The following is a 288358-nucleotide window of genomic DNA, read 5'->3' as shown; positions in this document are numbered from 1 at the left end:
CCAAGCACTAGTGCCTTCCCCACACTTGTGTACTACAATGCACATACTGGGTATTAGAAACTCAACTAGCATAATAGTATCAGTGCCATAAGTGAGTCAGGGCCAATTGATGTGCGTTAAGCCCAAAGGGTAGCCATAAGATTGTTATCCCAATTAGAACACAAAGCAAACAAAGTAGCCTTGGTCAAAACATTAAGTAAAATCTTGTTGGTGGACTTAGCCTAGCCATTAGCTTGAGGATAGTACTCATATGACTTGTGATGGATAATTGGAAAGGTAGAGAGAAAATGCTCGATGACCTCATTTAGAAAGTGAGTCCCCTAATCATCACTAACCAACTCAATCAGGGAGCCAAAGCAAGGAATCGCTTGTTTCCACAAGAACTTAACTATTGTACAAGCATCATTCTTGTGGCTAGTGTGTGCCTCATTTCATTTAGTCATATAGTTAGTTGCCCCAAGGATGTAGTGTGTTTGAGAATATTGGGCAGCTAGTGTGATAGGTCCTACAAAGTCAATTCCCCCATTTTTCAAAAGGTTGATTAGCCATGATAGGTGATAGCTCCATCTTGTCCTTGCAAATTGGAATTCTAGTGTGTTGGCACTCATCATAATGCTTAACAAAATGTACCACATCCTTGAACAAGGTGGGCTACCACAACTAGGCCTATAAAACCTTACGTGCTATAGCAAGACCATCAAAATGTCTACTAGCAATGCCTCCATGGGTTTCTTGGAGCATGCACTCCATGTCATGTTTACAAACATATTGTAAAAGGAGATAGTCCTACCCTAGTTGATAAACTTGACCAATAATCATTTGGTAGGGTCAATGGGTCTTAATCAACAAAGTGGGAGATGGACCTTCTCAATGGAGTATTCAAGAATTCCATTATCTAAAATAGCAACAATATCATCAACCTAATGAGATGTGAGGTCAACGCATTGAGCAATTGGGTCTCTTATTGAAGTTGAAATAAATGAGCATCATGCAAATTATCATTAACTTATGTTGCTTTTTCTCCACTAGTCAAGCAAGACATGTGATTAGCCATGTAATAATCCTTTCCTTTCTACACAATGACATAGAAATCAAACTCAAGCAAAAGCAATAACTATCTCACAATTTTGCTTGTAGCACATGGCTTGTTAACAAGATAAAGTAGAGCTTGATGATCAACAAAAAATGTGAAGGAAATGGCAAGCAAATAATTTTGAAACTTCTTAATTGCATAAACCATTGGCAAACCTTCCCATTCAATGGTGAAATAATTCATCTCAATCTTAGTGAGTTGCTTGCAAAGCTCATCGGAAAGTCCAACACGTTGGCACAAAACAACTCCAAGGAAAATTTTGGATGCATCAATATGAATATGGAACATGAGTGTCCAATTTAGAGCTTGTGTAATGGATGCATGAGAACATATTTTAGAAGTTGAATTTAAAGTGCAAAGGTGGCCCGAGAGCCATAAAAGAGGTGTTTTTAGCAAAAAATGGAATGATTACAAATCAAGGAGCTAGAGTTTACCGAAATGTATTTCAATGTTAGGAGTCTAATGCAAGTTCAAATGGTGTTCCTATGTAGTTATATTAAATGTAATACCAAATCACAATCCACATAAGCTTTATAGATTTGAAAATTAGAAAATCTAGTAATTAATATTAAAATAAATAATAAAAATGATTTAAAATATATATTTATGATGAAAAAAGTAGTTTAATGGTGAGAAAAATTATCAAAAATTAAGGCAAGGTCCGCGAGTGTATATTGGTTGTAGACCATGAGCTTGATCTTAGTCTATATCCATTTATATGTTGAAGTGGTAATTTAGAGAGTGTTTTAATGAAAAAAATATCATGAAGCATAAGAAACATACTACATAATAAATGAACACATAAGAAAGCTAAAATGTCAAGAAGTTTATATAAAAATATAAGTGCTTGTACATTGTGATGAAGCATATAGAGTTCATTTAATATTTTAAAATAGACAATATCAAGGATTAATCTAGTGTTGCTTCTAAGCAACGTAGCAATATGTTAGAAATAAAATTATTAAAAGAATGTTTTTACACGACATGTTGACTTATTTGTGGTTAGTTTGTTTGAGCACTATATAGCATTACACCTTGGATTTGCATTCTTATACATGGTATATTGACAAAGAGGAAGTCTCTTGGATGGATTGCAATTGGTTGCTAAAATTGTTGACCAATGATGAGAGGGTGATAATCCTTGAGCTATAGGATAGTACGATTTCCTTTGGTCATTCTTATGTGAGGAAACAAAAGTATCCCTTGGAACGATTTATCAAAAGAGTGGATAATATTATGATTGTGTTCTATGTTTGAGATGACGCATCCTGGGTGCCCAACTCTTGGGGTGTGGGAGAGTCGTAGGAGCCATAGTGATTGGTTAGGAGGTGCTTTGTATGTGTGTGTAATGAGGTGTTAATCACCCATATGTGTATTATACTCCCTCTATTAGAGTTGGGATGGAAAAAATCATTGGACTACAAATTGATATAAATGCATGACTTATTTAGATCAGTATATAGCCTTCAGATGCTCCTGGCTCTACAAAGCCACGAGGATGGTTTGGTGAGCGTAAGAACCCGATTAGAGCTCTAGAGCTAGTGTTGGATCCATTTTTTGTCCCGACAGGTGGTGCATTTGCCAAGAGTTGCTAATAAGTGGCGGTTTTCAAAACTTGACTATTAGGGACCTATTATTTCTAGTTTCTAATTGAATGTCGCCTTGAAGTAGTGGATGTTAAATTAGGCTGATTAAAACCTAAGTCAGCCAATAGCATGACATATAATCTAAGAAACCACCATAACCCAAAATATACTTTGGAATCTATCTTGAATGGTTTAGCAAAATCTTTTGTTAGTCATGTGGCCAACTATTTTATCCTTTGCTCTGAAAGTGGCATCATGCTCAAGTTTGGGCCAATATGGGAAAGTACCCATGGAGTGGCCTTCATGAGTAATAATCCATGGGAGCTAGAGGAAAGATTTGAAAGCACCAGTGATGCCAAGATGGCATAGTTTTCTATGATCCTTAATAGTGATAACGTTTTAGAGGAAAAGATTAGGAAGCAACAATGATACCAGGATGGCATAGTTGTCTATAATCCTTAATAGTGATAACTTTTTAGAGGAAAAGACTGTGGTGCCAATGGTTGGAGTAACACATGATTATGATTAGAAGATACATCCAATGCTACTGCTTGATGCAACTGGGTAGTACCAAAGTGCAATTTCTAAGATTCATAAAGCATTGGATGATATCAATGTATGTGGGAAACCATTGTTAGAGAGGAATGTTCTATTGGGACCTGCTGCTTTCAGTTCTAGGAAAATGGTAGTAAATGGGAATAGACTTACTAAAGCACCACCAATAGGAAATGGGATAGATTTCCTGTTGCACACCATAAAACTACCTAGACAACTCTATGAGTTGGCACAAAGGGATGTAAGTGGAAATACTGAACTTCATACACCAGTAAAGGTGAAAACAAAAGAGATTAGAGACCTTGAGACATTGGGATTAGGTCAAGGTGAGTATGAAGATTTGGAGGACTCGGTATTTATCCCAAAGAAGAGGATTAAATTCCCTCCTCCTTATAGATATCTCCCAATGTTTTATGGGCTATCATACGAGGATCTGATACTGCATTTAAATGAGTATGGCCTAACTTGCCTTGTGAGTAGTTTTGATGGTATACATTGGATTCTTTTGTTTTCGAGTACTCTAAAGGGCGAGGCCAATAAATGGTATTGGAGCCTCTTAAGAGGAACAACTAGAACCTTCGAGGAGCTGTGTGATAAATTCCTAGATGAGTATGAGAAGAAGGTTCCCATGACTCAAGTCTTAAGGCAGTTTATGTAGATTTGACAAGAGTCATATATCTTGATTAAAGAATATGCTAGAGCCTTTCATAATATTCTTAGGATTTGGTCAAGAAGAGCCACTATGTTGCTAAATTATGTGCTATGCGAAATCTTTATGAGTGGCTTAGTGATTAATACACAAATCCAAGTGAGGATACAAGACCCTAAGTCATAGAGTGAGGTTAAGATGCGGGTATTTGACTATGAGTAGTATATTCAAAGATGTTGGGAAAACTTTTGGAGTTTTTCTTGCTCATTGAAATTGCATCCAACCTTTTTTGCAAGGAGATAATTCATTTTCTAATACCAAGACAACCTTTGTGGAGGACTTTGGTAGTCAAAATATCCAAGAAGGAAATGTGAAATCTAGGTGTGGTGATAGTATGCCTCATGGTGAAAGAGTCCAAGCCAAGCAAGTCCCATTAGAGCTTACAACGCTTCCATGAGAGGTGGCTATGAAGGCACAATGGATACGAGCATTGGAAATACAAGTGTGGATGAGCATCCTATGAGTGGTTCCCATTTTGTTTTTGGAAAGATTCTTGAGAGATATTTGCCATCTATAAGTGAATCATGCTTTCGAATAGATTTTCTTCCTCTAAGTAAGAGCATGGTTCACATTTAGTCCATTCGACCAATGTGGTAAATTGAGATAGTGCAAGAAAATAAAAAGCAATATGAGATGGGTTTGGAGGCCCAAAATATCTAAAATTGTGGTTGATGTGTTAGATGAAACACTAAGATTTCCAATGGACATACAATTCCCAAGTGGATGAGACCAAAGGCCATATATGATACATGGGACAATATGTAGAAGTCTAGGATGTATCTATATGATGGGCCTAGGATTAAAACCCTACCTAGTTTGGGTTGTAATATTGATATATGAAATAATCCAAATAGGGAAGGTTTGAATATTGAGTATAAATTTGTGATTCTCTCTATAGGAGGGATCCTTGGAAAGCTCAAATGACCAATAGCACCCAAGAAGGGATGGCCCATATTGATGTTATATCAGTAGGAAGGCTTAGACTTGTTGATATAGAAAAGTCCAAGATTAAACTTTGATGATCAAAAGGGCCATGAGGCTAGCTCTCACATCCTATGTCATTGTTAGTCTACTTTGGTTAGTTTAATAAGATGCTATGTATAGGCCAAGTAGACCATATATTTGATAGATCCAAATGCTATAGCTCCTTCTGCCAAGAGGGTTGTTTTTGTTAGCTTTAATACTTGATTTCATTAGGCCAAGAGGGCCATTTATAAGTTTGGCGTGGGTGTGGCCCAGGGAGTCCACTTTATAGAACATATAAAATACCACGTGAGTTCAAAAGAAAGGGTATTATATTTAGTAAAATTTATAAGATTATATTTACAAAAATAAAATTTCAATTACAATTTGAAAAAAAAATCGTAAGTTTAGTAAAGTAAAAGGGGTCATTTTAAGGCCTTATAGCATGTAAAGAAAGGGTATTTCTTAATATCTTTTGAACACACGTTATGTAGATGATTTTGTATAGGTAGACTCGACGAGGGGTGTGGTTTTAATGGGTTTTTTTTTAGTGTTGTAGTAAATAAATTTGATAGAGCACCTAGAGGGAGTCTCTTACTATGTAAAAGCTCCTTGTGGCCAAGTCTAGGTGGTATCCTTTTTTTACGAGTTCTTTTCCTTTTTGTTATATGTGTATATATATATGGGTATTTCTATTTTGTTGGGGATCAACATTCAACACATGAAGTTCCAAGGTTAGGCTAGGTGTGTCTGAGAAAGTTCGAGCAGTAGTCTCCCTCTTGTAAAGACATTATCGAGTACTCTAAGAGTTGTTTGAGGGTAGTCCTAGTGACCCTATCCTACTGCTTACTGCCTTGTTAGTTGTGAGGTAGATAGGGAAGCCTACCAAATAAAAAAGGAGAAAATGATGAATATATTTGAAATATAAAGGTGTGTAAAATGGGTTCTAACTCCTAAAATAAAGAAATGAAAGAAGAAAAAATCCAAGAGAAGATGTTCATTGCCTTACAGAGGCATCTAGGTTCTTGGGGGGGACAAGTTAGCCACCACCAATGCCTTGTTTTCCTAGGGCTGGCATTTAGCCCAAAAATAAACAAGGATGGTTAGAGAAAAAAAAGGTGAGCATAAGAAAAAGGATTTAGTGTTGCCTTGCAAGAGATTGGTAGGTTCTTGGGTATTGAGATTAGACATGCGGCTAATGTCCTATTCTCCTTGGGCAACAATATGCTTAGCTCCCTCCTTTTTACATGCCCAAACCTAGGTCACTTGAATTGCAAATATCATTTTGATATATAAAATAAAAATTATCTATTGGATAACCAAGGGGTGTCCATCAGCCTCAACCACGTCCTTGACTATCGCAATCCATGCCACAATAAGGGAAATCCTATTGAGCATAACAGACAATTGGTGCTATCCTAGAAGATAGTCTTGGTGCATTATAATTGGCGGGAGCATTCATTTACAATGCCTTACCAACTACCACATTTTGGCCATCAAGAAACAACTACCACACTTTCATTTTAGGAGTAGAAGCCACATTGATTGATTCTAGAATCTACTACAAAGTATCTTGGATTAGTATACTTGGAACATTAGAGGGTCTTTGTAGTGCATATGTGAGCACCTATTGAGGATTTTCTACCCTTATTCTTCCTTTTGGACTTTGAGGGTTCCTCCCCATTGTCCTCCTGGTCATTGTTGCTATCATATTGTAAGGCTATATCTCAATCAGAATCACTACTACCCTAGTATTTCCAGCTCTTATTAGTTGATTAGAAAACTTTTTTGACTTTTTTCCAGAAACATCCACCCATCAACGAATATTCCACTTGAAGTGCCACCTTAAGGAAATGCTCAAAATCATTGGCAAAAAAATCCTTTGTCACCAAAGCAATTCAAAGTATTGATGCAAACCCCCCACATAAATATAATTTAATATCTCCCTAGCCAATAGATTATAGATAATCCATCAAAGTAGGACATGATATCAAGCAATGTAAGTTTGAGCATCCTAGTTCCCTTGTTTTAGACTCCATAAGTACTCCATCTTTAGAAGATCAATGCAATCCTATTGAAAGTGATTGAAGAATGATGCATTAGCATCCATGTAGGTTACCCATTCTTGCTACTCTACTAGCAAGGCTACTCTACCAGCGTAGGTTACCTATCCTTGCTACTCTAATAGCGAGGCTACAGCTTCCTTTTACATAATAGTAGTTTCAGACACTATGGTTTGTTGGGTAGCATCCACCTACCCCAAATAATTTGAACTATAAGTAACCCAAAACCAACAAATATGAGCATTTGATTTTTACACACCAATGTTATAAAATTTGGAAAAGGAAATCATAGTAGCCATCAAAGAGGAAGGAAGAAGTAGTGATTGAAAATGTGAGATAAGAAAAATAACTATCATTCTTGAGGATGGAAACATGTAGCCAAGGAGGACTCATGGTGAGTGTAAGAGCATGATCAGATAACCCTAGCTGATGCTATGGTTAGAAGGTTGTGAGTGTAACCTAATTAGTTGAGACTACCCAAGAGAGCCATTAGAATCTAGAGTTTAAACTAATGATGCTAGAAGAAGCCAAAGGTATTGCAAGCTCCTATGATGTCGAGAACTACCACTCATGCCCTTTGTGTTAGCTATATATTTATTACAACACATAGGGTCTATAACGATGTTTTTACTATATGGATAAATTTTCCATGTTGTCACTAGAAACATGGATAAAATCATTGCCATAGAATCCTCTCACTACTATTAGCATCACTATTTGTATTGCTATTATCATCATTATATAGCCATGATGATAGTGATGCAATTACTGATCTAAATAGTGATGATTATAATAAATAGTGATGGAAATAGTGATTTTGATATCAACAATTATAGTAATAATGACACCCAATCTCTTTCTTTTCACACATGGCACTAGGTCTCCCAAAGAAGCAAATTGTGTCCCTCTTTACTACTCTTAGGTGAGTCTTTCTTGGCTAAAGACCCCTAGGATATTGTACTTTTACTTCAGTCCTATTTGGTGTAGTAGTAGCTTGATTCTCAAATTGTCAAGGATCCTCCAAGTCATAGAGATCTCTATTTTATAATAGTGTGTAAGAGAGGGGGATTTAATAATGGGGAAATACTAGCTACATTGGCTAGTATATAAGGTGTTAGGGACTTGATTTTTCACCATCAAATAATAACAGAAGTCTCCTTTCATCTTCACCTCTCTCTCTAAGCTTTCATGGCTTCTTTCTCTCTCTTCTTGTCTTTCTCTCTCCTTTTCTAGTATTTCTCTCTCCTCGTCACTCTCTTTCTCTCTCTTCTTGTAGTCTTTCTCTCTCTTTTACACACTCTCTCTCCTCTTCTTCTCTCTCTCTCTCCTATCCTCTTCTTGACAAGTGGTATTAGAGCCCTAGTTCTAATCCATTTAGTTACCTTACATGTTCAGTTATACCATCCTTTTCAATTAAAAATCCAAGAAGCTTCAGGTATATAGGGACATGCACTAAAATGGAGGAGCATTGAAGGACCCAGAGATCAAGGACTAGGAGGACAACGGTCAGGAGCATTAATGGAGTCCTTGGACCAAGTTTAGAGGCTGGAAGACTGGATTTGGCAGCTTGTGGGTCATTTTGGGCTAAATTTGAAGGTAAATTTCTAAAGACAGTGGTCACAGGAGTTAGGAAAGAGTTTAGCCTTGGTTACTTTTCACATGGAGTCTTCTCTCCCCTCATTTCCAAGCTCCTACCAAGCTTCCACGGAGGAGAAAACACCATAGATCTTCTCTACTCCACCTCCAATGATCTTCATGACTTTTCCATAGCTTCCAAGGACTTTTAACCTTCATCTCAAGCTATCTATTGAATGGTTGGACCTTCCCTCTCTCCCTAGGCATCAGCCCGTGATTTGCACCACAAATTTTGGGGCTGCAATCGGAGCAAATAATCATCATATTAAGCTTCTTCTCCATGTTGAATCTCTTCTCTAGCTTCCAGCAGGTGGTCTTGACATGGATGAAGCCTTTTTCTCACCTTTCTTGAGCTCTCTTGATCCCTGAAACCCTAACAGGTGCAGGCCATGGACAGCCATGAAATTTTTCTCAAAGCTCATTGAATCTTGAGAGTTTTTGCCTCTTTTGGGGCCGAGGAGCTTATTCCTACAAGAATCTTTGAAGAAGCAAGCATCAAGAAGCCCGTATTTGAAGATGGAAGCAACAATGGAGGCTTGACATTTGGGGTAGCCGTAGCCATAGACCAAGAACCTTGAATTTCTTCAAGTTCCCTTCAAGATTGGGTCCTAGGGCTTAAATATTGGAGTCTTTGCCATCAATGGAGCTTTCTTACCAATTTGGAAGAGGTTTGGAGCATGGGAAGGCATTATGGGGTTAAATTTTGGGAGATTCTTCTTCTATGGCCTTCAAAGCATGCATGGAGCTACTGAAGCTCAACCCCTCCTCCCATTGAAGAATCAAACTTGAAGACTCAATTCTTGGGTGAAGCTTTGTCATCATGAAGCTAATTAGAGCATTGGAGAGAAACCTTGGGACATTGGCCATTGATTCTCAGCCCTTCTTCACTAATCAAAGAGGTAATTGACTCTTGACCTCTCTTTTATTTCCATCCTATTGTTGAGCCAAAAAGCATATTGTTGGGAGAAATTCAAGTAGTCAATTGTGCATTTTATTGAAGGTTTCAATTCTTACATGCTGCCAATTTAATCTCAGTCCTCTCTTAGGCTTTATTGCATTGAAAATGGTCCATTCTATGTTGAAAATTTTCACTACTATTTAGTGATTGCCTCACCCTAATCTCTTGACTTGTGATGATTTTTTGAGCATAAACTAATATCTGAAATCCATTGTAAATGAGGGGAGATAGCAGTGAGTCACTGCTTGGTAAGCCCTTCTCCTATTCCTAATTCAAATCCATGCACTTCATGAAAAGAATTACTTCCAAGCCCCCATGCATAGCATGTTGATTGTTTAATTAAACCAAATGTTTGCCATGTATACATTTCATGCGAGTTGGAAGAAAAGAGGGAACCCTAAAGACCCCTTCTCATTATGACCCTGAAGGGGGGCTCAACTGTGACCCCGGGGACACTTTGCCCACCTCCCGGTGATCTGGAGTCCAAACTTGTTTGTAGGTGCAGAGATATTTTGGGGACAGTGAGAACTGGCATATCATGATGATGCCATTAATGTCTATGACATATAGATGTACTTGGGATTATGCCACTGGAGCCCCGAGAGGAACACCAAGGAAAAGGGAATTCTCTTGCAAGAAAATCTATCTTGTAACATCAACAACTTGTTTATCATGTTTCATATTATCACAATGAAGAAAAGAACACCAGGCACAACAAATCTTCATGCAGCATCATGTAAATCTCCCACGGTTTTTAATAGAATCAACCATATTCTTCAACATCCTCACAAAATCCATCAATGGAACAAAGAAAATCAAAGGAATACACCATCTTAAAATGGAAATACATCACATAGTATTCATCTTCAATATCTTCATAGTCTTCTCTCTCAGTCTCTCATATACAATCACTTTGTTTGAGTAGAATTGGCTATCTCTGACTCTCTCTCTTTCAGTCTATCAATAATACATCATATCCTCACTACAATCTCCCAAAAATCACTCTCAATAATCACTCTTAGGTCGTGGATACCCCTCCCAAGAGGTATGTCTGATATGAAGGGTCACCAGAGCCACTACAGTGTCCTTTCATAGCTCACTACTGTCACTTCACTCTAGTCTTCACTTGAGTCTTCAGCAGCTACTTCTTCCACTTCCTTCAGCTCTTTTGCACTTGTATTCACCTCTTTCCAAGGCTAGAAAACTTTCCCCAAAGTCACACATACATTCCACAGAACACTTACAGAAGCATACAGAACAGTCTACAGAATAGTTACAGTACAGAACAGAACAGAAGCAGAAGCTCTACAGAAGACCTACAGAAGGTCCAGAAGGTCATCAAAACCTCATAACTCATTCTCAAATCATTCCAAACTCTCACAAACCATTCAATAAACTTTCACAATATCTCATTCTTCATCAATGAATACTTCATCCCTCCTTACAGAAGACAATCAGAACAAAACAGACCAAAACAGAAGGTATACAGAACCAATCAGAACATATCAGAACATCACAGAACCATCAACAAACATCATGAACTTCCAAAACACAATCAATATCATCCAAAACATTCTCAATCCACTTCCAAATCAACCAATCATCTCATAAAATCAACCATTCAGCTCTCAAAAACAACAAAAATCAGCCAAAAAACAAGTCATTTCAACACTCAACATATCCCCACACTTAATAAGGAAGCGTCCTCGCGACCCAGGAAAAAGGGAATACAAGTTCATAGAAAAGCTCAACTTTGATCTTCAATATCTTTTCACAAAGAATCCATCCACCACGACCCCAACTTATAACCTGTTTCTGATAAAGAAAGGAAAACCCTTTTGAAATTAACACCTCTTATCAAACTAAAAATCATAACAAATTTGTAAAGGATATAAGAGTTTGCTTCTTCGTCTTCAACATTAGCTTCAACTCTCCATCCACGACCCCATCTCTACAAATCTCCAAAACATAGCTCGTACACGAAATTCCATAGAAAACCACCACGTTCGTTTGACATACATAAACTCACAACACAAACACTAATACACAACACAACCATCTGAATGACTTCTTCAAAAAGAGAGTTGTTCATTAAAAGCTTTCACCATACATTGGAAAGGTATCAATGAAGATGATCCCTCTTAAAAGATTGATGTTGTCGGAATCGATCCATAGATAAGGATTCATCTACAAAGTTTTTAGGAGGATTTTGAAAAAATTGGAGACAGCACATCCTTTCCAACAGGACCAAGTATCTGCTAGGCAAACAAAGGGCATGAAAATACAGTATCTCCAGCTGCTGGGAATTAATGCTAACATTGACATTCATGCACAACTTTGGAATAGGCTTTGAATCAGTATGAGAGTGCCTATGCATATACGCCAGGTACCAAGCAAAGTGAGCAGTTAATCTCACTGAGGGATCTGCAGATTGTGAATATTGTTGGGCAAAATGAACATAGTTTTGATAAGCTTGACTGGAAGCTGTCCATTCCCCTGGAATTACTGGCCAATTAATCTATGGTCCTGTAAGGCAATCATCCGAACTCCATCCCCTTCTTCTGGAAATCTGAGTATCAAAACCGTCACAGTCACTAACCAACTGAGGTGGTTGAGATATGGAAGTGTTAGGAGAGGGTAGTGGAATAAGGGAAAGTGGATGAAGGGAAGGATAGGAAAAATCATAAAAGGAAGAAAAGGTTAAAGAAGGAGTGGCAGAAATTTGTAAGGAATCACTAAGGAACGGTGTTAACTGATAAATAGGAAATGTGGATGGTACATTAATGAGGGGTGAAGGACAGGGTGGAGAAGGGGAAAATACCCTATCCTCAATAAAGGAACAGTAAGTGAAAATAGGAATTTGAGGGAAATTTGAAGGTTGGAAAAGAAGTGGTAAAATTACTGTGGAATTAGTTTGACAAAGGGAAAGATATATAGCATAGCGGTGAGCCAATTGTTGGTAATAGAGGAGGGTAGGAACAGAAGGTCCCAAAAGAGATCGTCTATGATAGGCATCAAAGAAGGTAGCATCAAATCGATTATGTTTGGAAAGATAGGTTAGATGTCTAGGGTGTAGAAGTGTATGACTCTTTCCACCACTCAGGCCAAGTATGTTGTAGCTATACTGAGGCTTGCAAGGAGGCCATATGGTTAGGCTGTTTGGTTCATGACCTTGGTATTGATGCTATCCCTACACTGCATTCGGATTCTATGAGTGCTATTCAATGTGTTTTGTCTTCCATGCGAAGACAAAACACATTGAGGTGAGGTATCATTTCATATGTGGGGTTGTTTGAGAATAAGTCTATTGACCTTGTCAAGATCTCGACTAACCAGAATCCTACAGATCTGGTCACCAAAGGCCTCTCTACGGAGCGCTTTACCTTCCTCAGGATATTGATGGGCGTGGGATGAGATGACGTCTTTTCTCATCCTGTTGTACATGTGTACATGTTGTACTATCTTTTCTTTTTCTTTTTCAATCCTCATTGAGGCAGATTCTCCTATAAGTGGGAGGTTGTTGGGGGTAAAGGTGCCTCCACCTAGCCGTCCATGTATTACTACACTAATAGTACTCGCGCCTACACACTGCAAGCAGCGGGCACCTGTCACTTTATTCTTTATTTTTTATTCTTTTAGTGATAGATGAATAAAGGGAAGATTTGTCACACATTGTGACTATTGGAGTTCCCACATTGTGAATCTCTCTCTCTTTTGCTCTTGCTCTCCCGCCATAGCTCTCCCATGCAAGCTTCAATGCTTCTCACCTTTCAACCACTATTTAGAACTGAATTAGTCTCAAAGATGTGACCATCAAGGGAAACTCATTCTTCTAGCAAAGGTTGTGAGTTTAAGTGTGATTTGGAAGTGAGCTCCGAAAGTGATTCAAAAATACATTGAACACCTAAGATCAAATGTATGAAAGAGGACCTACCAATCCACCTAAGGCACAAGCGATTGAAGGAGGAAAAGAGGGGATAGTCAAAGGAGTTAGAAGAAGCTAAAGAGAAAAGGAAGCTCTAGGATCTATCAAAGCACTTCATGAAGCTCAAAGAGTGTGAGAGGGTAGTGATCTTACTAGGAGCTAAGAGGCAAAAGGATGTTGAGAAATAAGCATGGGAACTCTTCTTATACTGGAGAAGATAAGGGTAGCTAGGTGTAAATGGATTGGAGGATAGGGGAGCAAGGGGAAACCCTAACCCTAACTCCTCCAAAGGCTGTATAAACAACCTAAAGTACACACTCACAGTTGAGGAGAGTGTACTAGTTGTACCTTGAACAAATGACTAAACAAGATCTTATTCTTGTACTTGAGTTCTCTCTCTCCCTCTTGTGCACACTTTCTCATGCTTCCAACTCTGATTTGCAACATGGTATCATAGCCTCCTCTGATCCTTTTAGCTTTCTCTATCCTCAGCTTCACTAAGTGTGCATGAGCATTCAACATCTTCATCTTTTCCTTCTTACCTCCATAGCCAAACCTTGACCCCTTGACCTTAGAGAGCTTGGTTAGAACAAAGGAGCCCGTATCTTTCATGGCATTCTTCTGGGAAGTTGTGCCTCAGCTCGTGGCACAGTTGCCTATCATGTGAAACATCGACATCGTCCACATCAGAAGGCACCATTGTAAAACATGTAGAGACAGGCACAGATCTGGGTCGAGATCAGTTCGTACTGCTACGCGCACTGTAGAAGGTGCAATCATGGTAGGCTTCTTAGGAAAATGGTAGCCCCCAAGTGGGCTTCCTAACCCTAAAAGGATTTGACAAAATTCTCTCTCTACTGGCCACACAGAGGCAAATCCTAATTGCCTGGTTTCTGGCAACCATAGCCAGGGAGCTTCAAGCTCACTCATTTTTCATTTTTTTCATTGTTTCTCAACCTAGCATTATCAATAGTGATCTTAATCACTGAAAAACACTTGTCAAGCTACCATGTGAAGCTTAAATATAGAGTGCTTCTCATTCCATGGAGAATATTAAGCTTGTAAAGATCAACCTACATTATGAGTACTAGAATGGATGTTGGTAAGAGTGCTTCTTAGCACTATTGATGCATTTAACTAATGCTCCATACTGTTTGCTACTGGTAAATCAAAGATATGTGTGTTATTGTACTCTCCTTTGATTCATCCCATAGCATAGAGTTGATCGATAAGCTGTGCTCCACCAAGAACTCCTCTAATAGGCCACGTTATCAAGAAGATCTTGAAGTCCAGTCAAAGCTCGCCTCATTGAAACCTAGGAAAATAGTAAAGCTTAAATCAAGGGTTGTTCGAAGAACATGACCTCCTAAATCCTATCTTGAGATATTGCATATGTATGACTTCCAACCGTTTTCAACTCTACAACTTTAAAAGTTGGTTATAATGTGTAAGGCTATCAATTTTGTTATTCGATTGTACTTGGCCACCTGTAAAGGACTAGACACTTCCATTGCTTAATGCAATAGGTAAGACCTTCCTATAATGGCCATGGCCTGTGCAGATGTAAGGCCTCAAATTCGCAAGTTCAATGGAAAAGATTTCCGTCCTTGGCAAGTCCTGGTAAAATACAAAATGATGGAAAGAGCCCTTCATAAAAGGGACCAAAGTTATTGACCCATCCAATCCCCTTGATGTAGAAGATGATGAAAGGGCTCAGGCCATCATCATGATTCATTTAGATGAATCTTTAATTCATCATATTGACCAACTCTCCCTTGGAGTACACACAAGGAGAAGATCTAAGGAAGTTTATTTCACATATGAAGGGGCTCATGGCATAGATGGCCTCCGTTCAAGCACCAATTCATGATGAAGATGCCATTGCCATCCTTCTGAAGTCTGTGAAGAAGGTTTTTCCAACCCTTGTGACTACCCTAACTAATATCCCGAACACCCAACCTTGGCAAGTACCATCCAGTCTTGCCTGGATGAAGAGAAGAGAAACCATATTGAAGTGACTTCAGCATTTACTTCTCGTAAGCAAGTGTTAGTCCATACTGCTTCTACTAAGTGCTCCTTGTGTCACAAAAAGGCCATATGGTAAGCAATTGCTGGAAGAAATATCTTGATAAAATGAAGTGCAATAAATGCAAAAAGACTGGGCATATCACCAGTAAGTGTCCCAGTGTTCCAGAAGTACCTAAGGAATTGGAGGCCAACTTTGCCTCCCAATCCACAGATGACCGACTCTTTTGAGTCTTGTAACACTCTCTACCTATAACCTTCTTTTTTAGCCTAATTTATAAAGGCATCTCATTATGGATTAAGGGGGGCGGGGGGGGGGGGGGGGGGGGGGATCCTATCATGTTCTATCCAATGCCACTTTGCATTGAGGGGGGTGTTGAGAAATAAGCATGGGAACTCTCCTTATATTGGAGAGGATAAGGGTAGCTAGGTGTAAATGGACTAGAGGACAGGGGAGCAAGGGGAAACCCTAACCCTAACTCCTCCAGAGGCTATATAAACACCCTAAAGTACACACTCATAGTTGAGGAGAGTGTACTAGTTGTACCTTGAATAATTGACTAAACAAGATCTTATTCTTGTACTTGAGCTCTCTCTCCCTCTTGTGCACACTTTCTCATGCTTCCAACTTTGATTTGCAACAAAGGATAGGCAAGCAAACCAATAGAAGGGCATGCTAAGGTTAAGGAAGTTAACTTAGTAGGGGAAGGGACAAAGCCTCTATCCGTATTCACTGATAACTTGATTGAGAAAGAGGAGGTTTATCTCATCGCTCTCCTATGTGAGAGTATGTGGATGTGTTTGATTTTGGTCCTTAGATAAACTAAAAGGAGTAGATTTGAGGGTTGTGACTCGTAACATCCCTATGACTCCCGATGAAACACCAGTTAAGTAGTGAGACCATACTCGATGAATTTGAAGCATGCACAAACTGTTAAGGAGGAGATAGATAAGCTATTGAATGCTAGATTCATCTATGAAATTGAGCACATGGATTGAGTGTCACCTATAGTGATTGTCCTTGATTAGTAATCATGAGAGAGATCAGCTCATCAAAATCTGGAAATGGCTTTTGCACATATACTGAAGTAACAAATGATTTACATGCCTTCTCATTGTTAAGGCCACTCAGAGTGGGTGAAACCAAATCATCATCATCCGGCATTGCATCAATCGCTGCTAAAGCATCTGCAATGCTCCTCACCTTCAACACATACTCATTGACAGACATTTTCCCTTTCTTCAAGGCATTCAACTCTTGCTTGAGTTGAATCTTTTGTGCCTTTGTATTTACTAAAAACATGCTCTCAAAAATTGTCCAAGCTGCATGTGAAGTTTTTGCATTCCTGATATGTCCCAACACATGCTCGAAAGGGTAGGAGTGAAAGAAGCCTACAGTTTCTTGGATGAATTTTCAGGCTACAACCAAGTGCAAGTGCATCTTGAAAATAGAAATAAGACAACATTTACGATTGAATGGGACATATTTGCCTACATAGTCATGCCGTTTGGGCTGATAAATGCATCAGCTACCTTTTAGTGCCTCATATATGCCATCTTCAAAGACATGCTTAGGTGAGAATTGGAGATGTTTGTTGACGATCTATGTGTCCACTCCAGTTGGAGGGAACACCTAAATAAACTTCACGCATTTTTGAGTGGTGTAGACTATACAATCTCTCCTTGAGTCCCCCTCCTGAAGTGCCAGTTTTAAGTAAAACATAGATGTACCCTAGGATACGTGTAGTGTTTAAGAACGACATTGCCACAAACTTCTCCAAAGTTAGAGTCATTTTCAATTTACCACTACCCACGAACTATAGGGTACTGGTTCATGACGAGATGCAAGGAATGAATTAAGGAAACACAAAGAAAGAGTCAACAATTGTAAAAGAGCATGAATGGCTTCTCATTTTCAAGATACAATAACATATGCATATTATAGAATAAGCTATCATTTATTGAATTTTCTGATGAATCTTTTGTTCTTATGATGAAAAATGATTGAAAATAGTTGAATATACTTGAATATATCTAAAATTATAGAATAATTAGTAATTCTTAGTAATTCATGTAATGCAAATCAAAATTGTAAAACCCACAATGTAAGATTTAATAGAAAAAGCATAACAAATAATAAAAAGTGGATTTTTGATTTAAAATTAGCTTTTATACGTAAAAATTTACGATAAATTAGGTTTATGTGTGTAGATGTATGGTGATGGTAGGGTGGGGATTTGCCTCATCCTATCTCCATGTTTATGTGAAAGTGTGTGTTTACCACATTTTTACACGAAAAAATGACATGAAGTACTCTCTTAAACTGGTGCATGATTACAAAATCTAAACAGTAGGGAGAAAGGGTTTGTGGAAAGTTAAGTATAAATTAAATTATGCTTTTTATAAATATAATAATATATAGGACTCACTTTATTTAACTTTAAAGAGATAATAACACGAATTAGCTCAGTATTGTTTCCAGGCAACCTAACAATACGTTAGAAAGGAAATCATTAAGAGAAGGCCGAGGAGGAAAGTAGGAAAAAATTAAAAACGGACTTACAAAAAGTGGAAAGAGAGTCTAAGAAGGAAGGGGAAGAGAGGAAGAGAAACAAAAAGGAAGAGTTGAAAAGGAAGGAAGACGAAGACATGGCTCTGGCATATAGAGCAACTATGAAGGCAGGACGAGTTGGGTGCCATGAGCTCGTCTAGAGATGAGGACCCGAGATCAAGCACATGAGCACCAAAAATTGCACCAATTACAATGAAGGAAAGCAAGGGCAAGGCCTCGATCAATCCCACCTCTACCCTCATAGTACTTGCCACTCCCACTATCATATCTGCACTGAGCTCCCTCTAGCTTGTTACGTTTTTGTTTTTGCAGTGTAAAGTGAAAACCCCTTGTGTTGTATCTTATAGGTAGGATTTTATGTGCTTAGTTTGTTTGCATGACTCTTTGTCTTATTGCTTTTTAGTTAATTTTTTTGTGTTGTCTAGAGTATGAATTGTTTTTTGTTATTTTTCAAAATTTTTGTGCTTGAGAACTTGATTGTCTTGGTTGAGAGTGGTGTTGTTTAGGATAGAATGGAGCTAATTTTTTTATTGTAGCTGCTAGACATCCTAAATCAGATATAATTTCTTACCAATATATTTGAATATCATAGTGATTATGGATTCATGAGCACTCCACATTTCATTTGTCAGATACACTGCACTTTGGCAGTTGTCTCTTGATATTTTTCAAATACTGCCATGCCATGGGTTGGGTTGGTGCACTCTTTGCACCATTGTTGAGCAACATCACAACATGGTGTCCATTGTAGCTATGTCTAGTAAACTTAGATGCATGCACACTTGAGAGAGCATCTTTAATCGAAGTAGCAATATGAGGCTAATAAGAAAAAGTGGTTGGGTGAGTTTGACGGTTGTAAAGGATTTCTTCAGTTGTGAGATGGGATTTTTACATTGGTCAAATGTAATGTGGGCCATTATTTTCTGAGTGATTGTGAGATTTGGGTGGGTGGAGCGAAGTGCAAACATTATTCTTTCCATTGAGTGATGAGAGGTGAGGTGAAGGATTTAAATTAATCAAGAAATTGTTTTTGTATTTTGCATGATGCACAAATACTATAGATAGATTATGCACAATTGTAAGTGCATTTATTTTTTTTGTGTGTATTGCATTGATTTTGTGATTGCATGGCATGTGTTCCAAATCTGAACTACTTTTCAAGTTATGTGTGATTGAGCACAGAGTTCATCTTCAAAGCATGTTTTCTGGATAGGACATGTTGCATGGTATGACATTGGGTGTGTTCGATACTTCGGGAAGGAGTACTAGTACTAGTAGTAGTAGATATATATATATATATATATATATATATATATATATATATATATATATATATATATATATATATATAGTTAAGGATGTACCTTAGGTGTGTTCGACGCTTCAAAAGGGCATGGAAAGCCTGTGTCTCTAGGCCCGGTAAAGCGAAAGAGAGATTGGACTTGGAGGTGAATGGATGGTTTTATTGACATGCTTTGCACTACCTCCTCCTACGCTCTGCGTATCGAGTCATACACAAAGGAAAAAAGGTGGCGAGGTTTGGTGCAAAAAGCATGGGACGTGGAACACTCCGACATAGGGCAGCTAGTCTCTCGCCCCCATGCATAGCATATTGGACTTTACATACTGTAGGCCCATCCATAGCTGGGTGGAGACTTTACATACGTTAATTTTGTTCAGTTATAAGAGAAGAAATCCCTTCTCAAACAATTTAAGAAAGAAAAAAAGAATGATAAAAAAAACAAATTGTTTGTCGTAACGTAGACCAAATGGAAAACGATGAAGGCCATGATGTTCAAGATCACAAGGCGTATCTTAATTAGTGTGTCCCATGTCCTTGCTCTTAATGTGAGCTGGAAATTAGATGAAAATGTCGATTTTCTATAGAACACGTACCACGCTTTGGCGAATTTCAATCAAATATCATTGATCAAGCGATCTCAGATTTGAGCAAATGGTAAGAAAAGTGTATATCAATCATGCATTGTATGATGCCAAGAGGCATATTTCACGATGGATTCCGTGCCATGATGGATTCCGTGAGGTTTTACGCTGGATTCTGTAAACTTTGTTGATCGTGGCTCATACACAAAGTGGATTCTTTGTGCGAGAAGTTGATGGGGATGCCTATCCTTTTCGGGCATTTCATTAATTTAGTGTGTACATGGGTGATTCCATAGCAGGTGATTCTGCAAAATACATATTAAATTAATAAACGTTTATGAGTTTAGAGTGCACACTCGTGATAAATTAAGGTTAGGATTGATTTCTAACCAGTTGATTTATTTATGTAGCTGAAGACTGATAGGTATTCACTTTTATCGATTTAATTGTATTATTTTACTAACGATTGTGAATGCTTCAGTTGATGTGTAGAGACAGCAGCAGTGGTGGAGGAAAGCATTGGAGGGTAGCATGTATTCGAGTTATCACTTATATTTTGATGGGTGCATACCTTAGGCATGGCGCCTATATTTTGTCGCGCCTATTTATTAAGGCGTACGATATTTATTTATTATTTTGTATGCGCATGGGCGCACGATTATGTTATTTGTATTTGGACATTGTATTGGATATGCCTGACTCTTTGGGTGCCCGCCCATTAGCTTTATTTCTATTTTGTGCTAAAGAAAACTCAAAAGCCAAAAGCGTGCTATTTTGTAATTTGGGCTATTATTTGAGCTTGAAGATGATTAATACATAAAATACATGCTTTGTGGAGCGCTCACACAAGGCATGGGGGAGATTGCACCCAATTGGTCTCTTGTTCATGTCGTGCATGCTTTCTACCTTGAGTTTTGTGCAAAAAGTAGAGTTCTTTTGTTCTTGGGGACCTTCCGGCATTCACTACGCGAGCATATAGCATCCGATCTGTGCACCAGTGGTATCAGAGCGAAACTGAGATCGAGAGCTTCCAATCGCTACCCATCTTGTGCGAAGGCAAAGCTCCTAGAAGTATCGAGATCTACGGTCAGTCTCATCGCGAACAGTCGATACGGGTGGATTCCTGGCAGTCAAGAACCTCTGGTTACAACCTCTGATCGCGAAGGACCGGCCTGTAATGGCAAAGGACCACATCAACATCTCCCTACTCAAGTCATTTCTTCTCACACAAAACAGAGATAAGCTTCATCTTTCATCTTCAAAGTTTAAAGCTTAAAAACTAAGCTTTTAAAAAGCTTAGCATTATAAATCGTCAAAACAGCGGCAGGGCGGTAGCATCCCATGAAATTCGGCATCAGAAAACGGCCCCCTCTAAAATTTGACTTTTTATTCAGCTTAGCTTTAAGCTAAGTCAATCAAGTCCTAAGTTACACAAATCTTCATAGTCTACAAGTTCAGATTCTGCAAGTCTAAATTTACTTACCCAGCAAGTCAATCAAGTCACCAAAAGTTAGAACTGACTTGTGCCAAAAACTCCTATAAGGACTGTTCCTGCGCGCAGAAGCACCGAATTGCAAAGTTCTTCCTTGGAAGACTCTGTTCGCATACGTAGACTTGTTGAACCAGTTTCAGCACATGCAAAATGTCAATCGCAGATTTTACAAAGATTTCAAACCCCGCAATTGTCAAAGTCGAAGACCGTGAAAGCCAAACAAAAACCTATAAGCCTTGTACACCCGATTTTGAGCTACGCTCATCCCGCTAATACATTTAGTAGAATGATGAATCGCATATTTTTGAAATATCAACATTGTGTTATAGTATTCTTTGATGATATTTTGATATTCAGTAAAAATGAGAAAGAGCATTATGAACATCTCTCTTTGGTTTTCAAGTTGTTGAAAGATAATCAATTGTATGCTAATCCGAAAAAGAGGGACGTCTTTCAAAAAGAAATTGAATATCTAGGTCATATTGTGTCATCAGAAGGTATTAAGGTTGACCCTAAGAAGATAGAAGCAATATTGAACTGGCCTATACCCAAAAATGTGCATGAGTTACGTTCTTTTCTAGGTCTTGCTAGTTTTTACAAGAAGTTTGTGCGATATTTTTCATTACTTGCTTTGCCTTTGACTAAACTTTTAAAGAAAGGTATTGTTTATCATTGGTCTGATAATCAACAGAAATCTTTGAATTTATTGAAACATGCATTAACCCATGCTCTTGTATTACAACTACTTGATTTTAATAGACCATTCTTTTTAGTAGTTACTGATGCTAGCGGATCTGGAATAGGAGCCGTACTTATGCAAGATAATCATCCCACAGCCTATTCTTGCTGTAAACTGAAACCATCCGAACTTAAATATTCCACATATGATAAAGAATTATTAGTTGTTGTACAAGCTTTAAGACAATGGAAACATTATTTAATGGGTTCTGAGTTTATAATTAAGACTGATCAACAAAGTATTAGACATCTCCTTAGTCAACCTTAAATATCTGAGCGACATATCAAATGGGCAGCTTTTATTCAGAGTTTTCATCCCCTTATCCAATATCAACCAGGTAAAGAAAATGTAGTGGTGGCTGATGCATTAAGTAGAAGACCGACCATTCATAATATTTCTATTATATCATCTGATTCTCTAACCCCTATGAAAGATACTCATCATCAAGACATTACTTTTCATGCTGATTGGAATAAATTAGTTGGAAATAGCTGGATTCCTATTGATTCACTGTCTTACAATGATGGATTCATGTTTTATGAAAAGAGATTATGTGTTACAATTCCATTTAGATCCTTTATTTTGAATGAAATTCATTGTCCTCCATATCAAGGTCATAGAGGTATCATATCTACTTTACGTACATTGACTGAAGATTTTTATTGGCCACATATGGACACTGATGTGTCTAACTTTGTTTCTGAATGTTTGTTTTGTCAAAGAGTTAAGAGACATCATGGTAAACAGTATGGATTACTTATGCCTTTATCTATTCCATCAAGACCATGGAAACAGATTTCTATGGATTTTATTACTGGTTTACCTAATACTAAAGCTAACCATGATATGATTTGGACTATAGTAGACAGGTTTAGTAAACAAGCATATTTCATTCCATGCAAGAAAACTTTAACAGCATCTCAGGCAGCACAATTGTTTTTGAAAACTGTTTTCACTAATCATGGATTACCAAAAGTTATTATTTCTGACCGTGATTCTAGATTTTGTAATAATTTTTGGATTACTTTGTTTGCTAACCTAGGAACAAAGATTGATTTTTCATCTGCATTTCATTCTCAAACTAATGGACAAACAGAAGCTACTAACAGTACTATTTTAGATCTTTTACATCTTACATTATTTCTAAACCACAGACATGGGATACACATTTACATTTACTGCAATTTGCATATAACAATACACCACACACAGCTACAAAGAAAGCACCGTTTGAAGTGATTTATGGTTATAGATTGTCTACACCTGTTGCATCTTTATCAAATAGAATTCTGAGTGATGATGATATTGCTAATATGCACGCTACTATTTTTGATGAGGTTAAAGACATGATTGCCAAAGCCCAACAATCATATACAAAACAAGCCAATAAGAAAAGACAGGCCATGAATTTCAAAGTTGATGACTATGTTTGGTTGAGAATAGAAAAACGTAGATTACAAAGTGTAGATAAACACTCAGTTGTGAAATTAGCACCAAGATTCTATGGACCATTTAAGATCATTCACAAAATCAATGACAATGCATTCAAGTTAGAACTACCACCTCACTGGAAAATTCACAACACATTTCACATTAGTTTATTACGATCCTTTAGAGGCCAATTACCTGTACACCCTATTTATTAAAACCCACCTTTGTTAGATGAAGAGACTGAAATACTTGAACCTGAAGCTATCATAAATACTGCCTTTATGACCACTAGAACTGGCCGTAGATATTCTAGATATTTGGTCAAGTTTAAAAACCATCATGTTGAAGAGGCCCAATGGATGCACGCTAGAGACTTAAATGCTTCCCCGACTCTGTTAGCTCCACATTGAGCTAATAGCAATTGAGGACAATTGCTATCCCACCCCGGGGGTATGATGCCAGGAGGCATATTTCACGATGGATTCTGTGCCACAGTGGATTCCGTGAGGTTTTACGGTCGATTCTGTAAACTTTGTTGATCGGGGCTCATACACAAAGTGGATTCTTTGTGCGAGAAGTTGATGGGGACGCCTATTCTTTTTGGGCGTTTCATTAATTTAGTGTGTACATGGGTGATTCCATAGCGGGTAATTTCGCAAAATACATATTAAATAAATAAACATTTATGAGTTTAGAGTGCGCACTCGTGATAAATTAAGGTTAGGATTGATTTCTAACCAATTGATTTATTTATATAGCTGAAGACTGCTAGGTATTCACTTTTGTCAATTTAATTGTATGATTTTACTCATGATTGTGAATGCTTCAGTTGATGTGTAGAGACAGCAGCAGTGGCGGAGGAAAGCATTGGAGGGTAGCGTGTATTTGAATTATCACTTATATTTTGATGGGCGCATATCTTAGGCATGGCGCCTATATTTTGTTGCGCCTATTTATTAAGGCGTTGGATATTTATTTATTATTTTGTATGCGCATGGGTGCACGATTATGTTATTTGTATTTGGACATTGTATTGGGTATGCCTGACTCTTTGGGTGCCCGCCCATTAGCTTTATTTCTATTTTGTGCTAAAGCAAACTCAAAATCCAAAAGCGTGCTATTTTGTAATTTGGGCTATTATTTGAGCTTGAAGATGATTAATACATAAAATACATGCTTTGTGGAGCGCTCACACAAGGCATGGGGGGAGATTGCACCCAATTGGTCTCTTGTTCATGTCGTGCATGCTTTCTACCTTGAGTTTTGTGCAAGAAGTAGAGTTCTTTTGTTCTTGGGGACCTTCCGGCGTTCACTACGTGAGCATACAACATCCGATCTGTGCACCAGTGGTATCAGAGTGAAACTAAGATCGAGAGCTTCCAATCGCTACCCATCTTGTGCAAAGGCAGAGCTCCTAAAAGGATCGAGATCTATGGTCAGTCTCATCGGGAACGGTCGATACAGGTGGATTCTTGGCAGTCAAGAACCTCTGATTACAGCCTCTAATCGCGAAGGACCGGCCTGTAACGGTGGAGAACCAGGTCAACATCTCCCTACTCAAGTCGTTTCTTCTCAGACAAAATAGAGATAGGCTTCATCTTTTATCTTCAAAGTTTAAAGCTTAAAAGCTTTAAAACTAAGCTTTTAAAAAGCTTAGCATTATAAATCGTCAAAATGGCGGCAGGGCGGCAGCATCCCGTGAAATTCGGCGTCAGAAAACGGCCCCTCCCTAAAATTCGACTTTTTATTTAGCTTAGCTTTAAGCTAAGTCAATCAAGTCCTAAGTTACACAAATCTTCATAGTCTACAAGTTCAGATTCTGCAAGTCTAAATTTACTTACCCAGCAAGTCAGTCAAGTCACCAAAAGTCAGAACTGACTTGTGCCAAAAACTCCTATAAGGACTGTTCCTGCGCAGAAGCACCGAACTGCAAAGTTGTTCCCTGGAAGACTCTGTTCGCATATGCAGACTTGCTGAACCAGTTTCAGCATAGCAGAAGGTCAAACACAGATTTTACAAAGATTTCAAACCCCGCAATTGCCAAAGTCGAAGACCGTGAAAGCCAAACAAAAATCTATAAGCCTCGTACACCCGATTTTAAGCTACGCTCATCCCGCTAATACATTTAGTAGAATGATGAATCGCATATTTTTGAAATATCAGCATTGTGTTATAGTATTCTTTGATGATATTTTGGTATTCAGTAAAAATGAGAAAGAGCATTATGAACATCTCTCTTTGGTTTTCAAGTTGTTGAAAGATAATCAATTGTATGCTAATCCGAAAAAGAGTGACTTCTTTCAAAAAGAAATTGAATATTTAGGTCATATTGTGTCATCAAAAGGTATTAAGGTTGACCCTAAGAAGATAGAAGCAATATTGAACTGGCCTATACCCAAAAATGTGCATGAGTTACGTTCTTTTCTAGGTCTTGCTAGTTTTTACAGGAAGTTTGTGCGATATTTTTCATTACTTGCTTTGCCTTTGACTAAACTTTTAAAGAAATGTATTTTTTATCATTGGTCTGATAATCAACAGAAATCTTTTAATTTATTGAAACATGCATTAACCCATGATCCTGTATTACAACTACCTAATTTTAATAGACCATTCTTTTTAGTAGTTACTGATGCTAGCGGATCTAGAATAAGAGCCGTATTTATGCAAGATAATCATCCCATAGCCTATTCTTGCTGTAAACTGAAACCATCCGAACTTAAATATTCCACATATGATAAAGAATTATTAGCTGTTGTACAAGCTTTAAGACAATGGAAACATTATTTAATGGGTTCTGAGTTTATGATTAAGACTGATCAACAAAGTATTAGACATCTCCTTAGTCAACCTTAAATATCTGACCGACATATCAAATGGGTAGCTTCTATTCAGAGTTTTCATCCCCTTATCCAATATCAACCAGGTAAAGAAAATGTAGTGGGGCTGATGCATTAAGTAGAAGACCGACCATTCATAATATTTCTATTATATCATTTGATTCTCTAACCCCTATGAAAGATACTTATCATCAGGACATTACTTTTCATGCTGATTGGAATAAATTAGTTGGAAATAGCCGGATTCATATTGATTCACTGTCTTACAATGATGGATTCATGTTTTATGAAAAGAGATTATGTGTTACAATTCCATTTAGATCCTTTATTTTGAATGAAATTCATTGTCCTCCATATCAAGGTCATAGAGGTATCATATCTACTTTACGTACATTGACTGAAGATTTTTATTGGCCACATATGGACACTGATGTATCTAACTTTGTTTCTGAATGTTTGGTTTGTCAAAGAGTTAAGAGACATCATGGTAAACAGTATGGATTACTTATGCCTTTATCTATTCCATCAAGACCATGGAAACATATTTCTATGGATTTTATTACTGGTTTACCTAATACTAAAGCTAACCATGATATGATTTGGACTACAGTAGACAGGTTTAGTAAACAAGCATATTTCATTCCATGCAAGAAAACTTTAACAGCATCTCAGGCAGCACAATTGTTTTTGAAAACTGTTTTCACTAATCATGGATTACCAAAAGTTATTATTTCTGACTGTGATTCTAGATTTTGTAATAATTTTTGGATTACTTTGTTTGCTAACCTAGGAACAAAGATTGATTTTTCATCTGCATTTCATCCTCAAACTAATGGACAAACAGAAGCTACTTACAGTACTATTTTAGATATTTTACATCTTACACTATTTCTAAACCACAGACATGGGATACACATTTACATTTACTGCAATTTGCATATAACAATACACCACACACAACTACAAAGAAAGCACCATTTGAAGTGATTTATGGTTATAGATTGTCTACACCTGTTGCATCTTTATCAAATAGAATTCTGAGTGATGATGATATTGCTAATATGCACGCTACTATTTTTGATGAGGTTAAAGACATGATTGCCAAAGCCCAACAATCATATACAAAACAAGCCAATAAGAAAAGACAGGCCATGAATTTCAAAGTTGATGACTATGTTTGGTTGAGAATAGAAAAACGTAGATTACAAAGTGTAGACAAACACTCAGTTGTGAAATTAGCACCAAGATTCTATGGACCATTTAAGATCATTCACAAAATCAATGACAATGCATTCAAGTTAGAACTACCACCTCACTGGAAAATTCACAACACATTTCACATTAGTTTATTACGACCCTTTAGAGGCCAATTACCTGTACACCTTGTTTATGAAAACCCACCTTTGTTAGATGAAGAGACTGAAATACTTGAACCTGAAGCTATCATAGATACTGACTTTATGACCACTAGAACTGGCCGTAGATATTCTAGATATTTGGTCAAGTTTAAAAACCATCCTGTTGAAGAGGCCCAATGGATGCACACTAGAGACTTAAATGCTTCCCCCACTCTGTTAGCTCCACATTGAGCTAATAGCAATTGAGGACAATTGCTATCCCACCCCGGGGGTATGATGCCAGGAGGCATATTTCACGATGGATTCCGTGCCATGGTGGATTCCGTGAGGTTTTACGGTGGATTCCGTAAACTTTGTTGATTGAGGCTCGTACACAAAGTGATTCTTTGTGTGAGAAGTTGATGGGGACGCCTATCCTTTTCGGGCGTTTCATTAATTTAGTGTGTACATGGGTGATTCCATAGCGGGTGATTCTGCAAAATACATATTAAATTAATAAACGTTTATGAGTTTAGAGTGCGCACTCGTGATAAATTAAGGTTAGGATTGATTTCTAACCAGTTGATTTATTTATGTAGCTGAAGACTGTTAGGTATTCACTTTTGTCGATTTAATTGTATTATTTTACTAACGATTATGAATGCTTCAGTTGATGTGTAGAGACAGCAGCAATGGCGGAGGAAAGCATTGGAGGGTAGCATGTATTCGAGTTATCACTTATATTTTGATGGGCGCATACCTTAGGCATGGCGCCTATATTTTGTCACGCCTATTTATTAAGGCGTTGGATATTTATTTATTATTTTGTATGCGCATGGGTGCACGATTATGTTATTTGTATTTGGACATTGTATTGGGTATGTCTGACTCTTTGGGCACCCGCCCATCAGCTTTATTTCTATTTTGTGCTAAAGCAAACTCAAAAGCCAAAAGCGTGCTATTTTGTAATTTGGGCTATTATTTGAGCTTGAAGATGATTAATACATAAAATACATGCTTTGTGGAGCGCTCACACAAGGCATGGGGGGAGATTGCACCCAATTGGTCTCTTATTCATGTCGTGCATGCTTTCTACCTTGAGTTTTGTGTAAAAAGTAGAGTTCTTTTGTTATTGGGGACCTTCCGACGTTCACTACGCGAGCATACAGCATTCGATATGTGCACCATTGTATTTGCAAACTAATTGAATATCATATACAAAAACATTGAATGTGGCCGTAAAATTTATTATAGGGAGGTGATGTCTTATCCCAAGGAGGGCTGCAGCTTTTGCAGCCACTTAGAAGAGTTCATGGGCATGCAATGGATGGAATGCGTGAGCCAATCCACCACTTGGAAGGCACTACCTAATCTATACCATCAATACCAGAGGAGACATGCAGCCTTTCAGACTTTCCTACAATCTTGGGGCCTAAGATGGAGGCGATGATTGATGCATTGATACCCATGGATGTCGAGACATCTGATTTGCTTAGAGAGGAAGCATCAATACCATTATATGATGGGTGCCGAGTATCTCATGTAAAGACACTACTTGCACTCTTAAGTGTGCAAGCAAAATACGGGTGGAGCGATGTGAGTGTGACCGAGTTGTTCATGTACCTTCTACGTACGCTTCGTTGATTTCTTTTCGGCACCATCATAAAAAACAATTGTGCTTTTTCAAGGTGTTTTATGATTTATTTTCAGGTTGCTAAGGTATCATATATTACCACTTGCAAATACCATGCCTGAGTCTTGTGATGACAATGCCTGAGTATCATATATACGAAAGCTTGGCATGGACTACAATGCATGTGTCAATGATTGCATACTGTTTTGAGGAGAATATGAGACTATGGAGACATGTTCAAAGTGTGGTGCTCACAAGTATCGGCAGGACTTGCAAGGGAAAACCATCCCTCAAAAAGTTCTTAGACACTTTCCACTTATCCCCTATATAAATCACATGTTTCGTATGTCCGGCATGGCGAGCTTGACAACGTGGCATGCACATAATAGATCCATAAATGGAGTCCAATGAATATCAACAGATTCATGCATATGGATCCACATTGACTCTACATTTCCAAGCTTTTTCCGAGAGCCAAGGAATCTTCGGCTCAATCTTGCTATGGATGGCATGAACCCATTTGGTCTGCGCTAAACTTCTTACAGTGTGTGGCCTATAGTCCTTGTTAACTACAATATCCCTCCATGGCTTTCTATGAAGAAAGGATACCTCATCCTTAGCTTACTCGTTCCTGGCCGCTACAAAGTCAAGAATATGGATGTGTATCTTTGTCCATTAGTCGATGAGCTTAAGATCTTGTGGGAGGAGGGGATTTCCGTGGAAGATATGAGCAAGTGTGATGGTTGATGGTCCACCAATATACGAGCCATTCTCATATGGACCATGCATGACTTTTTTGGGATTCCGGGAGTGCTCAGGTAAGTAGGCTTCTATTCTCGTTGGTAATATCTATAATAGCTTGTTCAAGTTTGTATTCACTGGATAGAGGTGTTGGGACAGGTCTGGTTCAGGTTATCATGCATGTCCATTGTGTGGACCACAGTTATAGACTCTCGAAGGACACGAACCATGAAGAAGATGGTATATCAAGGACATGCCGCTTTCTTGTCGGAGGGTCATGAACTAAGGGAAGGTTTTCTTGGATGACCTTCAACATGAATGAATGCCCAAATTTGGTACGAGCTAAAAATGATCCACACGGAGTCGCATCCAAACGGAATGTGGCAGTTCTCAGTTTTTTACCTGTTGTCGTATTGGACCCAATTACAAATCAACCACTTGTTGGATCCCATGCATATTCTCAAGGATGTGGGCAAATTACTATGGGACCACATCATAGGAAAGAGAGACACTGTAGGGGCATGAATGGATTTGAAGGAGGTAGGACAAATGGAGGCGCTTTGTCGAGTGCTTGATGCGTTCTCTCAAGTCTATGTTTTCTAAAGACGACCAATTATCAGGGCTAACATCCCAAAAACCATATTGGGGAATATGTAAATTTCGCATAAGTTTAGGAGACGTGGTCAAATCTTTGGATTTGTCATAACTTGAACACTATAACTCAAAATCGAGCGTTCTATAGCTCAATAGATTCCATTTTTCAAGTGCTTTCCAATGATAGGTCAGATTAAATGGTTTTGAGAAACTTATGGCCATGTTATCCGGGTGCCACCTTTTTAGTATTCAAAAAATGGGAATTGGGAGATTCCCAAACTCACTAATATTGTGTTCCCATGATTGGCTTAAGATATATTAGGTCTGTACTACAAATGGATTGTAAGTGCCCTGCATATTTTGCTATTTGGAGTCTAGTCATTGTTCATAATGCTTCTTCATTTGTGGCAGTTTGTACTACCGATCGCGATCGCAGGATGCCTTATCCAGAAATACACGAGGCATTTACAAGTTGTCAAATTTAGTGCAATGGATCTCACAGAAGGAGATCAAGACATCCTCTATTGAATCTGCAAGGCGGGGAGTAGTGGAGACTGTCTGTCTCTTTGAGAAGTACCTGTCCACTAGCATGCTCACGATACAAACCCACCTCTTAGTGCATCTTGTAGAGGAAGTGAAGATTGCGAGACCTATCTATATGCGATGGATGTTCTTCTTGGAGCGCTTTATGAAAACCCTAAAAGACTTTGTGTGACAATGAGCTCAGCCAAAAGGTAGCATGGCTGAAGGTTGGTTGGTGTCTTAGGTGTTAGTGCATATTTCACAATGGCTACCAACAGTGGATTCACACAATAGTATGCTATACTGAAGGATGATGATAGATTGACCGAAGATGTGGTGGTTGGAAATGGGGTAGAAAAAAGGATGGCTATTGCAATGGAGGAGAAAGTGAATCATTTTTCTATGTTGCACCATTCCTCCATGGAGACGTGACTCGCTAGGTACAAGCAAGCCAGGAGCAAGCCAGGAAAGATGGAGAAGAAGTGTGATCTGAATTTTGACGTAGTATGCACCATCGATCAATTTGATATCCTGAGGGCATGGAGGAGATGCCTAGTTTATGTCAATGTTGTTAGAATATCAAGCTCATTTTGTGTGTGTTGACCGACATGAGCTGGACACATCTAGTCTAGCCATAGTAGTTAGATACATTAAATAAGTCGGTGCCTTTGGTGTGAATGGTCTTATGACCGTAGGTTGTATCTTTCACTATTGAGTGTGGTATGAATATAGAGTGTGAGAGAGGAAGCTAGTTGCTTCACTCAGTCTGTCATCTATCTGCCTCTTTGAATTTGAACATGGTATCAGAGCCATGAATAGAAAAAGACTGGGTGCCTGGGAGTGTGGCATTGGACTTACAGGAGCTGAAGTCAGAGAAAAGGTTATTCTTCTTCAAACACGCTGAAGCCATTGGACAATGGAAGGTATGAAGTGTATAGTAGTATGCTTAATGATCAATGGCAGTGTCAAAGGCTTGTTTGTAGCCTTGAGAGGGATGTATTGAGCACCTTAGAGTGCTTCATAGCCCTGGTTAATAGAATCGTGAGCAGTGCTGCCCCTCCTACCAGTCTGCACTGTTGCGCGTGGTTCATATCCATGTCCTACAGCTACTAAATGAGGCATCAAGCATCTTGTACATGCTCTAAGCAGTGTATGCTGACCCTGGGGTGTGACCTTGAAGGTTTGATATGTCAATGGAAGCTTGGGTGATGAGAGGCATGGACTGTTATGCAGGTATACAGGTCTGAAACTGAGAGTACACTGCTGAATACAGTGATTTACATCACTGGTTTGATCCTGAAGAGCACTTGAAGCTCCCTAATAGGCTGGGAAGATTGCATTGTAGACAACACAAGTCAAGAAGTCATATGTACTTGATGTGAAGTACTTGAGCTAAATTTTCTCAGTAAAATATTCAGATCTGAGAACTGTTCACTGCTGAAAACTGTCATGTACTGTCAGTGACAAGCATTAGATACTACTGATGCAATACAGGTAATTTCTAGAGCTCTATCACCTATGAGAGCTGTCACATACATGCTGGATGTATGGAGGCTTGAAACATTCAATGAGCATCATTGAAAACTGAAGTCTGGAGCTGAAGTGAATGCAGACATATTGTCTTGGTCAAGTACAAATGGTTCATGAGGTTTTATGCTTTGGTCAGTGAAAACAGGTTGTCTATGTATACCTAGATGCTCATGTATTGACCTTGTCATTACGAAGTAAATGTATGACATGATCAGGAGACAATTTGGGGCTGATTGGAACTTGATATGCTGAACTTTGGTTGATTGTAACCTGCAATTGAATTTTTTGACACTTGTATGTGCTGGTTATGCACTGTTCTGCGTCTCTATGCTTATGTCTGAAGTGGCATATGTGCCAGCAGTCAACTAAGCAGTTTTGGAATATGCATTACGTGTATCCAGGTGGAGTTTGACTTTGGAAAGGCTGCTGTAATTGCAGTTTACAGGTTTGGACTGCATGCTTTTGGACCCTGGCAGTGGATCTGCAGGAGTTAAATCTGAACCGAACATCAGGCATATGTATTGGCAGTTGTCTTTATGAGTTGGATCAACCGATTGTGACTTTGTTTGGGCTGATATTTGATTGAAATTTACTGGTTTTTTTCTGCAATTAATTGCAAAAAACTGTCATAAACAGTTCCGGGCTGAAGTTGAACCGTTAAGGAGATCTTGGTTTGCAGGTAGTCAGGCAAGGTCTGCAACATGGCAAATGCTGATAGAACTGATAATGTAACCCAGATTGTGGGAGAAAAGTTTGATAGTAACAATTATGCAATATGGAAGTTCCGCATGGAGAACTTTTTGATAGGCAAAGGATACTGGGACTTAGTGACAGGTATTGAGGCTAAACCTGAAGTTCCAGATAGGAATCCTACCGCTGATCAAAGACGAGCACATCGAGCCTGGACGGAAAGAGCTCGCAGAGTGTTACATTGGCTGTCATTATGTATCTCGGATGCTATGGTGATGCAGATCATGAACTGTAAATCCCCAACAGATGCATGGAACATATTGGTCAGGTACTATGGCACAACTACAAGTGCCAGGAAGATACAACTGAAGCAAAAATTCAACAACATAGAGAGGAAGAACATATCCATACAGGACTATGTCATGGAGATTAAAACCTTAGCAGATCAGCTCGCATCTGTTGGCTCACAGGTAGAAGATGAGGATATGGTTGCAGTGACCTTAAATGGCTTGGGTCCGGAGTACAAGTCTTTTGACACTTCAGTATCTATGCGGTCTGAGATGCCTAATTTTAATGAGCTGGTTGCATTACTGATTCATGAAAAGGTAAAGCTTGGCTTAGCTACCGGGTCAAGCAGCTCAAAGAATAAGGATGCAGTTTTTTATTCGAATCAGCGTGGTCATGGTAGCCATGGTAGAGGCTATGGATCTGGCAGAGGAGGCCAGCAGAATGCATCCTATAGTAATAGCAATCAGCAGTCATCAAATGCAAGAGGTAGTGGCAACTTTCGAGGCAGGGGGAGATAGAACTCCCGTGGCAAAGGCTCATGGCAGCAGCAGCATCAGTCAGACAATCCAAATAAGAACAAGGATTGTCACTACTGCGGAAAGTATGGGCATATTGCAAAGGATTGCTGGAAGAAGTAGGGAAATCAGAAGGGCAAGCAGCATGGACATTATGCTACGTCCAGTCAGGCAGATGACTCTGGTGATAGACTGTTTGCCATGCAATATGTCAAAGATAAGGCTGCTGAAAAATCATCTGATGATGTAGTGTGGTACATTGACTCGGGGGCGTCGAATCACATGACCCCTCATGGTGATTGGTTCACGGATATGGTGGCTGAAAAGCATGGCTATGTATGCACAGGTGATGACACGCAACATAGCATTGAGCATAAAGGCAAAGTGCCTCTGGTTGTACATGATGGCAGGAAGAAGAATCTTCATGATGTTTTACATGTTCCTTCGATTACGAAGAACCTATTGTCTGTGGGCCAAATGACAGAGCAAAACTTGCAGGTTCGCTTCAATAAGCATGGCTGCTTTATTGAAGAGTTTGGCAATGGATGCAAGTTGATTGCGAAAGGCCACAGAAATGGAAGAATGTTCACTCTTGATGCTACACTACCAGAGCTGAACTCCGTTATGTTTGCCCAGGGTTCTGGCACTATCAGGGACTTAGAGATTTGGCACAAGAGAGTGGGGCATGTCAATTTGTAGAGGCTGTAGACCATGCAGAAGAAGCAGCTAGTAACAGGGTTACCTAGATTCCAATATTCAGATATTGGTCATGTATGCGAGGCTTGCCAGTTTGGTAAGCAGTCACGATTGCCGTTTGTCAAGCATGTAAGACAGAGTACACGACCACTGCAGTTAGTGCACTCTGATGTTTGGGGACCAGCTCATAATGCATCTATGGGGGGTTCTAGATACTATGTATCTTTCATTAATGACTACAGTCGATATACCTGGCTTTACATATTGAAAACAAAAGATGAGGTCTTTGCTGTTTTTCAGAAATTTAAGGCACAGGTTGAGAAGGAATTTGACTGTTACATCTCTTGCTTGAGATCTGATAGCGGCGGGGAGTATGTCTCCAATGAATTTGCTGATTTTTTGGTTGAAAATGGCATTCAAAGGCAGCTAACCTGCAGCTACACTCTGCAGCAAAACGGAGTAGCTGAAAGGAAGAACAGGGTTCTGATGGAAGCTGCTAGGGCCATGATGAATGAGAAGCATATGCCGCTTTACTATTGGGCAAAGGCTGTTGTGACAGCCGCATATATTTTGAACAGGACTCCCACTGCAGGCATTCATGACATGATACCATTTGAGAGGCTCTATGGCTATAAGCCGGATGTAAGACACATGAAGGTCTTTGGCTGTCTTGCTTATGTGCACATTCCAGATGAGAAAAGGAAAAAGCTGGATCCCAAAGCGCATAAGAGTGTGTTCATTGGATACTCGCAGGAGAAGAAGGCATACAAATGTTATGATCCCTCTACCAGGGAGACTTTGGTAAGCAGGGATGTCATCTTTGATGAGCTGGGCTCTTGGTATGTCTCACCAGTTGCAGTGCCATCCGATCTACCTTCCACTCATGTCTCTACCGTTGATATGCAGCAGAGCACTGCTATGACAGGACCCATCAGTCAGACAGTATCCCCATGGACAGGGAGATTGAGGAGCTCACCGTCCACTGACACGGGTATGTCAGTGAGGGGGAGACATGAGGGACAGCAAAGGAAAAGAGAAAGTCATTGAGGATGGTATGATGACACCTGGCAGAATGACTTCGGGCTATGAGTCTAGTGATACTTTAGACATCGAACTTGGTATTCCGACTGTCTATACGCCTAGCACGAGGCAGAACAGGTACATTCCGCCTCATGAGAGAGGTGAATCGAGTAGTGCACCACAGCCTAGACGATCGCAGAGGGTCAGATACCCTGTTGACAGGTTGACGTACTCTGGTTATTCTGCAAAGCATTATGCATACATGACAAAAGTGATGGAGATCAAAGAACCAGGGACTTATGCTGAAGCAGCAAAGGATGAAAATTGGTGCATGGCTATGGACGAAGAGATGAAAGCCTTGGCTGAAAATCAGACTTAGGATTTGGTACCACTGCCTGAAGGGAAAAAGCCTGTTGGCTGCAAATGGGTTTATAAAATCAAATGTAAGTTTGATGGCAGTGTGGAAAGGTACAAAGCAAGGCTGGTCGCTAAAGGATATGCTCAGCAGTATGGCTTGGATTATGATGAAACATTCAGCCCGGTTGCAAAAATGGCAACCATACGAACTGCTATTGCCTTGGCTGCTGCAAAAGGCTGGAAATTGCAGCAGATGGATGTTAAGAATGCATTCCTCAATGGTGATTTAGCAGAGGATGTATACATGGTTCAGCCGGAAGGGTATGAGCACCCTGATTTCCAGCATTATGTGTGCAGGCTGAAAAAGGCATTGTATGGGCTGAAGCAGGCTCCAAGAGCCTGGCATGCTAGGATCAGCAGTTACTTGCAGAGTCTTAGATTTGTTGTTGGCAGGGCTGATCACAGCCTGTTTACAAAGAAGATTGACAGTGGCTTGGTAGTGCTGGTCATATATGTTGATGACCTGATAATCACTGGAGATGATGACATGGGAATTCAGCATGCTATGAAGATGCTGAAATCTGAATTTGACATGAAAGATCTGGGAGATCTGAAGTATTTCTTGGGTATTGAGGTCATACCAGCTGAAAATGGCTTATGGCTAATGCAGAAGCACTATGCCATGGAAATGCTTAAGAAGTATGGCATGGCTGAATGCAAACCACTGGATACACCTCTGGACCAGAATGTAAAGCTAGACATGAACACTGGGGCTGAAGTAGAAGATGTGACTATGTACAGGCACATGGTCGGCAGTCTGATTTACTTGACCATCACTAGGCCTGACTTGAGCTATGCAGTAGGGCTGATAAGCCAGTTTATGCAGAAGCCGAGAAAGCCGCACTTGGATGCAGTTAGACGCATCATGAGGTATGTTAAGTCCACTGTAGACTATGGGCTGTTCTATGTCAGAGATAAGCCCTTGATACTGATTGGATACACAGATGCAGATTGGGCAAGATGCTCAACTGATAGACGATCTACGAGTGGCTATGCCTTTGGCTTTGGTAGCGGCATGATCAGTTGGAGCAGCAAGAAGCAGCCTACGGTTGCTTTATCTAGTACTGAGGCAGAGTACAGGGGGGCTGCATTGGCAGCATGTGAGATTGCTTGGCTGCTCTGACTTGGATATTCATGTTGATGCTCCAGTGAAACTGTTATGTAATAATCTGAGTAGTGTACTCCTGGCCATGAATCCAGTTTACCATGCCAGGACAAAACACATAGAGTTACACTACCACTTTATTCGTGAGATGGTCCTTGCAGGAAAGGTTGATCTTATGCATGTGAGGACTGATGAGCAGGTAGCAGATATCTTTACCAAGTCTCTGGGTAAAGATAAGTTCTGTGGTTTTAGACAGCTACTTGGAGTACATATGCTATCTTGAGCTTGAGGGGGAGTGTTAGAATATCAAGCTCATTTTGTGTGTGTTGACCGACATGAGCTGGACACAGCTAGTCTAGCCATAGTAGTTAGATACATTAAATAAGTCGGTGCCTTTGGTGTGAATGGTCTTATGACCGTAGGTTGTATCTTTCACTATTGAGTGTGGTATGAATGTAGAGTGTGAGAGAGGAAGCTAGTTGCTTCACTCAGTCTATCATCTATCTGCCTCTTTGAATTTGAACAAATGTGATTGGTGCATGCAGCTTTGATCGCAACATCTCGCGAAGGGGCAGAGGTCTCAACTAAGGAGTGGGAATTATCGAGGGGATGTAGTCCAAAGGTGATGATGTGTTTATGGTTTGTCGTATCTAGATTTTATATGTGACAATGATTAACTGTTTCAATGTACAGGTGAAAATATACAATGTGGCATGGTCGCACGGACGATATTTCTGCATGGAGCGTATTAACAAAATGAGCTCCACAACGGATTGTGGTATCATGGCAAAGTCTGAGCAAGAGAGACGATGACGAGCAACGGATCCAAACACCATTAGAGATGAGATGGAGTATTTTGGGAGCTTGTAAAGTATTATCACAGTGGATTACCATAGCTTCTCCATGATCCTATTCGATGTGCAGTGGTTCAAAGTGGTACTTGAAGGAGCTGGGGCAACAAGTCGACGAGGTATATCTGGATTTCTCAAAATAGATTCCAAAAAAAGATGGATGGATTCACACCACATGTTTGTATTGCTGGCCCATTGTGAACATGTGCATGAACTCATGTTTTTTTAAATTTTATTATGACATGGTATATGTCATAAAAGTTAAATCTCTATTGTACGTGATTTTGAACATGTAATTTTCTATCCAAACCCCCGACAACCTCGATGGTGGTATGTTGTACCTTCAACTCCTCGAAATGCGAGAGTATATGATGAAAGCAATGTTCCCAATGTAGATGAGGACAATATGAAGATAGAGGGGTCGATATTGAAAGGGGTGGATACCGCCAAAAGCTTGAAACATGTAGAGAAGCCAAAATCAGGTAACAATAATGGAAAGACAGGAGACCAAGAATTCTTTGAGAACGAGGTGGACTCATCCTTTTGTGGTGACCTTTCTATCTATCTTCCAGTGTATGTAGAGTTGTGCCAGGAGATTTACATGGGACCATAGGGTACATCATACTTGGAGCACCCACCTACTCAATTCATTGATGAATCACTTATAAGGGTACATAAGATATGTGTTTTAAGTAAGATCATTTTTTAAAGATTTATATTACCATGCTTTGCTTGATTTATATTGATTATGTTAACATCAATTTTTGTATGTGTAGGTGACCTTTTTGGATATTTGGATCCGCATAATAAGTCGAGGGATGAGCGACGAGGAGTTATAGGAGATCTTCACACGTATGTCTTCAGATCAGATGGCTCGATTGAGAGATATGGAGGACCAAGAGCTGTCTTGGACACCATCAGGCCGTTTCTTTAAATCTATTTTGGTGCACTTTGATGCTTCGGTTTCTAGTAGAAGAGGTCAATGCTCCAGACTTGGGCCAAACGGAGGGAGTGGTTTTGGCAGATGTTGTGGAGATGTGGATGCAGTGAGCCCACGGTCGGCTTGGGATACAGGTGCTACTCCTTGCTTTCATGCAGGATTGAGAGAGTGTGGCTCAGGTGGTTGTTGTTGAGGTATCGACGTAGTGTCTCCGTCTCTTTATTCTGTTGGAGTTGCATCACCTGTGGGATTTGTCACACATGTGGGGACGTCTACTCCAGTCATTCCAGCTTTTGCTCAGCCGTCCATAGATGGCACCCCTATGGGTGCTCCTTCGAGAGATACCACCCCCATAGGTACACTAGATATACAAGGATCTCCTAGATATGCCCAGGAGCGTGGTCGCAGGTGGGAGAGGACATATCTTAGACATACCCCAGAGGGGTATGGATAATATAGATGATAGAACATGAGTCGTTATCATGAATGATGAGGGGAGAAGGGTGATGGCTTGTATGAGAGAGTTGTGTCAACAAGTTTTTCAACACAACGTCTTGGATCATTAGAAGAACATACTGGAGGGGAGCAAGGACTATATAGTAGCATCCTTGCACGAGGAGTTTTCGGTATACCCACTGTAGTAGATAGGTTTTCCACAGGCTGGATGATGGAGTGCATGCGTGCATACATGTCACACAGACGATCGGATGCACGTAAGGCACTTAAGAGTGAGGCCTCAAAGTCTGAGTAGCTAGACGCAGATGAGTGGCGCCAACTCAGGGAGAAGGCTATAGGTTCTCCAGGACATTGGAGACAACAGCAACGCGAGGCAGCGAGGGTACAATTGGAGGCAGGATGGTCCATCATCTTGGGAGTGGCGGCCATAGGACTTATTTGGAGGACTTTGTAAGTTTTTCTTTTGTTCTTCTCACTTATTTTTTTGTAATATCCCTTGTACTGACAATCGTGTTTCTAGTAGTCGTGTTTTTTTTCTTTGTAACACTTCATTACAAACCGCGATCCCACCGGTGTCATGAGGTTCTTTGCCCATGGTCTAAACATAAAACTTTTAACCTTTACATATATTACTTAGTCATTTGTAATCTAGACATACTACAAGAGACTTGCCTAGTGCAATAAAACATAAAACCTAAGTCCACCAGCATATGGCATGGTGAAACAAAGATGGGGGCTCTTTGCCTTAACAAGGTGATTGCATGTGGTCACTTACTCTTAACTGACCTTGCATTGCTTACATGAATTTGTTACAAGTTTTTTAAGTCATGCTACATATGACATGGCAAGTGTGATCAAGGACAAACATATGACTTGAAGGAGGCCCCGACTTCATATGTCAATGATGACATCACTCTTAAAACATGACTCACAAGTTCATTAGAAATAAAAATCAATTAAGTTCATAAAGTCTATTATGTTTGTGAACATAGGACATTGTATATGTCTTATGTCTTACTTGTGTAACTAATGAGACATGAAAAATAAACAAGGAATAATACAAGAAGGGCAACATGGTTTTTGCCACGTTTTTCGAGCTAAGCAGGTGCTATGGATGGAGAAGAGGAAGAGGTGCCCAAAGCTACCACATAAAGGGGCAATTCAAGCCATGCAACCACAGCTAGCTGTAGCAGACTCCACTTGACATGTAAGTTCTACTCTTTCCGTGCTTTGATGGAAGGCCATTCTTGGTTGAGTAACACAGTGTAGAACTGTGTATTTAAAGGGCAGCAACCCATACATACTAGAGCTCGATTATGAGTCTTGAGGAAGGACTAGGCATGACCTGTGTATGTTGAGTTTGATCTTCCATATCAAAAGAGACATTAAATGCACTCTCTTAAGTCTTTTAAGAGAGTGCATTTAATGTTGAGTTTGATCTTCCATATCAAGAGAGACATTAAATGCACTCTCTTAAGTCTTTTAAGAGTTGAATAGAGACTGATATTGGTCTTCCAATCCTGTTATTTGAAGAATTGAAGTTCATTTGCTTGCTTTATTGATTAATCTTGACACAAAGGGCTCATTCTTGCTCTTGGAAGCTTATTGCAAGCTACCATAGAGGAAGCTTGAAGAGAGGAGTGTCAAGAAGCCTTCTTGACTTGTTTATGAGAAGAAAGTGGGCTGAATATTTCAGCCCAAACAAAGAATTGTGGGGAGCATCACTTATCTTTCCTTTCTCAAAGATTCATGGCATTGCTATGCTTGATGCAAGTGGATATTGCATAAGCATTGTGGAAAGGGGTAACAAGAGAGCATCTTGATTGCTCTATGTACATGCTTGGGCTGAAATAGATAGCTAATTATAAAGCAAACAAGGGCAGCATGAATTCCATCTTTTCTCCTACTTCTACATGCCTATTGCAAACTATCTATTGCTTGTTACATGCTCTTGAATACAGCGGTTGTTTTTGTACTTCATCAAAGTGTCTTCTTGGGAGGTAGATGCCATGAATATGGGCTGAAATAGGCAGCCCACACAGTGATTTGTGGATAGCATATCCTTTTACTTCTCTATTGCTTCATATGGTATGATTTACACTTGTATTTGGTTGATCTATACACTCTAAGTTAGGAAAAATTCATGCTAACATCAAAGGTGAATTCCGAAAAGTTTTATGGCATCATTTGGGGCTGATAGCTTTAGCCATATTCAAAGAATAAGCTACAACAATGATCTTTTAATTTCTTGCTCTACAGTTGACATCTTGTCGAAATATGCAAGCATCATGTACCCCTATGGTAGGGCAATGTTTGAAGTTCAATCATAGATACTATGAATTGAATTAAGATGAGCTCTTTCTCTTATTTCTTGACTTTGGTATCTTAACATTATCAGGATCTTTATCTGAAGATATCTTGAAGCAAAATTCTTTGTCCTACAAGCCTTGTAATTAACTCATAAGATTTGTTCCTTGCAAGTATACATTGAATGTAATCATGTAAAGTTGGTCCATTCCTGAATGACGTGATGCAGAGTTGTTTTTTATACTTGTACTTAACTTCATAATTTATGATTACTCTCATAGTCAAGAAAACAAGCTTGGCTTGAATTATAGCTTATGAGGTAATACGCTTGTGATCTTTGCTAAGAACTTGCAATTGGAAGCCTTGGATTTGTCTTGAAACCTTTAACTCTTCTCTTATGTCTACCATCTCTAGAGTTTAAACTCTTGAACTCCACACATTCTTCTTTCTCAAACCACTGTGAATGACCGTGAAGTACCTCTTGAACCTTTAAGCATTCAATGTAATCTACTTATCTTTTGAAGCCACATCTCCAATAATCTTCTCTAGTTTTCTTGCCAAACCCTTATGGTGACCTTCAACCCTACACGCTGCGACACCAGCCTAGAGACTTGATATGAAGAGAGACACGGTCTCATTGCATTGATCGACCGATTGTATGCATGCGGCGGTTCAATAAGTCACTCATCTTTCTTGTTCGTAGTTACTAATTTTAATTAAAATGCATTATTGTATGGTGGACTAATGTGTAGTTATTTCTTTTTTTGCAGAGTCCGTTCGATGCTCCTTTCCGACAGGACGATGATCTATAGCTCGCCCTTGGATCCGTGGAGTGCACATCCTCTTCTTTTTTGGTCATGTGATTTATGTAGGCATTTTCTATGCACTATGTTGTTATCATCCTTTGTATCTTGCCATGATTCTACCGTCGCTTTCATTACGCAATCTTGTATTTATTTTATGTATCAGTCTTATGGATTCAAGTACACTTTGCCTTCATTTTGAGGAGCATTGTACACATTATTGTAACTATTTTGTATGGCCCAAGCTGCCCTACCACAATTTTTTTCTCTGTAACCATCACAATTAGCATCGCAAATTTACTGCAAGTGTCATTATTAGCATAACAAACCGTTGCTAGTGATGCAAACAGCGATGCTTGTAGCGACTGTCCTATGGCATCGCTAATATCGACGTTTTTAGTGACGATGGGGGCAAATTTTTTATGAACATTTTCATTGCTTGAAGGATGCATCAAGATCAAGGAATTAGTTAGTACATTGAAATTGGCCGTGACTGTTCTTTGCATGGAAAGGCAATCGGTGTTTTAGAGTAACATCAATGGGTGTTACAAGGATTGAGCTCATGATCAAGAGCTCTACATAAAAGATTTGCTTATATTCATCATCTTCTTGAACAGAAAATTGAAGGCGCATTGTTATGCAGTGGAAGTACTTACAGAGCTACAAGAGGCAACAATGCATATTCTGGAGTTACAGTCATGTGTTGATACCATAGTTTGAGGCAAAATCATCATTCTACGCAGGAAGAGGCTGAGAGGGCATGTGGTGTTTTTGAATTTGATAGATATATTAATACAAGGTTTGATGTCAGATTAATGTATTTATATGGAACTTGGAATGGAGCATAGATAGCTTTAAAGAATGAGAAGCCATTCGGCAGCAACGAAGCAAGGATGGATGATACTTGAAGATATCGATCTACAATCAGTAGCTTAAAAATCCAAAGAATTAGTAAAAGCTTTTAGACTTTTAACGTATGTAGAGGAAATAACACTATGTAAAGGGAGAAGACTAGGGAGTAGAGCCCCTTCTCTTATGATGAAAATGTGTTTATGAGAGGAGAGTGGAGGGTCACACTAAAGAAAAACTGGACTGAAGAGGCTAAGGACTTATGTTGAGAGCTTTGGTTCATATAAGCATCGAGACTTGTGGAACAATTATGTTTGTGGCTTCATAAAACTTTTCAAATTGAGGTAAAAAAGTTTATTTCTCGGTGGTTGCATATGCTTTACATAGTATGTGTTTTGTAGTTACAAGAGGTATAAGTGTTCTCTGTTTGCTCATGTTTGAAAATTTATCTTGTTGAGTTCTGCTTTGACAAAGTCATTCTTTTTTCCAACACTCCTTTTCTTCCATGTCCTTGGATTGTGTGAATAAGTTTTCTCTCGATCAATGCTTGAGTGACATATTCTTTTGCGGCCCCACTGAGGAGTGCTAAAATTGAATTTGTTTTGTGATTTTTTGCTCATTGATAGTGATTAATTAAAATGGCCAATTCTTTTTTTAAATTTCATGGTTCAAAAGGTGAGGATCCTCTGTCAATGATTCCTTTTAAAAATTGAACTTGGATGTATAATCTAGTGTATCAATGTCTTGACCCTACAAGTACAAATTGTATAAATTCAATTGTTGAATGAAGGTAGAAATTGGTTTTAGAATTATAAAACAAGTTTGAGATTGAGAAATGCCACCTACTCCTATAGAATATAAAGCTACCAACAAGCGGGCATTTCTTGACCGATTTAAAGAAATTGAGACTTCCCAAGATCTTTGGAGAAAGATAGAACTTTCCCAAAAAAGAAAAGATTAGACTATAGAACTTTTTGCTTAGAATTCACTCGGCTTTAGGATAGTTGAAAAATATTCATAGACATAGGAGAGAGAGCACCAAATATATTAAAAGTAAAAACTTTGTTAAAAAATTACAAGGAGAAGTGAGAACTAAATTAAACTAAAGAAACAAGCACTTTTGAGGAAGTAGTAATGATTGTGATTGAAAAAGAAGGAAATTTTGAGAAACTAAAAAGAGAGAAATTTTTAAAATACGAATATTGATAGTGGAGAACAAAATTTGCAAAGAGATGCACAAAACTACTAGCTATTAATAAGATAGAATGCACAACTAGCACCTGAAGAAGTATATCAATGGTCTCGGCACGTACAAACATATCAAGGTTGCATTCTTAGCACTAGATACAATGGAACACAAGAATTGCATGACTTAGAAATTATGCTAAATGTAGAAATTTCTTAGTTGTGCCACTACAATCTAGTGACACAACAATCTAGAAATTTCTCCTTCGCGGTTACGAAAATTGAAGTCAATCTTCTTCCAAGCGGATATGTCTTCCATATAGTCTGTGTGTGATTCTCTGCTTGCTGGAATTCGTCTTTGTCACATCACAAGTGTGAATAGAGGCTTGCAGGGAGTTATAGAACCAGTTCGGTATTGATTTGTAGAAGTACTTCGTGTGAACCCCCACTATGGGAAGGTTAAAGATTAAAACTTTAAAGCTTTAGAGAGCTTAGAAGCTTTAAGCTTGAAAACTTAATGATTTTAATCAATCGTTTTGAGGACGGCGGTATGTCGTGGTGGCTGATGTTGATGACTGTGAGTCCATGCTACCGCCGCAGTCGATTAAAATTTTGAGCTTAAGCTTTCTTTTAAGCTTTTTAAGCTTAATCAATCTTAAACTTAATGAAGCTTCTTCTCTATTCTCTGTGATGTCCAAGAGACTTACGATCTTCCTGAGTGGTCCTCCGCCGTCAGAGATTGGTCCTTTGCGATCCAACTGCGTAGCAGGGGGTTCTTCACCGCCAAGAATGCGCTGGTATTGACGGATTGTCATGAGACTGATTGTAGAGCTTGATCATTCCAGGAGATTTGCCTTTGCGCAAGATAATAAGCAATTAGAAGCCCTCAATCTCAACTTCGAAACTCTGATACCACTGTGCGCAAATCGGATGTCGTATGCATACATTGCGAGTGCCGAAAGGTCCCCAAGAACAAAATAAATCTACTTTAGTTCAAAAAACAAGAGAGAGGATTTGCACGCCATAAAGAAAAGAGACCAATTGGGTACAATCTCCCCCCATGCCTTCTTGTGTGAGTGCTCCACAAAGCATGTATTTAATATTTTATTCATCTCCAAGCTCAAAAATAGCCCAAATTTACAATTAGCATGCTTTAGCTTTTGTGTTTGCTTTTCTCCAAATAAAGAATAAAGCGGTTGGGCGCCCCAAGAGCCGGGTTGTGCCAAAATACAATGACCAATAATGAATATTTAAACTGTGCACCCATGTGCATACAAAATAATAAATATATGTCAAGCACTTCAATAAATAAGCGCGTCAAAATAAATATTGGCACCACGCCAAAGACGCACGCCCATCAAAAATGATAATTCCTTCTAAATTACTTGAATACATGCTATCGCCCAGTGCTTCCCATTGCCACCGCCGCGTGCTCTACACATCAACTGAAGCATTCACAATTGTTAGAAAATAATAAAATTAAACCAACAAAAGTGAATACCTAGTAGTCTTCAGCTGCAAAATAAATAAATAGGTTGGAACTCTGTCCTAACCTTAATTTAATACGAGTGCGCACTCTAACTCATAAACATCCATTAATTAAATATGTATTTTGCAGAATCGCCCGCTATGGAATCACCTATTTGCACATTAAATTAACGTGACGCCCGTAAAGGACAGGCGTCGCCGTCAACTTTTTGCACAAGGAATCCACCTTGTGTACGAGCCCCGACAAATAAATATAATTTTACAGAATCCACTGCAAAACCTCATGGAATCCACCGTGGAATATGCCTCATGGCATCATAGCTAGAGCACACAAACTTCTTATTAAGTTTCTCAATGAGCTTACATTTACTTTTTGTTTCCTTTTCATTTTTCAGTATTCCTTATATACAATCTTTGTTGTTCACAAGGAAACCGTTTATGACTATGTGTTCTCCTTATGTGAATTTGATCTATCTTAGGTCCTTTTGATTGAAAAGCCATTAACTAACATACTTAGGCTTGTTGAGGATACTTCATTAGGACATAGGATATTAGATCAACTTAAGGTTTTCTTGATCAGTCAGGACTTAAGGTGATCTTGATCAGTGAGATCAGAGATCATAAAGAACAACTATTATGTCATGGTGGATGATGCTTAAGGATTTTGGTTTACTTTTTGAAATATATTATTGGTTGATGTGATAGTTTCTTCATTTGTGGACATTAGAATGTTGTTTTTAAAATCTCATTTTTAATAACGTCTTAGGGAGTCCACCTATAAGAAATCATTTATATAATGTGTGTTCAAAGGATATTAAAAAATACCATTTTATTATATGCTATAAGGCCTTAAAATGACCCCTTCTACTTTAGCAACTTATGGAATTTTTTAAAATGTAATTTAAGAACCCCTTTTATAAACATAATCCTGTAAATTTTACTAAATATAATATCATTTCTTTTGAACTCATGTGGTATCTCTTACATGTTCTATAAGGTGGACCCCCCGAGAATCACGTGGTCTTTGCCAAGTCCATCAACACTCTATTAATAGTGATTGCATTTTGTTAGAATTTAATTTTTCTCTTAGTTAACCTAGTCTTAGGTGAGCCACATGCCAAAGTTGGCTTGTACCTTCTGTTGTAGAAGTATAATGGCTAGCATGTTGCACATGATCAAAGACTATATGTTTTTAGGTAGAGAGATTAAATCTCCAGGCATGGCTGGCTTCGAACTTGATATTTAAGCCTCATGCTTATCTCAACCTATATCCACACTAAGCATGATGTCTAAGTCCCATGTCCTTGTGGCTTGGCACTAAAGGGACACCATAAAGTGTAGGTATGCATTTGACTTAAGTGGCATTTTATTTTTTTATGAGTATCATGGAAAATATTCATCAAATTGAATATTATCTTTTTAAATTTAAATAAAAATCACCTCATTCTCTAAAGTTTGAGCTAGAATGTTCTCACATATTCTATAACATAAAATTATATATAAAATCTTAAAATAAACCATGATACAACACAAAATTATAATTCTCTAGTCTACTATACCAAAAAATCTACAAAACTTGCATGATTTTTAAACTTGTTGAAATCTCAAATTTTAGAAAACTTACAAAATGCCCCACAAAACATCGAAAGTGCAAAATGGGGGTCAAAATAGCAAGTAATCTTTGGGGACTTATTTATGCTACTTAACACTCTCTCCACACTCACCATGTTTTATCTCAATCCGAGATAGTGGTTGAACTCTCTCTCTCTCTCTCTCTCTCTCTCTCTCTCTCTCTCTCTCTCTCTCTCTCTCTCTCTCTCTCTCTCTCTCTCTCTCTCTCTCTCTCTCTCTCTCTCTCTCTCTCTCTCTCTCTCTCTCTCTCTCTCTCTCTCTCTCTCTCTCTCTCTCTCTCTCTCTCTCTCTCTCTCTCTCGTATTAGGCCTTGAATATAATGATAATAAATATTTACATATACTCAAGTACCCCAAGAAAAGAGTAGTACAAGAAAGGTAATCATACATTGAGACAATAACTATCCTAGTGAGGGGCTAGAGAGGTAATGTTTAGTAGTTTTTAAGATATCTATTTCAAGAAGTGCCATCTAGATTCCATGGTTATACACAAAAATAATTTAGCTTGACCCATAAGGATTGACCTAAAGATTCTGAGGGCTGAAATGATGAATGGGTTGCCTCTCACCCATCCAACCTCCAATCCTCACTAAGAGAACTAAAGAGGGGCACCACCTAGCCAAAGGGAGGATGGGCTAGGACATCCCTTTTCTCAAAGAGAATCAAAAGAACCAAGACACAAATGCTATGGATGCATCCAAAGGCCAAGTGACCAGCCCATGGCTTGTTCTCTGCACACGCATGATTCTAGCACTATTTAATACTCACCATATTGGATTGATTGATGCAAGAAGGGTCATGGAATGCGTGCACAAGAATTCTCTCACCAATTCGCAAAAAATCTTCCTACTAGTCGAGACAATCTCTCATTTTCTTGGTTAGCCTGAGATTGTAGATTGGAGTTGGAATTGGCCAAGATCGAAGCACCAAGAAGGGGATTCACAAAGGCAAGAAAAAAAAGGGGGGCGAGGGGGGGGGGTATTAAGTGATGATAATAAAGGGGATTGATGAGTTGAAGGCAAGCAAAGGCACAATGAAATTGGTGCAGACAGAGAGGAAGAAGAAAGAAACAATGGAAAAGAAGGCAAACATGCCTACATGCATGCGTGGGCACAGAAAGAGTAGAGAGAAGAGCTAAGTTGAGCTAAGCCATGCTCACCATGGCTTTGATACCATGTTGAAATGCATGGATATAGAGCATGGCTATGGGGGATGGAACATACAGAGAATGTTCATGATGACATAGATTGAAGAGACCAACCGTTACTCAAGTGAGTTAGGTTTCAAGATGGAAGCTTGGACTCATAAACACAATCTTGAGTATAACACTGACTATGACTGAAAGGACAAAGTACAATTGTATTCCATCATTGAATGATAAGAAGGTACATCATTTTATAGGCTAATGATGGTTCCCTTTTTCTCCAATGTGCTTATGGGATTCAAGCATCCTGCAATTCAGGCAACCTCTCTGGTAAAATATTTGAGTCTTTCCCTTTACAAAGAGGCTGTCACATGGGTGTGTCTGCATAAATCTCAACACCTCCACCCTTGATGGTCTATCTGAGAGAGGCTAGACCCTCTTTTGTACTCCACATAGGCACCATTAACTTTTCTTCTTATCTTTTGAACTCGTCCCAAGTACCAAACACTTTGACTTTTATTTTTCTTTGTATATTTATAAAAGCTTTCCTTTGATGACCTTGTAATCTTTCCATTACTATCCTCTTCTTGGAAGAATACAGCATAATTTGAACCAATGCCAAATAGATTATCATTTGTTTTAGTTTGGTACTTCTCCTTCTTATTATAGTATACTCCCTGTCACACACAAACACTAGCCTAGTGGATTGTTAATTAGCAATTAAGTGCACTTGATGATGCCACTACTAGGATGGATGATCTCTCAAGGATTCTTTTCTACGAGTGGTGGCTTTCTGCATGCAACCAATGGTGCCAATGAAGCCTTTGTAGCTTGTTGCTAAGTATGCCAAGTTCTATGCCTTGGTTGCTGCCTAGGAGGGATACTGTGGTGTTGTGTCCATGTCCTTATGCATCTAGGGTTTCTTTTAAAAATTTTGTAAAAGCTTTTTATTTTTTGGAGACAAAAAGAGATTGTAATGGTTTGCTTTTAGGATAGGATATGAAAATTGATGAAGGGGTAGACTCTATGCATTGCATATATTAAAAAGTATATTAAAAACAATGTTTCTAGGTTTATATTTGATTTGTGAATTTGAGAATGATGAGATATGTATCTTATGGGTTCATGCTTATAACAATTGGATGTGTTATAGAATATGGTAGATTAGTACATTGGGATCCCCAACCCAATACTTCTTAGTACTTTGTAGAGTATGGAAAGACTTACTTATGAATGGGAATCCTACACTCCTGAGGGAGGTAGGTGTTTATTTTGTTTTCATCATTCAAGCACCTAAGAGGGTAAGGCCTAAGTGATAAGTACCCCTACTATGTAGGATGGCTCATGGAGCTCAAGAGTTTTTAAAGGGGCTAGCAAATAAATTTCCTATTGACTGCACACATAGTATAATCACATATAGCCAAATCCTATTGGATTGAAAGATCCTATCCTAGGCTCGATAGTGTCCTCCTATGGAAAGATAGCTCCATACCACTCTGTGGAGTGAAGATTTCAATTACTATTATGAAATAAAGTATTTGATTTTAGAATTGTTTGTTATGTGCTAAAGATTGAGTTTAGTAAACTCTATTTAATGAAATAATGAAATGAACGAAATTTTATATGCTCCAAAGAGTATGATAGCATACTTTGCTCATTAGAAAACTAAGCAAACATAATCGAGAAAAGTGGAAGGCTTTGATAATACTGAACTTCTTATGGGACTACAGCTCCACCAACTAGATGAGCATAATAGCTGCACGTATTGCAGGTGATCTCTTATGAATTCGAAACAGTGATTCATTCATCTATGGTCAATCAAAAGTGAGGACCAATTGACAATGATCTATCAAAAACTGTAATGAGATATATCTGCCTCCATGGTGGTTCTTCTCTCTCTCTCTCTCTCTCTCTCTCTCTCTCTCTCTCTCTCTCTCTCTCTCTCTCTCTCTCTCTCTCTCTCTCTCTCTCTCTCTCTCTCTCTCTCTCTCTCTCTCTCTCTCTCTCTCTCTCTCTCTCTCTCTCTCTCTCTCTCTCTCTCTCTCTCTCTCTCTCTCTCTCTCATTCCAAGTTGTTTTTTCCTTTTTCCTTTATTTCAAAAATACCATTCCTCTCTATCTAAAAAATGCCATCTTGCTTTTTCTCTTTCCAACTTGTCCCTCCACCCAAACCATTACTATTCAAGCACTTAACTTTTTTTCCCTTCCCCTATTGTGCACACACCATAAAGCATGCCCTCCTTTTCTTTTATTCCACCGATCGACATGGTTTTTTCCAAGAAAACCGCTCATTGGCTACCAAATATCAATTTTCACTCTACTCTCGTTCAAAAGCATGTAGTCATGCTTAAGTCCCATTTAACACCTTCCCTCTCTTGCTCTTTAAGCCCTCTAGATAAGCATGACAACTTTCAATAAACATGTCCTAACATGCAAGAAAGTAGGTAGGCATAAATTACCCTTCATCAAGATATAGTAATATGTGTATTGACAATGCATTGCACTAATGCCTCCTTTGACACACGTGGCATTCATGATCTCCACTCCATTCACTCCATGTCCATCTAGAAGTTCCCAATTCTCCTAACCTTACGGCGCTTGAGTTCTCATTGCTTACATTATTATTCAACCTCATTGAAGAAAACAAAATCAAGCAGCAATATTTGTACAACCTACTTTTCTAGTTAAATCAAAACATGCGGAAGTGACATAGATTTTATTCCTATTGAACGACTATCATATGGCCATCCACCAAGGTTTTTCAAGAGTGAGTGCATAGTCTCACAACAACAAGTTTTACCAAAAAGACCAGAGCCCCCTCATTGTTTTCATGTTCTCTTAAAGGGAAACCTTTTGCATGTGACCTTTCTAGGTGATGGTCAAGCACTTGTTGTAGGTAGGCAAATTTAGGCTTGGGTAGGAGAACCCCAATTGTTGCCCTCGGGGAGGTTAATGCTAACCAAATTTGTCCATCATTTGAGATAAGTACTTGTTTAGAATCCACTTCAAGTACAAAAACACAACTAGTATTTCCCAAATAGACACTAATTTTGCTTAGTAATGCTCAAATGCAATCATGAAATTCATCATTTATTTCTGATAACTCAATTAAGCATCCATTTATTGTTAGAGAAATAGTCCATAAGATTGGATTATATGGATTGCAACTCCCAATTCTTTAATTATAATTCTCTCCTAGGGTAAAGCATGATATTTCTCACCTAGAATCTTATAATATGACTATTTGTCAAACCTCATATATTGGTTTAACTGTCAAGATTATGGGAGAGAAGGAAGGAGTCTCACTTGTAGCTTTCTCACTTACACAATGGGGGAATACACACAAAGGTGGAGGCTGAAAACAGTTTTCCTCTTCTTAGTTGTGTAAGCAAAAAGAACTCTGGTACATAGAAATAGAAGAACCCTATATATGGGTCTCAAACCAAACTCAAATAACTAAGGTGGCATACTAACTGAGCCACGAACTAGAGTAGATAAGGATAGCTGTCATCTAGCTATTATTCATGGGCGGTGTACCAACCGCATCTGCAACTAACAAGTCGATGACATAAATGCACAACGGTCACCCTGGCATATCACAAGTGGAGCAATATATATCTCAACACTCCCCCTCAAGCTCAATCCCAATTCCTGCACACCAAGCAGGTCTCTGAACTTGCGTAGCTTCTCTGTGCACAATGCCTTCGTAAATATGTCAGGCACCTGATCCTCTATGCTGACATAAACTAGATCAATAAGACCTAGTAAAACCCTCTCCCGCACATAGTGATAATGCACCTCAATGTGCTTTATTCTAGCATGATAGACTGGGTTATTTTCCAAGTATATACTGCTCATGTTGTCACAATAAATGACAACTGGCCCATCTGTAGGCTGATGCATATCATAAAGTAGCTTATGCAACCAAGCTACCTCACATGCAGCCATTGCTGCACCCCTGTACTCAGCCTTTGTGCTCGACAAGGCAATTGTAGGCTGTTTCTTACTACTCCAAGTGACTGCAACACTCCCAAAAGAGAACACATATCCACTGGTAGAGCGTCTATCAGAAATACTACCAGCCCAATCAGCATCAGTGTATCCATGCAACTGTATCTGAATCCCAGTCTCATAAAATAGTCCATACTGCAATGTGGACTTCACATACTTGAGTATGCATCTAGCCGCATCCAAATGCGGTTTCCTTGGAGCCTGCATAAACTGACTTACCAATCCAACATCATAGCTCAAATCTGGCCTGGTAATAGTCATATAAATCAAACTTCCTACTATGCGTCTGTACATAGTAGGGTCTTCGAGAAGCTCACCTGCATCTGCGCTAGCTTCACATTCTACTCCAAAGGAACTGAAATAGGCTTACAGCCTGTCATCCCATATTTGGACAGCATGTCCAATCCATACTGCCTTTGCAAGAGCCGTATCCCACTTGGTGATCTAATCACCTCAATGCCCAAGAAATAACGCAGCTCTCCCAAATCCTTCATCTCAAACTTATGCTTCAATAGCATTTTCACATGAAGGATATCTTCATCACTATCACCTGTCATAATCAAATCATCAACATAAATGACAAGTAGCATAATACCTTTCTCTGTTTTTCTCACATAAAGTGAGAAATCTGCCTTGGAAATCTGAAAGCCAATAGTGACAAGATATTGTCCTATCTTGTCAAACCATGCTCTAGGTGCTTGCTTCAAGCCATACAAGGCTTTCTTCAACCTGCAAACAAACTCAGGATGAACAGCATGCACATAACCTAATGGCTGCTCCATATAGACCTCTTCTTGCAAATCACCATGCAAGAAGGCGCTCTTTACATCCATCTGATGTAAAGACCATCCCTTTGATGCAGCCATAGTAATGACTGCTCTTACGATTGCCATCCTTGCAATCGGACTGAATGTTTCATCATAATCAATGCCATATGTTTGTGTATACCCCTTGACTACTAATCTTGCCTTGTATCTGTTCACAGAACCATCTGCATTGTGCTTCACCTTATAAACCCACTTACAACCAATTGCATTCTTATCTTTAGGCAAAGGTACCAATTCCCATGTAGCATTTGCTTCCACGGCATCCATTTCTTCATCCATGGCTTTCTCCCATTTTTCTTTTCCCATGGCTTGCTCAAAAGAAGTGGGTTCTGGTTCCTGTATCACTTTGACCATATATGCATAGTGAATGGTTGTAAAACCATCATATTTCAGCCTATCCACAGGATACCTAGCTCTGGTAGACCTACACAAAGTAGGTTCACTCACTCCCAGGTGCTCTCAAAACATCCCTGGTCTTCCTTACTCCAGGTGTAACAATAGAAGGAATACCCAACTCATCATCAATGCTCTGTTCTGAGCCACTGGATTCACCATCCACATAAGAGTGACCTGCATTCATATCAAACATGGGCTAATCTACCTTCTCTTTTCCTTTTCGTGAAACCTGCATACCACTATCTGCATTGTTTTGAGGAGATTCTCCTGATCTCAATCTGCCTGTCCATGGCAAAGAATGTGAATCACTGCTAGAGGACGCTCCACGTCCACTAATATTTTGTGACTGCTGCTGTGAATTTTGTGCAGCATTACCATTTTGTGCATCTACATCATCAATCACATTTACTGGTTTATACCAGCTACTCATCTCATCAAAAACAACATCTCTGCTCAGTGTAAACTTACGAGTAGAAGGGTTATAGCATCTATACCCTGCAGAGAGTAACCAATAAAGATGCACTTCTCAGCTTTTGGATCCAACTTGGATCTCAACTCATCTGGAACATGCACATAAGCAATGCAACAAAAAATTTTCAAATGAGAAATATTTGGTTTCCTACCAGTATACTTTTCCTCTGGAGTCATGCCATGTATTGGTGCAGTGGGAGTCCTGTTCATTATGTAGACTGTTGTAGCAATTGCTTCAGCCCAGTAAAAATCTGGTAGGTCTTTTTCATTGAGCATGGCACGAGATACCTCTCCAATATGCATGTTTTTCCTTTCTGCAATTCCATTTTGTTGTGGGGTATGACTGCATGAATATTGTTGCTTTATGCCATGCTCCTGCAGGAATCTTGCAAACTCATTTGAGAGGTACTCTCCCCCTCCATCTGACCTTAGGCATTTTATTTGCAGGCCTGTTTCTTTTTCAACCATAGCTTTAAGAGTTTTGAAATGCCCAAAAACTTCACTTTTCTTTTTCATAAAATATACCCAAACTTTTCTGTTATAGTCATCAATAAAAGTGACAAAATAATGACAGCCTCCAATAGATGCAACTTTAGTAGTCCACACATCAGAGTGGATTAATTCCAATGGCTTCTTACTCTCTTGAACATGTCTAGGAAATGGTTTCCTTGCCTGTTTTCCAAATTGACAGGCTTCACATACCTTATGCATTTCTGCAACCTTGAATTTAGGCAATCCTGCAACAATATTTTGGGCTTGCATTGATTTAAGTCACTGTACATTAACATGACCAATGCGTTTATGCCCGATATCAATATCTGCAACTACACCGGTCCCATGTGCAAACATTCCTGCACTCAATTCAGGCATGTCTGCATCCAACGTAAACATTCTGCCCTTCTTCTTTCCTTCTATCAAGCGACCTTTATTTTTCATATCCTCAACAAAGCATCCATGAGAATTAAATCTAACCTGCAAGCCCTGCTCAACCATTTGACCAACAGAAACCAGGTTCTTGGTGATATTCGGGACATGAAATACATCCAAAAGGTATTTCTTTTTCCCATCCTGCATAGACAAATGAATTTTTCCAATCTGCACAATAGAATGTGCAGTATCATCACCAGTCTCCACAAATCCTAGTTTTTCCATTTTTCTTGCATCCTGCATCCATTCTGCATGACCTGTCATGTGGTTTGATACACCTAAGTCAACATACCACACATCGTTGCTTTCTTCTGCACTTGTCAGAGAATTGGTCATGTGCTGCACCATAAACAAATGCTCATTTCTGTCATCGCCCTGTCTACTAGAAGATGCATAATTCCCTTGTTGCAATTTTCCATTCATGATGTCATTCTGCTTTTTATAGCAATCTTTAGCCATATGACCCATTTTACCATAGTAGTAGCATTCAACATTGCTGTTTGCATTTTGCCCTCTTTGCCATCCACCACGACCTCTTTGGCTCCCCCTGCCTCTAGAGTTACCACGTCCTCCTCCATAGGACTGGTTTTCTTGAGTTTGCTGCATATTCTGATTTCTACCACGGCCTCCAGATCGGCCTCCTCTACCTCTGCCTCTACCTCTTCCAGCATTTGAGTAGAAGACAGCTACTTTTGAAGTTTCTCCTAAAGAAGATGCACCACCATTTCTCTGCTCCTCAAAAATTAGTAGAGCAATCAACTCCTCAAAATCAGAAAATCTTTCACGGATGGAAATCAATGTTTGAAACTGTGCATAATCCTTTCTTAGACCATTCAAGGTCACATAAACTAAATCATCTTCTTCCACTGGCGACCCAATGGAAGCAAGTGCATCTACAATCTTCTTCACCTTCATGTGGTAGTCATTGATGCTCATACTTTCTCTTTGCACATTCTGCAACTCTTGCTTGAGCTGCATTTTCCTAGCTTGCGTATTTGTGCTATACATTTTTGACAAAGTATCCCATGCCTCCTTTGGCGTACTTGCATCCTGAATATGCACAATCATAAAGTTTGAAATACTGATAGACAGCCAGTACATAACTTTTCTGGCTCTCTCATGCCATCCTTTAAATGCCTGCATTTGCTATTGATTGGGAACATCAGGAAGAACTGGTTCTTCTTCATTTCCTGTAACAAATTTCCAATATCCTTTTAGTGACAATCTGTGAAAGAGAATCAGACGCCATTACAGAACACTGCAAAAAACACAGCTTCAGCCTCACAAGGGTAAATCTAGAAAACTGACGAAAGTGGTATTTGACCACACAGTCACTTCCTAGTGACGATTTTGCATCAACAGGCAACAAGGATGATTCTGTAACTCCCAATGTCTCTGCACATAGGCATACGATGCAATTTCTATGGTGACTTTTCACTGACCTGTAGAACAGTGGTCGCACATCAAAACACAGGGCCTTTTCCTGAGTGCGTGCGGAAAACTTCCGCCTCCAAAACAGGCCCCGAAATGGCCTTGAATTAAAAAAACAGGGCAACCGAGGGCTAAAGCCGTCGCCCGCAGCATATACTGCCCTCTTGCTACACCGCAAAGGGCGTCTCAATCTAAGACAATGCACTCTTACACTTCCCGGCTGTGCTACCTACAGAGACTTGCTCCCAAAACCAAAAAATGAAAGCAACACTGGTCCTCTTACTAGAACACCGCAAACTTGGTTTTCTTTCTTGAGCTCCTTACCACGAACTAGGCTCTGATACCATGTCAAGATTGTGGGAGAGAAGGAAGGAGTCTCACTTGTAGCTTTCTCACTTACACAATGGGGGAATACACACAAAGGTGGAGGCTGAAAACAGTTTTCCTCTTCTTAGTTGTGTAAGCCAAAAAGAACTCCGGTACATAGAAATAGAAGAACCCTATATATGGGTCTCAAATCAAACTCAAATAACTAAGGAGGCATGCTAACTGAGCCACGAACTAGAGTAGATAAGGATAGCTGTCATCTAGTTATTATTCATGGGCGGTGTACCAACCGCATCTACAGCTAACAAGTCGGTGACATAAATGCACAACGGTCACCCTGGCATATCACGAGTGGAGCTCAATATCTCAACATTAACTTCATGTTATGACCTTATTGCTATATTTCCTTTGGTATCTCTATCTTATAAGTATTCATTGATGGATTCATCTCAAGAACAAAAGTTTATTTTTTTATAGGTCCTAACCTTTGAGAAACTCTTTATCCAACACTTGAAGGATTCTTACTATGAATATGTGATAGGTCTCTCCTTGATCATAAGGCCTATGTATCACCTACTAATACATCTTTTAGCACCCTATTCTTCTCTATTTTGAAATTATTTAGTGTAAGTCTAATATTTAGATACTATTTTGCTATCTTAAGTTACTTCACCATGTCACATAAATTCTTATGTTTTGAGTAAGGTTTCTCCTTATTATGAATGTGTTTAGTATGATTGTTGCATCTACATCATCTACTTGTTACATGAGTTATGATTTATAAGATGGCAATTCCCTAGAGTTCTTATTCTATATTGTATAATGATGAAGAAAGATTTGACTTTTTCCTACTATGTTTGTGAGCTAGAATCCTCTCCCCGCCAAACTCAACTATATGAGAGGACATTAGGATGGTATGGTTTCCTTAAGTTAGTAGCATCCTTATTTACTAGGTTAAATTTAAGACATCAGTCCTTAGGATTGGTTCATTTTTTTTTGTTGGAGTAGTAACTATAAATATATAGTATTAACTTCTTAGTTTTGTTGATTAATATTTATGTATCAAAAGCATGAATAATATGTTTAATCATTATATACTTCTAAATTTTGATACTCAATTTAAGAACTATCTTAACTAACCTTAACCATTCCACTAATGTTGTAACTTTGAGTTATGTGTATATTGCTATCATGTTTAAGTAGAGTTTGGGAAGTTACACCTTTACTTCTTGTACTCACACCCTATCTAATTTATGAACAAAGGGTTGCTTTGGCTAATTCAGTTCTAGGTTTACCTAGAATTCCTCATGATTGAAGCATTTTCCCAAAGAGATTTATGAATTTACCCTACCCTTTATTATAAAGTATGTCTTGATGATAGGGATCCACCTAGGATATTCGTAATAAACATGCATAAACTCCTAATGGTATTACCTTAAAGTTGGCCTCTATGGCTTTCTCTCCTAGCTGAAATTGGGCATCATTGAATACCTAAGTACAAAGTATTTCCCTTCCATATCTTAGATTTTCAAGAAGTTTTTTATTGGGTCCTAGATTTAACTTCAACCTTTTCTCACACTTAGGAGAAACAAATGAGTAGGTAGTTCCACAATCAATGAGGATTTGGAAATGAGTACCTTGGTGATTTGCTAGTATTTGGATGACTAAGAATTGACATCCAACCCCTTGGTTATTTAGAGTTGCATGGACATATTCTCTTTCAACTTTTTTTTTGAGACAAGGATCTATTTCATCAATCACAATGGCACATGCAGGGGCTCCATCTCCATGTCTTGCTCTTCACCTAACTTCAAGCCCTCGATTATTGAAGTATTTCCCTCTTTCAAGATTGCAAGGCGCATTGACATTGGTGTTTACTCCCCTATTTGGAAACTAAGCTAGGAAGTGGCCGAGTTGATTATAGTTATAGTGTCATGTCTCATTTCTTCAATTCCTATCATTTTTTTATTACCATTTTGGTTTGAAGGACTGATGGGATAGGAAAATCTACTTTTATTTTGGTTAAACTTTTATTTTGGTTGAATCTTTATTTTTTTTGGAAAGAGTGGCTACCAATGGTTGCACCCTCATTAAATCATCCTCTAGATCAATATGCCTCATAGCCTCAAGTTCACAGTTTAGATGCAAATTTAGTCATTGGCAAAAATGTGCCACTTTTTAGCTCATGGACATCGCATACTGTTATAATATGATAAAATGAGAGAAATAACTCTCTAGGGTCATCCTTACTACTTCAAATTGAAAAACTCACTCATCTTCAAAGTTTCATAAGGAGGTGATCGATATCAAGCTTGAACTGTATCCTTGATTTGTCCCCAGTTTAGTGTGGATTCTAATACTATCTTGTCATGGCAGAACTGGTTCCACCATAAGCATGTCTCTCTTGTAAGCCTAAATCATGTAATCATCACTTGATTAGTGCCTCATACGAGAGTCATATGAACCCCCTTTTCACACTTATATGATGTATTTTCAAAAAAATATTTTGTATGACCTCTTTTAGTTTTAAGATTTTGTATTCTATTTAATTTCTCATATCGATTGAACTTAAAAGGCTAGAACATTTCTAATACAAGAATTACATATTGCACTTTAAAGGTGATATATTGTTGCACCACTGCAAAGTAGTATTTCATGATAGTGCATTATCTTGAACATTAAGAAGGTAGTATTTCAAAAATGTGACAAATATTCCCCTACCTCCTCCTTCCCTCCCCCCACCCCTCCCTTCCTTACTTTTATGGTTGGAGAGAGAAATTAATGGGGGCCTACTGCTAATGTATACACTTATGCACTTTTTGACAAAAAAACCCCTCTCCTACACTTCCATGATTCCATAATTTATCCATGGTGAAATCCCTTAGAGACTAGTTGTTGCAAATAGAAAAATAATCTTCCATCTACTTAGTCCAAGTTTTAGCATTGGTTTCTACCTTCATTCTTTCTCCATTAAATTTGACAAGGGATATAAATTGTCTTAGAAGGAACTTCCTCTCCTTTTCCCCTGTTAGACTAGCAACAACAAGTGAAGGTACCTCAATATATTTTTAGAACCATGCAAGTTAGATTATAAGTAATCTTTACTTGTTTGGTTCTTTATACTTATAATCCATGTAAGTCTCTTAGCTAGTTATCATGTTATCTGAATTTAAGGGCCATTGAAATAGTTAGGTTATTTAGTAAATTAATGAGATTGTAATACATATTATTGTCACATTATGTTCTTATCTCTGATAGATGTAATGTAAATGTATTCACTTGATAGTATTGCATCATGAATCATGACTTTGAGAAGCTTTATACAACCAATTTAGCAATGCTTTCTTTTACCAAAAAAGAGTTATGTCTTTATATGCTCATTTGCATCATATCTATACAGAATTTTACATGGGCTTTTCATATACATTCAAAAGTTTTTACATAGCATCATAATATAAGAGATATTATGGATAGATGCATAGCATTAGCCACCATGGAACAAGTGTATTAGTGGAATGAAATAAGTAGAAGGATTGCTTATAGTATTTATCCCTTGGTATTCACTAGGTAAGTTTAAAGGATCCTCAATCTCATAGTTATTTGTGCTTGACTACATGGTTGGGTGAAGGGTGGTAGCAAGATCAAGGTCTCCACTTTGAATTGTTCCAAACTTATTTTCTAGCAACTTTTGGAACATGAAATAGCCAACCTCATGGAGACCCACAAGGAATTTTGAGATTATCTCTCTTGAAAAAACATTAGTCACTTTTTTTCTCACATTGCTTTGTGGTTTGATCAAAATTTTGTGTACAATTTCTCTTCAAATGTCAAGATGGACTAATGTGTTTGTTGTTATATCTTGGGACTAGCCCAAATGTCAAGTGCACATTATAGCTATTATTTTACAAAAAATAGTATGACCAATGGATCTCAAACTTTGTACATATATTTTTCACATTCAAAAGTACTTAACTTGATCAATAAATATTTTTAGAAATTATTTTATTAGTTCTCCTTATTTTTATGGACAAAAATGTATTGAAAGTTAATGAGGAAGTAGTCTTTATTATGCTCTATCTATTTAAAAAATGTTGAATCGGTTTGGATAATGAAAGTATGATTTACACCTCCTACAAGGTAATTTACTATTTTGGGATTGGAGGCTCTTTCCTAAAGCTAAGTCTAGGGTTGCTTATAGGCTTGGTGGTGATGTGGCATTTCATCTCATAAGCTCCCCCTCTCCCCTTGCCTTGGTTAACTCTTGTCACATCATCCTCAAGTAGGTACCATGTCAGCAAATGCATGCCAAGTCATTATACCAACTTGGCTTTCCACATCATTGATTGTCCATTTCATCGTGCTAATGTGTCATTCTTCTCATCTATGCAACAACATCACATGCCATGTCACCTTGCTAACTCACCATCTATAGCCACCCCACAATCTATAGTTAAGTCATTGATAAGATCGCATCCTTGTCACCCTTGCCATTCTACCATCTATAGCCAAGTCACTAATGAGATGGCACCCTTGTCACCTTACCACCCCACCATCTATAGCCAAGTCACTAATGAGATGGCACCATTCTCACCCTTGGCACCTCATCACATGCATAAGAAGGTGACATGTCCTTAAGCCACATGGGCATTCCATGTAGGCATAGGAGATAATGGTGGTGTTGTTCATCCAGGCTTGGGCCAACTCCACTAGGTTGTGGTAGCATCTGCAGTCCGGTCTTTAGTGCCCTATGAGCCATTCCTAGTTTCTTTTTCATCACTTCCATGGACTCTCCCTCCTCTGCCTAGGTGAGGTCCAATAGGGTTTCTAGGAAGGCGCATTGTTGGGTGTGACTTTGACCCTTTTTTCATTTTGAGTGGCCCATTCTTTCACCCTCTTGTTCATGTCGTCAAGGCTTTCCCCCTACGTCTAGGCTAGTACTATCAGCCTTCATTCTTGATCTTCCATTTCTGCCCTTAGCTTTTGCTGCTCTTCCTATACCGAGGTAACCGTTTGGGTTAGTCTCTCCACCTCGCTTTCATACCTGCAAGCTTTCTCCTCCCTCAACTCCTCCAGCTCTTCCGTGGCTCTAGTAATTTTCTCCATTTGAGCTTGTAGATCTTTGCAGAGTGCCACAATCTCTTCATTATGCTACCGTAGGCATCGTGTGGCCTCAGTTTCTTCATTCAGGTGCACCTACCAATCATCTTCTGCCTCCTCCTTAGCTTGTAGATGCTCTTTCAGCTCATTTACTTCCCTTTGGGCCATGGCCATTTGGCATATTCTCACCAACTAAAACACGGTCATGGCCTCCTTTTCCACTTCCAGCTCTAGTATCGCAGTTTTCTTCTCCTCCTTGTCTCTTTCTACTTGAGAGAGGAGCTCCGTGACTTACTCATCATATTCTTCGGGCAACCTCTCTGTTGCGGGGACAAAGGTTGTAGAGCCTGCCACCTTTTGCTTCGTAGGGTCTCGCCTCGACTCGGCGTCTGCTGCCACAGCCAATCTTTTGGTCCCTACCAAGGGGGTTCCTTCTCCTCCTCCTTGGCCCATTTCCTTATTTACAAAGTACTAGACCCAAGCCATTAGGTTGCTCGCATCCACCTTGGTCATAGAACTAGGAGTGGAGATAGCGATGGTGGTAGCGGGTGTCAGGAGGGTAGGGATGGGGGTGATCAGAGCCTTGCCCTTGCCCTCTTACATTGCAGGTGGCACGAACTTAGGCACATAGACACTTAAGCTTAGCCCTTCATTTATTATGGGGCTTGCGGGTTCTTGCTCATCATACCTGGATTACTGCTCAATAGACCTGCACGCATGGTGAGGGCCATGTCTTCCTCCTCTTTTTTTCTCAGCTCTTCCTCCGCCTCTTCCTACTTTTTCTTTCTCTCCTCCTCGGCCTGTTTGGACTCCATGCAGGCCCTTTTCAAGTCTGCCTTTTCTTGTTTCCTCCTCTCCTCTTCTTGCTATTCTTGTGAAGCTTTTTTCTTTGTCTTCCTAGCCTCTCCTTGGCTAATTTGTTCTTCTTATTCCTTGCTATCTTCTCCTTCACTTAACATCCTTTCATTGGACTATGCCTCCCGTTCCTGGTAGGGTGGCAACCTACTTGGTGTTTCATCCACCCCTTATCCTACTTCTTCCTACTCTTGTCCCAAAGCTTCCCTGATGATTGCGGTGAGGACTCCATTGAATCCAATGGTTGTAGACTTTGAGAACGAAGCTTTCCTTTTAGCCTTGGTGGCGGGAGATTCTCCTCCAGCGAGCTGCCCTCTCGTTACCAAGGCCTTTGCTAAGGTCTCAATGGTATTTCTCACGAACCCTTTGAGGTTGACCTCATCCAACAACCTTACTGCGACACTCTCTAGCAAGGGGACGTTGATGCAGCTCATTATGGAGTTGTATATTTGGCTAGAAAATAGTGCATGCACCACCTTGGCTTGGAGTTGGATTTCGAAATCAGGAATATCCACCAAGCTGATGGCGTCATTGGTGTGGACTTTTACCTTGTCTATCCCTAGTAAGGCATATATATCTCTTTTCAGATTACTTTCTACTTTGTTTACCAAGCCTAATGCCTTTTCCACCAACTCCAAGGTCAATTTAATCTGCACTTGGCGAGTTTCCTCCCCCTCATGCACAATTATGGTGCCGTGGTTTCTATGGAAAGTCCTCAAGAACTTTGCACAGTGGAAGTATTTGGCTCCTCGGCTAACTGTTTCCATGTATTTCTGTAGGTTGCATTGCTCGATGATCTACCTTACCACTTGTTCTTCAATGGCCACGTCATCAAGATTGAAGATATGCCAAAATTTGAACTGGTTGAAGGCTCGTGTTTCCACTGAAAGTCCATATTTTGCTTGTTCTTCCTCTGAAAAAGGCAATGTGCTAGCCTTTTCTTGGCCTACCATGATGGGTGCCTGTCATGAAGCCATATTCACCATTAGTGGTTTTCACAATACATGAAACGACTACATGCTTGTTGAACTGAAATGCTTGCGTGCAGAAGTAGACTCTTCCTCCTGCTAGTCTATTGATTTTAACTTTTATCAACCTTTTCCTTAATCACAAGTTGTTGCATTTTACCCTTGCAATGTGTACTTTTCCTTTATTGTTTTCTTTATGTGTTTGGTTTGATTCACCTTACCCTTTCCCCCTTCGCAATGAAAAGAATACTTCCTAGGATGAAATGGTTAGAGGATGAAGGCCCTTTAGTGCACAATCTTAGTGTTTTACTTTCGCATGAGAGCCAGGCATAGAAACTCAAATTATATTCTAACCGAGCATAGTTGTCCATATCAAAAGGGCGAATGCCCACATGTGTAATGTAAGTGGGGGTGTCAAGTAAGAAGTCACCAGAGGCCACTCTGCTAGCAATGTGCAACTCCTCCTTTGTGAGGATGCGATCTAAATAAGGGTGTTTTTTAATGTGGTCTTCCATGGATCAATTACGGAGAGTAGTCAACACCCTACATGAAGTTGGAGTGACATAGGTTGGGTCATATTCAAATTCTTTGATTATACATTGATGTTCATCATTGGTCATTATTTGGCATCCCTCTAGCTCCCATTGCAATCGTAGAGCGTACCATTTCTGCAACAAGGGAAAATTGTTGTCGGCAAGCCGTTGCAACTTCTCGATTTTCTAGTTTGTGGGTCATGATCGTGCTCTTGCTACATGACATGATGAGACACTGTTTGGTTGCTTGTTTCTTGGATACCTCGGTTGCAATTAACTTCGCAGCTGCTTTGGAAGCTTTAACAACTACGAATTCTGACTCCTCCCAAAAGCAAGGGAGTATTCACACTTTCGTCGCTATAGGTTCTTCCAAGAGTCCTAGATCTAGTCAATCGTAGCTTTTAGCCAATGTCATGAAAGTAGCATCCAAGCGTCAAAGAAGGCAGGTAACCAAGTTGTCCCCCGTATTTTCAGCTAAATCCGCAGCCAAGGTTAGAATTGAGTGTTGCCCATAAGAGGGTCTAAGCCCGGCGGGTGGTTGAGGTTTGACAGTGCTAGAGAGGTCAATAGCTAATGGTTGTCATTGGTTTGCTCATGAGTTTGTCACTTGGCCTTATATTCGATGGGCCTGGTACAAGTGACGTACTACTTGGTGCATTTGAGAGTTGAGGGGGGCGTCACCAGGACTAGATGTGGTCATTTTGTTAGTAACAAGTTGTAGTTTTGGCCGATATAGTGGCTTATACCCTGCTGAGCTAGGCTTTAAAGGTTCCATGGATTTAGCAGCTTGAGTCGTTTGTGGTTTGAGAGGTTTTGATGGGACGTTTCATGTGGTCAAGCTTGAAGATGGTATTTGAGTAGTGCCTTTGGATGTTTGGGCTTTAGGTAGCCAAATCTAGGTGTTACCCTCATAGTAGCCTTGAGTATGCAACAAGACCTTGGGGACCCATTGTGGTGACCGTACGCCGATGCTTATAGTTTCGTCTTGACCTCCTAGGTTGCAGGTGTAAATCCTTAGCCTTGTGAGGCCAGGGATTTCTATTCCTAGGTTGCGCTCTTTGTTTAGGTACCCATTTGAACCGGGGTTTATGGGCTTTAGTGTTGGTTCTAGTGGGTTTCTGACCTCGAGGCTAGGTAGGTTGTGACAAGTCCCGACCCTCATCCTAAGACTCAGTAGTGGGTTTCTCTACCATTGGCTTTGTGGACTTGGAAAGAGTCACACCACCCTTGTTGAAAGCTATAACTATGCGGACGTTACCCACTACTAGGTGGATATGCTACGACTCATAGTCAACGTGGCAAGAGGCTTGCTTCTTGAAAGTTTGTCCTAACAATGATTCCGTGCCTACATTCTTAGTGTTGGGCAACACATAGAAGATTATTGGCATGCTTTCAAACTTGATAGAAACTGCAACCTTGCATTTTCCCAAAAGTGTGTAGAGTTGGCCTACATAAGGGATGAGATTAGCAATAGTGGACTGCAATTGCGGTTTGCCAATTTGGATCCAATGGTCATGAGTCAAGAAATTAAAATCGGATCCCTCGTTGATCAATGTGTTGATGGTGCATGTGTGTTTAGCAGTGACTATCATGCGTAGGTAAGCTAGTGGTACTGCTTCCTCATCCTCGCCGTCCACCTCAGTGATAGTGGATAGTCGTACGTGGATGGGGGGTGCTAGCATTGGGGGCTCATGCAATGGGTGTGTGGGAGGGAAATACTTCTTTATGTGGCTGCCATTAAAGAAGCATATGCCCTCACCCTCTAGGGTTTCCAATTCGATGTTGCCAGTTCGGCTAATGGTTCAAACCTTAAAAGGTCCTAGCCCCCAAAACTTTAGCTTTTGCTTATGTTCCATGATTAAGTATAGTAGTACTAAGTCACCCTGTTCAAAGCTGCACTACTTGACATGCTTGTCAAACCATCTTTTGTGTCTTGCCTTCTCGCATATGAGCGCATGGGTGGCTAGAAGCTGGATTCCCGTTAAGTGCTCAAGTTCAATCAAGTGTTCCATCCATGCCCCCTTCCCATCCCATCTTTCTTGAAAGGCGATCCTGAGGCTTGGCACGAAGAATTCCAAGGAACAGATTGCCTCTGTACCACATGTCAATCTAAAGGGGGTCTGTCCTATCATTGTCTTGTAAGCCGTGTGGTAGGCCCACAAGGCAGCCATCAATTTGTTATCCCAATCACTGCGTGATGCAGAGACAACCTTGGTCAGGACATTTATTAGGATTTTATTTGTCAATTTAGCTTGATCATTTTCCTATGGGTAATAGGGTGAGGATTTTCGATGGATGATTAGAAAGAAGGACATGAGGTGAGCTATTACTTCATTGATGAAGTGTGTGCCCTAGTCACTGACTAGTTTGATGGGGCATCCGAATTGTGAGGTCACTTGCTCCCATATGAACTTAGTAGTGATCCTAGCATCATTCTTTCCCGTAGCTCATGCTTTTGTCCATTTGGTTAGATAGTCGGTGGCCACGATGATGTATTTAGCCTGTGAATATTGTGCCGCAAGACTAATGGGTTCGATGAAGTTAATCTCCCATTTCTCGAAGGGTTGTCATGCAATAATTGGGGTTAGCTCCATGTGATCTTTAGGGATAGGGACTTTAGTTTGTTGGCACTCATCACAATACTTCACGAATCGCGTCACATCTTGGAAGAGGGTAGGCCACCACAGTTGGGACTGCAGCACCTTGCGGGCTGTCGCATCTCCACTAAAATGTCCTCCCACGATTCCACTGTGTGCCTCTATCAGTACGTCATGCATCTCATGCTCACACACACATCTGCGCAGCAAGCTGTCTTGCCCCAGCATGTAAAGTTGGTCAGCTATCAACTAATAGGGTTGGATTTTCAGGATAAGCCGCCTAAGGTGGGCCTTTTCTATCGGTCGTTCCGATAGTCCGTGTTGAAGCACTTCAACTATGTTTTTTGTCCAATACGGTGTCAAGTTAGCTTTAAACAAATCTTTTTCGCTAGATAAGTGGAATAGGTGTGCGTCTGGCAGTTCATCCTCAATGCCTTGTCCATCCACTTCTCCCGTGGGGATACGAGACAGATGGTCAACCATGTAATGTTGCTTCCCTTTATGCACCACCACGGAGAAGTCAAATTCCAAAAGCAGAAGTAGTCATCTAGCAATGTGTCCTGTAGTGCATGGCTTATTAACTAGATACAACAAGACTTGATGGTCAACAAAGAAAGTAAAAGGCGTAGCCAAAAGATAATATCGGAATTTCTTCACAGAAAATACCATGGCCAAGCCCTCTCTCTCTGTTATTAAGTAGTTCATTTCAGTCTCAGTGAGTTGTCTGCTAGCAAAGCTCACTGGATAATCCAAGTTGTGTTCACCAAGTTGGCACAACACAGCTCCTACGGTGAATTTCGAAGCATCGATATGCACATGAAACATGAGTATCCAATCTAGGGCTCGTAGTATCGGAGTGGTGGTTAGAGTCTTTTTTAGTCCCTCATATGCACGTTGGCACTCCGTGGTCCATTCGAATACAATCAATAGCTTATATAGAGGTCTAGCAATCAATATGTAGTTTAACACAAACTGTCAATAGTACGCGGAATGTCCTAAGAAGCACTGAACACCCTTGTAATCAGCTGGGGGTGGAAGATAAACAATGACCTTGATCTTCAAGAAATCTGTGGCAATGCCATTCCTTGACACCACGTGTCCTAGGATACATCCATGCTTCACCCAGAATTGGCATTTCAACGGGTTCAATGAGAGGCGGTATAGCTAGTATCGTTCAAAGACCGCTCGGAGCCTGCCTAAGTGATCTCGTCAAGCAGAGTGAACACACAAGTCGTCCACGAACACTTCTAACTCCTTCCTTAGCATGTCTTTGAATATGGTACACATCAGTCATTGGAAAGTGGCTAGTACGTTAGTCAATCCAAAAGGCATGACTATGTAGGCAAAGACTCCCCATTCAGTGGCAAATGCCGTCTTATGCCTATTGTCAGGATGCACTTGCATCTGATTGTATCCCGAGAATCCGTCCAAAAAACTATAGGCTTCTTTGCTAGCCACTCTCTCTAGCATATGCTCAGCATATGTAGTAGTGGATAATTATCTCTTTTTGTAGCTACATTTACCTTCTTGTAATTGACACACACTCGAACCTTCCCATTTTTCTTTAGGATGATGACTATGGGTGAGACCCAATCCGTGTGTTCAATTTCGTAGATGAATCCCGCTCTCATCAATATGTCAATTTCTTCCGTGAGTGTACTTTGGATTCATGGGATATGGTCATTACTTGGCCAGTGTTGCATCAGGTGTCATGGGTATGTTGTGAGTCACCACACTCGGGTCCACCCCCTTGAGCTCTTCTAGGGACCAAGCAAAGACGTCTACATACTCTCGCAAGAGAGTGATGAGACTTTCTTTGTCTTGCTCAGCCAAGTCATTGGCTATAAAGACAAGTCATGGGGTCTCCCCTTCCCTGGCCAAACCGACCTCCTTAACCTTGGCGGGTCCCTCAATTGGTTCACTTGCTTATCCTTGTCATTTGGCTCCCAGCAAGATCACCACCCTATCTCCCTTTTTAAACTTCGAGAATCATTTTGGTAGGTCTTGTGGTTGTTATTGTTCCTCTATCTGTGTTTCTTTATTCAGAGCTTGCTGTTTCTCCTTTAATTGTTAGCGTCATAGGTGGACGAGTAGGTCCTCCTTAGGAGGTCGAGGTATTTCCAAGTCACTATCCAAGTTGACTTCCGACTCGGAATTAAACTCTCCCTCTTCTAGCAAAGAGGGGCTCTCTCCTCGTGGTTGTAGCTCAGAAGGTGAGTCCATTTGCAGCACTGGTGCGTCACTTGGTTGGGCTAGGCCTGCTTGCTTGTAGTCGATTGCGCCCATGTGCTCCAACCAAGTTCAATCACATCCTTGTGTCTGACTCCTTTCCCTACTCTAAGTGCACTATGCTTACATGGTTTGGGGTCTACTCATATTTGTTTGATTATATGGCCCCCAGTGTCGTACTCCAGGGTATCGACTTCCTTTTCGCTCTCCTCACTGAAGGAACAACAGTCCTCATTTTCGTCATCTGAGCTGTCTTCATCCGATTGCTCTTGATTCTCCTGGTTCTAACTATTCCCTTCTTGTTGGTCGAGAAGTAAGGCCCAATTGTACTTCAAGTTCAAATCGTGCACCTTGCACCATCACCATTCAGGCTCGTCCAAGAGATCTTAGAGTGGCTTAAGGTTAGTCATTGGATTGCTAGCCAACTTGTTGGTTAAGTATCCTAGGATCTCCTAGAGCTCGCGTCTATTGCTCGAGACTCAAAATGCAACATGAGCGGGTCTTCCACATAGACTTCCAGTCATCATGCGAATCAGCACTAAAGGTGTGTCCTTGAGCTTGCCAGTTGCCTTGGTGGCTTGTTCATACTCCTCAATGTTTGAGAAGGGTAGGTCGATGGTGGCAAGAATATGCATCCGGTCTCACTTGTCCTAAGGGCATGGGATATAATTGGTAAGGGCTCCATGGGATCTTCTAATCTGTCTCTCACCCTTCAACATGGTGAAGATAGCATCTAGATCAACAGGCATAGTTTTCTAGGTGTCCATCTCTTCTCTCATAGCCTCCGTTCTATTGCCTAAGAAGATGAGGCCATTGCCCCAATCTTCTACAACCTTGGCGTTGCGCATTGAAGGTCGGTCTAGCAGGATGTTATAGTCCACTCCCTTTGTGACTATGAAGCCAACAGAGAATTGGATCCCTGTGATCTTTACTAGACAATTTTTTAACACTCCAAACGGCTTCGTTTTCATTCCATTTGCCATTGTGACATTAAATCTAGCAAACTCGACTAGTGGGTTACCCCAAGTTTGGAGTATCGTCTGACTCAGCACACTCACTCCTACCCCCTGTCCACGATCCCCTTTCTGGTGACGTCCCCCAATGCTAAGACTGGTAGGACTGCATGCTTTTTTGTGCCTTTCCAAAAGGCACTGACATGCAAGGACTTAGGCATGGAGTGCAGTGTCAGGCTCGGTATTTGAGTTTCTACATCATGCTCATGCAAGTCTGTAACAATTGGCTCATTTGGTTCTTTAACCCACTATTTCAGCTCTAGCCATAGCATTGGGTGTTGCCTAAGCAGGTCGCCTAAGCTTAAAGTTACAAGGGTGGCCACCAATGTATTGAGGAGGTTGGTAGTCACTTGCCTCTTTCCTAAGTTTGCAGTTCTTGGATAATGGCCTTGACTAGTTTGTTGGCCCAAAGCAGTTAGACTTTGTCTATAGGCTACCCATCTTGTGGTTCCATCGCCTTCCTTGATTTTGGTTGTGGGAGAGAAATTGGGGTGCCTATGCTTGAGAGATCGTTGATCTCGTCCTCCAATATGGGCTCAGCATCCTTTAGGTGCTCTTGGGCCTCCTCACCCACTCTTTCACCTTCTTGATGGCTTCGAGTTGGCGCTTTGGATTGGGGTACTCCCCGACCTTAGCACTTTCCTTCTCAGTCGTTCGTGGAGCCGACATTTCTTTCTAAGCATCAACGACTTTCCTTCCAACCGGAAGTGTTGTGGCACTTTTGGTTTTGAGGGTGACCTTGGCATCTAGTTTCTTCTTCCTTCATCTCCCCGACTCCTTTTTCCAACTGAGATTACATCAAGGTTGCTAAGCCCTGGCAATGATATGCCAGTCTACTTTGTTTGCACAGGGTCATGACATGCAACGGGATAGGTGTGGCCTCCCCCTCGAGTGTCTTGACAGCGAACAACCCCAATGGAACCATTGGCTCGTTTGCTGAACTAGAGGGTGGTTTCCACCTAAGGTAGTAGACAAAGAGATAAGTGATTCCACACTCATCGCATCTTAAATCAGCTTTATCTCTATTTGCTTGCTCTCCCTCGAGGCAGCACAAAGAAATATGTCCTGGGTGACTGCAAGTCTAGCACACAATTGGCCCCTGGGCTTGCCCTCCTAGGCCTCTGCCTCTCCCTCTTCCCAACACCATCAACGGTACTGGTCGATAGTCCATGAGGATAGCATTGCCTTCCTCATTGTATGACACGTATGGGTTTACACATGGCTCATCTTTGCTAGGATCATCCACATAGTGGACCGGGGCATCACTCGATGGATGGGTTATGTAGGGTCCAAGCGGTGATCTAGGAATACCTGTAGGATTGACTTCCATTCTAGGGATGGTAGGTTTAGCATCATTTGGTGCCGAAAGAGCCAACAGGACTCCCTTTCCAAAGAAATTTGGTGGTCTATTCGCAGGGTGGAGTTGACCGTAAGGTTGCGGGTATGGGAGCCTCTGAGGTAATCGACAATGCATAGTTTCATGGCCGAACCTACCACAATTAGCACAAGGTCGTGACCTAGGGTCGTGATACTCAAGTGGCAAGTGGTTCTTTCTGCAATGCACACATTAGACATGTGGGCGTGTTGGTCGTCTCATCATCTCTTGCAGTTTGGCTATGTCCATCCTAATCTCTGCTAGCTCTTGTCCCGTCTCAATGCCCTTCCCTTTGTCGTGAGCGCTTGAGTCTATTCTCTCACTCGGCATTGAGGATCTCTCGAAACTCCCGGCACTAGACTCTTCCTGATTCAAGCCTTTGGAGCCTCTTTCCTTGAGTTGGTCGTCCACTCTAATAGCTTCTTCAAAGACCCTTAGCAGTGCATCTCGTTGCAAGCTTGAATTGCCCACCAAGGCTTTATAGAGCTCCTCGCCCCGTATTCCATTGATGAATACCATGGATATTGCCCTTTTGGTTAGTCTCTCACCAAGGGGAATTCTCTTAAAGAGGCTCCTTACATGGGTCACATAATCTCGAATGTCCTCTCTCTCTTTCTGCTTGACGTTCATGAGCCCTACTAATAGGTTATTGGAGTATCCCGGTTCCAAAAATCTCTTAATGAAGAGATTTTTCAGGTCATTGAAATCAACATGCTCTGTAGTATCTAGACTTATGTACTAGGTTCGATCCTTGTTGGCTAAGCATAGTCTGAAGGTTGGGAGTGTTGAGTAGGATTGATGAGGCCATTGGCTTCACAGACCCTGCTCAAATTACTCCGCAAAGTTGTATGGGTTGTCACTTGCTTGGTATTTATCCAGCTACTTTGCTACCACATGAATTTTGATTGGCTCCTGGAGCCTTGGTTGTCTCCCAACCCTATCAATAGTGATGTTGCCAATGTTGTGGTGTTTTGTTCTGCAACCGTGTTATCTAGCAGCCGCTTCATCAAGAGTTCGCCCAGCATGAGGTCTCCTTCTAGAGCTCTCTCGCTCTCTAACAGATTCCTGCCTACTAAGGCTAGCACTCTCTAGATCTCTCATATTTCTAAGCTCTAGCATAAGTTCCTAGTTTACTTATCCTGGTTGTATGCAACTAGGCCTTGCAGAGCTCTACTACGGGCTAGTTTTCTTTCCTCCTCTAGGTCTACCATGATGTCCTCGACTGGTCTACCACGATGTTCTAGCTGGGTTTGAGCATCATATTTGTACATTAACTGTTGGACAACCTTAGGAAAGTCTCCTAAATTAAGCTCCTCGTCACTTCTATGGCCTATACTGCCTCCTTCCATGTCTAGGACTTCTTCTTCTACCAAGTTGTCGATCAAATTGATAAGGCCGGGCAGATCCACTTCTGCGGTATTATCCGTTCTTGTGGCATTTAGATATTTTTGGCCGTGTTCTCCGCTTGGTCCTACCTTTTGGGGATTCAATATCCCTTCTATGTTATTGGGTCTTCTCTTATTGGTGGGTTCCTTCAAGTCCTTAGGTCCAGGTGTGTTCCTTGTAATCAGCCCTCAACTTACCCTCACTTTTTGCGTGGGTGCGCATGTGTGCTCTTTTCTGTGCGATGTGCAAAGTTAGGCTTTTAGCTTTCCTTAATTGAGCTTCGAGTGGTGGAACTCAGAGTGAGTGAAAAAACAAAGTGCGCGTAGCTCCGGTGCTCTTGTCTACGGGTTAGCTTGACAGGGTCATGTGTTTAGTTCCTGCACTATCTCGTTCGGCTCGGTCCGGGGAGTTGGGGTCTTGCAATAAGCCCACAACACCAAACACCCCTTTAGACCGTTCGACCACAATCTCTAGGTTTGTAACTATGTGTGAGGCATTCGGTGGGTTCTTCTAGTGCAGGTCACGCTTCTCGTTAGCCAAGATTCATCGAATTCCTAGGTTTTCCTTCTCAGGCTGTGTCTGATTTACCAGTGTTCGATTTTAGGGATCGGCGGACAAGTTTGGGGCCAATTGTCACAATCAAACAAAGGTGTGTGTCTGATTGGACAGTTGGAGTTGATCCGATTCTTGCGATCCGATTTTGGTGTGTCCGAGTCTTGGAGTCCGATCCCAGGAATTGGACATCCGATCAAATAGTGTCCAATTTTAAAGTGTCTGGTCCGATTGGGGTATGTCCGATCAGACAAGACTACTGGCCCAAGTCTATGGTCCCCGATCATCACGAATGGATGGGTCGAGCATCCGATCGGACAAGTTGTGTATCCAATTGTGGGTTGTCCGATTTTCACAATCGGACAGGGTCTGTCCCATTGGACAAGATGGGTTCGTCCGACTATGTGGTCCAATCATCACGATCGGACGGTCCTAACGGTCCAACTCTGGGTGTCTGATTTTCAAAATCAGACAGGGTGTCCGATTAAACTAGGTGGGTTTGTCCAAGTGGTTCGACTCTAGGAATCAGACATTAGGGGGCATCCGATTTTATCAATCAAAATGCGTGTCAATCACTTATTTGCCCAAAAATCTAAAGATAGGTGTCACTAGTGGCCACTAGAACTTCCAAGAATCAAGGGGGAGTGTAGGCCAAGGCATTCCATACCTAAATCTCACTGGAGGTCCCGATATGCTCCGATTGTAGACCTGGACCTGCAAGCCCTCTCTCTCTCTCTCACAAAGCCAGAACTGTGAATGAGGTTTTCCTTGGTCACCCAGGACCTTAAGCCCTCACTGGCCTACACCTTAGCCTTCCCAATCACTCCACCTTCGACTATGAGGCATCTAAGCACTCTTTTGTTTTCATTTCTCCCTATTATTGCCCTGTTCAAGACTGTTTTACAGTAGTCAACTTCAAGCTTCCCTCTCTGATTTCTCCTACCTATCCTGCTCTAAATGTGACAAAAGTCAAAAGCAGGGTACTGAAAAGATTTCTCCTATTCAACCAATCATCAAAAAACAGATTACTTACTTGTAGCACGAATTAAAACCCAAAACCTTCTATCTATCTCAAGCTCTGGTTCAAGGGGTGAAACCCCTACTTTGATGCTTGATTTAAAGTGCGCAAGCGCTCAATCTTGAATCCATTAGTCTCAAACAGAACCAAAATGTAGAGGCGAGCGAAACACCAAGAGCCATGGACCGCTTATTGTTCAAATGTTTCAAGCGAGCACTAATGGCTACCTCTCACATAGTCGATGCGCTATCCCTCTCTATGAGTGTAGTGAGCTTGCCTTGATGCCTAATTGAGTTGCCTCCTCTCTCAAGCACTCCGATAGCTCCACGATTCGTGATGCAAGCTCAAGCATCCTCAAGCCTCTTCCCCCAAGCTCCATCCTCCATAGCCACGCGCTAGACAAGAGAAGAGGAGAGAAGAGAAGAAGAAGAGAGGAGATGGTGGATAGCTTCACCTCGAAGATCCCTCACTCTCACACGCTTGCTCCCTCACTCCCTCCCTCAAGCACTCACAAGCAAGCAAGAGAAGAGAAGGAGAGAAGAAGAAGAGTCCACTTTGCCATACACCAAAGAATGAGCTCTCATTCATCTTTTGAACTTTATATACAAAGCCCTAAATCCCATTTAGGTGGTCATTCCCTTTTTACATGGCCAGCCATAGCCTAGAGGCCCTTTTTTCCATTATCCTCCTATCTTCCTAGCTTCCTTCCTACCGCCCATCTATATTTACAATCTGCACAAGTCAAAGCCCGGCACTCTTTAAATAAATCACAATGCGCCTCTTGCGCTCTTTTACAAAAGTATTGACTTGTGCTTTTGCTTGAGTGCCTCTCCTTGATTTAGGACTTTTTTACACTTCTTGTGTTCCTCAATTTTTCTTGGCATGCCTTTATTCTTCAATCTGCTTTTGCCTTGGCTTTGTCTTTTGCTTTAGGTTTTCTGGATTTTCCACCTTGTTCGTTTGAGGGTTAACACAAACAATCTGAAGCTATGTATCATCTTTTTCTACAAGTTGAGGCATTCAAAATTTCAAATATCTCTTTTGTGTTTGTTGGGGGAGAAAGGGGCTATTTGTCTCATCTTTCTTATGGCAACCTAGCCTACATTAGACTAATGTTCAAGCTCACATTAGGTAACTGCTCTTGGATCTTTTGCAATGTCTCGTCCTCTTCTCTCATGTTCCCCTATTGCAATTATGGTTTTGCTCTATCTCTACTCTCTCAATCACTCCTTTTGAAAAGATAGGTAACTAATTACTTCCTATAAGTTCAAATATTCCTTGTTGTTCAGTTAGGAGCTGGATTAGCCTTTGCAATACCTTCCTTCTTCTACATCTTTCCCTACTTCTCATTGGCTATATTCACTACTTCATTAAAGTGCATGATTCCTTCAAATCCACAAATTTATTAATTTCAAGACCAAATAGCAAAATAAATCTTTCTTTTAAATACTCTTTTTTAACTCAAACTCTCTAATCATGTTAATCTATCTCTATTTGAATCTACTTGCAAATTTAGCTACCTTTTCTCATCTTCATTGATGATATTCTAACCTACAATAAATCTAAAAAGAAGCATGTGAGACATTTATGAAAAATGTTCCAATTATTAAGATCCCATCTCGTTAATTCTTTGTAGAAGAGTTCAAATATTTAGGACATATTATCTCAAAAGAGGGAATTAAGATGGATCTAGGCTAAGTTAGGGCCATTATGGAGCGGCCATTTTTGAGGAATATGGAAGAGTTGTATCATTTGAGATTGTTCCTGTCATAGGGACATGAAATTTTTTCAGATGCTTTAATCTTGCTAGTAACATTTGATTAATTGCTAAGCTTCTTTATAGCCCTCTATGAACTATATGAAATCTTCCTTGTAGAAAACTTAGAAGCCAAACCATCTTTCACTTCATTACAATGGGCTCTAATATCAAGGGTTAAATCATCCTATCACAACTTGGTTGATTTGTCTAAAACCATGTCTAGCATCCTTAGCTTATCACCAATTCTAGGTCTTGCAAAACCTTGCCCAAATCTTGTTCTTCTCCATGTAAAAATGGTCAATACCCTAGTGCTGCCATGATTGACCTTGAGCTTTCTTGGTTGGAGGTCCAGACTCACACAAAATCTTCAATCGACATCAAGCAAGGGCACTAATCTAAGAAGAGAAAATACTTGGCCACCTCTAAAGGCTACCTATCACTATCCACAACAAAGAAAGAATCATTCTTGATCATATGCTCCAACATGCTATCTTTGCACAAAGTATAGTAAGTAAATAGATGGGAGTGTCTACTTATGTTATTTACAGACACATGCTTACAAAAGCAGACATCATGATGCAAACAGGAGACATAAAAAAACAAATATACAAGATAAAATTCATATTTGTTGGGGGTAAAAGGCCACATGTGCCTAACCACCTACATTTACCTTGTACTTAGTGCTCGCATACTTGTACACTATAGGGGGTAACAATCCATCCCTGTTTCCTTTATTCTTTATTACTTACTATGATATAATAATAAAAGCAAATCAAGTCACACATTGTGACTATTGGAGTTTCCACACACCGGTCTTAGTCACCTGAGTTCAAACCTCCATAGCCATTACTCTTGCTTTTGCTTGTGATCTTCTCTCTCTCACTCTTGCTTACCCTTTCAACAATAGCTATCAAAGGGGGGGCATTTGAGGAGCTTCAACCATTCCCCTTTAGCCTAGGAAAGAGAGTTTCAAACTAAAATCCCATGGCAGCCATACCTTCATTCATTTGAGATAAGTATTCACTCCCCACCTTCTATAGCTTCTTCCTCAACTCTAAGTGGACCTCTAGCCCATTATGCCAAGTGACCTTGAAGGGTTAGGAGTAGCAAGACAAGCCCCAAGACAATAGCCCAAAAGTTGTGTGTCATTTTTAGGGGGCTTTCATTGCATTTTTTGCATTAGCCATTTGCCTTAAACACTCCTCCTACCTCTTGCTCAATCATTTGGAAATGCTCCCAACACTTTTTCATTTGACTTGGCATCATTTGAGGAAGATATAATCAGCCATTGGCTATCATTTGTGGACAAATGTGTTGTTTGTAGCTTAGGACATCAAGCATTGGAACGTTTATGCTTCACCAATGCTTATTCACTAAGGTTTTAATGCAAGGATGATATATTGATGTTTGGGGATGCTCTAGGGTTTGATTAGAGCTCATTTTTCTCAATCACATTGGAAGGCTCTTTGCTAGCATAAACAATGGACAGAAAGCATATACTTTGAGTATCAATGCAATCTATGCTTTTATGCCATTAGGGAATGCTCTTTGATCATATGTATGATTGACATTGTTTCTCATGTATGGATATGCTCTTCTTTGAGTCATGAGCTTTGGTTTTCAGCTCTCTTATGTTCATATTTAGTAGAGGTTGCATGGTTCGAGGATCTATCATTTGTGAGCTTAAGTACTTATGTTATTTATATACTCTAAGATGTATTACTTAGTAACTTTGGGCTTCTAGATGTTATGATATACATGTATTGAGCTTGCTTTACTCTTGGATACTCCAATTTGTTTCTTCTAGGAGTACTTTTAAGTTTTATTATAGAGCTTGGCTTTTAGAGACCATGGGATCTCTCATGTATGCATCTTAAACCAAGGGGTAACCAAGTGCATAAGCTAATTGTGCATAAGAGTTCCAAGCAATGGTGAGATCTATCAAGCTACAACCAACTCTCATTGCTTATGAATAATGATACTTAGTACATAACAAGGTATGTATTCAAAACTAAAAACTCATCTAGCAAGAGGAAGTACATTGGGTAACCAAAAATCGAATGGAAATTAGCCCATAGCAATTAGTAACTACAAAGATAGTGTCTGCATAAACCAATTGAAAACTTTTGGTTCTCTAACAATATTTGGTACTTGGATTTGCATGCTCTTTATTGATTTACTGCTAGTTACATTGTAAGCCCATTTGTTACCCAAACTTTCCTAGTAGTGCAAGCATTTTATCTTAAACATTTATTTATAGTTGAGTTCTCATTAACTGTAGTTTTATGGATAGTAGTACTATAATCCATCCTTGAGATTTTTTTTTAAAGGATAGGCACTTGTTTAGAACACTTTAGTGTTTCTATTTTACATATTGTAGTATCTTGCTTTGTAATCCTCCTTTTGATACACTTTTGGCTCAATTTTGGGGTTATTTTATTGAAACTACATCATCCTTTGGGGATAGTGCTATCTTTAACATTAACAAGTTAGGTGGCAACAACTTTAACTACTAGAAGATACAGATTTGGCAAGTCTTGGTCCAAAAGAAGCAAGTGAAGCCATTGAAATGCAAAGGTATAAAGCCAAAATACTCTGGCAGGCTCACAGTAAATCCCATGATATGCCTTCACTTACATGTCATTTTTGCATGCAACAAGGACACATATGGGCACAGTACCATGAGTGTGATAAAGGCAAAGGAAAAATGAAGGATAATGTTAAATCATCAGATGATCAGTGCATCACTAAATCCACTACCAAGATTAAAGAGATTAATGCATTGAAGTATAGTTCACATGATTACATATTGTCTCCTTCATCACTTGGGCCACATAGTTGAGTGATTGTCACTCCTAGGTACACTAGGTCTCGATTCTAATGGAGCTAACAATGCTAAGGGATCTCCCCTTTTTAGGAGCTACCTCGGTTGAGAAGATTAGGATTGATTTCAGATGGAAACTACCTTGGGGCTATATATGATATATCATCATGTGTGTACATGTGGTATTTTGCATATCCTAAAGTTCATCAATGTAAGCTAGAGGGTAGGTGGTTGCCACCATAATGGATACATTGAATGTTTTGTCTATGTGCAAACTTAGCTTTTATACTTGACTAGATTCATCAATAATTCAAACTTAGGATTTATACTCTTGACTACCTTCATCAACTTTTTCATTTGTAGCCTAAGGCTAGCCAACTTCTGGGAGGGGTCTGGCTCTCTTTATGTAACGTGTCCACCTGTTCCCTTTAGGACACGTCTTAGCAGTCCATCGGAAAGGAGGTCTAGAAAGCTCTGCCCGGCACTCCCATGGAATGTCACGGGGTTTGCAATCTAGAACTTTCCGCGTCTACCACGTAGCGGAAGTATTTTGGCTGTTCCCACTTAGGACCGAACTGAATCAGGGTTTTCCCTAATGGTCATTTCCTAAACGGCAAGTACCGTTGAATCCCAAGTGCACTACTTTACACAAAAACGCCAGGGTCGAAGCAGATTCACGCTGCACTTGGTTCAAGGAGAATGGAAAACAAGAGGGATGCAAGGCTCGACCTCTCTGCCATAAGGCATAGTCCCATTCCGTTCCCCTAAAACAGCATAAATCAGGATTATTATAACTTAGACTCTAGGTCAATGCCCTTGCTGTTCGTGTCCTTTGAACGATCTTCGTGCTGTCCATCATGATTGAGAAAAGTTCCCGGCCAACTGGGACCACCCATCCATAGAATGGACACATGGCCACATCCACCGCACTTTCCTCAGATTGTTTTAGTTATCTAATTACCTATCACATTTAGTTGGACATGCATCAAACAACTTCCTTAATTAGTCGGTTCCTTCACGTAATCATAGCACTTGACATAGAAAAACAATGTCAAGCAAGTTCCTTTTCAACAGCTTATCATATTATCTTTGAAATACATTTATAAAGTCCAACCCGTAGGCTTATCCATAATCCGCCCGAAGGCTATCCAGCAATCCACAGGGATTACTAATCCAAGATTCTGCCCATAGACTAGTATGCGGGCCTCTAGATCCAATCCCAAGTCATGTTGGCTTCTTGTGCAGGGCCCAGAAGGCGAGGGATTTACGGCCAGAGCCCCCTTTGGCACCCAAGTGTCCTCCTGCTCCAAGTAGCGCTCAACAGAGAGACCTCTCACGGTGGGTTCGGTCCACCTTCCCAATGCGGTTAATAACTCCCTTGGTTGGGGTCAAGCAGGCAATCGGGGGTAACTAAAGCTGCCTCTCCCTTCAGGCCTTCAACCTCAAGCATTAGATATCTTTTCATCCTTTATTTCTTTGAGCAAACAAAGCAAACAATGCTCTCTACAACTGTTACAAGCACAATCATTTCCAGTGGTCGTTATTTTTGGCCAACTGCTAAGGAGTGAATCCTTCTTTTTGAATGCATCCAGCACTCAATCCGAGATCAATTGCGACTTGGCAAGATCCCCAAGTGTTTGTTTGTTAACCCTTATATCCTTGGGTTAGGTCTGTACCCTATTAACCCATTTTAACCAATACCTTAAGTTCTATTAGCAGTAAATATGTTATTCCAATTTACTGATTGGTCTTTTGCTTCCAAGCAAATATCTAATCCCCGTATCTTGGTCACTTTACCCATGAAAGGTACTATATCATGACGTTTATTCATCCTCTTGCAAGATAAACTTGCGTAAAAATATGCCTTCTCATTCAAAGGAATTGGCCATTCCCTTGTGATCAAATCACAAGATCATGTGACACTGCAACTTGTTGCACAAGTGTCGCATCAAAACTATGGGACTATTTTACCCATCGAATAAATAATTTTCTCTTTTCCTCAAGTGATGACCTCTTACAACAAAATGAGTATATAAACCAAACAACTTTTTGAAGATTCTTTAGGACTGTTTTCTGAAGTAGACTGTTTTGAGCTTTGAGCTTTAACCTGAACTTTGAGCTTGGATTATAGAGTTCACTATATCTATAAAAGGTAGATAGGCTAACACAAGCACTAGCTGGTGCCAGGATGTAGACTGTTTTCAAATCCAGACTCCAAACTTCAAACTATTTAGACTAACATGCTAGAATGTGAAGTCTGAATTTGATGAATTTGAAGTCTTTTCAACTTAGTGTGCTATGATGAACACACTATTTTGGACCAATAGTTCAATGTGATCTAGTGCTGGAAAAGTGGTATCTAGAACCTGTTGCTATGAATGTAAAGCAAAATCCATTTCAAGTTCTGGCCTTGCCAACCGGTTTAGCAAAACCGACAATTCATTGCACATCCAACTTGGCTAAAAACACATACATTAACTTGGTTTCTAGGACCTATGATAACCTCCCTTCAATTCTATCATCATCTCCTAAACCAAAGATGAGTTGCAATAATTAAAAATATTGTTAGTAAAACAATATGAAAAAACTACTTAATGATGATGCTTGCAGACCAAAAGTTATGAGCCACTAGAGTAAACTTCACATTCTTCCTTCATCGTTCCATTCGCTGCTACACGAATATCCTCAAGGGACAAGGTATTGAAGAGTGTGTATTAGCTCTTTGTCTCAATTACAAGCTACATGTGGCCTCTACATAAGGGTAGTAGATCCACTATTTCTCATGTTTCCCTTGGGAGCTCTTTTAGTGATGTTGAAATCCAAAATCTGATTTAATGGACAGTAATTTGCATTTCTTAATGAATAGTATTTCACATATTGCTGTGATGTACTGAAGATAAAGAAAATGGCAAATGTTTTAGCTTTCTATTAGAGATAGAAACTCTTGTAATTGACTAAGAAAATCCTTTCAGAGTTGTATGTTTGTATTAATGTAGTCAGGTCATACCAAAAAACCTTATGCCAGTGGACCACCCTGCTACTAATGCTTTCAAATGTTCTGAAGACCAATTTGAATATGGGAACTTCTCATTTTCAAACTTGCAATAGTATGGTTTTTACTACCACTCTGCCAGTAATGAACATACACATTTATTGATTTTATTTACAATACAAAGCGTACATATAACTAAAATATCAAACCAAAACAATCTAGGACTCATAAATTGTCATTCAGTAGCAAATTGTCTAAATTTGTTAATATAGTGATTGTCAAATTCAAGTTTTCAATCAAAACTTGTAATACACTAGGCTGAGTAATTCAAAGTACAACCAAGAATTGTATAAAAATACATACTCACATTTCAAAGCTAAAAGTGTCGCCAATCAGCCCTCATGCTCCACTTTGAAACACGAGTGCTCCTCAGCATCATCATGTTCATAAAAAATAAGTTTGATATTGCTCTTCTCTCTTTCTTTCCACATCTTCATCGCTATGTTATCCCATCTTAGCCCTTCTTGCATGTGGAAAGATCCTACATCCATGTTGTCTGATCTTTGTGCTCTTTCAACAACATTAATGACATTTGTATATACCAAGTTTGAAACTTCCTCCACCCCAACCTACAAACCACTCATAAATTTTGCAACTCTATAAGCAATGTTAATACTAGCTCTCAATAACTCCCCTTGTGCCTTGTGTACCCAAGTATCATCAAAACTATCACCATGCACAATACATATTATGCAATACTAAGCATAATGCAACCATATTGAGTACATTCAACAACAAGTACATATCATATTGCTTCAATAACATTGGGTTTTGGATGTCAATTGGTATTAGTTTTGACCCTAGGACAATTAATTGACCATTAAGTATCAGGGGTGACACTAGGGACTAGGCATTAATCAATTAATTAATGCTAGTCTAGGGGTCAATTAAGATTGGGGATCACTCAACATTGCAAATGGCCTAGCCAATTTAATTCTGGATGGGCACATTTAATTTTGGGCAAGGTTAGAAGGGATGCAATAAATATTCAGAATTAATTTAATGGTTGAAAATTGTTGGAAATTGGGATTAGATGGCTACCACTTGACAAAAATATCCATGCAAGTTGGGAAAACGTTTTTGGGGGCTGGTGGAGAGGCATTTAGTGCATCCAAGCTATGTGAGAGAGAGTAAGGGAGTTGTTGATTGATTCTCATCCTGATTTCAACCATTGGAGTTAGAGGCTTTCAACATCCCAAATGCATGCTCCACAAATTGTACATAGTTCCAATAATAATTTTCTGGAGGCAAACCATCTTTTCTACCTTTGAAGGGACATAACATCAATTATCATGGAGGATAAGCATATCTTCCAAGCAAACAATATATGCTAAACTTATTAGCTTAGCAGTGTTTGCTAAGTCGACTTTGCTCAAACACCTTCCAATCAAACATTGATCCACACCACCCACAATCATAGTCCCAAACCATGTAATTTGCTGAGCACCACAAAGTGAAATCCCTTCCTATTAAAGTAGTATGTATGGTTTTCTTTTGGTGCTATAATGGTTATGTGGCTACTATCCACCACTGCACCAATCACATATGGATTGCCTTGCAGACATTGGAAGTCTTAACTATACTTCTTCATTCTATATGGAGATGGACACTTTACGTACAAGTCATGTAGCCCTAATTCCCTCAATGCATCATAGAGTTTGAAAACTATGCTTTGCATAGAAGATGTTGATATACCATACAAATCTGCAATAACTTCTAGAAGAGAACCTATGGCAATCCAATGCAATGCAACACAAACATTCTTTACACTGATTTCCTTCCTCCAACCATCATAAATATGGAGCAAGACGTGCACAAAGAAATTGAAAACTATACCTACTTGTTTGCATCCTACTCTTCACTACAAGATACAAGCCTCATATTGCTGTTCAAAGCGACGCAAATGTTCATAAAAAAAATTGCCCCTGTTGTCACTAAAAGCATCAGTATAGACATCTCTACAAAATCATCGCAGAAACTGTCACTATTTGCATCGATGCAGATAGTAAAGGTTTGTAACACACATAGCGATGGCAATAGCAACACGTGCAGAGAAATCGATGACGCTAATAGGAAAAAAAATTTGTGGTAGGGCGGCACATATAGCACCATGTGCTATATAATATTTTGCAAAGAAATTACATATTGGGTATGCAATGGTCATCAAGACGAGCACGAAATCTACTTGAACCCACAAGATTGATAATTCATAGAGCAAGTACAAGATTAGTGATATCAATTCATGACATTATATGGAACCATGGAGAGAGAGGATAGCCAAAACAAGCATAAAATTCTATATGTAATTATTGCAAGATGAAATTTTATACAAAGGATGATAAGTACATCTAAGGAATAGTACATGGAAGATGCTTGCACAAATCACATGACCAAAAAAGAAGAGGGTATGCACTCCACAAATCCAAGCACATGCTACAGATCCTTGCCATCAGAAAATGTCCTGATGTAAAGGAACATTGAATGGACTCTGCAAAATGAATAACTACACATCAGCCCACCATACGTAATGCATTAAACAAAATAGGGACTACAAACAAGAAAGATGTTTGACTTATTGGGCAACCACACATGTACAATCTATCAATGAGTGCAGTGAGACCGTGTCTCTCTACATATCAAGTCTCCAAACTTGTGGGATCACGGTTTCTGATGGAGTGTTGCAAAGAAAACAGAATACAATTATTAGAAACATGATTGTTAGTACAAGTGATATTGCAAATAAAAAAGCAAGAAGAACCAAAAATATATATATACAAAGTCCTCTCCAGATAAGACTTGTGGCCGCTACTCCTTAGATGATGCACGGCCCTCGCCTCCAATCATGCCCTTGTTGCCTCCCGCTATGTCACCATCGCCCATGAGAATCTGTAGCCTCCTCCCTGAGTCTACACCAATTAGCGTGTGTTCGATTGTCCTCTCCAGATAAGTCTTGTGGCCGCTACTCCCTAGATGATGCACGACCCTTGCCTCCAATCGTGCCCTCGTTGCCTCCCGTTGTGTCGCCATTGCCCAGGAGAATCTGTAGCCTCCTCCCTGTATCTACACCAATCAGTGTGCGTTCGATTGTCTATGTGACATGATGCACACATACACTCCATCGTCCACCCAATGGAAAACCTCTCTACCACGATAGGTACCGAAACTTCTTGTGCAAGGATGCCACTATATAGTCCTTGCTCCCCTCGAGTGTATTCTTCTAATGGTCTAAAATGTTGTGTATTAAAAATTGTTGGCACAACTCTCTCATGCGAGACATCACCTTCCTCCCCTCATCATTCATGATCACAACACATGTCATGTCATCTACTACGAGGTATCCATACCCCTCTGGGGTACGTCTAAGGTGTGTTCTCTCCCACTTACGATCGCGCTCCTGTGCATAACCAGGAGACCCCTATATATTTGGCGTACCCACGGGGGTAGTATCTCTCAAAGTAGCATCCATAGGGGTACCACTTGTGGACAATTGAGAAAAACCCGGAGTCACTAGAGTAGATGTCCCTATAGGTGTGACAAATCCTAGAGGTGACAAGTATCCACCAGAACCATGAGACGAAGACACTGCATTGGTGCCTCCACAACATCCACCTGAGCCACCCTCTCTAGAACCTGTACAATAGTAAGGAGTAGCACCCCTATCTAGAACCTACTACAAACTCACAGCATCCATATCTCCACAACACCCCCTAGAACCACTACCTCCGTTCGAGCCTAGTCCAAAGTGTCGACCTCTTCTATTGGAAACGGAAGCATCAGTGTGCCAAAGTAGATCTCACAGAACTGCGCGATGGTGTTCGAGACAAGTCCTAGTCCGCCATATCTCTAAATCGGGCCATCTCCTCACATCGCTCATTCCTTGACTCATCCTGCTCTTTAAGTATCGTCAAAGGTAACCTGCATAGACAAAAAATTATGTTAGCATAATCAATAAAAAGATTTAGGTAAAACACAATAATATAACTCTGAAAAAAATAATGCTAATTAAAATGCATATTCTAAAGTACCCTTAAAAGCAAACCATTAACGAATTAAGTAGATGGATGCAAATATGATAGAGCCTATGGCCCCATGTTAATCTCCTGGCACAACTCTACATACATTGGAATGCCTATAGATAGGTTACCACAGAAGGACAAGTCCACTTTATTCTCAAAGATTTCATGGCCTCCTGTCTCTTCGTCATTGTTACCTATGTTTGCCTCCTCTACATGCTCCAAGCCCTCTTCCACCTCCACAATATCGACCCCTCCACGTGCATACTCTCCCCGTCTATGCTAGGAACATTGCTTTCATCATACACTCTTGCACTCCACGGATCTGATGGCACAACATACCACCATCAAGATTGTTGGTGATTTGGATAGAAGCTTACATATTCAATATCAGATATAAGAGTGAATCAACATTTGTGATTGTTTCATGTCGTGAAAAAAATTTAATAAAATAGGTCATGCACATGTTCATAATGGGCCAACATGACAAACATGTCGCACAAATCTGTCCATCTTTTCTCAAAATCTATTTTCAAAAATCGAGATGGACCTCGCTAAACAGTTTCCCAAGCTCCTTCCAATATCACTTTGAACCACTATACATCAAATATGATCATGGAGAAGCTATGATAATCCACTAAGATAACACTTTGCAAGTTCTCATCTATAACGATTTTGGATCCATGGCCCACTGTTGGCTCTCTTGCTCGAACTTTGCCATGATCCTTTGTGGAACACATTTTGACAATGCGCTCAACGCGAAAATGTTGCTCATGCAACCATGTCCCATTGTAGATTTTGTAATGTACAATGAAACGATTAGATTAGCTGTCGCATATAAAATCTAGATATTATAGCTTATAAAACATTCGATCACCTTCCTTAGGATATCGAAATGGTTGATAACATGTATTGTGTCGAAGTTTCAATTGTGCTTCTTCTTGATCTTTTTTGGCTTGCTTGTATCTAGCGAGCCACTTCTCCATGGGTGCATAATGCAACATACAAAAATGATTCACTTTCTCCTCCATTGCAGCATACATTCTTTTTTCTACACCATTTCCAACCACCACATCTCTTGTCAATCTATCATCATCCTTTAGCAACCATAGCACACTCTTGTCTGAATCCACCGTTGGTAGCCATTGTGAAATATGCACTAACATATCTGAAACCAACCACAAACCTCAGCCATGCTACCTTTTGGCCGAGCTCGTTGTTGCATAAACCTTCAGCCATGCTTCAAGAAGATTGAAGGTTTTCATGAAGCGCTCCAAGAAGAACATCCATTGCGTATGGACAAGGGTCCCATAATCTCCAATTAATCTACGAGATGCACCAAAAGGTGAGTTTGTATCGTGAGCAAGTTGGTGGGCACCTACTTCTCAAAGAGATAGACCATCCCTACTATTCCTTGCCTTGCAGATTCAATAAAGGATTTCTTGATCTCCTTCTGTGAGATCCATTGTACTAAAGTCAACAACCTGTAAATCACCTAGTGTATTTCTAGAGTGAGAAATCCTACAGTTGTGATCAATAGTACAAAATGCCACAAATGAAGAAGCATTATGAACACCGAGTGGACACTAAATACGAAAATACCCATGCTACTTACAACCAAGGTCAAGAAAAACTTGACATATCTTATGCCATTCATGGGATTTTAGCCTTGGATAGAAGCTGGTCATCTTTAGAGAACGCGGACCTAAGGGAACACATCATACCCATCGGGGTGCGGATAGACATGATAATTTGCTTCACAATGTACTCTTTTTTAGTGGACAGGACCCAAGGAGCGTGAGGTAGTTGCAAGCAACCATCAATGGTCACGACTGTGGCCAAAGAGCCTCCATCTTGCCTACCTCCTTCAAATCCATCCGTGCCCCTGCAGTGTCTCTCTTTCCTGTGATGTGGTCCCATAATAAGTTGCCCACATTCTTGAAAATATGCATGGGATCCAATAAATGGTTGATCTGTAAGTGGGTCCAATACAATAACTCGTAGAAAATTGAGAACCGTCGCATTCCGTTTGGATGTGACTCCTTGTGGACCATTTTCAACTCATACCAACTTTGGGCGTTCATTTGTGTTGGAGACTGGCATGTCCTTGATATACCATCTTCTTCATGGTTCATAACCTTCGAGAGTCTCACTGTGGCCCACAGAATGGACATGCATGATAACCTGAGGTAACTAGACCTATTGCAACACCCCTATTTAGTCAACACAAACTTGAACGAGCTATGTTAGATATCACCAAATGAGAATGGAAGCCCACTTACTTGAGTGCTCCCTGAATCCCGTAAAGTCATGCATGGTCCACATGAGAATGGCTCGTATATTGGCGGACCGTTGACCATCGTGCTTGCTCATGTCTTCCATAATGATTCCCTCCTTCCACAAAATCTTGAGCTCATCAACTAATGGATAGAGGTAGACATCCATGTTCTTAACTTTGTAGTGCCCAAGAGAACGAGAAAGCTAAGGATTAGGTGTCCTTTCTTCATAGAAAGCCATGGCGTGATGTTGTAGTTAACAAGGACTACAAGCCACACACAATAAGAAGTTGAGTGAAGACCAAATAGATTCATGCTATCCATAGCAAGACTGAGCTAAAGATTCCTTGGCTTTGGTGCAAAGCCTGGAAAGGTGGAGTCAATGTGGCTCCATGTACATGAATCTACTGATATTTGTTGGACTCCATCTGTGGATCTATTTTGCACATCCCACATTGTCAAGCTCACCATGCCTGCTGACCTAGAAAACATGTGATGTATACCCGGTATAAGTGAAAAGTGTTTAAGAACTTTCTGAGGGATGGTTTGCCCTTGCAAGTCTTGTCAATACTTGTGAGCACTACACTTTGGACATGTCTCCATAGTCCTATAGTCTCCTCGAAACAACACACAATCATTGACATATGCATGGATGCTGTTGTAGTCCATGACAAGATTTCATAACAACAGTCGTGCATCACCATGGGACTCAGGCATTATGTTTCTTGGTGTAATATATGCCTTGAAAAATCAAAATACATGTTTTTTATAATGGAGTCAAAAAAATCATCGAAGCATAGAATGTACCTGCACAACTCTGTCACACTCACATCACTCCACCCATAGTACTTGGCCTCCACACTTAGGAGCGCAAGCAACGTCTTCAAGTGAGATACTCAACACTTATCATATAATGGTATGGACACTTCCTCTCTCGTGGATCAGATGAATCGGCATCCATGGACATCAATGCATCGATCATTGCCTCCATCTCTTAGGCTCCAAGATTGGAGGAAGGTCCAAAAGGCTGATTGTCTTCTCTAGTGTCGCGAGTGTGTAGACTGAGTTGTACCCTCCAATTGGTGTATCGGCTTAGGCACTCCATCCATTGCATGCCCAGGAACTCTTCTACTAGCCATAATAAGTGCATTTCTTGGGATGAGGCGTCACCTCCTCGTACAAATTTTACAGGTGTATCTAATATTTTTGTATATGATATTCAATTACTTTGCAAATGTAAAACATGATGGATACACACTTTTCCTATGGCCAAAGCATTGTATGTGTTCTATAGACAAGCGATGCTTTCGTCTAATTGCCAGCTTACATTGAGAGCAAGGACACAAGACATGTTGATTAAGATATGCATCATGATCTTGGACATCACGACCATATCCTTTTTCATTTAGTCTACATTACGACAAACAACAGGTTTTTGCTCCCCTCATTAATGACCTTCCTTCGTTTTAATCTTTACTCCTCTTTCTCTCCCTTTTTCTTTTATTTATTTTCCTCCCTCCATCTCTCTTTATCCATTCCTTTTCTCTCCATGTCTCTCTATCTTTATCTATATCCCTTTTTATTTCTCTCCCTACCCCTCTTTCTCTCTCTCTTTTCTCTTTTTTAATTTGCCTCCCTTCCTCCTTTATTTCTCTTCTCACCTTTCAAATTCTCTCTCTTTCTCTTTTTTCATTTGTCTCCCTTCATCCTTCTTTGTTTCTCTCTCTCCCCTCTCTCTGTCTCTCAGTGTTTCTTTCTCTCCTCCATCCTCCCTCCCCACTCTCACTTCTTCTCTCTTTTCCTTTCCCTCCCTTCTTTTCTCTATGTCTTTGTCTCTTTTCCTCTCCACTAGCACTCAATTCATCTCATTATAATCAAAATCAAAGATAGAAAATAAAAAACTCATAAAAAAAGACATTGAAAGATCCTCTCTTCCCACCCCTCTTTTGTCTCTCTTCCCCCTCTCCCTTTATTTTTCTATCATTCCGTTCTCTCTAATTCTCTCATTGTTTCCGTTTTTCTCTCTCCTCTCTCACTCTCTATTTGTTGTTCTCTCTATCTCTCTTTTTCTCCCTCTTTCTGTTCCTTTTTCCCCCTTCCTTTCTAGCTCTCTCTTTTTTCACTGTCCTTCCTCTCTTTACCTCACCCTTTTATCCACCTCTTCCTTCCCTCTCCATTTCTTTTCTCTCCCCCTGTCTTTCTTTATCTCTTTCTCTTTCTTTGTTGCCTCTCTCTTTGTTTTTATTCTCCCCGTTGTTTCTCTCACTCATTCTCCTCTCTCCCTTCCTCCCTCTCTCTCTCTCTCTCTCTCTCTCTCTCTTTCTCTCTCTCTCTCTCTCTTTGTTATCTTTCCTCTTTTTTTCCTCTCTCGTTCTCTCTTCCTCTTCCTTCCTTCTTCTCCTCCTCTCTCTCTCTCTCTCTCTCTCTCTCTCTCTCTCTCTCTCTCTCTCTCTCTCTCTCTCTCTCTCTCTCAATGCATCTCATTACAAAGAAAAACAAACAAAAGAAAAGAAGAAAACACAAGAGCAAAGCAAGAAGTGGCAATGTGGCTACCGCAAAGGCCTGAGGATGGATTCTTCACCTCCTCTTCATGACGTCCCTTCTTTCTCCTTCATACACTTCTCCCTCTTCTTCGTATATGGCGTTGGTGACGGTAGTGAGAAGCTCTCATTCTCTCTCTTTTCTTCTTCCTCTCAAGGTGACGATCTCTCTCTCTCTCTTGAAAATGTTTGTGTCAGCAAATGCAGCGTTCAGGTTTTCGGCGCTTTTTTTTTCTTAGACCGGCATTGCTATTAGCGTCGCTAACAACGTCACAAAATTGATTTTGCGATGCTATTAGCAATGCCACTATTTTATGTTGCAAATGGCCGTTGCTTATTTTCCATTCCCTTGTAGTGCTTGAACATTCTATTTGAGTAGCTTTGTAAGAGATATCTTTCCATGAAGCTAGCTTATCTTTGTAAACATGACATAGACTCAAGATGTCAATAGCCAATGTGCTCCTTATGAGCATGAATAACCTAACCCACCAAATGGCTAAGAAACAAAAAATTTTGAGCCACCTCATCCACAACACCTTCATTCATGGATTCGATAAGCTCCACAATAGCTATTATGCATGCAAGTACTCTATTATCAAAAGACTCGAGGATAATTGATCATCCATGACCTAAAATTAACAAAGAAAAAAGAACCATGTCACAGATATACTTGAACATTTTCCCTAGCATGTGAAACAAAATACAATTATAGAATTTACCATGCATGATAAAAACTAAACTTTTTGGAACCATAATAGCAAATTCAATTTCATGGACCAATAGAATGCAATTACACATATAATAATTCAAAGTTTCATAAACTACAATCCTAGCTTACAAAGTAATGATGTTGATGACAAATTTAGAGCCCTAAGACAAGTATGGATGATGGACAATTTGATAAGAGCATTACTTATTCTTTTCCATGCTTTTTAAGAAAGTCAAGCAACCCAGACACTGTTGTTGTCAAGTTTCTTAGCAAAGAAAGTTTTTGTGGCTCAATCACTTTGCGATCAACATTGGAATCCTATTGTTGTGCTGCCATATCAAGTAATGAATCTTCTAAAGTTCTATCCTTTTTGATGCATTACTGTTGGTTTTGTTTTGTGGTGGAGTCACTTTGGCTATTTCAGCTTATGCTTTTGTAGCTTCTGAAACACTTGCATTTTCATGTTGTCCACTTGATTCTTTTTGGGACACATTGTCAATATCTTTGTTTGCATTGTCTTCTTCGGTTCCATCCAGAGCTACAATCTCTGTAAGATCATCGTCATCCACTGCAACCCCTTTAGCTGCTGAAGCATGGCTATACCTCACCACATTGGCACAAAAGTGCATGTACTCATCAACAATGTCAAACCAATGGCATGTGATTTTTTTATCATTCCCTGATATGCTACTGTAAGAGTTGTACTTTTTTTAGCTGTCATAAACACACCCCCATCTCTTCCTATAGCTCTCACTATCCTTGTCAAAGTCTAGGAAAAGAGATGACAATTGGATTGCCACTTTGGACCACAAGTCTATCCCTTGCTTCGAGGGCTTTCCAAATTCATCATTCACAGAGCCTCAAATGTGGATCAATTGACCAACCCATGCATCCTTCCACATCTCCCTCTTTTTATCCTTATCACGTGACTCTTCATGGAGAGTATTCTTAGTAGACTTTTTTTGCTATGGAGTCCTCTTTCTCTTCGTCCTAGTAGCTAGATTGGTTGCTACCTTCACAAGCTATGTAGTGGACTCAAATGATGGAGGTGTAGGTATTCATGTAGTAGGTGTAAGATCGACCTACTGCAACATGGGTTGCAAAGGCCTTTGGTATGGCTTGAATGCATAATGTGAAGGTATAACCAAGCATGGGGATATGGATGGTTAAGAATATGATGTTGGACGAATAGGAAGCATACTAATGTGGCTAGTGGGGGTGTCATGGATGGCCACAAGTGAAGAAAGGTGGACCACACATTTGCGGAAGCTTGTCATGTGGAGTTTGGGAGTTCATTATGAAGTCCTACAAAAATAACAACCAGTATTGCATGCAATATAAATGCCAATTACAAGAGCTTATGTCAATCATGCAAACATAACTCACACGAAATTGAAAATGGAAAAGCTAGGTAATATCCACAAATGCAAATGCAATTTAGTCAATGTGAGCAAGATAAACCTTATAGAAAACACTCTACCAATCCCCCATCTATAGCATAATTAGAACAACCTATGATTATCTATCTTACAAAAACAAAGCTATAGATAATCAATCTTAGAAAAATGTATCTTCCACAAAATGCCTAATGCATTTCAACATGCATAGGTGAGTGTGATTCAACATTCATGGATGTTTAATTAAATCAAACAAAGTTTGTTGTAGAAAAATCACAGAACACACACAAAGAGAGAGAGAGGGAGGGAGGGAGGGAGGGAGGGAGGGAGGGAGGGAGGGAGGGAGGGAGGGAGGGAGGGAGGGAGGGAGGGAGGGAGAGAGAGAGAGAGAGAGAGAGAGAGAGAGAGAGAGAGAGAGAGAGAGAGAGAGAGAGAGAGAGAGAACTTAGTTTTGATGAAATGGCTTTTCCTCTCTAGAGCCCTGATTGTATTTGCCAATCACAAAAATGTAGTATCTGGTTCCTGCAACAAGTAATAAAAATTTAATTACCTTCAACAAGCAATTAAAGTATGTACGAATCATTAGAGTTAGACAAACTATGTGCAACAAAAAATTTGTAGAATAGAGTATGTTGAGAGAGAGAAAAAGAGATTAAAAGGACCAAATCATTACAACTTTGTTGAGAATAGAGGAGAGGATATATATATATATATATATATAGAGAGAGAGAGAGAGAGAGAGAGAGAGAGAGAGAGAGAGAGAGAGAGAGTGTTTAATGACTCTAATGATGTGATTGTATTTGTCTCTAATGTTGAGAATCTTCAACTTGGTTCTTGTAGTAATGAATTGAAAATTTTAGATACTTCCATCAAGTATAAAAATATATACATCAATGAAAGAGAGAGTGATGAGAAGAACTCACAGAAGAATTGTGTGAGACCAGTGTAGCAGCAATGGTGCTTGCCCTCTCTCTTTATGGAGGCCTCAAAGAGGTTTCCCACCATCTTTGCCTCCATCAGTGTGTAATCATAGTGATGGAGGCAGAAATGGGGACCTTGATATCATTGGCTCTTCTCCCCCCTACTTGTTGATGGACGGGGAATCACAGCCCAATAAACTTTTGGGGAAGGGCGTGAGGAGGTGGAGATTTTCCCCCCATTTTTTTGCTTATCCTAAACCTTTGTCTGAAAACAATTATGCCAATAATCAGATATTTATCTCTTCTGATTGGTTGTAAGGGCCATTCACCTTTTCATGTTCCAGAATCCGTAAGGGGCCTAAGGACATGAACTTCCATTGAGAAAAGTAATCCACACTTGACAAGTTTTGAACCATTCCCCAAGAGACACATACCTCAAAGCCCTAACCATTAAAACAAGTGCTCTTTTTTGAGAGATTGTTGTGTGTCTATGTGTAAACGACCGACAGAGCGGACGGCGCCGTGTGTAACAGGGCTCAGATAGCACGTATTAGAGGCGTCGTCTCACACGTGCAATGTCGGCTGGATACGTAGGGGCTTTTTTTGTGAGATAGAGAGGATTGCTTTGGTTTCACTCCAGCTTGGGTGGTGATGGTTTGGATTTTACTCTAAGGCGGGTACGTTCTTATTCGGTTGATCAGAGGCGGCTTCCTACCGAGCTGATATGAGAGAGAGAGAGAGAGAAACCTGTAGATTTCTCGTGGTTTATCCAGGCGGCAACCTTTCTTGTTGATTCTACCTGAAGCCCATCGCATCACTTGCCACCTCTGCTTAAAGAGAGCATTATCCCCATGGGCAGAAGAAGGCAGCCTCTCATATTAGAACGCACAGCCGAGGCTCTCTCCACCTTCAACACGCAAATTGGCTACCGCCATGATCACGTTACAGCACCTTCTTTCATCAAGCTGCAATCTGGGCTCCTTCTCCTTCCACCGGAGTCAGCACAGGATCATCAGGCATTATGGCAGTACTTGGAAAGCCAGGGAGTCCAATCGGATGAGAGTAATTTGATTGGGCTTTCTGCGTCTACACTGAGGCGACTGTCGCTATGCTCTGGTTCGTGGGTAAGTGTTTGTCCTTCTTCAACTGGACATGCTCGACTTCTTTTAAACACATCATTAAGTTACATGGGGTCATGCCCACACACTTTTTGATACTTCATTCACTTCCATACACTGATATGCACAGCGGTTTATGAATTACGGTTCTTATCAGAATTGTACTTCTGACAATCTATGTTTTGTATGTCTTTTTGTTCCTTTTCTGTGGTGAAATTTAGTTACATGTGGACATGCTCATACACTTTTGATACATCATTCACTTACATGCATTGATATGGTTAGCGATTAGTGAATCACAGTTGTCACCGTTAGTATACTTATGACTATGTATGTCTTGCATTTGCTTTGTTCCTTTTCTGGGGTGAAACCACAGTTCTGTATTATACTAATAGAACAAAGTTCATCATTAGTGTGACCATGACTATTGTGAGCTTTGACCTAATCCCCTGTCCAGCATGAGGCGTTTTCCACTGATCCTAAGAGTCATTGGGAAGGACAAGAAGAAGGATGACAAGGAGTCCTCCATGTTATAAGTGGCTGCAAAAGGATTATCTACATTCTAAGGGAGAGAATATTGAAAGAAGGATTGTCTACATTCTAAGATAAAGAATTTGAGGATCACACTATAGCGCTTGTTTAGATGAGAAGAGCTTTTAAAGGTGCAATTCTCTCTCTCTCTCTCTCTCTCTCTCTCTCTCTCTCTATCATAGAGGACTCTCTTCCTATGAGAGAACAAAAACAAGCTAAATAGTAGATGAGCGCTTCTGACAAAGGCACAACCTATACCAAGTCTTCCCCCTTTGGCAACAAATCCTCTTTGTAGATAGGAAGAGTAAGTGCATGTGTTTGTGTGGAGCCTAGTAGATGAGAGCCTTAGAGTTTAGTGGGAGCTCATTGTCGCTTTGGTTCAATGTCTTTTCTTGAACCTGGATTGGTTGTGTGACTGCTCACCGTCATGTATTTTGTCTTTATACTATTTTTTGCCTCTTTTTTTACGAGATGCCAATGCTTGACCATTTTTGCCTTGGTCCATAGAATTCTTGTGTATCTCTTTAGCCAATAAACTACCCCCGAGATTATTCAACTTCAGCTCACCATCTCGAGTTGAATTATTGATGGTTGTCTTAAAGGTATTCCATGATGTAGGCAAGGAGCACAACAAAAAGATTGCCTTAACCTCATTTTCAAACTTCAATTTGAGCTTGCATTTGACCAAATATGATGTTGAATTCCTTAAGGTGGGATGTGATAGTAGTGCCCTCCTTCATCTATAACTCAGATGATTGTTTCATGAGATACACCGTATTAGAGGCACTTTCCTTCTCATCAGTGCCACATAGTATCTTTCGTAAGCCATGTGCTCTGGTCTCATTCACAACTTAAAATGCATAGATTTTATTAAGTGCAGCCTAATAGTGGAATTGGCCATTGTATCAAGCTTCAATGAATCCTCTTCAAACATGTCTATTGGTTTTGCATCTATGCCTCTTATGGCAAGGGCATCTTGGATCTGCTTCTTCCACAAATTGAAGTTAGTACCATCAAACTTCCTAATGTTATATAGTTCTGTGTCCATTGCAGATGATGAAGCAATACTTCCTTTTCCATAACAACATCTAGTAGTTCAAAAGTACATCAATAGACTACTCTTTGTGAAACCATCGTAGTACATCAAGGAACAATGTTCTTGCTCATTCACAAACAAATATGCATGGAAAGTATGACAATACACGTAGCTCATAAATAGCTACAACATATATATCAAAGTCTCTACTTGAGTAACACTTGGTGCATGCAATAGTAGCCAACAACAAACTCCAAAACTATAAAGTTTGTAATTTGTAACCTATGCCAAACAATCTGCAACTTGAAATTGTTTGTTTCTAACAATTTGTCACGAGTTACTGATGCCTGATAACCTATATATAGTGTCTCTATAGTGAACATTGTATGCCTTGACTTGTTTTGTAGCTTCTAAATAACCTTTGCAAAATTGTAGAAAAAGTCAGAATAGCCTATGTAGCACTTTCATGTAAAAAAAGGAGCCCAAAATCACCTCATATCAAAAAATGGAGTAGACTAAGTCCTTATGGGCTTGGTCTGAGAAATTGTAACCTTTTTGTGCATGTCAAATCTCATCCAAAATGGAGATTTTAAAGATTTTTGTTGGTGGCGTTTGCGGGAGACTCTTACATGCCTTGTTACCAGTTGATGTAGTTGCAAGGAGAATGGAGATTGCACGCACGCGTGCACACACACACACACACACACACACACACACACACACACATAAATGTCTACTGAGGCCAAAATCGGCCTATGAGATATCACCATATACAATGATGATTATCACATTGGGTGTCAAAGTGTGACATATTGAGATGTCAGCTATGATGGCAAGATGTGATCTGTGATGGTGATATACAGTGCTAAGAGAAACTACAAAGGTATACAATACACGATAATGTGAGGAGAGAGAGAATGGGGAAATCTATGGATATGCTAATTCCATCCAGTGGGGATTAGGGGATAGAGTATGTCATACATCCCTAAGGAGATGATATGGTGGTAGTATCTGGTTTGATCTCCCATCTCTATCAGATATTGATTGTGGTGTTGACGAATCTCCCTCATCTCTTTTTGGAATATTCTCTATGTCTCAAAGCCTTGTTTCTGTGGCTGGCATGTTGCTATGATCTCCTAAGCTCTCTAGACTCTCTCCCCTTTGTGCCGGTACTATGTGTGGGGTCACCATTTGGAAGAAGTCAAGAAGTTGTGATTACTTGCCTCCCCTAGGTGTCGTGCCATCCTGTAACAACGATGTACGGAGCCTTTAGATATTTATTAAGAATTGGCATAATTGGCATTGATTTGGTGACTCCATGATAGATCTGAGAGAAAAGTCATCCGTGAAAAGTGTGGGGTATTTGCCTCGAACCTTATCGTAGGCTATACATTTGCATACATAGTGCTTCTCACTCTGATGTGTAGTTTTCTAAGCTTAGAGTGAATGTGCAGAGAGTTGAGAGCAGTAGAGTGAGAGAGTGAGCACGACACTTGATGTTTGGTACAAAGACTAGTGTACCACTTTTAGGTTTTGAATATATATATAAAGTAAAACAAGTTAAGGGTGCGTTCACACCGGAACATGGTAAAAGGCACAGTGAGCCTTTATTTCCAACAACCTCCCATCTAAAGGCAATGTGCCTGAAGGTAGAGGAAAGAATCAGCTAAGTCTATGTATGTATAGAGCTGAAAGACACATATACTATCCAACCCCCATCATTTGGTGGCAATGAACAAACTGCTCAACTGGAAGACTCTTTGTAAGGTCTGCAGGGTTATCATTTGTATGTACCTTGACAAGCTCAATGCGCTTTGCTGTCAAGTATATCCTTGGTAAAGTGATACTTCACCTGTATGTGCTTTGTCTTTGCGTGAAAGACAGGATTCCGTGCTAGCATGATAGCACTCTGACTATCACAGTGGAGGATAGGAACCTCTGTAATCCCAAGCTCTCTCACTAAACGTGAAAGCCATAAAGCCTCTTTGCATGCCTTTGTGGCAGCCACATATTTTGCCTTTGTAGTAGACAATGCAACACACTTTTGCAGCCTAGATATCCAAGAGACTGCTCCTCTTGTGAACATGAACACATATCCTAAAGTAGACTTCCTGCAATCTGGATGGCCAACATAGTCTACATCCGTAAAACCGACAGCAGATGACTTCTGCTTACCAAAGCAAATACACAAATCCTTTGTGCCATTAAGGTGTCTCATGATAACCTTCACTGCTTCCCAATGCTTTTTGCTAGGATATGCCATGTATCTATTAACCACTCCCACCGCAAATGCAATGTCAGGACGTGTAGCAATCATAGCATACATCAAGCTACCAACAATGGAAGCATAGGGTATCTTGGCTATTTCAGCATTTCCATCATCTAATGTAGGGTTGTCATCTGCACTAAGTTTCACATATGGAGGCAATGGTACACTAATTGCTTCCCCCCCTTCCATATTGAAACGCTGCAAAACTCTTGTAATATACTCGTGTTGTGACAGATGAAGCAGACTCTTTGATCTGTCTCTGAGTATACGCATGTCAAGAATGTGATTTGCCTCACTAAGATCTTTCATATAAAAGCTATTGTGTAGACTACGCTTTAAGGAGTCCCAAGGCATGAACATCCTTGCCTGCAATTAGCATGTCATCCATATACAAAACCAAGAGAATAAGGCTGTCATCTGTTGCCTTCTTGGTGTATAAGCAGTGATCAACTTGAGAAGGATGAAATCCCTGAGATTGCATGAATGTATCAAATTTGTGATACCATTCTCGTGGTGCCTGCTTCAGCCCATACAAACTCTTGTTGCGTTTATATACCATGTGCTCTTGTTTTTACATATTTCAGGCTGCAAGCTGCAAGCTGTGGAGACTGTCCTTGGGGCCGACCAAGATTGAGATCTTCGAGGTGAAGACATATGCAGATATTCTCTCTGCACCCATGTATATTTCTGCATCCTTATACAACATTCTTCACTGCGGATTTTTTTGCGTTTCACTCTCTTTCTCTCTCTCTCTCTCTCTCTGTTTACTCTTTGTCTTGGTCATTCGCTTCCACATTGCTTCACTCTAAAAAATGGAATGCTGTCAGAGCATTTGGGGTAAAAAGTCTACTACAGGGGTAAGAGATAGTAGGGTGAAGGGAGATTCAGGGAGAGGAGTAGACGGAAGAGGAGGGGTTTAAAGAAATAGAAGATGTAGAAGCATACTCAGAGAGATGAAGCCTGTCAATGTATTTCTGCATTCTGAGAAGATAAATCGCTTGTAGACAAAAAACGTGCATAAAACAATGGCTTCCTTTTTGCTTCTTAGATTGCCAATCTGATGCGTCCACTAGCTCCAAAAGAGGGGTAAAACACAAGGACTCTTGTCTAGAATTCTCCTAGATCACTCCTTCTTCTTCTCCCAGTTCGGAGTGCTGGCTTTCTCTCTGCTGCTCTGTGGGAGCTTTCACTCAACCACCAAGACCCTCGGACCGCTTATTGTTTCAAGCGTTCCAAGCCGAGTACTAATGGCTACCTCTCATATAGCCGGCGCACCATCCATATCTACGGGTATAGTGAGCTTATCTTGATGCCGTTCGAGTTACCTCCTCTCCCGCGCACTCCGGTAGCTTCACGATCCAAGTGCAAGCTTCAAGCAAGCTCCATCCTCAAGCTCCACACTCCAAGCTCCATTTCCGCGAGCAAGAGAAGAGAAGAGAAGAAGAGAGGAGACGATGAAGAGCTTCTCCTCCTCAGTCCCTCACCCTCACACACTCACTCCCTCACACTCTCACACTCCCTCCCTCAAGCACAAGCTCAAGCAAGCAAGAAGAAGAAGAAGAAGAAGAAGAAGAGGAGAGCTACTTTTGGCCACACACAAGAATGAGCTTCTCATTCACTTTTCAACTTTATATACAAAACCCTAAATCCCTTTTGGGCGGTCATCCCCTTTTCCCATTTTTACATGGCCGGCCGTAGCCTTGTTGGCCCTTTTTCCCATTGTCATTCTATCTTCCTAGCTTCCTTTCCACCGCCCATCTACATTTACAAATTGCACGGGTGAGAGCCCGGCGCTCCTTGAATTAAACCATGATGCACTTGTGCTCTTTTACAAAAGTTTTGACTTGCGCTTTTCCTTGTGCGCCTTTCTCCCTTATTTAAGACTCTTCTCCTTGTGCGTCTTTGTCTTCCGTTTCTCTTTTCCTTGGCCTTTGTTTTTTTCTTCTGCTTTAGCTTGTCCGGATTTTCCACCTTCGTTCGTTTGAGGGTTAACATTACCCCCCTCCTAGACAAGTGCCAGTCCCATGGCACTCACCGTCGTAGGTAGTAAGCTGTAGCATGCACCGAAGACGTGGGTGAGGACACATGTGGCTTTCGTGGAGGAGTGTTGGTGGTGGTGTGGCAGAAGGTCCTGGGGGCCTGTTGGTGGCCAAGGTGGCTAGTGGAAGGGTTGTTGGAGTTGGTGGCAGGGCTGTTCGGTGTTGGGGATTGCATTGATGGCCAGCACAAGTGTAGCTTTGTTGGGGATTCTGTACATGTTGATTCTTGGCAGGCTTACAGGGTGATAAGGATAGGAATTCAGAGTTGAGTGTTGATGAAGAGCGAACGACACCTTCGTTGGAGTCTTCAATACCTGCAATTGAAAACCTCTCATGTGGTCTCCCCCTAAGGGTAGTGCTAGTCTTCTCTATTGTGTACAAGAGATAGTGCAATTAGTTTGGGAAACAGGTCGAACTCTAAGCAAGCTGAGAGTATTGTCCTGCACTTGAGGACCCAAAGTGTGTATATACTTCGGTGCAGATATTATGTGAGTGCTTGTGTATACTTAGATATTACTTAGTTAGAAGACTGTCGGCCTGGTTCCTTGTATAGCAATGGATCAGTGAAGCAAGGGCTTAGTTCATGGAAAAATTTGTCGATGAAGACGGGGAGTACACTTAAAGATTACTTGAGACATCTTTATGGTCTTGTCAAGGCAATGCAGCACAATTAAGCTTTGTGATGTCTTAGCTTTTGGTAGCTAGTGGCTACTCGTAGTGCTTGAAAAGTATGGTGTACTTTTCCAGTGTCTTTTATGCCTTGACTTTTCCAGTGTCTTTCATGCCTTGCTTACCACTGTTGATTGTAACGGCATTGAGATGAAGTGCAAAAGAATTGTGCAAGTGGTTCAGGGTGACAGGTCTAACCATAGGCGAGGCGAGCTCCCAAGGTATGTCCTGCCCTTGATGTGCCCTGAACAATTGTGGGGGATGTACAAAGGGCTAGGGGATTAGGGACGGAGCCAGCCGACCAAGGTCACTGGACGTATCTAATTTGAGAACCCCTAGGTGCGGTGCTGTGATTGTGTGTGTGTGTTTTTTTTTTCTCTCTCTCTTTCTTTTCTCTTTTTTTTTCTTTCTTTCTTTCTTTTTCTTTTCTCTTTTTCTTTGTTTTTTTTTTCTTTTTCTTTTTTCCTTCTTTTTTTTTTGTGGTGGAAAAAATGAATACAATCAATGCCATACTTTGAGGCTGTTAGCCTTTCATTTGGATTTGAGAAATGTTGGGATCCAAAGGCTATGAAGAATGGATATTACAAAGATGATTGTGTCACCAGCCTTGATGCTAGAGGAACTGTTGTTGAGATGAAGAGATACACTTGAGATTTTGCAAACCTCTTTGTAATATGTGAGACATCGAACAATTGAGGTAGCACTTGGAGTGAGCTGTGCATGGACAAGGGCAGAGCATCTTGCGAATTGAATCTTGGATGATGAAGAGACGTTCGCCCTTGTTGAGAGTGTGGCTTCTGCCCGAACATAGAGTTGGCCAAGAAGGAGGAGGTAATCGATGATTATGCCTTGGCCATGCTCAATTGCAATATGTGCTTTTTCTGCAAAGGTATCCTTGGGTTCCCATCCAGTGGCGTTTCCGTCATGGCTTTTGTTTTTTGGTATCCTGTCACTTTCTCCATAATGGTTCTTTGTGGGGTTGGTGATCTTGTGGTAACTTGGATATTAAACGCTTCTAGCTCTTGACCTGTGTCATTCTGCATCCTTCTTTTTGCAAATCCTTCTTTTCGCAAATCCTTCTTTTTGCAAATCCTTCTTTTTACGTGGTGGAAAAAATGAATACAATCAATGCCATACTTTGAGGCTGTTAGCCTTTCATTTGGATTTGAGAAATGTTGGGATCCAAAGGCTATGAAGAATGGATATTACAAAGATGATTGTGTCACCAGCCTTGATGCTAGAGGAACTGTTGTTGAGATGAAGAGATACACTTAAGATTTTGCAAACCTCTTTGTAATATGTGAAACATCGAACAATTGAGGTAGCACTTGGAGTGAGCTGTGCATGGACAAGGGCAGAGCATCTTGCGAATTGAATCTTGGATGATGAAGAGACGTTCACCCTTGTTGAGAGTGTGGCTCCTGCCCGAATATAGAGTTGGCCAAGAAGGAGGAGGTAATTGATGATTATGCCTTGGCCATGCTCAATTGCAATATGTGCTTTTTCTGCAAAGGTATCCTTGGGTTCCCATCCAGTGGCGTTTCCGTCATGGCTTTTGTTTTTTGGTATCCTGTCACTTTCTCCATAATGGTTCTTTGTGGGGTTGGTGGTCTTGTGGTGACTTGGATATTAAACGCTTCTAGCCCTTGACCTGTGTCACTTTGTGAGAGTATATGCTCGCTTGCGTTAAGTACATCGGACCAATGCAATCATGTTAAGACATAATTTTTCAGAATGCTATGATGCCTATCCCATTACTTGTTAAGGTCGCATACATTAACGGTAGGTGAATGAAGTGTGTATAAGTGGGGATATTGCCTCTTTACTCATAAAAAACAAAAAGTTCTGGCATGATGACTTGCCAAGCTACTTGTACATCATAGGGGCTTAGTCTATACCATAGGTACTAGGCGGGGTGAGTCCGGTTGGCTAGGCGACCGCGGCGGTGCTAGTGCGGGGCTCCTGTGAGGTTGGGCAGGGAATATGTCGGCCGGGAAATAAATGGTGTAGTCCCGGGCCGCTACCGTTTCCAGAATGTCTTTAAACAATTCATTAAATTCTGCCCTATCCCTGGCCGCCTTGTTACTTCGTGAGCATCTGGTGCCCGAGCGTGCGTTGGGAGTCTGTGCAACTGGCATTGCCACATTTTGTGTGCCTCCCTGAGCGTCCGCTCCCCTGGCCCGCAGATTCTTCGGCCTTCGTCCGGGGCGGTGTCGCTTGGGGCCGCGTTTCTTGGCATACCTTTTAAGAGTGGGCACATAGTGCACTGGCGGAGGGGCATGTGCTGCATGTTCCCGTCGGCTGCGGAGAGCGTCCTTGCAAGCTAGCTGCCCTTGGTTCTCCATGCTTTCCTCGCAAGGGGACCTGTAAGATGCGAATCAAGGATTAGGATTTGTTACATGATAAGACCATTCATATGTAAGGGATTATAGAGTGGGTTATCAAGCGCATAGGACGAGGAGGGGAGGGGTAGGGCATGCAATGCTTGTTGTAGAGGGATGGCCCCCGTGATGTATATTTAGCCTCCTGCCATTAGCAGATCTTGGTTCACACCGAGTTACGTCAGCTGGCGGTCCTGGATTTAGGCAGGGCTCCTCCTCGGAAGGATAGACCAGAAAGGGGGAAAGGTGTATAGAAAGGGACGGTACCCCATCTACACCATCAGAGTCGTTGGTCAAGGCTTCCTATGGCGCCAGTTGCACGCGATGCCTCTAGGCTGACGTCTACTACACCGAATCGTCCAGCGCCTTCCAGATAGGTGCAGGACACTACAAGGGAATGCCAGACATGCCTGGAATCACTGTGGTGCTCGAATCGAACGGCGCTCTAAGGATCTGTGCCCCTATTTCCCTGTTTTAGCCTATTATACAGCAACAAAGAACCCTACTGTTTGTTTCTTTTTCTTTGTTTTTTCCTATCCTAATGCATCCAATCACAAAGTAAATTCCTACACTACTTCATTCCACAACATAAATCTCAAGAAAGCAAAACACCTACTTGCCAAGGAGATCGAATACCATCTTCAACCCCCTCGCTTCCTACCCATCTACCTCAAGTACCGGTTCTGGGAAAACCCTACTCCAGTGCTCGATTCGAAGCGCGCAAGTGCTCAAGGCTTGAATCCGTTGGTCCCGGCAACGGAACCAAAATGTGGGAGCTTTCACTCAACCGCCAAGACCCTCGGACCGCTTATTGTTTCAAGCATTCCAAGCCGAGCACTAATGGCTACCTCTCACATAGCCGACGCACCATCCATATCTACGGGTGTAGTGAGCTTACCTTGATGCCGTTCGAGTTACCTCCTCTCCCGCGCACTCCGGTAGCTCCACGATCCAAGTGCAAGCTTCAAGCAAGCTTCATCCTCAAGCTCCACACTCCAAGCTCCATTGCCGCGAGCAAGACAAGAGAAGAGAAGAGAAGAGAAGAAGAGAGGAGACGATGGAGAGCTTCTCCTCCTCGGTCCCTCACCCTCACACACTCACTCCCTCACACTCACACTCCCTCCCTCAAGCACAAGCTCAAGCAAGCAAGAAGAAGAAGAAGAAGAAGAAGAGGAGAGCTACTTTTGGCCACACACAAGAATGAGCTTCTCATTCACTTTTCAACTTTATATACAAAACCCTAAATCCCTTTTGGGCGGTCATCCCCTTTTCCCCTTTTTACATGGCCGGCCGTAGCCTTGGCCATTTTTTCCATTGTTCTTCTATCTTCCTAGCTTCCTTTCCACCGCCCATCTATATTTACAAATTGCACGGGTGAGAGCCCGGCGCTCCTTGAATTAAACCATGATGCACTTGCGCTCTTTTACAAAAGTTTTGACTTGCGCTTTTCCTTGTGCGCCTTTCTCCCTTATTTAAGACTCTTCTCCTTGTGCGTCTTTGTTTTCCGTTTCTCTTTTCCTTGGTCTTTGTCTTTTTCTTCTGCTTTAGCTTTTCCGGATTTTCCACCTTCGTTCGTTTGAGGGTTAACATGCTCAGATCGCCAATCTGATGCTTCCACAGGCTCCAAAAGGGGGGTAAAACATGAGGACACCTGGCTAGAATTCTCCCAGATCACTTCTTTTTTTTCTCCCAGTTCGGAGTGCTGTTCACTGCCTGAAAACTGTGATCGTACGTTGCGTGATTTTGCAAATCCTTCTTTTTGCATAAAATCTCTTAAAAATAGCTGAAAGCTACGTACTTTCTTTTACATGTCATCCTATTCTAGAAGTTGTCTACAACTTTTGGATATTTACAAGAAATAATATCTAAAATATCAAAAATTGACTAAACTTTTTCAAAAATCTAGTATTTTTGAACCATCCACACTATGGACACTGACATTAATGACTAATATGGCATTGGCTCTCTAGATCAATAAGAAAGCCGAATAACAATGTATTTTAGAGTTTTTCACACTGTGTTCGCGTAGCGGCACGACATCCATCCCTCTTAACCTGCACATCCTCTGGCATGTGCCAAAGTCTTATGGATTTGCAGTGTCAGAAGAAGTATCTTCTGTCATGTCTGTTAGAATATTAAGCTCCCGTTACTCTTCAATCAGTCTATCTTTATGTGTGTGACCGATGATACTTCACCTGTATGTGCTTTGTCTTTGCATGAAAGACAGGATTCCGTGCTAGCATGATAGCACTCTGACTATCACAATGGAGAACAGGTAACTCTGTGATGCCAAGCTCTCCCACCAGACGTGAAAGCCATAAAGCCTCCTTGCATGCCTCACTAGCAGCTACATACTCTGCCTCTGTAGTAGACAATGCAACACACTTTTGTAGCCTGGAGATCCAAGAGACTGCTCCTCCTGTGAAAGTAAACACATACCTAGAAGTGGACGTCCTGCAGTCCGCATGACCAGCATAGTCTGCATCCGTAAAGCCAACAACATATGCCTTTTGCTTTTCAAAGCAGATGCACAACTTCTTTGTGCCTTCGAGGTATCTCATAATACCTTTCACTGCATCCCAATGCTTCTTGCCAGGGGTTGCCATGTATTTGTTAACCACTCCCACTGCAAAAGCAATGTTAGGACGTGTAGCAACCATAGCATACATCAAATTGCCAACATCTGAAGCATATGGTATCTTGGCCATTTCAGCCTTCTCATCATCAGATGTAGGGCTGTCCTCTGCACTGAGTTTCACATATGGAGGCAATGGAACCCCAATTGTTTTCCCCCCCTCCATATTGAAATGCTGCAAAACTTTGGAGATATATTCTTGCTGAGATAGATAGAGTAAGCCTTTAGATTTATCTTTGAGTATTCGCATGCCAAGAATGTGATTTGCATCACCAAGATCCTTCATGTCAAAGCTGCCATGAAGACTTTGCTTCAATGAATCCAAGGCAAGAGTATCCCTGCCAGCAATCAGCATGTCATCAACATACAAAACCAAGATAATTAGGCTGCCATCTATTGCCTTCTTGGTGTACAAGTAGTGATCCACTTGACTTCTATGAAAGCCTTGGGACTGCATGAATGTATCAAACTTATGATACCATTCTCTTGGTGCTTGTTTCAGCCCATACAAACTCCTTTTGAGTTTACATACCATTTGTTCTTTCCCTTGTTCAACAAACCCTTCAGGCTGCTGCATATATGTATTCATGCAGATCACCATGTAAAGACACAGTCTTTACATCCATCTGTATGAGCTCCATATCCTCAACTGCAACCAAGCCCAAAATGGTTCTCAATGTAGTCATCTTGACTACAGGAGAGAAAATCTCATCAAAGTCAATTCCATGCTCCTGCTTGTACCCCTTTGTAATCAATCTTGCTTTGTACTTTGGTGAGGAATCAGAAGTGACCTTCATTTTGTAAACCCATTTGCATGAAAGGTTTTTCTGCCCTTTAGGCAACTGCACCAAGTCCCAAGTGCCATTTTTTTCAAGAGATTCCATCTTTGACAGCATGGCTTTATACCATTTCTTGCTGTCCTGTCTGTCCATTGCTTCCTTGAAGCAAGACAGTTCACATTTCTTGCATTTATAGGTTCATTTACAGCAGGTATTTGCTGCTATACAACGGGCACATTTTGTTGTCTAAAAGGTATTTCTTCCCGGAATACAACCCTACGGACCTCCTCAGTCTTTTCGGGTTGTTTGTGCATGCGATCTTCCCGGAAGATAATGTCATTGTTGCGTACTATTTTCCTTTTCTCGGGATCCCACAATTTATACCCCATTTCACCCTCGTCACCATATCCTAGGAAAATGCATTTACAGGACTTTGGCTCAAGTTTGCTGCGTTTTTCTTTACGAATGTGCACAAAAACCTCGCAGCCAAACACTTTCAGATGAGCATATGAAGGTGGCTTGCCCGACTACGTTTCTTGGGGAAAACCCCCCCCCCTCCCAAAGACCTGTTTGGTGACTGATTAATCAAGTAAACGGCTGTCATAATAGCCTCTGCCCAAAAACCATGGGGTAATGTAGCATGAGACAGCATCGTATGGACCTTATCCTGTATGGTCCGATTTATACGCTCTGCAACTCCATTTTGGGGTGGATTATGAGGGGTAGTGAGGTCCGTCTTTATCCCTTTGCTGTCACAAAATGCCTGAAAGGCTTTGGACACATATTCCCTACCATTGTCAGAGCGAAGACACTTAAGTGTCTTATCTGTCTGATTTTCAGCCAATGCCAAGAATTTTTTAAACTTGTCAAGCACTTCATTCTTGCTACGAATAGGGTAAACCCATACTTTCCGTATAGCATCATCGACAAAGGTGACAAAATATTTCTTTCCCCTTGAAGATAATCCTGGCATTTGACATACATCTGAATGTACTAACTCTAGAGGAGAAGATTTCAAAGAAAGAGACTTTTTGTGAGAAGTCTGTGCATGCTTGTCATAAATACAATGATCACAGTGCTCAAAATCAGCATAACGAAGACAAGGCAAGTAACCCAAACAAGAAAGCACTTTCATTCCTGTTTGACTTATGTGTCCCAACCGGCCATGCCACAAAGAAACACTTGGTTGCTCGGTCACGGCAACAACATGGTCATGCACACTAGATACATGAAGTGGATACAAAGTATCACTCTTGCAATCTCTGGCAATAATCCTAGATCCTTTACAGATCTTCCATTTTCCATCACCAAAGGTGGTATGAAAACCATCATCATCTAGCTGCCTTGTGCTCATCAAGCTCTTCTTGAGCTGAGGTACATGCCGTACATGCTGAAGTGTAAAGACAGAGCCATGCTGGAAGTGTGACTGCACACTGCCAATACTTGTAATCTCACATGCATAGTTGTCCCCAAGATGGACAACACTGAAAGGTGAGAAGGATTGAAGCTTGCACGCGAGCTATGGCGGATTGCTAAAAACGAAGGCCAATTATTAAAAACGAGAGCAAGAGCAAGAAAGAGAGAGACAAGAAATGGGAACTCCAACAGTCACAATGTGTGACCGGGCCTTTCTTTATTTACTAGTCACTAAAATGAATGTAAAGAATAAAGTGACGTGACGGGTGCCCGCCACCTGCAGTGTGCGGTGGCGGGTACTGTCAGTGTAGTAATACACGGGGCGGCACGGCGGAGGCGCCTTTACCCCAACAATCTCCCACTTAAAGGCGAATCTGCCCCAGTGAGAGAAAAGGAAAGAAAAAAGACAGTACAACTGTACATAGGTACAAGGGATGAGGAAAGGCAACATCTCATCCAACGCCCATCAATCGCCTGAGGAAGGCAAAGAGCTTAGTAGTGAGGCTTTTCTTGAGCAGATCTGTAGGATTCTCGTCAGTGGAGATCTTGACAAGGTCAACAGACTTGTCCTCCACGACACCATGTATGAAGTGATACCTCACCTCAATGTGTTTCCTCTTCGCATGGAAGACCGGATTCTTAGACCACAAGACACAGTGGGAGCAGTATTTGCCCTTGGTTGAGTTTGCTTACAACAACACAGTGCATAGATCTACGGGTAAAGCTCCATTTGAGATGGTAGAGGATGGTAAGAAAGTACCCCCTATTTTGCACACAAAAGATAAGATCTTTGAGTTTGATCACTATGTGGAAAGCATGGATGGCCTATCAGAAGGTTAAGTATGTGCTTCAAAGATCACAAAATAAGCAAAAGAGAGTAGCTGATCATCATAGGTGTGCTTTGCACTTTGCAGAGGGCGATTATGTATTGCTGCAATTTGAAAAGGCACGATTGAAAAAAATGGAGGGCAAAGTCCAAAGCTGTTTATGAGATACTATGGGCCATTTCAATTGTTGGAGAGGACCAATGATGTATGTTATAGGCTGAAATGGCCTCCACACTGGTGGATACACAATGCCTTTCATGTGAGCTTGCTTAGACCTTTTCATGGAGATGTACCAGAGGATGTATCTGCTGAAATTCAGCAAGAGGTTGAAGAGCTCGATGAAATACTAGTACCAGAGTAGATTTTGGCAGACAAAGAGAGAAAGATCAGGGGTAAGGGTTCCGGAAGGTACTTGGTGAAGTTTCAGAATTATGCACTAATGGATGCCAAATGGATGGAGGAGGATGACTTGACAGACCATCCTCAGTTGTTGTAGCTTTACCTTGATGCTTTCTAGTTAGAGCTGACTTTAGTTCGGGTTCAATCAAGTTCAATAGAGTAGAGGCCTAGAGTATTACTTGATGCTTGTGAGGGAGCTAGCACCTCCGCTCCTCCGCTTCTTTGGTTATGGACAACTCTCGTACGTAGTGGATCTTGGATGTATTTAGCATGCATCCAAGGTACTGCGCTGACAATATCTTTGCCATGAGGTCACTACCTAGTGTACTAGTCACTGTGAGATGTATGCAGATGGGGCACTGGAGCTATACTTATGCATCAGCTTATGATCAAATTGGCATGAATTTGGCCTCAAACTTGAGACAAAAATTCTGATTAGTTTCAGCTAAGTTTTTGATTAGCTTGAGAACCGTTTATGGTCGGATTATTTTTGCATCAGTTTTTTCATTGATTGCCGGTCAGTTTTTGCAGTGAGTTTGTGATAAGTTTGGGTCACATTTGCAGCAGTTTGTGATCAGTTCTCAGGTCAGCAAGTGATCAATTTATGATCAAATTATGCTTAGTTTTCAATGGTTTACATTTAGTTCCATGGACAACAGCATATGTTATGATGCCATTGATGTTTTAGCCATGGTTTATGCTTGGTTACGCTATGCTATGGTTTCGTTTTGCCAGATGAGTTGAGCTCATGAGAAATGGACATGTCACATGATAATTTGGCAATGTTTTTAAGATTCTTTGTGAGTCTTATGATATGTTATGTTGGCTGGTAATTTTCAGCATATGTTGGGCATATGGAATGGTTGAACAACAATGCGCAATGTTGTGTTGACTATGATGCACTATGGAAATTCCAGTGTAGTACTCTGCTTTTGATGCATTTGGCAGTGCAATCGAGGACGATTGTAAGGATTTCAAGGGGGAGGGTTGTCATGAGCACATGTATTTTTGAAACCTTACTTAATATATGGATTAATTTTTAATCACATGATTAAGTAAATGTTGCACATGTGAGGTGCAATTGGGGTTAGAGTAAATTTACGAGCTCAGGATCCGAGAAAATCATGGGATGTCAAAGGCAAGAATTGCTATAAGTTATGCCGCTTAGGTAGTTGGTGGTATCTAGTGCCAGTTGTTGGCCTAGGTCTTTTATTTGGCCATAAGTGTGAGTTGGTGACATTAAAGAAGTGGCGTTTAATAGTACCTAACGCCAATCTAATGGTCAAAGATGGCGCAGAGACACTCCGGAATGGAAGTTGCGTAGCTAATTAAATTATTGGTCAGTCAGATTATTTTTCAGGGTAACAAAATAATTATTAGATTAATTTTCAGTATTTAAAGACTGAAAATTAATATTTAATTATGGGTAATGTTTGAAAAACCATTTGGGAAGGTTACCACTTGTTAAAAATGCCCGTGTAAGACTGAAAAACGTCTTTAGAGGCTGGAGAGAGGCATTTTTAGTGTATTCAGCCTATAGAAGAGAGGGAGGAGATGGTGCTGGTCTGATTTGCAGCCATTGGAGGACCTTCTAAGGCAGCCAAGGGGTAGAGAAGACTAATCAATAGCATGTGACAGCATCTACAAGCTGTTGAGACAAGGCAACAACAATAAATTATTGATTTTCTTCAGTTCTTTGCATCTACAAGCTGTTGTGGTAGGGCAACAGCTGCATTTGACTGATTTTCAGTCGTTCTTCGTGACAAAACTTTGAATTTTCTCTCTTTACGGCTTTCTTTCTCATCTCCCAGTTGTTTCAGTTTAGCACTAGCCTTGGGAAGCGTGCAAGAAATTGGAAGCTCTAAGACTTGGATTTTTCAGAGCTAAAGGTGAATTTCAACTAAATTCAGGTGGAGGACTAGCGAACTATTAAATTTGGGGCATTTCCATCATCTATGAAGTGGGTGAAGGCCAATTAAGTGCCAGAATTAAGGAGCAAATCAGATTGAAGACTTGCTGGTCACTTTGGATAGCAAGGGGAGTTTGGATTGCAAAGGGGATCGGGAGAATCCCATTGTAAATGAATTTTTTTTTCAATAAAGCTAAAGAAATACCAAAAGGGGCGCCAATGTTTGGGCCAATCGGGGGTGCATTGTCCAAGATCAATAGGTAAATTTGTATTTTCAGATTTGCATTTATTGTTTGTTGTTGTAATTAAGTTGTAATCAGGGATTTACCACCCATCCATAGAAGGAAGGCTGGTTTCAGATGGTCACAACACTTGGGATCCATCCTTGGTGGACGTTCCTCTTGGACACTACATTGCTATGTCCTTGGGCATTTTGTACACTCTAACATTCATTTAGAGGATTCATTCACTTCAGAGTTTCTTCTCTCGGTGTTTGAGTTTTGAGTTTTTGCGTTTTGCGTTTTGCGTTTAGGGTTTGAGTTTTACTTCTCTATTTGAGTCTTTGTGTTTTAGTCTTGGTCGTATACATGCTGTGTTTCCTCAATGGAAACCTTAGTATATCTTCACAAGGATGGTCTGCCAAATCATCATCTTCCAGTCACTTTGCATCCATTGGTAAATAGTTATGAAACTTTACCCAATATCTCTTGGAAATATTAAATGGCTCTCCACCAGCCCCAAAAACGTTTTATTCTCAATTGCATGGGTATTTTTGCCAAGTGACAACCTTTTAATCCCATAGACATTAATTAATTAATTATGAAAATTCATTTCAGCCCTTCTAACCTTGCCCAAAATTAAATGTGCCCATCCATAATTAAATTGGCTAGGCTATTTGCAACTTGGAGTCGTCTCCAACATCAATTGACCCTTAGAGTGGCATTAATTAAATTATTGATTAATGCGTAGTGCCTCATGTCACCATTGACACTTAATGTCCAAACAATTGTCCTAGTGTCAAAACTGACACCAATTGATAACCAAAGGCCAGCCGACATAACTTGTCACAACTTTTATCTTTGACATCCACCGACTCCTTGGGATCCTTGGCTTGTTACCATGAAATAATTGCCTTGTGCATCACATGTGCTTTACAACCTTGTACAATTGATAATTAAATTAATCAAATGTTACTAGCAAGATTAAAGCATCTGAAAAATTTCACGTCCCCATGAAAAAACGATACCTTTTAATGGTTGGTGCTGGGCTAGGGAGGCTTTCTTGGTCTCCATGCTGGGGAAATAGAGGATGAGAATGCGCTCTTTCGAACTGTCTCCTTTTGTGCTCTTCTTACCCACTCTCCAAGCAGAAATATGTATCGTCTTTCTGGATATTTATTAGTGTGTATAACTCCTTGGTGTCTTCTTCCACTTTCTCATGCATTTTCAGCCTTGTCACCCAAACATGGAGTGCTCTCACTTTTTGTTATTGTTCCTCCTCTAGTGTGTCATTGATTATGGCTGTTGTAGATGCGTGTGCTGGTTGTTTCCCTTTGCTATTTGGATCCACTACTCCATTTCCTCTACTTCTTGTTGGGTTTTCTTGAGCATCTCTGCCCAAGAAACAACTTTTTTTGTCGTCTCCTCTTGCAAGTAACTGGCATAAATTTAGTGTCAAGTCTTTTCAAACAGGACTTGAGTCACATATGTGGCTTACAACCACTTTTGTGTCCAATAAGAAGATGTGTTAAAACCTCAGGCTGTTGTGATGTTTGGTGGAACGCAATATTTATTGAAGACATCAGTAACAAGGAATTCTTGTTGTTGTATATTCAGCTTATGAATTCACAGAATTGCAAAGGGATAATGCATATCGATAATCTACACTGGATCTATTCAGCCCTGTTTTCATATTATCGATGTTTAGCATGGTGTTGTAGTGTGTGATATACCTGAGAGCTTTCAACTATCCATGAAGTTATGATATATGTTTAGCATGGAGTTACGTACAATGGTTTTGCTTGTATGTACATTAAATTACTGTGCATTCTACTGTCTTTGTAGTGTTAGTTGGCCTTGATGTTTGGCAGATCTAATACAGGATAGCGGTCTGAGTTTTGTTAATGTTCTGAATTCTTTTTCGGAACTAAAATCATGCAGATACTTGTAAAACATGTGCGGACAAAAGTTGGAAGGCCTGCAAAGGTGGTTGTATTGGATCCTCCGGGGAGGCTGACAGATCCTACTAGTCAGGCCTGTCATAGGTTTGATGGCTTTGCAAGGAGTTTTCTTCCCACTTTCACTTTACAGGCACACCAAAGATCAAATCCGAGTGAAGAAATTGCATACCTTTCTCCGCTGTTGGCCTTCAACTTGGGTCTTCATGTATCTTGGCTGGAACTGTGGCTATCATGTTCAAGTATTGACTATAAAGGAGCTCACATGGGTAAAAACTTGGACGATGGACAACCATGCTTGGAAGTGGCTCATTTGGAGGGCTTAATGGTAGAAGTATCCTCCTTGCACCAGGTGTTACCATTTCAGGTTGATTATGACTCGGATTTTTTGATGGAACAGAAAGAAAATGTCAAACAGAACCCCTTAAAACATGCTTCTCATGTTCGGATAGGCCATGTGAAAGTTCCCAACTCAGGGGTATCCCAATATATGGTTGAGAATGGACACTTCACATCAGAAGAGCGGCAAGACAAGATTGACAATGCATTGCATGCCTACTTCAAATGTGGTAGAGTTCTCACAAGGGGAGACATTTTTGCTGTTCAGATTCAGCCTGAAACAAAAATACAGTGCAGCACATCAAATGACAGTGGAGTAATCTTTTTCAAGGTCTCTTCTTTTGACATGTACATAGAAGTACCCTGCATAAACGACAATGGGTAAGCTCTATAGCACCTATTTTTGATGTTTTGGGCAGGTTATTGCGATGGAACCAGAAACAGAACCCTTTCTGTGGGTAAACTGCAAGCAGACAGCCTTGATTCTGGGGGATTCTGCACCTTCTCAATTACCACCATCGATACTCAAACTATTTCCAGAGAAGCAACTACCAGCATGGTTGGCACCAGTAATCTGTAATGTGACACATTTATTGGCACCTTCTTTGCACCCCCGAGCCCCTTCACTAAGTTTGCGAACAGCAATTCTCTTATGTGGCCCAACAGGTAAGCACTTCTATGCAGGCACGCATGCTCTGATGCTCATATAGGGAGGAGGGAGGGAGGGCCATATTCAACTGAGAACTAATAAGCTGAAATGATAAATGAAGATGAAAGCAAAAATTAAGACACTTTGTTTGGCTCTGCTTTGAGACTTAGTAGCATTTGATTCCTTGCCCCTCTCAACGCACACCTGCTTAAGATCCTCTTGGGTTATTTGGCTTCCTTAGCATGATCCTGAACCACCCCTTTCTCTTGTGTGTCAAAGGGGGGACATTGTTGTCATTGGTGATATGCTATGTGGTTTCACCTGACTGCAGAGCGTAGCAACCTTTGGTGCACTCTCATCCACGGAGTTTTAAACTTGACTTGACAAATACCCTGCTGGCGACTAGGTTTAGTGACCATATATCTGTCAATACTCCCTCACAGTACTCCAAACAGATAGTAGACCTGAACCTCCACATGTTTCTACTGTTAACTGATATTTTTGTTGACTTGATCTATGCAGGATGTGGAAAGCGTACTGTTGTGAAGTATGCAGCAGAGGACTTGGGAATGCATGTGGTGGAGTATAATTGCCACGAGCTCATTGGCAGTTCAGAGGGTAAAACAGTCTCTGCTTTGGTCCAAGCTTTTGAAGTTGCTCGAAGGTGAGTGTGCTCTTGATTTTCTGTTGTTCCGACTAAGTCAATCTTTGTGAATTATTATACAGACACCAAAAAAGTTTATCATTCGGCATCTCTGCTATGCAACTCTTTGCTACATTTCTGGAAACCCTATCACATGGCTAGTATTCTGTGACCATGTTATGTTTTAATGCTTGACTTTTTACAATCGGATGTTTTAAGCGGGTAAGTTTAATTATAAAACCCTTCATAATGGCCACTTTGTTGACTATTCAAGACAGCTGACATAGTGACACTGTTGCTATGGCATACAAAGTTAAATCCATGGGACCATTGTGAATTGCATGCCATCCAAATATGCCAAAAGTCCATCTATTGGAAGAAATCACACTTCTTAAGAAATTAGGCACAGCACGAATAAGTGTATATCTTGCAACAAACTGCTAGATGGTGTGTGTGTATGTGTGCACACATGCGCATTGGTGCATGCGTGAGTGTATGCACATGCCTGTGTGGCAACCCCAGAGAATCAGACATTTCAGTTATGCTGTCCAGGGCCAAGATTGAGGAGCACTACATTTGCAGATGCTCAACTTACTATGAGTTGCAAGGGACATTTGATTGCTTCTTTTGAGATGGTTCTCCCATAGTCATGGACTTTCAAGCTGAGATATTCCTTGGCCTCTTGACATAGGGAGTCTTTATTGAAGTGGCTAGCAGTACCGTGGAGAGTAGCAACCAGTGAGCTATTTACGCACTTCTTCAGACCTCTAGTCACTCAGATCTCATCAGGCTCTCTTGGCCCTGCCTTGAGAGCTCACTTGAGGGGGGTGATACTAGATTGAGCATTGGATATCCCATGGAGCCTCTATCCCCTTCATGCAATTATTAGTCACCATAGGAGCTAGACACCATGCCACCTGGACTCAAACACGTTACTCTCTATGTGGAGAGAGAGAACACAAGAATGAAGAAAGAATGAATAAGATTCCTAGGCATAATAAAACACAATGGGAACTAGCTATATATAATTGTGGATGCTTGCCAGGATGTTGAAATCATCTGATTTGAAACAGAATCAAACTAGTCTGACCTAAAATATGCCATTGGCATAAGTATCCATGGGGGAAAGCAAGCAAATGCAGGGCTGTGGGTACTGGGCCAATACATAGGCATTGCCTAGATATGGAGCTGGACATGCATTTTTCAAGACCCCTCTAAATGATGCTAGGAACAGTTTGAGTTTTTGTGTTCAGCTCCATTTGTCACATGCCTACTTTAGTCCTTTAATGTCCTATTTTTGTCTTTTCTTTTCTGCATATTTGATGTACCTTTGAGCAGCATCCATGTTTGGGTCCATGTACAGGACCTCGTTGTACATTCATTGTGTTTCTGCACCCCATCATCAGTGATTGTTTGATTGTTTCTTCACTTGTTCATTGCGTTGTTTTGTGTTTTCTTTCATGGTATCATAGTGTAGGTTCATCCATCACTGTACAAGATCAGCGTAAGGGGCCACATCTTGCTTTGTAGTAAAAACACACTCGAGTCCCAAGATAGGACACATGGCAGGGCAAAGTGTAGGTGAGGAGGAAGAGAAGACATTATTGTGAAGAAGAAAAAGCAGACAAGAAGAAGAAGGTTGAAGAACAGGCAAGTTTTTTCCTGTATGTTTCCATACAACATATGTGGATGAGTATGAAAGCATGATAAAAGTAATGATTTAGACCATGGGGCTGAATCATATGTTGCCCTAAGATTTTACTCAAAATACTAAGGAGTATGTAATTAATTTTTGTCAATTCGCTAGACCAAGTACTTTGATCAACAACATTGACAAAAATCTTAACTCAGCTATATTTACTAGATAGCCTAATATTCCTGTTCCATAACAAAATTTATCGAATCTTTTGCTTCCTGAAGTTAAGATCCATCATCATTAACATATCACACATTCAACTTTTCTAGGCTCGAGAGACCATTATCTAAACCAGCAAACACACCTGTTTTTTTGAAATCGAAAAAGTAAAACGGCTTTTAAAAAAAACACGAAAAAGAGCAAGCATGAAATGTTTTTCATACTCCTCAATTCCGCATGTTTTTCATACACTTGGAATTTCAATCAAATTCAACTATGCGAATAGGCATGCACACCTGATTGGGTTCACAATATGCAATAGAAAAGCCAAAGATGAAGCTTGAAGACATGACATAGGGCAGGAATGTGATAGACTATGACAAATGTGGGCTCAGAGAGTCTAGGATTGGCATGGCTTGTGATTGGCAGGTGATGAGAGAAGCAGCAAAGAAGGAAGATGAGGCTTAGGTCATGTGGTAGGTGATTGACAACTAGCAATCAAGTATTCAAGGTGTGAAACCCGTTTTCATGGGTAGGTTCATTGATCAAGTAGGTGTGATGCAAACGCAAGTGTAAGTGTAAGATGTCAATGGTGGTGACCAAATGGACTTAATAGTGTTGGGTTTGACTCATGCCTACGTCATAGAGGAGTGTCGATGATCTTCAGTAGGACACTAGGGCACTTTTTACTCTCTTTATGAGAAGTTTTTTCCCCAAGATCTATTCCCTTTATTTTATGTGCCTATGTTACATAGTTTTAGGCACTTATCGTGTTTCACACACTTCGGGTGTGAACAACCTCTAGCAACCCTAAGGTTTAAGGGTTGTACTTTGTACTTGCACCTTATACTTCAGATTATTGTATTGGGTGTTGTGCTTTCACTCTCTACACTATCTACTCCACTCTCAGCTCGATCTCTTCTTGCTCTCACATTTGGTATCAGAGCTGGCCCTTAGCTTAACTCAGCTCAGCTCAGCCTGTGGCCAGTTGATCCCCTTGGCATTTAGCCTAGTGTGCACACAGCTTTTGTTGCCTGCAACAGAAGCTTGCCAGAAGCCAGCAGCTCCACCAGCAGCTCAGCGTAGCTTGCAAGCAAGCCCGTTGCCACTTGAAGAGTCGTCATAGAGCCACCCGCCACTAGAGGAAACACTTTCTGCCACCAGGGGAGTCACCTACCACCAGCGCAGCTGCCCTAGCTTTGACTTACTGCCCTTGCCAGCTGTCCCGCCCCCTGCGCCTGGGCGCCGCCTATGACCTGCGCCTGCCTGCTCTAGTCCACGCCGCCGGCAACCTCCACACCAGGTGTGACCTGTGCCCGCCTACTCCAATCCACGCCACCTTCAGTCCTGCTTGAGCAAGGCCTGGACCACCAGCTGATGCCGCCTTGCTCACGTCAGCTTTGCCCACTGCAACTCGTCAGCCTCTAGCTGTTGTAGGGCTCTCCCAGGCCTGAGTCAGCTAGCATTTGAGGTAAAGGAGGTATTTACCATTTTTTAATTCAAAAATTTGAGTTACAACAACGGGATTTCGCCCGAGGTGTGTATTTGTAGAGATTACTTGGCAAATGGGTCAGAAAATTTGGGGCTTTTGGGTATTGAGCAGACATTGGCACATGTAGTATAGCTTCAGTCTGAAATAGACTGATTTTGAGCATTTTGGAACGAAATTTTGGGGCTTTTGCATCTACAGTGCTGCTTAGCATTTATTGCACCTTGGATTGCATGCATTTCAGACAGTTTTGATAGAGAGTTCTTCAGATTTGTTAATTATAGCAAGGCACTTGCTGTAATTTTTGGAAATTTTGAGATTTCCAGGTTGGTCCAGCTTGAGACATTGCTCTTTTGCTCTCTGAACAGCATTGTTTATCATGGTAAATCAGGGAGATGATGTATTTACTTATGTATTCAAGGAGGATAGGTTGGATGGTAACAACTATTCACTTTGTTCCTTCATGATAAAGAATGTGTTGATTGTGAAGAATCTTTGGGATTATGTCAGTGGTGAAGAAGTTAGGCCTCGAGTTGTGGCTCCTGCTATTCCTCTAGGAGGATGTGGAAAGCGGGCAACTCAGCTTGTTTAGCCTGCTCTAGCTCAGCCACTTCCCTAGAGATCAACAACACAAAAGGCATGGGATACATGGGATGCACATGCTTTGTCGTTGATTGCATTGGTAGTTCAGCAGTCTATTATCCTTCACATTCGGTTTGCAGCTTCTTCACGAGAAGTCTAGCTGACCTTGGAGCAAATGTTTGCTGGAAAAATTGAGAGGTGCATCTCTTTATTGAAGAAAGAGCTTGAGATAGTGAAGATGGATGAGGGTGATTCTATGCAGGATCACCTAAATAAAATTCAGGACTTGCGTGAGCAGCTTATGAATGTCGATGGGTATTACCTAGATGCTCAGATGATATCTACTACCTTGAATTCATTGCTGCCCTCATACTTGGCCTTTCATATGGCCTTGAACCTCACCATGAGGATTGCCCCACGGCCACTTACTTTCCTTCAGCTAGTTAGTTAGCTCTTAGGGGAGGAGCAAACACGAAAGAACAGTGGTGTGGATGTTATAGCCTTTGAGCTTTTATGGCACAATAGAAGGGCAAGGGCAGCCAAGCACAGAATGCTCCGCAGAGCTCTGGGACAAGCACTTCATAGGGCAATAAGAAACAAGGGGGCACGCAAGACAAGAAGGGTAAGTGCCACTATTGCAAGAAGCCAGGTCACTACATCACTGAGTGTAGAAAGCGCATAGCCAAGGAGAAGAAAAAGGAGTCAGGGATGTTTGCTTCTGATGCACCTTCCATTGCTACTGAGTCAACGTCCTTTGTTACTGACAGGGACTATTGTTTTTATACATGCAGTTATGACTCTTCTTGGGCTGATAAAGCATTTAGCTCTACTGAGGATGTAGGCACATGGTTTTTTGACAGTGGTGCTTCTAGGCACATAACATCATCGTAGAGATTTGTTTGCTTCTGTTATTGCAGCCCTGGTTGGCAAGTCTGTACAGTGTACTAACAATGTATCATACCCTGTTAGAGGTATTGGGGAGATTGTGTTGACAGCCATTGATGGATCTATTCTTCTCTTGTAGGATACCTTGTTTGTGTTGCCTGGTATAAAGAAGAATTTGTGATCTATTTCTTCTTTGGCACGGTGTGGTTTATGGGTCACCTTTGATGATGACAGATGCATGGTGAGAGATGAGGAACACATGACTTTGGTTTTGACTAGCACTCTATGTCATGGGTTGTATGAGTTGGATGCTCTTTCAGGTAATCGGTCGGTCTATTTAGCGTCCACTCTTACTCCAGCTATGTCACAGACAGAGTTATGGCATGCTCGCATGGGGCATGTAAACTATGGTAGCTTGATGCTTTTGCAGTGTGCACAGATGCTTGATGGTTTACCTCTCTTGGAGAGACCTCCTGAGTATTTATGTGACGGATGTATTTTGGGAAAAATGCATTATTTTTCGTTTCCCCGTGATGTTGCTTTTAGAGCCATTGCCAAGTTATAGATTGTGCACTCAGATGTATGTGGCCCTATGTAGGCAAAGTCATTGGGTGGTTGTTACTATTTCGTCACTTTTATTAATGACTTTACTCACTTCTGTTGGGTCTACTCTTTAGTGAAAATTTCAGAAGTATATGATGTATTTTTGGCTTTTCTAGCACTTGTTGAAAACCAATCTGGCTGTAGGGTGAAGACTCTCCATTGAGACTGAGGGGGGGAATACATGTCCTCTAAGCTGAATTCTTTTTTGAAGCAGAAGGGCATTGTTCATTAGTACACTACTGCTTATACTCCATAGCAGAATGGGTTTGCAGAGAGGAAGAATCGGTCACACATGGAGATAGCCAGATGTATGTTGAAAGCAAAGAGCTTGCCACCCAGTTTTTGGATGAAAGCAGTTATGCGTGCTTGCCATGTCTTGAATAGATGTCCCACCAAGGTATTAAAGAATATCAAGCCTTTTGAGGCTTGGAATAGCCGGAAACCTTCTGTTGGGCATTTTTGTACTTTTGGGTATCTTGCATATGCACACATTCCCAAGGTACTTAGGAAGAAGTTGGATAACAAGGCTGTCAAATGCATTTTTGTGGGGTACAACGGTGAGAGCAAAGGATTTAGATTATATGATCATGTCTCTAAAAAGGTATTTGTCAATAGGGATGTGGTTTTCGATGAAAAGTCAGATTATCCCTTGTTGGTTTTGACACATATCAGGCTGCCAGTGAATGTATTTGAAGGGTTGCAGCCCATTTCATTCGATGATACATCTGGAGCTTCAGTAAGTGACCTTAATGTTTAGCCAGGTGCTCCATTGGGTAATGTAGAAAATTAGCCCATGGCTGATCTGAATATTCAGCAAGGTGCTGAATCTGAAATTCAGCAAGAGCTTGTACACAGTTAGGAGGCTAGACAAATGCCTAGATAGTATTTATAGACTATGAAAGATAGTCATTTGGATGCGCCTATTGCTGGTCGTACTAGAAGGCAAGCTTGTATGCATGATGGTGCACATACCATGGAGTTTGTTATGGCAGCATATATAGTTGATGATTAGGAGGCTGAATGTTTTGAGGATGCACAACATAGTGTGCATTGGATGGCAGCAATGCAAGTTGAGTTTGATTCCATGATAAAGAATCAAACATGGGATTTAGTGTCTTTGTCTATTGGGAAGAAAGCCATTGGAACAAAATGGGTCTATAAGCTGAAAAGGAATGCAAATGGATCCATTGACAAGTATAAAGCCAGGCTTGTGGCCAAGGGCTACGCACAGAAGAAATGCATTGACTATGAGGAGACATGTGCTCCTACCTCTTGCCTGACTACCATTAGATCTATGGTTGCTTTGGTTGCCCATTATGGATGGACTGTGTATCAGCTAGATATAAAGTTTGCATTTTTACATGGGGAACTTCAATAAGAAGTGTATATACAACAACCCATTGGTTTTGCACTTGAGGGATTCAAACACTTGGTCTATAAGCTGGAAAAGGCTTTATATGCCTTGAAACCTTGAGCTTGGTATGCAAAGATTGATGCCTTTTTACTCAACCAAGGGTTCATAAAGGCTCATCAGAGTTTACCCTTTGCTTATGTAAAGAGGGGGGATCCTTGCTGGTCATATGTCTATATGTTGATGATCTTTTTCTTATAAGGACACATGCCGATTAGATTTCAACATTTAAACAAAATTTACAGCAAACTTTTGAGATGTCAAATTTGGCGCCTTTGCACTATTACTTGGGCATTTAGTTCATTCATGATGCTAGAGGCATTGGAGTGTCACAGTCGAGATACATTGGTAAACTTCTTGAGAGGTTTGGCTTATAAGATTGCAAGCCAGTTTGTACACCAATGGAACCTGGACTGAAGTTGTCATTGCATGATGACAGTGACTTGTTTGATATCCACACATATGCTCGCGAGCAGTTGGATTGGTGCACAGATTGAATGCTGGATGCGTGTGTTGTGAATGTCGAAAGGGCCCCAAGAACAAAGAACTCTACAAATCTTCATAATTTCAAGTACAAAGCAAAAGGGAATTTGCATGACATGAGACAAAATAGACAAATTGGGTGCAATTTTTCCCTATGCCTTCCGTGAGCGTTTCACAAGGCATGTATTTATAGATTTATTAATCTTCAAGCTAAAAAATAGTCTACTTTATAAATAGCATGCTTTTGTGTTTTTATTTGGGTTAGCCCAAATATAGAATAAAGTGTTTGAGCAAGATAAAGCGATAAAAAATTGGGCTGCATCCAAATACAATTATGAGATAATGAATTATTTTACTGAGCACCTATGCGTCTATAAAATGATAAAATATTTTTGTTGAGCGCCTTAGTAAATAAGCGCGTCTAAATAATTATTGGTGCTATGTCTCCACTAATAAGATGCGCGTCTATAAAAAATAATAATTCTTGTCGGCATTTGCATTAATACCATCGTATAGTGCTACGTAACGCCACTACTATGTGCTCTACACATCAACTGAAGCATTCACAATTGTCAGTAAATAAATATATAGAACCCAACAAAAGTGAATATCTAGCAGTCTTCAGCTACAAAATAATTAAATAGGTTGAAACCCTGTCCTAACCTTAATTTAATTCAAGTGTGCACTCTAAATGTGTAAATGTCCATTAATTTAATATATATTTTACAGAATCACCCACTGTGAAATCACCCACGTGCACATTAAATTAATCTAACGCCCGACAAGGACAGGCGTCCTCGTCAACTTCTCGCACAAGGAATCCACCTTGTGTATGAGCCCCAACAAATAAATAGTTTTACGGAATCCACCGAAAAACCTCACGGAATCCACCATGACATATATCTCTTGGTATCATAGCCCCGGGGTGGGATAGCAATTGTGCTCAATTGCTATTAGTTGAATGCGGAGCCAATAGTGAGGGGTAAGCACTTAGGTCGCGGGCGTGCATCCATTGGGCCTCTTCAATAGGATGATTTTTAAACTTAACCAAATACTTAGAATATCTACGGCCAGTTCTAGTGGTCATAAAGTCAATGTTTAAAATAGTTTTAGGTTTAAGGATTTCAGTTTCTTCTTCTAACAAAGGAGGGTTTTCATAGACAGGGTGGACATGTAATTGACTTCAAAATGGTCGTAACAAACTGATACGAAAAATATTATGAATCTTCCAATGTTTGGATAGTTCTAATTTAAATGCATTGTCATTTATCTTGTGAATTATTTTGAAAGATCCATAAAACCTAGGTGCTAATTTAACATCAGGGTGTTTCTCAACACTTTTCAATCTTCTCTTTTCAATGCGTAACCAAACACAATTACCAACATTGAAACTCGTGGCTTTTCTTTTCTTATTAGATTGTTTAGTGTATAATTGCTGGGCTTTCACCATCATGTCTTTGACTTGAGCAAAAATAGTGGCATGCGTATTGGCAATATCATCAGCAGCTTTAACTTTATTCGACAATGATATAACAAGTGCAGATAATCTATGTTGATAAATGATTTTAAAATGTGCTTTATGAGTAGCTGTGTGTGGTGTATTATTATATGCAAATTGAAGTAGATGCAAGTGTGTGTTCCATGTTTGTGGTTTTAAAATTGTGTATGTACGCAAAAGATTTAGAATTGTACTATTAGTAGCTTCTGTTTGTCCATTGGTTTTAAGATGGAATGTAGATGAGAAATCAATCTTAGTACCCAAATTAGCAAACAAAGTAGTCCAAAAATTATTACAAAATCTAGACTCATGATAAAAAATAGTAACTTTTGGCCAATCATGATTAGTAAAAACAGTCTTAAAAAATAATTATATAGCTTGAGATGCAGTTAATGTTTTCTTGCATGGTAGAAAATATGCTTGTTTACTAAATCGATCTACTATAGTCCAAATCATATCATGATTAGTTTGTGTATTAGACAAACCAGTTATAAAATACATTGAAATATATTCCTATGGACTGTTTCGAATTGGTAAAGGCATTAACAAACCATATTGCTTACCATGGTGTTGCTTTACTCTTTGGTAAATTAAACACTCAGTAATAAAGTTAGAAGCATCAGATTTCATTTGCGGCTAGTAAAAATTTTCAACCAATGTTCTTAAAGTGAAAATAATACCTTTATGATCTTGATATGAAAGTCAATGAATTTCGTGTAACACAAATGATCTGAACTGAATAGTGACACACAATCTTTTCTCATAAAACTTAAATCCATGAGAATAAGACAAAGAATCAATTGAAATCCAGTTATTAGCAATCGATTTGTTTCAATTAATTTGAAAACTGGGGTCATGGTTATAGGTATCCTTTATAGGAGTAAGGAAATCAAAGGATAGAATGGAAATATTATGGATACTTGGTTTTCTACTCAATGCATCAACAACAACATTTTCTCTTCCTTACTGATATTTAATAAGTGGATGAAAACTTTGAATGAAAGCAATCCATTTAATATGACGGCTAGAAATTTGTGGCTGACTAAGGAGATATTTGATACTTTGTTGCTCAGTTTTAATCATAAATTCGGATCCCGTTAGATAGTGTTTCCATTGACGTAAGGCTTGAACTATAGTTAACAATTCTTTATCATAGATGAAATACTTCAACTCAGAAGGTTTAAGTTTGCAACTAGAATAAGCTATGGGATGTGAATCTTGTATGAGGACAACTCCTATTCTTAATCCGCTAGTATTAATGACTACTAGGAAGAATGATCGACTAAAATCAGATAATTGCAAGATATGTGTATATGTTAAAGCATATTTTAACAAATCAAAAGATTTTTGCTGGTTGTTAAATTAATGATACATAACATATTTCTTTAATAATTTCGTTAAAGACAATGTAAGGAATGAAAAATTTCTCAGAAATTTTATATAAAAGTTGACAAGGCCTAAGAAAGAACGTAATTCATGTACATTTTTAGAGATTGGCCAACCCGAAATTGCCGCTATCTTTTTAGGATCAACGTGAATACTATCAGAAGAGACAATGTGATCTAAGTATTGAATCTGGGTTTGAAAAAATTCACTCTTGTCAGGGTTCCCATACGATTGATTCGTTTTTAACAATTTGAAAACTAAGGATAGACGTTTACAATGCTTATTATCATTTTTACTGAAAACCAAAATATCATTTAAAAAAATCACATAATTTTTATACTTAAAAAATATACGATGCATCATACGAGTGAATGTAGTTAGTATATTGGTTAAACCGAAAGACATAATAAGAAATTCATAATGACCAAACTGAGTTCTAAATGCAGTCTTAAAAATGTTAGGTGTATCCATGCGTACTTGATGATATTCAGACTTAGAATCTATCTTCCTAAAAACACTAACCCCTTGTAGTTTATCCATGAGATCATCTACCCTAGGGATCGGATATTTATTCTCAACAGTGATTTTGTTTAGGGCATGATAGTTAATGCACATTCTATAGGTATTATTTTTTTTCTTAACTAATAGGACAAGTGTATCAAAAGAAGAACTATTGGATCTAATGAGTCTTTGGTTCAACAGTTCCTTAACTTGTGTTTGAATTTTTTTTGTTCAATCTAATTGTGTCTACAAGGTGCTTTACATCGTGATTGAGAACGTGGAATGAAATCTATTTAATGGTCTTCAAGACGTGTAGATGGTAAACCAGGTGGTAAATTACCTGCAATACAATCTTCAAACTGTGAAAGAAATTGTGCATGCCTAGAATGTATGTTATTTTTCTTAGCTTCAATTTTATTCACCCATACTAAATATGATTTACTACCTTTTCTCAATGCACGTTTAATATGTGTGTGGCTATGCAGTGGAAAATTATCAAAAGTGTGCAATCTATGTAATGTGATTTGATTTCCGTTAAAATGAATATTCATAGAATGTGTGGAATAATCTATGTCAGTGTTATATTTTTGACGCCAAGGCATTTCTAAAATAATATCACTTGCTTGCAAATGCACAACTAAGAAATTTTTGCGCTCAACAAAATTACCGATTTTAATCCCTAAATCATTCATTTTTTATGTATCATTGTGTCTAGTGCTTAAGAATGCAGCCTTTATGTGATAATGAGTTGGAACAGTAGATAAATTCAATTCTTTTACTGACTTTGCAGAAATAAAATCATGCGTGCTTTCATCATCATGCAAAACAATCTTTTTTTGACCATGCAGAAAACATCTCATTGTTAATAACGAATGAGGATTTGGCGTACCTAGTAAAGTATCTGAAGCATGGCTAATATCATCATCATATTTAGTGAAGTCTGGCATATCTTCATGGTCCTCGTCCATCAGTTGATTTCAAGTAATTGATTTGAACAGCTTGCTTCTTGGACTGACAGTTCGCTGCTAAGTGTCCAAGTTGATGGCACTTGTAGCAAACCATAAGCTTTGCTTTGGAGACATTGTTGGTAAGTGTTGGAAGTTTGGGTATATTAGGTTTTGGTTGGAGGGAAGACTTAGGGTTTAAATTAGCAGTTGATGGTAAAGCAGGAGGTCGACTCCAAGGTTTACGGAAAGAAGAAGAAACAAAGTGATTTTAATTGAAATTTTCAGAAATTAGAATTAAATTCCTTTGTACCAAAGTTACCATTAACCGAAAGGTATTGCGATCGCTTTTCTTGTCCATAAATTTTATCCTCCGCATCATGTGCTAAACAAATGGTATCCTTCAAAGTCTTTGGCTTGAATATATTCACTTCTGTATAGAAGTGACCAAGCAAACTGGATATGTATTTGCGCTTGTGGGTCACCTCAGGAACATCTTCAAGCATTCGAAGTTGAAGTAAGGTACTCCAGAAACGCTTAGTGTATTGCGGGGTGGATTCACGATCTCTTTGTTGTAGGAGATCCCACTATTTGATGGCTTTCTCATGAAATTGAGGTGGAAGGAAATTCTGCAAAAATTTCTTTTGAAAGGCTTGCCAAGTAGAGGGACAATCAACACTCTTGTAGATAAGAGTCCACCATAATAATGCTCTGTCTGCCAAATGGTTAGTAACGCATTTAAGTTTATCTTTTTCAGCCTATTGCTCTTCACGAAGAGAGTCGTCAAATTGACTAATAAAAATAAGAACAATTTTGTCATCACGTTGCCCATTAAAAGTGCGGAATTTAAAATTTTTTTTACTTATCTTGGCCTCTTTCCTAAGAGCCTGTGCATGGAGTATCGCATTAATAGTACATCGAATGATATCTTCAGATTGCACTTCGTCTTACTCGACAGTGGATCGTTGAAGTGCAGCCAATTGTGCTTGCAAGTTTTGGCGTTTCCTTCACTGTTCTTGAAGCTGCATCATGATTAGATCCAATTTCTGTTCCATAGTCGGCTCTGGCAAATCGCCTTCAATCATAAAATTGTCCATATTATGATCCGACATATTGCAAAAATCTCAAACAATCTCACATACTCAAAATCTCATTAGAAGGATGAGCGTAGCTCAAATTTGGGTTTATAAGGCTTGCTTTTTGTGGATTTATATATATATATATATATATATATATATATATTGGGAGGAAGCAGCGTATGAGTAGGCGCTTCAAAATTTCGTAGGCGGCTTACATTATGCTACCGTTACGATTTTTCTTTTGCGATCCCAATAATTGGAACAGCCTTGTTCAAGCACAAACGTGATCTTCTTAGGCGGCCTGCGCGTGACAGTGCTCTTGCTGAATCTGGTTCAGCAACATTGGGAGAGTGAGTAGAATTTGAAGAAGTTTCAAAACCAGTTCGGTGTAAAAGATAATGTGAACATCCACTTGAGGAAGTAGATTTGTGATTTGGATGATTAAGCCTTGTTGGGTGGCTTAATTGACTTAAGCTTTAAAAGGCTTAAGTAACTCGACTGAATCTGCGCAGGTTGACGGTATGTGTTTGATGGAGTCACCATCAGCGAGTACATGCCGAAGTACTGGTGTGATGAGTTAGAGCTTAAGCTCTCTAAGCTTCAAAATAAAGCTTAGCACTATCATTAATATAAATTACTTAAAAAAAAAAGTTCTATGTTTCCTTTGTGAAAAACTTGTAAAAGAGACTTTATGAGTCGTCCTCCTGCTATTGCAAGAGGTCCTTCGTGATGTGAGTGCACGGATGGTGGTTTTTCACGGCCAGGAACACGCCTATGTTGTCAATTCGTCACGAGACAATCTCTAGAGCTTGTTCGTTCCAGGAGCTTTGTCTTCGTGCGAGATGGCAGACGATTGAAAGCTCTTGATCTCAGCTCCGCTTTGATACCACTGGTGCACAGATTGAATGCTAGACGCGTGCGTAGTGAATGTCGAAAGGTCCCCAAGAACAAAGAACTCTACAAACATTCATAATTTCAAGTATAAAGTAAAAGGGAATTTGTACGACATGAGACAAAAGAGACAAATTGGGTGCAATCTCTCCCCATGCCTTCCGTGAGCGCTTCACAAGGCATGTATTTATAGATTTATTAATCTTCAAGCTAAAAAATAGCTGACTTTACAAATAGCATGCTTTTGCATTTGCTCAAATATAGAATAAAGCGTTTGAGCAGCATAAAGCAACCAAAAAATTGGGCTGCACCCAAATACAATTATGAGATAATGAATTATTTTGTTGAGCGTCTATGTGTCTATAAAATGATAAAATATTTTGTTGAGCGCCTTAGTAAATAAGCGTGTCTAAATAATTATTGGTGCCACATCTCCACTAATAAGATACGTGCCTATAAAAAATAATAATTCTTGTCGGCATTTGAATTAACGCCATCGCCCAGAGCTACCCAGTGCTACTACTACTTGCTCTATACATCAATTGAAGCATTCACAATTGTCAGTAAATAAATATATAAAACCCAACAAAAGTGAGTATCTAGTAGTCTTCAGCTACAAAATAATTAAATAGGTTGGAACTCTTTCATAACCTTAATTTAATTCAAGTGCGCACTTTAAATGTGTAAATACCCATTAATTTAATATGTATTTTATGGAATCACCCACGTGCACATTAAATTAATTTGACACCTGAAAAGGATAGGCATGCCCGTCAACTTCTCCACAAGGAATCCACCTTATGTATGAGCCCCGGCAAATAAATAGTTTTACGGAATCCACCGAAAAACCTCGCGGAATTCATCATGGTCACAGAATCGAATCCACCGTGAAATATACCTTCTAGCATCGTGGATGCCTTATCTACCCATGCAACACTAGGCCGGACATAGAGTTTATAGTTTCACCCCTGAGCAGATATATGTATCAGCCACACATGTCACATAGGCAAGTTGCCAAGTGTGTTTTCCGTTACTTGCAGGTTACTAGGACTCTTAGATTGCTTTATGCCAAGGGGGGACCACTGCACTTACATGCTTACAGTGATTCTAATTGGGCTGGTGGTTATGATTCTCATCACTCCACTAGTGGAAATTGTTTCTTTCTTGGCTCATCTTGCATCTCTTGGCTTAGCAAGAAACAATCCACTGTTGCCACATTGTCATGTGAAGCTGAATACAAGACAGCTTTCACTACCACAGTTGAATGCGTATGGCTTAGATACTTGTTAGTTGATCTGGATGTATCTGTCATGGAGCCTACTCCTTTGTTCACTAACAGTTAGAGTGCCATTGCTGTGGCATGGAACCCAGTGTTCCATGCATGCATGAAGCACATTGAGATCCATTATCACGTTATCAGAGAGAGGCTACATGTAGGGGATATCAGCCTTGTCTACTGTCCTACCACTAGTAATGTGGCAAACGTCTTCATCGAAGCTCTTCCTCATGACAAATTTGAAGCATTTCACAATGCTTTAAATTTGATCTCCTTTGGTGGATGACCCTTGTATCTTGATCACTCTTCACTCCGGGGGGCTTTGTTGGGTTTGACTTACGTCTACGTCATAGAGGAGTGTCGATGATCTTTAGTAGGATACTGGGGTACTTTTTACTCTCCGTACGAGAGGTTTTTTTTCCCAGATTTATTTCCTTTATTTCATGTGTCTATGTTACACAGTTTTAGGCACTTATCGTGTTTCACACACTTTAGGTGTGAACACCCTCTTACAACCCTAAGGTTTAAGGGTTGTGCTTTGTACTTGCACCTTACACTTCAGATTATTGTATTGGGTGTCGTGCTCTCACTCTCTACACTGTCTACTCCACTCTCTACTGAGCTTCAATCTCTTCTTGGTCTCACAAATAGGTTCATTATTCTTCCTTATTATGTAAAAACACATTTATTGTGCAAAATATAAGGTATCATTGATTGGCTTATTCTAGTTTCCTATAACCAAGGTTTGTCATTTTCATAGAACGAGGGTCATTATGGAAAGAAGATAACTATATTGATTGAAAGAATAGGATTAAGATTGGTTCTTATTTCTATTGGCTTGTATGACACTATACTTGGACTTGAGCCTTTTCCTATTGATGCTTTGGTGCTAGTGAAATAAAAAATCACAAATTCTCTGTTGCCTTTGATTTGTGCAATACTATATAGGTCAACATCACTTAACTTCATGAGCTCACTTCAAATTAATACTTATCTTCTTGGTAATTTGGAAAGGATTGCAATATCTTGAAGACAATTTATAGCACTTGTCAGTGGTCATTGAATCGTAATCCTTTGGTATTTTAAGACCCACATGCCTTCTTAGAGCTCCCTAAGAGTACGGTGTTAGTTAGCATAAAATATGGCATGATCTTGGGTCATTTTAGTGCTTTCCCTTGCAATTGTCAACATCTCTTGCATATTGTGCAGAAAGACTACAGACTGCATTTTCACCCACCTTGAGCTCTGTGGTGGCAGTCGGTGGTTTCAGCTCATGACCGTACATAAGCATAAATGAGCTATAACTAGTAGCCGAATGCTTTGCACTGACATTAGCAAACTCAATTTGAGGAAGATAACACTCCTAATTAGATTGTCTATGGGAGATATATGCACGAAGTATATCCTTCATAGTTTGATTCATGCATTTGGTCTTTCCATTAGTTTTTGGATATTCCGAGGATGACATGGACAATTGAGTTTCTAGTTGTTGTGAGACCGTTTGCTAGAAATGGCTAGTGAACTCAGTCTATAAAGGTGTTCGACAAAGAGACTAGCCAACTCGGTTGTCTTTGTAGGAATGAATTGAGACATTTTTGTCAATCGGTCGACCACAATGGAGATCATGTCATGATCTTGATTTATATGGGGCAATCCTACTACAAAATCCATAGAAATGCTACTTCATTTCCTACCAAGGATTTTTAAAGGATCCAATATCCCTGCTTGTTTGTGCTCTTCAACTTTGTTAAGTTGACACTGCGGGTATTCACGCACATAAGGCTCGATCATAGTTTTAATATGCGGACAAGAAAAATAACGGGTTACCCAGGCCAAAGTCTAGTGTATGTCCGGGTGTCTAGTGCACGGTGCATCATGATACTCGTACAAAATTTTCTTGCGGATATCCTAATCTTTGGGCACACATACTTTACCTTGTTTAGAAAGTAATCCATTCAGAATGGAATCCTTTTCCACCATCTTTCTCTCAATAGTGAGCCTTTGAGCTTTCAAACTACCTAAGCTTCCTAGGTTGCTAGGTTCTCCTTGAACTAGTTGCTAGATCTTACCAAAGTGGAGATCGTTTTAGCAATGCCCTTTGAGAGAGATAGAAATTAGTCAAAATTTCAGAGAAGGACAAGGCATCGACTTCAAAAATTGGACTAAGAGCATCAACAACCAAATTAGTTGTGCCCTTTCTGTAATGAATTTTGAAGTCAAACTCTTGCATAATGAATGTCACAGGTTCTTCTAGCTCATCCACAATCATCAATGGATCTATAGCTCTAGTTGCTCCTGTATCTCCCCCACAATAGATTAGTTGAGATGGGACGAGCGTAGTGCCCAAGTTCGTGCTTTGTTTGCACTTTTGTACTAGAGATAGGTTATTCCGCATATTCGGTTGTGCACAACGGCCAAGGATGCTTGGGATAAGCTTGGTTTGTTGTAATCAGGTGCGCAATGAGGCTTGTGTAGCTTATTTACGTAAGCAGCTTGAGATGGAGCACATGATAGAGGGTGATTGTATGGATGTATACATTACACGTGTCAAGGATATCACGGAGTAGTTTGCTAATATTGATGAAATCATTCCCGATGCATCTCTTGTATCTACGGTCTTGGCTAGTTCTACTTGATATTTATTATATTTTTGCCACTACACTACATTTACTTGCAAAAGGAGATGCTAATGCTTACACATTTGATGCATTGGTATTACTATTGTTGCAAGAAGAGCAATCAAGGTTGAATCGCTCTAATATAAGTATGGATAATCAAGCATTTGCAGCTAGCCATTGAAACAAAGGGAAGTCATGGTAGCCCTTAAACTCAAAGGAAAAAGTCAAAACTACTTCTTCTATGGACTCCTCAAGCACCAAAGATGATGGTGCTAAGAAAAAGAGGTGCAATTATTGCAGAAAGAAGGGGCATGTTATTGAAGAATTCAAAAAGAGGATGATAAGTGAAAAGAAGAAACAATCGGGCATGAGTATTGCTGAAAATTCAGCAAATGCAAAGGATGCAACTGCACATTTGGCAAGCTTGGATATTGGTCAGTCTTATGCCTTTATTGAGCGTTGTTCATATGATCCTTCTTCACATGAGCATGGTCTTTCAGTTGCTGAAAATTGCAGCACATGGTATTTTAACAGTGGTGCTTCTAATAAGCACATAATGTTCTTTTGTAACTTGTTTGTATTACATGCAAATGTACAAAAGGGGGGGATCAATTATATATGCAAACAATGCTTCGTATGCAATTCAAGCCATTGGTGAGATTCCCATTATTGCAGTGGATGGGAAAACTATCATGCTTGAAAAGGTTTTGTATGTGCCAAGCATTAAAAAAAACTTGCTTTCATTTTCAGCCATTGCATGTGCTGGTTTTGTGGTTCAATTTCACGTGGATTGATATGGTGTCTATGATTGTAGTGATGGGGATGCCCTCATTGTCATTGGTACTTTGTACAATGGACTATATCGACTGGATTTATATGAAAGGAGAGCATCAGAGGATGCATTACATATTGATGCTAGTATTGTGGATGACACTAAGTTATGGTATGCTTGGTTTGGTCATCTTAATTATGGTAGTTTGCTATGCCTAAGATGCATTACATATTGATGCTAGTATTGTGGATGACACTAAGTTATGGCATGCTTGGTTTGGTCATCTTAATTATGGTAGTTTGCTATGCCTAAGAAGCAAAAATATGGTGCTCGATCTCCCTCCGTTGAAAGCACCTACTCACAATGTATATGAAAGTTGTATACTTGGCAAAATGCATCGTGCTTCATTTTCCAAGGGTGGTACTATGCATGGTGATAAAAAAATTATAGCTTGTACATAGTGATGTTTATGGGTCCATGGGTGTCAAATCCATCAAAGGATACTTGTACTTTGTTGCCTTCATTGATGACATAACTCATCATTATTTTGCATATGATTTGAAGTACAAATCTAGGCTTTAAAACATTCTTGGCCTTGGCTGAAAATGGCAATGGATGCAAGCTGATTACACTACGTACTGATTGCTGGGGGGACAGGGGTGTGTAATATATGTTATGGAAATTTAATTCCTTTTTGGATAAAAGGGGCATTCCTCCCACGTTGCATTTGTTGGTGTTCGACACACGGAGGTTGTCTTGCTGTGTTTTGAGATCTGTTTCAAAGTACAATACACTCTTCAACTCAAGTTCTCTGCCTTGATCCTAGAGATATGAGAGTTCAAGGTTCAGTATTTACTACATAGTGTGCTTGCTCCACAAGCATCGTATATTCAGTAGTCATTCACTTCATAATTCGTTGTGTTCATTGTCTTTGAGTTACCCTAATTCTAATTATGTTCTATGCTATTAGTTTGTGCTTTGTCGTACGATTGGTTTTGTGTGTTCTATGTTTAGAGCATTTCTTCACATGGTAGCAGAGTTAAATACTCTTTGAGAAACCTTGGCCTTTGATCGGAAAACTCATCCGTAGAAGTAGGAACAATAGAAGGATTAGATGACTTCGAACGTATTCACACCACCAATCTAGTCTCCACTGCCAAACATGTACAAAGATGATCATGGGTGGGCCTTGCAGTTTGCTATTGCCCGTCTAACATGGGCGGAAAACCATTGGGTTGACATGGAGTCCAAAGGCCATATCAGATTTCCGCTGCTAAGTATGATCTCATCCTTATGCATAGGGCTTAGTAGGAGGTTGAAGGTAAGCCAGAGTTATCTCCTTTAGATTTTGCACACATAACTAATGATCTTGCAGGACCTTCAAAATCTTCACTATAGACTCGCCATTTGCAAGTAGAATTTGGATCGGATTACACTCTACTTCCACAATACTTCTTTTCTTCAATGGTAGGTATGAACCCTCTTATGCCAGATTCTATGCCGACTGATTCTGTCTTTTCTATTGGATTGGGGGACGCTCATAAAGAAGGGACTGTGCAAAATAACCTTAGGTTTTTGAGTAATGAGAAAGACAGGTATTTTTTAATGAACTCAAAACTAGGTAAGAAGTTGAACGAAAAACTTGTAAGTGTTTCTTCTCTTCCTTTTCCTTCAAACAATTTTGTGTTTCTCATGGTCAATTTGGAGTATGTGTATCTTTATTCAATTCTCAATTTAATGCATTTAATGGACAAAAGGAACCAACTATGTTTCCCATAATAATATGAATCACTAATCCATTTGGGTTCCTACCCATTCCCCCCTCATCTTTCGTTGCATCTTTCTTTCGGCTTTCATTAAGTGCACCACATTTAATACCATACACCACATAAGAGGGCTTTACACACTTAGGCACAACCTTTAGGACCTCTATATATCCTTATCTGGGTGGTGTACCTGTGATGGAGACAAGACCTCTCTTCCCCATACTTTTTGATTATCCCTCTAGGAGTGCATCCTAGATATACTGGAGTGTGGATTGTTTGGAATTGCAGTTTGAGTTTATGGCATTACCTACCCAGTGTCCACACCTATACCTATGGTACCATATGCGACTATGACAGTATCAGTACCTCTACATCAATCGTTACTTCTTGGACATTAGCAGCTACTACTCCTTATCCACCACTGGTCTTGGTACCTCTGGACCTATGCCATCTTTATTTCTGTCTATCCACCACTACCCCCTCCTCATTATCCATCACCACCACCACGACCACCATCTTATCCTCCACCTATCCCACCTATTCACCTTCACAGACACCTCATGGTTGTAGCTTCTCATTTTCCAAGCATGCTTTTAATGACAAGACTCATTCAATGGGTAAAACTACACTACTTGGTCAAACTTGATGAGGCATGTCTTAGACTCTCAAAACCTATGGGATTTAGTGTAGTGGAGAAAATACACAAAGATAATTTGTTTCTTTGAAGTTGTTCAAAGGAACTTGGTATCTTATAGTATAACATTTGAAGGCAAATATGACATCTTTCTTTTCAATATAAGTGATGGAAGAAGACACAATGTGCATGGATACCTTTGGACTTTGAAGAAAGGAATGATCACTTTACAATGATTGACTACTTGAAGGATAAGGATCGAATGTGTTTATTAGTAAACAAGAAATGGACATTGACAGACATCAGAGAAGCAATTTAAAGTCTATCAGTAACCATGGATACATTATCTTTGGGTGTTGTCTAGGGTGGCGCACCATTGTGTGGATGCCTAGAGAAACAAGTGACTAAAATGTGGACGCAAATCCTTTTTGGAGCTATCATTGCGAAACCTTAAATGAAGTGTGTGAACAGAAAAAGTAGTTTCTGATGCGAGGAGGCATATTCCACGGTGGATTCCGTGATTATATTTATTTGCCGAGGCTCGTACACCAGGTGGATTTCTTGCGTGAGAAGTTGACGGGGACACGTGTTCTTTTCGAGTGTCAGATTAATTTAGTGTGCACGTGGGTGATTCCATAGTGGGTGTTTCCGTAAAATACATATTAAATTAATGGACGTTTAGGAGTTTAGAGTGTGCACTCGAATTAAATTAAGGTCAGGACAGAGTTCTAACCTATTTCATTATTTTGTAGCTGAAGATTGCTAGGTATTCACTTTTGTTGGGTTTTATTTAATTATTTTCTAACAATTGTGAATACTTTAGTTGATGTGTAGAGCAGGCGGCAATGGAGTTGGATAGCATTAGGCGATGACGTGAATCCAAATGCCTAGAAGAATCACTATTTTTGATGGGCACGTGCCTTATCACTAAAGGCGTGGCGCCAATATTTATTTAAGTGCGCTTATTTATTAAAGCACTTGACAAAATATTTATTATCTTGTATCCGTATAGGCGCTCGGTTAAATATTTCATTATTTCATATTTGTATTTGGGCACAACCTGACTTTTAGGCGTTCAAACGCCTGACTTAATAATTGGACAAACGTAAATGCAAAAGCAAAAAACATGCTATTTGTAAAGTGGGTTATTTTTGGGCTTGAAGATAAATAAATCTATAAATACATGCCTTGTGAAGTACTGCTCACACAAGGCATGGAGGGAGATTATACTTAATTTGTCTTTTTGTCTCATGTCGTGCAAATTCCCTTTTGCTTTTACACTTGAAATTATGAAGGATTGTAGAGTTCTTTGTTCTTGGGAACCTTGCGGGATTCACTATGCACACATACAACATCCGATCTGTATACCAGTGGTATCAAAGGGAAATTGAGATCAAGAGCTTCCAATCGCTTGTCATCTCGCGCGAAGTCGAAGCTCTTAGAACGAACATGCTCTAAAGGCAAACTGACAACACAGGTGTGTTCGTGGCGGTGAAGAACCCCCTGCTCTATCCTTTGATCGCGAAGGATTTTTCACAGGAGGTAGAGTACCACTCATGAAGTTTCTTTACAAGTCGTTTTTTTTCACAGAGAAGCAGACAAGAGTTTTATGAATTTTGAGTTTATAAGCTCGAGAAGCTTAAAGGGAGCTTAAGCTCTTCAAAACTTCACGATTTGTGGCGGAAGTATGTACTCACCGGCTGTGACTCCAGCGAAAACATGCCGTTGTCCTGGGCCGAATTTATCAAATTGCTTAAGCTTTTCAAAAGCTTTAAGCTACTAAGCTTAATCTAAAGCTTAAAGTTTCAATTACCAATCTCTTACATAGTAGGCATTTATACCGTGGTACTCTTAAACCGGTTTTGAAGTTTCAGCAAGCCCATGTTCCCACCTGCGACTTGGCTGAACGGATTTACAGCAAGTAGGTTGTCACGTGCAGTCTATGCAGAAGGCTATTTTGCTTGGAAAAAGACCGTTTTCAATTGTCATACTCGAGAAAAGCAAGATCGTAAAAGCAAAGGCATACTAATAAATGAAGCCACTTCGTGGTGATCTTCACACGTGACTAGAAGACGAGCGACGGATCTTCAATCAAATCTAGGATGTTGGATCATAATATAGACGATTTTATGGGTGAAGGCGATTTGCCAGAGCCGACTATGGAGCAGAAATTGGATCTAATCATGATGCAGCTTCAAGAAGAGCGAAGGACCTGTGAAAACTTATAGGCACAATTGGTTACACTTCAACAATCCACTATCGATCAAGACAGAGCATAATCTTAAGATGCTATTCAACGTACTATTGATGCGACACTCGACGCACAAGCTCTTAGGAAAGAGACCAAGATAAGTAAAAGAAATTTTAAATTTCACATTTTTAATGGGCAACGTGATGGCAAAATTATTCTTGCTTTCATTAGTCAGTTTGATAACTATCCTCGTAAAGAGCAATATGCTGAAAAAGATAAATTTAAATGCGCCACTAACCATTTAGCAGACATAGCATTATTATGGTGAACTCTTGTCCGTAAGAGTGTTGATTGTCTCTCTATTTGGGAAGCCTTTCAAAAGAAATTTTTACAGAATTTCCTTCTGCCTCAATTCCATTAGAAAGCCATCAAATAGTGGGATGTCCTACAACAAAGAGATCATGAATTCATCCCGTAATACACTGAGCGTTTTTGGAGTGCCTTACTTCAACTTCGAACGCTTAAAGATGTACTTGCAAACCGGACACCGAGTGACCAAGCAAATTGGATATGTACTTGCAAATCAGACATCTAAGCGTTCGAAGTTGAAATCGGTGATTATGTTGAGCGTAGAAATTTCTTGGTTGTGCCTTTGCAAGCTAGTAATATTATTTTAGGAATGCCTTGGCGTCACAAATATAACCTTGATATAGATTATTCAACACATTCTATGAAAATTTATTTTAATAGAAATCAAATTACATTACATGGATAGCATATCTTTGATAATTTTCCACTGCTTAGTTACACACATACTAAATGTGTATTGAGAAAAGATAGTAAATCATATTTAGTATGGGTGAATGAAATTGAAGCTAAGGGAAATTAGATGCATCATAGACATGCACAATTTCTTTCACAATTTAAAGATTGTTTTGTTGGTGATTTACCACTTGGTTTACCACCTACACGTCTCGAAGACCATAAAATAGATATAATCCCAAGTTCTCAACCACTATGTAAAGCACCTTATAGACTTAATCAAATTGAATAAAAAGAAATCTAAACACATGTTGAAACGAGGATTCATTAGGCCCAGTAGTTCTCCTTTTGGTGCACTTGTCCTATTAGTTAAGAAGAAAAATAACACCTATAGGATGTTCATTGACTATCGTGCCCTAAACAAAATCACTGTTAAGAATAGATATCCGATCCCTAGGGACGACGACTTCATGAATAAACTACAAGGGATACGCTTGGATACACGTGTCATTTTTAATACTCCATTTAGAACTCAATTTGGTCATTATGAATTTCTTGTTATGCCTTTCGGTTTGACCAATGCATCAACTACATTCAGTCGTACGATACATCATATATTTTTGAAGTATAAGAATTGTGTGATTGTTTTCTTTGATGATATTTTGGTTTTCAGTAAGGATGAGAATGAGCATTGTGAATATCTATCCTTAGTTATCAAATTGTTGAAAGAAATAAATTGTATACTAACCGTGACAAGAGTGAAATTTTCCAAATCCAGATTGAATACTTAGGTCACATCGTTATTTTGATAGTATTCACGTTGATCCTAAAAAGATAGAGGTAAATTTGAATTGGCCAATTTCTAAAAATGTGCATGAGTTACGTTCTTTCTTAGGCCTTGCTAGCTTTTATAGAAAATTTGTGAGAAATTTTTCATTGCATTGCCTTTGAAGAAATTGTGAAAGAAAGGTGTTATGTATCGTTGGTCTGATAAGGAGCAAGAGTCTTTTGATTTGTTGAAATATGCTTTAACACATGTACCTGTCTTCCAATTACTTGATTTTAGTTGACCATTCTTCCTAGTAGTCACTGATACTAGTGGATCAGGAATAAGAGCTGTTCTCATGCAAGACTTACATCCCATAGTCTATTCTAGTTGCAAACTTAAACCTTCTGAGTTGAAGTATTTCACCTATGATAAAGAATTCTTAGTTGTAGTTCAAGCCTTACGTCAATGGAAACACTATTTGATGGGATCCAAATTTATGATTAAAACTGAGCAACAAAGTATTATGTTGCCGATGCCTTGAGTAGAAGACCAAGTATTCATAATATTTCCGTTCTATCCTTTGATTTCCTTACTCCTATGAAGGATACTTATGACCATGACCTCAGTTTTCAAGCTGATTAGAACAAATTAGTTGCTAATAACTAGATTTCAATTGATTCTTTGTCTTATTCTGATGGATTTATGTTTTATGAGAAAAGATTGTGTATCACTGTTCTATTTAGATTATTTGTATTGTATGAAATTCATTGTTCTCCATATCAAGGTCATAGAGATATTATTTTCGTATTAAGAACATTGGTTGAAGATTTTTACTGGCTGTAAATGAAATCTGATATGTCTAACTTTGTTACTGAGTGTTTAATTTGCCCAAGAGTCAAGCGACATCATGGTAAACAATAATGTCTTTACCAATTCCCGATTCTCCATGGAAATATATTTCAATGGATTTTATAGCTCGTTTACCTAATACACAAGCTAATCATGATATGATTTAAACTATAGTAAATCGATTTAGTAAACAAGCATATTTTCTACTATGCAAAAAAACATTAACTGTATCTCAAGTTGCACAATTGTTCTTGAAGACTTGTTTCTCTAACGATAGTTTGCTAAAAGTTATTATTTCCGATTACGATTTTAGATTTTGTAATAATTTTTAGACTACTTTGTTTGCTAATTTGGGTACTAAGATTGATTTCTTATTTGCATTCCATCCTGAAATCAATGGGCAAACAGAAGCTACTAATAGTACAATTCTAGATCTTTTGCGTGCATATACAATTTCTAAACCACAAACATGAGATACACATTTACATCTACTTTGATTTGCATACAATAATACACCACATAGAGCTACTTATAAAGTACATTTTGAAATCATTTATCGACATAGATTGCCTAAACCCGTTACATCATTGTCGAATAAAGTTAAAGCTGTTGATGATATTGCTAATACGTATGCTACTATTTTTGTTCAAGTCAAAGACACGATTACGAAGGCCTAATAATCATACACTAAACAAGCTAATAAGAAAAGACAAGCCGTGAGTTTCAATATTGGTGATTATGTTTGGTTACGTATTGAAAAGTATTGAGAAACACCTTGTTGTTAAATTAGCACCTAGGTTTTATGGACCTTTCAAAATAATTCACAAGATCAATGATAATGCATTTAAATTAGAACTACCCAAACATTGGAAGATTCATAATACTTTTCATATCAGTTTGTAACAATCTTTCAGAGGCCAATTACTTGTCTACCCTGTCTAGGAAAACCCTTTTTTGTTAGAAGAAGAAACTGAAATCCTTGAACCTGAAACTATTCTAGACATTGACTTTATGACCACTAGAACTGGCTGTAGATATTTTAGATATTTGGTTAAGTTTAAAAATCATCTTCTTGAAGAGACCCAATGGATGCACACTCCCGATCTAAGTGCTTATCCCTCACTGCTCTTTCCACATTGAGTTAATAATAATTGAGGATAATTGCTATGCCACCCCTGGGGTATGATGCCAAGAGGTATATTCCACAGTGGATTTTGTGATTATATTTATTTGCCGGGGCTCGTACACAAGGTGGATTCCTGTGCGAGAAGTTGACGAGGACGCCTGTTCTTTTCGGATGTCAGATTAATTTAATGTGCAGGTGGGTGATTCCATAGCGGGTGATTCTGTAAAATATATATTAAATTAATGGACGTTTACGAGTTTAGAGTGCACACTCGAATTAAATTAAGGTCAGGACAGAGTTTCAACCTATGCTAAGTATTCACTTTTGTTGGGTTTTATTTAATTATTTTCTAACAATTGTGAATGCTTCAGTTGATGTGTAGAGCAAGCGGCGATGGCATTGGGTAGCATCGAGTGATGACGTGAATTCAAATACCTAGAAGAATTACTTTTTTTGATGGGCGTGGGTCTTATCACTAAAGATGTGGCGCGAATATTTATTTAAGTGTGCTTATTTATTAAAGCACTTAACAAAACATTTATTATCTTGTATGCGCATAGGTGCTTGGTTAAATATTTCATTATTTGATATTTATATTTGGGCACAGCCTGACTTTTGGGCACCGAAACACCTTACTCTATAATTGGGCAAACGCAAACACAAAAGCAAAAAGCATGCTATTTGTAAAGTGGGCTATTTTTGGGCTTGAAGATAAATAAATCTATAAATACATGCCTTGTGAAGCTCTCACACAAGGCATGGGGGGAGATTGTACCCAATTTGTCGTTTTATCTCATATCGTGCAAATTCCCTTTTGCTTTTGCACTTGAAATTATGAAGGATTGTAGAGTTCTTTGTTCTTGGGGATCTTCGGCATTCACTACGCACTCATATAACATCCGATTTGCGCACCAGTTTCTTAATAGGGGCAGCTTTAAGGCCTTTCGAAAATACTTTTATATTTCAAATGGTTAGAGAAGGACGTTTTAGCAACCAATAATGAATAAATTACAAAAAAAAAAAAAAAAACAGGAAGTGGGATGTTTCACGTGATTCACTTGCCTTCTAGATAGAAAAGTCAGTCTAGAAAGATTCAACCAGTCCCCCCCTCCCCAAGCACCCCATGTCAGCCAGAAAATAGCCACGCAAGTAATTGTGATGGCTCAATTCTACCATACAGGCACGCAGATTGATGAACAATTTGTTCAAAGCCATCACAATCTCTCTGACCTGACTACCATGGTCCTCTGTGCATAGTTTCAAGGGGTCCCCTCCCAGAATGAATGATCTCTCTGTATGTGTGTGTGTGTGTGTGTGTGTGTGTGTCTCATTGATTTAAAAGGATGACTCCCTCTCTTTGCCCGACAAAAATTTCTCCTTGTGTTCTCTTTCCACAATTAGAATCTTCTTCTCACTCCTTGATGGCCAACATTTAGAATCAATGTTAAGCTAACATTTAATCTTAATAAATAGGACTTGGCTGCCCTAACCCCTCAGTGCCCTCAGTGCACTATGTCACTTCATGACCACTGTGACCAATGCTACAAGTGCCCATCCAGATGTCCAAGGACATAGTAGCGGCTCTCCACCTTCCAATGTATTTGGGCCTAATGATGAGTTGCCCTCATGAGTCACAAGTCATTTTGTATTTTGTCATTTTGAGTCCTTAATAGCATGTGCCATAGTAGATGCCCTTTTGTATATTTTTGGAGCACTAGGACACGTTACATGACCCTTGTTTCAACTCTTATATGGCCTTGTAATTGTTTTCTAAATTTTAATTCATGAAACTTTGTACTTTCCATGATCTATCTTTAAGTTGCACATTTTACTCGTGTCTATGCTGATTTTATATATAATTTTAGATGTATGTTTTTAATGAGCATACAAAACAACATATTTTATCTTAAATTTTTTCTGTATGTTCCATACTCTACATTTTCACATACTGAATGTATAGTGCTAAACGTACGAAACCACCTTGATGTGCAGATATGCTCCTTCAGTGCTGTTGCTGAGGCGTTTTGAAGCCTTGGGCAAGACTCATATATCAGCATCCGCCAGAAGTGACAGTGGTGGAGCTATGTCAAGAGTGGGCACTGCTCTTCGTGACTCTGTATATGCTAATTTGAACACACTGATTGATGAAGGAACCACTCAGTTTCTCCCTGAAATACATGAGGATCGAGAACAAGTATGAAATTTTATGGTCTGTTCCAAGAATACTTAACCTTGTAATGGGTGTCAATGTGTGGCCCTGTTAAACTGTTGTCTATTTTTTGCATGTATACCAGAAGTTTACCGTTCATTTTCAAGGACATAAGCCTGGACTTGTTCTTGTTGTTGCCACTGCTGAAAGCACAGAGACTTTGACAGCCCCTCTGCGTAGATGTTTTACTCATGAGGTAACCATGAAATCCCCAGATGAGCAGCAGCGATCGGAGCTCCTTCATCATTTTCTTCACCCTGACAGGAACTGCAATATTGTGTCTCAGCAAAAAGATTTAAAGGAAAATGAGGTTTGCTAGTACACCCTTTATGCACTTGGTTACTAGAGAAGGCAATTCTGTAATGATTCTATGTTCCTTTCCCTTATGTTTTCTGCTCTACCCTTGCAAATTGTTGTAAATCAGAGCTTTTTTCTATGGTGGGACTCCTTTAGGAGCAGAGCTTTGAGAGAGGGGGGAGTTTGGACCACTAGGATTTTTTGACTTCTATTTGGTGTTGCTTGGTCCCATGTTGTCTTTGAAGGATAACTACACCTGTCGTGTCTTGATTCAGTTGTCAAAAGCTTGGGCTTCTAAGTTAGAGGTTTCTAGTCCTGAGAGAGAAGTCAATGTGGTGTTGCAACACTTTTCTCAGAGGCAAAACCTGGATTGGGATGATCTTAGCAACAAGTTTTTAAATGAAATGTGTGGGTCAATTTAGGCCCCACTCCAATCAGTTGATGGGGGTGGATGATTGTTTTCAGGCCAGATGCATGGAAGGACAGTACTAAGGATGAGCGCTTTTGTTTGCTGAAAGACCTTTGCTACTAAGCACAAAGGATCAACCTTATAGTTGATTACAAAGGGGCTGAGAAAAATTGGGAGGACTAATTTGCTATTCAAGAATGACATGAAACTTTAACTACTCAAGTAGACAATATATAAGTGCAATTGCACGTGTTCATGCAGATGCTATAGTTACAATGAAATCCTAGCTGGTGACCTTAGTAGAATTAGCCAATAAGTGTAAGGGTAAAGAAAAAGAGATGCAAAACACAAGGTCTACACCCTAGAGCCTGACACACCTTCAACATCAAAGGACGTTGGCAGTGTGAGTAGGGATCCTATCGTTGTTTCCACTGATGCTCAACCAAGAGAACAGCCATTCAGGATAAGGTATAACCTTGTGTTTAAGGACTTGAAACCTCCACAATTTAATGGGTAAGACAATGATAGGAATAATTATACAATTAGGTGGTTGAGGCTACCGTGTCATTCTGGTCAAAAGCATATAAGTGGTGGTGAATCATTGAAGAGGCCATCAAAACTCTTGAAGATTGGGTTAACTTTGAAACCGTCTTCTTGAGGGAATTCCTTCTAGAAGCTAAAATGGAAGACGCTGGGAAGATTGGGATAAGGTTATGCAAAAGGGTAGACCCTTGTTGAAATACATTGCAGAGTATTGCAAGATAATCCTCAAATTGGAGGGAATCGATGACTTCTAGAAGATGAGGGTATTCATTTGGGGGCTAGACAAGGGCTATAAAAGGTAAGTCAAGCATATTGTGTTCAATACTTGAGAAGTGTCTCAATTTTGCATTGCATTATGAATATAATTTATGCTGGGGTGCATTTATGAGCCGCACCAAGTTGGAGTCTAAGGCTAAGAAATTAGACACAGCTAGACCTAGGGAGACATTTAAAAGAAAATTTATTTGCAATAAATATAAAAAGCAACTAACATTTGTAAATTAACAAAATAAAGGGGTTTAACTATGCTTAGAGAACAATGAGATGACAACAAAAGAAAAATTGTACTTTAGTTATTTATTGGAAATCATTGGAACTGTCCTAAGAACAAGAAGGGGATATATAAAGGTTCATATATAGGGAAGAAAGATACTATAAGTTTTTGATAATGCCATTGGTCTTACTGATACACCCGTCACATTCATGAAGCTCACGAATAGTGTTCTAGGTCAATTTGTGGTAGTCTTGATTGATGATATTCTAACCTATAGTAAATCTGAAAAGAAGCATGTGAGACATTTAAGAATGATGTTCCAATTATTAAGATCCCATCTCGTTAATTCTTTGTAGAAGAGTTCAAATATTTAGGGCATATTATCTCAAAAGAGGGAATTAAGATGGATCTAGGCTAAGTTAGGGCCATTATGGAGCGGCCATTTTTGAGGAATATGGAAGAGTTGTATCATTTGAGATTGTTGCTGTCATGGGGATGTGAAATTTTTCAGATGCTTTAATCTTGCTAGTAACATTTGATTAATTTAAGAATCAAATATGCAAGGTGAAGGAGCTGCTGCTGGTCCATTTTCCTGTGCAGAAAACAGCCATTGCAGCAGGGGAAAGCCATCTGGAGCCTATAGGAGGCAGTCGACAGCATGAGAACTCTTCCTAGGGGTTGAGACAGCATAGCTGATCAAGCGACAATATTTAGGCCTTCAGGGCAGCGGTGACTGCATTTAATGCAGTCTGAACAGGGCAGCAAGCAGATTTTGGCGCTTTCTCGTAAAGAATCTCGGATTTCTCTTTCCTCTCAGAATTCTCTCACCTTCTCCAGCATGTGCTCCGTCATTCTCAATGTTTCTTAGTCATTTGGAGAAGATTAGATCCAAATTTGGTGGACAAGAAGAGAATTTCTGTTGTAAACCCTAAATTTTGGCAAAAATTAGGATTTAGCAGCCACCTTGGAACCTGTGCCATCAATCAAGGGCATTGTAGACTGAAATTAGAATCTGAAATTCAAGGAATTGTCGGGGATTTCAGATGTCAATTCATTCATTGTGGATTGGGGCAATATTTGGCTAGTTGATGGTTACTTTAGAGCAAGTCTTGGGTGAAAATCAAGGGGCAATTGGCTCGAGGTGCTTGTTGATTTTTTGTATGGCAAGGGGCTTTTGGATCAGTAAAGGAGATTATGAAATCTCAGCTTGTTAGCAATTCAAGTTAAAGAAATACCACAAGTGGCATTAGTTTTGGGGCCAACAAGGTGTAGTAGAAAAGGTCCAGAGTATTACCGGATACCCAAGGGGGAGGTTGCATCTCAACTCCCTTGATGATGGATAGCTTAGTTATGAATTGTGGATCTTAGATATACTTGGTTTGCATCTAGGATATTGTGTGCTGATAGTATTTTTGTCACCATTGGGATCGCTATTCAATGTACTAGCCATTGTGAGTTGGTATATAGATGTGTATGGTTTCCACCTAGGCTTTGAAAGTTAAAAACTGTGCATTTGCTAGGCCATTGGTATGTATAGAGTACATGGAATGTATATTTACATGTAATGTACATTTGCAAGGCATGTATTATTAGATATGCTCAACGCCCCACCCTCATAAGGTGCCACCAATGATCCATGGTGCTCAAAGTTGTAAGGTTCCCATTATGAGGAGAAGCCAAATGTGAGCCCGAACATTGCTTGAGTCCCGACTTCTATATCAGATGAGGTCTATGTGACCGGATGGCAGAAAGGTGACCATTGTGGGTCTAATCTTTGGGTTGGACTGAGTAGTTAAGCTGGTAGCACCTCAAGGCACATTGCATCGAGTTGCGGGGTAAGGGAGTTAAAAAGGGCCCCTATTTTGGGGTCCAGGGGCTGCTTCCGTGGGCAGCGCCCCTGGCCTGATGGTAAAGGAAATATTTCCTGGCTGACTAGTGGAGGCTCATATGGTAGGTCGATCATGTCGACCTAATCGCCTTCACAAGCTATAAAAGCTAAACCCCTTCACAGCCATCGATTATCCATCTTTCACCCAGTTAGAGTTGTTCTAGCTAGCCTTAAGTTAAGCTCTTCACCTATCTTCTGTCTAGATCGCCATCTAAGCTTCACTGTGGAAGCGCACGGGTGGAGAGAGCCACCTCTGTATCAGTTGTTTGGAGCTAAAGAAATTTCCTAATTTTGCTCTTATCTGTTGTGTACTCTCTATCTCTATTTCTTTCTCAAATTCTGTTCGCTGCGCCGTGTAGTTTTTACATGGTATCAGAGCCCAAGGGGCTCTAGGGATCGAAGAGTGCGCAAGAGGCAAAGGCTTCAATAGCAAAGAGGAACAATGTCGTCTTCCGGAAGCGGTTCTGGCGCATTAGGAAGCGGTGCAGGAGGTGGTGTTACTATATCAGCTATTCAAATACTGAGGATTCAACCTTCAGCGAAGGAAAGTTAGATGGTACAAACTATACCTTGTGGAAATTCAAAATTACAACTATCCTTGATTCTTATAAGCTTTTGGAGACTGTGCTGGGGACTAATGTAGAACCGCAGCCTACCCCCAACCCATCAAATCCTAGTGTGATGATTCCTCCGAATGCAGATCTTCTACGAGCTTTGAAACGAAGGAATGCAGATGCATTGTGTGCCTTAGTTACAAGTTGTTCTGACTGTGTTCTGACTTTGATTCAGCATACAACCAAAGTATCAGAGGCTTGGAATGTACTGAGGAGTCAGTATGAAACAGGAAACCAAATAAGGATTCAAAACTTGGAGAATCAACTAGCAGCGAAGAAGTTTGCTGAAGGAGAGATAGCTGAAGCATTCATCACTCGGATTAAGAATCTGTGCGACCAGATGGTTGGTGTTGGGATACAAAAGACTAGCGAGGAGCTAGCTCGCAACCAATGTGTCAGCAGTAATCAATCCAAAAAAAATGCTCGAAATATCTTCATTTTCAGCCATCATCTCGTAAGTTTTCAGCACCCTTTTTACATGATATAAATATTTTCTTTCAGCTTTAGTCATGGCTGGAAGAGACTTATAACAGCCTATACTATTGGCAGTACATACATACAGATTTGCTAGAGACACAGTTTCTGTAGGATAAGGAGGTTTAATCTTTTTACATGATGCATTGCCATAGCCTCCTTTTACGGCAGTGCAGCCCGAAAACCCTTGAATTCTCGGGCATTAGGAGGCACATGATAATCACACAGTCAATCTCTATTTCGATGATGGTTAACACACACCGTAAGAAATTGGACAGCTCGTTCATTATCCTTGCTTCGGATTAGAGCTTAGGAAGAACCATCATCGAGAGCTTTTGTTTCCAAGCCGGCTTCAGAAATGTAAGGTTGCCCAAGAATGATAGGGTAACTATAAGAGTCTTGAGCAAAAAAGTGAAAATTGTCTTTTATATCTCCAATAGTTACCTGCATATTAGGACATGTAGTATATAACTCTCCAAAAGAGTTGTTTGCAGCTCTCATTTGCCAACTTGGATCAACATCTATGGGCCATCCGCCACTTTCATAGACTCGTTACTATGGTTTAAGAGTGCAATACATGGTGTTTCTTTTTCTTCAATTTTGACGACTGTCTCTGTTGTTGCTCTTGCCCATTGCATAAGGGAGTAGTGACTCTTGGAATGAACCGAGCCTCTTCCTCCTCATGCATGTGCTGTGGACAACCTTCTTTTTGAGAGGTGGGCTATCCAACTGGTTTGGACCAGCCGACCATTACATTTTCAGCTTTCACTTCTTTAATTTTTGCATTCATGCTTTCTTTATCTTTAGCTTCAATTGCTGCAATTAATTCTTTAACTGCTTCAAGATGAATTTCTTGTGAAGTCAGCTTCTCTTCATCCTGCACAAAAACTCGAAGAACTTGCAAAATAACATGCACTGTTTCTTCAGCTTCATCACCAACATATTGTTTTTTTCTTTTGATTACAGTAATAATTACATCATGGAATTCACGTTTGGCAATTCCAAGAATTTCGCCCAAGGTGAATTCAATTTTGCTTCCCAAAATTCGTTCTTCTAGGACTCGTTTAAGATCGGTTGCAGATTCTATGTCAGACTACAATTTGTAGCTTGGCTGCTTGTCTTTCTTCTTTACTTCGGTCTTCTTTGTTTATGCGCATCTTCCATCTCTTGATCTGGGGTTATATTTTCAGTAAGCTTTGGTTGTTCAGGCGTTCTAGTTACCCGTTTCGGAGGGCTAGAAGAGGAAGGCCCTGGTTCATCTTTTCTTCTTCTCTTTTCTTCAATCAAGACTTCTTTATGATTGATGTCAGCCAAATGTGCAAAGGCGGAAAAAGAATCTACCGGTTCTTTCCAACTAGTTATTCCTCGAATGCACTAATTGGCGTTAGCCAAATCTTCTTTGGCTGCTTTACCACGTTCCATTTGATCTAGTGCCTGTATCCAAACTTTAGATTGTACATTAGCTTTACATGCTTTCAAATTTGATTTAGTTGGTTCAATTTGCAGCCCATACATAGCTGCATCAAATGCTGCGTAGGTATTCTTTATAGCTAAGTCTTCTAATCTTTTCTTCATTCCACCATTGCCAAAATTTGGCTCCAAGACCAGTTTTAGCAACATGAATTTTTCCGTCTTTTCAAAAGACGAGCTTCTGTGTTTCAGCCTTAAGGAAGGGAGAACACTCCCTTTTGTCATGTTGTTGATTGTCACACCAAATACAGCGCCTCTTAAAGCATTCTCTTATGGGTCTTTGAGTTGATGATCGTCTTCGTTCTTCAACTTCGACATCCAGCTTCTCCACCTTGGAACTAATTTCTGTAAGATTCAGATGAAGGTCACGCATGCTTTTAATGAGTTCATCCATGACATCATTTTTAAAAGAAATAGAAGAAGAAAGAGTTGGTTGATTAGTCAAAGGAATAGGGGATTTTGAAGGTGGAACAAGCTCCATCAATGGAGTTGTTGAAGTTGAAGTAGAGCCCAATCTTAGTCGCATCCGCTCTCTTCGAGCAATCATGTTAACTGCATCAGTAACATCTATCCATGCAGTCTTGACTCCTGATTCGGAGGTAGCATCTTCTAGGCGATAAGCAAGCTTTTCTTGCAAAATGGGATTTGCAGCCTTAAGGAATAATTCAATCTTCTAACCTTCTATACTTTGTTGGTCTTCAGTATCAAGTTGTCCAAATTTACTTCAAACTCATGGTATAAAGCTGTTGTAGCTAAACCTTTGTTGGGTTTTTTTAACCTAATCAATGAAACTTTTCTTCGTCATTAGGCTAGAGTGTTCTAAGAAGAATTTTTTCACACAGGGCTTTTTTGAATGTAGCCCAAATCCGCATCTTGCTGAAAAAGGCCATGGATTCTTCCTTGAAGACCATGCTTGGCTAGTTTGGCAAAATAGCGACTCCATGTATGTTGCGGTACACCAAAGAAGAGCATTTTCTCAACATACAAGCGAATGAAAACAGAGACATTTTGACCATTAAATTGTTTTAATTCTTACCCAACTTCTTCTAGGGCCTTGATAGCTGTGGAATCAATCTTCTCTTCGTCTTGCCTTTGTTGTTGTTGTCGTAACATTTGGATTTCTTGTTGTTGAGTCTACTACAGTATGCGCACCAATTGTTGTAGAGTATTTTCTAAAGAAACCCCCATCTTGGAATTCTCTTACACCAACCTTCATGCTGGGTTCACCAATGTTGTAGCCCGTAGGGTTGAAGGTCACCACAGGGGTTTGACAAGAAAACTGGACAAGATAGATGGAGATGTGTCTTCAAGAGGTAAGTAGATTACAATGAATGTTTAAAGGTTCAAGAGCTACTTCACGGTTAATCACAGGGGTTTAAGAGAGAAGAATGTATGGGGGTTCAAGAGCTTAGACTTCGGAGATGGTAGAGATAAGAGAAGAGTTGAAGGTTTCAAGCCAAGTTCTTGAAGATGTTAATAGAGCTTCCAATTGCATGTTCTTTCTCTATGCTGCTTAGATCGCCAATCTGATGCCTTCATTGGCTCCAAAAGGGGGGGTAAAATACTAGGACTCTTGGCCAGAATTCTGTTAGATCGCTCCTTCATCTCCCACTTCAGAGTGGTGTTCACTGCCTGAAAACAATGATTGCGCGTCGCGCAATTTTGCTAAACTTTCTTTTTACATAAAATCCTCTCAAATTGGTTGAAAGCTACATGCTTTATTTTATATATCATCCTAATCTAGAAGTTTTCTACCACGCCTTCTAGGCCCCCCCCCCCCCCCCCCCTCCGCGCACGCCTCGCCTCCCCTGCCTCAAACACGCCATTGTTGCCCCACCTAGAAACTTGCGTCCCCTGTTTCCCCGCCTGAACCCGCGATGTGTCCTCCAACCTGAGGATCCGGTTTCCCGCCCCTCGGCAACCCCTTGCCCGCCTTTTCCTGTACTGTGGCTCACGGCACTGTCCGATAGGCGTAACACACTCATTCGCCTTGCTGCGAGTTGGACTACAGCGGTGTCCAATAGCTCCCCCACCGTGTAAACAAGTATTCCCCATCCCCCTCCCCCTCCTCCTCGACATCAGCCCTCTTTCCCTCCAGTTGCTCCCTTTCTCTGCAGCAACATTTCCTCCCTCTCCTCCGACAGTGCAACAGCGTGAGTGGTAGGTCCTCAGCTGGTATGCGCAATGGAAACCTTTGGTGAGATGCCGGCGCATTCTATGAGTGCCCCCCAGTCAAACACCTCGCGCATCATCCTCTCTGAGCAAGAGCTCTTGGCAGTCTGGGCCACAGAGTTGGAGCTAAAAGAAACAACGATCTTTGGTCAGGTCGTTGGACATTCCCCATCGAGGGCCCAGTTGAGGGTTTGGCTCTTCCATGCTGCGCATTGGTACAATGCAGATCTTGAAGGCAGTGCTCATGGGCTGAGGGATCTTCATGGTTCGACTCACCTTTGCGAACGCAGCCCGTAAGTTGATGGAGAGCTCGCCCTATGCCTCCACGAAGAGGGGCGTCTACATGGTTCCCTGGTATAGCGGCTTCACAGTGGAGTCATTTGCACTGCATAACAGTTTCCTCAGACACCTAGTCACCCTACTTTTTCCCGCACTGGCAGAAGAGTACCGCCAGTTAGTGGAGGACTTGGGATGGCTTTTTGGCACAGTTCTCCTTGCTTCCTTCGTGGATGCAGTGACAGCTGCAGGAGTCCCAAAGGTACGAGTGGCTGTGAAAGACACAAAAAGCATACCAAAGTTCCTAGAGATTGAGGCTGGAGATCACTCGTTTAGGTAGCAGGTCATTGTGACTGGGCAACTAGGTCAGTGCCTGCGCTACCATGACTTTGGACATCAGGCAGTAGATTGTACGCATTTCGGGGCCAAGGCGGCTACGGGCCCATAGGTGGACGTTGACGGCTTCACATGGGTCCAGAGACGATAGAGAGGGAGACGGCAGGGGGGGCCGCAACCAGCGCCTCAATTGCAGACTCGACAGCAGGGTGCAGGAGGGCGAGCGAAGCCTCCTCGGCAGAGCACTCCACAGCCCCTCCTACCCGTCCCACCCGGCAGAACCACAGTCCCCCAAAGCTACCACTCGCGCCACAGACTAACCCACCTGAGATTCCACAGCCCCCACACCCACGCTCCCCCACCTCCTAGGCTCCCCCCACTGACCTTGGCCCAGAGCCCCCCCCTTCCAGGGCCACCAATCCCTCCCCCCCTACACCCGCCACATGCTTCCAACCATCCCACCATTCCTCGACCCTATTCCCCCCCTCACCATCTCCCTTGTCGACTACCCCCCCTGATCCGCACCCGTTTCAGGTGATCCTCCCCAGACCCACTCCCGCTCCTCCCACAGGAGGTGATGAGCCACACATGTCTACATCCTCCTCGCACCAGCAGTCTTCCCCCTCCCACACAGCCACCAACTCATCTACCTTTGCCGCCCGTCACACCTTCCCAAGACAGGCACAATTGTTGCCACAGGAGTTCTTCCGCTACGGCGCATGGTCCTACCTGAGAGTTGCGGAGTGCGGAGAGTTCCCACTAGCTCTAGAGGAGGGGATCTTCGTGGTTCGCAAGTCAAGGAGGGGCAAGGTCCAGCTAGCTACTAGCACTACCGGATGGACCAAACTACTCTTTTTTCTTTCAGTCCTCTCACTTAGGGGATTGAACGACGACACAGATAGAGGAGTTGAAGAGTCAGGTGGCGGGCCACATCTCCCAGTGGATGGGAAAAGGACTACCACTGTTTGCATAGCAATGGCTTAGTTACATGATGGACATTAACTAGTGGGCTGGTGCCGAGGTCCCACACTTGAGCATTATCTTTCGAGCCCCTCCATAGTGGAGGGCTTCGAGAGATGTGATCGAGTGGCCCCTGGCACAAGCGGCCTATTTCTACCAGTGTACGGAGTCACGACTCTCAGCATGGCTGATAGATGCATTGATAGTATCACCTGGAGCATCTATCACTCCTATGGTCCAAGCCGAGGGTCACCATGGGGGATTGGAGTTTGCCGTCCAGACCTGCGGCAAAGCATACTTGCGTGCCCCATAGTTGCTCATCCTCATCAGCAGCCTCCACACCGAACAGATGTCTGTTCGGTCAGTTGCAGGTTTTCCCATGAGCTTACACCTTGCATCCTCGAATGTAAATAGTCTCCACTACAATGGGGCACGTGGTTCCAGAAAGTTGATTGCTTGGCAGGAGCTGCAGCTTGCCCTTGCCGGACGGATTGACATTTTACTTCTACAGGAGCACAAGCTCACTCCCTCCCAAGCCCAGTGGTAGGGAAGGTACTCTTGGGCAGCTCGCACAATTACTGGGAGCACGCCATAGGTGCCCACGACAGGAGTGGAGACGTATGCACCTCTATTGGCCCGAATCTCACTGCCTGTGTACGAGACCATGGGATGATAGTGGCAGGGAGGGTTCTATGGATTAGATTGGATATTGGGGACTCGTGCCTTGGAGTCCTCAATGTCTATGCCCCTACGGAGGTTAGGACACGCAGTAGGTTTTGGGTGAAGATCGCGGATGGACTCCCAAAGGTGGACTCTTGGATCATTGGAGGAGACTTCAACAACCTGGAGGCTTTGGAGGACCAAGAGGACAGAGGCAGAAACTATCAAGGCAGTTGGGGGGCACCACGTTGTCTGATCATTGCCCGGTTCTCCTAATACTAGATCCCCTAGCATCTGCCCTAGACACTCGATCCTGTCGGATCCCTGACTAGATCTATAGAAGGGAGGAGGTGACGAGATGTCTATGCCCCTACGGAGGTTAGGGCATGCAGTAGGTTCTGGGTGAAGATCGCGGATGGACTCCCAGAGGTGGACTCCTGGATCATTGGAGGAGACTTCAACAACCTGGAGGCTTTGGAGGACCAAGAGGACAGAGGCAGAAACTATCAGGGCAGTTGGGGTGCACCACGTTGTCCGATCATTGCCCGGTTCTCCTAACACTAGATCCCCTAGCATCTGCCCTAGACACTCGATCCTGTCGGATCCCTGACTAGATCTATAGAAGGGAGGAGGTGACGAGACAAATAGAGCAACTCTGGACTAGGGAGTGGGGCAGGGGGACCGGATCATAGAGGAGGTTGTAGAGGTCCTAGCCGAGTCGAGTAGAATTGTCCAAGAGGCAGCCATATAGTCCAGGCAGTAGTGTTGGGAGGAGGAGAGAGCACTCCGGCGGGACCTTGCAGCCACACAAAGATTACTACGGGAGGCACCAGGGGATCCCACCCTCCATGCACAGGAGATGCGAGTGCGAGCAGCCATTGCTGGCCTAGAGGACAGGCGCTCTGAGTTCTCTTTCCGCATCTCAGCATCTTTTTGGGCGTGGAAGAGGGACATGATGTGCAGGGAGTTTTTCGAGGTGCACCAGCCTCGCACCTTAGGAGAGCAGATACGCAGCCTTCGAGATAGGTATGGGAGGACTTGTTCTAGCCCAAATGAGGTGATGGAGATTGCCACTGACTACTACAGATGCCTTTTCTAGCAAGAGACAGCCTCAGCTAGAGGATAGCGATGTAGGCAGTAAGTCTAGGATCACATCCCGTCCCTTGTCACAGAGGAGATGGGGCGCTCCATCCTAGCCCCCTTCACAGAGAAGGAACTTGAGAAGGCTTTCCATACACAGGACGGGCAGAAATGCCCGGGAGAGGATGGCCTCTCTAAGGCCTCCTTTACTATCTACTGGGAAGTGGTGAAGGACCTCCTACTGATGGCCTTCCAGGAGATTTTCACTTCAGGACAGATGCCAGGGAGCCTTTCGGCAGGCCTTATCAGTCTTCTCCCCAAAGAGGGAGACCAATTGGAGCTTTCCCAGTGGAGACCGATCACCTTATTGTCAGTGGCCTATAAAGCACTAGCAAAGATGATTGTTAGGCGACTACACTCCATGCCGCAAGACATCATCCATGACACACAGACAGGCTTTGTGTAGGATAGGAGTATCCTAGACAATGTATTCATCTTGTTTGAGGCGACAGAGTGGGCTCAGCACTGTGGGCAGAGATTGGCCGGACTACTCTTGGATTTCGAGAAAGCTTATGATAGGGTGGACTGGGATTTCCTAGAGGGCACCATAGTGAGGTTGTGTTTTCCCTAGGCTTGGATTTGCGGGGTCGCCGCACTTTACAGATTGGCCACCAGCAGGGTTCTCATAGGTGGTAGGCGAGGGGAGATATTCGGCTGGAGAGATCGGTTCGGTAGGGTTGCTCCTTGGCCCCGTATCTATTTCTACTCTTTGCAAAGGCGATGTCTCACTTTCCTAGGTCCCGTGTGAGCGGATTACGCGGCCTCTGACTTCCCGTGAGAGAGGAGACTGAGTTGCTAGACTCAAAGTATGCAGATGATATAGCACTCTACATAGAGGACGATGAGTTGATGCTGGAGAGAGTGAGGTGGCTCTTGAGGTGTTCTGTTCTGCAGCGGGAGCGAAAATCAACTAGCGAAAGTTAGTTGGTTTCCTTATAGATCCGGATGCTAGCACAGAGTGGGGCGTTCACAATAGGATTTAGATGGGTGAGCAGACCGTCCAGTACCTAGGGTTCCAGGTGGGACTCGACATCACTCTTGCCTAGCAGTTTTTTCCAGTTCTCTGATTCTATTCAGAGGAAGTTGACCTACTGGAGCACGGCTCGCCTCTCACTAGCCGGCCGAGCCTTGGTGGTTAACCAGGTCCTCGTAGCGACGGCCTGGTACATCGCCTCGTGTTGGTGCTTCTCATCCTGCGTAGTGCAGCTTTGTCGCCTAGTGCGGAACTTCCTTTGGTCCGGGTTAGACGGCTCCAAGGATTTTCGGGCCAAGGTGGCGTGGGCGACCATCATACGGCATCGGTCAGAGGGAGGGCTTGGAATCATAAACCTAGAATTTCAGAGTATGGCCCTCTTGGGCAAGCTAGTTGTCCGTGGCCTTACACCGAGAGGGCAGACCTGGAATGTCCTATTGTAGGAGGGTCTTCAGGATTGTAGACCGAGGCTTGGCGGTGAGTGGAGGCCGTCCCTGAGATGGATCTTCACGTCAGCCCAGATCCCCCCCCCTTCCCCCCCCAGATCACCTTTTCTACGCAGCTTACTCGGTGTGTGGGAGGGCCTCCATAAGGCCGTAATCCAGAGCCTCCCAGACTGCCAAGAGGAGAGGAGATAGACCGTCAGCCCGTGATCTAGAACCCCCAGGTCAAAGATCAAGAGGCACCGATTGGCGAGAGCCCCCACATCCAGTGGGCTGGTTGGGAGGTCGGCTTGGCTCGTACTATGAGGACATGGCGGGAGGTGTACACGATGGCGGACAAGGAGATGCTGCAGCGAGTATCAGGCTGCCAGAGAGGAGTGGAGTTGAGGCGAAGGGAGATAGACGCAGCAATACCTCTGAAGTGGGTTGCTCCCCGGATACGAGTGCCGATAGAGCCTGGAGAGGTATGGGTTGCTAGGTTTCACCAGCAGGCATCCCCATACAGGTAGCAGGTAGAGTGGGCGGCGTGCCGCAAGGGACTTTCTTCATCGTTCACAAGGGGGTGCGTTTGACCCTTGACAGAGGACAGCAAGATGAGGGGATAGCTGTCATTTCGTGGAGGAGAATTCCGGTGGAGGGCCTTCAGGGGAAGACATGGCGATTGGACCTCTATGTTTTCTAGAAGGAGCTTAGGGAGTGGCGCCTTTGGATCTGGGAGTGCAGACCACTTGTTGAGCTTGCGTGGGATCCAGAAGAGTGGCTATGGCCGACCATTGCAGTTGCCAAGAAGCCATCGAGGTTCCTGGAGTACACTGCCAGGATTGGCAGACACGTACTCATGCAGGAGGATATGGATTGGGCGGCATCACGTACCAGGCACTGGGCGGAGCAGAGCATCACGGAGCCGTTCCGACGGACCTTCTGGCGCCGCGTATGGGATAGCTGTAGGCCGAGGAGGGTATCGTATTTCTTATGGCTGGTCGCACATGGAGGCTTGGCGGTGGGAAGTTGGGTTACCTAGATGCAAAAGGAGGGAGCTTGTAAGCGTTGCACATAGCAGCCTTTGGAAACCGAAAGCACTGCCTTTGGTCATGTGAGGAGGCACAGCTCGTGTGGAGAGGAGCATGCCGCATCCTTTGCCGTACAGCACCCAGCCTTGGATGTATCTCATGGGGAGCTTTCTGCTGGCAGGCAGTCAGCTAGGGCCATCACCTTCTGTATGAGGTCGGGATGCAGGACATGATATTCATCATTGAGGCAGGGTCGTGCATAGTGGTCGGTTTGGAGGCTCTATCCATCCGCCAGGTACTGGAGCCCACAACAGACCGCCCTGAGGTATGGGAGATCATAGGGAGTCTTACTAGATGGCATATCTGGAAGGCGCAGTGTCAGGAAACTTTTAGCGGAGAGAGACTTCAGCACAGGCGACCTTAGCAAAGCTCTGGACCTCCATCATCCACTCCCTCCATGGCCGTTGGGATCAGGTGCAGAGCGAGTCCAGGGCTCGTCAAGAGCTCCGTGGTCACTTCATGCATACCTGGGGCTGCCAGGACCTGTTTTTCGTGATGCAGGCAGGCAGCCCCAGATGGCGATATACCCCCCCCTCCATGGCTTCTTGCCCCCATTTCCCCCAGACCGCCTTGAGAGGCTTGTATTCATGATGTATCTGCATAATCTCCAGCTAGTCTGTTGAGCATGAGCACTCCGTTGTAATCAGTTTCTTTGAGTAATATAATCAGCCACATTTTATTTGCCAAGAAAAAAAATCTTGAAGTTGTCTATAGTCTTATGGATTTTTACAAGAGATAATATCAAAAATATAAAAAATTGGCTAAAACTTGTCCAAAAATCTAATATTTTTGAATAATGGACACTAACAGCAATGTCTAAAATGGCATTGGCTCTCTAAATTAATAAAAAAGCCACACACTAGATTTTTTTTACATGGTGTGCGCGTAGCTGTACGACACTGTGGGCATTCTCACATGTGCATCTTCTATCTTGGCCAGGCTCATTGTCCTGCACCATGTCTAGTGGCTAAGCACACAGTCCCAAACCATTGGTAATTCTATTCTTCAGTGCCCATTCAATCCGGTCCCAAGGCTCAGACAAACCATTAGTTCAATTTGTCCCAATGGCTGCCTCTTTTGGCCATGCAAAGATCCCGGCTTAATCCAAGAGAACTCTGGGGGTAAAAAGCAACAACAACTAAATAAAAGAAAAATAAAATATTTATATAAATAAATAAGGAAAGCAACTGCAAAAAGTATCACCACCTGGTGACAGAATCATAGAGGAGTTCCTAGGTGACTTTTGGAGGAGGCTACATGATAGCTTCAGGCCTAGGAAGATCTCTCTCTTCATATGGCTTGTAGCTTAGAGGAGCCGAGTAGTTGGCATGTGGCTTGAATACGGCAGGGACCTAGTAGCATACATGAGATGCTGCGATCTAGCAGACACACAGAGACATTGCTTATGGGACTGCCCTAGAGCCCATGAGGTTTTGAGGAGAGCCCTCATGATGGATTTTCATGGCACAACAGAGACCCTGGTGGCTACCTGGGGGGTTGTAGCATGGGTCACATAGATAGAGGCCCAACATGTGGCTATGAGGATGTTCATGGGAGCTACTCTTTTCTCATCATTGGACAGCATTTGAGCAGGATTCCCACTCCAGATTACTCACAAGCACAGTGGACCCAGGGACACTGCCATAGATGGGAGTTGATTGCCAGTATCATAGCCTGGTATATTTGGATTGTGAGATGCAGCCACGCTATTGACTTTCTAGATGTATCCACAGCAGAGACTCTATCAAGGATCTAGACAGAGATCATTCACACTCTCTGTGGGAGATGGGAGAGGATGCAGGGTAGCTTTGAGAGGATGGGGAATAGAGGAGAGGCTTTTCTGCGGACATGGGATTCAGGCACTTTCTTCCACATTGTCCCTCATATGTTTTGGCATTATAGTCCACTGGATTGGTTGTTCACACAACCATTGTATTTGTGATGTACTTAGTTACTCTTCATAGAGTTCCTTGTACTTTGTACTTTACCTCAGGTTATTTGCCGATGTGTTATTAATAGAAATTTCTTTTCTTGGAAAAAAAAAGCCTATTGGTAATATTATTGCATGGTACATTTGGACAGCTAGATGCAGAAAGACCATAGATCATCAGGCTACTTGGAAGACAGATTCTTTAGGTTAGTCTTGCTGCTCACCACATAGCAATAAATGTTGTATGGACTGTGAAGGAATGCATTGGATATATGAGTTGATGACCCTATGTTCAGAATTACTTTTAGAACTTGTTTGTACCTTTCTCAAATGAGAGATAAAAGATAAGTTTAGGAGATGATATATAAATTTAAAAACTTAAATTTGCACCTGACAATAAAATTGATTATTGTGAAAGTTTATTTAGGTACAGTGCACAGCATTTCATTGTGGCATTTTACTGTCAACATGTTCATGATGTTGGTTGTCTGTTCCATCAGCATTGCCCATTTGAACAAGTAGCTAAAAGTGTTGCAGCCCAAACAGCTGGTGCTGTGCCTAGAGACTTGCAAGCAATTGTGGCAGATGCTGGCGCATCAACAATACTCAAAATTCTTGAAGAATGTAGGATATCAAGAAATGAGAAGGATGAAGCAATAGAGCTTCCTGGTGTGACTTGTGAAGGTGTTTTCCACACTGAGCAGAAAATAGAGGTGAAAGAAAGCTCTGGTATGATCACAGACAGCCCTAAACACATTAAAGATGCCTCAGCAGAACAATCTTTGAGCGTTTCCGATCTTGAAAAATCCTTTGAGTGCTTCAAATCCAGAACAGCAACTGCACTTGGTGCCCCAAAGGTGAGATACCATATTTCTAGTCGGGTTCAGGAAACACGTGCTCTTTCAATTTGAAGATCTTTTTGTGCAAATCAACTTGTGCAGGTGCCAAATGTGAAGTGGGAAGATGTCGGTGGCCTTGAAGATTGTAAAAAAGTGATTTTAGACACAGTCCAGGTAATATGTAGCCTCTACAATGAAAAAAATCACAGTTGTTATAATGCTGTATTGTTGCAAGCATTCATTCTCTGTGTATTTCTAATTATGTTCAGAAGCTCCGAAAGTTCCAGAAGCCATGAACTTCTGTCCCATTTAAAATCTATATCGGGGCCTATAAACATGCACTTGCTGTTGGCTTTGGGGTCTAAAGTTGAATAGCCAGGATGTCCAGTCCATTAACAAATCTATGCTAGAGCCTCAAAACATGTACTCGCTGTTGGCTTTGGCCTGCATTGTAAAACACACTCAATTGTTTTCTGTTGAATTGTGATTTAAGAAATTATATGTACATTATTTATTGATTCCTTTGTCGCACATAGCTGCCACTTCTCCACAGAAATCTATTTGCTTCAGAGCACCTTCCACAGCGTTCTGGCGTACTGCTGTATGGCCCTCCTGGCACTGGAAAGGTTGGTGTGCCCTGATTGTGTGCTCTATCTGAAACTGCTTTTAAGAATCGAAACTGTGTTTTTAAAAGCTTTTCAAAGTTGGTGACTGATGACTTAGTAATGATCTTGCAGACATTGCTAGCAAAGGCAGTTGCAACTGAATGCTTGCTGAACTTTTTGAGTGTTAAGGGACCAGAGCTGATCAACATGTATATAGGCGAATCTGAAAAGAATGTTCGAGATATATTCCAAAAGGTTAGCTAGAAGCATTATCCTGAAGAATGCATTAGAGTGTTTTGACATGCCACACTCTCGTCTCCATAAGAACTATATCTGCTGATGCCATTATGACATGCGTGATGGTTGCAGGCAAGATCTGCTCGTCCTTGTGTAATATTTTTTGATGAACTTGATGCTCTTGCACCTGCTCGTGGAGCCTCGGGTGATTCAGGAGGAGTGATGGATCGCGTGGTGTCTCAGGTAGGGAAAGAGAGACAGCTTATCAGACAATTCTCTGCAATAATTCCATGTTGACTATTGTCTGGGAATTTGCCTATAAATTAGTGTAATGCAATTTGTTCAGAGTTATGGAGGAAGTAGTGTGTTGTCTCATCACTACTCTGGAGTTTTTTTTCTCATTAATTTCCTGCAGTGCTTTGCATCATTATGCACCATGGACTAAGAATTGTGTTGTCTCATTGCTACACTGCAGTGCTTTGTCCCATTACCTGTCTTCCAAGTATACTTGCATCATGCGCTGTCTTTATGTGTACCTTTCACTTTCTGGATGGGTTACTTATGTAGACTTCCTTTAAAAGAGTGTTTTAAAGGAACCAATCTTTTGTTACTCCTAGTATTGTAGAAGGCAAATGCTTGCATGCGTGTATACTCAGTCCTATATGGACACACACAAATGTGCACGCAGTGTGTGCATGCTCCTAAAAGCTTCTTCAAAAGCCTGCATTTTGAAAGATAGAAAGAGGGAAGCAAAGCAGTGGATTATGGACTTGGACTAATCATGCATCTGAAGCTGTATAGCAGTGGATTATGGGCTTGGACTAAGCATGCATTTGAGATTGCTTGCTGCTCAATCCCCTTCATCTAGTGAGTTACTTGATGCTTGTATGAGTTTTTTGGATACCATTTTTTAATTTATCACTCTTGAAGAAGCTCAAAAGAGAGGTCTTTTTTGCTCCAGAGAATTATTAAGTCCCCTCAGGGCAAAATGTTTAAAGGTAAAGGACAAAAATAACCCTGTAATGGATTTTCGAAACAGAAAAATATTCATCAAAGTGAAAGTCTATTACAAGGCATGAATGGATAACCAATCAAGAGGCCTATAGTGCCAAACCATGTGTGGCTGATAGTGAAAGAAAGTACTAGAATCCCAAGTCTTGAGAAAAGCATCTGTCCCCCTCATAGTTTCTGAATCACCATGTTTGCATCTACCTTGAAGAATAAGGGAAATCTCTGTCCAAATCTTGAAGAGGGTCTTTGCAGTGGACATGTCCAACATACTTATGGCATGAAGACATTTGTCAGTCCAAATATACCAAGCAGTGATGCTAGCTATGAGCTCCCATCTGTGGCAGTGCGCCCCTTGATTCCATACTGACTTCGAAAAATCGTGCATAGCAATTCTGCTCAAAAGCTAGCCCCAAATGAGATAGGCATGACTCCTTTGTGTATCCCCATATAATGTAGCTATGAAACTACAAAACAATGAATAGTTGGGAGAAATGAAAAGTAGGAATTCTATACATTTGACTATGTGGAAATGCTATGAATGTGGAACTGACATCACAAGCTGCTGCAGTAAGAAGAGGACCAAATCATCATGATGTCTCTCATGGGTCTATCGAGCATAGACAAGCGAAAGCAGCGAGGTGATGGGGTACTGCAATCATCTTGTATCCTTTATTAGTACCTAAGATGGGGATGTGGACTGGTGAGCTGTAGGTGGTGTGATTTGTCTCTTTGTGGCTTTTTCCATACTGTGGTGAATCCATGGGTCTATCTGAGCTGTGTTTTGAAGTATCTGATGTGGCTGCAACTTTGAAAAGTCTGTAAGAGTGCAGTAACCTGCATGCCAAGTTACCTACCTTGTGATCGCAAGAGGTACTTTCTATGTCAATGAAGCGGCCAATGCAATGTTCATTTGGAAACTCAATCACCCTAAATAGTGGTCCAAATCCCTCTCTGAATAGGCAATGGAATCACTCTCTGATCTCATGGTGTATTGGGTACTTGGTTTTGCAGTGCTCCTCAGTCTTTGCCTCAAGCTGCCACAGCTAGCAAATCCAACTCCTTAGGCAGAAGAGAACATGCTCCGCATGGACCAGTGTCTATCCTTAGCTAGTGTGAGGATATGCAAAATGGACCCATTCCACACCTTACTCTGCGAGAGAGGTGTGTAGCTTGGCAGTGGCTGGCTAAATGAGATTCATCTTGATGATCTTGTTGAGCTACTCTCAACTAAGCTCTCGGAAAGAGTTCTTTGGACTATATTATAGAGGTGAGAATTGATCCATGTGTAGCTCACATAACTACAGCCCGCTGCCCTATACTTGTTTGAGATTTCCATCAATCTACTGCAAGGTTAACCACTCTACAGCAAATCTAGAGTATCTCTGTCTCAGAAGGCTCCAAAGTTTGTGTAAAAATTCACTATTTGTTAAAGGGCCTTAGCCATGATAGGTAGTGCCTTTGTCTTTGCTATGATTATCCAATGTTGCATTGATGACTTACTCTTGATCATCCAAGAGATCATCATCACTTGGGCTCTTTCCATCTGCTGCCATCCAAGAGGTCATCGTCACTTGGGGTCTCTCCATCTGCTGCCATCCATCATAAAACTCCCCTTTGTCTGGTGGTGGTTGCTCCGTTGCATCTCTCTTCTTGCTGTGGTAAATGCTCAATCTCGAGATAGGAGCTCCATATAAGGGTGCTGGTGTAACCAATGTGTCAAAGAGCCAAAACTTCATTTGGGACTCCTAAAATTATGTGTGTGTATTGGTTCTCCATGGCTCCTACTACAGGATAGCCTCTTGTCAACCCCTATCCTCTACTGCTCCCTCATAGTGAATCTTTGCCTTGAAAAGTAATCCCTAGATATACATATCTCGATGCTGGGTATTTCACTTACGCCTCACATACGCCTATGCTCACATAGGAGCGTCGGTGATCAGTAGGACACTGGGGCACTTTTTTTTGCAAATAAAATGTGACTGATTATATTACTCAAAGAAACTGATTACAACGGAGTGCTCATGCTCAACAGACTAGCTGGAGGTGATGCAGAAACACAGATACATCATGAATACAAGCGTCTCAGGGCGGTCTGGGCGGAATGGGGGCAAGAAGCCATGGAGGGGGGGTATATCGCCATCTGGGGCTGCTTGCCTGCATCACGAGGAGGGAGTGGATGATGGAGGTCCAGAGCTCTGCTAAGGTCGCCTGTGCTGAAAGTCTCTCTCCGCCGAAAGTCTCCTGACACCACGCCTTCCAGATATGCCATCTAGTAAGACTCCCTATGATCTCCCATATCTCAAGGCGGTTTGCTGTGGGCTCCAGTACCTGGCGGATGGGTAGAGCCTCCAGACCGACCACTGCGCATGACCCTGCCTCAATAATGAATATCGTGTCCTGCATCCCGACCTCATATAGAAGGTGACGGCCCTGGTTGACTGCCTGCCTACTAGCAGAAAGCTCCCCATGAGATACATCCAAGGCTGGGTGTTGTAGGGCGAAGGATGCGGCATGCTCCTCTCCACACGAGTTGTGCCTTCTCACATGACCAAAGGCAGTGCTTTGGGGTTTCGAGAGGTTGCTATGTGCAACGCTTACAACCTCCCTCCTTTTGCATCTGGGCAAGCTAACTTCCCACCGCCAAGCCTCCATGTGCCACTAGCCATAAGAAATACGATACCCTCCTTGGCCTCCAGCTATCCCATAGGTGGCGCCAGAAGGTCCGTCGGAACGGCTCTGTGATGCTGTGCTCTGCCTAGTGCCTGCTATGTGACGGTGCCCAATCCATATCCTCCTGCATCAGTACGTGTCTGCCAATCCTGGCAATGTACTCTAGGAACCTCGATGGCTTCATGGTGACTGCAGTGGTTGGCCATAGCCACTCTCGTGGATCCCACTCTAGCTCATCAAGTGGTCTGCCCTCCCAGATCCAAAGGCGCCACTCACTGAGCTCCTTCCTGAAAACATACAGGTCCAATCGCCATGTCTTCTCCTGAAGGCCCACCACTCGAATCCTCCTCCATAAAAGGGCAGCTATCCCCTCATCCTGCTGCCCTCTATCAAGGGCCAGACGCCCCCCCTGTTTTTCTCTCTCTCAACCCTCTTGCAATCCATAGCTTCTACCTCACACTCACTACATATAACAAATTACTATTATGTAACAAATAGATAAATGAAAATCCATAATAAATAAATAAATAACATCTTTAATTCATAATGATAAAATAAATAAATTATTAGAAAAAATATGATGCTCTTGAAATATATATCCTTCATCTTTTTTAAGAGACCTATTGGAAGGGGAATCGAATCTCTCCTTTAGAGTGCTCACTGATATCCTATATTTCAATGAAGTAGAGGTCCATCTTTTCTTTTGTTACACTCACACAATAATCATAAAACGGTGAACAAAGTCCCTTGCGAGGCGCCGCCCACTCTACCTGCTACGTGTAGGGGGATGCCTGCTGGTGAAAACCTGGTGGCCCATACCTCCCCATGCTCTATCGGCACTCGTATTGGGGGAGCAAGCCACTCCAGAGATATTGCTACGTCTATCTCCCTTCACCTCAACTCCACTCCTCTCTGGTAGCCTAAAACTTGCTGCAGCAGTTCCTCGTCCGCCATCCTGTATACTTCCCGCCATGTCCTGATGGTATGAGCCAGGCCGGCCTCCCAACCAGCCCACTGGATGTGGGGGGGCTCGCCAATCTTTGCCCCTTCACGATCTTTGACTTGGGGGGTTCCAGATCAGCGGTTGACGGTTTATCTCCTCCTGGTAGCGTGGGGGCTTTGGATTAGGGCCTTATGGAGGCCTTGCCAAACGCGGAGTAAGTTGCGTAGGAAAGGTGATATGGGGGGGGGGGTGATTTGGGCTGACATGAAGATCCATCTTAGGGACGGCCTCCACTCACCGCCAAGCCTCGGTCTACAATCCTGAAGACCCTCCTGCAATAGGACCTTCCAGGTTTGCCCTCCCAGTGTGAGATCGGAGACAACTAGCTTGCCCAAGAGGGCCATATTCTGAAACTCTGGGTCTCTGATCCCAAGCCCTCCCTCTGACCGATGCCGTATGATGGTCGCCCACGCCACCTTGTCCCGGGAATCCCTGGAGCCGTTTGACCCGGACCAAAGGAAGTTCTGCACTAGGCAGCGAAGCTGCACCATGCAGGATGAGGAGAAGCACCAACACAAGGCGATGTACCAGGCCGTCGCTAGGAGGACTTGTTTAACCACCAAGGCTCGGCCGGCTACTGAGAGACAAGCCGTGCTCCAGCAAGTCAGCTTCCTCCGAATAGAATCGAGGACTGGAAGAAACTGCTAGGCGGGAGTGATGTCGAGTCCCACCTGGAACCCTAGGTACCGGACGGTCTGTCCTCTGCTCACCCATCTAAATCCTAGGTGGACGCCCCCACTCCGTGCTAGAGTCCGGGTTTGTGAGGAAACCAACCAACTTTCGCCAGTTGATTTTCGCTCCCGTTGCGGAGCAGAACACCTCAAGAGCTAGCCTCACTCTCTCCAACATCAACTCATTGTCCTCTATGTAGAGTGCTGTATCATCTGCATACTCTGGGAACCCTGTTGGTGGCCGATCTGTAAAGTGCGACAACCCCGCGAATCCAAGCCTGGGGGAAACCCAACCTCACCATGGTGCCCTCTAGGAAATCCCAATCCACCTTGTCATAAGCTTTCTCGAAATCCAAGAGTAGTAGGGCCAATCTCTGCTCACTGTGCTGAGCCCACTCTGTCACCTCAAAGATGGTGAATACATTGTCTAGGATACTCCTATCCTAGACAAAGCCTGTCTCTGTGTCATGGATGATGTCTGGCAACACGAGGAGTAGTAGCCTACCAATCATCTGTGCCAGTGCCATATAGGCCAATGACAACAAGGTGAATGGTCTCCACTGGGAAAGCTCCAATTGGTCTCCCCCTTGTGGGAGAAGACTGATAAGGCCTGCTGAAAGGCTCCTTGGCATCTGTCTTGAAGTGAAAATCTCTTGGAAGGCCATTAGTAGGGGGTCCTTCACCACTTTCCAGTAGGTAATAAAGAAGGCCTTAGAGAGGCCATCCTCTCCTAGGCATTTCTGCCCGTCTTGTGTATGGAAAGCCTCCTCTAGTTCCTTCTCTGTGAAGGGGGCTAGGAGGGGGCACTTCATCTCCTCTGTGACAAGGGATGGGATGTGATCCTAGACTTGCTGCCTATATCACTGTCCTCTAGGTTGTTTCCTGCTAGAAAAGGCGACTGTAGTAATCAATGGTAATCTCCATCACCTCGATTGGGCTTGAATGAGTCCTCGCATATTGATCTCAAAGGCTGCGTATCTGCTCTCCTGAAGTGCGAGGCTAGTGCACTTGGAAAAACTCCCTGCACATTGTGTCCCCCTTCCGCACCCAAAAAGCAGCTGAGGTGCGGAAAGAGAACTTAGAGCGCTTGTCCTCTAGGCCAGCAATGGCTGCTTGCGCTCGCACCTCCTGTGCGAGGGTGGGATTCCCTGGTGCCTCATGTAGTAATCTCTGCGTGGCTCCAAGTTCCCGCCGAAGCGCTCTCTCCTCCTCCCAGCTCTGCTGCCTGGCCTGTATGGCTACCTCTTGGCAAATTTTGCTCGACTCGGCTAGGACCTCTGCAACCTCCTCTGCGATCCGGTCCCTCTTGCCCCACTTCCTAGTCCAGAGCTGGTCTTGTCATCTCCTCCCTCTTGTAGATCGAGCTAGGGATCCTACAGGATCGAGTGTCTAGGGCAGATGTGGGGGGATCTAGTATCAGGAGAACCGGGCAGTGATTAGACAACGTGGTGCCCACCAACTGCCCAATTTGGCCCCCACGAGAGCCTCCTCACTCTCCCAAATAAAACGTGTCCAACCGCTCCAGCAGGACTTCACCTAGCCGCCTGTATCCCCAAGAGAAGTCCAACGACCTCTCCCTCCTGTGGAAGGCAGGGTCTCTCCAAGCATCATGTGCACCTACTGCCAATAGAAATACCTCCCATGCCTCTTGCTCCTCCCCGGTCATGCCCTGATAGTTTCTGCCTCTACCCTGCTAGTCCTCCAAAGCCTCCAGGTTGTTGCAGTCTCCTCGAACGATCTAGGAGACAACCTCTGGGAGTCCATCCGCGATCTCCACCCAGAACTTGCTGCGTGCCCTAACCTCCATAGGGGCATAGACATTGAGGACTCCAAGACACGAGTCCCCAATATCCAGTCTGATCCATAGAACCCTCCTTGTCACTATCGTCCCGTGGTCTCGTACACAGGCGGTGAGACTCGGGCCAATAGAGGTGCATACGCCTCCAAACCTGCCGTGGGTACCTATGGCGTGCTTTCAATAAGTATGCGAGCTACCCGGGAGTACCTTCCCTATGTGCTGATCCTGGGAGGGAGTGAGCTTGTGCTCCTGTAAAAGTAAAATGTCGATCCGCCCGGCAAGGGCAGGCTGCAGCTCCTGCTGAACAATCAACTTCTTGGATCCACGTGCCCCACTGTAGTGGAGACTATTCACATTCCAAGATGCAAGGTGTAAGCTCATGGGAAAACCTGCGACTGACCAAACAGACATCTGTTCGGTGTGGAAGCAAGTGATGAGGATGAGAAACTATGGGGCATGCAGGTACGCTTTGCGGCAGGTCTGGAGGCAAGCTCCAGTCCCCCATGGTGGTCCTTGGCTGGACCATAGGGGTGATAGATGCTCCAGGTGGTACAATCAATGCATCTATCAGCCAAGCTGAGAGTTGTGACTCCGTACAATGGTAGAAACGGGCCGCTTGTGCCAGGGGCCACTCGATCACATCCCTCGGAGCCCTCCACTGTGTAGGGGCTTGAAAGATAATGCTCAAGTGTGGGACCTCGGTACTAGCCCAACAGTTAATGTCCATCATGCAACCAGTCCACTGCTGTGCAAACAGTGCTTGTCCTTCTTCTCCCATCCACTGGGAGATGTGGTCTGCCACCTAACTCTTCAACGCCTCCTCTATTTGTGTCATCGTCCAATCCCCTGAGTGAGAGGACTGAAAGAAGAAAGAGTAGTTTGGTCAATCCGGTGGTGCTAGTAGATGGACCTTGCTTCTCCTTGACTTGTGAACCATGAAGATCCCCAACTCTAGAGGTAGTGGGAACTCTCCGCGCTCCGTAACTCTTAGGTATGACCACGGGCTATTGCGGAAAAACTCGTGGCAACAACTGTTCCTGTCTTGGGAAGGTGTGACAGGCGGCAGGGACAGATGAGCTCGTGGCTGGGTGGGAGGGGGAAGACTGCTGGTGTGAGGAGGATGTAGGCGTGTGTTGCTCATCACCTCCTGTGGGATGAGCAGGAGTGGGTCTGGGGGGGATCACTTGAAATGGGTGCGGATCAAGGGGGTGCTCGGCAGGGGAGATGGTGGGGGGGAAGAGGGTCGAGGGATGGTGGGATGGTTGGAAGTATGTGGCGGGTGTGGGGGAGGGGTGGTGGCCCTAGAAGGGGGGGACTGTGGGCCAGGGTCAGTGGGGGGAGCCTGGGAGGTGGTGGAGGGTGGGTGTGGGGGCTGTGGGATCTCAGGTGGGGTAGTCTGTGGCCCGAGTGGTGATTGTGGGGGAATGCGGTCCTGCCGAGTAGGACGGGCAAGGGGGGGGGGGGGGGTTGCGGAGTGCTCTGCTGAGGGGGCGTTGCTCGCCCTCCTGTGCCCTCCTGTTGAGGCTGCGACTGAGGCGCTGGCTGCGGCCCCCCTTGTCGTCTCCCTCTCTGTCGTCTATGGACCCGTGTGAAGCTGTCAGCATCCACCTGTGGTCCCGTCACCGGAGCAGTCTACTGTGTGATGTCCAAAGTCATGGCAGTGCAGGCAGTGCCCTGGTTGCCCAGTCACAATGACCTGCTGCCTAGAGGAGTGACCTCCAGCCTCAATCTCCAGGAACTTTGGTATGCTTTTTGTGTCTTTCACGGCCACTCGTACCTTTGGGACTCTTGCAACTGTCACTGCATCCGCGAAGGAAGCAGGGAGAACTGTGCCAAAAAGCCGTCCAAAGTCCTCCACTAACTGGCGGTATTCTACCGCCAGTCCGAGAAAAAGTAGGGTGACTGGGTGTCTGAGAAAACTGCTGTGGAGTGCAAATGACTTCACTGTGAAGCCGCTATACTAGGGAACCATGTAGATGACCCCCTTCGTAGAGGCATAGGGCGAGCTCTCCACCAAATCACGGGCTGCGTCTGCAGAGGTGAGTTAACCATGAAGATCCCTCGGCCCATTAGCACTGCCTCCAAGATTTGCACTGTGCCAATGCGCAGCATGGAGTAGAGCCAGTCCCGCAGCTGGGCTCTCGATGGGGAATGTCCAATGACCTGACCAAAGATTGCTGTTTCTTTCAGCTCCAACTCTGTGGCTCGGACTGCCAAGAGCTGTTCCTTAGAGAGGATGATGTGCAAGGTGTTTGACTGGGGGGTGCACTCATAGAATGTGCCGGCGTCTGACCAAAGGTTTCCATTGCGTGTCCCAACTGAGGACCTACCACTCACGTTGCTGCGCTGTCGGAGGAGGGGGGGGGGTATGTTGCTGCAGAGGAAGGGAGCAACTGAAGGGGAGGAGGGCCGATGGGGCGAGGAGGAGGGGGGGTGGGAAAAGCTTGTTTACATGGTGGGGGCCAGTCTAGCTCTCAATGAGACGAGAGATTGTGCCTATTGGGCAGTGCCGCGGGCCACAGTACGGGAAAAGGCGGGGGGGGGGGGGGGAGTGCGGAGGGGCGGGGAACTAGATCCTCAGGTAGGAGGACACATTGCGGGTTCGCGCGGGTGGGGGGGAAGGTTTCCAGGTGGGGGCGGCAGTAGTGTGTTTGCAGCAGGGGAGGTGAGGCGTGCAAGGGGGGGAGGGATAGAAGGCGTGGTGTCGGGCGGGGACTGATGGGGGGGAGGAGTTGTGGGGGGGGGAGACGGAGGGGGGTTGCGCTGCGCGCTATTTCGTATGTGCTTATGTCACACACTTACGGTCACTAATCGTGTTCGGGTGTGAACACCCCCTACAACCCTAAGGTTTAAGGGTTGTACCTTGTACTTTCAGTTTACACTCTTTCAGTCTATTGCATTGGGTGTTGTGCTTCACTCTCACACTGTCTACTGCATTCTGCGCTGAGCTTCGATCCTGTCTCCATCTCATATTTGGTATCAGAGCATTGGCTCTGTTCAGCTTAGCTGAGTCTTCTGCTCAAGTCCAGTTCTGCTCCCGTTCACCACTGCCCCAAGATCACCACAGCAGCGCCCTGTCCTGCAGCAGCTCGACCGGCATCCTCTCCTGCAGCAGCTCGACCAGCCAGTCTCCAAGCGACCCTGTGGTGCTGCGCCTCTTCTGCCTACTGTGCCGCCACCTGTGAGCTGGAGGCACTAGCTGCCCTGCCAGTGCCCTGCCACCAATCCTGTCAGTGACCTCCTGCCTGAACGGCTGCCCACCAGACTGCAGAACGTCCCGCCATCCCTCAGCAGCGTCGCCGCCCTGTCCCGGTGCCACCCCTGCGCCGCCCATCATCTGACAACGCCGCCCCTGTACCCTACGTTGTCGAGTCTGCCCGCTAGGTACAAGCTGCCATGCCCACCTCTGAGGACGGCTGTGCCGTTCAGTCCGCCTGTAACCAGCACAGCCCGCTGCCTGCACCTGCGCCTGCACCTCCGCCTTCATGTCCTCCAGTGCCTGCACCTATACCTGGTCGACTGCAATTCAAAGGTATTTTTTTAAATTTTTTTACCTTTTCACTCCAGAATACATCTCTGAACAAGAGAGCTTGAGGTACAAATTCAGGACACTTGTCAGAGACACGTTTGATGCAAATTTCTGAGCAAAATTATCAGAAATTTTGGGGCTTTTGTGTTTTTTGAGGACATTGACACATGTACTACAAATTCAGTCATTGATAGATTGTTTTGGACAAATTTGGGGCAAGAAATTTTGGGGATTTTGCTGATATAGTGTTGCTGAATACTGAATGCACATTGGACTGCCTGCATTACAGACAATTTTCATAGAGTGCACCTGAGTGTATGAATTGCAGCAAGTTATTTGCTGTAAATTTTGGAAATTTTGAGATTCCGAGTTTGGTCCACTTGGACATTGCTCTTTTGCTTCTTTTGGTAATTGATTAAAATGGCAAATCAGGGAGGAGATGTCTTTATCTATGTATGCGAGGACAGATTGGATGGAAACAACTACTCACTTTGGTCCTTCATGATGAAGAATGTGCTTGTGGCGAAAAATCTTTGGGATTATGTCAGTGGAGAACAAGTAAGGCCCAGAGTTGTGGCTCCAACTACTACTTCTCCAAGAGGACGTGGACAATGGGTACCTCAGCCTGCTCCACTTCGGCCACTTCGGCCACTTCCTCAAAGATTAGCAGCTCAAAAAGCATGGGATACATGGGATGCACAGGCTTTGTTGCTGATTGCATTAGCAGTTCAGTGGTCCATCATCCCCCACATTCCTTCAGCAACTTTTTCACGAGAAGCTTGGCTAACTTTGGAGTAGATGTTTGCAGGCAAGAATGAGACTGCATCTTTTTCTTAAAGAAAGAGCTAGAGACATTGAAGATGGATGAGGGTGATTCTATTCTAAATCACTTGAACAAAATTCAGGACTTATATGAGCAACTTATGAATGTTGATGAGTACTATTCAAATGCATAGATGATATCCACTACATTAAACTCATTACCTCCTTCATAGTTGGCTTTTCATACGGCCTTAAACCTCACCATGAGGATTGCGGCACAGCCAATCACTTTTCTTCAGTTAGTCAATTTACTTTTGGAAGAGTAGCAAACAAGAAGAAATAGTGGTGCGGATGCCATAGCCTCTGAGCAGGCTTTTATGGCTAGACAGAAGGGCAAAGGCAACCAAGTAAAAAATGCTCCATAGAGCTTTGGGACTTCTAACACTTCATAGGGAAGTAAAAAACAAGGGGGCACGCAAGCCAAAAAGGGCAAATGCCATTACTGCAAGATGCCAGGCCACTGCATCACTGAGTGGAGAAAGCACATCGCTAAGGAGGAGTCAAGAATGTCTGTTTTTTATGCCTCTTCCACTGCTACTGAGTCCGCATCCTTTGTTGCTGCAGACAGGGACTATTGCTTTTACACATGCAATTATGACACTTCTTGGGGTGATCGAGTATTTAGCTCTACTGAGGATGCAAGCACTTGGTTTTTTGACAGTGGTGCTTCTAGGCATATTACATCTCGTAAAGATTTATTTACTTCTGTTGGTGCAACTCCAGTTGGCAAATCTGTATAGTGTGCCAACAATGCATCATACCCTGTTAGAGGTATTAGGGAGATTGTGCTCATAGCCATTGATGGCCCTATTCTTCGCCTACATGATGCTTTGTTAGTGCCAAGCATAAAGAAGAATCTGCTCTCTATTTCTTCTTTAGCACGTTGTGGATTGTAGGTCACATTTGATGATGATAGATGCATGGTGAGAGACAAAGAACACATGACTTTAGTCTTGACAGGCACTTTATGTCATGGATTATACGAGTTGGATGCTCTTTTGGTTGATCAGTCAGCGTACTTGGCATCCACTTTTACTCTTGCTATGATACTGGCAAAGTTATGGCATCCTCGGATGGGGCATGTAAACTTTGGTAGCTTGATGCTTTTACAGCGTACAGAGATGCTAGATGGATTACCTCTTCTAGAGAGACCTCCTGAGCACTTGTGCAAAGGATGTATTTTGGGGAAAATGCATCGGTTTTCATTTCCCCGTGATGTTGCTTTTAGAGCAACAACTAGGTTGTAGTTAGTGCATTCAGATGCGTGTGGGCCTATGCAAACAAAGTCATTGGGAGGATGTTACTATTTTGTGACTTTTATTGATGACTTTACATGATTCTGCTAGGTCTATTCTTTGGTAAAAAAGTCAGAAGTGTACGATGCATTCTTGGCTTTTGTTGCACTTGTTGAGAACCAATTTGGTTGTAAAATTAAGACTTTCTATTCGAACAGAGGGGGGGAATACATGTCCTCTATGCTGAATTCTTTTTTGAAGCAGAAGGCCATTGTCCATGAGTTCACTACTGCTTATACTCCATAGTAGAATGGGGTTGCAGAGAGGAAGAATCGGTCACTCATGGAGATAGTCAGATGCATGCTGAAAGCAAAGAGCTTGCCACACAATTTTTGGATGGAAGCTATCATGTGTGCTTGCCATGTTTTGAACAAATGCCCCACCAAAGCTTTGAAGAAAATTACACCTTTTGAGGCTTGGAACAGCCGGAAACCTTTTGTTGGACACTTTCGTACCTTTGGGTGTCTTGCATATGCACACATTTCATAGGTACTCAAAAAAAAGTTGGATAACAACGTTGCCAAATGCATTTTTGTTGGATATAGTAGTGAAAGCAAAGGCTATAGACTATATGATCCTGTCTCTAAAAAGGTGTTTGTCAGTAGGGATGTACCATTTGATGAAAAATCAGAATTGTCCCTTGCTGGTTTAGACACATATCAGGCTGCCGGTGATGTATTTGAAGGGCTGCTGCCCATTACATGGTGATTCAGTTAGAGTTTCAGCAAGTAAACTCAATGTTCAGCCAGCTGCTCCTTTGAAAAATGCAGAAAATTAGCAATTGGCTGATCTAAATTTTCGGCAAAGTGCTAAAAGCGAAATTCAGCAAGAGCTTCTGTACAATTAGTAAGCAAGACAAATGCCTAGATGGTATTTACAGACTATGAAAGATAGTCATCTGGATGCACCCATGGCTGGTCGTACTAGAAGGTAAGCTCATATGCATGATACTGCACATACCATGGAGTTTGTTATGGCGGCAAGCACACTTGATAATGAGTCGTTTGAATGTTTTGAGGATGCACAACAGAGTGTGCATTGGATGGCAGCAATGCAAGCTGAATTGGATTCTATCACTAAGAATCAAACCATGGGATTTAGTGTCTTTGCCCTTTGGGAAGAAAGCCAATGGAATAAAACAGGTCTACAAGCTGAAATGGAATGCAAATGGATCCGTTGACAAATACAAGGCAAGGCTTGTAGCTAAAGGCTATGTATAGAAGAAAGGCATTGACTATGAGGAGACATTTGCTCCTATCTCCCGAATGATGACCATTAGGTCTATGGTTGCTTTGGTTGCCCATTATGGATGGACTGTGCATCAGTTGGATATTAAAACTGCATTTTTACATGGGGGACATGAGGAAGTATATGTATAGCAGCCCATTGGTTTTGCAGTTGAGGGATCGGAACACTTGGTTTGCAAGCTGAAAAAAGCTTTATATGGTTTGAAACAAGCTCCTAGAGCTTGGTATGCAAAGATAGATGGTTTCTTGATTAGCCAAGGGTTCATAAACAACTCATTTGAGTCTACCCTTTACGTATGCAAAGAGGGGGGATCCATGCTAATCATTTGTCTATATGTTGATGATCTCGTACTTACAAGGATACATGTTGATCAGATTTTAACATTTAAACAAAATTTGCAGCAAACTTTTGACATGTCAGACTTGGGGTCTTTGCATTTTTACTTGGGCATTCGGTTCATACATGATGCTAGAGGTATTGGTTTATCACAGTCAAGATACATTGGTAAACTTATTGAGAAGTTTGGCTTACAAGATTGCAAACTAGTCTGTACACACACCAATGGAACCTGGACTAAAGCTGTCATTACATGATGACACTGATTTGTTTGATATATACACATATGCTCCAGCAGCAGTTGGATGCCTTATTTACCTATGCAACACTAGGAGGGACATACAGTTTGCAGTTTGAGCCCGAAGTAGATATATGCATGAGCCATGCATGTCACATTGGCAAGTTGTTAAGCGTGTCTTCCGTTACTTGCAGGGTACTAGATCTCTTGGATTGCTTTATGTCAAGGGGGGACCACTGCAGTTACATGCTTCCAGTGATTCGGATTGGGGTGGTGATTATGATTCACGTCACTCCACTAGTGGCAATTGTTTCTTTCTTGGCTCATCTTGCATATCTTGGCTTAGCAAGAAATAATCCACTGTTGCCACATCATCATGTGAAGCTGAATACAAGTCAGCTTTCACTACCACAGTTAAATGCATATGGATTAGACGCTCGTTAGCTGATCTGGATGTATCTGTTACGGAGCCTACTCCTTTGTTCATTGATAGTTAGAGTGCCATTGCAGTGGCACGGAACCCAGTGTTTCATGCACGTACGAAACACATTGAGATACATTATCACTTTGTCAGAGAGAGGCTACATGCAAGTGATATCAGCCTTGTCTATTGTCCTACCACCAGTAATGTGGCAGACATATTCACCAAAGCTCTTCCTCGTGACAAATTTGAAGCATTTCGCAATGCTTTAAATTTGATCTCCTTTGGTTGGCAAATGATCCTTGTACTCTTGATCACTCTTCACTCCACGGGGGTTTATTGGGTATTTCACTTACGCCTCACTTACGCCTACGCTCACATAGGAGTGTCGGTGATTAGTAGGACACTGAAGCACTTTTTACTCTCGGTAGGAGAGGTTTTTCTCCCTAGACTTATGGTCTTATTTCGTATGTGCTTATGTCACACACTTACAGGCACTTATCGTGTTCGAGTGTGAACACACCCTACAACCCTAAGGCTTAAGGGTTGTACCTTATACTTTCAGTTTACACTCTTTCTGTCTATTGCATTGGGTGTCGTGCTTCACTCTCACACTGTCTACTGCATTGTGTGTTGAGCTTTGATCCTGTCTCCATCTCACACTCGAGACCCGCTTTGCTGTCTCCTCATCATATGTAAACCAAGGCATTGGTTGTCCACATCCATTGGGTGGAGGTTATAGAATCTATATACATGAAATACTCAAAGAAATAATCCTAGTTAGGAGCATTATCTACATGACCGATGATCCAATTGTATACTATAAACACATAAACAATGTCAAATCTTCAAGAAAATAGGTCTTAGTGGAAATTTCTAAATCACATTGAAGTTATGATTGTTAACATCATTATCAATGATAGTCGACATGATATTTTAGAGAAAAAATTAAATATAATTTTGGAGCAAGGATAAAAGTAACAAAGTATCAAACACGCAACCCTCATGAACCTTAGTAAATATTCAATACTTAAATGGATTTTGGTAGCTACTAAAAGTCAATCCTAAATCCTAGACAACTTATCATGATTCGTGACTCATGCTGAACATCCTCCTCACTATCATCACTCTCCTCATCCTCCTCATTACTCCCATTGCTAGAGTTGGAGCTCTCTAATAGACGCTCATGTGTACCTGTAGTGGTAGTTGTGCTATCTGCATTACGAGTACGAGCTACTGATCTTGTAGCTCGAATAGGCACCATAAGCTCCTCATACAACATGGAGGAAATATCCCTCTTCTCTTGAGGGATAGTAGGGATATCTTTCATATTTGTAATGCTGATTTTTTCGACATTCACTTGCCTTGGCTCTATTGTTTTCCCCTTTTGCTCCATCAACTTTAGGTTACAATGGCAAAACACAAGCCACTTTAGCTGTATAGTAGAGAGCTTGTTTCTCTTCTTTTGTATGAAATAAAGCCCATATACTCTAGTTCTCTCACAAGAGCCAAAAGTAGAATCATGTGAGAGAATACCCTAATAACAATATGTCTATGCAATATCATCCGTGCAAGCATTAGAATAACATAACTTTTATACATAAAAGTAAGTAAAATATGCATCTTAATTCATGATGATTAAGTTACCAAGCTAGAAGCTAAAGTCTCGTATATATTATGCATCTTAATTCATGATGATTAAATTACCAAGCTAGGAGCTAAAGACTCGTATTTCTCCTGCCACGATAAAATAAGACTTCTCCATTCATATCTAAATTTTAGTTTCCTAAAAATGAATTTCCATTCAGTTCTATATTTTCACCACAGTTTTCACTCCCACCCATCCCACCCTTCTCTTCCACTACACCCACATCTAGGTTTACACTGTTATTATCACATCACTATTCACCATTCCACTTGTCACATTATGGCCAATTTTGAGGCCAAAAACGGCCTTGTAAGGATTTTGATTAATTATTAACCACATTCTAACTAGATAAAAATTGGGAAGGAAGGACACCTTATTGATTGCATATTTTTCTCTAATTTTAAGACTGAATTAGCATTAAAAAATAGTGGTATCTCTCTCTTTTTTCTCTCTTCCCTTTAGTTTCGTATTTAATGATCCCATTCCCAAGGATTTTGTGACTAAGATCTCGAAACTGATGTCCCATTTTCCAAGACATTTGATTATGACCTCTAGATGTCCATTTTTCAAGTTTTAATTATATTTTTTTGTGGGCTTAAAATCTTCAATGTTATCACTTTTGTCCTTTCTCGATATTCTTTTGTTGATTTTTTTACTGGTTTCTCTTTCTCGTTTTCTTTCTTCTCTTGGCACCTCTTTCTTTGTGTTTTTCTGCACCATTGGAAGAGTATTGAGGTATGTTTTCATGCCATTGAAAGAACCTTGAGGTATCATTTTCATTTGAACAAATTCTTAGGGATTCTAAAAGTCTTGTTCTTTTGATGTATTTGCTTCAAGTCTTCCTATTGTTCTTCTTTCTTACTTACTATTAGTCTTGCTCTTTTGATATATTTGTATTGTGTACAGGAAATTGCCATGTCAATTTGATTTGAAGAAGTAAGAAAGTTGTTAAGCTAATTGGATTGTTGACTCTACAGGTTTAACTAGAATACATAAGGCCAATGTGGCCGATGAGACAAATCCAAAGTACATCCATGTCTAATGTTATCTCACTAATTAAGGTGAAGATAACTTTAAAATAAGTAAGTGTCCTATGAACAATGCTAAGAATAACTTTACAATGGGACTATGCTAGACTAAAACAATGTCTAGTGTTGTCCCATTAGTAGAAAGAAAAGGAAACCCAAATCTGAGAGAACTATGGATTGCCTTCCGAGACACTCTCCCTTGCTTGCTCCTCTACCCTTGTCCTCATCGTTGGATTGGGCTTTTGTGCGACTGCAGGATCTTTTGAAGCGATCAGCTTATCAAATTTACCACAAAACAGTGGAGGATAAGAGGTGGATTACTGAAAAAGCTAATAAAGTTTGGTCTGTGCATGATAGTGAGACTAAGTGGAGGGATCACCTACTTCACTTATGGAAGTCAAAGCTTCCCTATCGAGGGAAAGTTTTTCTTTGGGGGCTTCTCATTGGGGGTCTCCCGATAGGCAATATACTGCAGGCCCAAAAGATATTGTGGGGCAGATGCATCCTTTGTACTACTTTGATGAGACACCAGTTCATCTTTTTATTTCTTGCCCAATTGCCAGACAGGTTTGGGATTTCATTTCTAGAGTGTGGACCTTGTTGACAGGTCAAAGAATCTCAATGCATTCTTGGGTCCTTGGCAAGATGCCTTCTTTAGCGAAATTGTTGTCTCATCATCCTTGCCTCTTTCACTTCATGTGATGGACTGCTCTCTGGCACATTTGGCAGACTAGAAATGCTTTTATATTTGATTCGGCCTCGCGTATCCATGGCCATGTGGGATCCATGTCTAATGTCATCTCATCAGTAAGGTAAAGATAACATTACGAGAGAGAGAGAGAGAGAGAGAGAGAGAGAGAGAGAGAGAGAGAGAGAGAGAGACTGATCATTACGAAAAAAAGAGAGAGAGAGACTGATGTGTTTTTGTACTACAGATGCTAGCTGAAATTGATGGTTTAAATAAAGGGCAACAGGTATGGCTTTACCATTATTGTGGAACACTTAATTAATTCATGGAAAGCTTTTCTTGAAAGCAAGTGAATGTGCAGGATTTATTCATAATTGGAGCCACTAATCGTCCAGATCTTATAGATCCAGCTCTATTACGTCCTGGTCGATTTGACAAGCTCTTGTATGTGGGGATTAGTTCAGATGTTTCTTATCGGCAACGGTAAGCATGCTTGTGCTCTACTCTAACTCAGATGTTTCTTATTGGCACTTGTGATCTACTGTAATTCATTGGTTTGAACATCAGGTGTGTTTCACATTTGAGTGTATTCAATGTTTCATGTGCCAAATCAATGTTTACTTTGACAGCTCTGGAACATCTCAAAACTTTTGAAATGACTCTTTGAAGTGCAAATTCTTAGCTTGGATGAAGGAGAGATGAAATTTTTGGAACACAGATTTCCTTCTTGCACGTGTTATAAAAAAGGACTCCACCAATAATTTAGATAAGTGAGGATGCAAAATTTTTGACATTTACTTTTCTCATTCCAATCTTGTTTGCAGGGTTCTAGAAGCATTAACCAGGAAGTTTAAGCTGAAAAAGGATGTCTCCTTGGAGTCTATAGCTCGAATGTGTCCAGCCACATTCACAGGTGCTGACTTGTATGCGCTCTGTGCAGATGCATGGAAGTTGGCCTTAAAGCGTAAGGTAAGCTCATTGATTATGATCCTTTCAACTTTGAGTGATCTTGCAGTCAAGTATGCATGTACCACATGCAGGCATGCTTGAACATATATTTTCTGTTCATGTATTTTGAGATGGAACAGTTTGCCCCCTTCACTCTCAAATAGTTCCCATAATCTGTAGTAAGCCCTTGCATGTGGACAACAAAAGCACACCAGGGGATGCTCACAGTTTGACTACTGCTTCAAGATATCAGTGATGTGTCTCATTATATCTTCAAAGTAAGGATTAGTCATGTAAATAGCAGTTGAATGTTTGCACACAGCATTTTGAACAAGACAATTCCCATCTCATATTTTCCCTGCAGATAAGGTGTTTTGAATTCTATCACTCAAATTAAAAATACAACAGAGTACAAGTGCTCAACAGTCTAGCTGGAACTGAATGCTAATAAATCAAATATGTACAAGGCCTCTCAGGGCAGGGGGGGGGGGAATGGGAGAAAGAAGCCCTAGTGGGGGGTATAATGCCACCAAGGATTGCCAATTTGCAGTGTGAAAAACAGGCTATGGCATCCCCAGGTTATGTGGAAGTACTCATCAATTCTGTGACCCCCCTTGAAGCTGCTTCTGCTGTGCCCAATGCTGGCAAGCCTCGTCCTACTGCATTTGAGCCAACCAACTACATATTGCTAGATCCTCACAAGCCAACAGGCATAGGATGTACACGACCCTCTTCAGCTGTGAGCTGTACCGTAGGCATCTCTAGAAAGCAGGTCTGAAGGTGTTTGTGATGATGTGCTCTACCTAGTCGATCCATGCTGTGTACATGAAGAAGCTCACAATCATTTCTGAATTTGAAGAAGCAGGTGACCTTCATTCTCTTGGGTCCTAAGACTACTCATTGAGGACTCGGGGCACCCAGATCCATAGTTTGAGTCTGGGTATATGCACTTGAAAGAGAGGATCTAATGTATGGGCATCTACCTTGTATGGTGTAGTTATTGTCAGTGTGATTCTTTATGTTAATGAAAATTTCCTTTTAATATTTTTGTGTAATTAGAAATATAAAATTTTCTTTTTATGGTATAACATTTGTTGTGTGCATCCATATGCATCCAAGTGTGGCCATGCAAGCATAGAGTCCATCTTCTTGCACACTCAACCATCCAACCTATGAGGAAGGATTGGTAGGAGTGGCAAGTAAGGATGAAGCTCTGATGCACCATTACCACACATAGGTGCATGTGGGCACACATGCATTACATTTATGTATCTCAATTCCTAGGTTGATGATTGCACACAACACGTTGAATATCTTATATGTATTGGTTGCACTAGCACACATGTGATGACACACCATGCACATTGTAAAGGATTCATCCCATTATGACACACACTAAAACACACACACACACACCCACACACACATACATAATTGCTTTACATACATCGTGCACACATAAAAGCACATAGGTACCTAGGTGCAACTGGAGACCTTTCTTCTCCTCCACAAACCAACATCCAACCTATTGAAGGAAGGATTGTAAGGAAGTGAAGTAGGAAGAGGGTAACCAGTGAAGCATTTGTGTGGCACACCCCATAGGTTCAATGCACTATGCATTCATCCATTCTGTTGCCTACACACATTGTATCCATCCACTAATAAACTATGCATCCATCTGTTCTCTCTAAGGGTCCCCACCACCTCACACACATTGTGCATTCATAGATACAACTAGATACATCACACACAAGTGTATGTCAAGGAGCTTTCTCTCTCTTCACACAAGTGTATGTGTATACCAAGGAGCCTGCTCTTGCATCTCTTGTACAGGTCCAACTTCAAAATATGTCTATAGATTTCCATGGCCAACCCCATCACTTTCTTTAGGCAAGGTTGTGCTCTCCTATATTGATCTCGAAGGTTATGAATCAGGCTGCAAATCTGGTTCTTAGTTGTGCAAGGTCGATGCACTGGAAGAAATCTCTGCAGATAGTGCCTGTTAGTGCCCTAAAAACAGTAGAGGTTTGAAAGAAGAACTTTGACATCTTTCCTGCGCTCACTAAGGCAGGTCGCACACACCTTTTGCATCTGAAGGCTATGGTCTCCATCTGAGTCTTGCAGCATTCACTGGATAGCTGCCAGGTCACGATGCAATGCCTTCTCCTTCTCTTAGCACTGTTGGCTTTCTCGGAGAGCATCTGATTGACTCTCTGAGGACCTGTGCCACCTCGGTATGTGCCCATTCTCTGGCCCACAGTTGCTCGATCTGTCTATACACCTCCTCACACTCATAGGTTGAGACATGAATGGGGGTCTAAGGCCGAAGTGGGTGCATCAGGGATGAGAACTAGGGCATGATTCAACAATGTTGTTTCTGCTAGTTGCTCAAATCCCCCCCCCCCCCCATATGCTGTTGCAATCACCCATGTAGAACCTCCAGGAGGCTACCTCCCAACTTGCCTGTTGCTCTGGCAAAAGTGAAGGACCCTTCCCACCTATGGAAAGCCAGATCTCTCTAGACATATTTAGCACCAACATCAAATAGAAAGGCTTCCAAAGCCTGTTGCTCTCCATCTGCAATACGATGGAAGTTTGTGCCTCTGCCATGCTGATGCTCTAAAGTCTTTAGATTGTTGAAGTCTCAAATGTTGGGTATTTGACTCACGCCTCACTTACGCCTACGCTCATATGGGAGTGTCGGTGATCAGTAGGACACTGGGGCACTTTTTACTCTCGGTAGGAGAGGTTTTTTCCCCCAGACTTATATTCTTATTGTCGTATGTGCTTATGTGCTTATGTTACACACTTATGGGCACTTAGTGTGTGTCGGGTGTGAACACCCCCTACAACCCTAAGGTTTAAGGGTTGTACTTTGTACTTTCTGGTCACACTCTTTCAGTCTATTCTCTTGGGTGTCGTGCTTCACTCTGTCTCTCACTCTCACACTGTCTACTGAATCTCAGCTGCACCTCGATCCTTCCATCTCACATTTGGTATCAGAGCATTGGCTCTGTTCAGCTCAGCTGAGTCTTGTGCTCAAGTCCAATTCCACTCCCTGTCGCCACAGCCCCAAGACCACCTGCGCGCTGTCCTACAGCAGCTCGATCTGCGTCCTGTACTACAGCAGCTTGACCAGTGCCCCCTGTCCTGCAGCACTTCGTCCTGCACCTACCTGGCCTTGTCTTGGCAGCACCACTTGCCAGAATGAACGCATGCCAAAATCGCTGCCTCTGGCCATGCCCGTCTGTCGTCAGAAAGCCGCCCGTGTGTGCCCTGTCGCCAGAGAGCCGCTCGCCTGCTGAGCGCTGCCCACCCGTCTGTCTAAAGCGCCGTCCTGTTCGTCAGCGCCAAACGGCCCAAATGGCCGCTCGACTACCCCGTCAGATTGTGATCCATCGTGTCACCATCTGCCCAGTCCACGTCAGCCACGGCCACCCGTTTCCTGCGCCGTCTGTCTGAAGCGACGCCAGCGCCATTACGCCTGTCCAGCACGTCAGCCTGCAGTCCACGTAAGGTACATTTTTTTAATATAAAATTTTATTTTTTGTCTAGAACACAGTTTTGGAAGAGGAGGTTCATACGTGGCAGGCACAGCACAGGATATAGGTGTGCGATAAATTTGATGTAAATTTCTGGACTGGATCATCAGAAATTTTGGGGCTTTTATGTATTTTAAGGACAGTTGCATATAAACTGCTGTTACAGTCACAGAAAGACTGTTTTGATAGACATTTTGGCAAAAAAAATTGGGGATTTTGATATAACAGTGTTGCTGAGCACTGTTTGCACCTTGGGAAGCGTGCATTAAAAGACAGTTTTTTGACAGAGTACGCCCTTGCACATTAATTGTAGAAGTGTGTTTGCTGCAATTTCTGGAAATTTGCAGATTTCCAGTCCTTACTACTTTGACATTGCTTATTTGTCTTTGGAAATTTGTCATCATGGCAAATCAGGGAGGTGATGTCTTTACGTATGTATCCAAGGAAGACAGATTGGACGGAAACAATTATTCGCTATGGTCATTCATGATGAAGAATGTATTAGTGGCCAAGAATTTATGGGATTATGTCAGTGGAGAGGAAACTCGACCGGGAGTTGTAGCTCCCGTTACTCTTCCTCCCCATGGCGCACGTGGACAACGGGGACCTCAGCCCGTTCCACCTCAGCCACTTCCTCCAAGAACTGCAGCTCAAAAAGCTTGGGATACACGTGATGCACAGGCCTTGTCGCTGATTGCTCTGTCAGTTCAGCGGTCCATCATCCCTCACATTCGTTCGGCATCTTCTTCACGAGATGCATGGTTGACTTTGGAGCATATGTTTGTAGGAAAGAATGAGACTCGGATCTCTTTCTTGAAGAAAGAGTTGGAAACTTTGAAGATGCATGAGGGTGATTCTATGTAGGATCACTTAAATAAGATTCAGGTCTTGAGGGAGCAGCTCATGAATGTAGATGAGTATTTTTCGGATGCACAGTTGATATCCACCGCCTTGAATTCCTTATCTCCTTCGTACTTGTCTTTTCATACTGCATTGAACCTCACCATGAGGATTGCTGAGCACCCACTCACTTTTATTCAGCTGGTTAGTTTGCTTCTAGAGGAGGAGCAAACACGGAAAAATAGTGGTGTGGATGCTATAGTCTCTGAGCAGGCTTTTGTGGCAAGACAGAAAGGCAAAAACAGCAAGGTGAAAAATGCTCCACAGAGTTCTGGCACTTCGGGGTGATGACTTTACACGTTTTTGTTGGGTCTACTGCTTGAAAAAGAAGTCAGAAGTGTATGATGCATTTTTGGCTTTCAGTGCACTTGTTGAAAATCAATCTGGATGCAAGATTAAGACTCTCCGTTCGGACCGAGGGGGGGAATACATGTCCTCTATGCTGAATTCCTTTTTGCAGCAGAAGGGCATAGTCCATCAGTATACTACTACCTATACTCCACAGCAGAATGGGGTAGCAGAGAGGAAGAATCGGTTACTCATGGAAATGGCCAGATGTATGCTGAAGGCAAAAAGCTTGCCTCATAGTTTTTGGATGGAAGCAGTCATGTGTGCTTGCCATATTTTGAACAGATGCCCTACCAAAGCCTTGAAGACCATCACACCTTTTGAGGCTTGGAACAGCCGTAAACCTTCTGTTGGTCACTTTCGTACCTTTGGGTGTCTTGCCTATGCCCATATTCCACAGGTACTTAGAAAAAAGTTGGACAACAAGGCTGTTAAGTGCATTTTTATGGGGTATAGCAATGAGAGCAAAGGCTACAGACTCTATGATCCCGTTACAAAAAAGGTTTTTGTCAACAGGGATGTTGTTTTTGATGAAAAATCAGAATTATCCTTGGCTGGTTTGGACACATATCAGGCTGCCCGTGATGTTTTTGAAGGGCTGCTGCCCATTGCTTTTGGTGATTCAGCTGGAGCTTCAGAAAATGAACCTAATGTTCAGCCAGCTGCTCCTATGGAAAGTGCAGAAATTCAGCCATTGGCTGATCGGTATATTCAGCATAATGCTGAAACTGAAATTCAGCAAGAGCTTGCACACAGTCAGGAAGCTAGACAGTTACCTAGATGGTATTTGCAGACTATGCAAGATAGTCCTTTGGATGCACCCATGGCTGGTCGTACTAGAAGGCAAACTTGTTTGCATGATTCAGCACATACCATGGAGTTTATTATGGCAGCAAGTACTTTTGATAATGAACAGCCTGAATGTTATGAGGATGCACAACACAGTGTGCATTGGATGGCAGCAATGCAAGCTGAATTAGATTCTATTACTAAGAATCAAACTTGGGATTTGGTGTCCTTGCCATTTGGGAAGAAAGCCATTGGAACGAAATGGGTCTACAAACTGAAAAGGAAAGCAGATGGATCCATTGATAAATACAAGGCACGGCTTGTAGCTAAAGGCTACGCACAGAAAAAGGGCATTGATTATGAGGAGACATTTGCTCATACTTCCCGTATGACGACCATCAGGTCTATGATTGCTTTGGCTGCACATTATGGTTGGACAGTGCATCAACTAGATATCAAGACTGCATTTTTACATGGGGAACTTCAGGAGGAAGTTTATGTACAGCAGCCCATTGGTTTTGCAGTTGAAGGCTCAGAACATTTGGTATGCAAGCTCAAAAAGGCACTATATGGTTTGAAACAAGCTCCTAGAGCTTGGTATGCAAAAATAGATGCTTTCTTACTTGGTCAGGGGTTTCTAAACAGCTCATCTGAGTCTACCCTTTACGTATGTAAAGAAGGGGGATCTATGCTGATTATATGTCTTTATGTTGATGACCTTTTGCTCACTGGAACACATGCTGATCAGATTTCGGCATTCAAACAAAATTTGCAGCAAACTTTTGACATGTCTGACTTGGGAGTTTTGCATTACTACTTGGGCATCTAGTTCATACATGATGCTTGAGGTATTGGGCTATCATAGTCAAGGTATATTGGGCAGCTTCTTGAGAAATTTGGCTTACAGGATTGCAAGCCAGTTTGTACTCCCATGGAACCTGGACTGAAACTGTCATTACATGATGACAGTGATTTGTTTGATATACATACATATGCTCCTGCATTTGGCTATCTTATCTATCTATGCAACACTAGGCCGGACATACAGTTTGCAGTTTCAACTTTGAGCAGGTATATGCATCAGCCACGTATGTCACATTGGCAAGCTGTCAAGCGTGTTTTTCGTTACTTGCAGGGTATTCGATCTCTTGGATTGCTTTATGCCAAGGGGGGACCACTGCAGTGATTCTGATTGGGCTGGTGATTATGATACACGTCACTCCACTAGTGGCAATTGTTTCTTTCTTGGCTCTTCTTGCATTTCTTGGCTTAGCAAGAAACAATCCACTGTTGCCATATCGTCATGTGAAGCTGAATACAAGGCAGCTTTCACTACCACAGTTGAATGCGTATGTGCTTATGTGCTTATGTTACACACTTATGGGCACTTAGTGTGTGTTGGGTATGAACACCCCCTACAACCCTAAGGTTTAAGGGTTGTACTTTGTACTTTCTGGTCACACTCTTGCAGTCTATTCTCTTGGGTGTCGTGCTTCACTCTGTCTCTCACTCTCACACTGTCTACTGAATCTCAGCTGCACCTTGATCCTTCCATCTCACATCAAACAATCCTTGAGTCAACCTCGAGGAAGCCTGCCACCACCTCTAATCGAAAACTAGTCTGTGCTTTGAGGATTCAATGCATGGAACCTCAACATTTAACCTGACCCAAAATGCCTGCCCAAGGAGGATGGTCACATGGTCTCTCTCACAGGACCATAGACTCGAGCCTCCACTCTGCCATGGGTGTCAATCAAGCACTTCCAATATGGAAATGAGCTTCCTAGGAGTAGCTTCCCAACTTTGATAGCTTGAGAGGAGGAGAACTTATGCTTTTGAAGTAACAAAATATCTACGCATCCAGCAAGGGATTGCTGTAGCTGCTATCAAACGATCAGCTTCTTGGGGCCCCAGGATCTATTGAACTGAAGGCTATTCACATTCCGAGATGCAAGGTGTATGCTCATGGAAAAACTCTAGGCTTTTCCCATCAAATTCCTATTCGGTGTAGTCAAAGACAAGGGGGGAATTCAGTGCCATGCAGGGATGTTTGTTCCGCGTTCACTTTCCTCTTTCTGTTGCACACTCTCACATGGTATCAAAGCCATGTGTGGGAGTTGGAGATCTTGAAGAGGAGCATGCTGTCCACAACAAAACTTGCCAAGCGTCATCCCCATGTGCTGCAAACCTTGCATTTGGAGTAAAATAGGGTAGGGCAGCTTGTTTTCAGCCCTTTTTTAGACTGTGTTTACTAGGGTAGATTTGTGTTTTTCTCTTGGGTGGCCTCTACCAAGCTGGGTGGCACATTTATTGCACTCCGAGTGCCAAACAGACTTGGCAGTCATTCTATTGGCTGGGTGACACCAAAACAAGCCTGCTTTTTTTGTAAGTAGTCCCCTGGTACACGTGCTACAGAACCAGGCCTTGCATTACCTGCGTTCTTGTGCAGGTAGCCCCTGTATTTTTGCGTTTTGTGTAGGTAAATCATCAGTCCTCCAGGGTGGCACATTTGCAAACTAGGTGGCACTTGCTCTCTGTTGGGCTGTACATGTGGACAGATTTCTTTCTTTGATGCGTTCTCATACTAGCTGGTCTTTGATGACTAGGGTGACTTCTTTTTGGTGTTGGGCGGCCTCCATTATAGGCCCACATTAGGGAAAATTTGTGTTTATTGCAAGGACTCGATTTCTAGGCACTCCCTAGTCCTTTACCAGCCCTTGGATTGGCTATGTTTCCAGGTTGAAGCTCTGTTTTCCTTTGCATTTGTTTGCTCCCTCTCTCTACCCGACATTGTGTGTTCCCTTCGGCATCAGATATTCTCCATCTACCTTGCCCTAATCAGTCTTCCTCTATACCATGGCCTGATGGAGCCTGATTATCCCAAGGACACCTCTTATTGGTCACCTTTATTCCAATGGGAACATCTTCTTTTGTTTTCTTGCAGGTATTTTATTAAAGGACATCTATGGCCAATGTGTATGCTATGGGGGATCGTGTGTTCGGGATTTTTCAGACCAACCACCATCTTATTACTTATTTTCGTTATACTTTTTCGAGGCTTCTAGTCCCCAATTGGCATTGATGGCATCTCCTAAGTAGGTGCCAATCCTACCCTCTCTCTCTGCATCCAACAAGTTGGATGGGATGAACTATCCTCTATGGTCGTGTTGTATGGAGTGTCTCTTAGACAACTATGACGTTTGGGATTTTGTTATAGTCTACCTCTAACTACCATGGATTCTCATGATGGTGTGATTGTGGATTCAGTAGGTTTATGGGATCGATTGAATGCTAGAGCCTTTTTTTCTCTCCTTTTTAGCTGTACAAACTCTGTACTCGTGTATCTCTGCACCGTTGCAAAGATTTGGAGGAGATTGACATCTCTCTTTGGATCCAAACATTTGGGCATCGCTCATCTATTGAGTTGAAGCTACGATAGCTCTCTGTCATGCAGATTCCCCTATGATAAGGGATCACATTAGGGTTGTCAAGTACGAAAGGTACGGTATGGTACAATATGTTAAAATATGGTACTAATTGGTACCTTACGATTTTATAAGGTACGGTACGCTATTAGTACTAAATTAAAAATTGCCTTATTTGTTTTGGACTACAGATGATAGAGTACATGTATAGAGATAAAATAGCAATGTCACTTAAGTTAATAAGATGAATACACAAGGGTGACAAGGCAAAACCTAATGCGCAACATGCACAACGCACCGCAAGTAGACAAATGGGAGTATAGACATGACACATCACACATCATACAAAAAAGCAAAGTGTAGGGTGGATGAACAAAAAGGCTCTTTATTCTTTTTTTTTTGTGTGTGTGTGTGAGAAAGAAAAAAGAAGAAAGAAAGATATATTAACGTCTACATAAGGCCAACGTGGCCTATGAGACAAAATCCAGAGTACATCCATGTCTAATGTCATCCCATCAGTAAGGAAAAGTTAACATTACAAATAAGTAGGTGGTCTATGAAACAATTGTGAAAATAACTATATGGTGGGACTATACTAGGGTTGAACCATGTGTAGTGTTGTTCCATCAATAGAAAAGAAAAGGAAAGGAAAGGAGAACCAGATTTGATAGAACCATGTACAAAAGTGTGGTGGGGACTATGGGCTGTAGCTGATCTCAAGATCTGCACATGATCTTAGCTATGATACAGTCCCTAGCTGCTTCACTGATATGCCTGGTGGTGAGTCTCCGGTGTCTCGTGATAATGGCTCTAATCCAATTGTGGTGTGGCCTCCTCGGACGTGGTCCTGGTAGACAGGGTTGTCGTGCTCTACGAAGGGAAATGGCTCTATCCAATGTGACTCCACGGTGTGGCCTGTAAGGTGTCTGGCGGGGTGGCTCTGTCTCTGCTAGGCTGGTAGTGTTAGTAGGGTTGGCTCTGTAGAAGTCTCTCACTGCTCTGTGTGTGTGTCCCTCTGGGTGAGTTGACCTCCTATCTCGTAGTAGTGCAGTTCAACGCCTTGAGCTCCAAGAGAAAGAGACCTAGGCATCTCTGGTCCTCGTACTCCATGACGTGACGAAGAGGTCCAAATCCATCACGGAAGAGGAAGTGGTACTGTCCTCGTATGTTATAGTATATTGTGCATCTGCATATGTAGTGCTCCTCCGTCTCAGGCTCTTGACCACAAAGCTAGCAAGTCCTATTCTCTGCTAGGGTATTTCTCCATCTGCCTGTCTCCATCTAAAGCCTATGTGAGGAGGTGCGAATCTGTCCAATAGCAACCTGTACGCTATGGGAGAGATGGGTGTCCATATATGCTGGCCGAATAGTGAAACCATCATCAGAGAGACACAAGAAATGACTCTTGTAGAACTCCATCCTTGATCCTGGAGGGAGTGGTGGATGGATCCATGTCCTTGGTGTCTCAATCCTCAAGATATCAGCTATGATCACTTGGTTCAACTCTGATCAACTGAGAGAAAGTGTAGGGCAGTCAAGGCTATAATCCAAAGGTGGAAGACGTCAATATCCAAACCATGTAGACTCATCCAAATAGCCATCTATGAAAACCAATAGTTCTTCTCGCCTCCTGTTGCTAGTTGTCTAGATGAGGTTAGTGCCAATCTAGAGTATCTATGGCGTGGAAGTTCCCATAGTCTGTGCCAAAAGGTCACTGCCCTGAAGAGTGCCTCCGTAACTATAGGTGTTGTCCCTAGCTCTGCTTTGACAATGGGATGTGGGGTGGAGGGCTTACTCCTAATTATGCGTGCTATCATCATGATCAATGGCCTTTCCATGCTATCCCAACCATCATAATAATCTCTCTCTACTCCAATCTGATCAATGTGTGGGCTAAGACGCCTGTGGTACAAGCTGCAACCCCATACCTCTGCTCCATATAGTAATGTAGGTGTGACTAGGGTGTCAAACAACCAGAGTTTGGTGCGGGGCTCCTTGAACTGTTTGTGAGCACATTGACTCTCGAGTGCCCCTAGTGCTGCGTATCCACGTGCTAGACGTGACAATTTTGACCACCATTTGATCTTGCACACCCTCGCACATTTGTAGCTAAGAACTTCTAGAACGTTGTCGCAGGGGTTTTAGTCAAAAGGTCGTATCCATTGGGGGTTAGAGAGAAGGAATTAGAGAATATGAGATAGAAGAGAAGAAAAAGAATAGGCATGAGTACACAAGATAAAGACAAAGCTCAATGATTCAAAGCACTATGCATTGATATAACTTGAGAAGATAAACAAAATCCTTGTATGGGACTACTCAAAAGCAATCTCCAAGCATTAAATCTCTTGGAGCTTCCTAGTAGACCAAAAACTCGCATCAAACACTAGCTTCTTCTCCCCTCTCAATGAAAAACCTGGGGCCAGAGAAGGTGACTCCCAAATAGACATATTCCCTTACATGCTCCAGTATGTCTCCCACAAATGTGAACTGGTACATAGATCTAGTCACCCATGTTGCTGAAGTATTGAAAACCATGGTTTTGGTCTTCCCAAGGTTCACTGTGAGGTCTTTATCTCTACAAAAGATGTGCAAAGCATCTAGATGGCTCTGCAATCCCTCCGGTGAATCTGAAATAAGAACAATATCATCTACATACAATAATATCGGTATTAGCACCCCTACCTCTGGCTCGAGCTCCTCCTCGGTCCATGTAATTAGACACTTCAAGCATGTATAGACCAAACAATGTGGGTGAAAGTGGACATCCTTGTTTCACTCCTATGGTACTATCAATCCTCTCTAATAGCCCCCCAAGTGCTCGTACATGACCTGTCACTGCCTCATATAATGCATATACACCCCATCGTATACCCTCTAGTACTCCAATGTCCTGCAATCTGTGCATGATGCGTGTACGAGGCACTGTATCAAGCTTTGCGAAAGTCTACAAAGCAATAATAGATCCTCTTGTCTCGAGCTCGCCCCTCTTTAATAATGGCTCTAAGTGTGAGAATATGGTCCAGCATGGTATATCCTCATCTGAAACTTGCTTGTCCTTGTGCTATCTTGCTTTGCATTTCAGCCCACTCACTGAGTTCATTCTCCAATATAGATCCATATATCTTGGCCAAAGTATGACCAATCATGATAGTCCTATAGTTGCTAGGAATCAAGGGATCACCACTTTTAAATAGCGGAATTATAGTATTGTCTGACCAACTCATAGGGAAACCTTCCCATATTGCTCTATTGAACATATGTGCTAATATGGGTGCTAATATGTCACAAGCATGTGAGAAATGTTCTGCTACTAGTCCATCCTCATCCTGTGCCCTCCCATTTTGTAATCTATAAATTGCATCCCTAACCATTTTCCATGTGAAGAAAGACCACTGCGTTGGCCTACAAGCTTGTGGGGGACTGCATAGATGGCTGTCTTGGCAAGTCATACAAGTGTCTCCCATAGTCAAGGCAAGCATTTGGTGATGTAATCTGTATGGGGGGCTATATTTCATGAAACATCTTCCATGCGCTCTTGCTATCCCGCCCCAAAAATAGCTGATATACTTCTGCTTTTGCTTTCGCTAAGTAGTCTCGTTTCTTCTTCCCATATATATATATATATATATATATATATATATATAGAGAGAGAGAGAGAGAGAGAGAGAGAGAGAGAGAGGCTTGGCAGTTTGGGGGGAAAGAGGGAGAGAAAGACAAAGAGAGGGGGGAGAGAGGCTTGGAATTACATATTCATCTTGGAAGTTGGGAGAGAGAGTGTGAGAGCGGCTTGAAATTATGATAATAAACATAAGGCTTGCAAGTTGGAAGATATTGTATGATCCAGTCTTTATGGGCAAAAAGTAGTCTATTCTTTTATACTAATTGGTATGGAAATGTACTGTACAGTACAGCATGAACCAGTATGTACGTAGAACGAAGGTAACTATGGATCAAATCCACAAGATAGAGAAGATTCGGGATGAACTTTTAGTCCTTGGTGCAGACATTTCATCGGAGGACCTGTTTGTACTATATGGTACAGCATGAACCAATCTGTACATAGAACGAAGGTAACTATGGATCAAATCCACAAGATAGAGGAGATTCGGGATGAGCTTTTAGTCATTGGTGCAGACATTTCTTTGGAGGACCTATTTGGGACACTTCTCTCACATCTTCCATCACCGACATATGATGTGTTCTACACCAATCTTCTCACTTTTTGTAGTCAGGAGACTCTCACTTGGGAGGAGCTAGCTCCATTGGTGCTTGAGCCAGCCCTCCTCATTCTATCATTGATCCTTCATGATTAGCTAGCCCTCCTCATTCTCTCATCCCCCTGCTACCGTCTAGTGCCCACACTAATGCGTAGAGCTGCGTGTTGGGGCTGATTGTTGCAGCCTTGCACCTTCAGCCATTGCAGTCACATTATTAATTATTTTTTCGTGAAGATAATTGAATTAAATGGCAATATTTACATCAAACCATTAGGTCAGCTAAGAAAAACAGAACAAACACAAATCAAACCGAAAGGCCTCTAAGACCATAACACACAAACATCACACAGAAAGGACAGCCGGAGTAGAGCGAACAATATCGAGCCAAGGAGCAGCACTGTTTGGAAGAACCAGGTCAGCTGAAACCATAAATGAGATCTGCCATAACAAAAAATTACGAAAACGGGCCACATGACCATGGATACCCGAGGTAGAATAAAAAACGAAGGCATTCCAAGTGTGTCAAATATGCCACAGAGCTATTCAATGAAGGAAATGAAAAAGGCATGAATGATTTGATTGCAAGGCGGACATAGAAGGCATCCTTTCCATAATACACGAATGAGCTGATATCCGTTTGCTGAGTCACTGAGGACCACACACGGGAAACAAAACTCCAAATCTATCGAGCAACAGGGCAAGAGACGAAGAGATCAAGCAATGTCTCATTGCATGTAGTGCAAAATACATAGCAACCACGGGAGAGCTTGTGAGCACGCAACACATTCCCAGTTGGAAGACCCCCAATAAGCAACCCCCATATGAAAACTTTACCCTGATAAGGAATCTTAGACTTCGAGATTTTGAGAAATCTTTCCTACTACTTCTTTTTGTTGTCCTGAATATGCCTTATTTTATTGGCCTTTCTAGTGACCCATCTCTTGACCTCTACCATTTGATGATAGATTTGATTAGTTGACGTCTTCTCAAAATCATCAGGTAGCACAAACATCCAATCCGGCTAGGGAGACAAGGGCTGTAAAGTAGGCAATTGAGAGTACCTCAAAAGTTGCTCTTGTAAGGACGACCAATTGTCATGATAGCCATGAGGCACCTGAAAGTACTGACGAATGCACTGGAAAAAATAAAGACGGGGCTGCCCAGGAATGACACCATTGTGGATTGTTTGCAACCCCAAGCAAGCCATCTGATTAAACTCATCTCATTGCAAGTCTTTATCAAGCCAGTACAACAACCTAGAGGTAGTCAGCACTTCTCCTGGCAGTGAATTCTCCTCCTTACGAAGATTGGGAGGGTGCCAAACTGCAAAACACAAAATTTCTTGCCAGGATGCAAATGAGAAAGGAGAAAAGACAAAGACCTTAATAGGGCTTGTGGAATTCAGCACTTGCCACCAAGAAACTTAAATAATCATGTGACATTGTTCCTTCTCTCTCCTGCGTTCTCTCTTTGTCTCCTCTCCATGTTCACTTTCCTCTTTCCATTGTGCACTCTCACGATATTAACGTCCATGGGAGGCTGAACTCGACCTATAGGACATAGATGCTTCCATTTACATTCCACTTTGGGTCATCACCATACATGCAAAAGTAAAATAAAAAGAAAAAGAAAAATTTGAGATTCTAAAGAACTCTCTTGACTGAGAGAGAGAGAGAGAGGACCTATAGGACATAGATGCTTCCATTTACATTCCACTTTGGGTCATCATCATACATGCAAAAGTAAAATAAAAGAAAAAGTAAAATTTGAGATCCTAAAGAACTCTCTTGACTGAGAGAGAGAGAGAGAGAGAGAGAGAGAGAGAGAGAGAGGTCGCCCTCTGCTGCGTGCTGGGCGGGACCCCGCCATCCACTGGCGTCCCGTTTCCTGCGCGCGACATCCGCCTGGAGAGAGAGCCGTCGCCTGTTCGCTTTACTTGCGCCCCGTTGACGCTTGGACCTGCGCCGTCGCCTGCTACCCACCAGGTCGCCTGGACCTGCGTCGTCGCCTGCTGCACACTAGGACGCCTGGACCTGCGCCGTCGCCTGCTGCACACCAGGTCGCCTGGACCTGCGCCACCTATCCCGACACCCGGTACGCTCTCGCTGTTGTCCCGTCTGCCCTACGTAAGGTCTGCTGCCGGTGGGTGCCTGCAAAGAGCATCTTGTGGTGACGCGCCTGGAGAGAGAGAGAGCGGGAGAGAGAGAGGGTCAGTCCTCCTTCGAGATCAGATCGTGATACACGATGGCTGGTTTGGATCTGGATTTCATAGACCAAACGGTGGCAGCACTTGGCCCGGATTCTGATGCTGAGGAACCTGAGGATATGGTTCCGTGCAACGAAGAGATGCCCCCTGGTCCCGACATCCAGCCTGCGGGTAAACATACCAAGCATACTTCGGAAGAGATCGGTGCTCATCAGGATCGTTCCTATGCTCAGGTTGCTTTGGATTCTGTGGACTCTCAGGATGTTGACTGGGAGCATTTGCTGGAATTTGCCAACACTTTGCTTGGCGATTATGTTCAACATAATCAGGAAGTCTTTTCTGACTCTGCACCTGAAGATATTCTGGAAGCCACCATGGACCCAAAAACTATCCTATGCTCCTTTTCGGTGTTTTATGATCGCGCTGTGATACTCTTCTTCACTGGTCGAATCCCGCTGCTTTTCCGTATTCGCCAGTGGCTGCACAGTCTGCTACAAGGGGAATGTGTTGAAGAGATTTTTGTTGGGTCCCGAGGTTTTTTTAAGGTCCTGTTGAAATCGGAGACGCACCGTGCTGCTCTCCTGTCTAAACTGCCTTTGTTTTTTAATCGCCGGTTGGTTCATGTGGTTCCATGGCGCCCAATGGCAGATTTTCAGCGTCTGCTGCAACGTGAATGCCCTGTGTGGGTAGAAGTGGAAAATTGTCTAGTTGTTTATTGGCCACTATTGAAGGATGCTATGGCCGTTGTGGGCACTGTTCTGGTCCCTCCCAGTCTCAGGGCTGTGAATCGCAACCGCTTGTGTATGTTATGGGACACTGCAAGAAAAAGGCCTGCTTGGTTACGCCTCAATTGCTCTGGCATGCATCCGTTACACTTTCGTTTGAAATGGGGCAATTTTGCAGGCCATTGCTTTTCCTGTGGACAGTTGGGGCATTTTATGGCCGAATGCCCGGAACAGCAACACACTTCAGATGTTGGCCATGTTGCGCCGCCCATGGAAGATATGGTGTGTGATGCTCCGTCGCTGGATACTATCCACCAGCCCCAAGTTCTGGCCAAAGGTAAACAACAGGTTTCGGGTCTGGATTCCCGTGCCACTGATTAGGTTGAAGTACGTGCAAAAAAAGGCAACAGGGTTGTTGCTGGCATGGAGAATACTGTGCCTACTACCTCACAAGATTCCATGCGTACATATATGCGCAAGAAGGAAATGTTGTCTTCCGAGCGCTCTGCTCCTGCTATGGTTTCCTCTGCCCCCCGTCCTCAGCCCGCCAAGAAAATGTATTCGGATCGTCCAAAGGGTCCCCCTGCTAAGCTGGCTTTTGATACCAGAGGCAACGTCATTACCTCGTGGGACCGTCGTTATCCCCGTTCCAACCCCAAGTCAGCAGATATGCCGTCTACTTCCAAATCTGGTCCGCAGAACTCTTTTGCGGTGTTGGCAGTTTTCTTGGACGAGGGAGTCCTGGACATTCTCGCTGACAAAGTCAAATCGAGGCAAGCTATGCCTCGTACCTGATTTTGTTTTGAATACACATGAGAATAGCCACGTGAAATGTGCGAGGAATTTGTTCTCGACACAAAAGCAACATGCCATGTGGACTGTATTGTATGAGAATCAGTGGGATGTCCTGTGCGCTGTTGAGCACAAGAGTCACGGTGAAGCCGGAAAAGTTTTGGATTGCCATGGCTTTCGTTTGTTTTATGCAGGGACACAGGCCATGCATTATTCGGGTGTGCTCATGATTGTACATGACAAATATCAGCCGGTTCTTATTAAAAATGATGTTCATGGCCGCTTCTTGGTGATTGAAATTTTATTCGAAGGGGAAATCTTATGGTTACTTGGCCTCTATGCTCCAAATGATTCGTTATCTCGTCGGGAGCTTTGGCAGACTTTGCAGACCTCCTTGTCACTTGGCAGACGGGGCTTCTTCATGGGGGATTTCAATGTGTGTTGATTCTTCCCAGTCCACATCGGAGCATTCGGTAATGGATGTGCCGGAAAGTCGTATGTGGCATGAGTTGGCTCTTGCTGTTCTTAAGCAAGATCTTTGGTCCTGGCTCCACCCGTCTTCTACAGGGTTTACTTTCCATTCTGCCCAGTATGCAACAACATGGTCGCGATTGGACCGTATATATATCATGCAGAATGATGATTTTCTTCCCGAGATGCTTGAAATAAAAGTGTTGCAGCAATATGCCTTGTCGGACCATTTCCCGCTGCAGCTCGAGCTCCTTGCACAACCCATTGCACCTTTCAAGCAATTTCTGGGGAGACTCCCTTTGCGTTTCAATTTGTCTTACTTGAAGCATCCAATCTTTCAAGGCTATATGCAGCAATTGATTGATAGATTCTTCGTGGACTTCTCTCAGGGTACTGCGTCATTTGAAAGATTGCTCTCTAATGTGCAGCGGGTTGCTCGGCAGTATGGGATCTATCATGCCTCTCTTTGTCGGCGGCGTCGCCAGGCAGCAGAGGACCTGCTGGCTTTGGTTCGTTCTCTGCTGGTGGACACTCCGGATGATGCATTTCTGCTTGCACTGGCCATGCGGGTGGCTGGTCTTATTAAAGAATTCCAGTTGAAATCATATTAGCAGGCCAAACTGCAACATCTGACGGAGACTTTGCAAGATAGTGCATGTCAGACCCATAAGTTCTTTCGAGCTCTCCACGCCTCTCCTGCTCGAGAGAATATGACTAGACTCGAGGATGCAGAAGGCCACCTTATCCTGGATCCGCAGACTATTGTGCATATGTGCAGAAATTATTTCCGTGACCTTCTCGGTTCCACTTCTCCACCTTCAGCCCAAATTAATCAGGCCCGTTCGGTTTTTTATGACCTGGTCCGCAATCAGCTTCCGCAGGACATGCAAGCTACTATGGAGTCAGATATTTGTGAGGCAGAGGTTATGGACGTCTTGTTATACTTGCCCAAGGATAAAAGTCCGGGTTGGGATGGTCTCACCAATGAGTTCTTTGAAGCTTTTGCTACCCAACTGGCGAAACCATTGCAGGCTTTGTTTCAGCAGGTGTGGGAAACGGGGATCATGCCTTCCTCATGGAAACAAGGTCTTATTAAACTGCTTCCAAAAGTTCCTTCGCCATCTAAGTTGACACAGTGGCGCCCAATTTCTTTGATGGGTTCAATGTACAAAATCTTTTCCAAAGTAATGGCGAATCGGCTCCATAAGCATCTCCCTGCCATTGTGCACCCTCTACAGTATGGTTTCATTAAGGGCCGAAATATTCTGCACAATGTATTGAATGCTCAACTGGCAATTGATTATGCAAGGCATTCTAATCAGGAGGTAGTACTGATTCAACTGGACCTGGAAAAGGCTTTTGACTATCTGGACTGGTCTTTCGTTGCTGAACTTATGTCTGCTATGGGCTTTGGTGCTCGGATGTCTCGTCTAATCTACACCATTAGCGATGCAGCGTCTTCGCGAGTCATGCTGAACGGAGGTGTTACTGAGCCCTTTGTCCTTGCCCGCTCTGTCAGACAAGGGTGCCCTTTGAGCCCTCTATTCTTTGGCCTTGCGACACATCCAGTTCTTTCGATGTTATCTCATATGGCAGCCTCTTCTCAGTTGGCCGGACTGTCGCTTCCTACAGGACAGCACTTCATTAGCCAATCCCTGGCGGATGATAGTTTTATGATTTTGCGTGCGGACAAGGATAACCTTCGAAAAGCATTGGATGTTTGGGGTCTCTTTGGTCAAGCGTCCGGCCTTCGTATCAGTGCGCTCAAATCAGCCATTCTCAGCTGCACGGAGTCGGATTTGTAGTCCTTGGACTGGCAGGGTCTGGTTGTTCCTCGTGGCTCCATTGTCAGGCACCTTGGGTACCCTTTGGGTGTTGATGTTCCCCCAAAGCAGCTTCTGCGGTGGATTTCTCAGAAAATGGTGGATAAGTTTATGTATTGGAAGTCTCAAGCCTGGCCCTTCCATGTTCGCCTCAAAGTAGCCCAGGCAATTATGTTGCCAACGCTCACATATTTCTTGCCATTGTTGCCCTGGACTGCTATGACTCTGAATGCTCTTATTCAGTCTATTCGTTTCATGCTATGGAAGAAGGACTCATTGCATGCAGGTATTTCCTGGATCTCTTGGTCGCATGTGCACACCCCCAAATGCATGGGTGGCGGAGCTATTTTAGATGCCCAAACTCACATGTAGGCACTCCGTTGGTCTCTTTTCCGCGCCATGTGCTCGGATCATCATCCATGGGTCGATATAGCCCGTTATTTCCTTGAGGGCCATGGCCTTCTGCATGGCAATACCCAAATCCGGAGTTCTTGGTGGCATGTTCTTAATGCTGATTCGCGGTTCTCCAGTTCTTCTTCGTCGCTGCTTACTCATTTGGTATGTTCCTGGAAACAGGTCCTCCAAAAGGCTTAGTGGCATCCAACGGAGGATCGCTTAGCTACTAACTCTTTTCAATTGGAATTGCTGGCAGTCTCGCGTTTACTTTCATGGGAAGGTAAACATGAGCTTAGACCACAATTCAACCGGATGGCACGCTTGGGCTTGTCTTCAGTTGCGGATGCCACCCTTGCCAGTCACAATGTGCTTATATCGTTTCGTACAGCCAGGAGGCTCTTCACGATCCCTCGTGGATACAGGCCTTTATGGGAACAGCTTTTGAGGGTGCTCCAGAGTCGACAGCCCTTTCCTGCCCTTGCTTCGGATCATCCTTGGCAGGATTGGGACCTACAAGGCCGGCTGACTTTAAGCAAAGCTTCTGCTAACTAAGTGTATCATCTTCTGATTAAAGATCATCAATGGCTAGTCACTAAAGTGAATGCTTTATGGGGATTGCGTAAATCCCGGTCATGGTGGAGGGCGACTATGATGGAGGGCTGGTTGAACAAGACACCCTTCAAATATAAAGTCTTTCTTTGGCGAGTGATGATTGGTGGTCTTCCGCTTGCTTCAGCTCTTTCCAAGCGACGAATCTCCAATGGCAACTGTTTCTTTTGCACCACTACTGTGGAATCCGCCCGCCACCGATTTATTTCTTGCCCCATCGCTAAGAAAGTTTGGTTATTTTTGTCGGCTGTTTGACAAGGGGTGGTTGGTTTCACCCTGCGCCCCTTTGATTGGGTTTTCGGGCAGCCCAAATGCCCCACTCCGGCACAGCCACATATGAAGCTCATGTATCATTTTCTTCGATATTGGGGCTGTTGGCATAACTGGACCATTCGGAATGCTTTTCTTTTTGACTCCGCCTATAATGTTCAGCGGCATATTGCGAGGCTTAAGGGCCTCTTGTATTGGCAGTTAGATCTTCTCCAGCATTCTGATTTGCTCTCTAGGGAGGACTCACGTCCCTGGCATATGGCAATTTCCTCTGCGTCTTTGCCATGACGTTGTAACTTGTAGTACTTAGAACCTCTTCACATGATGGCTTAGATTGTCGTCATGTCTCTTGTAATCAAGTAATCTTGTACTTTTTTCGTAATTAATACAATTACCTTTTACGAAAAAAAGAGAGAGAGAGAGAGAGAGAGAGAGAAGAGGCGTGGACGCGACGGAGATGGAAGCCCTTCAGTCGCATGTCTGACCCGTGTGTCCCTGCCATCGCGGACCTACGCATCGTTGCCGCTGCCTGCCATCGTCTGGGCCTGCGCGTCTCTGTTGTCGCCTGGACCTGTGTGTGCCCTGCCGGAATGGACCTGCGTCAGTCGCCTGCCCCATTACTTCACGCCGCTCATCAGATTCGACCACCCTGATGGTCAGCGGTCCTGTTCGTGCTCCTCCTGATCTGCACAGGCGCTGCGAACCCTAATCTCGCCTATTTTTTACAACAACAGCAAGTGTCAGGTCACAGCCAGGTATTCTGCACCTATTGCTCTGCTACACATCAGCCCTGCGTCCTGTTGCTCCCGGGTGCCACAATGTGCACGCTGTTGTGCCGAGAAGTGAAAGAGAGACATAATTTGGCAGGACATGATTGCGTCCCTGCACAGATCAGAGTGCTCACTGCCTGCACTCAGTCAGAGAGAGAGAGAGAGAGAGAGAGAGAGAGAGAGAGAGACACTTGTGGTCTTCAAGCCTACAATAAGGGAGACAAAGCAGTTTATGCTCAGGATCTAGATCAATGATGGAGAATCTATAAGAGACAAATGGTATCGATGTGGCCTTTCTCGACCAGCATTTAGGGAATGGGAATGACCAACTTCTACCGAATTCAGACAGTGATTCATTGGCAAAGGATTCCAATTAGTTGGCAAAAGGGGATGAGACAGGTAAACGTCAGAAGATGTCGATTGAAGATCCGCTATTATGCCCCCTAAATTTGCCTCAGCCAGAGGTCCAGGCTAATGGGTCTCTTCAGTTCATACTGGCCATTGCCAATCATCTTATGTCCAATTATGTTCATGCTAATGAGGGTAAAGCTAACTCTTTTACGGAAGGGGATCATGTAGACGCAGTCATGGGAACGGAACTGGTTCTATAGCATATTGCTACCTTCCGTGAGAGGGCAGCCATCTTTTATTTTACAGGAAGGACTCCCTTGATCACAAGGATTCGTACTTGGCTGCTGTCTATGCTTGTAAAGGTTCAACAGTGCCAAGAAGATGCTCCAAGGCATGTGCATGCCCTTCTTGTTGAAGAGATTTATGATGGTCCCACGGGGTTTTTTGAGGTGCTTTTTCGCTCCTCGGAAGTGTGGTCATTCATCATGCAGTGCATCTCTTTGATTTTGGATGGGCAACTGGTTTACATGGTCCCTTGGAGGCCTAGAGCCGAGTTCAGGAGGTGTTGAGGCAGGCATGCCCTATTTGGGTGGAGGTGGTTGATTTCCTTGCGCATCTTTGGAGACCTCCCTTTGGTCTTGAGAACCTTAGTTGACGTGTTAGTAGAGCCTCGGCTGGCTTCCTGCAATTGGAACAGGGCATGCATGCTTTGGGACACAGGGAAACCTCTCCCACCGACCAAAATTCGTTTTCAGGTTCTAGGATTGCAAACCTTGGTCTATGAGCTGAAATGGGGTACTTTTGCATGACACTGTTTCCGATGTGGCTAATTGGGCCATTTTATTTTGGAATGTGACAAAAATCCAGAGGTTTTGAAGCAATCTATAGATTTAGACATGGATATGCAAGATCACCATCCTCCCCACATACATCAACAGCTTCAAGCTGATCCTAAGATGCCTCCCGAACATGGTCGTGATGAAGGTAAAAAGGAGGTTCCTCAAGTGGGCCCTGAGTGTACTTCCCTTCCGGTTGATTGGAATGTGTCTTCTCGGGAAGATTCTTGGGTATCGGTGGTTAGACGTAATGCAAGACAAGCTTTTCTCGTTCGGCTCCTGCCCACCCATCGCCACACCCTATCACTCAGACTTTTCAATGCAAAGGTAGGGGGTTTTACATGAACCCTCAATCTTCACGTGCTCCAACCGGGGATGAGAAAAGGAATTCCAATTCTGCTTTGCGCTTTGATATGCAGGGGATGCTTGTGCCTCCTAGGGATGTTTTTCATTCACAGCAACAACAGTTTTCTTCTCATGCTTCAATTGCTGGTTTGCAAAGGGTAGACCTTGTAGATGTAATCCAAAGCGAGATGGAAAGATCCCAGGCATCGAAAGCTATAGATATAAAAGGGAAAGGAAAACCAGTGGTTCAATAGTTTTCTCATTTTCGATTTATTATGAGAATTGCTTTGTGGAATGTGAAAGGTATCTCTTCGCGTAGCAAGCAATGTCGGTTGTGGAAAGTTGTGTTTGCTGGAAAGTGGGATGTATTTTGTGCGGTGGAGTATAAACAACATGCTTTGGCTAGATTCTCCTATGTTTATAAGGATTATGTTGTTTTGTTTAGTGGTCAAGCTCCATATAAATCTGGAGTTATGTTGGCTATCAAATCGTGCCTGCAGCCATCGCTGGTTTCTCAAGATCATCGAGGTCGATTTGTAATTCTGGAGATACTTTATGAGGGAGAGGCTTTGTGGTTGGTGGGCGTGTATGCTCCTTCCATGGTAAGGGAGTGTCGTCAACTTTGGGATGACCTGCGCTGCCTTTCCATGGCTCACCATGGTTTTGTCATGGGCAACTTTAATGCATGTCTATCTAGGGATCAGGCTACTTCTCTACACTGAGTTATGGATGGTCCTGAGCGATAGACTTGGGATGCCCTTGTAGTTGGATCTTTGAAGCAGAACACGTGGTCCTAGATGTATTCATCACAATCTGGTTGTACCTATCGGTCTTTGTAGCATCCTAACACATGGGCCAGACTGGATCAGATATATATTTGTCAGAGTGATTCCTTTCTTCCTGCAGTTATTAACATGTGGGTGGAATGACAGCGTGTCTTATCAGATCGCTACCCTTTGGTCTTGGAAATGACCCATAGACCTGTTCATGTATTTTAAGGCTCTTCTTACTCGGTTGCCACTTCGTTTTAATCAATCTTTTCTGCAGCAGAATCAGTTTTTGGAATATGTTCAGCAACTGATTGCTTCCTTTAGCTTGAAGGTCCTATCTGGAGGGAGGTATGCATGGGCTGTTTTTAAGGACAATGCCCGACAATTATCCTGTCAGTATGGTATTCAGCAAGCTTCCTCTTTACGAGCTGAATTGCAAAATGCCCAATCTTTATTGGACCACTCCTTGTCTTTAAGTCAATCAGGGGATTCTAATGATGAATTGATCACATGTATTGAATGGTTGAAAGACAGGGTTCATTCTCTTCAAGAACAGGAATATGCAAAATACAAATTCTAGCCAAAGCAGAAGCTTTATACGATAATAACTGCCAATCCCATCAATTCTTTCCTCGCCTGCACCAAAAATATGCTAGGGAAAATATTGTGCGCTTAATGGATGAACAGGGTGTTATGGTGATGGATCCGGCCTCCATCATTCGTATGTGTGTCAACTTTTATAAGTCCTTGTTGGGTCCGCAAGAGAATTTTCTGATGTTGTCCTCTCTGCTCACCACTATATTTGCAAGTTGGTAAGCAACCAGGTCAAACCAGAATGGATGGACTTAATGGAGGCGGATATTTCAGAAGATGAAGTGGAAGAAGTGCTATCCCATCTACCCCAAAGGAAAGGCCCTGGCTGGGATGGGCTTCCTAATGAGCTGCTTTCAGCTAATGTGTAACAGCTTAAAGACCCATTGACTCGCCTGTGCCAGCAAGTGTGGAACTCTGGTACCATGCCATTCGATTGGAAGATTGCTGTCATTCGGTTGTTGCCCAAGGTTCCCTCCCCTATCTCTTTGAAACAATGGAGACCTATTTCCATTATGGGTTCATTATATAAAATTTTCTCCAAAATCATTGCAAACAAATTGCAGAAAGTTTTTTTGCACCTGGTTCATCCACGTCAATATGGTTTCATTAAAGGTCGGAATATCATGCATAACATCTTGAATGTTCAACTAGGAATTGACTATGCTAAAGCTTTAGGACAACAAGTAGTGATGCTTCAGCTTGATATTGAGAAGGCATTTGATCATGTTAGCTGGCCTTTTTTGCGGCAATTATTGTCTACAATGGGATTTGGCCCTTGCATGGTTTCTCTTGTTGACACTATTGGTTAGGAAGCTGTAGTTTGTATTGCTCTTAATGGAGGGATCATGGAAGATATTGCCTTATCTCGATCTCTTAGGCAAGGCTGCCCTCTCAGCCCTTTGTTGTTTGTTTTGGTCACTCACCCGATGCTCTCATTGTTGGACAAGTTGGCTGACCAAGGCGAGATAGTTGGCTTGACCCTTCTCAGTGGTACTCAACTTGTGGATCAATCTTTGGCAAATGATTCTTTTATGTTCCTTAAGGCTGATCGCACTAATGTTAATCGGGCAATGGTGGCATGGAATCTTTTTGCTTTGGCATCTGTTCTCCATATTAATATGCAAAAATCTACACTTCTCTCCTGTACGGAGACTGATCTGCAGGCCTTGGGCTAGCATGGAATTGTGATCCCAAAGGGAAATATAACCAGACACTTGGGATATCCTATTGGGGTGGAGGTAGCACCCTTGGTCTTACTGGACTGGATGGCCTCTCGGATTCATGACAGGTTCAGGTACTGGAAATCTCAAGGCTGGCCTTTACATGTCAGACTGAAAGTTGCTCAAAGTATTATGATCAGTATGATATCGTTCTTTTTGCCACTCCTTCCTTGGACTAGGAAGTGCCTTTTGGAACTTGTTCAGCCTATCAGGTTTATGTTGTGGAAAAAGAAGGGGAATCGATTGGGTCAGGTTTGGATTTCGTGGCAGCATGTGACTACACACCTAAACGAATGGGGGGAGCAGCCTTGTTGGTTGTTAATTTGCATATGAAAGCCTTGAGGTTGGCCCTTTTGTAGGTGTTATGTGTACAAAGTCATCCTTGGTCGGACATTGCAAAATTTTTCATTGAAAAGAATAGCATCTCTCACGGTAATACAATTATTTGTGCCTCCTAGTGGCATGTGCTCAACTCCTGGAGTCCAATTAAGACGACCTAGTCTTTTCTCCTTTCTCATTTGATTGCATCCTGGAAGGAGATCTTACGTTTTTCAGTTTGGTGCCCTCCTGAGATTCGCAAGGAGGCGAATTCACTTCAAGGAGAGGTCTTAGCCTCCTCCAGGTTGTTGGATTGGCCGAACAAAGATTTGCATAGAATGGCTCGTTTGGGATCGCAAACAGTTTTTGATGGTGTTATTCCTGGGCAGTCTCGTCTTTACTCTTTTCGGCGTATTCCTCAACACTTTCGGGTACCCCGTGGATATTGTGATATCTGGTCATCCATACAAGTCACACTTCAGAGGTTCTCTCCTTTACCAATGCTACAACCATTGTATCCATGGCGTGACTAGAAGTTTGTGATTCCGGATAATTTTGAGAAGAGGTCTGCTAACCAGATATACCATCAGATGGTGGAGGCCAAGAGATGGGTCACTACAAAGGTGAAAAAATTATGGCATATTAGGGACTGCAATAAGAAGTGGAAGGAAAGATTCCTTCAACTTTGGAAATCTAAGGTTCCCTATCAGGGGAAAGTTTTCTTGCGGAGACTGTTGATTGGTGGTCTTCCAACTGGAGAGGTGTTGCGTGCCCGAAAGATCTCTGCTGGTCGTTGTGTATTTTGCACTACATGTGATGAAACATTGCTTCATCTTTTTGCCTCTTTTCCAGTAGCACGACGGATCTGGTGTTTTATTTCTCGCGTCTGGCTCTTGGCGACTCGGCTCCAGGGATAACAGCCCGGTCATGGATTATGGGAAAGCTGCCCTCCGTGCCTTCTTTGCATTCTGATTATTCCTGCCTGTTCTAGTTCCTTAGATGGACTGCCTTGTGGCATTTTTGGCGAACTCGGAATGCCTTTCTTTATGATTCGGTCTTGGGCATCCATGGTCACATGGCCCGTATTCGAGGTTTAGTGCTATGGCAGATTTCTTCTATGATATCAGCTGACCTGGTTCTTCCTGACATTGCTGCCCACTGGCTGGCCATTGTTCGCTCTACACCAGCAGTGTGATTTTCTCTCTGTGACTTAGTCCTAATAGTCTTTCGTCACTTTCTTTGAGGACCTGATGGTCTGATGCAACAGAATGTAAACACACAGAGAGAGAGAGAGAGAGAGAGAGAGAGAGAGAGAGAGAGAGAGAGAGTTTCTCTGATGACCTGATGGTCTAATGTAACAGAAAGTAAGAGATACAGAGAGAATGCTGACCTGATGGTCTGATGTAACAGAAAGTAAGAGATACAGAGAGAATGCTGACCTGATGGTCTGATGTAAATATTTACTACTTAATTCAATTATCTTTACGAAAAGAGAGAGAGAGAGAGAGAGAGTTTACGAAAAAAAAAAAGAGAGAGAGAGAGCAGGATCAAATAAATCCAAAACATCTACGAACCATCCTATTAGGCTTTTGTTGTTTGCATTCATTAGTGTTGCCATCATCATCATCACCCATATCTGCATTTAGAGCCACCCCTACCTATGCCCTCCTTGCTTGCTTCATCATCATCACTCTCATTGTGTTGGAGAGAGAGGCAACATGCTGCTGTTGGTATGTGATCATCACACTATTGTGTATGGCCAACATCATTGTCCACTAAAGACACTTGCACCAGCTGAATGGTACCTATTTTCACCTTCTCTTTGGAGAAGTGAAAATGAATCCCCATATGTTTGATTGAGGGAGAGGCAATGGGATTATAGCTAGCACTAACGGCACTTTGGTTGCTGATGTGGACAATTGCAGGGAAAACTATATAGAATTGCATCTTTGCTAGGAACTTGTGAAGATAAATTGCCTTAGTCGTAGCATGAAGAGGTAGTCATGGTAATCATGTGGAGGTCAAACCAGGTGCTACCCCAGTTTGAGGGCTGACTCTAGAGGGGTGAGTATTGGAGTGGCATCAACAGAGAGAGAATGCTTAACTAAAGGAAGAGGATACTTTTGTTGTGATACAAAGATGCATCCTAGATGCTGAAAAGCCTCCATGCCCAGAAAGTAGGAGAGATAACTAGGCAGTTTTCTCAAATGCTGAAGTTAGCCATGCATGGATAGCCTTTATCTTTGAAGTAGTTGAGCCACTAATGATGAAGTCATCCACATTAAGCACAATGTAGCAAAATCCCTGTACATAAGATGAAGTCATCCACATTAAGCATAATGTAGCAAAATCCCTGTACATATGAAAGATGTAAAACTTTGGACCTTCTGGAGAGGGTGTAATGACTGATCCCAAAAAAGGTAGACAATACCAAGCTTGAGGGACTTAGTAGATGAACAAGGAGTACTACCTACCAAGAACTCGGTAAAGTGAAAGGATTGTTTAGAAGAGAGTTCAACATGGGAGCATGGAAGCACTGTTCAAAAAGGTTTACCACTTTGCAATTAGACCTTCCCAATCTCATTTTTCAAGGAAAAAAACAGCTCTTAAGGGGAAGTTAAAGCATTACTTAATTATTGTGACATTTATGAGGAAACGCCCTAAGGAGCTGTGGTTGTGCACATATTATACAATATACATGTACAATGTTCAGGGAAGGATGACTAGTAGCACACATAAGTGACATGTTTGACCAAGGGCTTATGCCATTCAATGTACAGGGCTCAATTGATGCTCAATGCTAACATATTTCTTGGTGCAGTCCAAATTCTCCAAGCTTTAGAGCAGCTTCCAAAAAAATGCACATGGTTCTGTTCTTCTAAGTTTCCTGGCCCAAGTTAGATTTGTAAGTATTGCCCATTAGGGCATATTAATGTAATGGTTGACATGCACTTTTGGGTTGGCTCCAACTGGATAAGAAAATAGCCCAATGTCTTACCACCAATCTGGAACCGCTCATGACGGTTTCCCGTTGGCATTGCTAATTGTCATGCCACAAAACTTACACATTCATTTTTCATCTTGCCAAATAAAACTTCAAACAAAAAAAAACAGATAACAATTGGATCACAGCAAGTTACCTAAAGGTCACCAGAACACGTGGTGGTGTTGTCTTCGTCTTTTACCCTTGCGTTGAACACTTGGATCACATCAAGTTACCTAAAGTTGACCAGGACATATGACAGTTCCTCTTCCTCTCTCTTTTGTGCTGTCTCTCCTCTCTTTTTGCATTTGTTTATTATCACTTCTCTGTTTTGTGAGATGGCTGATGCAAATGGATTTTCATGCTTTACTGTAACTTGCAAGAAGCTACTCAAATTAACTTGTTCTAGGCAATAATGATCATGTGCATTCTGTGCACTCTTGTTTGGACTGACAATTCATTTTTGTAAGAAAAATGCTGTTTTCCTTGCAGCATATTTGTCATTGTGCTGCATCTAACTATCATTAGAACTGGGTCATTATTTTTCAGGTATTTATGGTGGCAAATGATGAAGTAGATGATTTGACAGCAGAAGAGATAGTAGTGGAACATGAAGATTTTACAGAGGTACAACTTATCATCTTACACATCATTCTTTTGTTGAGGATTTAATATAGCTTCTCAGGGGTGAAATTAAGCTGATGGCAATGAGTTTTTGTAGAACACAGCATTTAAAATACAGAAGTATTGTTACTGAGATTCTTTTTGCATGCAGGCACTGCAAGAATTGACACCATCACTCTCTGAAGCTGAGCTCATGAGATATGAGAAGATGCGTGCACAGTTTGAAGGCTAGAAGGCTCTTATGGATGGCGTTGTATCAGGCCAAGAAAAGCCAGAAAAACCCAACAAATGGGTTATATTTTTATTTATATGTAATGCACTTTTGGTTAAGCCAATATGGTTTAGTCATTTCTTTTTCTTTCATGAAGGATTTTCGATCAACGAATATAAATATTACGAAGGGCGTCTAGCCAATCAAGCAGACTCTAGGTAGAATACAACACTGGAAGCCACAAGGCTACAAACAACACATGAAGCTACAAGGCTACAATGACAGGAGAAAGGAATCACAAAGTGGGTACAACTGACGTGGAAGCAATGATCTCCATCCATGGGGCAGCTAGCTCTCTAAGGACCACACCAACAAAAACCATGGAAATAACTTACCACAGTAACAGTCTGACAAACATTGCCCACATGACCATGGATACTTGACGCTGAATGAAAAATGAATGTGTTATATGTCTTCCAAATATGGCAATGGACAGTCCAACACAAAACATGAAAGAGAGAGGTATGGATAATTGTATGTTCATGTACAACTAAAGTCCATGCTTTGGAAATGAAACCTGAGATGTGCCTAGCAACTAGGCAGGAAATAAGGAGATGGGCAGGAGCATCTACCATGGGAGACCTTTCCACATTGCAGCATATTCCCCGCGGGGAGAGACCCCTTCAAGAAGCCTTTGGGCAAATACTTTCCCCTTACAGGGAAGTTTACACCACAAGGAATAGTGCCAATCATGCCACTTAGGTTTACTATCCTTGGAAGGCTAAACTTTATTTACTTTCTCAGGCACCCATGTCTTATTCTCAACCATCTTTTGACAAACCTGATTTGTTGATTGTTTCAGAAAATCATCCAAGTGTACAAAATCCCATTCCAGCCATGGGGATGAATGTTGTAATGCAAGCAAAGGGGAATGCCTATGAAGCTGTTGTGAGGATTTTTTCCTAAAGGCCCAAAGCTGACTAAGAATGAGATGGTGTTGCATGGATGGGCTATGGCAAGCAATGGAAGGAATGGTTTTTGGCCTTTTTGCAAGATAGATTTGGAAGGCGTTAGCAGTTAAGTTTCTTGAGCTTTGGTCGGAAGGAGTTTGAGGGTTTTCTTCCACGTGACTAACAAGGTTTTTCCTGGATCCGTGGATATCTATTGAAGAAGTACTAGGGTTTTCTTCGGGTGCAAGGATGATGATTGAGTGTAGAGGTTGGAGCCTTAGTATCTTGGCAATAGAAGCAGGTGTATCATCATGGTTTTGTAGATAGCATGGAAGGCCAACGATAATAATTGTGAGGTTAGGTTTAATCATGGGGAGCTTGATGGCTAGTTGTCAATGCTTCTTGGCAAGATTGTACTAGTTTGGTGACTCAAAGACACCATTTTGGTTGCGCGAAGAACTCGATGTGGTAAGTGGCTTGGTGTGCCTGCCTATGTGCTAAGCTAGCGGTGCGATGACGGGGCATGGTGCTACCCTAAAGGCAATACTGATGATGGCGGGAAAGCTAGAAATTATGTATATTCTAAATTTGAAAACGACTGTGACTGTGGGTGTGCGACAATCCAGAGCGTATCGTGAAGCATTCAGCATTGCAAGCCCCCAGGACCAGGGTTTAAACCTCGCGAACTTGGGCAATAGTGTTTTTTCACCTCCGCACTTCCTTTTTTTGCTGAGTGTGGCCGGTGTGTGAGTGGGGAGTGACCGAGATGTCTCGCTGCCTTGCCGAACAGGCCCAACGCACCTGCAAGTCATTTATCCTCTTCCGATACAGAAAACCAGAAAGTTGGAAAGCCCAGCTCTAGAGTTAGTGTGGGGTATGTTCAGGTGGCGGGTGACTGTAAGAAAAGATAGTTGAGGAAAGCGAGGGGGGAGACAGTGATCATCAATGAAGGCAAGGAGACTCTGGATGCGCTGGAAGTAGCGGTGAAGCAGCGCAAGAGAGAGTGTAGCTGAGTTGGTGACGGTGTACTTTGTGATTTTTGGTGTTGGTGTTCCGAGTAAGGTTATATGAGCTCGTGGAGTTGAAGAAGGGCATTTGCGCTTGCTCATTGGCTGCAAGTGTACTTATGGAAGTGTTGAGGTGGCTCATGGAGTTGATCCTTGCAGGTTGGAAGTCTCTCCAAGTTGAGATCTCCTTGACGATGGCTCAAGGTTTCTATTTTCCCACTTTGCTAAGAGTTGTAGAGGATAGTGATGTTGGTGCTCTTGGTGTGTGAGCCTTGGGTCGAGAGCATGTTTTTCTTGGATGAAGAGGAGTATAAAGGGGCTATTATGTGGGATGTGGAGAGTTGCCTTGTGTTCATCTTTACTATTAGTTAAGAAGAGGTTGGGGGCGGGTGCCACGTGGCAGCCCCCAACCTCCCCACAAAGAAATGCAGGGGCGGGTGCCACGCGTCCAGCACCCGCCCTCGCCGTGAAAATCCGGCGCGAAGCCCGACGTGAAGGGCGAGTCTAGGCGCGGAGCGCCTAGTTGTGCTTGAAGGGAAGACTTGCCAAAAAGTTATCCCCTTGGAGTTATGGACTTCAAGCTCATTTGTAGTGTGGATACAATGACCATGGTTTCATTGTTCTTTTGGTTTGAGGTGTATCTTTTTTCCCAATGAGTTGGGAGTTCTTATTGAGTGCTCAAGTCTTAGGTGGTGCTCTATATTTCCATCCTTTTCAGCATCACATTATTCCCAAAGTGGTCCAAATCAACCAAGACACTTTGAGAAACTTGAAATTATTCATCAATATAAGGAAAAGATTAAACTTGGGACTAGTGAGGAATGATAGTATCTCTTACAAAATCAATTCCAATGCCATCTTATTAAACGTGTCATCCTCTATGCGCTTATCAAGGCAGTCAGGCAACTTGGATGCAACTAAAACCTCACCTTGCATCAAATTAGCCTTCGTTCTAGCATCAAGGATGAGAAGTACTAAAGCGAAGCATCTCCTGTTAAGAAGGAAGCTAGCTAGAAAGAAAGAAGGATTGTGGAATTTTGACTTTTGAGTCTTGGATTCTAAAGTCACAATGTGAAATTCCAACACAAGCGATGAAAGCCATAATGATGTCTACTCAAGGATGCTACTGGACAAGGATTGTAACAAGGCCATCCATAAGTGTCGCAGCGTGAAATGGATGGGCTATATCAATTTTTGTAGTGACTTGTGTGTCCAAGGAAGCAAAGGCAAGATTTAGGATATCATATTGATCATTACCATATATATGCACAAGATTTAGGATATCATATTGATCATCATCATATATAAAGTTTGAGATGCACATGTAGAGGTCAATCATGAGATTTTCGGTACATGAATTGAATGTGTGAAGACATCGAATCGTACAATCTTTGAGGGGCCATATTCACTCCAATGGGATATCGCAATATGTGAAGACATTTAATTGTGTAATCTATAGGGGCCATATTCACTCCAATGGGATATCACAAGTGTAACAATCTCTCCTTGCCATCCAAAATATGTAAGTTTATTTTTGCACAATTGATATGAGTAGAGTTTTGTGCATTAATGTTGAGGCCGAAGGACAACCTAATAGTTACCAAATGTGATTTCTTACCCTTGAGGAACATAAGTGAATCATCTTTTAGATATTGTCCAAGAAGCTTAACCCCATTGAGTAAGCTAGATATATGGTTTCATTATCAACATGAACTTATCTAGTAGAAAGAGCATAGGATGGGTTAGCAAGGTAACAACAAAGAGTTAAGGGGATATTCTTGATGATGAGATCAAGCAAGAGCAATCCCTTTAGTTACTTTCTTATTAAGCACTTTGTATACCACTCCATTAGAGTTAGTCGTATAATTAAGTGAAGTTATCCAAGGGCAAATATTTATTAAAAAAAATGAATTAAAAAAATATTATTTTTACAAATAGTCAATGTGTCTTGAGAGACAAAGCCAAAGTATTTATGTGTCTAATATCATATCATTATAAAAGTGAAAAATATCCATCCTAGTATAAGGCTAATATCTAAATATATTTAAGCTTAGAAATTGTATGTATTAACAATTGACATGAATAAAAAATTGAATGATATAATTAAAAGGCTTACTAGTTTCCAAATTGTCTTTGAAGCGAGGAAGCCCGAAGTGGAAGCATGCAAGCACCCACTATATTACAGTAGTGAAATCCCTACTAAATTGGGCTATTTGAGCTCAATCCAATCGACAAGAGTCTCCAAAGCATTAGATAAACATCAGGGCATCAAAGGTGAGTACCATGAACATCATAGAAGTACATTAGAATGAGTTACAAGCTATCCAAACATGTAGACAACAAGCATGTTTGAATATCTAGCCAATGTTTGAGCATGTATTTTCTCAAGAGAGTGCTCCAATGCAACGAAGAATGCTCATGGAAGTTGCTAAGAGTGTGATCAAGTGCAAGAGAGCTTCATGAGTTAATTTGGATGATCAAGCTGATGAGAGATGGGGGGGTATCAAATACACACAAATCATGCCAATTTGTTGATGTGGTATGTTGCTAATACTAAGCCAAATAGGACACAAGGGAAGCTCCAATATATCTCAGGGAAGTCCTGGAACAAGCTTGATGTGATGGGAAGAAGCCATGAAGATATGGAGCTGAATGCATACCTTGGAGTGAAGGATCCATGGATGTCGTGAAAAGAATTCTTGTAAGTATTCATAGACTGAACCAAACTGAAGGGGAAGAGCTTCTCAATGCCAGTGCAATGGCTCTGATACTAGTTGAAGAGAGTGAGCTTGGAGTGGAAGCACGGGAGCGAAAGCAAGAGAGAGAGACACACAAGATATGGGAACTCCAACAGTCACAATGTGTGACCGGTCTTTCCTTTATTCAAATGTCATTGAAAGTATTTTGAATGATGGCAATGGGCATTCGTCACCTACAATGTACAGGTGTGGATACTATGAGTGTAGTAATACACAAGCAACTAGGCATAGGTGCCTTTACCCCCAATAGTCTTAACCACATCCTAGCGAAATGATATGGCATGGTTAATCTCCAATTTTCTAGATAATATGCATAATGGTTCACCTCTTAATGAAATCATATTAGCTTAGGTAAATCAATTCCAAATTTTTTATCTGAAGCATGTTAGCAATGAGTTTTGAGAAGGTTTTATACAATGATCACACGATAGAAATGGGCCTCATTGCTCAAAGTATCAAGGAAGGAACCTTTGATAACAATCAAAGCATTAAAATCTTTCGATTAGATTACATTTTTCTTGTCTCATAAACTTGTTGATTGAGTTAAGCATGTTGATCCTCAATCTTACCACATAATCTTAGGATAATCGTTTGCTAAGCCAGCCCAAACTTTGCATGGAACATGGGCAAAACGTCCTTTACCTTAGCCTTAACACTATTAGCACATCCAAGAAGGGACCTTTGATAACAATCAAAGAATTACAGTCTTTCAATCAAATGACATTTTGCTTGTCTTACAAACTTGTTGATTGAGTTGAGCACATTGATCCTTGATCTTATCAACATAAGTTGAGAATAATCATTTGTTAAGCAAACCAAAAAGGGGGTTTCTTTCATGGAAGCCATACAAAACCTCCTTTACATCGACCTTAATTCTATTAGCATCTCTAGGAAAGAATCTTCAGTGACAATTAACCTCAATATGATCTCATATCGTGTCTAGAATATAATGAAGGTTAGTTAATACATCATGAGTAAGAGTTTCATGTGAACATAATGCACTTTATATTATTCCATGCACATGTAAATGATACTTCAAGACTCGTTAATTATAGCTACTTGAGTATTAGACAAGTAGACAATACTTTCACATACATATTTTTTATGAAGGCAAGCCAAAAACCCATGAGTTGGCATTTATTGTCATACAATGTGTCTAAACATGCCATCAATGTATATTTTGCATATTTCTCATCTTAAAGAGCTTGAACTTGACGTGTCGACCACTCAGTATAAAGTGACCAACTTGTCAAAAGTATCTCGAGCTTGTTGTAAGGTCAACAATACATTTCAACTAAGACTATAAGTGTTGCCATTTGAGTTCAATAGCATATACATGCTAATGCTCATATTCTTGGGACAATGTGCATGAATTTCCTCATAATATCAACCTCACATTTATACCTTGACAAACTATTTCTTTGTAGTATATATCGAAGAATTGGTCATGCAACAAAAACCATAAATTGAATTGCGAAGATAAACATCCAAGTGAAGCCTTGAAAGCATCAATTTGTTCATTTCTTATACTAGAGGGTAGATATCTAGTAAAATGTCATGGCTTCACCCACAGGTTTAGCATACTAGAAGAAAAGAATTACCCTAGTAAATACACATTCCATCCAATCTAGCCCAAGTATTGGGGTGATAAAGACAATGGTTTATGATCCATGCTTAGATGAGTGGAGGCAAGTTCAATTATCCTACTTCAGTAAGGAAGCTGTCAAAGGATCCCAAGCCTAGCGCTATAATATGGACCATCCATCAAAGAGTGTAAGTCACATGAGTTGAATGCTTACAAATATTATGAGCTTCTAAGGTGTGAATGTGGATCTCGAAAGACCCTTTACTCATCTCATGAATTTCCTCAACAAGAAGACTCTACACTTCCTCATTAGCAACATCTTTACATAAAAGCACAGCCTCTAACGATTTCAGATACAAGCAATGAGGGGAGTTTTCACTTGTGAATTGGAAGATGGCAACCTCGCATGGAAGTCTACAATTTCCTATAGTACAATGCCTATCCCCAAAATTGCCACTACTTATTCTTCTAGCAAGCCAATTTCTTCTCTTCATTTGCATTAGCATAATCACTCATCGCCTATTAGCTTGAGAAAGCATATAATGAAACCATTTAACCTACCCCTTCGAGAAAGATATGAGCCCCCTAAGTGATCTATGGGACTTGCTAGCTCTTTCTCCTTCACCTTCATCATAAAAATCCTTAACTTGAGATTTGACATTTCATTCTACATTGTCTTTCCCTATACCAACATCAATATGCTGATCAAGAAACTCTATATCGATACCATCAAATTATCTTTGCAAGTAGGCTATCATCCTGGACTAATAACCACTGTAAAGTAAAATTTCAAGTGTAACTGCTATTATTTACTATAAATTGCACAGGATCCTAGAAACCACTCAAAGGAGGTTGCCCTTGTGGATGCCCTACCAAGGATTTACAACACTTAGAATAACAACATATAGTAGAGAGGTAGATGTGTCTTACAAAGAACCACACAAAAACCACCCTTAAGCACATATGAACACAGGTCTTGCAAAACCTAGAGAAGTAAGCTCCAACCTAAGGAAACCATAAGACAATAGTCACATCCCTAAACATCAATCCCCTCTTTGGCTCACCCTAAAAACAACAATTACCTCTATGATTTTGTCAGATGTGTGTGTGCATGGGTGCACATATATACATGTATGGGTGTGCATGCGTGTGTGTGTGTGTGTGTGTTGGGGGGGGGGGGGGGGGGGGGGCAAGCTGACAAGGACTTAACCAAGGATCAACCCCTAATGCTCAATTTTGCTGATTTGGACACATGGAGAGGTTTACTCTCCTAAATGAAAGCTCTCAAGGGAGGGGATCTATCTGGAGGATGAACTTACTCTTGTACAAGAAGCCCATTTTTGAAGATGCATGCAATGAATCATGGAGACTTATACAGTACACACATAGATGATTTACAGAGATGGTTGATTTACAAGGAAAGCTCTCAAGGGAGGGGATCTATTTGGAGGATGACCTTACTCTTGTACAAGTAGCCCATTTTTAAGGATGCATGCAATGAATCATGGAGACTTGTAAAGTACACATGGATGATTTACAGAGATGGTTGATTCATCATCACAAAGAGGTGGCCACAATGGGGTGAGATTTGTGAGGCACATTTGAGATTTGTATTGTAAAATTACAAGGGAGCCATGAGGACTAATATAGGCCTATATTAGGAGACCTTCAAAAACAAGTTGAGATTAGGAGAGGGGTAGTGCTATACAAGAAGGAGCTACAACACATTGTGCAGGTCATGAGGAGACATGCAGAGGCCCATTCCTTATGGAAATGGATACACATAAATCATTGAGATGGCATACATTGTAGTATGCTTATTTGCCCTTATAGGCTACATGTATGCTACCCAAGGGAGATGTCACCCTACCTATCACTATATGAGGAAATTGTATATTACTCCAATGTAGCAATTTTTAAATTAGCTGGGGACTTTAATGCATAGATGTTGATAGGAGTTGAGCACTTTAATTTATCCCTATATAGCTACATTTCCTTTTGTATACTTGTACTTTCCATAAACATTGAGATCCAAAAAACAACTAAAAGCATATAACTTTGTAAGCAACACTTAAGAACTTTTGTGAAAAGTCTCAATCTTCCTTATTTCCATATGTGTACAAGATATTGCATTTTACAAGACTTTTACAAGCAAGGGGACATGTACAAGATGTGGATTCTTTACTAGGAAAATTCCACTTTAAAGACTATGGAAATGCCATAAATATCTTCGGGTAGATCTTCAAACACTCTTGATATCTTTAAGATAAGATGGGAACTTTGGAATGAGGGCCCACTCATCAAAAGAATTGTCATGAAATAACCTCTACACATGGGCATTGAGATATGCAAGCTCAATCTACCTACTATCTGCCAACTCTATCCAACAATAGATTAGCTGGATGACATGTGTGTGTAGTAAAGTCGGTCAGAATTAGCTAGTAAAATTAGACTAAGTCTCTTTACACTACTTGACTTAGGTTGTAGTACATTGTACTTTGTGTTACTCAGTTAGAGTAAGCGTGATGATAATGAAGAAGAAGAACATTCAAAGTTGTTTGCTCTTCATTGCCCCTACCACTCTCTCATCTTTCTAACAAGGTATTAGAGCCATGAACCGCCATGACTCTATGAAGCTTGAGAAGCTTGGGAGCTCGGCATAGGCATTGCGGGAGCTGGAGTCTGAAGTCAAGAGTTGGAATGAAGAGATCTGAAGTAGTCTACAGGAGAAAAGAGAGCTATCCTAAAACGTCCTGCCTACAGCTTGTTGAGGCTTTTTAAAGGGGTTCTTTTTCACTTGAATGAGCTCTATTGCATGAGTATTCTGTGGAAGAATAGCAGCAAACCTAAAAATGTGGGTAGATCATATTGCACCTGTCTAGAGGACTGACAAGAGTGGATAGCATCAAGACACAAACACGAAGTCATTTCTTATGTTGATTAAACAACCATTATCATGGGCATCATTGAGTTTGAGATCTATGCCTGCTCCAAAATGGGTAGATGGATAGATTGAAGGGTTGATATGATGAAGATTATGTAGCTCAATAAGGAGCTAATAAAAGTAAGCATTACTGGCAACACTAATCACAATAGGAGCATCCCCCATTTGAACTTGGAAACCATTGTAAGCAAGCTGAAACTGTGCTTGTACCTACCTAGAATTGTGGGAAGTATCCAGCCCTGAAATGCTTGTGTTGGGCACAAACAAGTACATGATATGATTGGCAATGTATATACCTTGGACTTTGTGCATTTGGCATGATTAAAATGGGTTGAGAATTCAATTCTCGAATGCTTTACATATCTAAAATTGTAGGCCGAAATCTATCATTGAATATATGAGAGCTTACACTTGAAGTTTTGGAGCATCCTGACACCTATTTGGTACGTAACTGCTTGGATGTTGGTCCATGAATGTAATGTGTTTTGTGGATATAAATGAGTATTAAATGCTCTGATTTGGAGTGAAATATTGTTGGTTATAATAGTGAACTAGCTATAAACACCCTTTGGGAAGAATATTTGGCACTGCTACTTGCATATGGTGCAAGCATTGATGCTTGTCTAATCATGTATTGAATCCCTGATGTAATGGGACATGTCTATGATGTCTTGAGGATGTTTTGGACTAATAATACCTTAGTTTTCATAGGGAATTGACTGCTAGTCATTATAGATTGATTTTCTATCTACTATTACATAGCTTGGTTGCATACAAGATATGCAGGACATGAAGCCTACATGAGCATGCCATCATGTCTAGATATTTTGCCACATGTTTGGGGATGTTTCTAACATGTCTGTGAACTAAAATAAACTAATTATTCCATAGATTTATTGTCAATTTTTTTTTGGCTAAAACGATCATACACATTTTACATGGTCTATAGGGAGTCAATCACTACCTAATTCAAACTACATTGAATACATAGAGTTGCAAAGATGGCAAATGCTGAAAGGACTCATAACATAACTCAAATAGTGGGTGAAAAATTACACAACAACAACTATACTATGTGGAATTTCAGGATGGAGAATTTTCTCATTGGCAAGGGCTAGTGGGACTTGTTTACAAGTGCAGAGGTTGAACCCAAACTCCTCAATAGGAATGCAACTCTTGATCAGCTTAGGGCACATCGAGCATGGATTGGGAGAGCTCATAGGGTACTGAATTGGCTATCCCTATGTATTTCTAATGCTATGGTTATACAAATAATGAATTGCAACTCATTGAAGGATGCATGGGATATCCTAATGAGATACTATGGTACTACCACTAGTGCTAGAAAAATAAAGCTGGAGCAAACCTTTAACACAGTGGATATGAAAGGATGGTCCATTCAAAACTATGTGACCGAGATAAAGACTATTGTGGATCTACTAACATCCATTGGGACGACTGAGGTAGATGATGAGGATTTGTTAGATATGACCATGAATGGTCTGGGGCCAGAATATAAGTCCTTTGATAAGTCCATTTCACTCAAGGCTAAAATGCTTGACTTTATGAGCTTATATCCTGGCTTATCCATGAAGAAGTGAAATTGGATTTGACTACAAGCTGAAGTAGCTCTAAAAGAAAAGATGTAGCTTTTAACTCTAATCAGAGATGCCATGGTTATCGTGGTAGAGATTCTAGCCATGGAAAGGGAACTTAGTAGCCGTTTTACAGAATCCACCACAAAATATCACGGAATCCACCATGGAATAAAAACTCACAAAATCCACCGTGGAAAATGCCTCCCGGCATCATACCCCCAGGGCGGGATAGCAATTGTTCTCAATTTCTATTAGCTCAATGTGGAGCGAGCAGTGAGGGGTAAGCACTTAGGCCGTGAGCGTGCATCCATTGGGCCTCTTCAATAGAATTATTTTTAAACTTAACCAAATATCTAGAGTATCTACAGCCAGTTCTAGTAGTCAGAAATTCAGTATCTAGAATAGTTTCAGGTTCAAGGATTTCAATTTTATCTTCTAGAAAAGGAGGGTTTTCATAGACAGGGTGTACATGTAATTGGCCTCTAAAAGGTCATAACAAACTGATATGAAAAGTATTGCAGATTGAAGGCTGCAGATCTTGTCATGCAAGAGAAGCTATTTGATCATTTAGAAGATGCCTCTTTTGAAACAGAGATGAAATGAGATTTGGCTAATGTAATTGAGGCAATGCATATGTTGGTAAAGAGAGAGTGGGTAAGGTGGGATACAGGCACCACACCTACCAATGCTCAGAAGGGGGTTGAAATTGCAGCTAAGGTGCCTGTGGCTATGGCATAACAATCGGCTATACAAGGTGATGCTATAGATGAATTAATCAAAGGCATGTGTGATTTGATGCTAAATTTAACAAAAATCTATGCAAATGTTGAACAGTTAGATGTTAAGGTAGAAGAGAAGGGTCAAGCAATAGCCCAAAGACCGTACAAAGAATGATACAAGAGGATATGCATTTGTGACACTTTACAGCATGAAAAGTGAGACTGTATAGCGTAACGTGAAGAAGCAGAAGTGAAAAGGTTAGTATTTTGGAAAGATGGAAAAATACATGTAACAAAAAGTGGTCTTCCAATAGAGCCAAATTTTGAAAATGATGGCATGTAGAAGAGGCTGGAAGAGATGGTAGCAAGGACACCATTTGTTGCCATAGATGCAGCTACACGAGAGTTTAAGGGTTTTTAGACAGCACTGCTATAAGTGGAGGCTATGGCAAAGCCTCTAGGTTGATAATTATGCTTCCAAGAAAGGGGAAAATTGTGTTTGTGTCTGGATTGCAGGAATGAACAGCATGTAGTCTTAGTGGTTTTAAGAATATTTTAGCCATGTGCAGAAATGAAAAGAAATATGTAGGATGGGCTAAAAAAGAGCTGAAGGCATATGGTTTAACGTCTGCAAATGAACTTATTTTAGAGTTGTTTTCAGGGCTGGTTGATGTTGATACAGTGGCTAAAATTTATGCCACAATTAATGCTAAAAACAGAGTAGAAAAAGAGGTTATTTATGTTGAAACTTTAGAGATGTATGAAGTCATTCAAGAGTTTGCTGAGCATGAATGTTATGGGCTACAAAAGAGAGCTAAAGAAAGGCTAGATACAAAGGACAAAATAGTTGCAAAGTTTACAAGATCCACATGGAGTATGACATAAATTTACAGTTGAAACTTTACAAGAACTAAAAATTGGTGATATAAGCTTTCTTTTTCCTGTAGAAAGAGCTTGTTCCTTGTAGATGTTGGCAAGGCATGGAAACACCTTTGCATTTCAACCAGATGAAATTGGATGTGTTGATCCAACCATAGTTGCACCTATGGTGATATTTACAGTGCCTCATGTGCCATGGAGTTTAAAGCCTATTTCGGTGCCTTGAGCATATTTGCCTAAGCTACTCGATCTTTTGAACGATAAGATCAGGATGCAGAACTTGGAGCCTTCTTTAGCTCCATATTCGAATCAGTTGTTTATTGTTCCAAAGAAGAATGGTGCTTTGAGGTTTATATAGGATTTACAACCAATTAATAAAGTCACCATAAGGAATGTTGGATTAGGCCTGATAGTGGATGAATTTGCAAAAGCATTTGTAGGCAAGGTAATTTATGCTATGGGTGATTTATATTTAGAATATGATTAGTTTCAACTTGCATTGGAAAGCCAAGATATCACTACCATGAAGACACCACTTCGATTGGTTAGAATGTGTACACTTCCACAGGGAGCAACCAATTCAGTGGCGCATATGATGAACACTATGCATAAAGTTTTGAGGGAGTATATTCCTCAATTGACCTTACCCTTTCTTGATGATGTGTCGATCAAAGAATGTGATATCTATGAGAAGAATGAAGAGTTGAATGAGTATGGATGTAGAAGATTTGTGGGCTGATCATATTGTTGATTGTGATAGGATTTTGAGCGGTCTTGAAGAAGTGCATTTGAATTTGTCAAGAGAAAAGTTAGTTTTTGGAGGAGGAAGTATTAGTTGTTGGGCACATGTGTGGACCATATGGGAGAAAGCCCTCACTAGTAAAAATTGATGCCATAAGTAGGATGTGGAAGACATGTTCGAATGTATCCAATGTGAGAAGTTTTTTGGGTGCATGTGTCTTTTACTTGATATGAATTCCGCATTTTGCTCATATGGGTGAAAGTTTATATTAGCTCTTGAGAAAAGGGTAAAAATTTTGGTGGGGTATACAACATACAAAGGCAGTTGAGAAGTTGAAGAGCTTATTGATTTCAAACCCAACACTAAAGAGAGAAAATTATGAGAATGTGCAGCCTATTATTCTCACCATGGATATAAGCTGAATTGGTACTGGTTGGGCAATGGTCAGGATGATGCTGATGGGAATAGGTATGCCATTTGGTTTGGAGCAAAGGTCCTCAATGAATGGCAACAATGGTATTCTCAAGTCAAAAGAGAGCTTTGGGGTATAGTGACAACCCTTAAGTGTGATAGGGAGTATTTTATGGGGGCTCATGTGAGCTAGAGAATGATTGTCTACCTCTATTGGGCATGATAGCAAATTGCTCAACTCCAAATATTGCCATGTTATAGTGGATTGCATATATAAAGTCACTTAACGCTAATTTTTTGCATATTACAAGTAGAGAAAACCATGTTGGCTGACATGCTTTCACAAGCAAGGTTTGAAGATTAAGAGGAGATGATGGAAGATGAAAATGACGATGTGATAGGTGCTGAAAACGACTTTATGGCAGTAGGGAATGAGTATGCAAAGTTGTTGTTATTGCTTGCGGGTAATATTCTATCTGTGTTTTGTGCCAATAGTCTTAACTTCTCCTACATCCTTTGGCTCATCAATGCATTGCTAACAACCCCTTGCTTTAAATGATGCTAACTATTGCCTTTAATACTTGCACACACATTGGACTAAAATTGGCAGATTTGCTCTCGAGGATGTCACCTTTATTCACTGTGTCAGATGCATCATCTTGCTGGATTTGGTCCTAGTGCGTAGGTGGGGTGATGAGGGCTAAGAGGCAGAAGGGATGGGGTGCATTAGGGTTTGGTGGAGGCCAGAGGTGGGATATTGCTAAACCAAGAGGTTGGGATCACAGTGGAGGGTGTGGGCTATATTGGAGATAGTGCTACTGTATTTAGAGATCCATTCGGGTCCAAAGGGGAGGCTACATGACATTATAAAAGATGATCTTGATCGTAAGATTTTCGAGGTAGACGACTCTGAGCTAAATCTATTGCTGGAGCTAGTCATGCTCAAATGTAATCTTGCCAAGGTGAGTCTACAATCCATCAAGTTCTAGTTTATGCATGGACTCAGTGCTCAAGAGGGCATGGATGCGATGCCATTGCTTGAGGGATAGGGATTTTGATTTGGTCAAGCGAGCATGGAGTTGGTTAATATTGGCCAACTTCTTGATATTTTGGGTGGGATCTAAGGGGTCTTCAGAGAGTGGATCGTTGGGATTAGGATCTTTGCCTCCTTGACCTTTTCTTGGATCATCAAGATTTGGGGATCCTCCTCCTTGGTTTGGGTGTAGTTCCTTAATGGCTCTAACTTTTGGGGTAGAGGTGAGTGCTCTTGCAATGTTTTGATGGAGAGTGTGGATCTACTGAATCTGGACCAATATGGGAAATACTTACTTTCTTCATGTCCCAAGCTACTCTAGCCCACTATTCCTATGAAATGTGTTGCCAAAGAAGGTTTGGATTCCCCTTCCAATCCTAGTTTAGGTCCAACATGGCCTATTACAACACATGAATCCAATCCTCAACCTTGGTGTTTCATTGCTCCAATGGTTGGCAATGCTATACCATCATCTTCCACTTCAGATGTGCAAAGCTAGCACTAGTGGAGAAATCAAAGAAGTCCAAAGTTAGCAATTTTATTGAAGCATTCTCCTCACTCATGGGACTATTAGGCTCCTACATGGAAATTTGTTTCCCTTTTCCTATGGGCATGTGGTACTTTGCTATTATTCCTTACTACTTGGCTGGCCAATCAACAAGGATTTGGAGTATGGGCAATCCGATCTAGGGCAGGGTGACAGGTTTGAACTTGGCAGTAGAGCTAAAGGCACAGTGAGACTTGGCATCGAAGTTCGACTCATGTGGTGTTGAGATATTTGCAATCACACCTACTGTAGCCTCTTTGTATGAGGCAGTTTAGGCTAAGGATATGCAAGCTACTTTATCCCATAGGCACAGAGAGGAAAACTACTACCCATCCAGCAAATATAAAGCATTGTACTTAACTACCACTTTGTCATATGTGATGAATGCAATATCATGCTGATTTCTCATTTCAGTTAGTGTCTTGATCATTATCAGTCTTATACAAGATTGTGTTTATGAGTGTCCAAGTCTCAATCTTTGAACCTATTTCACTTGTGTAATAGGTCAAGTCTTTGTCCATGTCATCATGAGCTTAATCTTCATCTTCCATCCACCATAGCTCCTGCCATGCTCTAGATCCAGTGCCTTTTGACATGGTATCAGAGCTCAACTGAGCATGGCACTGCCTCTTTGGTCTCTTCTCACCTCTGATCATCTCTACCTAGCTCACATCCAGCTCAGGACTTCATTTTCATCTTCATCTTGACCTTGTCTGCCATAGCCACACAGAACCTGATGTACTTGGAGATTGTTGATCTCCTTCTACAAGCCACATCTTAATTCAATTTTTTGTGGGAAGTTGTTCTATAGATTAGGGTGCTTCAGTCCATCATGACAAATTCCAACATTACGTGCATCAGAAGGCAGCATTGTGGAAATTCAAACTTGTTGACAAATCTGCGTCTGTCTTCGTTCAAACACTTTCATAGTCGGTACATGCCGCGATCTTGTCCAGGATCATAGGGCTTTGGAAGCCCATGTCACAAGCTTTATTTCCTTTTTCTTTTTTTTGAAAATGATCAACTATCCAGCTCACATAGAGCAAAAAACCAGGGCTGCCCAAAAACCCTAACTACAGACTCCATCGCCAGTGGAACTCAAGCTTAAATTTTCTTCATTTTCTCTCTTCTGCCACTCAAATCATATCCATACCACTTTGATCTGAGCAAACACTTTCCCATCAAGTCACCAAGGAGGGGAAATTTGTGGAGACCTTAGTGGATTTGAAGACCTCAAGCATTATCAATCTCACTCTTTCCACTCTTTCCATTCCATTGGAGATTTTTCCTCTCTCTTTCTCTTTGGAACTGAGTATCCAACAAATATTCAACTAATTTACTAGCAAGATTTGTCCATCACATTAGCAAGGTGATGGGACCTAAAATGGGCTGGCACTGGCTCATGCACTAGCCGGACCTCTATCATGCGCTCAACAACCCCAAAGCCTCGCGGCCAGGAGCATGGATGACACATACATCATCTTCCTAAACATCTTGCGTTTGTATCACGTCTCGTAGTCCAACTCTAACCCAATTAACACTCCTCAGAGGGAGTCCCAGCACATTGCCAAATAGCACAAAGTACAAACATAGGAGGTCCTCCCACGGTTGACTGCCGCTACTTCACTGCGACTCTCCTAAACCTTAGGGATTGGCCCCTCGATGTGTCGCTAAACATATATAACACATTATCGCACACATTTTCACTCAAGGTACCAATTATTCGTATCCAGGAATGTACCATTTTCCTCACTTTACTTCCCCCTTAGACCCAACGCCTAGCCTACAGCTTAGAACAACCTTACTCACTCAACGTTGGTCATGTTCTTCCAGAAAGCAATTGCCATGCATCCAGGAGGTATTGTCTGATACCTTTTAAATTTCTTTATGATTTATGCAAATTGTGAATGTCCATGTGCTCAAACAATTAAGAAAATCAGCATTGGTGCACATGTGGAAAACATTTCTTTCAATGATTTCGACTATTGCTCGTATGCAGCGTTGCATGAACCTAGCACCGAGAAACCCTCGTGCTACTAGGTTCTTAATTTTTTATTATTGACCGATCTAAATGGTATGCATAAAAACCAGAAATCTTTTCATCATTTAATTCAGTATTTAAACACCTTTTATACACTCTACCCCCTCACCCGTTTAGGTTGTGCATGGTGCATAGGTTTAGGGTTCATTTTCCACATTTTTATTGTATAAAAAGCCATAAAAACTCACTAGAACATAAAGGTAGGGCTGAACTAAGGCTAAACCTCATACTTCAAACCCCCCATACATCCACAAACATGGTTCTTATTTTTTCTTAATTTTCGGCACTCCAAATCTATTTTTCCCTTATTTTTACCAATTTTTTCTATTTTTCTTGTATTTTTCCGCAATACTAAATGACTGAAAATTCAAAATGAATTGTGGGTTGTGGCCCTTAGGTTCATTTGCAGAAAAACCATAAATTTAATTGATGTGTCTTACTATATTTTCCATTTATATCTCAAAAACACCAAATTTTTCCATATTTCACGTGTTTTACGAGTTTTACACTATTAATTTCATCAGTTACACTTCTGATTTTCTGATTTCAAACAGTTGAAAGACATTGCAAACAACATTATAATGCATAATCATCCCATGGGAACAAATATTCATGAAGCAAATTGCATAAAATATCAATTTCCTTTATAAAAATAAGATTATCGTTCTTTGCGGGTTGCGGGTTTTATTTGTCATATCTCGGGACTGACTTCCAGTCACCATTAATGCTCATGACAGTCCACAATCAGCAATCTTCCTTCCTCTTGCACCACGGAGCAATCCGGTCTTCATTGGACAACCATCCATCATCCATTCTTCTTCTTCTTCTTCACCACATGAATCTGCCTTTAGGGGAGAGAGAGGGAGGAGAGAGAAAGACTGAAATCAGAATTCTTCATAGAGACTGCCATTGGAGGAGCGAAGCACGGCGATATGACCGGCATCCAGGGGGGATTGAAGCCCCATGATCAATTGGCATGGTTGCTCACAGGCTGCAAGTTGCCTCCTCCAAGATTGGGCGCAAAAATCGGGTGCATCCTGACATCTCCCTCCCCACATTTTTTGCTTCCTCCCTTCATGTGAAATGTCATGCTACATTTAAATTTTGGGCTCCCAAGGGTCACTTGCCCATTTTGGCCAAATTTTGTCCACCCCTTCGCATCTTGACCGGTTTCTTGGTCATTTCCCCGTCTGGACTCCAAATTGAGCTCTGAAAAATCCTGGGCATCCGGCTGGGCATCCCACATTGGCCGGTAACTCTTGTCAACCCACACGACAGTCTGAAAAATTATGAAAAATCAACAAGTGTCGCTCGGCCGCCTTTAAAGCACTTTGACGCTTAAAATCGTCCTAGATCGAGCCGCCGCCTTCAACGTTGAATATTTTTCCCTTGATATTCGTAATTTTTAGCTATTTTTAAGCACTTCTGGGCACCAAAATTCCGCTCTCATTGGCAACCACGGGATAGGGTGACTCAGCCCATCGAATCCCACATTAGATCTGCACAAAAACAACCAAAGGAAGCATCAAGTTGATACAAAACAAATATGTAATAAAACTCAGCACAATGCTCACCCTACCCCCTGACAGAACCAAGGCATGACATCCACAAGGAGTGGGCCTAGCATGATCTGATAAAAAGGTCCGAAGCTAGTCACTAACCAACTGCTCTAACACGGCTAAACTAAAAAGAGGTTGCCCTAAGTGGTGGTCTGAACTACCTACCTAACTAAGGACAACACAACTAGGAGCTTCTACTAGGCGAGGTCTCCTATAGCCTGATCAAGAAGTAGTTTCTTTCAGCACATTCCTTCTTTTAGGGTTTTATTTTATTGACATACTCGGGTATGTAAAAAGGAGGGAGCTGAGCGTAGTGACCCAAGGAGAACAGGGCATCGGCCTCAGGACCTGTCTCAGTACCCAAGAACCTACCCAGCCCTCGCAAGGCGACACTTAATCCTTTTCTGACGCTCACTTTTATTTTCGCTCCAACCTTCATTAGTTTCTTCTTTTCTAGCAAGAAGCCACCCCTAGGAAGACAAGGCATCGGCCCCAGGTCCTGACTCGTTCCAGAAACCTACCAGGCCCTCACTAGGCAATGATCAACTGCATATAAAGTTTTGTTTCTTTTCTTTTATTTGATAGGGTTAGAACCCCTTTTTACACACCTTAGTATCTATATTTATTATCTTGTCAGATATTCAGGGTTTTTCCCCTTTATCATCTTTATTTTCCTTCTGGCAGGCTTCTCTAACGGCCTCACAACTAACAAGAACGCCTAGAACGGCTGCCTAGCAGGCTAGTAGAACAGGCTCACTAGGACTTTCGTCTAAAACAAGTCTTTCAATGCTTAACAATGTCTTTACAGGAGGCAACAACTACTCAGACCTCCCTCAAACATACTGAACCTAATCCTGGGACTTCATGCCTTGGACATCGGTCCCCAATAAGAAACGAAAAACCCCCTTAACAAGTACACAAACACATATAGCATAAAAACCACAGTACTCATAAAGGAAAGATATCACCTGGATAGGGCCACAAGAAGCGTGGATGGCGCGACAAAGGCTCCCTCCAGCTCCACGGAATCTGTCAAGCACAGGACTCAAACAAGAAACCATTAACCGCACCTGCACTAAATAGACAACTAGCCCTCTTGGCCTACCAAAATAAAGCATTCAAAACCTCGCAACACTGGCCGTCTTGACCTAACGAGATAAAATCAAATAGCACCTACACATCCCTCCCTAGAATAGCATAGATATACAATAATAGGCTCCCTTCCAAGGAGAAAAAACAGGTTCGTAGCCCTAAACTAAATGCATAAGGTTATGACCCATCCCTCCTGCATATAGAGCAAGAGGCGTACGCATAATATGCTGTCTAATCAACCTATGGGTCCCAGATAATAACGGTAGATTGGTCTCGGCTACTCTTTGCATCACTCATATCAACCATTGTCTGCCATATATCGCATGTTCTGATAACGTTCCCCACAAGCGACCAGGTCCTGTTTCATCATTCATGACAATATCCAAACTAGGACCACAATTAAAGAAGAGGTCTTCTTCATAAGCAAGATTTGCTAATGAATCCGCAAACTGATTCTAGTAACGTGGGATCAGCTGAAAACACACACTCTCAAACTCCTCTAGTAGGGTCGTCGCAGTCCGATGATACATACAAAGAATGGGATTCCTCACTGTGTATGTCCCATCTAGCTGATTCAGGATCAACTGGGAATCCCCTTTTACTAACAACTGACAAATACCACCTTGCTTGGCAATATGCAGTCCCATAGTCAAGGCTTTATACTCTGCCATATTGTTAGTGAATCCTACCCTGAGATAAGCAGCTAACTTCATCGTAACTCTACGTCGAGGATCTCGTATTACTACTCCAACACTTCCTTTTTTATTAGGGCCCTTGGACGCTCCGTCAAAATATAATGTATACGTCCACAATGGGTTTACACAGCCGGCCATCACGAACTCCTCTATTCGTAATTATGGTAATCAAAGTTTAGCATGTTGAGAGGATGAACTGATGGCTCCATCCCACCTTCTTCATTGAACTCAACAGGGATACTCGTTAACTACCATAAGCAGTGATGGCAGAAGACTTTAATCTCCCACACAAAGGTTCCGTCTTCTTGCTCAATCACTTTATACCCTTTGCTCCACCAGATGAGTTTCCCTTGATGGTATCTTTGCTCCAGATATGGTTGCTCCAAATAAGGGATTAGCCGACCCATCAACCGTCTTTTAAACTCTTTCGCAGGTCTTAGATCATCCCCAGCATGGACTTGCAATGCATTTCTTTGTATTAGCAGACTTAGAAGTAATAAGGTTTAATCTTATTAAGATTAACCTTATTTTTAAACTCTACTCCCTCTAGATCAACTAATAGGGATGTAGACTTATTCTTCCCTAACCTGACGATCTTGTAGGGCCCGTCCCATTTAGGTTCCAGCTTCCCTGGAAACAGCTCTCTACGCGCATCGTAATACAAAACCAGTTGCCCCTTCTTAAAGGTATACTTCTTCGCTTTTAGGTCATGCAACTGTTTCATGTGACATTTAGCCACCTCTTGATATAACAGGCTTTGCAACTTAAGTTCATCTAGGTGTGCTAAAGTCGTAAATCGCACTAATAGGGCGTCTTCACTACCCAAAGAATGGTTTATGGCGAATCGAATGGTCGATAACTCAATTTCTAAGGGTAAAACGCACTCCTCACCATAAACTAGTTTGAACGGCGTGTGGCCAGTGGCTCACTTGAACGTGGTATTATATGCCCATACTGCCACATACAGCTTCTTATCCCAGTCGCATTTCTTTTCAGATACGACTTTCGATAGGATACCCACAAGTCGCTTGTTGGTACTTTCAACCTGTCCATTTGCCTGCGGATTATAAGGAGTCATTTTATTGTGCTTGATTTGCCAAGCCTCAGTCAAGCTTTTGATAACCTTGTTCAGGAAATGGGTTCCACGGTCTGACACTAATTCTTTCGGTGGACCAAAATGGCATATTATCTGCTCTAAAAGGAAACTAGTAGTTTCTTTAGCATCATCTTTCCTTGTTGCACATGCATCTGACCACTTTGTGAAGTAGTCAGTTGCTACAATAATATACCTCTTTTGCGTAGTCGACGATGGAGTAATAGGACCCACAAAGTCTATTCCCCACTTCTCAAATGGAAGTATCGCCATAATAGGGGTGAGTTGTCTTTTCCTATTCTCTCGACTATCATGTCGTTGACAAATATCGCATCTCTTAACATACGCGAACGCATCCTGAAAAATGGCAGGCCACCAATAACCTGCTCTTGAAGCCTTTTGTGATGTAAGCCGTCCAGCAAAATGGCCTCCTCAAGCGGAATCATGGCACTCTTCCAAAATGAATGGCACCTCGTCAGGCATCACACATCGGCCGATAGATGTCATCAACCCCTTGCCGATATAATGTACCTGCGATCAAGGCAAACTTTAACGCGTGCTGCTTAATTTTCCTTCTCTCAGCTTTAGATAGTTCGGATCTAGCCTGCGTTATTGCAGCATACCAGGAGGGAATAGACGTTGTATCTATCTTAAATAACGATTCCATGTCACTACCTTCAGTCACAGATTCTTTCAGCTCCTCAAAGTCCACAAGACATTCCACGATGCCTTGCAACCTTGGTGGCTTACTCCTGATCTCATAATCAAACTCCTGCAAAGTGATTAACCACTTCGCTAGACGATCAGGCGGCTGCAGCTTATTCATCAATAATCGAAGCCCCTCCACCTTTGTATAAAGCACAACTTTCTCATAGAGGATATAGTGCCTGAATTTCTTGGTCCCAAAGACCATCGCAAGACACAACTTCTCCATGTAGGTATAATTTATCTCTGAAATGCCCAATTTCCAACTAGCAAAGGCTATCGGATGATACCACTTTTCCTCCCAGATTTGGGCTAAACAGCAACTAATGCTGTGCATGGTGGCTGCTGAAAATATATAGAACACCTCGCCTCTTTTAGGTGCTTTTAAAACGGGTGCTTTTACTAGCTCTTGCTTCACATCCTCGAAAGCTACCTTACAGGGGTCACTCCATACAAATGAACAGCTAAAGGACAATAGATTCGTAAGCGGCAACGTTCTTTTTGCCAAGGTGTTTATGAATCTACGGTAATAACCAACCGAAGAGAGAAAGCTATGAACTTCTTTCGGAGTGCGTGGTGGACCCATGGCAACTATGACTTTGACCTTCTCAGGATCTGTCGCAATTCCTATCGAACTCACCACATGGCCCAGCAATAGCCCATAAGGTACGCCAAAAACACACTTTCGTGGGTTTAGAGCAATACAAAATTGTCTACAGTGCTCAAAGACATTTTCTTAAAATGATCAACTGCCTTTCTCTCACGGTGGCTGCCTCTAAGTCATCAATAAACACCTTCAACTCTTCAGGGGATATGTCACCGAATGTCTTATCTGTTGTTCGTTGCCACGAACCATGCGCATTGCATAAACCAAAGGCCATCACATGGTACACAAAAGTACCAAAGACAGTAATAAAAGTTGTTTTCAACTTGTCCTCTTCTGTAATTGCCATTTGGTTATATCCTGCAAAGCAATCCATAAACGAATATATCTCCCTACCCACTAATTGATCCAAAATCTGGTCAATGAATGGCAACGGGTAGTAATCTTTAACTGTCTGCTTATTCAGCTCTCTAAAATCTACACATAATCGGATTTGATTATTTTTCTTCTTTCTGATCACAATTGGCGAACACCATTCCGTGTGTTGCACAGGAAAAATCAAACCCACTTTTCTAAGCTTCTGTAACTCCTCAAATAGCCCGTCCCTCAGTTCGAAAGGCATATGCCTTACTTTCTTACGCACAGGACGAGTGCCTTCTTTTACGGGAATAGTATGAACATCCAAGCTAGGAGGAATACCTCTCAGCTCATCGTAACTCCAAGCAAAGATATCGCAGAATTCTTGAATTAGGGACACATAGTCCTCCCTTTCTGCTAAACTGAGCATAGAACCTAATTTGATTGGTCGCGAATCATCAAGCATACCAAGGTCTAGCTCGATAACATCTGCATCTCTTATACGAGCTTGGGCCTCTATCGGCTGGTTCAAAGTGATCTGATAGATGTCTTCCGTGGTGGATCCCTCTTTGGACTCATCACTCGATGATGTCTCACTGGCGGATAAATCCTCTAATGTCTCCAATTCTGTGGAAGATAGAGGAACTCTCTCACTCTGCAGGGACTCAGGATATGCATCAATCACCACGCGCTGAGCACCTCTGCCGAATATCAACCGACCGGCGGGTATATCCACTCGGCAGTCTGCTTGCAAGATCCAAGGTCATCCAAGTAATACTTGGTAACTTGGATGCCCTGCAAAACGAATCACCCTAAAATCCAACAGGCAGTCTACATTTGCAACAGTGACATGGACCTTAGTAATGCAGCCTTCCGGTTGTCTCAAACTATCATCCGTCATTATGAGAATTGTGGAGGTATCTTTCTAGATCGCAAGACCCAACCTTTCCATCAGTTCAGAACTCATAATGTTAACAGATGATCCCGTGTCGACAATGGCATAATCTACTAATATCCCATCAACATAGGCTGCAACCCTTGGGCAATGCTTCTCAGCATACTCGAACCAGTCATCACCAACTCGCGCAATACCCAAAGGTTCTACAATATACCCGGTACATAGGATCTTTCTAAATTCCTTGCATACTCCTGGGGAAAGCTTAATAAGCTGTAAAAGGTTCACATCCGGCTTGACTTCGCAAAGAGAGCTTGCCAAATCGAATTCATGATAGTTCGGTAGAGTTCACTTTTCACGCCAAACCATCCACTCTTTAGGTCGCTGAACCGACTTTATTGCCTCTTTTTTAACTTTCACCTTCTTCCTCGATGGTCCTTATCCTTCTTAACATCGGCTTTACTCTCCACGGGCTTCAGAGGTCCCCCTTCCATGGCAGGATCCAGAACTTGCGTTCCTTTGTCGCCCTGTTTAGGGTTTCTGTCGACAGGCTTATCCTTGTCGGCCTCTCTACCCTTTTGACCTCTTGTAAGAACAGCTCGCAGATTAGAGGTTTCAGCGTCACTAACAGGCACAGCCTCAATCAAACTAACCCCACTACCACTAGGCAGCTCCTCCACTGTAGTCTTTGGTCGTTGGAGTATTTGTTTAGGCCCGTCTTCTCGCTAGGAATCATTTCCTTGCGCACAATGATTAACAGGCCCTGGTTGCCAACTACCTCGCTGGAGGGAACTAATCTTACTCCAGCAAGTGGCTGCTAAATGGCCGTATTTTCCACAGATGTTGCACTTGACATTTGGGCAATTTCGTGGATAATGTTGCCCACCACACCATTTGCAGCTAAACCTCAAATGTGCACCCTCATCTGGGTATCTACTTCCTATCAAATTTTGTTGTTTTTTAAGAAAGTTGACATCAACGACTATTTGTCGATACTGCTCTGTAATCATGTCGGTATAATGCTTCATCATGTCCTTAACCTCGCCAAGAACATTGGAAGTGCTCGACTCGTAGCCTTGATCATTACCCTGTCATTCCATCGGCCTAACAATTCGATTAGGCACTGGTTGTTGAACCACAGGCATGGTATTAGGATTAACTACCTGGCCTCCACCATTTGGAGCCATTTGACTGCCCGTAGGCATCGTCATGCTAGGGGGAGCTGGTAATAAAGGCACATTCTGCATCATGTTCCCTCTCCCATTAGGTTTAGCCATCGCTATCCCTTGGCTACTACTGCCATTGACCGTCGCCATATTATTTCCCAATGCTAGACCTATATTCGGATTGCCTCGAGAGGCATAGGCTGCTTGTAGTCGGGATTCCACTTCTTGTGCTCGTGTAATGGCAGTATCTATATCCCCCAAAGGGACACTACTCAACTGTAACTAGATATTAAAGTCCAAGCCATGCAAAAAATATTGCAGTTGGGCAGCTGTGGGGATAGGAATAGAGGTGTCCAACTTACGGAAAACCTCTTTTAGTTTCTTCGCATAAGCACGAATATCCTCTTGTGGTTCTTGGCGGGTTACGTTAAGTACACGCAACCAATATTGCCCACCCCTTTCAGGGGCAAACTCCCTTCGAAAAGCTCCATAAAATGAATCAATATTCAATATGGTTCCGGCTTAGAAACCATGATACCATATGGCAACTCTTCCTTTGAGAGTCATGTTGAAGAACATCATTAAATGTCCTTCTTCTTGGATGCGACAGTTAAACATCAGCTTTTGAAACTCCCTGATGTGAAGTTCCGCATCTTCCTCAACTAGCCCATTAAAAATGGGTAGCGAGTAACCTAGAGCTGGCAAATCCGTCGTTCCTGGAGGAATTGCAATGGGCTGCGCCATGGCGGAAATTGGATTTGCAGTAGGTATAGGGGACGGTGAGGTTACACCTCCTGCACTTGATGTAGACTGCCTTCTGGAAGAAAGGGGAGCACTAGAGCTTCCATCTTCTCCTAACTTACTGCTTGTGGCACCAAGACCACTAGATCCACTCCCTCGTAAGGGTTCAGCACCGCTATGCTTAGGGGAATACCTCCTAAAAATTTCAGCACGTCGCCTAGATCTTTCGTCTCTCTCTTGCTTTTGGATTTCGGCTAGACGATGCTTATCGATGAATAACGGGTCAATCTTAGTATCATTTGGCATAAACTACTAACTGGTCCCTAGACAACTAGGATTCGAGGACCGCCACTTCTAACCGGCTCCCACCAAACGCACCACTGATGGGACCTAAAACGGGCCAGCACTGGCTCATGCACTAGCCGCGGACCTCTATCATGTGCTCAACAACCCCACGGCCTTGCGGCCAGGAGCGTGGATGACACATACATCATCTTCCTAAACATCTTGCATTTGTATCACGTCTCGTAGTCCAACTCTAACCCAATTAACACTCCTCAGAGGGAGTCCCAGCACATTTCCAAATAGCATGAAGTACAAACATAGGAGGTCCTCCCACGGCTGACTGCCGCTACCTCACTGCGACTCTCCTACACCTTGGGGATTGGCCCCTCGATGCGTCGTTAAAGATATATAACACATTATCGCACACATTTCCACTCAATGTACCAATTATTCGTATCCAGGAATGTACCATTTTCCTCACTTTACTTCCCCCTTAGACCCAACGCCTAGCCTATAGCTTAGAACAACCTTACTCACTCAACGTTGGTCATGTTCTTCTAGAAAGCAATTGCCATGCATCCAGGAGGTATTGTCTGATACCTTTTAAATTTCTTTATGATTTATGAAAATTGTGAATGTCCATGTGCTCAAACAATTAAGAAAATCAGCATTGGTGCACATGTGAAAAACATTTCTTTCAATGATTTCGACTATTGCTCGTATGCGGCGTTGCATGAACCTAGCACCGAGAAACCCTCGTGCTACTAGGTTCTTAATTTTTAATTATCGACTGATCTAAATGGTATGCATAAAAACCAACAAGCTTTTCATCATTTCATTCAACATTTGAATACCTTTTATACACTCTACCCCCTCACCCGTTTAGGTTGTGCATGGTGCATAGGTTTAGGGTTCATTTTCCACATTTTTATTGTATAAAAAGCCATTAAAACTCACTAGAATGTAAAGGTAGGGCTGAATTGAGGCTAAACCTCATACTTCAAACCCCCCATACATCCACAAACATGGTTCTTATTTTTCCTTAATTTTCGGCACTCCAAATCCATTTTTTCCCTATTTTTCTTGTATTTTTCCGCAATATTAAATGACTGAAAATTCAAAATGAATTGTGGGCTGTGGCCCTTAGGTTCATTTGCAGCAAAACCATAAATTTAGTTGGTGTGTCTTACTATATTTTCCATTTATATCTCAAAAACACCCAATTTTCCCATATTTCACGTGTTTTATGGGTTTTACACTATTAATTTCATCCACAACACTTATTTCTGATTTTCTGATTTCAAACAGTTGGAAGACATTGCAAACAACATTATAATGCATAATCATCCCATGGGAATAAATATTCATGAAGCAAATTGCATAAGACATCAATTTCCTTTGTAAAAATGAGATTACTGTTCTTTGCGGATTGCGGGTTTTTATTTGTCATATCTCGGGACTGATTTCCAGCCACCATTAATGCTCATGACAGTCCACAATTAGCAATCTTCCTTCCTCTTGCACCACGGAGCAATCCGGTCTTCATTGGACAAGCATCCGTCATCCATTCTTCTTCTTCTTCTTCACCACATGAATCTGCCTTTAGGGGAGAGAGAGGGAGGAGAGAGAAAGACTGAAATCAGAATTCTTCAAAGAGACCGCCATTGGAGGAGCGAAGCACGGCGATATGACCAGCATCCAGGGGGGATTGAAGCCCCATGATCAATTGGCATGGTTACTCACAGGCTGCAAGTTGCCTCCTCCAAGATTGGGCGCAAAAATCGAGCGCATCCTGACATCTCCCTCCCCACGTTTTTTGCTTCCTCCCTTCATGTGAAATGTCATGCTACATTTAAATTTTGGGCTCCCAAGGGTCACTTGCCTATTTTGGCCAAATTTTGTCCACCCCTTTGCATCTTGACCGGTTTCTTGGCCATTTCCCCGTCCGGACTCCGAATTGAGCTTTGAAAAATTCTGAGCGTCCGACTGGGCATCCCGCATTGGCCGGTAACTCTTGTCAACCCGCATGATAGTTTGAAAAATTATGAAAAATCAACAAGTGTCTCTCGGATGCTTTAAAGCACTTTGACGCTTAAAATCGCCCTAGATCGAGCTGCCGCCTTCAACGTTGAATATTTTTCCCTTAATATTCGTAATTTTTAGCTATTTTTAAGCACTTCTGGGCACCAAAATTCTGCTCTCACAAGGAGGGGACTCAAGTTGAAGGGTTACATCAAATCATCAAGCAAGAAGGATTAGCATCAACACCAAGCTCATCAAGATAAGTATCTCTTGATACTAAGTTAGTGCTTCTTGGCACTTGTGCGCTTTAGCACATTCAAGATCAACTCTTTGCTAGTCATTTGGAGCTGATATCCTATCCTAGGAATGTCAAATAAGAAAATTTTTATATGGCTACTTCTAACGAACTTCCAACGAAGAGTAACATTACTCTTGTTGCTCATTTCAAGCACATAGAAGGTGTGCTTGTCTTACTTGCAGGGAACGATGGACTTGTGAGCATTCAAGTACTATCACTATTTGAAGAAATACCTCCTACCTTGGAGAAAGTGCAAGAGTTTGAAGTCATTTCCACTACCTCAAAGATGATACCTTTGCTTGAGGGGGACATGGGCATGAAGACTAATGCAACTAATGCAAGAAAAGTCAACAAAGAAGAAGACTAGGAGAACCTAGAAGAAGAGGACCAAAAGATCGAAGAGTGGTGGACACCGAAGCTGCAAGAAAAGTGAAGAACAAGTAAAAGATATAAAAGAGCAAGCTGGACTACACCGACAAGGAGACCTACAATAAATTAGAGATCTATGTGAAAAGAAATACTGAAAACTACAAGGGCCTGACGGTCCTTGACCCAATTTTTCACTAGAATTTTTTCAGCCTTATAATGTCTAAAGCCCGAATGTCTTTATCATAATCTTGTAAACTACTCATGCAGCCTTGTACTACAACCTCTGGATGTCCACCATGTTTTTGGTACCCACACTTAGCCGTTTCTATGACAACCTCTGATGTTTTGCCATGTCTATGGTGTGCCCACACTTTGCAGGTGTTGTTGTCACTAAAGCCTCTACACACTTTGTACTTCTAGTTGTGATTGAGGAGGGGTGTTGAGATATTTTCAATCACACCTACTATAGCCTCTTTGTATGAGGTAGTTTAGGCTAAGGATATGCAAGCTACTTTATCCCATAGGCACAGAGAGGGAAATTGCTACCCATCTAGCAACTATAAAGCATTGTACTTGACTACCACTTTGTCATATGTGATGAATGCAATATCATGATGCTTTCCCATTTCAGTTATTGTCTTGATCATTGTCAGTCTTATACACAAGATTGTGTTTATGAGTCCAAGTCTCAATCTTGGAACCTAATTCACTTGTGTAACAGGTTAAGTCTTTGTCTATGTCATCATGAGCTTAATCTTCATCTTCCATCCACCATAGCTCCCACCATGCTCTAGATCCTGCATCTTTTGACATGTGGTTTATCAAGTAGAGGTTAGAACTTGGAGCAAGAGTCCATCATGGTGGCTGCAAGTTCTCATTTAATCTTTTCCCATCAGTCGACTATGAGCCACTCTTGCTCATAGTCACACTGGAGTTCCTCAATGATCTCTAGATAAAGTGGGGTCATGCTATCTGGGTGCTCTACTCAAGCTACATGCACTCGGAGAAAGATATTATCTCTCTCCAACTGTTAGGCTTTGCTTTGGACATCATCTATAAAGGCCAATTGCACACGTTGGCATGCCTCTAGCCTTTATCAATATTCACAAAGGGTGGTATCCTTTTGTTGGAGCTGCTCGGAGAGGGCGTTGTTGGCATGCTTGAGGCGATCCACTTTGGGTAGTGAGTTCATGTTGCTACTAGTGGTGATGTCGGGTCAAGAACCCATTGATAAATTTCAGTGATTAGTGAGCCATTGAACACTAGTGGGATAAGAATAAGTTTTTGGGTCAAGTTGGTGGGGAGGGGTGTGGTATCACAGGAGGTGCCTTCTGGACTTGTGAGGATCATTTGAGTGGGGCTAGGGGGCTTGTTGTCTTCTTGAGGATCCTCCTCCCACTAGAAATTTTGGCCGTAAGACTTGAGGAGGGCAAGTTTGGTAGAGAGGCTATTGGAAAATGTGAAATATTTAGGTAATTTGAAGGGTTGGTGTTCTTAGGGTGGCTAATTTTTCTTTGGGGCTTGCTTGTTAGTGTCTTTCTCTGTTTGGTCCCCCTTTGTGAGAACTTGGTTTTTAGGGTGCTACTCCACTAGTCCTAGTGAGGATTGGGCTAGGCTCATGCAAGGCTCTAGTCTCAAGCTGAGATTGTGTGACATCCATTGTAGGTGTCTAGAGCTAACAAGGTGGGGTATGGAGTGCAAGTGGGGGAAATAGAAAAGTAAAGTGTTGTCCACACATCACCTTTATAGTTTTGATATTGGATGGCCAATGGGCTAGGAATTTTACCTCGACAAACAAGTGGTCACCAAAGACATGGGCCCAAGCAATGAGAAGATCAGAAGAGAGAAGAAAAGAGAGGTTAGATTTTTGGAGATGTTGAACACCTTAGCTTGCAAGTATATGGCTTCAACAAGAAACTTCAAGTATCATGCTTGGATTTACAGGGGACGACAAGGTTACTTAGTCTAGTAGTCCTTGTTGAGAATGTGAGCCAAAGACTTCTTCAATGGCACAATGGAGGGTGTTTGTGGGTTAGGGTTGCCATGGCTAGGCAGGTGTAGCTTCTCTTATACTGACTTGGCGGACAGTGTATATTTGTAACCCTGAATGTGGATTGTGTGGAGCTTGAGAGGATTTTCTCTAGGATGGACTAGGTGTCAAGGTGAATAGGGATAGTGCTCTATGGTAGGTTTATGAAGTTGATAAGATGCAAGGAGTCAATCTAAGGCTGTGCGTCGGCAAGGGCCTCAAGACTAGGAGGGCAAACTTCCTTAGTTGTAAGTTGGAAAGTAGACATGAAAGTAAGAACAAGAAGGGCAACATTCAAGGAATGCAAAAGAAGCAGAAGCATATTTAAGAAACAAGGTAATGAGCACCAGTGTTAGATGACAAATAAATGTGCTAAAAGGAAAAATCTTTCTTAAGAGACCGTTGAGTTAATGCAAAGGGATTGTGGCCAATGCATGGATACTACATCAGAAGAGCAAAATAAACAATAACAAGGCATGATGAAAATGGGTTTTCCAAGATACCATGCTACCATTGAGGGTATCATCACAAATGAATGGGCTTCATAAATGAATGCCATGTCACCATGACTAGCAACTTTTGGATCCAATTTGGGCAACCAGTGGGAAACAATATTTGAAATTTGATTTCGAAGGAGTGGTAAGGGAATCCACTACAATGGGTAATGTGCATTGAAAGCCTTCAACATGATAATGATGTAGCCAAATCCATTGACAGGCTTTGGCATCAATAGGTTACCATGTAAATCGGTCAGATAGAAAGAGTTAGTTCTAGAATCATGAAAGACTGAAAAAGGACCACTCCATCTAAATTTGAGCTTGCCTAGAAGCTTGCCATCTAATTTTTAAAGACCAAGATAAGTTGGCCTTTCTAGAAAAGAGGTTTCTTGGAGAGCTTGTCCACTTGATCCTTTTGCCACAGGCTTGGACTTTGGAAAAGATGTAGGCACTATGTAGATCCATTCTTCTTCCACTTCTATGATGGCTTCCATCCAAAAAAGAAGGGATTCCTTGACCTTCTACCGCAATTTGGAAATTGGGTACTACATACTCCAGTTTTGACTTCATAGACTCCGGGATTATGTCCATTTTGGGGGTTGGGTGTGTCTATCTAAGGTGTGGTTTAGCTTCACACCTTGTTGTAATCCCTATGATGGTGGGGTATGTGTATCCCATTGCTAGCTAGATTGCAGATAATTCATTGCAGTGCATGGCTAAGATTGTGCAAGATATAGAGCCCATTATAAAGAAATGGTTGGTGGACTTAAGACAAATAAAACATTAGAATTGGTGCCTTTACCTAAAGGAAAAAAACAATTGACTTGGAACAAGTTGATAAGCTAAAGCATAAGTTCGATGGATCAATTGAGCACTATAAGTCAAGGCTAGTTGCCAAAGGCTATGCATGACTCATGATATTGATTATGAAAAAACATTTAATCCAATATCTAAAATGGCTTCTTTGAGGGCTATCATAGTAGTGGCTATATCAAAGGGTTGGATCATGCATCAAATGGATGTTAAAAATGCATTCTTGAATGGGGAGTTGCAAGAAGAATTTTATGTTGAGCACTCATCTAATTATGTGGATGATAGTTATCATGATTATGTATGAAAGTTTTGTAAGGCCTTATATGGACTGAAGCAAGTACCGGAGGAATAGCATGAGAAGTTAGCATTAGATTTTGTAGACCACATGCTATTAATTCACTTTATGTATGTGAGGCTGATTACACACACACACACACACACACACACACACACGCACGCACGCACGCACGCACGCACGCACACACACACACACACACACACATACATGACTTGATTATCATAGGTGACTGTGAGACAAAGATTGACCATGTGAAAAGTCTTCTCAAAGGCTATGTTTGAAATGAAGGATTTAGGAGAGTTGCACTATTTTCTTGGTATAGAAATAATCAAGACTTTAAAGGATATATGGTTGCCATAGAGAGAGTATGCTTTGGGTACATGGTTGTCACGAAGGGTATATGGTTGTCTCAGAGAAAGTATAGTATGATTGATTATAAGCCAATCTTGATATCTTTGGATGTCAATATTAAGCTTAATGGACATGAGAGTGATGCGATTGAGGATGTCTTTATGTCTAGAAAGATTGTGGAAAGCCTTATTTATTTGGTAATTGCTAGGCCAAATCTAAACTACATGGTTTGGTGAGTCAATTTATGCAGCTTCTACAGAGTCCACATTTGGATACAGTGTGGTACACATTGCACTATGTCAAGTCTACACTTGACTATGCCTTCTTCTATGTAGTATGAGTATCCTTGGATTTGTATGGTTACATAGATGCAAATTGGAGGGGAAGTATTTCAAATAAGAGATCTACTAGTGGATTTATATTTTATTTTTGGAGTGGTGTTGTTACTTGGAGTAGCAACAAACAACCTACAATTTCACTACGTAGTACAGAGGTAGAGTATAGGGGTGCTCCGATTGCAACATGTGATGTAGCTTAGCTATGCAAGCTGCTTGATGATTTGGGGTTGTAGATGGACAAGAAGGTTATCATATATTGTGATAATCTTAATAGAATTTAGTTGGCCAAGATCCCTAGTATATCATGTTCTCACCAAATATATAGAGATCCATTACCATTTCATTTAAGAACGGATTCTAGCAAGGTGATATTGATTTGGATTATGTTAGTATATAGGAACATGCTACAAATATTTTCACCAAGGTTTGGGGATTTGAAAATTTCTGCCACTTCACATTATACTCCTCAAGGGTTGTTCCTCTATTAAATTTGATGGAAAAATATTTACAAGGAGAGAATATAGATGTAAGTAGATGAAATTCATGTCTACAAAGCAATTAAGTCAAAAAGGGGCTTATTACCATAGAGACTTATAATTAGATGGGAATCCATGATGCATATCAAGGGGGCAAACTTCAAATTTTTTGCAGTGTTGATACATTGTACTATTGCAACTAGACCTCCATATTGAACCACCTTTAATCAACAAAATCTAGATTTCCAATGATTCTCCAATAGATCACAACATCTTACTTGAAAAGGTTTGTTTCTCTTAATTGCATATACATCCACGAGTCTTACGTGATGAGGGTTCATTACTCTTGGTTGTATGTACATCCATGAGTCTTTCTTAGACATTGCTTCTATCCATTGTCCATGCTTGTCCTTTGTATTATGAACAAAGATAGCCTCGATGGAATCTCAAAGATGCCGTTGATGACTTGCAAATGCCATCAAAATGGTTCAGCAACAACAAGAAAAAACTTGTAGTTCTTGGGAGAAAGAAGGAAGGGAGCTAACCCGAGGGGTCCACTAGGGTTTACTGTATGGTACCACGTGAGTGTAAGGGAGGGGGGTTATTTAAGGGAAGGAATATACATTTTATAAGGTAAGGTCCCATAAATAGGGGGTAGATAAGGGGTATTTTCATATATTACTTGCATGTAGGTGACATCTCCTTATTACTACTAGTGAATCCCCTGTGGGAGCTAAACACAAGAAAGGAGAAATGGTGGCTATGGAACACCAACTGACAATAGTGCCTTTGTGGCTTTGGCTATGGTTGTAGAAGGAAGGAGGTTAGTGGAAAGATTTGATGGATGGATTTGTGGAATGGAGAGAAAGAATGTCAAAAGAAGAATCAGTTTTGAGTGGAGACACACCAAAACTCTTTCTTTTACTATACACAATATGAAATGAGTTTTTTGGAAAAAAATGTGCTTTTTGAAAGAGAAGGGAGAATTTTTAATTGTTTCCCTCCACTTTTGGATGCCTTATGAGGCCCATGTAGCATGGGTGAAAATGTTGTCAGAGGTAAAAGTTGGGGGGAGGGGTGTGGAGGTATAGGGACAAGCCTCCTTGTGGAGGGCTCAAGGGAAAAAAAGGGAGTGGATGGAATGTGCACAACAGCCTCTCCAATTGCTCCATCTCAAATTTCTTAGTATTAGGAGAGTCATTAACTCTTAAGGTAAATGGGTATTTTTTAGTCCATATTTTCCCTAATATGCCATGACCCATCATTCATCATTACATACAATTACTAGGATTGTTGGTGAAACTTCTTCATCAACCTATCACTCCATATAAAGACGAGCTCCTACTCTAGTTCTTTCATGTGAATATAGGTGTCGTCACTATCACTAGCAATTGTCGAGACCCTATGGACTGCTTACCAAGTCAAGTGTTTCAAGCAAGTGGCTATGACTACCTCTCACATAGCTATGCACATTCTCACACAAGGGTGTAGTGAGCTTGCCATTGAATCCAATCATTATAATCCTCTTCCACAAATTCTTTGATGGCTCCACAATTCAAGGTACTCACTCAACCAAGCTCCAAGCTCCAAGCTCCAAGCTCCATAGCCGCACACATGAGAAAAGAGAATATAAAGAGAGGAGGAGAAGATCTTCTCCATGATCCCTCATTCACACACTTACACTCTCCCTCTCTCTCACTGCCTCTCTCCTTCTCTCATGCATAAGAAGAAAGCAAGAGTAAGAACAAGAAGAGAGCCAGTTTGCACACACACCAAGAATGAACAAATCAATTCACTTTTTGACTTTTATACATGCCCTTCTCCCCATGGGTACCCACACCTTTTCCATGATCGAACATCCAACCTTGTTCCTCTTTTTCACTTTATTTCCTATTATTTTCCTATCCTTATGGCTCTTTTACATGCATCTTTCATTTACAACTTGCATAGGAGGGAGCTTGGTGCTCTTTTACAAAGGGCAAAAATGTGCATTATTTCTTGCATGTCTTGTTCTTGATTTTTTAACATTTTTCTCAAGCTTCTTGGTCTTCTTTTTTCAACAAGCTATCTTTTTAAGGTCCTCCATAAGTCTCTTTGCACCTTATGTTGTTTTGCATCTTTGTGCTTTGTGTCGTTTTGAGGGTAAACATTATCCTCCTCCTAGTTGAGTACCAGTCCCATAGCACTAGATAGTATGGGTGGAGATATGAAGGTGGTTTGGAAAATGGTACTAGGGGATTTTAGAGAATCAATCATATAAGAGAAGCTTACAATATGAGCTTAGAGATTGTTGGTCTAAGGACATGTTGATTGGCTGAGAGGGCCTCCAGAGTTGTTGGCTAGCTACATGGCTATAAAATATACAAGGAAAAGTTGGTGCACTACTACCTAGGGGGTGTGTCTAGCTTACCATGTAATGCATTGTGCCAGTGGTGATGGAACTGCCTAAGGTGTTGTCCCACACTTGAGAATCCAATTCGTGGAAGAAGAATATATTGTGCATAGCTTACGAAGACAAGTCTATTATGATGTACTGCCCTTGATGTGTCCTAAGTATGTAAAGTGGGGAGAAGCTAGGGATTTAATGGTCCATAGATGCAATGTTCATGGCAATCATACATCACAAATGAGAATATTTTCTTCTTCTTCTTCTTCTTTTTGGGTGAATAAATAAATAAATAAATTACAAGGGTTGATTCTTAGTTCCATCCTATTCTCTTGCGGGGGAGAGCTAGGTGGAGGTTTTAGCAACCTACCTAGGAAGGACCTGCTCAGCATATAGCTTTTTAAGTTAACCTTCATGTTCAAAAGTGTAGTGGACAAAAGTGGGTGATTACACCTTGTGAATTGACTATCACTCATGTCCTCTAGGAGATTCATATAAAAATATGGCAATAAGGTAGCTATTATCATACGCCTAGTCATAGCATAACTATCTATGCTCACATTCATATCAAAAAAGAGGGGTGATAGTGGATCTTCCTATGCAATTGGCTTTTGCTTAAGGAGTATGCTTAGGAGGTAGAGATAGTTATAAGTGGCAATGAATGCCAGATCTAGACATGAAGAAAATTCCTAGAGGAAGTGCGCAATAGATTTTCGAATATCTTTTTCCATGAAAATCATGTACTCCTCAGGGATCATGGCCTTAACATAGTAGATTCGAGGGAAATTGTACCTCCCATACAACTCTAGATCAAAATCTACCCCATGTCTTCTTGGGTAGGGCACGTAGGTGGGGTTATCCTTTTCATATGGTAAAGTGTTGCAGAAGGCCATCCATGCATCCATACTGCCGTCCCATATATTTCTTCTCTATTTTGGCTCAGATTTGTAGCCCTTTACTATTCTAGGCTCCTCCATCACTTTGTTCTCTCAATTCCTTTAGCAGGTTCTCTCTACCACAATGTTGGGTGTCTTGCTCTTTCGTCCAGTTATCTTTTTTCCACCAACCGCATCAAGAGCTTGATCACCTCCTCCACCACCCTTGCTAATAGTACTCAATCAAGTGATTGGGGGGTAGGAGAAGGTAAACTCAAAAGGATTGCACTGGCTTTCATACTTCTCCCATAGGGTCAATTCTCATGCCCAATTAATGATTAAGCAAACTTTGCATTGAGGGATAGGGTCTTCAGGCACACACTATCATTGAGGCTTGGCACAAAGTTTTCTCTGTGAAAATTTTGTTAACTCCCTTCTTCAGTACCTAAGATGGATAGTCCTCTCTCTGGGACAAAGGGGCCTTTGTCATGCAGTTATGCATGTGATTTAGGTTGTGGAGGTGGACTTGGTGCATTAGGCTACTCTTCCTCATCATCTTACTGCTCAAAATTGAGCTTCTTCTTCCAAGTTTGGCTCTACATGTTTCTAAACGGGGGTGTGTGCTTGTTGCTCTTGTTCCTCAAAACCTAGTAAGTCGAGATCTTACCTAGATAACCCTGCCTCGACCAGATGTTCCCTTTACTCTACTATGCTTATGCTGGTGTTGGTCATGTTGTCTCTTTATGTAGGCCGTATCTCAATGGTCTCCTTATGAGTTCTAATTTTCTTTTAAGCCCTTCAATTGTCCCCTCTCCTTTCAACTTGAGTGATATTTAGCACTATGTTCAAGAAGGCCTCTTTCTATGCCAACATCCACGTCTCTAGCACCTCCACTTTCTGACAATGCTAGGCATTCTACTTAGATCTTTGATCTGAGCCTCATTCATTTCTACCCATCACTCTCTCTTTCATCTATTCTAGGCTCTGGTTTTGTTCTCATGAGAGGATCGTTACCATCTGCTCTTGCTCCTTCCATATGGCCAGCATCCTTTCTTTGTGTTGGCCCTTGCATTCCACTAGTTCTCTTAGGATGGTCTACTCATCAAGTGTTGCGTGAAGTTGATTATGTAGCTCCACCATCTTCTTCATGGTCTCTTTATCTTTCTACATCTTTGTAGTATGTAGCTCTTGTTTCAACTCCTCTCTTTGCTAGGTGTAGCCATATAGTATGCCACAACACCAACTGCAAAGGCAATATCCGGATGAGTGGCTATCATGGCATAGATCAAACTACCCACGGCTAATGCATAAGGGATCTTGGCTATCTTGGCCCTCTACTCATTTATCTGCACACAATCAGCATATGAAGCCTTCACATAAGAAGGTAATGGATAGCCAATAGGCTTCACATCCTCTTGCATGTAGAAACACTCAAATCGATCAAGTGGACGTCTATCTGTAGTAGACCATCTCACAGCAAGCTCTACTGCCTCTATCCAACACCCTCGCCATGTGTACCAACTGCTGTTGTAAGTTATCCAACTGGCTGTGCAGGAGCAAGTGGCTCCTCTTGGAATAGAACCCTATGTATCTCTACCACCTTCTTAGGCTACCTATGCATCTTGTCTTCATGGAAGACTACATCATGGCTACTACGGATAGCTTTCTGTGTGTTCAGATCCCAAAGGTGGTAACCCATTTCATATGCATCTCCATAGCCAAGGAAAATGCATTTGACACTCTTAGGATCTAGCTTACTACGCTTGTCCTTGGGCACATGGTAGTATGCCTCACATCCAAAGACACATAGATGCACATAAGATGGAGGTTTTCCAATCCATACCTCCTCTGCAACTTGGAAATCTAAACCACCGGAAGGTGATCTGTTCATGATATGCACAATTGTACTAATTGCCTCAGCCCAAAAGCTCTGTGGGGTAGGCCTGCATAGCTAAGCATACTATGTACACACTCTTGGATGGTTCTATTCATCCGATCAGTCAAACCATTCTGGGGTGGGGTATAGGGAGCAGTCAACTAATGCTTAATACCCCTCTCGTCACATAGCTGCTCAAAGGCACATGTCACATATTCTCCCCCATTATCAATTATCCTAAGGCATTTTAGCCTATGCCCAGTTTGGTTCTCAACCAATGCAAGCCATCTCTAAAATACATCCAAGACATCTGACTCAAGCTTAATGGAATAAGCCCAGACTTTATAGGAAAAATCATTAATAAACGTTACAAAATACTTTGCACCACCCATAGAATGATATGGCATGGGTCCACAAACATCCAAATGTACCAATCCCAAGGGCTCACTCATGCGTGTCCTACCAGACTTCTTATGTGTATTCCAAGTCTGTCTACCATAAAGGCAATGCTCACATGAATCAAAACATGTGTAGTCAAGAGGCGGTAAAGTACTGCAAACCGGAAAGCATTTTCATTCCCTTCAAGGACATATGGCCCAAACGGGCATGCCAAAGAGATACATGTGGGATGTAACCAATTGACAAAACATGGTCAACAGAGGACCCATCAACTACAAGAGGATAGAGGTTGCCAACTTTGGCACCTCTAGCAAGCACAAGTCTACCATGGGTGATCTTCCAAGCAGAGTCCCCAAATGAAACACGAAACCCAGCATCATCAAGCTGCTCTACAAACATAAGACTCTGTGTAAGCATAGGTACATGACGTACATCCTAGAACAAAAAAGTACTGCCAGTAGAAAACTATAGTGGTACATCCCCATTGCCAACAATAGCAAGTGACCTGTCATCACCCAAGCGAACTGCGGTAGGAGTGGAACCACTCACGGCATGGTATAACATGAAATGAAGCACCAGAATCCAAAAGCTAGCACTGTGCATACATAGAGTGAACCTCAGTCAACGGTGTAGCATCACATGAACTAGCTACAAGTATGTACTCCCCATTGGAGTCATCAGTCTAGATGACATTTATTTCCTCAATTTTCACACTGGATTTTGCAGGCACCATGCTGCAATCGGAGGAACTTTCCTGTACTTTGTCTTTTCCCTTCTCTTTGCACTTCTCATTGTGCAACTCATGACACTATGGGCATATATGACTCTTCTTGCCGCAATGATGACATGTCACATTAGCATTTCTCCCACGAGACTTGCTACGCGACTTAGACCTAGACTTCTGCGAGTCTCTACCACGTTCATACCCACGGTCATTCTTTCCATTACCATCTCTACCTCTAACAATCAAAGCATGTGACACACGAGAGGCATCCAAGTTCTTACATTTGATCTCTTCCTATAGAAGAGCCCTCTCTACATCATGCAAGCTCAAAATAGTAGCAAGAGCACACAAGGCAGTGTGGAATACATCCCATGACTCACTGAGAGTCCCAAGCAAAAACAATGGAGTAACCTCATCATTGAAAGTAATACCCTGCAAATTCAAGTTCTTGAGAATAGCATGGAACTGGCTCAAATGAGCAGACGTCGTCATATTCTCCTTCATGCGCAAATCCATAAGTTGCTTCAGCCAATACATCTGACTTGCTGGTCTTTTCTTGTCATAGATATTCTTGATTTTATCCCAAAGTTGCTAAGCACTGCGGCACTTCCTCAACCACATTGTAATGCACCTGTTCAATGAGAGACAAGATGAGGGTGGACTTCCATAACTCATCAAGCTCATCCCATTCATCATCAGTCATAGTTGCAGGCTGCTCGCCATGCATCCTTAGTGGCTTTATTTGTGTCTTTTGTACCAGTACCTGCCAACCTTGTCTCTTTCAATAGGCATAATTCATACCATCAAGCTTAGTGATGTTGAAGATAGCACTATCAGTGGAAGAAGAGGCCATACTACAATCCAAAATGGTGCAGACAGTTCAAAAATGACTTCTTGTAAATTCTAGAAAATGACCAAAAATCCACCAAAACCAAGGCAAAATGGTGAGAAACGAGTATTTAATGATACTGTCCACCAAGTACCATCAAAAGTACATCAAACCAAGATGATTCAGCATGAAAAATACATGACAATCCGGAGGTATATGCTTGCTGTAATTTATGACAGCATTGTACAATGAGAGCTGACAATAGGCAAAACCCAATATTCAAAGTCAATCACTGATTGTCAATGCAAAACCAGCATCAAACGGACATAAACAAGCATGTTCAAACTGACATGAGCCAACACCCAAGCATGTCAAACAAAGTCCATCAATAAAGTCGATACAACCCCCAATCAACAGGGCAAAATGTATATACCATTTCCAAGTCCTGACACAAGTCGATGTCTGCTTAGTGAATACAAAGCCGAATCGGCCCAAGTACATTTATGCAAACCAAGGTATTGCAACCATACATCATCCACAAGGAGATCCCAGACTCAAAGATCTAAAAGCTCAACATGCATAAAACCTGCATTACTCAATGTCTAATAAGTATACAAAGATGCTCCCACTGGAACAAAAGTTGTAAGTGTCAAGCAAATAAGCTCAAACAAAGCATGTAAGATCACCAATGACGAAGTATCCAAGATCATACATTAGTAAGATATCTAGGGCATATGAGTAGTCAAGTATCCAATGATAGGATCCAATGTCATGAAGAAAATCCCAATCAATCTCTGACAAGCCAAAGCAAGACCAAAATAAGCTCCAAAATATCCAAAGTCAAGCCCAAATGAAGTTCTAGTAGCATTCAAGTCCAAACAATGTAACTAGCATGTGTAGGACACATAAGCATCAAGCATGTACCAATGGGTCGTACATAGACCATAGGTATAACCTTTATCACAAAGCATGCCAGTGTAGACCAATGTCAACTAAATGCCAACCAATACAGAGCTCAAACAAGGCGCAAAATACATTTTGGAACCATCCAAAGCATTTTCTAGTAGTCATATGAAACACCCGAGAAGCACCTCTGACTAGTAGGCAAAGCATAAAGTGACTAAACAAGCTTCAACCATGGAGTACAATAGTGATTTGCTATGTAAAATTGAGTATTTCAAGCCAATAAATCAGCTCCAAATGATAGCCAATCAATAGGCATACATTTCCCAAACATTCAAGGACCACTCGAGACGCATAATCAAGCATCAAATGACCATGTAGCATAAGTATAAAGTGTAATGAAAGGGGACTGCCCTATTTTGGGCTACCTGTGGACTATGTAAAACAGTCAACGGCTGAGCAAATTCAGCCCCAAAAGCATCTCACATCATACTAGACATACATTCCCCTAGCATTCGGGACCCCAACCAGGCATCAAATGTCAATGCCAACCAAGCATAAACATAAAGTGCTGATGTAACATTGTTTGTGGCTATTGTGCACCATGTAAAATAGTCCTGGACTGAGGTAAATCAATCCACAAATCAATGCCAATGATAACCACCAATGCCGAGCATCAAGAGGGTGTTCCCAAGTGCCAAATGAAGTGTTTTCAAGCTGCCAATGAGTGCCAAGGGAGGGCTAAAGTAAAAAACAATTTTTTTTTGTAGTCTCTTCCTATTGTACCCTGCAAACTAAAATAAACACTCAAAAGAATGCTTCAATACCTCTGAAGGAATGCCCTGAGGGTGCCCAAATGGGCTGCAGGTCGATGCTTGGGAAGCCGGGGAGTGAGGGGAGACCCAATGAGTGTAGGTAATCAATAGGAAGCTGAAGGAGTCACGGATCAAGCTCAAATGCTCAAGCAACCACGCTTTGATATGAATTGAAAGGTGAGAAGGATCGAAGCTTGCTTGGAAGTGAGCTATGACAAAGAGCAAAAGCAAGAAGAGAGAGACAAAAAATGGGAACTCCAACATTCACAATGTGTGACCGGACCTTCCTTTATTCACACTGTCACTAAAAGAATAAAGAATAAAGTGACAGTGAACGGGTGCCCACCACCTACACTGTGCAGTGGCGGGTACTATCAGTGTAGTAATACATGGGCGGCTAGGCAAAGGCACCTTTACCCCCAATAGCATTTCCTCCCCTTTCTCTTCTCTATCTATTTCTCACATAGCCTCTTGGATTAGTGTTGTTAGCACTCCTTTGAAACCCACGTTTGATGCCTTGGATGATGCGGGCTTTTTTCTTTCTGACTTGGCCCTTGTTTGTTGGAGATTCTTCGCCCATGCCTCTTAGGGCTAATGCCAGTACTTTTTAACCGATGCCTAAATTGTTGTTTGGGCATAGGCATTCATGTTCAATTCATCCAGTACCTTGGGTATAAGGCTCTCGAGAGCGCTGGCACCCCTATTCTATTCGTGAGGGCATTGTACCTTTGGCTCAAAAAAAGAGGGCATGCACCATCTTGGATTGCAACCTGATTATGAGCTCGGTGATGTTTGTTATGTTGATTCCATCATTTGTGTATACTTGCTACTTGTCCATCCCCTACATGCCATAAACTTCTCTCTTTGGCCTCTTCTTTGGCACTTGTCCACCAATGCTAGAGCTTTCTCCACCAACTCTGGGATAAGCACCACTTCCACAGTCCTAGTTACATCTCCTTGTTTGATTATCACACTATGCCATTGTTTTTCTTGGCATCAAAGGATCTGAGGAACTCTATGTACCTATTGTGATCTATCTGCTGGCTAATCTTCTCTAGATACTTGGCTAGATTGCACTCCTCAACAATCTACATGATCATATGCTCAGTTGATTGCCATGAGCTCTTCTAGGTTGTGTATACTCTGGCATCGTAGCTAGTTGAATACTTGCATCTCTGTGGTTAGATAATATTTGTTTCATATCCTCAATAAATTGTAGTTTTGCCATTTGGATCCCTAATATAACACAATAGCCCACAATGAGTTCTCTTTGAAGGACAATTTTTTCTTAAAAGTGTAGTTAGAAGAAAACATTATCAAATAGTGAAATGTATAAGCCAAGGAATGCAAAATTGTTTCCATATTACCCATCCATACATTTCGCACAAGACTTCACGAAGAAATTTTCACTAGCTCAAAATTCTCCTTAAATGAAAATTCTAAATTCACCTTCCCTCCCCTCCTAGAACGATGAGAATCCTTCCTAGGATTGGAGAATGAAGGGTGTTTGGGATGTTCTTGTAGGGCTCTAGTCTTGCAAGAGCCAATCGTAGAAGTTCGGGTTATACTCCAATGTAGCATGGCAATCCATGTCTTGTGGTCGAATGCCCACTTACTCACTTTGATTTATACCTCCTACTGACTCACGGGTGTGTGGATGTTGGTTGAAAGGTTGCAATGAACATGTAAGTGTGTTGTTTGTGGGTTTAGGCAGCCACACCAAGGTGTTGCCATCATAGAAGCCTTGGGTGTGCAATAGGGCTCTTGGCACCCATCGCGGTTTGGTCCTTTTCTTATTCATGTAATGCCGACTTTTTCTTTTAGGACTAGTGTAGAGGACATGAGAGCCATGAAATCTTACAGATGTGCTCTTGGTAGACTCTAATTTTTGTTTGGAAACCTACTTGGTTAGTGGAACTACAACTTTGGTTGCGGCTTCCAAGTGTTGCAAGTATTTCCCAGTAGATGTTTATGTGCGTTCACTACCCCCCACCTTAGGGATGACACTAGGTTTAACTATCGGTGGCGCTTTGGGCTTTGGCAAAGCCACGGTGCCCTGCTAAAAGCCATGACTATCCTAACATTTCCTATGGCAAGGTGGATGCACTAAGAGTCGTAGTCCAGATTGCAATGAGTCTTTTTCTTTAAAGCATGACCCAAAAGTGATTCCTTGCCAACATCATTTTTGTTAGGCAGTACATAAAAGATAATTGGGAGGATTTTAGTCGACAGAAACCATCACTTTGTGCTTTCCTAAGAGAGGATAGGGCTGCCCCCCAAATGGGTTGAGTTTGGCATTAGTCAATTGTACTTGGGGTTGACCGATGAGGGTCCAATGATCATATGTGAGGATGTTATTGTCAACTCCCTTAATACATCAAAGGTATGTACCTTTTGGGCATTTACTATTATACGCAACTAGGCTAGTGCTATTGTTTCTTCATCCTTATCATCCATGCTTGTGATTGTTGCCACTCTAACATTCATGGATGGTGTTATCATTGGAGGCTCATGTAATGGGTGTGATGGCTACTATTGAAAAATCCTATACCCTCTCCTTCTAGGGTTTCAAGCTCCACGTTGCCTATTCTACCAAGGTTGCGGACTTTGAAAGGTCCCAAACCCCTTGAACTTCATCTTTTGTTTGTGACCCTTTGTAGAGTACAACAACACTAAGTCTCCTTATTCAAAGTTACATTGTTTGAAATGCTTGCCAAACCAACTCTTGCGTCACACTTTTTTTAAGATTAGGACATGGGTTACAATGAGTGGGGTTTCAGATAAGCGCTCTAATTTGCCTAAGTGGTTTTGTCCATGCTTCTTTGCTATGCCACCTCTCTTGGATCGCTATTCTCAAGCTTAGAATAAAAAACTCTACTAGTAGGATTGCTTTAGTTTTGTAGGTCAACTTGAATGGTTTCTGTCCTACAGTCACTTTATAGGCTATCATGTAAGGCCATAATGTTGTCATTAACTTGTTGTCACAATCGTCGTGTGAGGCAAAGACCACCTTGGTTAGGAAAATCTCACTAGGATTTTTTTTGTGGCTTCAACTTGACTATTGGCTTGAGGGTAATATGGTGAGGATTTTCAATGGATTATCAAGAAAGTGGATAGCAAGTGAGCAATTACTTCATTGATGAAGTATATGCCTTGATCACTGACTAATTCTATGGAACATCCAAAACCATGAAATCATTAACTCCCAAAAAAATTTGGTAGTGGTCCTAGCATTGTTTTTTTTATAGTTGCTCAAGCTTCAATCCACTTAGTGAGATAGTCTATGGCTATGATTATGTGCCTTGCTTGTGAGTATTGTGATGTAGGGATGATTGGACCAATGAAATAAATCCTCCATTTTTTAAATGGTCGGCATGCTATTACTAGGGTCAAGTCCATCTTATCCTTACAAATCAAAACCTTCACCACAATTGGGACTCAAGCACCTTACATGTTGTAGTATCCCCATTGAAATGTCCACAAGCAATTCCACCATGAGCTTCTGCAAGCACATTATGCATCTCATGCTCATAGACACATCTCCTCAACATCTCATCCTGTCCTAATTGCGGTAGAGTTGATCAAAAACCAACTGATAAGGTTGAATCTTGAGAATGAGGTGTTTTGGCCCAATCTTCTCAATTGGGCATCAAGCAATCCATGTTCAAGTATGTGGACTATGTTGTGTTACCAATAATGTGTAAGATCTACTCTTAAAGAATCTCTTTTCACCAGATGTTCTAAATAAATGTGCATCGGGTAGGTCATCTAGAATGCCTTGTCCAAACCCTTATCCTATGGTTATGCAAGATACATGGTCTGCCATGTAATGTCGTTTGCCCTTGAATTCCACCACAGAGAAGTCAAATTCTAATAGCAAAAGAAACCATTGAGCAATGCATCCTCTTGTGCAAGGTTTGTTCACAAGATAAAGTAATACTTGATGATCAACAAAGAAAGTAAAGGGTGTAGCTAGAAGATAATGTCAAAATTTCTTAATAGCAAACACCATAGCTAGCCCTTTCCTTTCTATTATGGAATAGTTCATTTCCGTGTCAATCAGTTTTCTACTTACAGCTCACTAGGTAATCCAAGTTATGCTCTCCAGGTTGGCACAAAACTACTCCCATGGTGAACTTTGATGCATCAATGTGTACATGAAAGGTAATGGACCAATCTAGGGATTGTAGGATAGATGATGTTGTCAGATCCTTTTTCAATTATTCATAAGTGTGTTTGCACTACTCAATCCACTCAAACATATTCAATAGCTTGTAAAGTGGTCGTGCAATGAGTGTGTAATTCAACACAAATCATTGATAGTACACTAAACTCCCCGTGTAGTTGGTTGGTTGGTGCTCGATGTATGATAATAGATAATTGTGTCTCTTTGTTTGGGTTAACCTTTTTGTAATTCACGCACACTCGAATCTTCCCATTCTTCTTCTGGACAAGTACTATGGGTGATACCCAGTCAGTGTGTTCAATCTCATAAATGAATCTAGCATTCAACAACTTGTCTATTTTCTCCTTCACTGCATGAGCATGCTTTAGATTCATTGTGTACGGTCTTTGTTTCACTAGTGACGTGTTGGGGGTCACAGGAATGTTGTGAGTCATGATGCTTGGGTCAATTTCTTTTAGCTCTTCTAAGGACCAAGTAAATACATATACATACTCTTGTAAGAGATTAATGAGATTGTGCTCCTCCTGCTCAGTTAAGTCATCAATTATCCACACAGGTTGAGGGTTGCCACCTTTGCTTGCCAAATCAACTTATTTAACTTTAGCGAGTCCTTCAATGGATTCGCTAGCTTGTCCTGCTCATTTGGCTCCTACTAGTACCATTATGAAATTTCCCTTCTTATAACTTGTGAACCGTTTGGGTAAGTCGTGTGGTTTCTTTTGTTAATAAGCTTCTAAGGACTTGGACTATTTCCTTCTCTCTTCTTTGAGACTATTGCATCTTAGATGGACCGACATGTCCCCTTTGGTGCGTTTGGTCTTAGATGGTTATGGGATTTTCAGATCACTTTCAGTGCCGACTTCTACTCAGATTTGACCTCACAGCCTTCATTACTAGAAAAAGGGGTTTCCCGTGGTGGTCACAACTCTAAGGCTTCTCTAAGCAGTGTTGTAGCACCTAATCACACCAATCCAGCTTACTCATAGTCGACCACGTCCTCCAAGTGCTCTAACCATGTACGATCACAATTCACCTTGAAGACTCCTCTTTCCATTCTAAAGGTACTAGCCTCTTGGTGTTTAGAGTCCACTCATATCTAATCAATCACTTGTCCCTCTGTTTATATTCTATGGTTTAGCTTCTTCCTCACTTTCCTTACTGTTGGAACAATAGTATTCATATTCATCATAAGTCCTTGTATTCAGACTGTTCATTTTCCTCTTAGCCTTTGTTCGTAGGACTTTTCTCATCCGTAATGAGGGTCCAATTGTACAACAAATTTGGGTCATGTACCTTAGTCCATTTTCACTCCAAGTTCTCCATGAGATCCTTAAGAGGCTTCAAGTTTGCAGGTGGGTTACCAACTAGCTCTCTCATTAGGTACTCAAGAATTCCATGAAGCTCAAGTTTATTAGTTGGCACATAGTACGTAATAGGCATTGGTTGATTCATGGAACTCCTCGCCATCATGCAGAGAGGCTCTAATAGTGTGGTATCATTCTTAGGTAACTCAAAAGCTATGGCTCCATTGGGTTTACTAGCTACTTTGATAGCTTGCCTATAGTCATCCTCCTCATCTGCGTATGGAAAGTCAAGTGTTGTCAATACATGCATCCAATCATGCTCATCCTCATGGTAAGGAATATACTTGAACAACTTCTATTATATTTCCCAAGAATATCAAACCATTACCCCAATCCTCTATCATGATGATTCCCCCCACAATGCACACACTATACTTGGAGTTGCACTAGCCTTTTCAGCATCTCTTGTAGCTTGGCCAACTCTAACTTCAAGTTAGCTATTTCCTAGTTTTGGTCTATGTTTTTTCCCTTATCCTTATGCCATGACTTGATTTCCCACTATGGGTTATGGTTGTCTTGGTGTTTCTTGAAGTGGTGATCTCTTGTGGTGTGGCTCTTGATCTTCTCTCCCTTAGCAAGTTGTTCATGTGTATTGCCTCTTCAAAGACCCTAGCTAACACGTCCCTATGTAGGTTTGAAATACTCACTAAAGCCTTATAGAGTTCTTCGTTTTAGACTCCGTTGATATACACGATGGAGAGTGCTCTCCCATTAGGTCTCTCTATCCTCACTGGGATCATCTTATAGAGACTCCTTACATGAGTGATGTAGTCTCAATTTTCCTTCTTGTCTTTTTAATTGACATTCATTAGTCTACCGATGAGGTTGTATGAGTATCTTGCTTCAAAAAATATTTAAATAAAAGGATCCTTCAGGTTGTTGAAGTTGTTGCACTTTGCATTGTCTAGGCTAATGAACCAAGTTCATCCTTATCTCCTAGGCAAAGTTCAAAATCTTGTGCACATTGCACGAGGTTCAAAAGGTTTTTTGTCTCGCACACCTAATCAAACTACTCAATGAAGCTATAAGGATCATTACCTACTCATACTTCTCAATTTGCTTTGCAACTATAGGTATCTTGGTCTAGCTTCTAGCATTTGGGGTAATCCCGAGTCTAGCTAGCAATGAGGTTGCTAGGCTCTGCTCCGCTTTGCTTTGCAACAGTGTTATCCAACAATTACTTTTTGTGACAAGCTCACTCAATGTAAGATCAACCTCTAATGCTCTCTCCCTATGGGCATTTCCTCCGGCTCTATTTCTGCATGTGATGGCTAGGACTCGTTGGACCTCCTTAAGCTCTATTTCCTAGCATAGTCTCTCTGAGTACGTTGCTCGTGATTGTAGTTGGCCAAGTGTTGTAGGGAAACTCTTCCTAGCCTTCTCTCCTCCTCAAGATTAGCCATGATTTCATCTGCAGATCTCCCGTGGTGTGTTATTTTCATTTACTGATCATATCATGATATAAGTTGCTACTAGAAAATCTCCTAGGTCAATGACTTGGTCGCATGTGTTCATACTAGCCCCTGCCATGTTAGTGATCCCTTGAACCACTAAGATGTCAATGAGGGTGATCAGGTCAACTAAGGACACATCTCTACTTGCGGTTTGTTTCTTTCTTCTCATGTGGTTTAAGGGGGTTCCCTTCTCCATGATGGGTTTCTTGGTTTGTTTCCGTGGTCTTAGGGGTGTTGCAAGTCCTATTGGTGGGTTCATTTCTTAGCTTAATTCCCCTTTAGTGTGTTCCTTGTTAATGAAGTTACTTCACAAGTTTATACACACTCACACTTGGATGGGGCAATGCAAGGTGAGTTGTGCACAATCAGGCTTTCCACTTTTCACATGCACCTAAGTGCCTACAATCCAATGTGCAACCTTCAATGAAATCATTTGCACATCGCCAGGCAATCCAACAATGTCTCCACTGGATAGCAAACTACAAGATTATTTGATTTGGTTAATTCTTGGGCCTGTCGCGAGGTGAATTCCATGTTGATTAGCTCTATAGTCACACTCGTGGGTCTAGGATCCAGTTATAGGGTCACTAGTAACTAGCTTATAGCCTTTGGTGTTTTTGGGAGGTTAGATGGTCCCTAAGATATGTTTTGGTTCCAATAATCTTCTAATTTAGATGCCTGAGTTGCAAGTCTATGAGCATCCAAGTCCCAAACTCGTTCTTCGAATCCTGTCCACATTCATTAGTTAGCAAGGAGGGTTTTGATTGTACCTAGAACCACTAAGGGCGAAGACACACGGAACTCTGCTACTCCTTCGGCATGCTACTCTCCCAAGACCTGTTGTTCTCTTTCTCAATCTCTCATAAACTCAAATGAGCTCTTCCTTCCCTTTTCTTTCCTTTTAATGCTCTCTCTCTTTCTTCCCTTACTATGTATTTTCCTTCCTAGATATTCAAAATCTTTTTTCCTTTCTTTCTATGTTCCCCTGTTTCCTCTGGTTGTTACATAGACTTATCTTTTTGTTCTTTTTTCCTTATTTCCCAAACCTTAATGCATCCTACTATTGAAAAACAACATACCACTAATCTAACTAATGCTCCTAAATCTTTCGATGCCTAAACTATCAAGCAAAGAAGATCGAACACCCTCTGACTCCCTTGCTTTCTACCTAAATCAAGAATCATTTTGGGGATGAACTCCTACTCCCTTGCTCAATTTGGAGTGCATAATCACTCAACCTTGAATCCATTGGTCCCGACGAACAATGGAACCAAAATATCATTGCTATCACTAGCAACCACCAAGGCCTTACGGACCACTTATCAAGTCAAGCATTTCAAGTGAGTGACTATGGCTATCTCTCACATAGCTATGCATGCTCTCACATAAGGGTGTAGTGAGCTTACCATTAAATCCAATCAGTGTAGTCCTCTTCCATGAATCTTTCAATGGATCCAAGCTCCAAGCTCCAAGCTCCAAGCTCCAAGCTCCAAGCTCCACAGTCGCACACGCGAGAAGAGAAGAATGAGAAAATGAAGAGAGAAGAAGAAGAGCTTCTCCATGGTCCCTCACTCTCACATACTCACACTCTCCCTCTCTCTCACTCCCTCTCTCATGCACAAGAAGGAAGCAAGACCAAGAACAAGAAGAGAGCTAGTTTGCACACACACCAAGAATGAGCTTATCCATTCACTTTTTGACTTTTATGCGTGCTCTTCTCACCATGGGCACCCCTTTTCCATGATTGGCCATCAGATCTTGGTCTTCTTTTCCACTTTCTTTTCTATTACTTTTTTATCTTCGTGGCTCTTTTACATGCACTTTATCAATTACAACTTGCAGAGGAGGGAGCCTAGCGTTCTTTTACAAAGGGCAAAAAAGTACTTTATTTCTTGTGTCTTGTTCTTGATTTTTAACATTTTTTCCAAGCTTTTTGGTCTTCTTTTCCAACATGTTACCTTTTCGTGCTCCTTCATAAGTCTATTTATGCCTTACGTCTCTTTGCACCTTGTGTTATTTTGAGTCTTTGTGCCTTGTGTCATTCCTCCGAGGGTTAACAATAGACATAGATAGAGTGGTGATGGTGTGGTTGTACATCTGAGTGATTTTTCTACCCTCCTATTGTATAGGTATACTCAAGGACATGTAGACAATAGGTTTGGCATGTGGACTCGTCCCTTTTTCCTAGAATCTCATTTTAGCCTTCAAGAAGTTGTAAAGTACTATCTACTAGGTAGAGGCCACCTCCAACACATACTAGGCCCCCTTAGTGAAGAGTGGAATTTTTCTTATATCATTTATTCAAAAAAAGAAGGAAAGAATTTTTTTAAAAAGGAAAAAAAGAAAAAAAAGAAAGAGAATAACAAAAGCCAATGCCAAAGAATTCCCTCCCCACACTTCATCATCTTAAGGCACCTCAAGGGTAGGACCCCTTGTTGCAAATAATGACATGTTGGGATAGCACCTGGGCCTTCCCATGGTTAGAGACCCAACTCCCAATTGCACTATACATGCACTTCACACTACACAGTAAGGTAGTCATACCATATGGAGTGCACATGATTACTATTACAAATACATTGCTACTCATGATTCCTCTTACATGCACACCACCATCCATGAAGACAATCCAATGACATTTATGGCCCCTTGCCCTCCATTTTGTCCATCTCCCACCCTATTTGCAGCAACACCCAATGACACAACCATGTCCTACACCCTAAGATTCATCCTCCAACACAACAAAGATAGCTCCAACTCTTATATCCACAATGACTAGCACCCCTCCAACAAGCCACTACATCAAGCCCCTGCCTCAAGAAGGACACATCCTACTACTATGCAAAGTGCCAATGAGCTAACCCTATTTGCAGCAACACCCAATGACACAACCATGTCCTACACCCTAAGAGTCATCCTCCAACACAACAAAGATAGCTCCAACTCTTATATCCACAATGACTAGCACCCCTCCAACAAGCCACTACATCAAGCCCCCGCCTCAAGAAGGACACATCCTACTACTATGCAAAGTGCCAATGAGCTAACCCTCATCTTGAAGGGGGATAATGTTAACTCTTGGAAGAAATGTAGAAGATGAAAGAGAAATGGAGGAGAAAGAACAAGCAACACTTGAGAACCAATAAATGAATTATTGGGGGTATCACGCTACTTTGATGAGTAATGATAGATTAATCACAATGTAGTTCATTGTAAAAGTTAGTTTAAGATATCCATGCTCACTAAGAGTTAGTTTAAGAGAGCCAAGCTCACTCCCATGTGAATTGTAAAAGGAATTATGTAGAATCTATGAGGGCAAGTGCTTAAAGGTAAAAGAGCCCACTCAAGGGCTTAATTAGAGAAAGGGGCATCCACTACACAAGTATACTTAAGGAAGAAAGTCCATACATAGTAAGGTAAAAGAAAAGTAACAAAGATTATTCTTGTGTGGACACCAATTTCTTCTTACTTTTTTCTCATGTTTGCTTCCTTGCTTGCTTCCATTACGAGAGGGAGTGAGAAAGGAATTGAGGTTGAAAGTGGGAGGGACAAGGGTTAAGCATTCATTGATTCTCCATCTCCATCTCCGTTTTCTTCTTGTTGTTGTTGTTCTTTGATGGTGGTTTGATCTTGAAGTGGGTTGCAGTACAGATTGAGCTCTTGGAGCAAAAGGGACACCACACAAGGATTGTGAGACCATCTTAAACTGGGATCAAATTGAGTATAACAATAGGGAGTATGGGCTGGGTCTATAACAATCATAGAACCATTCACTTTGCTTGCTTTCTTGAGTGAATGAAGTTTATGGTTTGAAGAGGGGAACAGAGTGACTAGATGAGAGCTAGTCCTCCAAATTGGGCTCCTAAAAGAATAGGAGCTCTATGGTATTAAGTATGTGGAAGGGTTGAGAGTATGCCTCACAATTTGGTCATATAAAATGAACTTGATCTTAATCATAATGACATGCTCCTACCTAATTCTCTTGTTGTCCTCATGGCCTATTTCACTTTAAATGTCTAGTGGGAGACCACCTCTACCCTTGAAATCCTCATAGATGTTGCAAACTTTTGAATAACTATTGATTATTACTATAGGTGGCCACATTCTTCTAATTGGCTACATCCCTAGCATTATTGTGCCTCCTTTTAATACGTTGGGGATGCACCTCAAAAAATATAACTGTAACATGTGTAATCAATAGAAAGGTTATTTATTTGGTTTAAAAACCCTTCTATTATAGTATTAAAAAAGGATTAATTTATTTATTAAATTTTACATGATTATATTTATAAAAGGTGTGCTTTAATTAAAATTTAAAAAAAATATGTAATTTTCTTATAAGAAAAGGGGTCATTAAATTGCCTTTTAGCATGCAAGGAAATGGTATTTTTAAAAAACCTTTGATGTAGATGATATGGATGATTTCTCATAGGTGCACCCCTTGAGCTTTAATGTTTGACTAATATGAGCATAAAACTATTTCATGCCCAACTCTTTGCAAATCTAACAAAACATAGCATTTCATCCTAAGAGAGTAACTCCTGTGTCTCTCAATTTCTCCTTGATCTTTCCATCCATTTAGATTCTTCTTTGCTTTTCCCGATTTGCAATTCAACTTGTCATCCTTATTATTCTTGCTCCCCTTTGTCTTCTTCTTCTTCCCTTTATTTTTCATTTCTTCTTTGTCGTCCTAGCTTACCTAATTCATCTTCATGGACTCTGATTTTAAACATTCTGTTTCTGCTCACTATCACTTTCTGAATCTAAATTGTCCCATGACTCAAAATCTAGACTCTTTCAAGTTCTTCTCTTAGATGTGATTAGACTATGTCTTTTCTCTACTCTTATAGCTATCTCAATAAAGACATCCAAATCAATAGCTAACTCCACATTGGCAATAATACCTCTAATATTTCATTTTAGATCCTTAAGGAATTACAAAGTTATCATTTCATTTGATGATTTTTCATCTATCCCCAACTAGTTCAGTAGATTTTTAAGCTTCTAAACTTAGTCTTCAATCAACATGTACATCTGATCCACATTCTCTTCATCTTAGTAAGAATATCCCTTAAGGTCTTGCCATTTTGGAAACTACCCAAAAAAGAAATCTTTAGTGTTGGTGAAATAATCCAGCCCATACAAATTCATATCTTTGCCTTGAAGACCGATTGCAAACTATGTCTTTCTAACATGATCAATGTACATTGGAGTAAATCCACTAACTTCCAATCAAGTTTCATGTTGAGCAACATGACAATCTAGATCCTATTTCTTTTGCACCAAAAACCTAGAGGCACATACATTTGTATTAGTTAGTTGTGCCATGATTCCTTTTGGATTTGGTTGTTACTTCCTCCACTACAAGGATTTGAGCTAGTAGCGACGCCGATTAGCGACAGCGGATAGCGGCGTCGCTATTGGCATTGCATTTGCGACGCAAATAGCGACGGGCCGCAGGGAAAAAACGCGGCCGAAACCGAGCACGGTTTTCATTTCGCTTTTGCTCCATTGTGAGTTTTGAGAGCGAGAGCGAGGGAGAGAGCGACCGTCGTGAGAGAAGGATAGGAAGAAGACTTGCCGCCGCCGCCGTTGTTTGCGAAGGAGAGGAGCCTTCATCGCAAAGAGGAGCCGCCCCACGCTCGCCATATCTCATCGGTGAGTCTCCCTCTCTCTTTCTTTTGCTTGTTCAAGGTTTAAATCACTCTCTTTTGCTTGTTTAGGAGAGGAAATGAAAGAGAAAGAGAGGGAGAGGGAGAGAGAGGGAGAGGGAGAGGGAGAGGGAGAGGGAGAGAAAGAGAAAGAGAGGGAGAGGGAGGGAGAGGGAGAGGGAGAGTGCATTCTCTCTCTCCCTCTCCCTTTTGCTTGTTTAATGTTTAAATCACTTTCTTTTTTGCTTGTTTAGGAGAGGAAACGAGAGAGTAAGAGAGAAAGAGAGAGAGAGGGAGAGTGAGAAAGAGAAAGAGAAAGACAAAGAGAAAGAGAAAGAGAAAGAGAGGGAGAGGGAGAGGGAGGGGGAGGAAATGAGAGAGGGAGAGAAAGAGAAAGAGAGGGAGAGGGAGGGAGAGTGCATTCTCTCTCTCCCTCTCCCTTTTTTCTTGTTTAATGTTTAAATCACTTTATTTTTTGCTTGTTTAGGAGAGGAAATGAGAGAGAAAGAGAGGGAGAGAAAGAGAGGGAGAGGGAGAGGGAGGGAAAGGATATGAGAGAGGGAGAGAAAGAGAAAGAGAGGGAGAGTGCATTGTCTCTCTCCCTCTCCCTTTTACTTGTTTAATGTTTAAATCACTTTATTTTTTGCTTGTTTAGGAAATGAGAGAGAAAGAGAGATAGAGAGGGAGAGAAAGAGAGGGAGAGGGAGAGGGAGGGGAAGGAAATGAGAGAGGGAGAGAAAGAGAAAGAGAGGGAGAGGGTGAGGGTGAGGGAGAGGGAGAGGGAGGGAGAGTGCATTCTCTCTCTCACTCTCCCTCTTGCTTGTTTAATGTTTGAATCACTTTCTTTTTTGCTCGTTTAGGAGAGAGAAAGAGAGAAAGAGAGAAAGAGAGAAAGAGAGGGAGAGGGAGGGGAAGGAAATTTAAGATAATAGACTTATCGATAATGGTATACAATGTGCTTTGCCATGGGCCACGTACATTGGTGACTCTTTAAGATGGCTTAAAATTGGTCATGTCCTTTATAATGTCCAAGTAGGGGATCTAATTGTGATATGCATAATTCATTGTTTTTGTATTAACTTTATAGGCATAACAAATTAGAAATCATGCCAACTAGTCAACGGAAGGACTAAAAGAAAATGATACCCTAGCTAATGGTCATTACGGTACTTCATCAAAATGAACCCAAAAGTATTGTTATAGAAGAAGAATCCCTTAAATTGAGTATAGGATATTTTCTCTCAGGTCTTATGACTATGAGTAGAATTGATTGAAATAAATTTTATTACTATAGTTGATAAATTTCATAGATGGCATTAATTTTATATGTGATCCTAGGACAAAAAAACCACATTTCTAAGATGTTTTTTGTTGAGACTGATTTATTATTAGACTAAGAGATCCTCAATGATGCTCAAAATGGATTACTTATACTCAAAGCCCTCTAGTGCAGTTTTTTACAATAACGAATAATTATCTACCGGGACAAACAAATCCTTGAGCATGATACAAGGCCGAGATATAACATCGGAAAATCTCTCAACTACTATGTACAATGCAAGATTTATGGTCAACTTGCAACTTGACGTACATACCCATAAAGCTATCCATTTAAGCCTCGTTTGCTGTAATGTAGATAAGATGGAAAATGAAGAAGGTCTTATTGTTCAAGACCGCGAGACGTATCTTAATCAGCGTGTCCCATGTCCTTGCTCTCAATGCAAGTTGGAAATTAGACGAAAACGTCGATTGTCTATAGAACACGTACGACGATTTGGCGAGTTTCAATCTGAGATCATTGATCAGGCGATTGCGGATTTTCAGCAAACGGTAATTTGAAGTTAATATTAATCATGCATTGTACTCGCAAGCTAATTAAAAACCATACACAATAAGATTGGGTCTTGTTGGCAAATTTTCTATCCAGGGGGGTGATGTCTCGACCCAAGGGGGAGTGCACCCTTTGCGGCCAATTAGAAGAGTTCGTGGATGTGCGATGGATGGATTGCAGGAGCCAATCCACCACTCGCAAGGCCCATCTATACCGTCAATGCCAGAGGAGACAGACAACCTTCCCGACCTACCTACAATCTTGGAGCCTGAGATGGAAACAATGATCGATGCATTGATTCCCATGGATGTTGAGACATCTGACCTGCTTAGAGAGGAAGCATCCATACCATTATATGATGGGTGTCGAGTATCTCGGTTGAAGACATTGCTTGCACTCTTAAGTGTGCAAGCAAAATACGGTTGGAGCGATACGAGTGTGACTAAGTTATTCAGGTACCTTGCACATAGGCTTCATTGATTATTTTTTTTACAGTATTATTGCAAACATTTGTGCTTTTTCAAGGTGTTTTATGATTTTTTTCAGGTTATTGAAATATCATATATTACCACCTACAAATACCATGCCTGAGTCTCATGATGATGCACGACATATTTTACGGAAGCTTGGCATGGACTACAATAACATCCATGCATGTATCAACGACTGCATACTGTTTTGAGATTAATACGAGACTATGGAGACATGTCCAAAGTGTGGTGCTCACAGGTATCGACAGGACTTGCAAAGGCAAACCATCCCTCAAAAAGTTCTCAGACACTTTTCGCTCATCCCCTGCATAAACCACATGTTTCGCACGTCTGACATGGCAAGCTTGACAACGTGGCATGTGCAGAATAGGTCCACGGATGGAGTTCAACGAATATCAGCGGATTCGCGCGCATGGAGCCACATTGACTCTACCTTCCCAGGCTTTGCACGAGAGCCAAGGAATCTTCGGCTCGGTCTAGCCATGGATGGTGTGAACCCATTCGGTCTACGCTCGACTTCTTACAGTGTGTGGCCTATAGTGCTTGTCAACTACAACATCCCTCCATGGCTTTCTACGAAAAAAGGACATCTCATCCTTAGCTTGCTCGTCCCGAGCTGCTACAAAGTAAAAAATATGGACATGTATCCATTAGTCGATGAGCTTAAGATTTTGTGGGAGGAGGGGGTCACTGTGCAAGATATAAGCAAGCGCGATGGTCGGCGGTTAGCCAACATTCGAGCCATTCTCATGTGGACGATGCATGACTTTCCGGGATTGGGAGAGTGCTCAGGTGAGCAAACCTCCGTTCTCGATGGTAATATCTATATTTTATTTCATTCAATCAAGTATTCACTAGGTCCTGGCTCGCCTTACAGGTCTGGTTACCTCAGGTTATCATGCATGTCCATTGTGTGGGCCACAGTTAGACTCCCGAAGGTCACGAACCATGAAGAAGATGATATATCAAGGACACGCTACTTTCTTGCCGGAGGATCATGAACTCAGGGAAGGTTTTCTTGGACGACCTCCAGGACGTATGAACGCTGCAAGCTAGTATGAGCTGAAAATGGTAAACCCGGAATCACATCCAAATGGAATGCGATGGTTCTCAGTTTTCTACGAGTTGCCATATTGGACCCACTTACAGGTCAACCACTTGTTGGATCCCATGCATATTTTCAAGAATGTGGGCAGCTTGCTATGGGACCACATCACAGGAAAGAGAGACACTATAGGGTCACGAATGGATTTGAAGGAGGTAGGTAAGATGGAGGCGCTTTGGCCGCAGTCGAGTGCTGAAGGGGAAGTGCAGCTTCCTCGCGCTCCCTGGGTTTTGTCTACCAAAGAAGAGCGCACTGTGAAGCAAGTAATCAAGTCTATCCGCACTCCGATGGGTATGATGCATTCTCTCAGGTCTGCATTTTCTAAAGATGACTAATTGTCGAGGCTAAAATCCCATGATTGTCATAAGATATGTCAGGCTTGTGAACAGAATGGATTGTAATTAGCGTGGGTATTTTGCAATTTGAAAAGTGGCCATTATTCATAATGCTTTCTCATTTGTGGCAGTTTGTCCTACCAATCGCGATCGTAGGATGCCTTACTCTAGAAATTTGCGGGGCCATTTACAAGTTATCGACTTTGGTGCAATGGATCTCACAGAAAGAGATTAAGACATCCTCTATTGAATCCGCAAGGCGGGGAGCAGTTGAGACGGTCTGTCTCTTTGAGAAATACCTGCCCACTAGCATGCTCATGATACAAGTTCACCTTTTTGTGCATCTTGTGGACGAAGTGGAGATTGTTGGACCTATCCATACACGATGGATGTTCTTCCTGGAGCGCTTCATGAAAACCCTGAAAGGCTTTGTGCGACAACGAGCTCGTCTAGAAGGTAGCATGGCAGAAGGTTGGTTGGTGTCAGAGGCGTTAGTGCATATCTCACAATGGCTACCAAAGGTGGAACCAGACAATGAAATGCTATGGACGCTGAAGGACGATGATAGACTGACTGGAGATGTGGTGGTTGGAAATGGGGTAGAAAAAAGAATGGATGCCTCAATGGAAGAGAAGGTGAATCGCTTTTGTATGTTGCACCATGCCTCCATGGAGACGTGGCTCGCCAAGTACCAGATTGCAAGGCAAGATCGAGAGGAAGCGCGAGTTGAATTTCGACGCAGTATGCGTCACCGACCGATTCGATATCCCGAAGGCATGGAGGAGATGCCGCAGTTTATGTCAACATGATGGTTGCATGGAGCCTTGACCGCAGCATCCAGCGAAGGGACAGAGGTCTCAATGGAGGAGTGGGAGTTCTCGAGGGGATGTAGTCCAAAGGTGATGAGGGGTTTAGAATGTGTCGTATCTAAATTTGCTTGCTACATCTAATTTGAGTGTTTCAATGTACAGTACAAAATATATAGTGTAGCGTGGTCGCGCGGACGACATTTTCGCGTGGAGTGTATTGACAAAATGCGCTCCACAATGAACTATGGTGTCATGGCAAGGTTTGAGCAAGAGAGCCGGCGACGAGCAACGGATCCGAACACGGTTGTGGATGAGATGGAGTATTTTGGAAACTTGCAAAGTATTATTACGGTGGATTACCGTAGCTTCTCCATGATACTATTCGATGTGCAGTGGTTCAAAGTGGTACTTGGAGGAGCTGGAGCAACAGTTCGACGAGGTCCATCCGGATTTCTCGAAATAGATTCCGAAAAAAAATGGACGGATTTGCGCGACACCTTTGTGTTGCCGGCCCATTGTGAACAGGTGCAAAGAGTCATTTGCTTGCTAATTGTAATACGATATGGTTTATGTCACAATGGTTTGAACTCGCTTTGTACGTGTTTGTGAACAAGTAATCTTCTATCCAAACCCTCGACAACCTCGATGGTGGTATATTATACCTTCAACTCCTCGAAGTGCGAGTGTATATGATCAAAGCGATGTTCCAGGCATAGATGAAGAAAATATGCAGATAGAGGGGTCGATATTACAAGGGGTGGAGGCCACCGCAAGTTTGGAGCCCGCATCGGCTAACAATGATGGAAATACAAAAGTCCAAGAATTTTTTGAGAACAAGGCAAACTCGTTCTTTTGTGGTGACATGTCTATCGACCTTCCAGTGTATGCAGAGTTGTGTCAGGAGATTAACATGGGACCATAGAATACTTCATTCTTGGAGAATTGTATTACTCAATTCGTTGTTTAGATCTTCCATAAAGGTACATAAGATATGCATTTTAAGAGGGATTTTTCAAAAATGATTTATATTACTGTGCTTTGTATAGTTTAAATTGATTATTCTAATACCATTTTTGATCTGTGCAGGTGACATTTTCAGGATGAGTCGAGGGATAAGCGATGAGGAGTTTCAGGACATGATGGCATGCATGTCTCCAGATCAGCTCGCGAGATTCAGAGAGATGGCAGACCAGGAGCTGTCTCGTTCTTCGTCAGGGCGCTCTGCTAGATCTACTTCAACGCGATCAGATGCTTCAGCTTCGAGCAGACGATCTCGACGCTCACGACTTGGGCCAGAGGGAGGGACTGCATCGGGATCAGGGGGGTGCTACTGTGGAGACACGAACGTGGTGTCTCTGTCTCGTCGTTCAGCTAGAGCTGTGTCACCTCCAGGATTTGTCACACCTGTGGGGACGTCTACTCCAGTTACTCCGGCTTTTGCGCAGCCGTCAGGTGGCACCCCTTTTGGTGGCACCCCCTTTGATGGCACCCCTTTGAGTGGCACTTTGAGAGAGGGTACCCCCGTCGGTACACCGGATGTACAGGGGTCTCTTGGACATGCCCAGGAGCGTGGACGGAGATGGAAGAGGACCCATCTTAGGCAGACTCCTAGGGGTTATGGATACCTAGTTGATAGTAGGTCAGGAGCCATCATCATGAATGATGAGCGGAGGAGGGTGATGGCTCGCATGAGGGAGTTATGCCAACAAGTTTTTTGGTACAACGTCCTGGATCATTGGAAGAACATACCGGAGGGGAGCAAGGACTACATAGTAGCATCCTTGCACGAGGAGTTTCCGGTGCCAGCCGCAGTAGATAGATTCTCTACGGGCTCGATGATGGATTGCATGCATGCATACATGTCACATAGACGATCCGACGCACGCAAGGCAATCAAGAGTAGGGCTGCAAAGCCCGAGTGGTTAGATGCAGACGACTGGCGCCGACTGAGGGAGGAGGCTACAGATTCGCCAGGACGTTGGAGTCAGAAGCGGGAGGCGGCGAGGGCACGACTCGAGGCTAGAGTGGTGCATCATCTTGGGATTGGCGGCCACAGGACATATTTGGAGGACTTTGTAAGTTTCTCTTTTGTTTTGCTTATTTGTTTTTTTGAAATATTCTTTGTACTGACAATCATGTTTCGAACAGTTAGCATTTTGTTTTCTTTGCAACACTCCATTACAAATCGCGATCCGCAAGGCCTTGAGACTCGATATGCAGAGAGGCACGATCTCAATGCATTGATCGACCGATTGTATAGACGCGGCGGCCCTGTAAGTCACTCATCTTTCTTGTCCGTAGTTACCATGAGATATTTGAATGCATTATTGTATGGTGGATTGATATGTTGTTTCTTTTTCTGCAGAATCCATTCGATGCTCCTTTGCGGCGGGACGAGCTTTCGAGGGACGAGGATTTCTAGCTCACCCTTGGATCCTTGGAGCTCACACACCTTTAGTTTTTAGTCGCCTGATCTATGTAGACATTTTCTATGTATTAGTGATATCCTTTCATGATTGTACCAATCGCATTTTATGCGATCATGTATTTATTTCATGTATCAGTTTTATGATTTCAGTATACATTCTTTTTGTTTGCAAGCGCTTTATATGCAGTAATGCAGAAACTATTTTGTATGGCTCTCATACAGCACACAGTGCTATATCTGCCCTGCCACAAAATTTTTTTTTCCCTGTTACCGTCGCTATTTGCGTCGCAAATTTACTGCTCGCGTCGCTATTGGCCTCGCTATGAGTGTCGCAAATTTACTGGTTGCATCGCTATATGCGTCGCAAATGCGACGTCGCTATATAGCGACGTTTCTATGGCGTCGTCAATAACGACGCTTTTTGCGACGACGGGGGCAAATTTTGTTGTTTGTATTTTCGTCGCTTTAAACGTCGGTATAAGATCTATATCTTGTAGTGCTCCTTTTTTCCCCATTATTAAGTGGTAGTAATGGATCATAGTTCAATTGCTTTTTAATTGGAACTAACAATGTTGCTCCACTGACCAATAAATTTTGCAATACTCTTTGCCAATCTCTAGGTGGGTTTTGCATGAAACAATTTTGAATTGGGATAGGCATATCTTATGGTACATCAATATGGTCTTCCTCATCAAGTTGGTTACCTTTGCATCCCTCACTGGAGGGTATATCATCCACCCTATCTTTTGGGACTATTTCTGGGTCCCATCCTTTAGAGACATCTCTTGATTAGTTGGCTCCATGTGTCACACTAGAGATTGTCTAAGCATTACTACACCTCCCAATGTGCTTCCTACCTACAATTTTTGGGGCCTTTCTCTTATATCAAAATAATCTCTAACCAATGTGAATACTCCCCCAACATGCACACTATATTAGGGCTGCACCCAACAATTGCCTAGGTTAATTGTCCATGGAAGGCAACCCTACCTCTACATCTAAGGAATGACCTTAATCTTGCATTATATCACAAGGAAACCTATAAGATCACTAAGTCTACTTGGCACAGATCTTAATCAATGCGCTAAAGCATAAATTAACATGAAAAAAGAGTAGGAGCAATAACTCTACATACATAACTCAAAATTAACAAACATGGCAATTGAGAAACATGATGTAAGGAACAAACAGCAACAATTTTTTTCCCTTATTCATAGTGTTGTCATCATGACAAAACAAATTTCCAAGAGATACAAACTTAATTTCATGTCTCGCAACACTTTAAGACACCTGACACCTAGCCCCAACATTTTTTATTGGTAATCTACCCATGAAGAAAATAAAGATATTACTTCATTGTTGTTGATGCACTTGTCAAGAGTAGTAAAGGCCATATGACCAATTTAACAAATATCCATTTAAATAATGTTTTGGTCCTAAGCAAGAGTTCTATAGTTCCTCCTTTGTCCTATGTTGCCTAAGCCAATAGCTTTATTATTCCTCCTTTCTCCTCTCTACCTTGAGCAAACCATACACAAATAATAAGTAACTAGCAGTAATTCAATGCCCTTATATGGATATGCAAGCATGAGTTGACTATGATATACTCTTCCAAACTTTGATAGTCTTTAGATTCCACATCAATACTTAATTGCATGAAGCATGCTTGTCCTATGTTTGTTGTTACTAGGGATTAGATCACTTCTTTGCTTGCTTGATTCCATCCCTTGTTACCATATGTTAAAGCTAGTTTGATTCTCCTTGTATTTCTTTTTACCATGCTTTAAGTTAATTTGATTCTCTTTGTATCTTTTGTCACGCACTTTGGATCCATGCAAGTCTTAGCTTCACATAACTTAGGCACTGACATAAAAACAATGTCAAGCAAGTTCATTTTTCTTCAATATCTGTTCTTTATTTATCATAATTCCAGAGTATATCCAATATCATGCCCGAAGTCTATCCCAACAATCTACAGGATTGTTGCTTCAAGTTCTGCTCTGTTGACTAGTATACGGGCCTCGAGATCCCATCTCGAGCCACATCGACCTCTTGTGCAAGATTCAAAGGCAAGGAATTTACGGCCAGAGCCTCCCCTGGCAACTCTTTGAGTACATCAAAAAGTAAAAACAAAGGGCTTCTTATGATTTCTTGGTTGGAAATAGTTCTCAAATGTTTTAGTGATCAAAGCCCAAGAGTTCAAAGTGGAGCAACATTATCTTAGAGCAATTCTTTGAGTACATCAAAAAGCAAAAACAAAGGGTTTCTTATGATTTCTTGGTTGAAAATAGTTCTGAAATGTTTTGGTGATCAAAGGCCAAGAGTTCAAAGTGGAGCAAAATGTTGCTAAAACCCCTCAATTTTAAATGTTAAAGTTTCGTTCAAGTGCTTCCAACTTACTTTATATAGGGGCTATTTATTGAGGTTTTTAAGTTCAAAAATTTAGCCATATGACTAAAAGATAACCTCTGAATACGTCCGAATAATAACAATTGCGCTTTTACCTAAACTTTATCCTAGTACATGGTGTTACTTTAAGTATTCTTCATGGATACAATCTCAACATTTGATATTAGGTATGGTCCATGGTGAAGTTGTTACATTAATTCACCTATAGCTAACAAAATGGCATCTTACTATCAAGTACTTTGACGAGGGGATCTTAAAGTATGATTGTTCTTAGATATAAACATTTCAATCTTAAAGTATGATTGTTCTTAGATATATAAACATTTCATTGACACTTAGTTGCATGAACCCCCTCTTAAAGTATGATTGTTCTTAGATATAAACATTTCATTGAAACTCATTGCATGGACATAATGGCTAACTTGGAAAGGAAACAAGTGACAAGTTGCAAGCTAAATTCAATTAGAGTCTATATTTTAATATCATCTTCAGAATAAAAAGGGGGGTATGTAGCTGGAAGATTTGATACATAAAAACCTCACTATTGCGCAATACCGCTACAAGTATCAAAAGATGGCATATTGAATGATGGGTAGGCTAGAACCAAGCAATGATGATGATGTATGTTTTTTTTGGGAGAGTATCATAGTGATTTTCACAATATATGTTGTCTATGATGCAGGGCAAATAGATGAGTGCAAAAATATAGTCTTGGTGGGATGGATTAACTACTGATCATCATCATCATGGATGCTAATATTGTCTATGATGATGATGCAGGGCAAATGATCAGGGTGGGGGGGCGCGATGGACGGGTCTACTCCTCAACAGCTGCAGGACTGGCTGGCTTGTCTTCTTCCACAGCAACTGGCTTGGGCTCTTGCTCCTCCTCCTGCTGAGAGGCATGCTGATCATCGGCGGGGGCTGCTGCTGCAGCTGTCTTTTCCTCCTCTTTTGTCTTCACCACCTCCTCTCCTGCCTCTTCTGCTACTGCTGCTGCTTCTTCTTTGGGCTCTTCTGTTTCCACCACAGCTGCAGCTTCTTCTCCTTCCTCTTTCTTTGGAGCCTCTTCTGCTGCTTCCTCATCAACTTGTTCAGTTGTCGCTTCTGCTTCTACTGTGGCCGCAGCTCCTTCGTCACTTGTGGCTATGGGGCCCTTCACTTCCTCCTCCATTTCTACTTCCTTAGTAGCTGGTGGATCTGCCCCCACCACCTCCTCCACAGCTGCTGGGGTAGTAGCTACAGCCTCCTCCACAGCTGCTACCGGGGTAGTAGCTGCAGGCTGCTCTTCTTCTGCCTCTACTGCTGGTGTAGTAACAGCAGCTGGTGCTGCAGGAGCAGCTACTTCTACCACTGCTGGTGATGCTGCAGCTTCTTTCAGCAAGGGCTTCTCCCCTACTGTCTCTTCAGTCTGCAACTCAGGTGCAATGACATCAGAAGGAACCTGCCAGAAGAGACAAAACAGAAGAAATGACAAATGGCCTCTTTCAGTGCATCTTTAAAACTCACCGACCCAAACAAAAGTCTGGAAGATTGCTGATCAGCAAACAAAGCATCCCACTAGACAATGATACAGCACAAACCAAACAACCAGCCCTTCGGATAACACAACGCAATCCGTCGTAAGATCGGTCTACATACAGCAAAAGCTTGAAGGTCGATGCAAAACACTCATTCAGTCATATATTGCTGTAATAAGATTGATATACATATGATACACATGCATAGGACACCTGCTGCATGATGTATTGATGGCTACCCATCCAGGCACCCCACATCAAGATTTATTTGCACAAAGTCAATCTTGGCAACTCAGTTAACCATTAGGACTCCTTCAGGAAGCACTTCCAACTTACACCTTATGCTAGATCCTCTTATAGCTTATCTAAGTGTGATCACCAATCCATTGAGCTCATTAGAGGCTCATTAGCACTAGATCAAGACTAATAACTCACGGCATCCTATCCCTGACTCGCTCAATGCACATTTCTCAATCCAACCCCTGCTCAGATTAATCCCCTGATTGTTATCATGATCTACCCATTAAGTTGCTTTCTTGCAGATCCGTTCACCTCCACTACATGTCTGCATCCTGGTCCTTTACCTGTATTCTGCTGTTGATCAATGCTACTGCTTGCATGCATTTAAAATTAGTCGCCCAGTCTAGACTTCCACCAAAGTAGCTGATGAAAGTTAGCTAGCTAGTTTGAAGCCCCAACAATCAAACTAAAGCAGGAGCAATATCAAGGAGACAACGTAAACGTGTTTGCATGCACCAAACAAGAGAGATATCAGGTTAGATATGTGTGATCAAGCCTCAGAGCGATCGCGGGAGTACCTCGACTGCGGTGGCCATTATATGGGCTTGGATGGATGATGCAACAAACAAATGGGATGAGAAGCTAGATGAGCAGAGTGGTGGGATGTGCAGTGAGGCTTTTTGGGACTGTAAGAGGTAGAAAGCTTGAGCAATTTTGTCTAGTGGATGAAGAGAATCACCGTAGAATGCTCACTTTTATAGGTGGAGGAAAGGGAAGCAATTTTTGGAAGCAAGCAAAAAGAAAAAGAAAAAAAAAGCCATAAAAAGAAATTTGGAAAACCAAAAAGGAGGGGGAGGGGGGACAGCAAAGATACTCATATGTAGAGAGCATAATTGAAAAGTGGGTTTTCTTTTTCAAAAGAATTGGTGTTAAATCAACTTCAATAAGGAAAAGGGAAAGGGTAGGGGGGAGGCATATGCAAGAGACAGGATGTGGTCTCACTGGAGAGACAATAGCATTTGCTTTTGAGCTAGAAAAGAAAGGTAATGCCTGGTACATTAATTGCCTAAATGCCTCACCTCCGTCCCTTCAAGCCCCACTGATTAATCAACCTTGCTGATGCAAATGATGCAGAGTTTTTGGTACATTAATTGCCCAATTGCCTCACCTCCATTCCCTTCAAAGTTCACTGTTCAAGCATCAAGCATCAAGCCCCACTAATTAATCATCAACCTCAATGATGCAGGGTTGTTTGGTACATCAGCAGGTGTGACTTTCTCTTACAGTTTACTCCAACGGATTCTGCATTGCAACGGATCTGCAGTGGACAATACAATTTAGTGCAGGTGTATTGTCCACTTTTGTTTAAAGAAAGACCGTAAAAATCACATCAATCAGAGGTACCTTAACAAGTGTTGGGTATCAAACATTAGGATTAATGACAGGAAAATCTGGAAAGAAGATTCATCCAATGTGTAGCATCATGAAGAGATAATCAGACGGAGAGGTTTGTTAGCACTTAGAACTAATCTAAGCGATCAGACAGACAGGATTATTGGAACTAATCTAACCAACCAGACAGAGAGGATTATTAACAAACAATCTGTGTGCACCCAACATACAATAATCTCCCCTGTTTTGCAAAAGCAGTAATTTGAGCGTTTAATTCGCCCTAATTAGTACAGTGCGCACCCAACATTAAATCGATTTCCTCTTCTTTCAAGGCAAATATTCCGATTCTTTAATCCGCCTAATTAATTACTCATGATTGAATTAATAACCCAATTTCCTCTTCTCTCAAGGCAATATTTTTCCGATTCTTTAATCCGCCCGATTTAAATAATCACGATTAAATCAATAACCCACTTTTCTTTTTCAAAAATTCTCTCGCCTCAACACATCCTTGCATTATTGCAAGAAGGTACTGGGACCTGTCAGCCATGGGCGCTTCTGGGCATCACATGAAGATTTGTATCCCTCCATAATTAAATGTGCCAAAGGAATGAGCCTCCATTATTGAGTTAGGATGGTATGGAGAGTGAGAGAGCTTCACAAATCCTATCAAGGGGCAGAGCGATATAACACGCAAAAACCCAGAAAAAATCAAAGGTCGTTCTTGACAATCACGTGCTCTCATGTGGCGGCCACCTCAGTATAGAATTGTTCCTTTTCCAAGTAAGCAGCAACCCACAACTCTTTTCCGAGAAATTTGTTCCAATGCAAAATACTACCAGAATCCCTAAAGGCTGCCCTACTCAAGGAAAGCTGGATTCAAGTGAGCTGGCATTGCATGCAAGCCTTGATCCCTATGGCAAAACTAGATTCTCTTTTGAGGCCCATAGCCCCACTTTTCAAAAGCCCAAGATGTTGGGCACTTATCCAAGATTCAACTCGCAAACCCGTACTCACAACACCATCAACACAATAGTTGTTAGCAGGTCCAATCAGTAACCCTAACCACACCATCTACCAGTAATGCATCTTTCTCGTCTTGTATCTCTGGAACATTCCAAGTTTATAGGTGCCATACTCTTTTCCAAGCCTCTATAGGATCGATCTAACTCCAAGGCAGTTGTTCACACCTATTGTAGGATGAAGGGAACTAACTATTTGGCAGACTCCATTTGACATGGATTGGAAGAAGTCTAAGACTTTGTCCATACTATGACATATTTTGTTTCATTTGCATACCATCAATCATCTCGTATGTAAGCATCTCTCAAGGCGAGAATGGTGCATCTTATTAGCTGAAATGTGAATCTGATCGTGTTACCACATGTTTTAATTCGCCATGATTAAAGTCCCCTCTAATGGGGACTACTCTTTTCTAAATCTTTCTTAACATTAGTTCTCTAAGTTGAGGGTGTAATTCAACTTGGTAACTTTCATTTGACACTCAAAACAGCAAGCATCTAAGTAAAGGGTGCATGACCATCCTAATAAGAGCAAGAAACTTGGCATCTCATTTGTCTCCTTAACATAGACAAGTCTTCCACTAAAAGCTTGGAGTATTCATGCTAGAGTAGTATTGTTTTTGTCCATAAAATTGGTCAAGATAATCAAACTTTACACACATTCACTCAAGCATTGCAAAGAATGGTTTCATGCTAGAGTAGTATTGTTTTTGTCCATACAATTGGTCAAGATAATCAAACTTTACACACATATTCACTCAATAGAACATTACATAGACCTAGTTTTAAAAATTGAAATGTAGGCTTACATACAATGTAAACAATACATCAAAATAATATTGAAAGGTGTCACGTATAATGGAAACAAAACATGTACATGTAGACATACATGTATTGAAAACAATTTTGAGGCAATAAGCAACATTGCCAACCTTTTCAAGATGGTGACTAAAGCTAGACACTTACTATATTGAAACTTTCCATGTTGGACAACATGATGTTTTGCTCCCCATAAAAATATGTTTTAAACAATCATGAAAACTTTAACTTCCCTTTTAAATAGGCCACTATATCATATTCTTGCATGTTTTTCAAAATATATGTTCATTCCATCTTACCTTTATGTCTTATGTTTGAGAGATGATTTTAGCTACTATTTGCATGAGAGCCATAGCTAATGGTCATTGACTACAAGTAAACTATGAAGCAAATGATATATTGCCAAAAAAAAAAAAGTTTTATTTTCAAATGTTGCATCAAATCTAGAACTGTTAACTAGTTACCTTCAACAAAGCATCATGAAATCATTATTATTAATGGAAAGTTATGCTAGCATGTACAATAATAAATACACACTATACATTCAAGGCTAGGCAACATTTAGGGTCATATTGTGATACTAAATGGCATGTTGTTGGTAAATCCCATTCTTTTCTACATCAACATTAGAAGTTAAAATAAAACAACACTATCCTAAGAATTTTTGTCACGCATGCATCTTTTGAAGAAATGTATGTATCATCTAACTTCTTAGATAAACAAGGAACACTAAGAAGTGAAGATCAATTATATATCTAAAGGTAACTCGCAAACCAAGAACAACACTATACACTTGTGACTCCTTATAACAATAAGATAAAACCAAGGACTTGTGTCATGTGGGTGTCATGTAAATATGATTTCATGCAATATGCTTTGTAAAAGTAGAATTAAGTTTTACAAACCACTTGTGTCAACAAACGCATACACCTTGCCAACCTCATGAACTTCAAGCCATTATGAGAAAAGTCATCCTCTCATTCTTATGATCTCTCAACCACATTCAATAGAATACTATATACATTATTTTCCAAATCACCTCTAGGTTTTGCCATTGTAATTAGTTGCAACAAAATCCTCTCTCTCTCTCTCTCTCTCTCTCTCTCTCTCTCTCTCTCTCTCTCTCTCTCTCTCTCTCTCTCTCTCTCTCTCTCTCTCTCTCTCTCTCTCTCTCTCTCTCTCTCTCTCTCTCTCTCTCTCTCTCTCTCTCTCTCTCAACCACCCTCCCTATAAGGAAAATAGAGACATGTGTACACTGTGATGTAGAGAAACACACACACACATGGATTCCTTGTATGCTCTACAATTATAACGATTCATTACATTATGTGAAAGGAGAGAAGGTGAAGGCTTCAATAGGTGGCAGTAGAGAAGTACTCTTTTATTTCTTCCTAAGAAGAGCTTTTAGGAATGACATGAATAATTAAGATAGAATGGAATGATACATGGGTGGCTTCTTATTTCTACAACAATGTGCATGTCCCCCTAAAAGCTTCAAGCTCATAGAAATCGAAGCATGCAAAACCATGATGTCAACATGAAGCCCCTCAACTTTGGCCTAATTAATTGGCATCTTTGAGGTGGCAATGATATGGATGCTATGGGCATATAGATGTGCAAAATTTTTTTATAATGCATTATCAATGAAAGAAGGAAACTTTTAATTTATTGTACAAATCTTGTGGGAATTCATTGTATGTAATCCCTATATATCACATACATTCAAGGCCTATTTAATAAATGAATTACTTGTGCTTCATGAATCTAGGATGCAACTTTTTTGATAATTTCTTCTTGCCAATTACAAGGTAAGGGCGCACCAAAGGGGAGATATCTACAAAGGGATTAATAGTAACAGCTAGCCACCCAATTCTGAGACACTAGTTAGGCCCAAGCTTGAAAGGAAGATGCACCTCCTACCAATCTACTTTGTGAGAGGAGGATTGAAGGAGGCCAAGAGCCAGAAACATTATAACTTGGGTGCAAGTGCTTATCTTTGCTATTCCGATTTGCTTAGAATTATCCTCCAAGATACAAGTAGTTTTGCTAGCAGTCCCAAGGCTTTGACATGGATAATGGCATGAGATAGTAAGATCTCCTTGCTTGAGAAGTTCCAAATCCTAAACAATTGCATTAATATGTTAGAATGCATGGATCTAGAGCATGGCTATGGCAGATGGAAGAGAAAGAGAAGACTCATGATAACATAGACAAGAAGGATTGACTATCACATATAAAGGGTTTTTTTAATTCATTGTTAATATATAGTAAGGGGTTTTTAAAATAGGCCTTGAATACATATGGTAGGGAGAATTTATATACAGTAAACCCTTTAAGTTACGATGTTACTAACTTTCAATATCTCATTCTACTTCTCACCCTCCAAGACATAGATGCCAAAGGGAAAGAAGAGAAGGGAAGTAAGAGAAGAAGATGAATCTCTCTCTCTCTCTCTCTCTCTCTCTCTCTCTCTCTCTCTCTCTCTCTCTCTCTCTCTCTCTCTCTCTCTCTCTCTCTCTCTCTCTCTCTCTCTCTCTCTCTCTCTCTCTCTCTCTCTCTCTCTCTCTCTCTCTAGAAATGGTACACAACAAGGTAGACAAGAAGGAAGAAGAGTGGAAGCTCGAAAATTGCACACACAAGAATGAGCTCTGTATTTTAATTTGTGTATTATGGTTTGGTTTAAAATTTCCCACTTAAGTTGGACATCCTCACTTTTCCACTAAGCTTAGACTAGTGGTCCAATTGCCTTTTACATGTGCTTTTTGCTTTTGTGGATATGGTTTAGATAAAAATGAATAGAGGTTATCCATAATCTTCTCAACTGTTGCATGTCTTCTAAATGTATATTCGAGTGAGATTACAATCTGCATGGGAGTGAGTCTAGCTCTCACTTAATATATTCCTATCCTTATTCATAGGCAATGTTGCTAGCCTTCATCATATACAATAGAAAAATATTGAAAGAAAAAAAAAAGTAGAACAAAATTTCAAGAGAGAAGAAAAATAGACAAAGCTTGGATGATACACAAACAATGTGTACAATCAGTGTCCCCCCCCACACATGCAGGGGGTGTGCTCTTAATGCAGTGGGTGAGCACTTTTATTTTTCTTTAATTTTTTTCCTCTCTTGCAAGTATATTTTCAACTTTTGTTTAAGGACAGCGATAGGTACCTTAACAAGTGTTGGCTATCAACATCTATACTACTTTATGATTAGGACTATAGGTTCGATATATATCAAATTATCAAAGAGCTCCTTAGCCTAGCCTTTCTTATACCATACCAAAATTAAATTTGTACCAAATTTTTACATTTGTAGGGTGCTCCTCATTAATGTGAATCTATGTCTCTCACTTCATCTCTCTCTCTCTCTCTCTCTCTCTCTCTCTCTCTCTCTCTCTCTCTCTCTCTCTCTCTCTCTCTCTCTCTCTCTCTCTCTCTCTCTCTCTCTCTCTCTCTCTCTCTCTCTCTCTCTCTCTCTCACGTTGTGTTGGGACTTTCTTTCTCTCTCACTTCATCTCTGTGTCTCTCTCTCTTCTTGAGCCATAAAGACATCACAAGGACTAGGATTTTCAGTAGTAGTCACACGGATGTCATGCACACAGGCAGTAGGGTCATCGATAGTAGTCCACGATAGTAGGCAGTACGGTTAGTCTCTCACTCATGCTCTCTCTCTCTCTCTCTCTCTCTCTCTCTCTCTCTCTCTCTCTCTCTCTCTCTCTCTCTCTCTCTCTCTCTCTCTCTCTTTATCCCACATATGTAAGTAGCACGGACCCATCGTTAATTGTGCCATGTTGGCAGCAAGATCTGTGTGTGTGTGTGTGTGTGTGTGTGTGTGTGTGTGTGTGTGTGTGTGTGTGTGTGTGTGTGTGTGTGTGTGCGCGCGTGCGTGCGTGCGTGCATGTGTGTGCGCGCGCATGCCCTACAATAGCCATCATTGCCCAATAGTCACCGCTACCACTAGATCGATTGTCTGCTACCCCCACCTTGTAGACCGCATAGATCTAGTCTTAGTACCCAAGAACCTACTAAGCTCTCGCAAGGTGACACTAAATTCTTTTTTTTGGTTCACTTTTGTTTTTTCTCCAACCATCCCTTTTTATTTTTTGGCTAAATGCCACCCCTAGGAAGATAAGGTATTGGGGTGACTCATCCCCAAGAACCTATAGGCCTTCTCAAGGCAATGAATATTTGCTCTTGAAATGTTCTTCTTTTATTTTTTTACTTTAGGAGTTAGAACCCTTTTTACACACCTCCATATTTGAAATATATTATATTGAATTATAGATTAATTATTAGTTCTCATTTTATTTTAGTTTATCAGTAGATTAGTTTGCTATATATATTAATTTATTATTTTTTAGGCTCAAGAAAACACCTTTATTCATTTTGGTCAACCACTTATGCCACCTACTTATTTTGGGTAATATCAAGCTTTTGTTGGAATGAACAATTTGTTGGGATAATCATCTAATTCTCATAGTCTTGGAGCGATGATATGGATACAATACCTCATGGGGAATGTATAATAATTCACGAATAATCATACATGGATAGCCACACCATCATGACAAGGAATATAAGGAGATGATTAATATCCCTAACTTCAAAGGTGATAATCCATCACCAAACCACAATGCAACTATTCCTTTGGAGGGGTATGCCCATACATGGTGGGCGATATATGGCAAAACAGGGCAAGTATACTTTATGTGTGGGAAGCATTGAAGAGAGGCATGATTGAAGCTTTCACCTCACCATTGGAAAAATGAGAAATTGGAGAGGCATTGGTACTTTATGTGTGGGAAGCATTGAAGAGAGGCGTGATTGAAGGTTTCACTTCACCATTGGAAAAAAGAGAAATTGGAGAGGCATTGCTACTCATTACAATAGAGGAGGGGACAATTAGTTAGAGATAACTTCAACCAATTTCTCAATTTATTAATGTATGTAGATGGAATTTCAAATGGAGCAAAGCTTAATAAATATATATTTGGGCTTGATCTTGCCTTAATCTTCCAAAGTTGGATCTACGTAGCCCACTTCTATGCATGCAGCCATTCAATACATAGAAAGGTATAACAAAAAATATAGGAGTTTTCAGCCCAAAATAGGGGGTATCAATCATCCTAATTAGCCTACAAGAGATGTACAATCATTTGGATAGCCAAAAGTTGGAATTAGGACTGATGGAATACCTACAATGCTATTAAATACCTATAGTAGGATACCCACATTTCTTACAACATCCATATCAAAACAAGGTCAAAACATCAAACCTATTGTTGATAGAAAAGTTGAGCAAAAGAGGATGGATTTTAATGCTGAATCTTCAACTAACAATGCCCAAGGAAAACATGTTACAAATGACAAGTTGAAGGACATGTTTGCTAAAGAATTGTGTTTCAAATGTGAGAAAAAATGGACAGCTAATCATAAATTAAAGTGTAAGGCAAAGAATGCAAGAGTGAGTATGATCATTAAGTTGATCCGAAAATGAGCCACATGTTAATATAATGCAAAATGAGGATGGGGCAACTTGTAAAGAGGTGGATGGAAATGAAGAGGATAGCCACCCATGATGAGTATTATGATCCTATGGATGGATTCACATTTGACCTAGGTGGTTACTATATGGATGATATTTGGAATGATCGCTCTTCTCCATGATTGTACTCCATCTCTCACAATGCATGGATTGGATCTAAGGGGGATAATACACTTTGACTCAAGGGATTTATTAATGAAGGAGTTGCTCACATTCTCATAGATACCAAGAGCACTCATAGTTTTGTGAATTCTAAATCCCTAGAACGGTTGAAATTGTTTCCTCTTGAGATGCCCTTCTTTGCATGTTCAACTAGTTAATGGGGCACATGAGATCAGCCCCATCAAGTTTTTCCACATATTCCTATTATTCTATCATCATCATATATACCACTCACATTAATCTCATTGCTTTGGATATGGGTCTTATTGATGTAGTGGTTGGATGTGACTGGCTTAGATGCCTTGGAAAATTTTCAATGGACCTAGAAAAGAAACATATGGAATTCATGTGAAAAGAATAGCTAGTAGTAATGCATGGTATTGAAAAGAAAAGCATGGAGCTAATTAGCCTAAAAAATATTCGGAATGAGATTTTTACTATGTCATGTACCTTTGTACTTCTATTGACAAAATTGGATGAAGAACAAATCTTCTAGCTCATTCAAAGCAATGGATACTTGTCTTTGTAAGTTGTTGGAAGAATATAGAGATGTTTTCCAGAGGATCCACCTATAATAAATCAATTGTATAATGTGCATTCAAAGGATATTAAGAAATACCCTTTCGTTATACGCTATAAGGCCTTAAAGTGACCCCTTTTACTTTAGTAAACTTACAGTTTAATGCATCAAGGATTGGCCTACTCCAACCAACACCACTTCATTGAGGGGATTATTTGCAAAAGAGTTAATGTGCACTTTTATTGTCAAAGGAGGTGGATTATTCGTCCATATTATTAGTGAAGAGGATATTACAATGGATCCCAAGAAAGTTTAATGCATAAAGGATTGGCCTACTCCAACCAAAACCACTTCATTGATGGGATTTCTTAGACTTTCTTCTTTCTATAGTCACTTTATTAAGAGCTATGCACATGTGATAGCATCTCTTATTGAGAGTTAAAAAAAGAAGCATTATTTTGGGATTCTATAGTAGAGAAGAGCTTCAATGAGCTGAAGTCCTTACTCATTTTAGCACCTATCTTGGTTTTTCTAGAATTTTATA

At 41.5% G+C, this 288358-nt stretch overlaps 2 protein-coding genes across 3 annotated transcripts; one reads left to right on the top strand and one right to left on the bottom strand.

The window, feature by feature from the left end:
- Positions 1–95197: 95197 nt before the first annotated feature.
- Positions 95198–212806, top strand: PEX6 (peroxin 6). Its single transcript, XM_087686698.1, has 16 exons — positions 95198–95835; positions 114879–115565; positions 115654–115900; positions 116406–116547; positions 144889–145090; positions 145191–145415; positions 161754–162110; positions 162195–162266; positions 162629–162718; positions 162830–162952; positions 163067–163177; positions 181588–181626; positions 181702–181823; positions 182165–182309; positions 211538–211615; positions 211764–212806. The coding sequence occupies exons 1-16, from the start codon at positions 95563–95565 to the stop codon at positions 211842–211844; spliced, it is 2994 nt and encodes a 997-aa protein (XP_087542824.1). The 5' UTR covers positions 95198–95562; the 3' UTR covers positions 211845–212806.
- A 64228-nt stretch (positions 212807–277034) lies between these two features.
- On the bottom strand, positions 277035–279087 carry LOC148030371 (uncharacterized). 2 transcript variants are annotated; one of them, XM_087686697.1, is made up of 2 exons: positions 278930–279087; positions 277035–278035 (listed from the first exon to the last, which is right to left on the bottom strand). In XM_087686697.1, exons 1-2 carry the CDS (start codon positions 278945–278947, stop codon positions 277409–277411), a joined length of 645 nt encoding a protein of 214 aa, XP_087542823.1. In that variant the 5' UTR covers positions 278948–279087; the 3' UTR covers positions 277035–277408. The 2 variants fall into 2 exon arrangements, with proteins under 2 accessions (XP_087542823.1, XP_087542822.1); XM_087686696.1 differs by lacking the exon at positions 278930–279087 and adding an exon at positions 278696–278912.
- Between the last annotated feature and the right edge of the window lie 9271 nt (positions 279088–288358).

This window comes from Lygodium microphyllum, chromosome 10 (assembly GCF_053477565.2).
Source record: "Lygodium microphyllum isolate KBCC chromosome 10, Lygodium_microphyllum_v1.1.10, whole genome shotgun sequence".
NCBI lineage: Eukaryota > Viridiplantae > Streptophyta > Polypodiopsida > Schizaeales > Lygodiaceae > Lygodium > Lygodium microphyllum.
This window is presented reverse-complemented; position numbering and strand designations above follow the sequence as displayed.

Coding starts and splice junctions, on each gene's coding strand:
- LOC148030371 (XM_087686696.1), bottom strand. CDS start 278,731: ATGCAAGCAGTAGCATTGATCAACAGCAGAATACAG. Junction 278,036..278,695: donor TGATCAACAGCAGAATACAG/GTAAAGGACCAG, acceptor CTCTTCTGGCAG/GTTCCTTCTGATGTCATTGC.
- PEX6 (XM_087686698.1), top strand. CDS start 95,563: ATGGGCAGAAGAAGGCAGCCTCTCATATTAGAACGCACAGCCGAGGCT. Junction 115,901..116,405: donor TCTCTTATGTGGCCCAACAG/GTAAGCACTTCT, acceptor TGATCTATGCAG/GATGTGGAAAGCGTACTGTT. Junction 162,953..163,066: donor TTCGAGATATATTCCAAAAG/GTTAGCTAGAAG, acceptor TGATGGTTGCAG/GCAAGATCTGCTCGTCCTTG.